Source organism: Halichoerus grypus, chromosome 8 (assembly GCF_964656455.1).
Source record: "Halichoerus grypus chromosome 8, mHalGry1.hap1.1, whole genome shotgun sequence".
Taxonomy (NCBI): Eukaryota; Metazoa; Chordata; class Mammalia; order Carnivora; family Phocidae; genus Halichoerus; species Halichoerus grypus.
Window position 1 is genome coordinate 50,644,763 of NC_135719.1, and position 235,953 is coordinate 50,880,715.

General features: G+C 44.1%; 3 protein-coding genes across 12 annotated transcripts; 1 reads left to right on the forward strand and 2 right to left on the reverse strand.

Moving 5' to 3' along the window:
* Positions 1 to 2,726: 2,726 nt before the first annotated feature.
* On the reverse strand, positions 2,727 to 165,690 carry APH1B (aph-1B gamma-secretase subunit). 7 transcript variants are annotated; one of them, XR_013450449.1, is made up of 11 exons: positions 165,449 to 165,690; positions 163,863 to 164,033; positions 157,610 to 157,680; positions 156,462 to 156,584; positions 142,978 to 143,105; positions 135,892 to 136,086; positions 58,143 to 58,744; positions 56,186 to 56,255; positions 13,862 to 14,047; positions 8,073 to 10,639; positions 2,727 to 6,628 (listed from the first exon to the last, which is right to left on the reverse strand). XR_013450449.1 is itself a non-coding variant. In XM_036081151.2 (7 exons), exons 1-6 carry the CDS (start codon positions 165,559 to 165,561, stop codon positions 135,919 to 135,921), a joined length of 774 nt encoding a protein of 257 aa, XP_035937044.1. In that variant the 5' UTR covers positions 165,562 to 165,690; the 3' UTR covers positions 56,279 to 58,744; positions 135,892 to 135,918. The 7 variants fall into 7 exon arrangements, 5 of the variants coding, with proteins under 5 accessions (XP_035937044.1, XP_035937043.1, XP_035937045.1 ...); XR_013450450.1 differs by lacking the exons at positions 2,727 to 6,628; positions 8,073 to 10,639; positions 13,862 to 14,047 and adding an exon at positions 50,104 to 50,342; XM_036081151.2 differs by lacking the exons at positions 2,727 to 6,628; positions 8,073 to 10,639; positions 13,862 to 14,047; positions 56,186 to 56,255 and having other exon boundaries at positions 56,279 to 58,744.
* Positions 61,016 to 115,569, forward strand: CA12 (carbonic anhydrase 12). Of its 3 annotated transcripts, XM_036081145.2 has the most exons (11): positions 61,017 to 61,231; positions 66,684 to 66,704; positions 94,225 to 94,404; positions 95,255 to 95,397; positions 98,613 to 98,708; positions 99,579 to 99,642; positions 99,823 to 99,980; positions 101,281 to 101,407; positions 111,237 to 111,269; positions 112,130 to 112,217; positions 112,986 to 115,569. In XM_036081145.2, exons 1-11 carry the CDS (start codon positions 61,150 to 61,152, stop codon positions 113,056 to 113,058), a joined length of 1,065 nt encoding a protein of 354 aa, XP_035937038.1. In that variant the 5' UTR covers positions 61,017 to 61,149; the 3' UTR covers positions 113,059 to 115,569. The 3 variants fall into 3 exon arrangements, with proteins under 3 accessions (XP_035937040.1, XP_035937038.1, XP_035937039.1); XM_036081146.2 differs by lacking the exon at positions 111,237 to 111,269; XM_036081147.2 differs by lacking the exons at positions 101,281 to 101,407; positions 111,237 to 111,269 and having other exon boundaries at positions 61,016 to 61,231.
* A 6,851-nt stretch (positions 165,691 to 172,541) lies between the features above and the next one.
* Positions 172,542 to 231,394, reverse strand: RAB8B (RAB8B, member RAS oncogene family). Of its 2 annotated transcripts, none has more exons than XM_036081155.2 (8): positions 231,196 to 231,394; positions 188,277 to 188,337; positions 185,456 to 185,516; positions 183,568 to 183,645; positions 182,372 to 182,461; positions 181,100 to 181,165; positions 177,731 to 177,781; positions 172,542 to 176,908 (listed from the first exon to the last, which is right to left on the reverse strand). In XM_036081155.2, exons 1-8 carry the CDS (start codon positions 231,317 to 231,319, stop codon positions 176,816 to 176,818), a joined length of 624 nt encoding a protein of 207 aa, XP_035937048.1. In that variant the 5' UTR covers positions 231,320 to 231,394; the 3' UTR covers positions 172,542 to 176,815. The 2 variants fall into 2 exon arrangements, with proteins under 2 accessions (XP_035937048.1, XP_077935370.1); XM_078079244.1 differs by lacking the exon at positions 231,196 to 231,394 and adding an exon at positions 230,717 to 230,900.
* Positions 231,395 to 235,953: the final 4,559 nt, after the last annotated feature.

Genomic DNA, 235,953 nt, shown 5'->3' on the forward strand with positions numbered 1-235,953 from the left:
CCACTCACATAGCTGACTTTTCTTATAGCCCAAAGAGGGATTTTTCTCCTTTTAAAAAATACGTTTTCTCTAGAAGGATGAAACTTTTTAAAAGCACGTATTTTCATAGTAAGTAGGAATTATAAATAATCAATTTTTTTTTTTTTTTAAGTTGCAAGACATAGGGCTGGTCGGCAGGAGATCTGAGGGCTTTAATTTGGCTTTCAGGTCTCCCTTCCAATTTTTAAAAAAAGATTTTATTTATTTGTTTGAGAGAGAGAAAGAGAGAGCCCAAGCAGGGGGAGGGGCAGAGGGAGAAGGAGAAGCAGACTCCCTGCTGAGCAGGGAGCCCGATGCGGGGCTCGATCCCAGGACCCTGGAATCATGACCTGAACCGAAGGCAGACGCTTAACTGACTGAGCCACCCAGGTGCCCCTCCCTTCTAATTTCTTCTTCATCTTTCACAACCTGTATATGTATCGAAACACAAAGGTTTCATCCTCTCTGCAGAGAATTAGAAGCACTTTACTTGAAAAATAAACTTTTTTCTAGTAAGAAAAATGGTGTGATGTTAGGAACTGTGAATATAGTTAACACCACTGAATTATACATTTAAAAAATGGTTACAATGGCACATGTTATGTCATACATATTTTACCACAATTAAAAATTTAATAATATATCAAAAGCCTTAAATTACATACTTTACATGGGTGAATTATATGGTATGTGCATTGTATCTCAATAAAGCTATTAAAAAAGTGGAATGGGCTATTATTTCCGTTAAGAAAACATTGCTTTCCATTGGCATTTGTTTCTGAAAAGGTGCCCCGATGGCTAAATAATTTCAAATGCATTAATAAAAGGGACCCATGTGTGATCACCCATTTACAAACATCAATGATAGTTATCACAGCCTTTCTAATGATTTTTTTGGGGTAATGTTTGATTTTTATATAATTTCAAACTTGCAGAAAAATTGTTAGCATTTTACATGTTTTCAAAATAATATATCACATATATAGGCACACAAAGAGGGGAAATTCAGATAATCTAAAGTAAGTATTATGACATCAGGAGAAAATCATACAAAATAAACACAACTTTGAAATAACTAAAGAGATGCCACCACAATCGAAGTTCAGCATTCAGCTGTTTCACTACCCGATCATAAAATGCCTGGACACCTTACCGGTGAAGAGTTGGCGTATTATTAAGGTCATGTGCTCTGCATTTTTACACAATAAAGCCATTCAAGTGCGTAGTTTAAAATTGAAATATACTTCATACACAGGTTTTAAATTATTTTAAAAGTATTCAATGCAAACATCTACAAATGTGCCCTTTTTTTTTAAGGATTTATTCATAACTCTATGATTTATTATGAATGCCCCTATGCCTGCCTGAATTATTGTATTTTCTTTTTTTTAAGATTTTATTTATTTGAGAGAGAAAGAATGGGACAGAGAGAGCATGAGGGGGGGGAGGGTCAGAGGGAGAAGCAGACTCCCCACCGAATCCGATGCGGGACTCGATCCCAGGACTCCAGGATCATAACCTGAGCTGAAGGCAGACACTTAACCAACTGAGCCACCCAGGCGCCCCTTGATTCAGTAGCTTTTCTGCTGTTAGCAACAGGAGCCGAGTTTCAGAATAGAGGTATTTTCCCTGGTTCTTCGAAGCTCACCGTGAATATTGTTTGGCTATTTCTAAAACTACTTGTACTCCCTTTTTTCCCTTTTCATTAAAAAAATTCAAATCTATAGAAGAGTGGCAACGAATACAATACTTGTTTACTCTTCGGTGAGATTCACTAGCTTTAACATTTCAGTGCATGATATATATATTGACATTTGGAAGTTTATGGGCACTGGTTTTGTGGCATGTCCTTTAATTTGGATTTGGCTGGCTGTTCTGTCATGAGGAGGTGCAGCTTATGAGTTTTTGGTGGAAATAGTGTGGCCTCAGTGCATCACACCAGAAGGCACATGATGTTAGTTGTCTCATTGTTGGTAATATTAACTTTGATCAGTTGGTGAAGGTTGTGTTTCTAGATCTCTCCGCTGTAAAGGGACTCCTTTCACTCTGTAATTAAAAATACACGAATCATTGGGGTGCTGGCCTGGCTCAGTCGATAAGAGTGTGTGACTTTTTTTTTCTCTTGAGCATGGGACTCTTGATCTCGGGGTTGTGAGTTGGAGCCCCGGGTATAGAGATTACTTAAAAATAAAATCTTAAAGAAAATTTTTTTTAAATACACAAATCTTTTATTAGTATAATAGTTACAAAATGGTGATTTTCTTACCTATCATTTCTTCTACTTTTATTATTTGACACAAAGAACTTTCCTTCTCCTTACTGTTTCCTATCCCTTACTTAATTATTTATCTATTTGTATATATGTTTGTATTTATAAGTATCAATATGGGCTGATAGATTCTTTGGATGGGTAATATGTTATAATCTTTTACAGTTATTTATTTCAAGGCCCAAATTGTCTCTGGTTTGTCCAGTAGTAACCTTTTTTTTTTTTTTAAAGATTTTATTTATTTGACAGAGAGAGATAGCGAGAGCAAGAACCCAAGCAGGGGGAGTGGGAGAGGGAGAAGCAGGCTTCCTGCCGAGCAGGGAGCCCGATGTGGGACTCGATCCCGGGACCCTGGGATCATGACCTGAGCCGAAGGCAGACGCTTAACGGCTGAGCCACCCAGGCACCCGGTAGTAACCTTTTTCACGCTGGTTGTTGCGTGTGTGTTTTTTTTTTTAAGTCCCTATCAGCTTTTTAAAATTAATCGAGTTATTTTCCATGAACTAAAAAATTAAAAAACTCCCTCATTTTCTGACCCTACAAGATGTTCCCTGCCCTAGCCCTGGAATCAACCATTTCTCCAAGGAGCCCTTGTTCCTTTTAGTGGAGAATGGTTTATAGAAACCAAGATTTGGGTGCTGGGTGTGGTGGAGAATGTATTTTAGAAAAATAAAATAAGACTCAGCAGGTCATGTGGGGGCAGTTGCACAGGGAGCCAGACGTAAGGCCTTCTCTGTTCCTTCTTGTCTTTCCTGGGGGGACAGCCAGACGTGAGTGGCCTTAACACTTACCGGCACTTGTTCCCAGAGCTGGGCTGGCTGAGAGAAACCCCTCTACAGAAATGAGGGAGCCTTCTTTGTGGCCTCCTGCCCTCTTTTGCTGCCTCCTTGGGCATTGAAGTCCCTTGGGTTCCTGCCTTTGGTGAACCCGAGAGCTTGTCTTGCTTGGAAACTTTCCAACCTTCCCTAGATCCAAAAAAGTCACCTCCCCATGCCCTTTTTCTAAGCGCTCCAGGCTTTGGAAATAGGAATAAGAAGATTTAGATACAAACTGTGGCTCCTCTCCCTGTGTAACTATGAGCAAGTTAATGTTTCTGGGCCTCAGTTTTCACGTCTTTAAAATGGAGGAATAATGTTTACAATCATATGCTAAATTAACATGGAAGTGCTTTGTGAACCATAACACGTCCATAAAAATGTAAGGGGCTATTATTACTATAAATTAAATCTGATGTATTAATAGCTTAATGAGTTAACGCTCCCAGGTTATCAAGGCAGCCTGATGAACTGGGAATCCCTTTGAAGCCAGAGAAATCAAGTCTGCCATTAATTACTTGTGTGCCTTTGGGAAAGATCACTTAACCTCTCTGGGTCTCCATTTCTTCATCTATAAAATGAGAACACAATACCTACCTGTAGTTTGTTACTGGGTGTCTGCTGAGCCATAGGCCTGCTCAGCTGACCAGGCCTGGAGTGGGAAGGTGAGGGGAGGAGATGGTTGAGCGTTGGGGTGACATCACTACTTTAAATTCTCCAGGTGATTCCAGTGTTAAGTGAGTTAATAAATGTAACTCCTGCTGTCCCTTCTCCTCTCTCCCTTTGGGACCGTGACCCAAACAGTAGCTAATGGTGACAACCCTAGGCCTGGGGGCAAGGAGGTAAGGGGCACACCTCTGTATGGGCAAGCCTTTCAGATTCCCTCAAACATAAGCAGCTGAGCATCGGGGCTGCCTGTTTCCTGAGAGTATTTAGGTCGAAGTTGTTAAGTGACATAATGCCAATGTCTCCATCCTTCACCACCCCCACCAAGTACAAAGGATCTTATTTTTTAAAACTCTGCTTAATGATAGGTATATACTGAAATGTTGAAGCTGCCCATTCAAAACATCAACAACATACTTAAATGTATAATAAGCACATTATGCATTTAACCTGGGGTTAGACAGAGATTTGTCATCTTGACCATATGTGGAGCTGTCAGGGAGAGGTTTCCAGGAGACCATGTGCGTCCCTCCAGCCAGACCACGTGGGTGCCCTTCTATGTGGAGCTGGTCCTGGGCCCATGTTTGGATCATTTTGGCTTGGGAATTACAATGAAGCTTTGTGTTTATATTATGTTTTTGCTAGCGCGTTTTTGGAGCTGCTGTAATTTAGGGCCTCTACTCCCAGAGATAGGGGGCGGTGTCCCCTTGCTTTGTCAAAGGGGTGGCAGAAAGAGCAAGAACAAGACCCGGGAGTCTTGGCTGCTAAGGTCCATCCTTCCTCCCTTGAGCAGATGTCTTTGCTTCCTTTAGATCTTTCCCTTCCCGGAGTAAATGCCTGCTTCCACCTGCAACGAGGCCTACTGGGTGGATCTTGCGATAAGTAGTGCAGTTGGTTCTCAAGCTGGCTAGATGGCAGAATGCCTGGAGGTCGTGGTGCTGTTTCGGCTACTGTGTATTGACCATCTATGTGCCAGGAACTTTATGTGCATTATTGTGTCTCATCGGTCTTACACCCTGCAAGGTGGATATATCCCTACTTATTTTCCCATGATAACACCAAGGCTCAGAGAGGTGAAATAAGTTGTCCAAAGTCACACACCTAGTAGGTGGCAAGACCAAGATTGGAAACCAGGGCTCACCGGCAGACTCCACTCTCAACGCTAAGCTGCACTCGTCCATGAGGCCCAAGTTATCCAGCTCCACCAGCTCCTCTGGGGTAGAGAAATACGAGGATTCATAAGCAAGCCTTGCCTCTCCACAATACAAACAATCCAACAGGCAGAACTGGAAGAAGTCCTGCCGTCCTTCCAGAATGGTCTCCTCTTACCTCTCTGACCGCCACACACAGAAGGAAGGACATTTCTCTCACTCTGTCAACAGGGGACTCTTCCCAGCCTTGTCTGGAACGTTCATTGTGTGGACACATCTAGAACACACCACGGGCCCTCAAGACTTGTCTCTGGCTTTCACACTCAAGGTGTCCACTCTGCTTCTGCGCCCATCCATTTCTAGTCCCCCTGGGCAGCAGAGGCCAGAGTCGTAATGAATTTATCTTAAAATCTGGTCTTGATTTTAAAAATTCAGGTCCGTAGAATCTTCCACTCACAGAACTTTAAAGCTGGAAAGGATCTTATAGATTCCTGACTTCAGTCTCCTTTGTTTACAGTCGGGGAAACTGACATCTCAGGCAGTGTAGACACCGTCGAGGTTATGCCACGAAATTCGTGGTCAGAACACAGCGTTACTAAGAAAGGCTAAGTCATGGGCTCCCTTTGCCCTTGTCAGTGTGTCCCAGAGTTCTGTTCCTCTCTGACACTTTGATTCCTTTTCTAGAACCTACTTCTGGGAACACTCCATCAAGAGATGAGGCAAGGCGGGCAGGGCCTGTGGGCACAGAGGAGGGGACAGAAAGTCACTCACCCTCAACCTGAGGCCACAGCTTGGGATCAAATGCAGCCTGGGGACATCCTGGTCACAGAGCATCTTTGCTTCAGAAGCCGGGAACGTTTTGAGGCCACGACCGCCATGTGGCAGGAGACAGACAGGGCATGAGGCAAAGCCTCTCACATGGAGGCCAGTATGAGCATGCCCCACTGACAAGGGAATTGAAGGCCTGGGTGCTGGCTCCCGCTCTCCCGGAGGACCAGCTCCGATCCTGACAGCTGCGGCCCCCGCACAGCTGCCGGCGGGCGGCAGGTGCTCAGCGTGTGACTGCCTTTGAAACCACCTGTGGAACCGCACGGGGCGTCCAGGTGCATTTTTGACGTTTCTCATCTTGTTTGGGACAAAGAACAGTATCTCACTCTTACTTCCCAGGTTCAGTTCTGAATGACGTTAGCTGTTTTTCAAAAATCCAATCTATCTTTAAAGGAAGACGATTGGTTACTATTACTATCGACAAGATTCCAAGGAATGTGCCACAGACTTTGAAGGCATCTCTACAGGAAGAGTTCCCAAAAGGCTCAGCTCGGAGCAGTGATTCTCAACACTCTGCACGTTAGAACCGCCTGGGGAGATGTGCTAAATCCCCATACCCTGGCCCTGCCTGCCTAATTCAATTAAATCTCGGGAGGTCAGACCTGGCATCAGTATATTAAAGCTCCCCAGTGGTCCCGAGATGCTAGGTTGAGACGCAGTAAGTGGAGTCTCCCAGGCTGCTGACTTTGAAAAAGTTTGGAAAGCGCAGTGCCCATGTGATTGCTCCAAACCATCCTTAACCACCTTGTCATTCCAGTTTACCCCTAACCATGGGTCACGCCTCAGTTCACTTCATTGATCTCATTTGATTCAGGTGCAGCTGGACGTCCCAGATGGCAGCTTATAGATGGATGGCTCCAGCCTGTTACACACCTTGAGGTCTGTAAAACAGAAAGATCTTGCTGTCATTCCACTATTTGGTCCCAAGCTTTACTCTCTTTGCCTCGTCATCTTTGCTGCTGGAGAAATCCAGGTGTCTGCTGGTGATCTTGGGAAGTTACTTAATGTCTCTGGGCTTTGCTTTCTTTCTTTCCTTCTTTCTTTCTCCCCTTCCTTCCTTCCTTCCTTCCTTCCTTTTAGAGAGAACGAGAGAGAGAGAGAATGCAAGCATGTGAGCACGAGTGGGGGGGGAGGGGCAGAGGGAGAGGGAGAGAGAATCTCAGGCAGACTCTGTGTTGAACACAGAGCCTGACGTGGGCCTCGATCTCACGATCCTGAGATCATGACCTGAGCCGAAATCAAGAGTCAGAGGCTTAACCGACTGAGTCATGAGGCGCCCCTGGGCTTTGATTTCTTTTTCTATAAAATGGGAAAAATACTGACCTCATAGCATTGAAGAAAGAAGTAAAGAAAACTGTGTTGTTTAAATGCCTGGCCCAATGCCTGTCCATGGGAATAACACTCACTGAACAGTAGCTAATGTTTGTATTCACTGATTAACTGGGCCCTTCATTCTAATACAAAAGACCCAAAGAGTTTATTTTTAGAGAGGATATTATAGGGGCGCCTGGCTGCCTCAGTCAGTAGAGTGTGCAACTCTTGATCCTGGGGTTGTGAGTTTGAGCCCCACGCTGGGTGTAGAGATTACTTAAAAATAACAAATCTTTTTTTTTTTTTTAAGATTTTATTTATTTATTTGAGAGAGAGAGAGAGAGCACATGAGAGGGGGAGGGTCAGAGGGAGAAGCAGACTCCCCGCTGAGCAGGGAGCCCGATGTGGGACTCGATCCGGGACTCTAGGATCATGACCTGAGCTGAAGGCAGTCGCCCAACCAACTGAGCCACCCAGGCGCCCAAAATAACAAATCTTTTAAAAAATAAAGAGGATACTATATTGGTCAGTTCTATTTTAACGTGCATAAGAAAGGAGAAGAATTTCCACTTCTTCACTCTTCACTGCTCAGATGTGAATACTGAGTTCACAGTTAGCTACTTACAATGATAGTTAGTGTCTCTCTGGTGGATGTTGATCCAATGCTATCATCACAGGGGTGGCCGCATTTCAGGGCTATAATGGAAAGCCGAAGGTGGGAGAGTCCTTTAAGATGCCATCCTTCAGGGTCGCCTGGGTGGCTCAGTCAGTTAAGCGTCTGCCTTCGGCTCAGGTTATGATCCTGGGGTCCTGGGATCGAGCCCTGTGTTGGATTCCACGCTCAGTGGGGAGCCTGCTTCTCCCTCTGCCTCTGCCCCTCCCATACCCCCCCCAACTTGTGTTCACTCTCTCTCTCTCTCTCTCTCAAATAAATAAATAAATAAGTAAATAATCTTTAATTAAAAAGATACCATCCTTCACAACTGAAAAGAACAACTCAAAACTTTGACATACCTTCAGGTTCTGACTGCTTTCAAAGTCGAGCACAACAGATCTGGGGCGATGAGATCCCCAACCGGCAATGGTTAGAATCCCTTATGTTTATAAGATGCTTTCAGATTTCAAGTGTTTCCCACATTCATTGCAGCAACCTTGGGAGAAAGACAGGGGAGCCTTGTACCCATTTTACAGATAAAGAAACAAAAGGGCTGACGTTTCTCAACAGAACTGGGGCTGAAATGTCCGATATTTCCAAGAAAGCACGCTGGCTCCAGTTAGCTGCAAGAGGAGAGATGGAGTCCAGTCAGGAGCTGTTTAGAATTTACTGCCCTGCGCCGGGCAATGTTGGAGGGTCGGAAGGACCGTGAATGGTACGGACATGGTGCTGTCCCCATGGAGCTTGATCAGGAGAGTCACTCTCTGTTTCCAGTTCGTTCCTCTGCTCAGGATGGTTTCTCTATCCAACCTGACCTTAGCAATGAGTCTCTAATGTACATCTCTACTGGGTGTGCGCTCCAGAAAGGGCAGCTACTTTTGCTCATCAGCCAGACATAGGCCTCTTCCAAGCCCATGGCTCATGACACACCATTCGGTTTGGTCAGTTGGTGCCCTCCTAGGCTGGTGATCAGAGCCCCACACGTGTCATCGTTCATGCCACAGACGTTTGAGGTCTGTGGGCCAAGCGCGAGCCCTGCAGCCAGGGGCCCATCCTCACTTGTCAATCCAAAACCAACAGAGGTTACTGCCTTCACCACAGCTTGGATTACAGATCTCTGGCCACAGGCCTGGTGACATCTGTGTCACGTGCTGGAGGTAGAAGAGCGGGCTCCAGGGAGGCTGGGGAGCTATTTTCATTTTGTCCTGCCAGCTTAAAACACAAGCTTCTCTTGTGCCTTATTTAGACGAGTCGTCTTGACCTAAAAGAAGTCAAAGCTGTGACTCAGTTGAGCCCCCAAGTAGCTCAAAGTGCTCTGGGTTCCTGTCTGAGGCTATTCTGGAACAACATCTTTAGACGGTGTGAGGTGGCCACCATGTCTAGGCAACTGAAGGAACTTTTGGAAATCATTCCCCTTGGATTTGGGGGCCAGAAGGAAAAACACTGGTGTTTGGGATCCCAGCTTGCTGTTTTGGCCCACTCTGGTTTTAAATAACATAGGTGGGAGGTGCACCCGTGCATTCAAAGGGAAGTGTGTTTCCATTCTTCTTAAGCGCAGTGTGTGGAACTTGCAGACATACCAAGGTGAGCCCAGAGAGCAGATCCCACAGAGGAACCACCTTGCTATATGCACCAGGGACACACTCCCTTGCGGGAAGGGCCACCTGGTGGGATAAACACACTCATTTCAGACCTCTTCTCAACACCAGGCTGGCCTGAGGGAAGAGTGTGGAATAGGGCAAGTTCACCTCTGGTGTCCTGTGCTGCTCTCTGATCACTGCACGCCCCCCCTACTGCAGCCCCACTGTTGAGTCCTGTCTGGGGCTTCCTTCCCAGGACGGTAACCTGTGCTCCAGAATAGTCTGTTTGCCTTGCCACACCCACATCATTAAACTATTGCTTTTTCTTCGTGTAGAACCTCCAGTGGCGGCAGAAAAATATGTTCTTCACTTGGTCTCAGTGTCCAGCCTGCCTTGTGTCAGGATCTAAGCAGGATGCACAGACAAGAAGGGGCGGCCAGGTGTGAGGGCACCTATGTGAGTTCTGGGGACTTGGTTCGAATGTCACCCATGCTACTTCCTGGCTTCGTGACCGTGGTCTAAGGCTCTTCGCCTCCCAGCCTCCGTTTCCTTTTCTGTGACAGTGTCATGGCCACCCATCTGAAGAAACGGCTTGTATCTGAGGGCTTCCACTTCCTGTCTGAGTGGCCTTGGGCTGGCGTCTTGGTTCCCTCATCTAGAAACGAGGGTAATAACAGTACCCACCTCCCAGTGTTGTTATGAAGCTTAAATGAGTTGATTCATTTAACGTTCTTAGAACAGAAGCCTTCTCGCATCCAGAAGGCACTCAATAAATAGTGTAACTAGCAGTTTACATTTGTAGAGAATGCGCAGATGCATCATCTAATTTGTGTTTGATTCCCACAACACCCTATGAGAGGCAGAGAATCATATCCATTTTACAAATAAGGAAACTCGGATTCCAACGGATGAAATGTCTCACCTGAGAAGAGAGCCCAGGTTTTCTGACTCTTTCTATAGTTCTCTACCACACGGACAAAAGCACTCTTAAAACTAAACAAAAAAAGCCCATTACGGTCAAGTCATAGGTCAGTGTTTTTGGAAATTCTTCCAAAAAGAAGGGCTAGACAAAATCAAGCAAAGGTTTAGATGTGGCCTTTGAGTGGTGGGCTCCCAATGTTTGCAGCTTTGCAGAATTGCCCAGTCAGGGTGACAAAGGTTCTCTAAAGATGACCCCAGAGGGATGGTGAAGTTTCCCCAGAGATGAGTCTTGGGGACAGTCTGGGCTCTTTCGGGGCTGCTGGTGGGGAAGAGGGTGAGGAGGTGAGAGGTCGGATGACTTCTTCCAGCTAACAGTACTGAGAGAGTTTCTTCACTGAAGTTCCGCTGCCCTTATCAAGTTCCCACTTCAATTTAAAAATGAAAATGAAAAAATTTGGTTAAAGGCAGCACCCGATATTCCAACCTGAAACCCAGCTCCAGAAACACTAAGGAGCAAATGTAACCAGAACCCTATGCCTGTGGAAACATTGATAGCAAAGCACCAATTCCTTCATTCTGTTCCTCCATCCATCCATCAGTCTATCCGTACAGCCATTCTTTCATGCCACATGTATTCATTAAGCTCTGACTCTGAAGGCCACCTCATGAGTTACTCATGGCTCACCCAGTGGTCACACTTAGCTGTAGCTAAGAACAGTAGCCCTGGCGCCTTGCCTCAGGAGGCAAACCTGCTCAAAGCAGCAGCTTGGCCTCTTTGGTTTGCCCCTTCCTTCCCTCCTTCCCTTTCCATCTGGGCCAGTGTCCTCAGACGTGGGGAGGATGGTGATTTCCCAAAGCACGGCTATTATTTTGTTTCCATATTTGGCCCACCTGGATGTCATGCATTTAACTTGAAGGCACCATTAGACCCTGTTTTTTCCTTGGCTTCTTGGAAACAGGTCCCCCTAGAGCTGCCTCTTGGGTCCTCCCCTACCACATAGAGCTGGTTATACCTACAAGCTCTCATCAGAAGAGCCCAGAATGATGCCTCCCTATTGCCACGGTCAGGCCTCTGTGCCTGAGTCACCCGGCTGTTGGCAACATGGATGCCCCAAAGCTCTTCTCCCCTAAGTGGGGGGGGGGGTGGAGGAGGGGAGGGCGAGTGTGAGCAAAATGGTGAGCACACAGCGCCTGGACGCAGGAGACCTGCGTGCTTCCTCGTTCTTGTCCTGAATCTCCAGTAACTCACTTGCTCTCCGACCCCAGGCAAGCAGTTTCCCCTTTCTCCAGTTTCTTTACCTGTCTCTCAAGGATGGGTACCTGCCTTTGGCTCTAGGGAGGACCACTAGAGGATGTCACATGCTAAAAGGCGCCAGTCTTATCTAAAAATTAGTTATTATGGGTGACTGGTTGCTATAGGGACAAAAGAGAGTCCTGCTGATTCAGCTGCCTGACCACTGCCGCTCGCTTAATGCTTTTAAGATGAACCACCTCTGTGACTGGGCTGGAGGTTCATGTCCAGCTGTTCTAGAAAGGGTTGAGAAACCAGAAGTCTGTCACACAAGTTCATACAACTCACACGGCAAGTACTTAGAGATGATATCACTGTTGGTGCCGGTGGTTGTAAAAATGCCACGTGGTTTCAAAATATTGGGTGTCGTAAAAGGCACAGGTGTAAGGATATTCATCTGTGTAGGTAGGTCTTTTATGCTTCTTTTTCTCATCATCTGCGTACACATCTCTGTTCCTTCATAGAGTTAGCTCACTTCATTTTTTTTTTTTTTTTTTTAAAGATTTTATTTATTTATTCATGAGAGACAGAGAGAGAGAGAGAGGCAGGCTCCCAAGGAGCAGGGAGCCCGATGCGGGACTCGATCCCGGGTCTCTGGGATCATGACCTGAGCCGAAGGCAGACGCTTAACCATCTGAGCCACCCAGGCGCCCTCATTTTTTTTTTTTTAAAGATTTTATTTATTTATTTGAGAGAGAGAGAATGAGAGAGAGCGAGTACATGAGAAGGGAGAGGGTCAGAGGGAGAAGCAGACTCCCTGCCGAGCAGGGAGGCCGATGCGGGACTCGATCCAGGGACTCCAGGATCATGACCTGAGCCGAAGGCAGTCGCCCAACCAACTGAGCCACCCAGGCGCCCTAGCTCACTTCATTTTTAAAAATTTACTTTGCCTTTTTATTCCCATTTCCCCTGGTATTACTCCCTTAAACTGGTCATAATTAAAAAACAAGGTTAGGGTGCCTGGGTGGCTCAGTTGGTTAAGCGACTGCCTTCGGCTCAGGTCATGATCCTGGAGTCCCAGGATCGAGTCCCATGTCGGGCTCCCCGCTCGGTGGGGAGTCTGCTTCTCCCTCTGACCCTTTCCCCTCTCATGCTCTCTCTCTCTCTCTCTCCAATAAATAAATAAAATCTTAAAAAAAAAAAAAAACAAGGTTAAAAACAACAATTTGGGCTTCATTGTTCTTACCTGTACTTATTGAAAGTTTTAATATCCTGTTCCAATTTTTGAATTGGATGGATAGAATATTTTATGAATGGTGAAGCCAGCAAGCAACGAAGCTTATTTTTTGCCAACATACTAGAGGTTTTACAACAGAATGTTTCGGAACTTTTTGCAGAGGATTCTTTTTTAAGATCCTCAGTGGGAACAAAATCTTCCTTTAAGGGAGGATTTTTAGAAACAGCCGAAGAGGAGTTTGGATTTGCGTCTGATGCTTTAACAGCTCTGTCCTTAGCACCCTCTAAACAGATTTTTCACTCCCCTTTCCCACCTCAGGCAAGTGCTCTAGGCTCCACTCCCCAGGACTCTCCTATGTCTGCCAGCTCTGTTACGGGGTCTGGGGAGCTACCACCCTAAGACCTGGGGAAGGGGGGCACTTGCTCTGGGCCTCACACCTTATAGAGCCTGCTCCGGTCCTTCTCTGGCATTGCCCTTCATGGGGTGAGGAGTTCATGGTGCCAAGGGGCTGTGCCCCCACTACTAGACCCTCCTCAGGGTACCGGGAACTCACACGTTCCCGGCCCCCGCGCCTCCAAGTCCAGTTTCAGGGCCTGCATGACTCTCCCTCAGACTATAAATACAGCTGCTGTGCTCATCCTCAGCTGGGGGGACGTCAGGGTAGCTGTCTGTGAGTATGAAGTTTCTGTGGGGGGCTGGGGTGTCGAGGTGCGTCCCACCGAAGTCCCCTCATGGTGTGAAAGCTGGCAACAGAGAGAAAACTGGGCCGGGGGCACCTACAAGTTGGGGGCCTTCCTCTGCTGTCCTATTTAGACTCGGAACTTTGGGGACTGTGAACCTTCTAAATCCGAACCTGGCATTCCGTCTTGTTACGAAGATATATGCGCCAAGGTAGGAGGAGAACATAGTTAGTCCGTATTTCGTTAGTGTGATTTGTAATTTTGAAATACTGAGGCATACGGTCTGTGAGCTCTGTTTGTGCTCTTGGCCTGGATGGGTTAAGGAGATCCAAGCTGGCGGGCCTGCCTCTCCACCTGGCCCCAGTGCAAGACCCCCAACTGCACCCCAGATCCTGACTTTCAGCTCCCCCGCGGTGTTGCGCCGCGGGGCCCAGGGCCAGTCCCACCCAACCCCTCCACCCAGCCCTGGTTCCTCAGAGGCCTGGGAAGGGAACCAAACCTGGTAAATCAGGTGGGGACTTAAGCTTGCTTTTGTTTGTTTCAAGAGGTGGCGGGCCATCCAAGGGGAGGGCGGCCCCTGTTTTCTGTGGCTGGTGGGCCGGCTTTTCAGGTAGCTCTGCAGATCTGGGGCCCAGGCAGCATGATGGCTGGAGGGAGTTGAAGGACACTGGGGCTCTGCAAAGACCTGAAATTGAGAGATGGGGCAGGCCAGGCCAGGAGAGAGAGAAGCCGGGATCCAGGACAAGACCAGAGGTGAGCCTGCAAAGCCCACGGGCATTGGCTGAGCACTGGTCGTTAAGGGACAGTAGTACCTGCTAGAATCTGAATGTGTGTGTCCCCCTGAAATTTATATGTTGAAACCCTAACCCCCAAGGTGATGGTGTTAAGAGGTAGGCCTTTGGGATTGTGATGAAGTCATGGTGAGTGGAGCCCTGTTTGTTTCTCAACATTCCTCATGGAGAGCACGAGGCGGTGTGGGAAGGGGACCTCAGTGGTGGGGGGCAGCCGAGAGCCCCGGGATTGCGCTAACAGCAGAGATCACGCGGCACCCTTGGAGGTGGTGGGCTCAGCTACTGCAGGACTCCTTCTGCCTGGTGCCCTGCTCTCCTCTGGGGGCTCTGAGATGGGGTGTCCGACGGCAACATGAGTGACTCGGGGGCTGGAGCATATGAAGCGGGGCTCTGAAGCAGAGGACAACTTCAACTGGCAGGGGTCCTGCTCACATTCCAGCTTCTCCAGAAACTATCCTGACTGACTCTCCCTGGCCAGAACGCCCATGGCAGATGAGTCTGGACCTTACATTTCTTTCTTCATTCGGTCTAGAGTCCTCTCTATAGGGCCAGCTTTGTTTTCCCCCAAGAGTGTGAATAAGGCCTTACACTCTAGTGCGGAAGACAGACAAGAAAGAAAGAGATACACATATAACGCATTTCAGGGAGGAATTCAAACTACCAAGGACATAAAGCAGGGCGTGAGGATACAGGGTGACTGAGAGGAGGGGCTGTTTTGTTTGAGACAGAGCAGCCAGGTGGGGGGTGGGCCTGGGAGGCCTCTTCGAGGAGGGGCCATGTGAGCGGAGGCGCCAAGGAAGTGAGGGAGCCATGTGGTTACGGGAGAGAGGAGCATCCCTGGGTGAAGGGCCTGTGGGCCCACTGGGTTGGAACGAGTGAGGGGGGAGTGACAGGAATGAGGGCGGGAGGTAGCCGAGCCTGGATCATGCGGGACCCTGTTGGCCATGGTGAGGATTTTGGATTTTATTTTCGGTGATGGGACACTCTTGGAGGGTTTGAAGCAGGGCAGTGGTAGAATATCCCATACACAGGAAAGCAGCACTGGGACTGCCGTCGGGGGGGTGGCAGTATATATATGGTTTTATCTTTATGAACCTCAAACTCAGTGTTAGCATTCCCTGATAAATGTAGGCAACAGATCACAGTAAGAACAGTGCCTGTGACGTGGTCACCAGCAGAAATCACAGATGGTTTTACAACACATTACATACAGTTCCTGCAAGTATCTAGAAATATTGCTTATACTCATCACTACTTTGTAATTATAATAGTTATTAGAATTGCCACTTAATGTGGTACCAGTGAAGCACATATGTTAATATACTGTAAGTCTGTTCTTTATTTTTTAAAAAGGTTTATTTACTTGAGAGAGAGAGCGAGTCAGGGGAGGGGCAGAGGGAAAGAGAATCTCGAGCAGACGCCCCTCTGAGCGTGGAGCCCGACATGGGGCTCAATCTCATGACCCCAGAGACCATGACCTGAGCTGAAACCAAGAGTCAGACGCCCAACTGACTGAGCCACCCAGGCGCCCCCAGAAGTCTGTTCTTTAAAGTATTTTGATAACTATATTTCAGTATGATTGGGTTTCTTTATAACCCCCAGCATTTTATGTATTTGAAAACACTATTCTGATACAGGGATCCATTGGTTCCTGGCCAGAAAATGCTAGGACCAGGTGGAAATAGTGTATGTGGTGAGAAATAGTCAGGTTCTGGATGTATTTTGTGGGGGGAAGCTGGTAGATCTAATTGATGGATGAAGTGTGGAGAGAGAAGAAGAGGAGTTAGGGCCCCTGGGTCTTTGGTCTGAGCAGGAGACTGAAAACTGATGGTGTTACAGGGAAGAGGCAGACGAGGGGAGGAGTGGGCTTGAAGGGGCAGGAAACCGAAAGCTCCGTTGGGGCGTGTTGCTTGTTGGATGTCAAGACAGAAGTCCAGGGGACAGTCGTGTGCATGAATCTAGAGCTCTGGAGGGAGGCTGAGGATGGAGATTCCAATGTGGGAGGCATCATTCTACAGACGGTATTACCAGCCATAGGACTGGATGTGGGAAAGATTACCGTACCCATCTTCTAGATGAGGAAACCGAGGCTAAGAACAGCAAAGTGCAGTACCCCCTGTAGGTGGAGTCAGTTCTTCTAGCTGTTTCTTCTATGAAGCAGCCCCTGCTGGCTCCTTCAGGCTGAAAATAACCTAGTGTGGTGGATCCATCCCCACACATGAGAACTGCAAAGAAGGATTGTTTGACGGAAGTAGGCCCGGTATCGAGTCTGGAACCAGCAAGATACAATACGTGAGGTTTCCTTCCCTCCTGACAGGGGGAGCCTCTTTCTCCTGACGCAGACCTCTGCATGCCCGTGGAGCCGTGGCCATTTCATGCGCAATGGGCCGTCCCAGCCGCAGCGTATTTCGGGCAGAGATTACTCTAGAAAGGTGGTAATTTAACTGCACAGCCAGAGACGCTCTCATATATGATCGCTCATATTGATGTGAAACCTCAAACACTGTTTACCAGAAACACAGGGTGGTTAGTAATTTTGTTTCAGACACGAAAGCGTGGAGCAATCGTGACCAACGTGACTGAATGGGCCTCGGTTTCCTTATCTGTTAACTAAACAGGTTCAGCGAGGTGTGGAGAATATCCCCAAGGCTTTAGAGTGTCTCTTTGCTTTTCTCTGAGCTTGCTTCTCCTTGTGTGAATGTCCAGTTATTCCAGGGAAAGCTCTCATCCAAGAAGAGGTGGGGACAGCTCTACATGAGGGTATCAGGGTTTCTGTTCCTGGTGGCTACTCTTTTTCTTTTTTAAAAAAGATATATTTATTTATTTTAGAGAGAGAGAGAGGGAGCACAGGGAGGGGCCGAGGGAGAGGGAGAGAGAATCTCAAGCAGACGCTGTGCTGAGCACAGAGCCTGATGTGGGCTTGATCCCAGAACCCTGAGATCATGACCCGAGGTGAAACCAAGAGTTGGTCTCTTAACTGACTGAGCCACCCAGGCAGCCCCCTGTTGGCTGTTCTGATCTGGGGTAAATCTTTCTTTCTTTCTTTTTTTTTTTTAAGATTTATTTATTTGAGAGAGAGACAGACAGTGAGAGAGAGAGAGAGAGAGAGTACGAGCAGGGTGAGGGGCAGAGGGAGAAGCAGACTCCGCTGAGCAGGGAGCCCGGATGTGGGACTCTATCATGGGGCCCTGGGATCATGACCTGAGCCGAAGGCAGATGCCCAACTGACTGAGGCCTCCAGGCGCCCGGGGGGTAAATCTTTCTACATTTTGTGGTCTCCATCCTTTTTGAGCTCTTGAATAAGAAGGAAAACTTTCAGAAGAGAGTGGAGCAATGAATTTCACTATTATAGAATGCTCTAAGCAAAATGCCCAGAAGAATCCTTTGCTTGAATCAACAGAAAAGCTTTTCTCCCAGGGTTCTGTATCGCACAGATTGTGGTATTTGCGTAGAGAGAAAGAATGGTCCAGAGAGAATGCGGGCTTTGGAGGCAAGAGACCAACCCCAATCTCAGTGCTGGGGCAAGTTTCAATTACAGCTGCCACCGGGTGCCCACCCTGTGCCAGGCGTTCTACATAAACGGTTTCTTCCCAGCATGATAGTCACCCCCATTTTATACATGAGGAAACATTACAGACAGTTCTGTGCAGTTCCCCAGCTCGTGGGGGTCAGGGCGAGGGTGCAAACACGGGTTGCCTAGAGGACTCCAAGTTTTCCTCACACAGCAGGGAGGCCTGGGGGAGCAAGTGCCCATGAAACGTGAGACATAGTAGTTGTTCCGTGAGCACCAGTTTCCTCTCATCTCTGGGCTACGATGGATAATACAGGCTCCCAAGTTCCCAGAAGTTTCTTTCCCTCCCCTTCCTTCAATCATTTAATTTTCACCAGCATCAGAGCCACTGAGAAATATCAGCCTCTTCATCTAGGAAGCTACTTCGTCATGGGGCAGATTTGTGGGTCCAGCTTCTGCGCCCTTTCCCTCAGCAGGGCTGGGCTCTGGGGCTGTGGGGAAGCTTTCCTGCCCAGATCCGTGGAGCACTTACCATGGGCCAGTGCATCCAGTGTTTCGGTGCGGTTTCTCACTTCATCCTCAGAACAGACCCATGAGGTAGACATAGCTGAGATCTCTATTTCAGAGGTGAAGAACCTGAGTCTCAGAGTAAAGGGCTGCACAACTCAGCAGTAGCATTCAGGACTAGAAATCAGGTCTGCCTTACTCCTAAATTGTTCATGGCCCTTAGAAAATAGACATTTCTTTGGGCAAACTGGGGGTTGCCCATCTCCTCCCAGCTGTCTTCTTTAGCCTGCCCACCACCAAGTAAAACAAAAACAAGCCCAAAATAGATGATTTCTAAAATGAAGATTCCTAGGCATTTGGGAGGGCCCAGGGCTTTAAGTAAATAGCCATTGTCAAAGGGGAAGCTTTATGTGTTTCGTGGCAAAATTCCACACAGACAGTCACACCCCCTTACTTAGTAATTGTATCCCTGGGATCCTGCTAAGGTTATATTTAACATAAACAAAAACCTCCCTGAGTATATTTATCATAAAGTTATTTCAATATCTAAAATTTAGAAGCAACATAGATGTCCAAAATAGAGAACTGGTTGAATGCACCAACACGACTAAATATCATGCAGCCATTAAAATGATGATTCTTTAGACTATATAGAAATGGAGAAACATTTATGGACATATCATATATGATTGAGAAAAGTAGAGTATAAAGTACATATGCAATATGATTGCAGCTCAGCACTACCTACATGTGTGGGCAAGTCTGGAAAGGGATTAATGGAAATGAAGCTAGTGGTGGTAGTGGTTCTGCACAGAAGGAAACCATTAACAAAACAAGAAGGGCAATCTATGGAATGGGAGAAGATATGTGCGGGTAATATATCCAATAAAGGTTTACTACCTAAAATGTATAAAGAATTTATACAATTCAACACCAAAAAAACCCCAACTAATCTGATTAAAAAATGGACAGGGGAGCTGAATAGACATTTCTCCAAAGAAGACATCCAGATGGCCAATAGACACACGAAAAGATGTTCCACATCACTCATCATCAGGGAAATGCAAATCAAAACCACAGTGAGATAACACTTCACACCTGTCAGAAGGGCTAGAATAAAAAAGGACAAGAAGTAATGAGTGTTGGTGAGGATGTGGAGAAAAAGGAACACTCATGCACTGTTGGCGGGAATGCAGACTAGTGCAGCCACTGTGGAAAACAGTATGGAGGTTCCTCAAAAAATTAAAAATAGAAATACCATATGATCCAATAATTCCACTACTGGGTATTTACCCAAAGAAAATGAAAACACTAATGTGAAAAGATATATGCACCTATGTTTATTGCAGCATTATTTACAATAGCCAAGATGTGGAAACAGCCCAAGCGTCCATTAATTGATGAATGGATAAAGAAGATGTGGTACACACACACAATGAAATATTACTCAGCCATAAAAAAAGAATGAGTTCTTGCCATTTGGGACAACATGGATGGACTTAGATGGTATTATACTAAGTGAAATAAGTCAGAGAAAGACAAATACCATATGACACGTGGAATCTAAAAAACAATGAACAAACGAAAAAAGCAGAAACAGATCTATAAATACAGAGAACAAACTGTGGTTGCCAGAGAGAAGGGGGTGGGATGAAGGGCAAAATGGGTGAAGGGGAGTGGGAGATACAGGCTTCCAGTTATGAAATGAACAAGTCATGGGAATGAAAGGTGCGACATAGGGAATCTAGTCAATTGTATCGTAATAGTGTTATATGGTGACATGAGGTAACTACACTTGTGATGAGCACAGCATAACGTATAGAGCTGTTGAATTACTACGCTGTATACCTGAAACTAATGTAATATTGTGTGTCAACTATACTTCAATTAGAAAAAAAAGAAAAATGGGGATGCCTGGGTGGCACAGTCAGTTGAGTGGCCAAGTCTTGGTTTTGGCTCAGGTCCTGATCTCAGGGTCATGAGATTGAGCCCTGCAATGGAGTCCACACTGGGCATGGAGCCTGCTTAAGGTTCTCTCTCCCCGCCCTCTGCCCCTCCCCCTGCACTCATGCTCTCTCTCTCTAAAAAAATAAAAAGAAAAGAAAGAAAAAAGGAGATAAAAAAGAAAATAGTGATTTTAGGTTGGTGGAATCATAGGTGATTCTACTTTTTTTTTAAAGCAGTTTCTGCTCATGTTTAAAAAAGTTCAGAGAAGGTACGAAGTTGGAAATATTTCTACTCTCCAATGACAGTTACTATTACATTTTCTTGTGCCCTTCTCAGAGATGCATTTTTAAAGTTAAAAAAGATCCTTAATCCTTAAGATCATTTGGATTCTTCCCATAAGATTTTACTTTGGTTATTACTTTTTAATTTAAAAAATTCCAGACATACAAAATTTAGAATATAATATAATGGTCATATGTATACCTACTACCTGGCATAAAAAACAAAACACTTAAAAATACAGTCTTATTTTAAGGCCTTCTGTGTACACCCTCTAACCCCACCTCTCCCTCCCTGTCAGTGGTCATGACTCACCTAAATTTGCTGTTAATTTTTTTTTTACTATTTTTTACATTTTTTTACTTTTTACTTTTTTTAACTTTTTTTACTTTTTTACTTTTACTATTTTTTACTTTTACTATGAATACATAACTCTCAAAAATATTTGTTCTTGTTTGGCATGTTTTAAACTTTTCCATAAATTACACTAGATTGTATCTCCTTCTGCAACCTGCTTGCTTCACTCAGTATTTTTTTTTTGTTAGATTTATTCACATTGATATATGTATTTCATTCATTTTTGCTGCTGTTTACTATTCCTTTGTGTGAATTTTAGCAGTCCCTGTACCAACCGGGAATCTTGCCTGCCCAGATCCAGCACACGGGCCTGGCTCCACGGGCCCACGCCCCACATTATTGCTGGAGGGCTTTCTCTGGCTGCTGGAGCCTGCTCTCCTGCCAGGGGGAGCAGGCAGGGGGCTGGGATTTAACAGCTCCCAGGGGAGCAGTTCTCTAGCTCCCCTTCTCCTCAGGCAGAGTAACTCTGAGGCACACGCCCTTTACTATCTCCCAGAGGTCCCTAGAGGTTAAGCTCTATTTACTTGCCCACAGTAATTACCAGCTTGATAATCATCTCAGTTTGCCTTCTCCAGAAGCAGATACTGAATCAGAGCTCGGGCACAAGGCATTTGTTAAGAATTAACACCTGCGGGCGCCTGGGTGGCTCAGATGGTTAAGCGTCTGCCTTCAGCTCAGGTCATGATCCCAGGGTCCTGGGATCGAGTCCCACATCGGGCTCCTGGCTCAGCGGGGAGTCTGCTTCTCCCTCTCCCTCTGCCTCTCCCACTGCTCATGCTCTCTCCTCTCTCTGTATCTCTGTGTCTCAAATGAATAAATAATAAAAAAAAAATCTTTAAAAAAAAAAAAAAGAATTAACACCTGCAAAAGGAAGGCAGGGAAACCAGGATTGGGCAGAGGGATAAGCAGAGCTGCTATGCCAGGCCTGACAAAGCCCCAGCTAACCCACAGGGAGCTCAGGAACGAGTAGGGGCCTTCAGAGTGTCCCACGGTGATCCAAAATGTCTGCCTCTCTCAGTCCCCGGCTGTGAGCTGCGCTGGGAGGGCATGACCTTGGGTGAGGCTGTTCTTGGAAGCTGACGCAGACCCTCTGCTAACCCCAAACCCTGCAGCTGGGCAGTGAGGCCTTCCCTAAAGGGGGCTTCGGGTACCATGTCCTTATCTGCCATAAGAACACACGATTTTGGCTTCTTCATCGGTCACACATCTGATCACCTCCCATATAAACTACTTGTACTTGTATCCTTGTCTCAGGGTCTGTTTTGGGGGGAACTCAAACTAAGACAATGAATATATGGTGATATATTTATCCATTCTCCTGTTATGGGACACCCAAGTTGTTTCCAATTCTTTGCTACTGCAAACTATATTGCAATGGACCTTCTTGTATAAGTCTCTTGGTGTACCTGTTGTGGGAGTTGTTTGTTTTGGGGGGGAGAGGAGCAGAGGGAGAAGGAGAGAATCTTTTTTTTTTTTAAAGATTTTATTTATTTATGTGAGAGAGAGAAAGCACGAGAAGGGGGGAGGGTCAGAGAGAGAAGCAGACTCCCCGCTGAGCAGGGAGCCGGATGTGGGACTCGATCCCAGGACTCCAGGATCATGACCTGAGCCGAAGGCAGACGCTTAACCAACTGAGCCAAAGGAGGCTCCACACTGGGGTGGAGCCCAGTGTAGGGCTCCATCTCAGGACCCTGAGATCATGACCTGAGCCAAAATCAAGAGTTGGATGCTTAACATACTGAGCCATCCAGGTGCCCCATTATGGTAAATACCTAGAGGCAGAGTTCTTGGTTTACACGGAATGCATGTCTTTGACTCTCTTAGGGGTTGGACTAAGGCCCTGTAGTGAGGTCAAGATTGAAGGTATGGATACACTGGAGACACAGCCTCACACGGAAAAGGTTTTGTGCCAGATGGACTTTATCACAGAAAGACCCTCAGAATCCTTCCTCTAGCAGAGTTTCTCCAACTTTAATGTGCATATAAATCACCTGGGGATCTTGTTAACTCGCAGATTCTGATTTAGTAGGTCTGGGTTGGGACCTGAAAATATGCATTTCTAAGCTTTCAGATTCACTTCTGCTGCTCCATGGATCTCCTATGAGTAGCAGACTCTCGAGAATCAGTCTGATTAGGAGGCTATCAGAAAATCAAAGTAGCTGTGATTCTTTGTGACGATTGTTAACAAAATAGGGTGAAAAGAGGTGGCCTAACTGAGGGGAATGGCCTGTGGGCTAAACTATTAGGTTACTAGATGGGATGATTCCCCCCTGGTGGAGTTTTGGGGTAGTGTCAACGTCAGGTTACTCCTCACTTTTGTCATGGGGAAAGATACAGACTGAGTGGTCTGATAGGACTACAGGTCTGTCTTGTTAAATGATTTTTCACCTCTTTCTTTGTGGTTCCAGACACAATGTTTGGCTGAGAATTTAAGGATGGTGTAACATTTGCCTCTGAAGAGTGCCCAGGTTAGGTGGATCTGTACTTGAGTCCTCAAGAGGGTAGGCCTGCTGGGCTCCTTTAAGGATTCACAGTCATGGACCAGCCACATGGGAAGGTACCCTCTTTGTCCCCATAAGCACAGAGGGACATTTAATGTTAGTTAAAAGACTTCCATTTCTATTCAAGATGGAGTAATAAGGATTGAATTTATCATTCCATGCAAAACTACTAAGAAACTGGACAAAATATTTGAAACAATGGCAGCAAATGAGATGAAGAACTAATGAGGTGAACACTCCAATCACCAAGCTCAATGCCTGGGGAAAGTTTTTAAGCTGTGGCATATGGAGGGGAACCCAGGCAGAGACCAGGGGAATTTCTGAGTTGAGTAAACAGAGATGGGGTCCAGGGAAGCCAAAGCAGCTAGAGCTCACAGGGCAGAGTAGCAGAGAGGAGAGAGCTGCACAGAGAGAGGATACTGAAGATCTGCAAAGGGTGGCTCTTGAGTACACATTTGAGTACTGGTCAACCCATGCATGTGAAGAATCTTGCTGAGACAAGAGAAAGAGCCACCCTAAGGATTTGAGGGAAGAGTACTCAGAGCTCACATAGGATCAAAAGTAACTCCTGTTCCCAATAACCAGAGTGGAAAAACATTACAAATCAAGAGGTATTGACTGGAGTACTAAGGAGGGTCTTGCCTTGGGGGAAAAAATTAACTCTAAATTAAATGCAGCTCTGATCTGGTCTAACAAAATTTAAAAATAAGATCTGAAATGATCAAACTATTGCCAAGTAACTTAACCGCATTCCAGAACAAAACTCAGAATATTCATATAAATATAAAAATATTCATATCCAACAAAGTGAAATTCACAGTGTTTGGCATCCAAACAAAAAGTACTAGGCATTCATAAAAGCAGGAAAATCAATCCAGAATGAGAAGAAAAATCAGTGAGTTAAAACTGACCCAGAAAGAATACAGATGATAGAATTCACGTGTAATATTTTTTTAAAGTTATTAGGACTATATTCTCTATTTTGAGAAGCTAGAAGAAAGAATGACCATGATAAGTAGAGATATGGAAGATATAAAATGGCCCAAACTGAACTTTTAGAGATGAAAACTATGATGTCCAAGATGAAAAATGCAGTGGCTAGGATTAATAGATTATACATTGCAGAAAAAAAGAAGAGTGAACTTGGAGACCTAGCAATAAACTATCCAAAATGAAACTTAGAAAAAAAAGTAGAGAAAAGTTAGAGTATCAAATAAAATGTGGAATAATTTTAAGTGGCTTAACATATGTGTAATTTAGAATCTGGAGTCCCTGGAATGGGGGCCTAGGGGATCAAAAATAATATTTGAGGAAATAATGGCCAAAAATATTCTAAATTTGGTAATAACTATAAACCCACAGATCCAAGAAGCATGACAAATCCTAAGCACAAAAACATGAAGAAAACAATACCAAGGCACATTATAATCAAATTGCTTAAAGCCAGTGATAAAGAGAGAATAAAAAACAGATGAGGAAAAAGACATATTACAGAGAAACAAAAATAAAGATGACAGAAGATTTTTTTGGTCAGAAACAAAGCAAGCTAGAAGACAGAAGAATGACATCTTTAAAGTATTAAAAAGAAAAAAACAACTGTCAAAGTACAATTCCATACTCAATGAAAATATCTTTAAAAATGAAGATGATCAAGAGAATGAGAAGACACCACAAAGTGGGAGGAAATATTTGCAAAAGACACAACTGATAAAGGACTGTTAAAACTCAACAATATGGAAAAAAAAGAGATGTAATAAAAAAACAACCCAAATACAATTTTAATAGACACCTCACCAAAGAAGATATACAGATGGTAAATTAGAATATTATATGTCATCAGGGAAATGCAAATTAAAACAATGAGATATCACTATATACCTATTAGAATGGCCAAAATCTGGTACATTGTCAACACTGACAACTGCTGGTGAGGATGTGGAACAGCAGGAACTCTCATTCACCGCTAGTGTGAATGCAAAATGGTACAACCACTTTGGAAGACAGTTTGGAGGTTTCTTATAAAACTAAATATATTCTTTTTTTTTTTTTTTTTTAAGATTTTATTTATTTATTTGAGAGAGAGAGAATGAGAGAGAGCACATGAGAGGGGGGAGGGTCAGAGGAAGAAGCAGACTCCCCGCCGAGCAGGGAGCCTGATGCGGGACTCGATCCCGGGACTCCAGGATCATGACCTGAGCCGAAGGCAGTCGCTTAACCAACTGAGCCACCCAGGCGCCCAAAACTAAATATATTCTTAATATATGATCCAGAATCACACTCCTTGGTTTACAGCAGCTTCATTCATAATTGCCAGAGCTTGGAAGCAACCAAGATGTCCTTTAATAGATGGATGAATAAATAAACTGTGGTACATCCAGACAATGGAATATTATTCTGTGCTAAAAAGAAACTATCAGGCCATGAAAAGGCATGCATATTACTAATCGAAAGAAGTCAACCTGAAAAGGCTATATACTGTATGATTTCAACCATATGGCATTCTGGAAAAGGGAAAACTATGGAGACAGTAAAAAGATCGCCTGGAGTTGGGAGTGGGAGGAATGAATAGGCAGAGCATAGAGGATTTTTAGGGCAGTAAAAACACTCCATATGATACGACAACAGTGAATACATGTCATTACGTATTTTTCTAAACCCATAGAAAGTACAACACAAAGAGTGAACTTTAAGGTAAACTGTGAGGTTTGGATGATTATGATGTATCAAGTAGGTACAGTTGCAACAAATGTACCATTCAGGTTATGATGTGTGGGGACAGGAGGTATATGGGAAATCTCTATCCTTCCTTCTCAATTTTTCTGTGAACCTAAAACTTCTCTAAAAAAATAAAATCTTAAAAAAAAAAAAAGAATTGTAAGAGCAAAAAAGAAAGATAGGTAAGATACTTTTTCAGATACACAAAAGCTGAAAAAATTCATCACCAACAGATGTATTCTACAAGAAATGTTATTGGAAGTCTTCTAAGCAGAAGGGAAATACCAGAGGGAAACCTAGATCCTCATAAAAGAAGAAAGAGCATCAGAAATGACAACTATGTCGGCAATTTAAAGACTTTTTTCTCCTTAGCTAAATCTCCTTAGCAGATAATTGACTGTTTAAAGCAAAAATAATAATGTCATTATTTAGAAGTAAACATATGACAACAATACTCAAAGGCCAGAAGGGTATACTGTTATAAGGTTTTTATATTATACATAGGTATATTGTTATAAGGTTCTTATATTATACATGAAGTGGTATAATATCAATTGAAGTTGAGCTGTGGTAAGTTAAAGATGTATCCGATAAACCTTAAAGCAGTCACTAAAGTAGCACAACATAGAGTTATAGCTAAAAAATCAAGAAAAGAAAGAAAAATGGAATCACGAAAAATATCTAATTAGCCCCCCAAAAGAGGGCAGAACAAGAGGGCAAAATGAACAAAAAACGGACAGAAAAAAACAGAAAACAAAATGCAAGATGATAGAATTAAAGCCAACCATATCAATAATCACAATAAATGTAAATGGGCTAAATACCCAAATTAAAACAAACACTGTCATATTGGATAAGAAAGTAGACTCAACTATATGCTATCAATAAGAAACCCACTTTAAATATAAAAACACAAATAGGTTAAAAGTCAAAGGATAGAAAAAACATACCATGCTAACACTAGTCAAAAGAAAACTGGAATGGTGGGAGCCTTGGTGGCTCAGTCATTAAGCATCTGCCTTCAGCTCAGGTCATGATCCCAGGGTCCTGGGATCGAGCCCCGCATCAGGCTCCCTGCTCAGCGGGAAGCCTGCTTCTCCCTCTCCTACTCCCCCTGCTTGTGTTCCTTCTCTCTTGTTCTCTCTGTCAAATAAATAAAATAAAATCTTAAAAAAAAAAAGAAAAAGAAAACTGGAGTGATTATATGAATATCAAAAAAGTAGATTTCAGAGAAAGAATATGGCTAGGGATAAAGAGAGTAATGAAATAATGAAGGGATCAACTCAATTCAATAATCTTAACCATTTGTACAGCTTATAACAGAGCTTCAAAATATATGAAGCAAACCTGATAGAACTGCAAGGAGTTATAGACAAAGCCACAGTTATTGTTTGAGATTTTTAAAACCCCTCTCCCAATAACTGTTAGAATGAGTAGGTCAATAGAAGATGGATTCAGTAACTCTGGGGCCCAAGGGAAAGGAAGTGTTTGGTAAACATGAAGCTCTCCTATTACTAACCATAGTTAGGTCAGAAGATTTCCAGTTTCCATAGTTTCAGGCATCCTTTTTATTTTTATATAAATAATCTATAAGCTTTTGCCAAAGGAATACTGTTGCTCTTGAATCACAGAGAACCAGTTGGGAGCAGAATCCTTTGAATTTTATAAAGTCAGACTGAGAGAACAATCTATGACTGTTTATCATCAAGATGCACCCAGATCATCATTGTCCCTTCGGGGACACTCTGGCATTAACAGACATCCATGGCCTAGTTTGTCAACTCAAGCCTTCTCAAATCAGGCCCCCAAAACCCTGGGTCACCAGGAATTCAGGCCCAGTGGGAGACACACCTAGATCAAATTGTGTCGAAGGGAGAAGGAACCAGCCAGACAAGAGAAACAGAGATGGGTGGGAGTGGGGCTTCACATCTTTCCCTCCATTTTTTCCATTCCTCTCCTGTTTTGGTCTCTCCTACTCCCAACCCAAAAGCATCATTTGGTTAAAAGCCAACTAGCCTTTTAATTGGCAGATGTGCGAACCTCTCTTGGAAAAATGCCAAAATAAACCCCACTTAACAGGGAATGTGGAGTCCTGAAGAGAACATCAGCTTTGGAGTCTAGAAGCACCTAAGTCTGCCACTAACACTCAGCTCTAACACTCAGATGTTGTATAACCTCAATCAAGTCATTTAACTTCTCTAAGTCTTGGTTTTCCCATCTGTAAAATGGGGCTGATACCAACCTTGCAGGGGTAGTTGAAAGGACTAAACCAGCTGAAACGTGTGTGGGTGTTACATTTCCCAGGCTACAACTTTGGATATCCAAAAAGAAAACCTAATTTTGTTTTTCTGTAATGTAACTTTCAACACTACCAGGAGCTCCTATCTTGCCTTCTAGTGAAATACAACAGTAACGACAACAGTCAATTCCAGGCAAATTCAGACACTTGAGGGTTTTCTGGGTCATTTTAGTTTTAAGCTCAGTGAAGTCAGTATTTTCTCCTCTCTCTTCTTTTCCTTACGGTGTCCGTCCTCCTTCATCCTGGGGGCTTATGTGTCATCACCAGAGTGGAGGGAGACACTGCCCTTGTTTACTCCCTGAAATGTGATCCATTTTGAGTAGACTTTGGTGCAACACGTGCTGGCTTCTGGGACATCACGTCTCTCATCTGTTATCTGGTCATCAAGGCCATTCTACCTGAGTTACTCTGCACTCTCTTGTGTCCTCCTGAGGGCCTCTGGCCTTCCTAGGCTCACTGCCTTTGAAACATTTTAAATGTACCTTAAAAACCCCAATACATCCACACTGTTCGACATGCAAAGCGTACAAAAAGAAAAACAGAAAATTCTCTCTCTCATCCTTGTCCTCAGCCACCTCTCCTCTGGAGAGGCAACGATTTTTACCAGTTTATGTGTTCTTTTTTTTTTTTTTTTTTAAGATTTTTAAAATTTATTCATTTGAGAGAGAAAGAGAGAGAGCCAGCGAGAGCACGAGCAGTGGGGAGGGGCAGAGGGAGAGGGAAAAGCAGACTCTCTGCTGAGCAGGGAGCCCAACGTGGGGCTCGATCCCAGGACCCTGAGATCATGACCTGAGCTGAAGGCAGACACTTAACCGACTGAGCCACCCAGGCTCCCCGTATGCATTCTTTCAAAAATAATTTACACATTTATAAACATATCCCTCCTATAATCATATAATGCATATATATATATATATATATATATATATATAATCATCTCCTATCTTTCATGGATCAAAGTTTGGCTCATGTATACATACATACACACAAATATATTCACACACAAATATACATTCATATACACAAATGTATATATATTATACATATTACCATCATTTATATATACACATAATAAATACACATAAAATATATATATATAATATTTTTAACTGCCTTAAACAACAGAGCCTGAGGCAAAACTTCTGTCCTAACACTTTATGGAGGGACATAATCCCAGGACACAGCAAGAGGAAAGGAAAAATGGTAGCAAGGCGAGGCAGTATGTTAATTTCTTGAGGTTGCTGTAATGAAGTACCGCAGACTGCGAAGGGGCGGTGAAAAGCAGGAACCTGCCTGTGATGGCCTCTGGGCCCCAAATCATCTTTCTTCTAAAAGCCTGAACTCTTTATTTTCCCTTAATTTCTGTCAGAAACTGCAGGGAACCACCAGGCATCCATCTGGCACTTAGAGACAGTCTCTGAAAAATTTAATTACTTTCAAGTGTATGGGAATATTAACCCCAAGTATTGAGTTGTTCCATCAGATTTGTTATCTTCTTTATTTTATTTTTTAAAAGATTTATTTATTTGAGAGAGCGAGATTGCGTGTGCCCAAGTGAGTGGGGGGAGGGGCAGAGGGAGAGAGAATCTCAAGTAGACTCCGGCTGAGCCACCCAGGCGCCCCCAGATTTGTTATCCTTCACAATCCTCAGCAGATTCTTACTGAGCACCTACTATTTGGCAGTAGGAATAAAGCCGGCAAAGGCAGCCCGCCCTCCAGAAGCTGGTGCCCCAGCAAGAGGGAGAGAGACAATAATCAAACTATTCAGCACAGTTATAATAGGGCTCCGAACAGGGAAGGACGGGGAGTTATAGAATCCAGTTTTGCCTATGTTGTTATTTATGTTTTCACTCTTTCTAATTTTAAACTATTAGACAAGAAAATCTGGAAAGTACAGAAATGCACAGGGGCCGTGCTGGATGCTCTTTTATTATCTAGCAGACAAGAGCTACACGAGGGAAGGGGATTTTGTTCATTGGGGGGGGAGGTAGGTAATCGATACTTGGTGGCTAGCCCAGGCCTGGATGGCTTAAGGCATCCTAAATTCAGGGACAGCCAGTCCTTCACAGAAGATGCAGACTTTCTTATGCATTCTCATCTCTTGGAGGGCTTGTAAAATATGATAGATTCCTGGGGTCTATCCCCAGAGATTCTGTTTCTGAATATGGGACAGGGGCCGAGAATAGATGCTTGGCTCATAGCAGCTCTCAAAATGCTTCTGTTGAGTGAATGAATTCTAATGCAGGTAATCCAAGGATCCCACTCTGATCTAGAGAGAGGTGCAGGAGGGAGTTTTGCCCATCCCAAAGATGTTACTAGGAGCACCATGTACAGGAGAAAGCAGGAGGAAACCTTTCCCTATGTCCCTTCGGCATCCCATGGCCCCCTCCTCCTAGGACCCAAAGCTCAGGCTGGAAGAAGTATTTATACTGTAGTTCGGCTCTGTTTGGGGTTAAATAGGCATTGGGAATTGGCCTGGGAACTTAACCATGATTTACAACATTGTTTTGGGAAGCGTAAGTGAGGTTCAAAGGCCAATTCAAGACATCAACTTTTAGGATAAAATCGTCTGGTGAGTTGGGAATTGCAGAGTGGAAAAGGAAAAGACAACATGTAAAATGTTGTAAAAAGTAACTCAAATGTAAAAGACTATATTATATGACTCCGTTTATAGGAAATGTCCAGAAAAGGACAAATCTAAAGCAACAGAAACCAGATCCATGGTTGCCTCAGGCTGGGGGAGGGGGATGCTCTGCAACAAATGGGCATCAGGGGTCCCTTTGGGGTGATGGAAATGTTCTACAACTGGACTGCGGCGAGGGTTGCACAACTCTGTTACTTTACTGAAAAAATGACTGAGTTGTACACTTCAAATGGGTGAAGTTTATGGTATACGAAGTACACCTTGTTAAAACTATTCTTTAAAAGTGACTTGATAAGATCTCCAAATTACCCAGCAACACTCCCTTACATCTGTGAAGCACTTTATAGCATAAGACGTTTTCGTTTACATTATCTCCACGTATACATCACAATATCCCTGCAAGGAGATCTCTTTTTGTTTTATAGTCAAGAACCTGAGGCTCAGAGTTGTTATGTGACTTAAGTGGCAGGTTTCAAGACCTGCTTCTGCACAATTCCCTCACCCACGAAATTCCAGGTCTGTAAACACCTTCGTCAAGGTATTATCCACAGGAACGGAAGCAGGGGCTGAGCACCCATTTTTCTCTCTGTTCTTCTATCTGGTCTTTAGCCGATCTTCCCTCTGGTTGCTTCACCTTGTCGGTTCTGCGTGCTTGGTGGGGCCTCATGGGTTAAGCCTCTGCAGTAGCTGCTTCAGGCCTCCATCCTTTTACTGTGGGAGGAGGTTACTCCTTAATTAGAAATATGCTGGGAATAAGTTGGGCGCAGTGGGTTGAGGCCAATTTAAGGAGACTTTTTAGGTGGAGAGGGCATCCAGTCCTTCTGAGTTCCACTCTGGGGATTTTCACTGGGTCCAGGGATATGCTTATTGGTCCTCTGGGGCCAGGACAGCCAATGCTTCTCCCCTTGGTTTCCCAGCTGGGCTGGCATTGGCACACAGAACTAAATAGCGCCCTCAAATCAGGCAGTCAGGGTTCCTGTCCTATAGACTCTGCTTTACAGGACCATCTGCTCAGGCCTTCCTATGCCTGGCTCTTTCCCGCAGAGTGAGAAGGAGCCAAGGGGGCCAGGGACAAGAAGCACCTTCCAGATCAGGCTCTGGGTGCCCGGGGCCCTGGGACTCTCTGCTGAAATGACCCCAAGCCCTCTTCTAGGGCCTTTGATGAACTCTTCCCCAGACCTGTCCTCCCAAAGGCAGGCAGTGCGTCTGATTGCACATCAAGGGGCTCAAGAGGTTAGCCAAGGGGCGCTCTGGTGGGAGCATGAGAATGAGGTTTGGACAGGATTATCTGCATACATGATACAAGGCCCTCTGTGGTGAGGAACAGAACAGAGGGTGCACAGAGCAGCACCATGAGCTGTGGGCCAGGGAGACCCCATTTACATCCTTGCTTTAGCCCCTGCAAATATAAGCAGCAAGCCTGCCCAAGGAAGAACAGATGGGAAATATTCAGAGAACGTACAAGAATCATGTAGCCAACACATTTACCAGAGCTCGGGTTTTGGTAGAGGGAGAAAGGTATCCCCATTGCGTCACTAAATGGGGACATAAAGCTTCATTTATTTTTCATTGTAAAAAAAACCAGATAAGATATTGATTATTCCAATAGCGGAGATTCATTTGTTTAAAATGAATAATAGGCAATAATAGGTCCCGCCATTATCGTCAGGATAAAGGCAGAATGAAGGCGGTATCTAGTGGAGGGAAGCACTGAACACATGCTAATATGATTGTTCTTTTTAAATTTTCCTCCGGCTGGTCCCGAAGATAATGTTCAAGGCTTTACCTTTTCCTCCATTTGTCTTACACTGTCTGGTGGGATATAGTTAATGAAAAACAGATGCCGAGATGTTTTTGAAGGTCAAGTTAAGACAAGTTAATAATTGCTCTCTCACAACAGGAGAGCAAACTGGAGGCCAGGATCAAAAGCAACTGTTTTTCTACTTTTTGGGGCTGCCAGAATTCCCCCTTAGGGGGTGTGCGCCAGGTAAGTGTGGGGACAAGGGCGGAATCTGAATGATCTCATCAATACGGCTTACGCCAGACCCCAGCTGGGGGTACCTATCCAGTCTGATGAGGATGTGATTGAATCTGCCCTGTCTGAAAAGAAAGGAAATGCTGAAAAACCGTGCTGGTGAACCATGCAATCTGCTGAAATACCACAGCACACCGCCTGCGAGAGTCCTTGGAGGTGAAGCCGTAGGGGCATGGCTCACGCCAGAAGTCACAGTTGGGAGCCCTACACTTGTGTGGCTCTTTGTTCTTTCCACAGCGCTGCCCCAGACATGATTTCACACCCTCCTCCAAGACAGAGTAGTGCTTGTCCACACAGAGCACCCGGGGGCAGAACCCTCAGCATTCCCCCTCCCGTTTGGAGAGCCCCGGGAGAGAATGACACGGGCTTTGTGGGTTGAGCAGAGCACCCTGTGCTAAGTGGCCCATCAGTGGCCCCTGAGATTTGGCTGTCCCACACGCCGCAAAGCTGTGCCACACCTCACCGGTGTGGAAGCGAGATGCCTTCAGGCCCCTGGGGGCAGCCCCTCCCACCAAGGCCCAGCTAATGGGGTTGTTGCTCTTGTGCCCATGGATCTGGTTTTGTCTCTTCTCTGCCTGCCCTGAAGGAACAGTTGCTACTAACAGGGGTGGGCGTCCGCTGCCCCACATTTTGACCCACCACAGGTGTCTGAAAGGAAGCTCTGGTCTACAGATCTGGTTGGAGCGAATGGCCCTGGGCAGGTGGGCTACCTGAGGGCTTGGGGCCAGATGCTCAACAACCTCATCATGGGTGTTCAGGCCGGTGCACTCAGAAGAGGCACAGAGGCAGGCAGCTGACCAAATCAACCCGAATTATCGTGACTACCATTTATGGAGTGTCTCCAGGCCTGAAGGCCTCTATGTACATTATTCCATTTAATCCTGCCAACATCTTGCATCAGCTTTATTAGTCCCATTTCACAGATGTGGAGACTGAGGCTTAGTGGGGTGAAGAAGTTTCCTAAAGGCATGCAGCTGGAAGCGGTGGAACCAAGGGCTTTCCATCAAAAAGTCTGCTTATAGAAAGTCAGAAGTGCAAGCCTTGGGTCAGAGGGTGCTCCCAGGCCACTGTCTAGGGAGCCTTATGTCACATCTGGGATTTTCATCCTTGCAAACACTATCACATAAGATTCCACAAAACTCAGGAACCAAGGCCTGGGTCCTTTTTCAAAGGATGAAAGCACTCCTCTCGTCCATAGTTCTGTTTCAGGCTGCCCAGTTTTCCTGGTAGACAAGGAAAGACACTGAGGATGCCTCTTTCCCAGTCTGGTCGTTTTAAATCCTCTTGCAGGACAGAGAGAACACGTCCCTGAGGGGACTGGGGTGGGCGCAGCAGGAGTGCAGAACTGGGGATCCAGTGCTGGCTGCCAGGCTGCGTCAGGTGGGTAGAGCCCACGTTAGAAGTAGCGTGAGCCGCGCCGTGTGCTGAGAAGGAGTGTGGGGCGGCCCCTGAGGAGGCCAGGGTTCCCGGAGTATGAAGCTGGAGGAGGTGAGGCAGGTGGGCCCGAGCGAGGGAACCAGCAGGCCCCAGGTGCAAAAGAAGGGAGGGGGCAGGAGTTTGGCTAGAGGTGACAGGGGCACGTGGAGCTGGCTGTTCTGGATGCTGGTCCCATGGATCCATCAGAGTTAAAAGAGACCATCCCAATTGTTCGCTCCTATGAGGCATTTTGTACAAATGAGACTCAAAACCCCATAGGATTCAAAGCAAACTTTTGCACACGCTGGCCTCCACTTTCCTTTCTAGCCTCACCTACACCAGTTCTTTTTTTGGTCTACCTTACACACCCCCAAAAAAGGTCTGTGTCATCCTTCTACCCCTGCGCCTGCCTGGACCATGTGCTCTCCCCAACGGGCCCTTTCACGGGCTCTCCGCCTACAGAATCCTGCTCACCAGACCTGAGCAGGAAGTCACTAAGAGGTACCACCAGGAAGGATATGGAAACAGAGTTATCACAGAAATGTGAATTAAAATAACAACGAGGCATCACGGCATAGCTATGAAATCAGCAGATTAAACAAACAAACAAACGAAATCACCCAATGCTGACACATTGGTGAACCAGGTTGCTGGTGACATTGTAAATGGGTCCTACTTTTTTTGGGGGGGGGTGGGGACAACAGAACAATATATTTCGAGAGAAATGTTCATGCTCCTTGACCTCCATCAATCCTACTTTGCAGACCTAAGCTTAAGAAATTGATACTGAAGAAGAAAACAGACACATGCATAAAGAAACCCTTTACATCATAAATTGTAACTGAAAAAACTGGAAATAGCCCAACTATCCTACAGTAGGGGACAGTAAAGGAAATTACATTCATCAACAGATGGGAATTATGATGGAAACTATTTAGCAAAAAGAAATGCATATAGCTTGATGCTTAGGAGAGCACAAAACTGTATTGGGAATATACTATAAAAAAATCACAAAGATGTATGAATTTAGGATGTGTAAGGGAACACAGAGAAAGGAAAATCACTACTTATTAGGGCATTATTTTTATTAGAGTGTTGTTGATCTGATAAAAATCTAGAGAAAATGCTACCCTTCTTTCAAAACCCCTGGCTTACTTTGTTCCTACCTAGTTGGTGGTCCTTGAGTGTGACCGTATCCTAAATTTAGCTCTCTCTGGACCGAAAACTCTCCAAGGGCAAGAACTGTGTTCTACTTTTCTTTGTCTCATCTGAGCACTTGTATTTGCCTGGCACATAGTAAATGTTCAATAAATGATTTTAAAAGTTAATTCAAGGATGATATTATGCTTAAAAGTAAAACTCAACAGATCATTTTCTCTACTCTCGTCTCCTGGCAAAAGGCACTCAGAGAAATAGATACTCTATATTATTTTTAAAGGCTTCATATGAAGGAAAATCCACATTAAAAAAGTTAGCATTTTACATCTGGACTGACGCAGATGCAGAAATGCAGGCAACAGGTGGAAATCTACTGAGGCTCTCAGGAAGTATTTACCTTTGCCTCTTTTTTTTTTTAAAGAGAGAGAGAGGGTGGGGGAGGGGCAGAGAGAGAGAGAGAGAGCAAGAATTTCAAGCAGGCTCCACCCCCAGCCTGGACCCTGAGATCAGGACCTGAGATGGTGAACTGAGCGGAAATCTAGAGTTGGACCCTTAACTGAGGGGTCCAACTCTTTGCCTCTTAACGAAATAAGATGTTTAAAAATTGAAGCCATGCTGAGGTTTGCGCCTCTGGGCCCACTGGATCCCCACCAGAAGGAAAACTAGTCACCACTCCTACGGGGCCCCCCAAAGCTGCTGTGCCTGAGTCAGGGCCCATGTAGTATGAGCTTAAATGTCAGGGCTGGTGTGGAGACAGGACGTGTGACAAAATGGCAGAAGCTGAGCCCTCCCGAAGAGAATAATGGGAATTCACCATGGAACAGTTTTTAAGCACCCAGCCTTTAATGCGTGCCTGGCACGCTATACACATCACCTTAGGCTCCCATTTTTACAGACTAAAACCTTGAAGTTCAGAGATATTACATTACTCACCCAAGGTCAAATGGCTAGGGAGCGGCGGCTCAGGACCCCACAGCCACCAATAGGCCTTAACTAACCTCTCTATCGAGCAGGCCTCCCAACCCGCTCTGAACAGCCCCATGTTGGCTGCTGGTCCTGGCTGCTGACGTGTCGGGGTCTTCCTTTTGCTTCTCTTTCTCCTTTTTCTCATTTTTAGAAGGCCAGTTCACATGTTGCAGGATCACGGCGGGGAGGAAGCGAACAGCGATCTCCCTTTCTGGGAGCCTGCGACTCAGATCGTTCTCACCTGGTAAGCCAGGTGTTCTCCTGCTTTCAGCCCGGCTCCCCTGGCCTTGGTTTTACTCCATACTCTGTGAATCGCTGTGGTCATCGGTCATTTCTCCCCAAGAAAATCGCCCACTCCCTTCTACCAGTGACCTTCCCTGAGTGTGTACATCATCTCTGGGACATGTTTTAACTGAATTTAACTGAATACAGTCTCCCATATTGAGGAGATGGTTTGGAGAGGAAAACAAGTGTTTTTCCAGGATAGTTTCTTCCAAAATTAAATTAATTTTCTTTTCCCTTGGAAGGAAAGTTTTTCACAAACTGCACCTTTGAACGTTTAAGATTCTCCTACTCTCGCTGTGTCCCCTTTCCTCTTTTCCTTCCATACATTTTGCCTGTGGGGCAAACCTGATACTTTCAGGCTCTCAATGTAACAACCCCATCTCATGAATACCCAGCTACACTCAGGCACGGGTAGAGCCCCTCCTACCTGCTGCCTCCGCTTTGCTCACTTATATTCCTCTTAGCTTTATTTTGTGCCCTTCAAATTGTCTTCCTAGGGCGCCTGGGTGGCTCAGTCATTAAGCGTCTGCCTTCGGCTCAGGTCATGGGGTCCTGGGATCAAGCCCCACATCAGGCTCCCTGTTCAGTGGGGAAGCTGCTTTTCCCTCTCCCTTTTTTGCTTTCTCTCTCTCTTCTGTCTAATAAATAAATAAATAAAACCTTTCAAGTTGTCTTCCTAAAATACAGAATTCCACATTAACTAAAAACGAGTGTAGCAAATCGATGGTGCTTGGTGAGTTTCAAACTATGAAATCCCACCCATTCTCATTGTCTGGGCTTACACAGTTAAATATTAAGTGGTAGCAGATGCTCCTGCTGAGACTTAACTTGCAAGTCTGAGTTTCATCATTCTCTCTAAAAGACCCTTGCTAGTCCCCCCTTTTATTTTTCCATTAAAAAGAAGAATATTATCAAGGCTTAAATAGAATTAAAACTTTTGTGCCTGGATAGTTTAGTGATAGATGCTTTTTCTTTTAACCAATTAAGGGAAATGGTGGAAGTTCAGCCGATGCTTTCTAGGTGTGTTGTGTATTATGTATATTTCAAAATAGTAAATGAATATTTTAATACATGTGTGTGGTGAGTGAAATCCAGCCATAGACTGTTTGCAGCTCCTCCCACCAAGAGGCAGAATCTCTTTTCCTATCTTTCAGTCGGGGACTTGCTTTGACCAATATTAGGTGGCTAAGCTGGCATCCCGTGAGATCAGGGCCTAGATCTCAAAAGGACTTGTAGCTTCCTCCCTCGTCACTCAGAATGCCCTGAGGATGCCGTAAAAGGAAGCCAGTCTGCTCTCCTGGAGGGTGAGAGGCCGCCTGGAGGACAGCCCAGCACCACTGCTTGACATGAGTGAGGCCATTTGGGACCTTCCAGTTCAGCTGGGCTCCAGCTGAAATCAGCTGCTTGCATAAGCCCAGGTGAGACCAGTAGAACCCACCAGCCCACAATATTAGGAGAAACAAATCATTTTGTTTAAAGCCTTTAAGTTCTGGGAGTGGTTTGTTCTGTAGCAATTGATAAGGGGAACACTGTGGCACCCCCAAGTCACTGTGAGTGTGTATGTAGTCCACATGTGTGCCTTGTACAGGAAAAGTAGTTTAAAGGCAATTGCTTTCTTTGGAAGTTCCCCATATTAGAAATGGGCTCCTGAGGGAATAAATAGTGGATAGCCTAGGAATTTGCACTAACAATATTAAGCAAATAAAACACATACTCACCAGAAATATATGTTGCCTCCACCAGTGGCTCACTAGTCTGTGAAAAGTATGCACTTTGAGCACTTTTGTTGTGAAATATTCCTGGTCTACACAAAGGATAGAAAATAAATATCAAACAATGCACAACACCACCTAGCTAAAGAAAGACTATTATAAGTACAATGAAAGCCCCTCCCCAATCACATTCTCCTTCCTCCCTCCCTAGAGGGAATCACACCGTCCCTAATTGGTATTTATCATTCCCATGCATGTCTATATGTAATATATTGCTTTGCCGTTTTATAATTTTATGCAAAGGGAATTATCTGTAGGCATCCACAACGATGTCAGATTTTTGAGCTCTATCCCTGTTGCTGCAGCGCTCACCCAATGGGAGTCAAGCATGGGAACTGGGACCCCAGTGTGACACAAAGTCACCGGCTTTTTTCCCTCTGTCTCCCTTCCCCACTAGTGTAAGTACATTAAATGTGTGTACACCAAGTGATTCCACCTGAATATCAAATGAATGCAAAGCAGAAGGCAGGGTCTATATTGTTGTCCACCAGAAATGTAATGTGAACCACATATGTCATTTTAAATCTTCTAGTAGCCACATTTTCAAAAGTAAAAAGAGGGCGCCTGGGTGGCTCTGTTGGTAGAGCGACTGCCTTTGGCTCAGGTCATGATCCTGGAATCCTGGGATCGAGTCCCGGGATCGAGTCCCGCATCGGGCTCCCTGCTCGGCGGGGAGTCTGCTTCTCCCTCTGACCCTCTTCCCTCTCGTGCTCTCTGTCTCTCATTCTCTCTTTCTCAAATAAATAAATAAAATCTAAAAAAAAAAGGTAGAAAGAAACGCGTCCATAAATTTTAATAGTACGTTAAATAAAACCTAATATATCTAAAATATTATTTCAATATGTAATCAGTATGAACATTATTAAACAGTTTTCTTCATACCAACTATTGAAACTCTGATGTGTTATTTTAGAGTTATAGCGCATGTTAATTTACAAGAGCTGCATTTCAAAGGCTCAGGAGCCACATGGGGCTAGCTGCTACTTTATTAGCATGGATGTACATTTAAAATCTGACCTGGGGGCACCTGGGTGGCTCAGTTGGTTGAATATCCGACTCTTGATTTCAGCTCAGGTCATGATCTCAGGGTGGTGGGATCGAGCTCCCGTGTTGGGCTCTGTGCTCAGCGGGGAGTCCGCTTGAGATTCTCTCTCTCTCCCTCTGCCCCTCCCCGCGCCCCGTGCCCCGCCCCCGCTCACGCATGTGCGCACTCTCTCTCTTGCTCAAATCTTTTAAAAAATAATAATAAATAAAATCTGACCTGAAAACACACACCAAGTAATCCTCAGTGTGTCAATCTTCATATTAAGGAGTGGACACTGTGAAGGCGTTCACATCCTTCCATGAGGCTAGAGGAAGTCTTTGCACGGAAGGCTTTAGGGATGCTGGGATGGTGCGGGCAAAGCAGACTAAGTGGTTGGGGAGGCCTGGCGGGAGGCTGCTGCACTGTACTCCCCTTATGTAATCTTAGGAAGGTCACTTGACCTCCCAATCTTTTGGGGCCTCAGTTTCCCGCTTCATAAAATGAAGGATGGACTGGGAGTGTTTTAAGGGCTTTTGTAGCGCTGATGATCCGGAGTTTTCCATTTCCTACGGCCAGTCTGCCTTGGGATAAGGACCATGCTGCTGGTCCTGTGCCTAAGGGATGGGAGGCTGTTTGTCTTTCCAACACAGAGCACCATTAGAGAGGGACTCCTGCATGTCCCACGGAGCCAACACATACACCTCTGTTCTTTCAGGAGGACCACAATTCCACCCCAGGCCAGGCTGGCACCACAGAAGTCCCCAGTCAGAAGGAACCACAAACCAACTCCCCTGGGTGGCATGGTCTAGGCAGCACTTTATTTAGAGGAATCCACACAGAGATGCTACAGTTTGGTCTGGGCATATGATTATACGGTTTTGATGTGAATTGGCTTACGGGAAGTCAAAAGTCCTGGCTGCAAATCCCAGCTCACATCACATTTACTGTGCCCTGCTTCAGTTTCCCTCTTTCTCAAATTGGCAGTAGAACTGTTACTTATTTTACAGGTATGCCAGTTCTGTCCTGGTCCCCAAATCCCTTTTTAAAGAAATACAAGTCTTGAGGTGCCTGGGGGGCTCAGCCGGTTAAGCGCCTGACTCTTGGTTTCAGCTTAGGTGGTGATCTCGGGGTCATGGACTTGGGCCCCGCGTGGGGCTCTGTGCTCGACATGGAGTCTGCCCTATCCTTTGCTCCTCTCCCCACTCGCGAGCTCACTCTGTCTCTAAATAAATAAATAAAATCTTTAAAAAAAAAAAGAAATACAAGTCTTTACATAAGTCCTACATAAATCCAAGTTTTGAAGTAGTTTCTGGCTGAAGCCAGATTTGAAGTCAGGCAAGATCTCAAGATTCATCCTCTTTTCTTCCTTGAAATCCAGTGGTTCTAAGGAGGACATGTGGCCATACCTAGCCAGGGGAGCAGAAGAAAAGGAAGAAAGATGGAAGCTTTTACTTTGTTCATCAAGCCCTTACTGAGAGGTGGGGATCTGAGCTGTTAGCATTTTCCAAGGTCCCTTTTCAGGTGGGTGCCAAAGGGACAGGCTCTCAGTCATTCCTCTCTAATTAGGGGTGGGAAGGAAAAGGAAGGCTTTCTTCCTAATATAAATTTCTATTAACAGTCAAGAGGGCCACTGGTCAGTGCATTCTGATTCTAGGCAAATTGCCATTAGACATAAATCTAAAGTTAATGCAGTGTTACCTCCCTCCCACCCTCCTTGTTTCTTTAAAGAGATGCATCACCACCCAAACATTGCAGGCTCATTCGGAAATTACCTTCTCTCCAAGAGCTCATTTTTCCTGGAAAGTCTTTGGTTTGATCCTCTCAGGGTTGTGCCATTTATTTTCAGATATGATTTTAAATTTCAAAAGTAATTTAGAATTCAATTTAATTTAAAAAATTATACATGGAGATAAATACACACACAGATACATATATACACACATATACACATGCATAAAAATCTGGTAAAAATTAAAATATTATAAAAGAGTATTCAACAAAAAGTTTCCTGTGTATTATTTCAAAGCTGTTCTATGCATAAAAAAGTATTTTTTTAGGGTGCCCGGTTGGCTCCATTGGTAGAGCATGCGACTCTTGATCTCAGGGCTGTAAGTTCGAGCCCCACACTGGGTGTAGAGATTACCTAAAAATAAAATCTTAAAGAATATTTTTTTTCAGGCATTAAAAAAAAAAGATGTCCTGTTTAACTTTAAAGCTACTTTAACTCAAGACAAAGGAGAAAGGCAGAAACCTGTGGATTTAAAAAACAGAAGGAAAAAAAAAGCCTGGGCTATAATTGTTTCAAATGATGTGTTGATGTGTTGAGTTTAAAAATATTTTGATGTGTTCCAATGCACGGAAAACAAGATGCTGTGAATCATTGACTGTCCTGAATAAACTATCCAATATGATTATATATTTTTGTGTTCACTTGGCAAGGTCACCTTGATGAGTTTACATAATAATATACAGAAAACGGAAAGCTACCAAATAAACTGGAGGGGGGCGGGGAAGGAGCAGAATCACCACTTAGAGAAGAGGCTTCGAGAATGGAAAGAAATGGAGGATCAGAGAGGTAGGTAAGCAAGCTCCAGGCCCTGGCTTTCCTGTAGGGTTTTCTGCAATGACGGAGATGCTCACGGTCTGCATGAACAGTGGCTGCTAGTGCTGTTGAGGACCTGAAGTGCAAGGGACCGAATTTTTCATTTCATTTAGTTTTAATTCGTTTGAATTTAAATAGGCACATGGATTGGCTATTTTGGCAACGGACAAATAGAAGAAGCAAGGAAAGGAGATAGGAAAAGAGTAAGACACACGTGGAAAAGCTGAGGACAACTGGCTTAAGAGACAGCAAGGGACCCTGGACCCCTGGGAGGGAGCTTCCTACAGCTCTGGCCTTTATTCTGAGGTCCCTGTGACAGCAGCGCTGGAACGGCCTCTCCAGGGCTAGATTTTGGAACAACGAACATCCCACCTGTGCTGACCATGGAGGTCTGTGGGCCTCGACTGCCTAATCTGTTAATGGACAGGAGCCCACCATCTCAAGGACTCCTCTACCCTAACATATAAAACAAAAGAGTTTACTCCAAGGAAAACCCACAGTGCTGATGCACCACTAGGTGTCACCATTAACCAGAATGAATTTTTATTTTTATTATTATTATTTATTTTTTAACCAGCAACATTTGGTGAAAGTTTTTCCTCTGAATCTATAGCTGATCTACACAATTTATTTGGCTATTTTCTCACTTTTTCACACCAAAAGCAAAGTGGTTTGTGCTCTGGGACCTCACTAAATAGGGATACTCATGATAATTTGATTTTTCTTTCCAGTTAAAACTCTGCTAGGAGCCATAAACATGATGTGTATGCCTGCACACATGCTCACTCACTTGCTTGCTCATTCATTCACTAAACATTTACTATGTCAGGCAGGGACCTCATGTACAGCCGTGTATGTTGTGTACTGCACAACCTGGGGGTACTATTCGCATAGACCTCAATGTGAATGGTGCTCCCCGAAGCTGTTCAGCTCCGTGGCTCTGCTAGAGTCTGTTTTGTACCATGGGGACAAAAACATGGCCCTTGCTTTTCCTTCCTTTCTGTTATCTCAGGATAGATTGTTAGTCTAAAACCTTCTTTGTAACTAGAAATATCTGTGCCCTATATAAATTTTGAGAGTTATACATACCACATGTAGCTTTCACCTTCTATCCTCATAAGAATTAAACTTCCATTCCCTTTCAGAAAAGTAATACTCTGTACCGAGCATATTTTATGAATAAAGCAATGTCCTAAGCCACCTGGAAAAATAAAGTCATGGCCTTTGCCCTTGAGGGATTCAGAAGAGGCTTGATCATACCTAAGATACAGAGGTTTTGCATATCTCAACTTGAACTTTGACTAGAAAAGCAGTAACAGCAATTAAACATGAGCCTGGGGACCAGGACCTCGAGATTCTAGCCTGAATAGGCTTTCTTGGGGGAATGTTATTGGTTAGGTTGAAACTTAGTGGCTTAAAACAACAACATTTATTATTTCTCACGATTCTGTGAGTCATTTGGACAGTGCTGATCCAGCTGATGTGATGGATCTCTGCGGCAGGTAGGTGACTCCTCCGGCTGGGCCACCTACCTGGAGATTAAGAGGCTCTTTTGTTGAGGAGGACTCTGCGGGGATGGCTTGTCTCTGCTCCACACGCTCTCTCATCCTCGAGCCCAGGCGATCTCATCATGGCGTGCCAAAGAGCAGCAAGACAGGGGAAGCTTCAATAAGCAAGCACTTTAAAATTTCTGCTTGGGTCATATTTGCTCTTGTCTCTGGCCAAAGCAAGTTACATGGCCACACCCGGAGTCAGTGTGAAAGGTACCACCCAAGGATGTGGCTACAGGGACATGTGAACAAATTGAGGGCCACTGGGGCAACAATCCACGGAAGAAAAGCCTTCAATTCCTTCTTACTTCAGCTTTTGTATAATGACGATATATTTTATATAATAATGATATGTATATATCTCAGCTTTTATATGTAGATAGATAATACTACCTTCTTTACCTATTGCCCAGACATGCGAAAAGAACAAAGACACAGACAAAAGTGCTATGTATCACTCCAAGAAAAGCAACAATATAAACGTTATCGGGGCGCCTGGGTGGCTCAGTTGTTAAGCGTCTGCGTTTGGCTCAGGTCATGATCTCAAGGTCCTGGGATCGAGCCCCACATCGGGCTCCCTGCTCGGCGGGAAGCCTGCTTCTCCCTCTCCCACTCCCCCTGCTTGTGTTCCCTCTCTCGCTGTGTCTCTCTGTCAAATAAATAAATAAAATCTTCTAAAAAATAGATAAACGTTATTAATTTTACTTCAGTTTCTTCATTTACCTTTCCCACATCTCCTCTACAACGTGACAAATCTCTCCCACTTACTGGAAATTTCTATCGAAAGCAAAGGTCCTATTTCAAAAGAAGTTCCATTTATCTTACAATCGTGACCTATAAATAGGTACACTTCAAGGGCCTTGTGTAGCGCACGGTGTGAGTAGGAGTATCATTCAGGAGTGGAGACCCAGGAACGTCTGGCCACATGCCACATTCCACAGTTGCCCCAAATGTTAGGCTTTACAGGTACAATTTGTTCTTTTTTTTTTTTTTTGAGAGAGCATGCAGAGTGGGCGGAAGGACAGAGGAAGAGAGAATCTTCAGCAGATTCCACATTCAGCACGGAACCCAACGCGGGGCTCCAGCCCACAACCCTGAGATCATGACTTGAGCCGAAATCAAGATTCGGATGCTTAACCAACCGAGCCACCCAGGTGCCCCAGGTACAATTTGTTCTAAATAGTTGCTCCGCACCGCATAGTTTGAGCCCCTGTTACTACAGCGCCCGAAGGGTTTATCGCATAATAATGAGAATGATGAGGCGTTTTCTGTGTCTGTTCTTGTTCCTATTTGCATATTGCTGAGTATTACTGCAGGTAACAACACCTCTGCAAATCCACATTCGATCCTGCTGGAACGAAGATTAGGCAAGAGCGTTACTTCATCTCTACTAATGACTTCTTTTTCCTATAATTCGTGATCTCCGTCCTTTAATTTGATGAATAAGCATTTATTGAGAATTTACTAGGTGTGAAGAATTGCTGCAGAGATAGAGATGAGTAAAACACAGTCCTTGCCTTCCTCAAGGTCTCTACCTAATGGGACAGTGGAGATAACTAACAACAAATTGTAAGGCAAATCTGACAGTTAAGTGCTCTGGGAAGCATGGGGGAGGGCATGATTTACACCAATGAGATAAACTTGGGAAGACATCATAAGACTGATGACTTTTGTTCTGAGCCTTGATAAATGATTAGGCTTTTTCCTTGTGGAAAAAGGGTGGGAGAATTCCCTGCGGAGGGACTTGTATGGTAAACAGATAAGATTTAATGCACACACATTCAGAAAAAGATCACCCAGGATGGTCTGAGTGTGGGGTATGCTGTTGTAAGAGGAAAAGGAGGTGAGGCCAACTTGTCCAGTCCTTGAATGCTCTTATTAAAGAGTTTACAAGAGGGCCTTCAATGGCCTATGATTAAAGCATTCCCATGATGGTAATTATTTTATTTTTATTTTTTTTTTAAAGATTTTATTTATTTATTTGACAGAGACATAGCGAGAGCAGGAACACAAGCAGGGGGAGTGGGAGAGGGAGAAGCAGGCCTCCCGCAGAGCAGGGAGTCCGATGTGGGACTCGATCCCAGGACCCTGGGATCATGACCTGAGCCGAAGGCAGACGCTTAACGACTGAGCCACCCAGGTGCCCGATGGTAATTATTTTAGAACTGTCCCTCTGGCTTCTGGATCCCGATAAAATGGCAACCCATTTTAGGCAACTGGCTATTTTGCTCAACCCAGTGCTGGGAGTGCCTCAGAAATGGGGCAGCCGGTATATCTGAGTCTCTAATGTAATAACTGTGAGAAGCTTCTAGCGACAGCAAATAATTGGGTCCCAGGGTATGTGTGTGCGTGACTCTCGTCTACAGGAGAAGGGGAAAGGTGCGACAAGTGGGGAAGCTTTTATCTTGGGCCCTTTCCCTCCTCCATACTTCCATGGACAGATTATAGTTTATCCCAACTCCACTACAAGACAAAACAGAATCACTAGTCCTGCACCAGTAGGAAATAGAGCTTGTAGCTACACGGGGGCAGGCTTAACCCCTGGGGATAGGAAGAAGGTGACAGGTGCAGGTAGATCCACATTCCCTTTAAGAACAGGAACTGCTACTACTCCAAAGAGTACTGGAGGTCTTGGCCAACGTGTTAAGGAGTAATAGGTATAAGGATTCGAAAGGAAGTGACAGGTGCCTGGCGGGCTCAGTTGATAGAGCATGCGACCCTTGATCTTAGGGTCATGAGTTCAAGCCCCACGTTGGGTGTAGAGCCTACTTAAAAAAGAAAAGAAAAGGGGCACCTGGGTGGCTCAGTCAGTTAAGCGTCTGCCTTCGGCTCAAGTCATGATCCTGGGGTCCTGGGATCGAGCTCCATGTCCGGCTCTCTGCTCAGTGGAGAGCCTGCTTCTCCCTCTCCCTCTGCCTGCCACTCTGCCTACTTGTGCTCTCTCTCTATCTGTCAAATGAATAAATACAATCTTTAAAAAAGAAAAGATATGAACATGAAAGGCAACTGTACAAAAAAATACATAGAAATATACATAGGAAAATATATTTATGATTTTATTTTATTTTTTAGATTTTATTTATTTATTTGACAGAGAGAGACAGCGAGGGAGGGAACATAAGCAAGGGGAGAGGGAGAGGGAGAAGCAGGCTTCCCGCTGAGCAGGGAGCCCGATCAATCCCAGGACCCTGGGATCACGACCTGAGCCGAAGGCAGACGCTTAACAACTGAGCCACCCAGGCGCCCCTATTTATGATTTTAAAGTGGGGAAGAGTTCTTTTAAAAACAAGACCTGGGTGGCTCAATCGGTTAAGCATCTGCCTTTGGCTCAGCTCAGGATCCTAGGGTCCTGGGATGGAGCCCCGTGTCAGGCTCCCTGCTCACTGAGGAGCCTGCTTCTCCCTCTCCCTTTGCCCTTCTCCCTGCTCGTGCTCACTCTCTCTCTCAAATAAATAAATAAATAAAATCTTAAAAAAAACCCCAAACAACCCAAGACCTAAAAAGTACAATCAGAGGCCAAAAAAATTGAGGGATTTGACTGTTTCAGAATTAATGATAATGACGGATATTGTTAACAGAATTAGCTGACAGGTGATAGACTGAGAAAAAAATATTTGGGACTTCTAAAACCAACAGGGATTATTACCTAGACTATATAAGAAAGTGCTATCAATCAGTCAGAAAAAGACAGAGAACCCAATAGAAAAATGGACAAAGAATATAAATATGTGACTCACACAAGAGAGTCCACTAGTTTCGCTCAACCCCACCAGTTACAGATGCATGAAAATGAAAACAAGAGCAAGAGATCTCTTTTTACCCGCGAGGTTGGCAAAAATCAGGAAACCGGATAACACCAAATTCTGGCGAGGTCTGAAACTCTTCCGCTGACCCGCTGGGAAAGTACACTGCGGGCACTGTCCAGGGCAGGGCAAAGATAAGCAAAGCGGGACACTAGCTCAAGCAGTGGGGACAGGTCTTACTCAGTAACTATGTTGCAAGAGGGAAAAAGAATCCAGGGAGAACGGGACTCCACTTCCTCCAAAACAAAAGGCTGGCAACATTTCTAAGGCAGGGAGATACTTAAAGGATGTGCAGAAGAGAAAGGTATTGAGGGGGGTGTTAAGAGGGCTCAGTCTGTGACGAGGCCGCCTGGACTGGCTCATCGGGGCTTATCTAGAGGAGAAGCAAATTCTCCTGTGTCTGTGCCAGGAGCCACCGCTCCAGGCTGCGGCAAGGTGATGGCTCAAGGTAGTGCCTGCCAGGAGAGGAGAGGAAACCGTTGGGGGTGTAGATTTGATTTCAAAGGGCAGAAAAAGAATTTATCATTGCATGAGTTCTAAAGTCACTGCTCTAAGGGGAAGTTCGGGAGCCTACCTGCTAGAACAAACAACAAATTCTCCTGGCCACATTGAGCTTCCATTCCGGGTGAACACTCCAAGGGGGCTGGGGTCACCCTAGGGATGAGCTTAAGCTACTGAAGCCCTGCTAGTGTGCTGTCAGGTCCCTCCGTGGAGGGGTTTGGATGGAGCATTAGAGACCAAGAGCTCTGTAGTTCTCAGGGATAACCTGGCAGTACTTCGTCGGCGTCCACTGGCACGGACAAAGGCGCCTGGGTGGCTCAGTCGGTTAAGCTTCTGCCTTCGGCTCAGGTCATGATCCCAGGGTCCTGGGATCGAGCCCCACGTCGGGCTCCCTGCTCAGCAGAGAGCCTGCTTCTCCCTCTCCCTCTGCCTGCCACTCTGCCTACTTGTGCTCTCTCTCTGTCTGTCTGTCAAATAAATAAATAAAAATCTTTTTAAAAAAAATTGTCATGGACAGTATAACTCAGCGATGCCCCTCCTGGCCTCTGCTTCAGAGAAACCCTTGCTCAGGTCCTAAAGGATCAGGTCCTAAAATTCATCTCACCGGAGTGCAGGCTGTAGGCAGTGGGGGGAGATCTGCCAGGGGAACGGTGGGTTTAAAAATAGAAACCACACACAATAAAACAGTGTATTTTATAAGTTCATATACATACCCAAGAACATGTTATCAAAAACAGGAGAGGGGGGCGCCTGGGTGGCTCAGTCGTTAAGCGTCTGCCTTCTGCTCAGGTCATGATCCCAGGGTCCTGGGATCGAGCCCCACATCGGGCTCCCTGCTTAGCAGGAGGCCTGCTTCTCCCTCTCCCATTCCCCCTGCTTGTGTTCCTGCTCTTGCCATCTCTCTCTCTGTCAAACAAATAAATAAAATCTTAAAAAACAAAAAAAACAAAACAAAAAACACCAGGAGAGTGAAGGCCTGTGGGAAGGAGGGAAATGGAAGCGTCAGGGATGGAGGGAGAAAAAAAGAAAATGAGAAAAAGAAAAGAGCAGCTCCTTCCACTGCTGGACGATGAGCGGGGCATAAACCGCACCAGCTACACTGCTGTCAGAGATCGGGGCGGGGGGGGGGGGGGCGGAACAGGAGAAAGGCTGTCATCCACAGGGTGGACAGGAGCCAGAGGCTGGAGGGCAGAGGCTGGTGGAGTCGCTGGGCGGTGCAGGTGGGGAGGGCCGTGGTCAGAAGGAGAGCCGAGGAGATGGCAATAAAACCAAACCCTCAGTGTCGATTAAGGATCTGCTGTGTACCAGGCCCTGTCGGGCTCTTTCATCCTGTTTGGGATCCCAGAAACTCCGAGAAGGAAGAAGCCTTTAGAACGGGTGCTCCTCAGAATGTGGGCTGGCGTCCAAGGTGACCCCCGAAGTTTCTAACTTGGGCGCCTGGGAGGAGGATGGTGCCATTAACCAAACTAAGAAATAAGTGAGGTGGGAAACACAAAAACATGACCTGGGATCTCCCAATGCCTGACTTTGACAATCCAGATTCTAAGAAGGCATTCCTACTCAGGCAGAAGAGAAGTGATATTCACCCTGCTCCTAGTAATAATGGGTATTTTGAAAAAACAACAAAAAATTAAAGTGCTTATTGCACATTAGATACCGTGCTCGAGCTGTTTGCACCCATTAGCTCATTCACAACCCTCTAAATACTATTTTTTTAAAAAGACCCTATTTATTTATTTTAGAGAGGGAGTGACCGTGAGTGGGGGGAGGGGCAGAGAGAGAGCATCTTCAAGCAGACTCCCTGCTGAGTGCGGAGCCTGCTGCCGGGCTTGATCTAATGACCCTGAGATCATAACCTGAGCCAAAACCAAGAGTCGGACGCTCAACCAACTGGGCCACCAAGGCGCCCCTAAAATACTATTATCATCTCCACTTTACTGATTAGGAAATGAGCTCAGAGAAGTACCTGTCTCCAGTCCCAAGGTCACAGAGCTTCTGCAGACCCACATCTTCTGATTCCTTAGCCCAACCACGTATCAGATACCATGCCACAGGCTTACTTTTCATGTAATTCTCACCAGTTTCCCATGAGATAGGCTTATTCTCTTCATTTCACAAATGAGGCATGTGAGCCGCAGAGCCCTTCAATGACTGGTCCAGACTCTAATTCAGACCCAAGGGCCGTGGTCTTTTCCCATCCACAGCTGCACATCTGTCCGTACAACTCCTCAAAGTACTCCTCGTGCTACTGATTCAAACCCTGCCCGGAGGTCAGAGGAGCCGACAGAGACGTATGAACCAATTGCAGTGCATGGACCTTTTGGGAGCACAAATCGAACAAGTGGTTAGTAGAACCACCAAGACGACAGATGGGAAAACATGATGTTAAGGAATTAGTCTAGATTCTTGTGACGGGTAGTGACGTTGTGATTATGTTTTCAATAAGGGGGTCCTTTCTGAGACAGAAGTATGTCCAGATGAAATCATACAGTGATTGTCAAAGTGTGGCCCCTGGATCTGCAGCACCGGTATCATCTGGGAACTTGTCAGAAACACAGATTCTCAGTCCCACCCCAGACCCGCTGAATCAGAAACCCAGGCTGGGGTCCAGCAATCTGTGTTTGAACAAGCCCTCTAGGGGGTTTCGATGTTCAGTCAAGGTTGAGAACCACTGAAAGAATGTTGAGTCTTGAATTTGTTTCAAACCAGCCCAGGGAAGGGGTGATGAGTTGGTGAGGGTGTAGAAGAAGAAGCAAGGTTGGGCATGAGTTGCTGATTGTCAAAGCTGGGAGATGGGTACACAGGGGTTCATTCTAACTATACTCTTTTTTTTTTTTTTAAGATTATTTATTTATTTATTTGAGAGAGAGACAGAGAGTGTGAGATAGAGAGAGAGTACAAGCAGGGGGAGCAGCAGAGAAGGGGAGAAGCAGACTCCCCACTGAGCAGGGAGCCTGATGAGGGGCTCCATCCCAGGACCCTGAGATCATGACCCAAGCCGAAGGCAGACGCTTAACCCACTGAGCCACCCAGGTGCCCGTATTCTCTGCTTTATACCTGTTTGGAAGCTTTCCCTAGCACAAAATTTTCAAAATCTGACTGTGTTTTGCAGTGACCCCCCCACCCCCGGCTGCTCTCTCCTTGCTCCTCTTGGTCCTTTTTCTCCAGCTCTCCTCCACCTGGAACGTTCCCTCCTGGCTTCAGCAATGGCAGCTCCTCTTATTCTCCTTATTTGCCTCGAGTTTTCCAAATTTTTGAGGCTCTCTCTGCTCTTGCCTTGTCTCCTTGTCCTCCCTGCTGATGTTTTTAAATGACCGATCTCTCATCTGTTGTCGTTTCTCTCCTACTTGGCTCACTCTTTGTGTTTGCAGAACCGGGTTTCTCAGAGGCACGGACCAGGACCGCCGGTCATCCAAGACCTTTTCTCTGCACTTGCCACTTGGGATCTTTCTGCTGCTTTTGTTGGCACTATTGACTCTTCCTTGGGTAGTGTGACAAAGAACCACAGGCTCAACATGGCATCACTGAGGCCAAGTCTCGAAACAGGGACTTAACACCTAACCTAACTGTAGTTTCAACCTCTCCTAGAAAGGTAGTCTTCAGCGGTCAGTCAGGGAGATTCTGGTCAGCACCCAAGAGGCAATCTGTCCCGTGGGTCCTCTCCATCCACCGCCCCCCCACCTCCATCCATCCAAGGGAAGATGAAATACTCTGCAGAATGAGACCCCGCCCTATCCCCTAAGGGAAAGTGCCCTTGCCTGGACTGATCCTTTCTTTTGCTAATAACCTCTTTGTCCCACCCTTTTTCCTATAAAAACCTTCCATTTGGTACAACTCCTCGGGGAGCTCCCTTCCATTTGCAAGATGGGATGCTGCCTGATTCTTGAATCGCTTAATGAAGCCACTTAGATCTTCAAATTTGCTCAGGTGAATTTTTGTTCTTCAACACTAGTCTATTGCTTCTTTCATTTTAAAAAAGAAGGGCACCGGGGTGGCTCAGTCGGTTAAGCATCTGCCTTCAGCTCAGGTCATGATCCCAGGGTCTTGGGAACGAGCCCCGAATCGGGCTCACTGGGGAGCCTGCTTCTCCCTCTCCCTCTACCCCTCCCCCGTGCTTGTACTCTCCCTCTCTCTTTCAAATAAATAAATAAAATATTTTTAAAAAGAAAAAAGAAAACATTTGCCTCTTTCAATGTTTTTAAAATTTAACTTGTGTGACTTTCAATTTGTAACAGATTTGTTTAAAAAAAAAAAAACCACTTCAACAATGCAGAAGTGTAACAAGTAAAACTATCACCTTGTTTCTTGGGACACTGTTGTCACAGTTTTTACTTCCTACTGCCCTAGCTAATCCCTCCTCCGGGTCTGAGTTCCTCCCTCCTCTCTTCCTGCCTTAGGTTCCCCAGGACAGCCCTTCATCTATGGAACTGGAAGACCACAGCCCATTGCTTCTACAGACTGAAAGATGGAGAAAGTTCAAGGGGGAGGAAGAAGTGAAATAGAGAGGAGGAGAGCAAAAGCAGAACCAGTGAGTGGGAGGAGGGTGGTTGGCAGCCTAGAAGTGGGACAAGGAATAAAATATCTGTCCTGGATGTCTGGCTCTGATGATACCCCAAACTTTTCCCTTCATTGAGTGTCCTTAGCTCTTGGTCTTGGCTCTTGGGCTCTTTTAGGAGCTCTGAGGCCCAGAAGCTTCTTTAGAGGGCCTATCGATGAAACACTGAGCACCATGTGAACTTAGAATGAAGACTCATTGTCATGCACTATGGCTGTTCCTGCCCTGGGCTGTGAACTTGGACCCCTCCTTGTGGGCTCACTTCTCAGAGGCAAGTGCTATGTATATAATCACTTCCCCTTGTCCCCAAAGCCATCAGCCACTGACTTACAGACAATCTACCCACTGTCATATTTATCTGATTCCCTTGATTTATATCTTTGTTGCTCTTCTAGGAATTTCTTGATCTTCTTGAGGAAGTCCCTCAAGAAACTTGACTCCCTGTTTTAAATCGCTGGTATTCCCAGGTTTCATGACTTCTTGAAACTTGTCTTAGGATGTTGTCAATGCAGGGGCGCCTGGGTGGCTCGGTCAGTTGAGCGTCTGACTCTTGGTTTCAGCTCAGGTCCTGATCTCAGGGTCATGAGCCTGAGCCCCGCATTGGGCTCCACGCTTAGCACAGAGTCTGCTTAAGACTCTCCCTCTCTCTCTTCCCCTCCCTCTTGCTTGCTCTGTCTCTAAAATAAATAAATCTGAAAAAAAAAAATGTTGATGTAAAAATTATTAAGATCATGTAGAAATGTAGGAAAGTGCTATGATCCAATGCTAGGTTTTTATTAAAAAGTTGTGTCCACAATATGGTATATTTATTTGATAGTAACTGGATAAATATTTTTTTGTTGTCATGGACAAGAACTTGAAAATGGAACGTGCAAGAAGTTATTGTCAGCTAGGATAGATTAGTGGGCAATTTTCTTTCCTTTTATGAATTCCCTCTAAATAATTTTGTTTATAAAAATCATTTGGCCAAGATGTTTCCCTGTTCCAGTTCAATGTTGAGAGTTCTGTTTCCAGTCTTGGCGGGCCTGCTTTGTCCAGCATCAGACTCTGCTGAATCTTCACAGAATCATCATGTTGCTCATGCCCCAGGTGGAAGACCACAGAGTTATCTTTGACTTCCCTGAGCTTCGCCTTTAGTCTGGACAATGGCTACAAGTTAGCACTGTTCCTTCCATAACTTTTCTCTGCCTTCTTCCCCATTTCCTTCTGCGGGCAGCTAGTTATAGACCTATTGTGATGGCATTTCTTTTATTCACGATCTCTCAATTGATTTCTTTCCTTTGAATTGTGTTCACATGGTTTTTCTCTCAGAGGTGTAATGACCTCCAAGATCCTTCTTATCACAGATCAGATGCCTTCACTATAAACAAACAACTCTACAGTTGCAAGCATCGATATACTTTGTAATTACGGCGTATGGAGTCCTCCCTAAATATCTCAAAAGAATCTTACAAATTCTCACTGGAACGAAATGGCACAGTCTCTGTAATAAAAATGGAATGACTGAGGTATCTGAGATATTTCCCTTTCCTGTGCCCCACCCCCAAGCGAAACAGAATTTGAAGGAAGAGACCACGTTTCTGGGTTCTAATTTTCTAATTCTCTGAACATCCTTTAAGGACTCTCTCTGTCTCTTGCCATCATTTCTACCATCCATGAAATCCTGTTGAGTAGAGAAAACACAGATATGCCTATCAAAATCAACTTTTGCAAGGGCCCCTGGGTGGCTCGGCCAGTTAAGGGTCTGACAGTTGGTTTTGGCTCAGGTCATGATCTCGGGGGTCAGGGGATCGAGCCCTGAGTCGGGTTCCATGCTCAGTGGGGAGTCTGCTTGTCCCTTTCTCTCCCCCTCTGCCCCTCCCTCTGCTCTCTTTCTCAAATAAATAAATAAAATCTTTGGAAAAAAACTAACTTTTGCATATCAGTGTTAAAAAACTGAAATGCAGATGTAAGTAATCTAGTTATAATTTATTCCACTGCGAAGTGAACCTCAAACTCTTTTTTTTTGCCTAGCTCACCCTTTTATTATAACAGAGGGTAACTTCAGGAACAGATGGAAGAACGGCACAGGGCGAGGTCTGTGGTAGGGGCGCCATGCCTCTCCAGGGCCCACTGTCCCCACATCTCCATGCGCTCACCAACCCGTAAGTTCTCCAAACCCTGTCCCTTTGGGTTTTTTATGGAGGCTTCATTACATGGGCATGATTGATGAAATCATTGGTGATTGGTGATTGATTCAACCTCCAGCCCCTCTCCTCTCCCCTGAGCCCCAAACTCTTCATTTCAAGGATGGGGGATGGGGTGGGCATAAAGAAGTTAGCTCCTTAGGTAAGACTTCTTTACTCTGTGCGCTCAGCATGCCGCCTCTCCTCGGGGAAGTTCACTGGCTGCGCTGTCCTGGATGAGAGAACTAGGAAGCCTTGGCTGCCTATCCACTCTCCTGGCCACTGGGGACACTTGAGCCCTTTTTCGGGGCTTGAGAGGGAGCTGGATCCTTGTCAGGGCTGGCCTCTGGCCAGAGAAGCAATTCAATTAGAAGGGTCTGTAAGGAAGCTCCCCGGCCCCCACCTGTCCATGCCATGAAACCAGCCATGTTAACTGCACCAGGGTCCCAGCCTACTGAGCTCTCTGTCAGGCATTGGGGCCGAAAGAAGATGGGCTGCTTGCCAGTTTTCTTTGAAAGGAACGGAAATGAAGGATCAGGTTATCAATTCCTGCAATTGTACAGAACAAGAGTATCTAAGCAAAGGGAAATTACCAGCTTATTCTAATAGCATGCGGTATCTCTGAGCTCAGGAATACCTCCCAGCTCCAAGATTCTAGTGATCAGGCATTTTCTGTCATAAAGTACTTCTGAGTCTACTTGATTAAAAGGCATTATTGCCTCAGTAGGAAGACTGGTTTGTTAGGACAAAAGTGACATTCTTTGAGAGGCCGATGTGTAGAATTAGGGGAAAAGAGATGTCTGGAAATCATCATTCATTCTTCTCTTAGGGTTCATGAAAGCTGGTGTGGTTGCCCAAACGAGGGAAGTCGGTGGGGTTGCCTAAACTAGAAACTACGGGTGAAACCGTCCCCCTTCAGCCATTTGAGGCCTTCCTACAGCAGAGAACTACCATTAATATTGTGCTCATTATGTGCCCCTGGGCTAAGTTCTTTACAGGCCACGCTTATTATATTTATTCCTCCCTATTGCTCTTTGGGGGGTATACTTACTCTATGGCCCTCATCTCTTTAAAAAGGAAAATAGGAAATTGAAACTCAGAGAGGTTAAGTGACTTGCCCAATTTACCATGAGTAGTGAGTGGTGGAGCTGACTTTCAAAACCCAGGTTCATGTGATGCCAAACTCTTTCCCCTGTGTCACTGGGCCTTCCTAACCGCAGGCGGAAATTGTCAGAATTGGTATCAGGAGTATCACTTTAGGTTGGCACCATGCGCTTGCTGGGATGTGCTCTATGACTGTCCTCTGGTTTGAAGGACAGGGGTGAGAGAGGACAGTGCTTCACACTGAGAACAAGAAGAATACGATCTGGACCAAACCCCTGAGGTTAGAGAAGAGTGGATCCAACCAGCAGGGGTGAAAGGAGATGTGAGAAAACTTACGCTCTTGTAGTCTAATTATATCTCTTAAACAGTCTCTTGTCAGCTGACCATGGTTTTCAGAATAGTTTACCTGGAAAGAGGAAACATATTGCACCAACATTTATTTTCACTTAAAATGCTAACTTAACTTAGTCCCTGTGCATAGAATTTTAAATTATTGTCATTTCTTTATTAATCATGAAGAGGGCTTTATAGAAACCCTGATGATGAGCCACGATTCCGCACTCGACAGAAGCAATCGCTACAGGAGTCGGTGGACAAGTAGTTGGACCAGAGTCACAAGCTGCCACAGTAACTGGTGGCACGGGCTGAATGGGATCTTACAGTCAGTCCCTTGGTGGAATCCAGTTTTCATTTTCTTCGATTAGTAAACCAAGGCTGAGATCAAAACAACCTTTGTTTCGAGCCTTCTCTCAGGAATATCTTGTGTATGTCAAGTACTTTTATTTGGTTTTCCAAAGCACTTCCACATCTATGGTCTCATCCCACACTCACAGCCCAGTGGGGGGTTAGACATTCTTATTTCGACTTAGCGATCCAGAAGCCGAGGCCGATGCAGGCCAGGAGATTTGCTATAGGCCTAGAGCTCGTTCCTGGCAGAGCTGAGTTCAGCATTCTTTCCTGCAGGTCACTCTGCCCTCCAGCTGATCCTGCCTGAAAGCGAGCAGGGTAGCCAGGGCTCACACACAGGCTGTGACTCCAGGCCGTGGCTCCACGAGCAAAGTAGCGGATGTGGATAAAGCTACAAAAGTGACTATATTTTCAAAGACCTAGACATTTGCACTAGGATCAAAGGGTCCATGCGAGACCGCAGTCACTACCCAGTCAAAGGAAATCCCTTGGCTTTTTCCTTCCTTCTTCCTCTCCTTCCCTTTCCTTCCTCCTTCCCTCCCTCTCTCTCTCTCTCTCCCTCTGCTTTCCTCCATACCCCCTTTCCTTGGTCAAAGCAGAGCTCACTGATATAACAAGGAACTATGTAGTCGGGCTCATATTCTCATTGGCTGGAGAACTGTGTCGAATCAGAGCTCTGTGGTCTCAGGTTCCTTGTCCCACATTTTGGCAGATGTGCTCGGCATTGATCAGAGGGCAGGGGCTCTCAGTCACCCCATGGGGACTGGGGAGGAGGACACAGCAGCGTCCCATGCTGAGCATTATTTCGTTGTCGGAATTGCCACACTGTGCCCCTCATCAACAAATAAATGATCATAACATCTAGAAAACTGGAGAATCCCCATCTCAGCAGGATCCAGAAGTAGAACATCCCCATCTAAAGAATTTGCTAGGATAGCTGTGAAAAGGGCCCCTCCTGGGCTGTGGCGACAGAGAATCATCTGGTTGAGGATTCAGTCTCTGCCACTCAAAAAGCCTCACTCAAGGAAAGGGTTTAGCTTTTTCAAGCCTCAGATTCGTGATCTGTAAAATGGCAAACCTAACACCCACCCCACAGGTTGTTGTAAGAATAAAGTGCCATGCACATTGTCAGGCAAACAGTAGGTACTCAGTAAATGTTAGTTCTCCTCCGACCAGTCCTTTCTTTAGCCGTAAAAAGGTGCGTTCCCAACTGAGTGACACTGTTTGAAGGGTTAACTCTTACCCTGAGAAATCAAAGTCTCTACACTAACACCATTATGCCTGAGAGGCCAATGATTAGGTTGTGTGTGGGCAAGTGGGGCCAGCTTTGAGAAAGAAGAGCCCGGTATTAGCTGTGCATTTCAGAGGTCTTATGAAGTCACAGAATCTAATTCTTACATGGGTGATGTCTCCCTTCATCGCCCCAGGACAGAGTGGATCCCTTCTGGTTATACATCAACCTTGCATCACACTTAATCCAATCTTAATTATATGGTTGTTCATGAGACCGTTTTATATCTACACACTCTCCAAGAGCAAGGACGAAGCCTAGCACAGTGCCTGGCACACAGAGCGTGAAGGAATGAACAGCAAAGTTTCCACTTGCCTTATCTCATTTCATCCAGATCTCAATTCTGTTAGTGACCCAGGGGCCGGGATGACAACCTGCACTTTACAAATGAGGAAACTGAAGTTTCAAGAGGTCGTACCACTGTCAAGGCCATTCGGTAAGTAGTGGTGGGGCAGGCACTTCGGCCCAGAACTCCGGACACCAAATCTCTGGCTCCTTTCCTCCACGCTCCTCTGCCCTTTGACTCATCGGCCTTGCCCCCTTGTCGATTCTGATGGTGAGACACCGTACAAGAGCTCCTCTCCCTGGAGCCTTCTGTCTGGGCATGTCATTTGGTGGCCAGTTGCCACATTGTGAGTGCTGAAGGTCCCTTTTCCACCTTAACCCATTGAGTAATGGCTTAGTTATTGGCTGGCGAGCACCCCATCTGATGATGGCCAAGCGAGCCCAGACGTGTCCAGTTACGCAGGCCTCAGGAAGCCTCTGGCAGGGAAGATTCCCAGAGTTGGGAACTTAACCTGGTTAGGTTTGTGCTGTTTTTTTTTGAGGGGCGAAGGGGTGCTTGACATTTGGCTTCAGTACTTTAGAAGGTTGGTCATTCCATCCATTCCTGTTTGCTTTTCCACCCTTCTGATCCCCTAAAATTAAAAAAAAAAAAAATCACTCAAAGCACTTAGGGCAATTGAATCTCAGTTTATACCCTCAATTCTCTTTTAATTGCTATCCGTTCTTTACTAATTAACCACATCTCTGATCCAGACAAGCAGTAAACATCCCAACCCTCTCCTATATCTCCATCATACCCAGTTCACAATCTTGCCTTACTGATCTATTAAATCCATCCCTTTTTTTACCCCCCCCCCCATCTCTGGGGATCCTTGGAGAACACTTAGACATGCATGTTCCAGGACAAATTGAACTTAATGTTTAGCCAGACATAATGGGAAAACACCTGAACTGAGAGTAACCAAATGTGTGTACGTGGCCCAGTTTCCCTGTATCTAGTTGTGAGCTGTGGGATGAGTGATTTCATCTGCATGGGTTCAGTCTGTGCATCTCCGAGGCCGCAGGGGCTCTTCCCTACCTCTTGTGTCCTTCAAGTACATTTCATCTTCTAAAGCCCTTGATGACAAATCAGAGACAGGAATGCCTTAAGAGCCCCAAGTAAACTGCTCACTCACTGCTCTGGAGCTTATTCAAGGTTTTTTATCAAGAGTTGCAGGCAGAAAAGGTCATCCTTAAGCCTGCTGTGGCCTGGAAGTGCTGGTGACAAGATTGTCTTTGTAACTACTTCCTTAAAAAGACTTCAGAGCTCTTTATTAATGCAAACAATCGCTGAGCTGAGAGGGACAGAACAGTAGCACCCCTTTTAATGTGGGTGGCATGTGCTTCCTGGTGACTCTCAGCACAGAAGCTGCTCAATCCCTCCAAAACCTGCTTGGACAAGTGGCTTCCCTGGTCGCTGAGGCCGGCCTGAGAGTCCACACAGGCTGAGTCAGCACAGACCTGAGAGATGTGGGCTGGTCGGGCTGTCAGGCTGTGGTGGCCAACAGAATAGGGCAGGATGGGTCAAGTCGCAAAATCAGGGGTCATGTACCAGGGCTGGGTGAGTGCCCTTCATCAGACCATGTGGTCCGAGCAATGTCTATAGGCAGCAAGAAGCTAAGAGACTAGGCAAGGTCACAGAGCAGGAAGGAAACCGAGCCCAGCGTGGGGAGCAGAACAGACACTGGGAGGCCCAGGGAAGCCAGAAGCACAAATGACAAGCACAATGGGAACAGCAAGTGGCAGTAACAGCAGGAGAAAGAGTTATCGAGTATTGGAGGCAGCAGGTTAATAAAATCTTTAACAAGTGAACATGGACTAACTACAAAGGGGGATCAGAGCCACATGTATATGACTAGATGTACGCATATACGTACTTAAAAGAATACACATATGTGTGGGGCGCCTGGGTGGCTCAGCGTCTGCCTTCGGCTCAGGTCATGGTCCCAGGGTCCTGGGATCAAGTCCCACATCGGGCTTCCTAGTCGGTGGGAAGCCTGCTTCTCCCTCTCCCACTCCCCCTGCTTGTGTTCCCTCTCTCGCTGTGTCTCTCTCTGTCAAATAAATAAATAAGATCTTAAAAAAAAAAAAAAAAGAATACACATATGTGTGAAAAGTGGGCAGAAATGAGCAACAGGTGATGATAACATGCACTGGAAGCCGAACCCAGGACACAATGCAAAACGCCTAGTACAGCGCCTGACACATAGTAGGTAATCAATAATACGCCTTTTTCTTCCACGGCCAAGCCACGGAAGGGCTACCGCTCCCCCCAGCTTCCGAGAGAACGGACTGACACTGTGAAGCAGCTTACGTGTTACTAGGGCAAGTCTAATTGCTTCGGAAAGCTGTTCACCGTGTACCCTGCTGCGCTATTTAGCTATTCTAAATGAATTTCTTTGTGTCCAAATGAAAAAGCAAGACCTTCTCAGGCTGCACTGTCCAATCGGCCGCGATTCGGAGTTGAACGCAACCTCTGGGCTCTCCTTTCCAGTCCCTAACGTGTGCCCGGCACACGACGAGGGGGGCCCCTGAAGGAGGCACTGGCCCACACGGCGTTATACTTAGGGGGCTTCTCAGTAAGGGCTGCGACAGCCCGGGGCAGTGGCCCTGGAGCCGGTCCCTAGGTCACCCTCCCCGGTGGGGCCGGCGATAGGCGGCTCGCCCCGACCCCTGCCCGCCGCTCCCACGGAGAGACCGGGCTTCCCAGGCGAGCGCTGCGGCCGCCGAGCGCGGCTAAAGTCAGGCTACCACTCACCTCGCAACCGAGGCGCCAGACCTGCTGTGGGCAGGGCGTTCTCCCCCGCGCACGATGACATCATGTGCTTGGGGCTGAGTCGCTCTATAAGAGCGGCCCGCCACGGGCCGGGCGCCCGAAGAGCAGACGCGCTCGCACTGCCGGGCTGCGCGCACGCGGTCCCCAGCGCGGGAGCAGAGGCAGCGGGAGCCCCCGCCCCCCACCCCCGGCGGCGCCGCCGCCCCGCCCCCGCCGCGCGCGATGCCCCGCAGCCTGCACGCCGCCGCCGTCCTCCTGCTCCTCTGCTTAAAGGAACAGCCGGCCGGCCCAGCCCCGCTCAACGGTAAAGTGTCCGCCCGCTCTTTCCTCAGTCCCCAGCGCGCAGCCACACCGGGCCGGAGGATTGCCTGCGGGGCTCGCTAATGCTAAAGCAAAGTCCTTTTGGCGGGGAGCATACTCTCCAATGGCGTATTTTTAGACACTTTGGAAAAGGCGTTTTGGAAAATTCTTTTGCCTTTGGAATGCACGACCTGTTGCGATGGGGGGGAAGCACGTGTCTTCGGATTAAAACATGCTCGTGTGTTCTTGGAGCTCTCCCCAGCTCTGGAGGGGTGGGTGGCTTGGGAACTTGCCAAGGGGTGGGGGAGGGAGAAGGGGAACCAGGATTTAAAATGCTGTGCCCCGATCCGCGATCCACGTGCAGATGGTCGAGGAGTCAATGTGGCGTCGGAGCCGCCTGGTTAGCAGGAAGGGTTTGCAATGCCCCAGCTGCAGCACCTTCCCGCAGTGGTGGATGCTTTTCTTTGGAGGAGAGGCTCTTTACCATTAAGTTTTACCTCCAAGTCAAAGGGATGATGCATCCTATTCTTAATCACTGTTTTTCTCCAGAAGGGCTCTACTATCTTGAACGTGTGTGTGCACTCGAAAGAGCATACACACCTCACTTCTGAGTGTAATTAGGGCTTTTAACCCCGAAAGGCTGGAGGCTGAGGGTGCCCAAGGGGATGGCAGGAGGAGGTGTGGGGACCTTGGGTCAAGGCAGTGAGTTTGGGTGCGCAGCCAAGGTCAAGGTTAGTTAATCCTTAGGAGCAAGGAGAGGATGACAAGCTTTTGCCTGCCTCTCCAGCTGCTGGCTGAGCACTTTTCTGGGGGTAGATAGTGAGTTTTGTGGAAACTTCCCCAGTAACTGATGGTAGCTCCTGCCCTTGACAGAGTGTGTTCTAAGTTGTAGGGACATTTGTAGGTGCTATCGGTCCTGGACCGAGGTTAGGCTGAAATATTTGTAGGACGGCTGAAAGTGACTATGATGGCTGGAAATGGATCCTCCCTTGCTAGACAGTGGTGTGGGAAATTGATCCTGCTCTGTAGCCTGAAGACTCAGAGCCTCCTTCTCTGCTGGAGGTCACACTGTGTCGGTGGGGCTGGGTAGGAGGGAGGTGGGGGAGCTGGCCTGTCACAGCGTTGGCGTTGCTCTTAACTCAAATCCACTGGCTGGTAAGATATGCTTGGTATTATTTCCCTCGTCTGGTCCAGAAGAAATAGAAGGTTGGGGGACGCCCGGGTGGCTCAGTTCGTTAAACACCGGACTCTTGATCTCAGCTCAGGTCTTGATCTCCTGGGTGTGAGTTCAAGCCCCACGTTGGGCTCCATGCTGGGCATGGACCCTATTAAAAAAAAAAAATGGTGGAAGAAAGGGGTTACATGAAAGTGGAAATTAATTTTTAAAACTGCAGACTTTGACACGTATTCCCCTTTTGAGAAAGCTGCACCGGGACCTGAAGTTTTGCGAGAAATCTCCCTTGTAGTTCCAAGCTGCTCTGAGACAGGAGAGAAACAGCCATTCATTGGCTCCTTCCAGAAAGCCTGTTACTCCCCTCACTCTGGGGCAGCCCCTCCTCCCTTCCCTCTCTTCCCCTGCCATCCCTGCCCTCCCCTCCCTCTCCTCCCTCTCTCCCTAGCCCCTGCCCTTGCCCCTGCCCTTTTGCCTCCCTTTCCCTCCTCCTTTGCCTTCCTTCTCTCCCCATTTTCCAGGTCGGGGTGGGGGAGCTTGCAGTCAAAAAGCCACTTTCACCCCCACACTGAGTAGCCAGCCTGCCTACCCCTAGAGTCCAAGAACACAGTTTTTATTCTGTTATTCCTCATGTAGGTTTCTTGACTGTTTAACTGCCTCAGGGGACAAGGTCAAAGCCAAAGTCACCGAGATGTAGAGTGTCAGTATTAACACAGGGTGGGGAGTGGAGGGGGGTTAAACTAGGTAATGAGGTCAAAGTGTGGTCTACCCTCCTCCCGGAACATTTAAACTCCCAGCATTTGGCACTGGTGAATGTCTGGGGGAAAAAAATGACTGGAGTGGGGAAGGAGGGAGCATAAAAAGATGAGGTCACGTGTCTTCTGGAGAAAACCTTTGAATGCTGAGTTGCTGTGGGGAACATTTCAATGATTTCTCGCAGAGTCTGCTCTGCCTGAACCTGGTATGGAGAGCTGAGCAGTCTCTGGCAATGACGGTTACTCAGAGAAGGTTCTAGCACCCAGACCAGGAAGCAGGCAGGGCCCTGAACCCCTGGCCTGGATCCTCATCTGTCCCACTTCCTCAGTGAGCACGCCGGGCATTCTCCCCGCCTGGTACAGAGTAGGCCTGCAGGTTCTAACAGGCATCGAGCTGGGCCTCCCAGGTCTCCCACACAGAAGAGGAAAAAGGGCCCTCCTGGAAAAGCCTGCTCCCTGAGGAAACCTCCAAGGTGTAGGTAGCCGCAGGGGTCTTGGCCCGGCCTGCCTCCTGCGTGTGGTCAGGACTCCTGCCCTAACCAGGAGGCGGGGAACCATGAGGCGCCACATCCAAATAACACACACACACACACACACACACACACACACACACACACGTCCCTTCAGAAAGTCTTCCTCGGGTCAGTTCTGAGCTGAAGAGGGACCAGGCTGGGCCCCGACCTTCATCAGATGACCCCCCCAACATTCAGACCACCCTCCCCTTCCTTCTACGGTGCTGCTTCTCCCCAGCTTCCAGCTCCCGAGTCCTTCCGGACACTGTCATTTATACCCAAAGCACCAGGGCCTGAGGACCAGGCGGGCTTGCCTGGAGAGAGGAAGGCAGGGAAGTTCACTGTGGATGCTGCTGCTTTTTAAGAACGCGTCCCCGGTTCTGTGTCACCACCAGAGGTCTCAGTCCCCCATGTCCACTCTGTGACACTGGCCCCTGAGCTGCCCGCAGTATTTCCTGGATGCCTCATCTAAGGATGAGCTTCGACCATAGGGAGGACCTCAGCTTAGCAAGCTTTGGTGGGGAGAGCTCAGAAGAGGTGGAATATGAAAGGCTATGATTTGATTTGGGGGCAGGTGCAATTAAAGTCCTGGCCAAGGCAGGACTGCTGAGAGGCTGCAGCTGTTTTTCTGGTGGTCTCCAGGATCACGGGAGTGTCCATCTCTCCGGGTTAGCTGTGAGGATGAACTCCCCCATCTCTCCAGGTTAGCTGTGAGGATGAACTCCCCCATTACTCACGAACGTCTGTGTGCTGAGCTTCCAAGTGCTCTGCCCAGCTACCTGGCAATGATCTGGTTTCTTCTAGCTCTGAAATCCAGAACTGGATTTCAATAGCGAAGCCCTCAGACAAAACCCCTGAAGAGGTTTGAGGTCCCTGTAGCTTGGTTCCAAGGCAATGCCTTCTTTGTTCCTTTCCATTGTCGTTTCGGGAAATGCGCTGGCAGTCCACTCGGGGCTTACGCACAGGTTTGGGTCTGCATGTCTTCAGCTAATTGCTAATTCCCGGGAGGTTAATCTTGGGACTCTTAACTCCTGTGGGGTCCATAGCAGGTTTTAGGGGTTCTGCGGGCCTCCTGAAATTAATTGTACATGAAATTTTGTGTGTCCAAGCCTATGGACATTTTTATGGGGAAGAGGTCTGTAAGTACTCATTAGATATTCTAAGGTGTCTGAACACCAGCCCCCCTCGCTCCTTGAGATTGAGAAGGAGACTCGAAGATTTCCCAAGTTTGCTGGAGGTACTGGTCAATGTGGAGAGACACGGGGCGCCTGGGTGGCTCAGTCGTTAAGCGTCTGCCTTCGGCTCAGGTCATGATCCCGGGGTCCTAGGATCGAGCCCCGCATCGGGCTCCCTGCTCAGCGGGGAGCCTGCTTCTCCCTCTCCCACTCCCCCTGCTTATGTTCTCTCTCGTGCTGTGTCTCTCTCTGTCAAATAAATAAATAAAATCTTTAAAAAAAAAAAAATGTGGAGAGACACTTCCTAGCAGGCGCTGATCTTCCACTTCATGCAGGGGACTGTCACTGCCTTACATATAAAACAAGGTGATAGGCTGCCGGTGGTGCGCAGAGACCTCACCGCTTCTCTTCCAGGGAGGGAGGACAGTAATAACACCTCAACCTAAACAAATCATGGAGGAACCCTGCAGGCCTATTTTACTGAGATGTGGAGATACTACCCGGATTGAAAAAGGCTTCAAAGTGCTCTAGGGACCAGGAAAATAGCGAGGGGTGTCAGGGGACTGATATTTTATTAAAAAGCCTTGTAGAACCATCTGACACTTTAAACCATGTACAAGTGTAACTAGATACAATTACCATTTTGAAAATTAAAAACCAAATTCATTAAAAGCACTGAGGCAAAGAAAGGAACCAGAACAACAACAGAAAACCATGGGATTAAACTAGCTTTTCAAAAGCAGCAAAATTCTCTTTTTGCTTTTAAAAATCACCGTTGCCTTGAGTAGGAAATGCTCGGTTGCCGTGAAGGGTGCAGGTTGCTGGTCAGTTGGGTTTTGCTGCAAATCAGCTCCCTAGAGAGAACGGGGCCGTGAGAGCCTTCCTCTTCCGACTGTACCCTGTGGGCCCCGCATCGTGATGGCACCAAGAGAAGCCAGGAGAGGCACTTGGGATGTGAAGAGTCCCTCTCCCTGGATGTGTCCCCTGGGGCACCCCGAGTCTCAGGGTCTCTGTGTCCTTCTGGAGGTGAAGAGGGAGGGTGTCAGGCAGGGTACCAAGCGTGCAACTCTGTAACATTTCTTTTTCCAAAATATGTTTGGATGTAGGAACGGGGGACTTCTGTGCGTGAAGGGTGTGCAGTGGGAGGTGGTAGGTGACTTTCATGATATTCCTGGCAGAACCTCTCCTACCCCTTCTCTCCCCCCACCCCCGGAATTCTAACTCGGGGGAGGGCGGCAGCTTCCTCAAAGAAAAGCTTTCCTTTTGAGCGGAGTTTTCTCCTCTTTACGCACTGATGTGAATGGCTCTCCAGGGTGTGTTGTTCGGTGGGAAAAAGCAAGAGGCCTACCAGTGTTTCCAGTATGCTGACATCTGTGTTGCAGAAATGGGGAGAAAGAATGTGATTACATATGCGCGTGTAGTCCCTGTGAAAATGTTCCCAGCAGCTCATAAAACTGGCTTTCTCTCTCCTGGAAGCCGGGAGATCGGGTGGGAGGAAGAGCTTTCATTGTGTACCCTTTGGGAGCTTTTGGGTTTTGAGCCTTGTGAATTTCTTTTACGTCTTCAGAAAATAAAATTTGGCTTCTCTAGGATCTGGGAGGCTTCTAATGAAGAAGCCGCCTCCGTGGTCCGTGAGCCCCTGCACCCACTCGCGGCCCCGCGCCTCCCCCGGCGGCTCTGGGAAGCGGCCGACCTGACCCAGACTCTGACAACGTCCCGCCGTCTGGGCATCCGCCTCCCGCCTCCTTTCCGACCTCACCCATGTCAAAATCCAATCTGTAGCGTTTTCTCTCACTTGCTTAAGCTCCGTTGTACTTACTTTGCTTTGTTTTGTTCTTTGCAGGATCCAAGTGGAGCTATTTTGGTAAGTAGAGATCTTAAATCCTTTTTTAAAAAAAAAAGATTTATTTACTTTAGAGAGAGTGAGCGCGGGGGGCGGTGGAGGGGAGAGAGAGAGAGAATCTTAAGCAGACTCTGCGCCGAGCACACGCCTGACATGGGGCTCGATCTCATGACCCTGAGATCATGACTTGAGCCGAAATCAGGAGTCGGATGTCTAACCAACTGCGCCACCCAGGCGCCCCTTAATACTTTTTGGAGGAGATGGCTGTATTTAATGAAAAAGCCAGAAACACCATGATCTGTGGAGGTTATCGTGGGGGTTGAGAAGAAGGACTCTGGTATCATTAAGGGAGCACAAAGGCTTCTCTAAAGAACCGTTCCGCATGGGCTGCAGGCCGTACTTTCTCCAAGCACAGGAGCCTGCTCTGTGCACTCAAACTATGAATCCTAGCATTCCGGTTTCCAGATTCCTGCAAGGATTTCTGCCAGACCTCCCAGGTGAATGTGCCTCGGTTACCTCCAGACTGCAAGGGCCTTGGGTGGGAGAGAGACCTTCTCCTCCATAGGACATTTATTCTACAATAAACAAAGCATAAAGGGCTCCTTTCTGGAAGTTTGGCTCAGACCCCAGAATTTAAGCTGTCCGCGTGTCTAGAATTAACGTCTTGTTGCCATGTTCGTAAGCATGCGGAGTTCAGAGGTGGTGATGGCCCATCCTTACTGAGAGGGATGCCTGCCCCGTGCGTGAGAAGGGAGAGGGATGTCAAGTATGCAGTGGGGTTTCCGGGGGATTGACAAGAATGACATTAGCCATCTCTGGCAGGCCTGCGAGATAAGCAGCTTGAAATCAGCTCAGCCAGTGTGTGAAATGGACTGGAAATTTGGTCATCAGCTGGGGTGGGAACGGGAGGCCGAGTGCCAGGTCCACGGACAAGTGCGAGAATGTTAATAATGTCTTGTGAGGGACAGTCAGGAGCACTGGACAAGATAGATTGTTCTGGAAAGAGGAGGCTGGAACTGGCCTCCCTGGCACGGGAGGAGGGGTGACAGGCAGAGGATTTGATCACCACAGCGGAAGCAGAATCCACAGCAAGGTCTGAGTTAGATTTGCAAAAGCTAGCCTTTGGCTGTTTGTTAGCCCGGGAGGCATAGAAAAGTCACTGAGTTAACTCGCCAGCCACCTACAGGCCAAGGTCTCCTGGCTCCGGCGTTGCATGGCTCCATCATTATGTACTTTCTTGTGCAAGACACGCTGCTAAATGGGTGAGTAATTAGAAGTGGAGGCTGTGCTCTGTAGCTGGGAGTACTTACAGCTCCCAATTCAAAGCTGAATAGAGAATGGCAGATAATGAATAAATGGTTCAGTGCTCTGAGGGTTCCGCGGAAAGAGAGTGCTAGGGCTGGATGGTCAAGGAAGGTGCCCTGGAGGGGGAGGGCTTTCACCTGGACCTTGGAGGGTGGAGAGGATTCAGTGGGGGTAGGAAGGAAGTGCTGTTGGCTAAGATGATGATGGCGTCACATGAGCGGAGACAAGAAACAACAAGATGGTATTTGGGGCGGCAACATCTACAGAAAGAGTTCCAGGGGAGTGATTAACTCTTAAGGTCAGGGGGCGCCTGGGTGGCTCAGTCGTTAAGCGTCTGCCATCAGCTCAGGTCATGATCCCAGAGTCCTGGGATCGAGCCCCGCATCGGGCTCCCTGCTCGGCGGGGAGCCTGCTTCTCCCTCTCCCACTCCCCCTGCTTGTGTTCCTGCTCTGTGTCTCTCTCTATCAAATAAATAAAATCTTTAAAAAAAAAAAAACTCTTAAGGTCAGAAACAGAGGTTGTATCGAGCAGGGGAGACATGGAGGGGCAGGCTGGACCCTTCTCATTTTGTCCCAGAGATGGAGGGGCAGGGCAGGGAGTAATCTGTGTTTTAGGGAGAGTCACGTGGTGGTGGGGGCTGGAGAGGGAAGGATGGGGGGCAGGAAGGTGTCTGGCCTTTGCAGAATTCCTATTTGAGGTCTTCACATCCAGCTTGGGGATGGCAGTCAGAGGGAAGGAGAGGCCAGGCAAATGACTCGACCCAGGAAGACTGAGCAGAGTCTGGGCCTCAGGGCTCCTCGGGAGGGAGGCTCGCCGTGTGCGGGGTGACGGGAGCAGCGCGGAAGCATTTCTTCCTGACCTCTAGCTCTGGCCAGCTCTCCCTCCCCCTTGCCCTGCACCCCCCGAGCAGTGCTCTGCTGAGGAAGCAGAGGGCAGAGTCTAATGGTGCGTGACATGCATGGGCTGAACGCAGAGACAAATCTGGCTTTTGATGAGTACACGGAGTGCACATGATGTGGGGTCAGCCCTCAGTGCGGGCCGATGAAGGAGGACGGATGCAGGCTGGCCAGGGAGGCGGACAGGTCCAGGCCGGCAGCTGGCACCCGTGGTCAGAGTCACCCGGGGAAACAGAGGGCCTGGCATGGGTGCTACGGGGGAAATGGTTTCCAAGCCATGAGGGCTGCACTGAATGAGGCAAGTCCAACCAAATGCCACGTGTTGGTTTTCCCAGGGTGCAGACCTCAGCTACTTTGCACGTAGATGCTGCTGAGTCATCCTGATCCAGGGGCCTCCTGCGGCCTGGAACACAGGGTAGGACTTCTAGAAGCACATGGAAAGAGAACCCTACCCCCACTCCCCCTCCACAAAGTCACCAGGCTGACCTCCCTGCTGGCCCGCCTGGAGACAGGAGGACCATCTGATGGCCAAGCTGGGGCCCGCCCTGCCCCTGTGCACCCCTCCGGGGTGGCTGAAGCAGCAGCTGGAGGCGTGCTGGGGTTAGAATTGCTGAGCAGGCCCTTCCCACCGGAAATCAGTCCCAAATCAATCCTGCTGAGCCCCAGCAGCTCTGCCAACTCTGAGCCGGGGGGCAGTTGCAAGTCAGGTTGCCCTGTGAGCGAATGATCAACTCCAGCTTGCTGAAGTGAATCTCTGCCGTTAGAAGTCAAGGTAGCAGGTGCCCTCGTGCAATGGGGGTGGCGGGAAGGAGGTGCGAGGTGGGGGCTGGTCATGTTTAGTTCCTTGGTGTGGGGGCTGTGTTCAGATGGTGAGGAGTCATCAAGCTGTTCACTGACGATGCACTGTTCTGTATGTGTATTATACGCAATAAAAGAGTTAACAAATTCCAGCTGGCTGGGAGAGTCATCCTTACCCTGGAAGTTTTTTGGCCCTTTCCCACAAAAACCAAAAAAAAAGAAAAAACACAAAAAACCCTTAATATGTTCAAAACAACAGAGCAACCAAAAAGAATGACTGTGTTGGAACCAAGGACCTAAGAGCACGTCATGTGAGCAGAGAGTGGGCCCCGCGCTCCAGCCCCGAGCACACTTGACATTGCTTCGGTGCTCCCCAGATGTGAGCTCGCTCAGACACAGAAACCACTGTCTGCTAGAGATCTGGGAGGAATCAGATAAGCCTTCAAAAGAGATGGGATGTAAGCTCCTGGAGGGGGTGGGCGTCCCACCTCTCCTAGAGTCCAGGGCCCTCCGGGCCAGCCCCTCCATCCCGGCGCAGGGAACTCTGGTGTGATGGTGGCTTGGCCTGGGGATGCGGGAGAGCGGGCTGCAGCCCCTCACCGGCCCTCCTGCCCAGCTTCTCTGCCGTGGTTGGAAGGCCCTGGGCTCTGGCAGGACTCCCTGGGACCCAGGCACTGCCCCTGCATTCCTCGGGCTGCTCTCTCTCCTTCGTCCCAGACCAGAGATTCCCTGGCTTAAAGGATTTCCTTTAAGAATCAGGAAAGGATCCTCCACGGGGGCAAACCTGTCTGGTTCTCTAGGCTCCCGCCTCTACCCACCTTCGGTCCCGAATCTGCTGGAATATTAGGTTGCCGCAAACTTTCCCTGGCATGTGACGTCCTTCCCAGACCCTTCCCAAACTCTAAGAATGAGATGCGAAACGTGGAGGGAGGCTGGCGGAAAATCTCCCTGCTTTCTATTCTGTAGTTGGGATAAAGGCGCCGTGTGGCCTCACACTCAAATGCAGCATGGAGAGCAGACTCAGAGCTCAAGGGCCAACTTAAGACTGCAGTGAGGGAACACGTGCAATTAAAAGGCTGATTTAATTACGAACGGGTCTTGTCTTTACCCAAGGTAGAGAGGCTCAGCCAACTCCAAACACCCCCATGACCTCTCCCCCGGTCCAGCTGCCGTCCTGAGGATGAATGGGAAGAGGCACAAAGCACTCTGAGGAGAGAGGCGAGAAAAGGCTAGAACATGTTTTTCATACCGGGGAGCTGAATCCCTCTCCCTGTGCGTTGGGGATTTCCCTTGAGGCCAGCAATCCAGCCCACTATCATTTCTGCAATCTGTGCTGTAGTTCCAGTTACTTCTAATTGCAGTTGTGACATCCAGGGTCTGTTAGGACGTGGTATGGTCCACCCACTCAGAATTATTTCTCAGCTCTTCTGAGTTGCAGAATTGAGCTTTGTGTGTTCTGGGGGCACCTCGGCCTGCATTTCAGTGTTTGCAGCTGGGCGCACCAGCTGGGTGAAACAACAGGGAAGCTAGGATTAGTTCCTAGAGGCAGGTGTAGGGGCAGGGGAGTGGGGGGAGGCAGAAGTGGACAGTGTGCAGAGCCCAGAACCAGGCGGACCTCCATGAATATCTGCGAGGCCACTTTCTGGCTGAATGGCCTTAGGAGAGTAACTTAACCTCTCCCCTCTGAACATCAGGGTTTCCAGCTACCAAATGGGAGTAAGAGCATCTGCCTCTGTGGTTCTCAGAATGCGGGCCTCGGATCAGCAGCATCAGGGTCCCCTGGGACTCAGGATGCCCTAGAAGTGAAACAGGTGGAAGGAGGCTGGGAAGAAAAGCCCAATCCCTTCACTCCTGTTCTTTAGCAGTCACAAAGGCACCCTGTTTCGTCTTGTTAGAAATGCAAAGTCTTGGGCCCATCCCAGATCTAACTACAAATCAAAAGCTCTGGGGCTGCCCTCCCCGCCCCCCCAAGCCTACCAGGGGGTTCTGATGCTCCTGGCTGAGAAGCACCGGCCTGCTTTAGGGAGGGTTAAGTAAAACAATGTAGGCACGGAGTAAGCACCTAATACAGCTCATCACCGTTTTCTTTCCCTCCACCTCCCAGGCTGGGATTATATTAGCTAATATGTGGGGAAATGCCTCGTAAACTCTGTAGCACCAAACAAACGTGAGCTGTGTTAGAAAGGGCTGGCTTCTTCATGCTTTGCTGAATTACCTGAGTTTTTAATAGCAAGGAGGTTACTGAACAAATAGGACATTTCCTTTGTGAGAAAGAAAGGGATTAAACAAAAAAACACAGACTCCTCATAGGCCAGAATGTTCTTTCTAGCCGTGTCCTTCAGGGCAGGGTGGGGTCAGACCTTATCTCCCTCGTGCTTGCCAGGCCTCTAGGGACCAGTTTCCGAGGCATCCTCAGCCTCCTGGCTCAGGCCCTGGGGAACCTCAAGGCTGATCCTTGATTTAGGGTGCCAGGGTGGAGGCCTGAACCTGGGAAGAAATCTGAGGCTGGGCTGTTAGGATTCAGAGCTAAGTAAGCCGAGCCCCAGGCAGGAACCCTCACCCGCCTGAGGCAGAGTCAGGCCTTGGGACTGCAGGGTGAGAGCGGGCTGACCAGAGCTAGGAGGGGGTCCTGTCAGGCCTCCGGCTGTGCTCAGACTTGCCCCTTCTGCTACGTGCCCCAGGCATCCAGGTGAGGGCAGAGCACAGCCCCTCCAGGAGCTGGTGAAAGCCCTTGGCAGCCCATCCCCAGCACGCAGAGAGATGAGCCCTGGGGTAAACTAGCTCCAAAGGAAGATTTAAGCCTGACTTCAAAGCAGGTGTGTGAAGGAGGCTCCAGGCAGGAACTGGAAAGTCTGGTTTTCCATGACAAAGAGAACGGATCAGAGACTGTTCCAGCAATCTGCTGGGAGGGAGCGAGGGCCCTCTTTCCTGCTCTGTTGCCATCCTCCTGTGCAGGGGCCACCACAGGGGTGAAGGGGAGGCTTGGGGGGGCGGGGAGGGCAGCCCCAGAGCTTTTGATTTGTAGTTAGATCTGGCACAGCCAGAAGCACAGCCAGACTTCTGGGGGCCACACCATGCGGCCAAGTGCCTGCCTTGGACAAAGACCATAATTCATTGATTCTCAGATACACATTTTTTCCTACATTTTAGCATCTCTGAAATAGGGCTATATCATTAATGGTGTCTGGAAGCAATGAAATAGGGTAGTTGATCCACGAAGGCTGGCTGAGAAGCACCCTGTCCCATGCCAAGAACGCAAGGAAAGGAGCTGAAATGATTAATTTCCACAATGAAATAGTGAAAACAGTGGGAGCAAAGAAGTCTAAGACTAATGGCCAGTACGTACAGTGTCCAACACAGTACATAGCAACGATGGGGAACCATATTTGATTTTCAACTATAACTTTTTCCAATTTTCAGTTCATGTATACTTTTTGGTAGTGTTCAATAGTATTACAAGTATTTATAAACAAAGTAAATTGGGCACTCTATATGTGTGTGTGTGTTTTAACAAAAGTATTTCTTTAAGGACCAAGCAAGCTCCCCAATTCCCTGACAAGCATTGGATTTTATGCCAACCATGAAGGAAGAAATACAAGGAGAGCACCTCCTTCTGTCTGTAAAGGTTGACTCAGAGCTGGTCTAGCTCTGCACGGTTTATTTAGCTCATCTTAACTTTTTAAACAATGTTGCAATCATTAACTTGTGACCAGATCAGCTCTGTGACTTCTGGGTGAACTGGATGAGACCCGTCCGGATCTCAGAAGGACACCTGCACAGTTAGGGCAAAGGGTTCATGCAGCCCCCACCTCCTGGGACAGGTGGCTCGGGAAAGGCTCCTTGGCCTTGATGAAAGGGAGATTTACCTAAAGCAGGCAGCGCTGACATTGGCCAATGGTGCCCGGTGCCGTGGTACAGCGACCCCTCCCTGGTGCTCCGTCTTCTGGGAAGTATGTGTGTGGAGTGGAGAAGGGAGGAAAGGTGACTGAAGGTTGTAGAACAAAGATGTTTTGTAGCAAGTCTGAGGCAGTCATGCAAATGACCATGTTTGCCTTTTAGTTTTGGCCACCAGGAAGCCCAGGGGTAAATTGATTAACTGTCTATTGTCCTATGACCTGCAAATCTAAACAGTCTTCCTCATATTGCCCTTCCAGTTTCTAGATTATTTTTCCTGCTCCTAAGCCAGAATGTTATAACAGATAGATTTCTGGAATTTTTAGCTAGAAGGGACCTTAGAAGAGTGATACTCTATTTTTTCCACCACTCTTTTATTCCACCCCCCTCCATGGATACCATTGGTTCAAAGATTTGTTTTAACAAATTAATATGTTAGTGAAATAGTTAATTGTCCCCATTTGTTATTATTCAAAGACAGACATAGAAGCCAATCAAAGTTTTCAGTTAGCCTAAGATAATTGGTTCGCACTCATTCCACCATATTGAGTGAATACTGAGGGCCGAGGATTGGACTAGATGCTAAAGAAATGGTGACTGAGGCATGGCATCCACCATTCTGGGACTGTGAATCTGGGAGGACACCGTGAATTAGATAGGGCCTTCCAGTACAGAGAGAATCAGCATGGAAGAGACCTCACCTAGTGTTTGGGGGGAAGGACTAGAGAGAGCTTCCTGGAGAAGGGAATATCTAAGTTGAGACCTGGAGGACAGATAAAAGCTAGCCAGGCAAAGGGCAAGAGGTAGAAGGGCACCGGGGGCCAAGGGATAAATTGTAGCGTGACCACCTAGGCTGGTACGTTCTGGGGACTACCAAGGAACTCGATGTGAGGGGCTGGGGCTGGGGAGACAGGCCGGGGCCAGAGCGCAAGGAGCTTGTGAGCCAGCTGAGCGGGTGGGGCCTCATTCTGGAGGCAGCTGGGGACTGCTGGAACATTCCAAGTCGAAACCTGAGGTGATCAGGTAAGCATTTTAGAAGGATCACCGCGGCTGCAAGGTGGAGAGTGAAAAGAGTGTGAAACGCTAGAGAAAGGGAATTCAAAGGGATGTGGGAGAGGGGCTTGGGGGGGGTGGGGCTGAACCAACAGAGGGGTAATAGGGGTCTTGACCTGTTGGTAATTCAGCTGGAAATGTTGACACCTAATAGAAATGTAGACACAGTGCAGCCTGATTGTGGATGAGTGTCTGTCTCTGTTCAAATCGGCATCCAGACTGCCATCTTGCCTAGGAGGGACCCCGGGATGTGGGAGGGATGGGGTGCGGACACTGATATAGCCAAATCCCACCCCCATTTACGAGTGAGGCAAGGGAAACTCAGTTCCGCAGTGACCCAAACACGGCATGAGGTGCCGAGCCAGGACCAGCAACTTGGGTCTCCTGATTCCCATCCCACGTGCTTTCCTGGTTGTTCGGCGGATGCTCGTTATAAAAATTACAAAATAAGCAGGTGTTGCATGCCCCTCCACTGCACATCATGACATTGTGTAAATGCCATTGAGGAAAGGCAGTGATTTTTTTTAAAAAGTAAATAATCGAATTTGCCAGGAACAAATTATGCCAAATTAACTTGTTTTTCTTCCCCTCATCAGGACAAAAGGCTTAGTGGTTAGAGAAAACACAATAGACTTAATACCTTTTGACATAGGTAAACATTTGATTCGGTTCCTTGTGCTACACTCATGGGAAGTGGAGATCAAAGACCGGTGTGGTTGCTGGGGGAGAAAAAAAATCAATAGAATCCAGCCATTGTTACTGTTGGCAACACGTGGCTGTTACTCGAGTCGGGGTTCCTCTAGGGGCCATCCTGAATCAATTTCCTTTTCAGGTTCTTAGGAAGAGCGTGGGCAGCTAAAGAAATGTGGTGATAGGAGCGAGAACGGACCGCAGTGGAAGGGAGAACGGGAAGCAGAGGACGAACCTAGGTGAAGAAGCAGGTCAGACAAGTGGCTCAGACCGAGTGGGCCGGGTGGCCCCCGGGCAGCAGGGGCAGGAGGAGCTTCCAGTGCACACGTGTCGTGTGAGTGTGGCCGCTGCAGGACTAGGGCCAGCCTGCGAAGACCGAAAGGACAAGGAAAGCCGGGTTGCTGTGCTCTATCCCTCTGGTTCCTGGGGAAGGAGGGCACGTGTGTGCATGCGTGCACACACACACACAAGCACACACGCATGCCCGCATCCACATTCACGTGCGTAGCTACATTCTTCGGTGCGTCTACACTCACACACACTCGCACTCCAATGCCCTAACCCGTGAACTGGAGCGGGCCTCTCACTTACGGCCTGTGCCTCACGGCTTGGAGAGGCGCTCGGGTGAGATCTTAAAGTGACCCCTCGGTGCTTCCTTCTGGCAGCTCCCCAAGGGTCTCCCCGGCTCCTGACAAACCTTTGGGTGTGATGCTTCCACTTGTGCACCAGCAAGGATGACGCTGGGAATGTGCCATCAGTGAGTGAGACTGAGTGTGCAAGTCACACTGAGTGTGCAAAGCTGCTTGGTCAGAAAACTCGTTCCACCTCGGAGAAGAATGAAGTGCAGGAGCCTGGCATTCTCCGCACGTAACTGCCCCACGAGGCACAGATAGTTCTTCCACTAACAGCCGAGCGCTTACTTCGCGGAGAAGATTAACTTGTCCAGTTATCACTGGAGAAGTTCTTCCCTCAATGGTGTTTTTTTGTTTTGTTTTTTTTAGCATAAGAGTGCTGCAGGCAGTGCTCCAGGGCCCCCGCAGGGCCCGGGGGTAAGCGAGGGGCCATTTCCAGCCCCAAGGAGAGTCATCCAGAAAGAGGATGTAGCCCCCCGGGAGCTGCTCAGGCAGATGCACAGACCCCAGCCCGGGGAAGATGCTCGGGAAACATTTGTTGAGTGAACGAGGAATGAATGGTTTATTTCTCTGTTTATTTTTGGCTCTGGGAGTCAGGGAAGGCACCAGGGAGAGGGTAACACTTGATCTGGGATGATAGGGTTTCAGAGGTGAAAGCAGGCTGAAATACAACGCCACATGACCAGGCATAGCTCATTCGAAGTAAAAGGAGACCCTGGATTTGTTTTCCGGTGAGGTGAAGGGGAGAACTTGCTCTAAAAGTTTGGCAAACAGCCCGCAAGAGAAAAAGGAAGCACTGAGACAATTTAGCTCAGGGGGGCCTGGGGCCCAGCATGTCCTGGGAGGCTATCACTTCTAGATGGCAGTCTTATGCCACCACGTTCATTCCTCACAATGGGAATGGGAGGTGGGAGCTGCCACTTTCATTGTGTGAGTGAAGCTCGGGGACTCTGGGAGATATGCCCGAGGTCACACAGCTTGGTGCGTGGCCGGATGGCTCCAGAGCCCTTTTGCACTTCACGCCTCTCGGGAGAGGAGATAGGAGGAAGTAGCCTGGATGAAGTTCTTCAGGTGTGAGAGACCCATGAAAAAACCACTAAAAAAGGAAAACTGAGGGAGTAGCTTTGCATAACAGCAAGACGGCGATAGGTCAGCTATCAGAAAGCACTTCCTCCTTGTGAAAGCTGGTAAGTGAAGAATTGAGTCAACATCGGGTCCATGGTTCGAGGACAGTCATCCTTTGCTTTAGTTCAGCTTCCCCCCAGGGTGACTGCAGAAAGTTTGAGTCTTTTATCAGATCCCTTTTCTTCCTTATTTCCAGACGCCCCAGGGAATACTGACCAGGTCACAGATGCCTCCATCACTGCTCTTCCCCTCCAGCTCTGGACAGTCAGCCAGGGCTTCCCTGCGGGTCGCCGCTCACCAGCCTGTAACTGAGGCTGCTGCCCAGGCTCCGTGCCCGCTAAAGTGCACCGGGAGCCGCCTCGGTGGCCGGGGTCAGAGGCCCACCTTGCTGCCTCCGGGCGCCGTGACTTTGGGCTTATCATCCAACCCCTGTGGCCCTCCTCTATTTTTTTTTTTTTTTAAGATTTTATTTATTTATTTGACAGAGACACAGCGAGAGAGGGAACACAAGCAGAGGGGGTGGGAGAGGGAGACGCAGGCCTCCCGAGGAGCAGGGAGCCCGATGCGGGGCTCGATCCCAGGACCCTGGGATCATGACCTGAGCCGAAGGCAGACGCTCAACAACTGAGCCACCCAGGTGCCCCTGTCACCTCCTCTATTGAATGAGAGGATGCTACCCATATCATAGGGCCCTTATGCAGATTAATTAATACACATTAAGCATATAGAATGAGGGTTGGCAAACTCTGCCCCATGGGCCAAATGCAGCCCACCACCTGTTTTTTTTTTTTTAAGATTTTATTTATTTGACAGAGAGAGAGCGAGCACAAGCAGGGGGAGCGGCAGGCAGAGGGAGAGGCAGGCTCTCTACAGAGCAGGGAGCCCGATGCGGGACTTGATCCCAGGACCCTGGGACGCTTAACCGACTGAGCCAAATAGGTGCCCCCTACCACCTGTTTTTGTAGATAAAAGTTTCTGGGCACGCAGCTGTACTCACCCATTTACACAGTCCCTAGGAGGCTGTGGTGAACTGAGGCAGGACTGGGTAGTAGTGACGGAAACTGTACGGCCCGCAAGTCCTAAAATACTGGCGACCTGGCCGCCTGCCAGAAAATGGTAGCCAAGCTCTGATATACAATGATGCCTGGCACATAGTGAGCGCTCATTACGTGGTAGCTTAAAAAACCAAAAAAACTCATTAGGCCTTGGAATTTAACAACAATAACAACAACAAAATGGTTCAGGCCCTGGGATGACACAAGGCAACTACAGTCTAAAAGGAAAGTCCTAAACCAGATCTCGCTGCCCACAGTACTCCCTGAGAGCAACGATCATCCCTTTCCCATGGGTCCCCCACCAGCACGTAGGCACCAGTCTTGCTCTTCTGGCCTGGGGTCCTCCTGACTATGTTCCCTCTTCCCTGTCTCCAGGCCTCTATTCCTCTTTCTGGCCCCAGGATGATTCACAGCGAGAGCACCCAATCCTTTTAAGAAACACCTCCTCCACACTGTATGATCTGGTCCTTCTTACACGTGGCCCAGACAAGGCAGTCACGAGAGTCTAGTCCCGGCCTCCTCAGCCTCTGCACTACGAACATTCTGGGCAGGATAATTCTTTGTTGTGGGGGGCTGTCCTGTGCACTGTAGGATATTTAGCCGCATCTCTAGCCTCTGCCCACTAGACGCCAGGAGGACCTGCCAACAAGGACTCCAAAATGTCCCTAGACATTGCCAAATGGCCCCTGAGGGGTAAAATCACTCCCGCTGAGAATACGGACTTAAAGTTTGAAATAATCACAAGTGGGACAACATTCCTGTCCAGGACACCTAAATTCATATTTAGAAAAAGAGTATTCTTTGCACGGAGACAGACCTGTTAAAGATGCACCTAGTTTGTATCATTGGATCACTAAACAGAACACCTAGCATCCCAGCCCAAAGCACCAGCATTTGGATGGCCTCAGCTGGGGCTCCGGTTTCACAGAAACACTGGGTGGTGCCCTGCCTCATGCCCGGGTAGCTGAGAAGGCTGGTCCAAGTGCTCCATCCTACAACATGGGGAGGGCCTCCCCGTGAACACATTTCCAGTTCCTCCCCCAGAATCTGGAAGGTGCTTACGAACCCCGTACCTGCCCCACCCCTTGTCCCAGGCCAGTTTTCCAGCTTCATCGGTTTGTACATCTGACTCGACCTCAAGTGATAGGAAGAAATGGCTGGCCACTTTAAAAGAAGAGTTTATTCACCGATTCACTTATGCTTTTGACCCATCCTTAAGGATTCCTTTGTGGGCTGGTCCTGGGATTAGAGAGACAAGCATGACGCAGCCCTTGCCTTCAACGAGTTGACAGCCGAGGGGCCAGCAGACATGCAAGCTGGCACTTACCGTGGAGCAAATTAAGAGCTGGGACACTGGGCACTGGTGCTGTGGACACCGAGGGAGCACAAAAGGCCTCAGTCTGGGGGCGAGAGTGGCTGTCAGGCCTGCCCGAGGAGCTGATTCTTGAAAGACAAAGGAGCAAAGCAGGGAGAGCGCGTGAATGTTTCTGTGCATGGGTGGGGTGCCGTTTGGGGCTGCGGATGGCTTTCCGTGGCGGACCACAGAGGTCCAGAAAGCAGGTGACAGCGTGTGGCGCAGTGAGAGAGCATCAGGTTGCAGCCCCCTCGGGCTGGAGGAGTGGTGATGGGAGACTGCTCTCGCTGGGTCTCTGGTGTTTCAGCAAGTCTCTGGGCAGAGGGGCTCATGGCTTTGGTTCCAGACTATCATTTCAAGGATGTTTATGTAGCAAATCGTTTTATAAACTAGAGATAGTGTCTCCCTCTAGGGGCAGGGAGCAGATTTGTTTGCTATCCTGTAAGATAAAGACAGTGTCTCCCGGGGGGCAGGTTTGCCCGCTGCCCCTCTAGAAGATTGGGGTTTCCTAAAAGTGGAGTTGCTTGGCCGTGATGCTGAGTGGTTGGCATGTGCAGGTCTCACCGGGCCCTCATTGTGGCGCCCTGTGGAACCGGGCTTGGCAAACAGGCACAAAGGTCGCGATGCTCCTGCTGTGAGTATTAAACTGTCCTTGGTCTCGGACTCAGGAGTCTCGTGTCTTTGCAGTGAAGCTGTGGCAGCCTAACTGGTGAGTTTGGGAGAAATTTTAGCTGCCCCCCCGAAAACTGACCTCAGATTTTTGACAGGTGGCAGTGGGGAAAGCAAAAGCTGGAGAAGGGGGTGGGATCACGAGGGTCTTGAGGGCTGCACTAGAGACCTTGGGATTAATCCTACAGCCTTGAGGAGCCACCGAAGACTGGTAGCAAAGTCATGTGCGGCTGCGGTGTGCATCAGTGTGGAGAGGGGAGGGCTGTGGGGTAAGCCTGGAGAAACAGGGCCCGTGGGGGGCACAGATATGCAGCTGCACGGCTGAACAAAGGCCGTGCCAGGGGGGACAAAGCAGGGCCAAGTTTGAAAGAAACTTCATGGATCCCTGATAGCATGTTTTCTGAGGCAGGAGTCAATCCAGATAACTCGTTGCATGTTTTTTGTGGTGTCTCTTTAGACCTTTCATGCCGTGACATTCTGAAGCATATAGACTGGATATCTTCTAGAGGGTCCCTCAGTTTGGGTTTGTCCAAGGGTTTCTCATGAGGTTCAGGTTGTGGGTTTTGGCTTGAATCCTGCAGAAGTAATGTGTCCCTGACTGTGCATTTCATCAAGAGGCACTCGATGTCATCGTTGGTGAGAATTTTGATCACTTGGTTAAGATAATGCCTGATAGCTTTCTCCATTTTAATGTTGCCATTTTCCCCTTTTATAAATCATACATAATCTGTGGGAAGATCCTTTGAGCCTGGGTGTACAAAATGTGAGTATCGATTTTATACTAGATAACAGTATTGTATTAATTGTTAAACTTCCTGACTTGGATAGTTGTATTGTGATTATGGAAGGAAATGTCCTTGTTCTCAGGAGACAGACATCTAAGTATTTAAGTACAAGAGGGCTCGATGTCTGAAACTTTCTCTCAAAAGATAGCCCTGACTTACGAGTGTTCAAACTACCATTTTTCAATTTTAGAATGGTGTGAAAGTGATACACATTCAGTAGAAACTCTACTTGGAATTGTGAGTTTGGGTCTTTTCCTTGGCTAGCGATACCCAGTGTGATCCTCTCTGGTGACACTGGGTGGGGGCAGCGGCCCCAGCTCCCAGGCAGCCACCCCATCACGAGGATAAACAGCTGATACACTTACAACCATTCTGTACCCAGACAACCACTCTGTTTTTCACTTACAGTGCAGTACTCAACAGTTTACATGAGATATTCAACAGGCTTTGTGTTAGATGATTTCGCCCAATTGTAGGCTAGTATCAGCGTGCTTAAGGTAGGCTAGGCTAAGCCGTGATGTTCGGTAGGTTAGGTGCATTTTCAAATTACAGGATATTTTCAATTTACAATGGGTTTATTGGGACATAATCCCATCACAGGCTGAGGAAGAACTGTAATAACAATAATGTGTATATATATAGAGAGAGTAATAAAGCAGGTGTGGCAAATGTTAACAGCTAGTGATTTTAGGTGAAGAGTATATGGGAATGGATTGTGCTATTCTTCTAAATTTTCTGTACATTTAAAATTTTTCAGAATAAAAAGCTTTTTAAAAAGACACGTAAAAGTAAAATCATTATTTCCCTGTGCCTAGCCATGGGACCAAAGGAGAGGATGGGAAGAAGTAAATTGTGATTCTAGGTTTTGGTGCAGTGAGTGATACCATCAGTTGAGACAGAGAACCTTGAAGGAAGTGAGAGAAGTTTTGGAAGGAGGACGGTCAGAGAGGAAAAAATGGCAAGTTTGGTTATCCTTTTTTAATTGTTTGTCTGTCTGCCGCTCTCTCCAGCCATGTCTGGTTTCAGGAAGCCATGGGCATCCAGTAGGGGCGTCCAGTAGGCAGCTGGCCTGGAGCTCAGGAGGAAAGTGGGCAGGGCAGAGGTGGTGTTGAAACCATAGGAGGGGAGAGGCTCAGCCCAGGGACCTGTGCGAGAAAAAAGAAAGAGCCAAGGACAAAACCATGGGACAGCTGACATTAAGGGGCAGGGAGCGACAGATAGTGCAAGAGGAAAGGTTTCAGAAACGGGGTGGTGGGGGACACTGGGGCCAAGGGCCGCAAGAAAAACCAGGACTGAAGAGTCTTTTTGAATTCAGTGGGATGTGGGCCTCAAGTCAGAGTCACAGAGCAGTGAGTCTGAATGGGAAGTGAAGATGCACAAGCCAGCAGCTTAGACAATTCTTGGAAGATGCTTGGCTGCAAAACGGAGGTGAGAGATCACAGTGAAAGTGCAAAGGGTAGGTACTGGTTCCACTAACAGACATCAAAAGTCCACAACTCAATACCTTGCGGGGGTCACTTTCAGCTTGGATTTCCAGCACTGTCCCTGACCTACTGTCTAACCCCAAATGCAGTCACAGTTGGTCACCCCCAGCCTCACACTTTTAACAAAGATGAGTGGTGGGGGTGTGTGTGGGGGGAGATGAGCAGCCTCTGTCAGCTAGAGGGGACAGCTGTACCAAAGATTCAAAGCGCCTGAGACGTTTTCAGACCTCCCGTTGCCAGGAAAAGAGCCTGGCTCAGAGGCAGCCTCTGCCCCCGTCATTTGCTCTCCCACCAACTTGCTTCCGGTGCCAGGAAACATTGCTACACCATCTTGTATGGAATACGCCTCTGTTAGCATTACGGTGTGAAGCCTCCCCTTTTCATTCGGGAGCTTGTTACAAATAATTGCCTCGTTGACCCCTCGACCCATGTTTCCAGGAAACCAGGCTGAGTCTTCTCCATCTTGCCTTCACACTGGCTTTAGTCACAGAGTTTTGTTTTTTTTTAAAGGTTTTATTTATTTGAGAGAGAGAGAGCGCACATGATGGATGGGCAGGGGCAGAGGGAGAAGCAGGCTTCCCGCCGAGCAGGGAGCCCAATGCGGGGCTCGATCCCAGGACCCTGAGATCACGACCCGAGCTGAAGGCAGACGCTTAACTGACTGAGCCACCCAGGCGCCCCACAGTCACAGCCTCTTCTAAAACCTACACAGGTGAAACACTGCTGCTTGATTCCAGTCAACAGCTATTTTACAGACCAGAGGTGCCATTGAACCAGAGTCAAATATTTAAACTGCAGTAAAAAGCAATGATATGAACGGATAAATGAATGGTGCTATGTCCGTACAAGGGGATATGATTCAGCCATAAAAAGGAAGTATGGATGAACCATGAAAACATTGCACTATGTGAAAGATGCCGGACACAAAAGCCACATATCGATTCGCTGACATGAAGTGTACAGAGCATGCACATCCGTAGAGACAGAGAGTAGATGAGTGGTTACCAGGGGTTGAGGGAAGGAGGGGAATGGGGACTGAGGATGGGGTCTCCCTGTGGGGTGGTGAAAATGTTCTGGAGCTGAAGAGTGATGATGGTTGCCCACCACTGTGAACATACCAAATGTCACTAATGATACATTTATATTATATATATTTTACCACAAGAAAACATTAATTAAAAATTAAAAAAGCAACCTTACCCTGGTGAGGGAGGGTAAAAGCCCCGGCTCCGACGTCAAGGCCTTTGATCTGAGGAGGGCTTTTCATCAGCTCTTCTTGACTTTGGCTGCACATTAGAATCACCTGGGCAGCTTTTTGAAGCTTCCTGTGTGTGGACCCCACCCAAGACCAATTAAGCAGATCTCAGGGGCTGGGGCCAGGGGCAAACTTTTAAGAGCCCTCAGAGATGCCAGAGTAGGTCCAGGGTTAAGGAATACGGCTCTAGGGTTCTCAAAGTGTGGTCCCCAGACAGGCAGCATCAGCACACCTGGGAACTTGGTAGAAATGCAGATTCTGAGGCTCCACTCAAAACCTGCTGAATCAGAAGCTGTGGGGGCGGGGCTCGGCAATCTGTGTTTAACAAGCCCTCCAGGGGATTCTGATGCTCACTCATGTTTGACAACTGCTCTGAGGTTAGACTCGAGAAGAAATTACAGATAGCTTTCCTCAACCAGTGAGGGTTTACTGAGCACCTGCCATAATTTTCGTTCTGTGACAGGTGACAGGTGTGCAAATATAGAGACCTACCTCAGCTCCCCTTAAACATCTACGAGGTGGGATTCTAGGAAAAGAAATTGTGCATCAAAATGAGATGAGTCTTTTTATGGACAAATTGTATTCCATTGCATGTCTATATAACATTTTGTTTATCTGTTCATGTGTTGATGAATAGACTTGGGGTATTTCCACCCTTTGGCAACTGGGAATAATGCTGCCGTGAACACTGGTGTCCAAGTATCCGTTTGAGTTCCTGGTTTCACTTCTTTTGAGTATATTCCTAGGAATAGAATTGCTGATCATATGGTAATTCTAACTTTTTAAGGAGCCACCACACTGTTTTCCGTATCGGCTGCACCATTTCACATTCCCACTAGCGACGTACGCTTGGGGTGACGGAAACAGATCTGGAAATGGATAGTGGTGATGGCTGCTCAGCGGTGTGAATGTACTTGATGGCACAAATTCACTAAAAAATTGTTAAAATGGTAAACTTTATGTTATGTATATTTTGCCACAATAAAAAAAAATTTAAAAATGAGCCATAAAACCAGATTGAGAAAAGAAAATTATGTTCCTAATAGTCAACATTGAATAATTACCACAAACACCATTATTATGTTTCCAGAATTACCCATCTGCTAGTACATTCAAAAGATGATGTCTGCAGCCTTTTCTATTCAGAGATGCTTGAGCATGGAGAAAGAGTATTTTTAATATTCTTTTTAAGGAGGGTGGAGCAGGACATCTGGTTTGACTGTGGACTTCACATTTTTACACCACGATTCGTTTGTGAATGAGTCAAGGAAGACCGAAGGGAAGAGCGTGGGCTGAGCTCTGACCAGGGACCGGGGCCTGCCCAGGTTTTGCTACTGGACTGAGGCTATTCCCGCTGTAGCAGCTTGTTTCACTTACTGGTTTGTCGCTGTTGTTGCTCAAGAACCATTTGTTGGCCACTTGAGTTTGCCAAGCTCTGGGGTAGGAGGCAGGGACCTAAGAGCGAGAGAGGCAAGCTGAAAGCCAAGTGCAGTGTCCTCAGCCTCCAGGAACAGCGGCATCACCTGTGGGCTTGGTGACAGCCACTGGGCATCCCCCGGAGTGCCTGATTCAGGAGGCGTGGGGTGGGGCCAAGGATCTGCGTTTCTAACCAGTTCTTAGGTGACCATGATTGGTGGTGGTGATGATGATGATAATGCTTGCCTAGGGACTACACTTTGGGAACCGCTGGTCTACTGGGGTAGAAAGATACAGAATATTATTTTGATAACTGTAGGTGTTGCTAGGAAAAGAGAAATGCCAGGGGCTCTACAGGAGCCCAGAGAAGGGGGAACAGTCCCCTCTCACTCACAACCCCAGCATTACTGTTTTTATCTGCTGGGGCAGGTTTTGATCTGACTTTGTGTGCCTATAGATAGGGCAAGTGAGGGAGAAGGGCTGCTGAGAGCTAGCAGAGAGCTGAGCTGCTGGCCAGTCTTCAAGCTCACCTCTCCTCCGCCCCCCAACCCCATGGCTAAACCGGAAAGGATGCCCAAGCCCCAGTGTCAGCCCCTCCTCTCAAGCTGGCCCAAACACGAATTGAAATAACAAAGAGGAGAGTTTGACAGAAAGTATAGATGAAGTCACCTTCAGAGGACTTTCCCCTTTGTATTAACCTGTAACATAAAATCCAAGGCAATCCTGCTTTAAGCTTTGTAAATAACAAGTAACCCGGACTCTCTAGCCCTCGCTCACTGCCCTGTCTCTGACTCATTTGTAATGTTAACAAAGGAAAATGCCAGTTTGATTCCCTGGCCTCCACTTGTTTATAATGAAGTCATAAGACCTCATCTATCAATCATTAACCCACAACCGGCTAGCCTCCTTTCCTTCTGGGCAGGATCCTGGTCTTTATGGCCATGCCTCTCCACTTGACCAGCAGGAAAACAGGCAGAATTGGCAGAATGTGGCCTCCTGCAGGGGGGCCAGAACCCAGCCAGCTGGACTCTGTGGGAACTCCATACTACCGATAGGCTGAACGCCCCCCCCCCTGCCCCCCACCCCCGGACTTCTATGAGAAGCTGTATGTCTTTTAATCAACTTCGGAAGGAAACTGCAGGAGCTATGAAGTATATATTAAACTTTAAATGTGGCTTCCACATCCCAACAACATCCTGAGGATGTGTGGATTCAAGATGGATTTAGAGGGGGCCTGAAGGCTGCCTTCCCCCACTGAATGGGGTCCTGTGGCTTAGCCATGTTTTGGGTGGCTCTAGGCACAGGCCCATGGCTGATGGCCCTCAGGGAAAGGTAGGTACCAGCCCCCTGAAAGGGGGACCTTTCTAACAGACAGAGGAGTGTACATGAGCAGATGATGCCACATGATTCTCAGCCTAGTAGTAGGATGATGCCCGGCTTGGGAAAGGGGAAGCCAGATGAATCCTAGGTTCTTTCTGAGTTGATACATCACATGCATATAAAATATATAAGCTCTCTGCTGCAGCAAGCCCTCTGAACTTGCTGTGCCCTGTCTCTGGAATTCCATTCCTCTGGTTTTGCTCATGGTTGGCTCAGTCCCATTCCTTAAATCTCAATTTTACTGGCGCCTCCTCTGAGAAGCCTTCTGGTAGCACCTGGTCCACAGTGATCCCTCCGTGTTCTCTATCCTCTTCCTCGCTTCTTTCCTTTATAGCACTGATTGCAGACTGGAATTTTTTTAATTTATGTATTGGTTTGCTTCTTTGCAATTTATTGTCTGTCTCTTCCACTGGAATGTAAGCTCCATGAGGACAGAGACCAGATCTGTTTTGTTCCCTAGCACATCTTCGGCGCCTAATACAGTGTCTGGCACATGGTAGGCCCATTTGTTGAAGAAACGAGTGAATTAACTTCCAAATTAAGCAGCATTCCAAGGAAGAGTATTTAGTCAACATTTGAATATGCATTTCATTAAATGTGTATTCAAATTTGGTACACAATCTGTGATCACTTCCATTTAAATATACACGCCAGGACGTGGTCCATTTTTATTATATACTCAGATCCCCTTAGAAAACAAACTTTGGAGGACTGAGCAAAAGCTTTTATTGGACTGAAACTTTGACTATTGATCGAAGAAAAAGGTGTGTCAACATCCAGAATATGTCAACCTTGCCATGAGAGTTTTATCTGCTGGGGCAGGTTTTGATCTGACCTTGTGTTTTGGTAGCCACTCCAAAGAGACATGCCCTGGAGCCCAGAGAGCTGTCTGCACAGACACTCACATAGACACGGGCAGGAGGCTACCTGGGAGAATACGACCACCAAGAGATGTCAGGGGCAGCAGTGGATCTGAGGGACTGACTTAGAAAGGACCAAAAAGACAAACCTCAAAACAGGATAACCACGAGTGCGCTTTTCTGTGTGTGTCCAGACTCATCAGATATAGTCCAAGTTACAAACAATATTTTTATTAAAATGTGTATTATTCTTGAGCACATAAGATGTACAGTCAGTGAGAAAGAGTAACCAGTGAGAAACTAGCAGTTATTCTGTAGTTCTTGTCTTCTAAGGAGCTCTCGGTGCTTTTATTATTACAATGTATGTACCAGGTGTATAAGAAATTACTCAACCCATAAAGTTGTTTACCTACCCCATACCATGTCTGCAAACAGGTTACAAAATAATAAAATGATCCTGCATTTACTTGCATAAATGGTTATTTGCCTGAGGCAGTAATAAGTCTGTAACTATATATGTACAGAGTAAACACACTCCGTACACTCTGAAATCGGGCACTTAGAAAGCTAGGAGCCATATTAACCAGTCACAATACATGTACCCTATCTGGACCCTGATTCCAATAAACCGTTCAATGAGTTTATGAGACTACCGGGGAAACCAGAACACTCACTGGATATTTGATGACATTAAGAAATTACTGCCAACAGTTTTTAGATGTGAAAATAGTATTGTGGTTATTTTTAAAGACCCCTTATCTTTAGATAAGCATCCACAGATTTTCTTCAAAGTAATCCAGTGGAGGAGGGTAGACAAAACTGAACTAATTGTGGATAGATAGATGGGTACGTGGGATCACTATACGATACTCTTTACTTTTTTACTTTTTAATTTATTTTTATTATTTTTTTAGAGAGAGGGGAGGTGGGGCAGAGGGAGAGGGAGAAAGAGAATCTTAAGTAGGCTCCACGCTGGGAGTGGGCTCAATGGGGCTCGATCTTACCACCCTGAGATCATGACCTGAGCCGAAATCAAGAGTCAGACGCTTAACCAACTGAGCCACCCAGATGCCCTGATACTCTTTACTTCTGTACCTACTTTGAAATTTTCTGTAATTAAATTTTAAAACAAGACACAAAATGTATTGGGGTGCCTGGGTGGTTTAGTTTGTTAAGCATCTGCCTTCAGCTCAGGTCATGGTCTCAGGGTCCTGGGATCAAGCCCCACGTTGGGCTCCTTGCTCAGCAGGGAGTCTGCTTCTCCCTCTCCCTCTGCCCCTCCCCACTGTTAGTGCTCTATCTCTCTCAAATAAATAAATAAAATCTTTTTTTAAAAAAACCCACAAGATGTAGTAAGAAAGTAGTGAAATATAAGTTCATTAAAAAAATCATACTGACTTTTTTAGGCTCATTGGTGCACTTTGGTTGCATACATTGTGGAATGCGGAAAACCAGATGGCTTGTCTTCCCATAGCCAGTCCTCTCTGATCAGCTTTGCAGGCCTGCTGAGTTCTCGGATTTCTGACTGGGTTTTTACTTCATGGGCTTCATTTCCAGGCAGGCTTCAGTGTTCTTGATCCATATGATGAACATTTATCGAGTGCCTCCTTCAGCCCGGAGTTAATTTCTACCTCAGCTGGCTGGACCCTCCCCAACCCACTGTCTTCTCAGGGCCACACTCCATCCATAGACTCCTCTTTCTCCTGGATCCAACCGTCCTTCTCTCTTCCCCTTTCCCTTCTGTATGGAAGTATGCTTAAGTCTCCCCATTAAGAACAAAACCCTTCTTGTTACCCTCACCTTCCTATAACCATGTGCATACGTGTACACACACTCTTCTCTCACCCCTTTATGGCTAGATTTCTGAAACGAGCTTAAGAAACACTCCAAATCAATTTCTTAAGTGTTTCGTAAGGGCCGCTGTGTCAGACATGCGGGAGGGATGTGACAAAAAGCTGTAGTCTTCAAAAGGACTTTGAAATCCGCAGACAGAGTTCTAGTCTGGAGCAGGTTGAGGTGCTGGTCCGGAGACAGCAGTCATGCACGAGACTTAAACAAGCATTCCCATCACTGTACCACAGTGCGAACCCCCAGCATGTCGGGGGTCGGGGGCAGGGAGAAAGTACTGGAGTAGCTTTGGCAGGACTTGAGCTGGACTTTGAAGCGAGGACAAGATTTGGAAAGGTGAAGGGGAAAGAGGACGGCATTTTAAGCACATTTTTAGCATAAGAACGTTTGTGAAGGTCGAGTTCATAACTTGTTCTGAGGATCGGGATGCCAGCCTGACCGTGGGGGCCACTGAAGGCCTTGATAGGCTGAGGTGTTTCAGGCCATGAAAGATGGCTATGGCTCTGCTCTGCTTTGTTGGGTGGGGCGGGCACGCTTCGGAGACAGGGAGGTGCTACGTCTGGTTAAACTTGGTCACCACAAGAAAGGAGGCTGGCGGCAAACAGGAAAGGCTGAGGCAGGGACCCTGCAGGAAGCCTGTGCAGTGTGACATGATGAGGGCCAGTCCTGGGGTGGTAGAGGTGGTGGTGGTAACAGAAACGTGGGACTCCACGACCGACTGAGGGCAAAGGATGGACAGAGCCAACCTGGCTCTGAGATTTTGAGCCTTGGAAGAAGTGGGGCCAGTGGTTGTCTGATGAGGCATCCCACCATCAAATTGAGATCTAGGCCGTAATACATCAACTAACTGCAATATATGGACCTTACTTGAATCCTGAAGCTTACAAATAAACCATTACAAAGTGATGAGATAATTAGATAACTGAATTCTGATGAGATTTGATAACCTTAAGGAATTAATTATTAACTTTTTAAGTGTGGTAATGGCATTGTGGCCCTTATGTTTTAGTGGCACATACTGAAGTATGTACAGATGAAAACGATTTGGGTTTCTTTAAGAATTATCCAGGGATAGGGGAGAGTGGGTGCGATATAGATGAGGCTGATCTGTTTTTGCCAATGGTTAGTTGTCGAAGCTGGGGGACATGGAGGTTCATTTTGCCCTTCTCTCTGCTGTTGTATGTATTTGAAATCTTCCATGACAAAAATTCTGGTCCTTGGGTAATGCAGATCTTGTACCCTGGGCCTCATAACTCCCAGTCGGAAATCACAAGAGGCATTTTGAGCTGGGCCATGTTAATCTCCTGTCACATTTCAAAACAGAAAAACATGAGCTGGAAAGAAATAATGCTTTGACTTTGTTTGGAAAAACAAACTGGGAGATACACATGATCTCCTTTATCAGGATCATGTGAGGAATCCAATTAACTGGAAAGGCAAAGTCAAAACTGAGAAAAGTGGAGTTTTTATGGTAGCTGGAAATAAATGCCTCTTTTGGAAGAGTTAGTCCCAAGTGAGGTTTCCTGGCACCGGGGCACTTGGCATGAGTGTGGAAGCTGAGACCAAGTTGAAAAGCCACAGTCTGGGCTGCGGCTGCCTGCAAAAGGCCAGTGTTACTTCGGCGACAAGTCACACATCCCCCAGGCGGAGGCCAGGGGTGGGGGGCCGAAAGGGGTCTACTGACAGCACCTCAATACTGGTTCCCTGGTGCCCACCCACACGGCACCGCACGCCCCTCGCACTCACAAGCCACGAAGGCGGGAGGCTGCTCTGCCAAGGTCCCCAGCCGTGCAGGAAGGGGACACTGGCCATCCCGTGCTGGTGGGGGGGTCCTATGAACTGCTGTGAAGCCCCGTACTTGGCAGGCCATCTCGCAGGCCATCTCCCAGGCCACAGGGCAGCAAACCAGGTTTCTTTCTCACTGAGTGCTCCCAAACAGAACACATCCTCATGCAGGTAAACTAGGAAGCTAGGAAGGTAAATTTTGAACCTGAGCAAGTGACCTAATTTTTCTTTTCTTTTTTGATGGGAAAAAAATGATACAGGGTGGTAGGGAAGCAAGGGGGATTAATAGAGGGGCACGCTTCCCCGGAGAGGAACAAGCACAAAATTAGCTTCAGAATGCAGCTCCGCAAACATGTAAGGGCCTGCTCTGTGCCAGGCATTATGGGAGAGGCAGGGATGAACGTGACATGGCCCTTGCCTTCCTGAAGAGCATGGGAGAGGGAGGAAACAGGCATGCCCCAAATCTCCTGGATAAATACTAAAACAGGAGGGCATGGAGGTTCTGTGACCCAGGCAAGGTAACTCTGTAACTAAGCCAAGGTCTAATTAGGGCAAATCATTTAATCTCAATTCTTCATCTATAAAATGGTACAATTTTTGCCTTGCTGATCCTATAGAGTTGTAAGGATCAAAACTACTACAAATAATAATAATAAAGCAGGAGTAGAAAAGGCTTTTTAGACCCTGTTGCCCCTAAGGGGCTGTGGCTGGTGCTCAAAGACGAGCGGGGACAGCAGCTAACACCGCGGCAGGTTCCTGAAGCCAGGGGCTCGCCCGCCCCGGGAGCAGCAGTGCCCTGCGCTCAGTCCCACAGCCGCTTCCCACCAGGCACATTGTCACATGCCCAGGAGCTAGCTGCTTGGCATGAGCGGCTCTCTCCAACCCATTCAAACTTGCCCGATACAGAGGGTGGAGGCGCTTAGTCCTAGTAATCTCCATGCATCTCGGAGCTGAGAGCCAGAACGGAACTTCCAGAACACAGTGTTCAATCCTCTCATTTGTATGAAGGGTAAAGGAGACTCAGGCAGGGAATGTGACTTGCTCAAGGTCACTCACTGAGGTGGCGGGATGGCTGGCGCTGATCTTGTTTTCTGGACTCTTCTCATCCGACATAGCTGCTTCTCTTTCTGAAGAAGGTTTTGCCAACACTTCCTTGCCCCCAAATACCTAATCCAGTGTCAGTTCCAATAAAGAGTATTTAGTTCCAATAAAGAGTATTTAGGGCACAATGAAAAAGAAAAATTCCTGCTGATGACCTTTCCCAAGCTCTCTGTTCTTTGGGGTCTTTTATTCTTGGGGAAACTGTTTACCAAATGCCTGTTATGTGTGTGACCCTAATCACAACATGAGTTCACAGCGATCACAATGAGATGGTCCTGTCCCTAAAGAGTTCTTAGTTTAGTTAGCACTAGAATGCCCTCTTCATGAAACCTTTTGGAACCTCTGTTTTGGGAAGAGAAAGTCCTAACCCAGTTAGAGGTATCTCTCTATGTGTCCAAGGAGAAATCATCATCTCATTGCTGTACCTCTTCACTTACGGGGTTTTTCCTTTTGTGCCTGGCCGGCAGCTTCTGCCACCCTGGCCGTGGCTCCAAACGTCATTGGGAGCAACAAAGAGGCTGGCAGCCTGCACTCTAGAAGGCTTGCCACCCCAGAGCTGTGCTGCTTCCTGACCTGAGGGTTTGCATGATACCTCATGACTGCTCCATCTCTGCTTCCTGCTGTCCCTAAGGAATTCGGTTTTGTCCTCAGCTGAGTAATGGTCTTACCTCGGTGTCCTCTTGCTACCCTCTCCCTCTGCCATCTTGGTGTGGTTGAGTTGCTTTGAGTCCAGGGCTCTGAGGTCTTGAAAATTAAAATATAGCTCAGTGAAGACTCTGACATGCGCAAGTGAGAAAACTGGTGTCCAGTGAAAGGTTGGACAGGACATTTTGAAATCCCTTCAAGCTCTAACATTTCCAAGAAGGCATATCCAAAGGTTGACAGCCTGAAAAATTGGTAGGGTTCTACCGTGTATGTCCAGACCTTGGATCAACTCCTCATAGCAAGTTTTTCTTCCGACTCTCCTTACTCTCAGATGAAGTCTCCTAGTTAGAGAACAAGGGGTAGGGAGCCGGGATTCTGTGAGGCCAGTGTACACACGTCCACTCTTCTGAAATAGTGCTGCTGTCTATGGACGGGTTCCCGGAAGAAGTGGTGTTCCTTTGCCCTCTGCTCCAGTTTCATTCCTGGTGCTGAAATACTGACGAATGGACCCCAGATGGCAAAGCTTGGGTCCCAACTCACAGAGAGCCCACAGAGCACCATGGTTCCACCCTAACGAGCCACGACATGCCAATTACTTGCTTTTCTGGGGAAACCTCCACCTGAAAATCCATTTAATTACCACGGGAGATAATCTTTTAAACACAGCTTTACATTCTTTAAAGATTTTTTTTCCCTGTGGGAGTAAGAAAGTTTATCTGAACGTGGGATTGGAGGGTTTATTGCCATTTCCAGAGGAAGGACAATTACCCGGTAGTTAGCAAGAAGCCTGAGCCCTGGAGGATTTATTTTTTAAGTCTCTTCCTGCTCACTGGTAGTTTGGCATTAGTTTATAGTATTGTCACACTCTCCCAGTATAAACTTTGCACTGAGCTCTGTGATTCCAGGCATATAATTACTTGATATTTTTCAAGCATCCCTATCAGATTGGGTTTTATATTTGCTCTAGATGTGGGTATCAAGAGTCAATGTCCCCAAGGGTTTCCTATTAGGAAGGTCATACCTCCACCAGCCCCAAAGACCTATCTGGAGCTGTGGTCAGTCCTACACCAACTTTTCCAGCCTGAAGTATCCCAAAGGATGCAAGTTTGGGCAAGCAGGGGCCCTGTTGTTATGTTCAACCCGGCGGACCCGAGACCCTGAGTAATTCCTGCTAATAATAGGTGCTCCATAAACAGATGCAAAATTGCTGAAAATCAATAGGTCTTCGCGTAGAGAGGATGTGTACTGTGTCAAAATATGAACAATGTAAAATTCAAACGGAGCTTGGTGGGCCTTAGTCCTTGGCATGGGGCTGCTCTAAGAGTCCTTCTTTCCCCACATCACTTTAAGAGCAAGTGAGCAGTAGGCTGAGATCTCTGGGTCTTGAAGAATATCCCTGTGGGGACGAAGAGGAGAAAAGGAGTGATTGTATTGAACACAGGATTAGAAAGTGAGGAAAGAACATTTGTGGAAAACTGACTAAACTTTGGGCTTGAATCTCCGCTTCCAGGTCCCGATGGGGAGAAGAGCTGGTCCAAGAAGTACCCGTCATGTGGGGGTGTGCTGCAGTCCCCAATAGACCTGCACAGTGACATCCTCCAGTACGACGCCAGCCTTGTGCCCCTGGGGTTCCAAGGCTACAATGTTTCTGCCAACGAGCAGTTTATCCTGATCAACGATGGCCATTCAGGTGAGAGAGATACCTCTAAGATCTGCAAGGGGATGTCTGAGCATCCCTCAGCTCCTTGGCCTGCTCTCTTCCATCTGGCAGGGAGGGGGCTCCAGTGAAATACCCAGAAGGGGTGGGGGCAGGGCGTGGGGGAGAGCCCAGGGATGCCTGGACCACTCATTCAGGGGATGCTGGAGGCAGCTCTGCCGGGGCAGCACCTCTCAGAAGAAGCACATCTCTTGGGAAGGGGGAGGGTACGGGCCTGAGCCCATTGGCCCCTTGGCTCAAATATTCCAGGAGCCACGTGATTCACTGTGGGGTCCCCCAGGCTTTGGAGTCAGACAAACCTGGACCTGAATCCTGGCTTCACTCCTTAGGAGTCATGACACTCTGAGTAAGAATATTAACCTCTTTGAGCTTTTGTCTGGAAAACGGGCATATTGATGGGTACCGTGAAGACTAGAGATTACGTATGTTGGGATCTGTAATACAGGAGATGCTTCATAAATAGTAATTTTTATTGCTATTGTTATATTATTCTACAGCTTGGCAGATACTTCATTAACAGTTTGATCTTCCTAGCTGGGTGTGTAATACATGGGGATGTAAACCGAACAACCACCCGGTGGTCTAGTATTCGTGCTCCTGCCGTCCTTTTCCCAGGGGAGCCAAGAAGGTGCTGGTGCTGCTAGAATTGCTTTAGGGAAATGGGGCCGTTCTCAGAAGAGCCCAGGTTTCTGACCCTCAGCCTGTGTCTCTCCGCTCGCTGTATCCACCTGCCTCCTGTCTGGGCCCGGGCAGGTGTTGCCTCCCTAACTGCTCTCAGGCAGTGCTCAGCGGGCCAGGGCTCTGAAGGCTCCACTCCCCACAGTGAGGCTGAACCTGACCCCGGACATGCACCTCCAGGGCCTCCGGTCCCGCTACACTGCCACACAGCTCCACCTGCACTGGGGGAACCAGAATGACCCGCACGGCTCCGAGCACACTGTCGGAGGGAAGCACTTCGCTGCCGAGGTGAGTGGGGCCGCAGGGCTGGCAGAGGCTGCCCGGCGGTGGGTGGTCTGGCACCCTTCCACCTGGCCGGTGGACAAATAAGATCGGAGCACGAGCAAGGGCTGCCTTCAGGCTCCCCACCCCCATCCCTGGCGCTGTCGGCAGCACAGCAAGGTAGAGCCACTCCAGCCACCTGCAGCTCATCTGCGGTGTCCTGGTCCCCTTCCTCCCCTGAACATGCAGAGTTTGTCTCTCTGTCGTTTACTGAACGACGCTGCTCAGAAGGCAATGCTCCCGGGGGGGGGGGGGCGCCCAGAGGGATGCACATGCTGCTTTTCTAGACATCGCCTCTCCGCTTGCACAGAGCAAGATCCCACCAGCTTGTCCGGCCGACACAGGTCATCCCCGGCACATAATAACACCTTGACTACGGCATCTATGTACCCCAATACAACGGAGCCGCCTATGGCCAAGGGCCAAAACCTATTAGAAGTGTGAGCTACAGCAGTCAACGGAAAAACAGTGGATGACCCTGGTTATAAGGGTTTGATCAGTGTTACACAGCTTAGAGATCTCAAGATATCGTCAATTGGGGCAGCTTCTTACCCTAGACTTGAGTTGGATCTGAGGATCTGAGAATGTGCTTCAGGAAGCCCACTCTATATAATATTTTGTGCGTATCCCACTGCTGACTCATACTGGGCTAATTGCTCCCCCAAACTTCTCAGTCTTTCTTCACATGCTTGGAACCTTGGGCCCTGGGGTTACTCTTCTACTTGGCCACAAGCCGAGGGATGACTGGCATTACAATACACAGGACATCAGGGCAGTGAGAGATGCGATGAGGACAGTTTGGGATGTCAGCACAGCACTGTGTTATGTCGCTCTGAGGCACTAACCGAAAAGGCCACAAGAAACCAGGAGGAGTGAAGCATTGTGCCTGCCCCACAGGTGTGCGGGGGGGACATGGGGGTGCTCGAGTTGCTCCATTTCAGAGCTCCCATGGGATAGAACTTGGGGGTGTGGTTCTGAACATTTACAGGGCAATAAATACAAGGAGATAAATGCTACTGATCAGCCAGGTAAATAATGACATGACCATTCTCCTCTCTTCTTAACTGCTAAACTGCTTAATGTCTCAGGCTAATTACAGGTCCAGTTACAAGCGTGGAGGGGCTATAATTCTGGCCCAATAGGATGGCACTCTTGGAGGTGCACGTACTTCAAACCAGGCCCATCTCTGAACCTCCAGGACTGCAATTTCTCTCAGGCTAATTGCAATGTGGAGGCTTCTACTTACCCAGGGGAAATAAAGAAGGAGCTAGAGTGTAGGCTGAGAGAGTTTGAGCATTTAAAAATATTTCTAGTTATTCTGTTTTCTGCTCTTAAGCCACATCGTCACCAAGGGCCTGGTGAAGATGGAGTGTACATGTCTATAATAGTGAAAATATATCAAGGTGACCCAAAAGTGGCAGATTCTCTATGGAGGGTCCTTGAAAGTGTAGCAGTTCTTCTGGATTGAGTCCTATAAAGAAGCCTCTCTTAAACTCAGCAGGGAATTCTCCTCTGTCTGTATTAGTCTTCACCTCCTCTTGATTTAATCTGAACACAGTAAGAAAAGTGGTGAAACAGACCACGAGCTCAAAGGGCAGGTATAATAAGAACTAAGGATCTAGGACCTTCAGGGGTTTCACCATAAAGAAGTCTCCATTTCTCAAAGCTGGGCCAAGCTAACACGGTATGAGGCAACGCAACAGGCTATATCCTTCACACGGAAAGATGGTGAAATAGGAACTCCTAAGAAATCTTTAATAGATGACTACTTAAAAGAAGAAATAATTTTGTATAGTTTTTAAAAATTAGAAAGGGTCACTTGAAATGTGAGGAACATTGAGCTGTATTCAATAAAATATGCTTGAATTCTATTTACAACCACGTAAGACAGAAAAAGAGATGAAGAAAAGGAAGAGAGAAAATCTCAATGTGTTATAGCCCCAAGAGGAAAAGAATCAACAAAAATGTGTATCATGTATATAGACCTATCTACTAATATTTTTTGGAGGACAGGTGACACCATCTTTTGGATTAAAAATTAGGTTAAACATTGTCAGAATTTGATTTGTCATAACAATGTCTTAATACTTAGACTTTTTAAATCCAAGATTTCTCAGCAAGTTCTCTTTTCTTCACTTTAATAATGACAAGTAATTCCTGCTTTGAAAAAAAATGAGCTTAGAATTTTATTTTGTAAAGGTAAGAATCTACATTCAGGGAGTAACATTCTTGTTTTCTGTTATCTTAAAATATGGCTGATTAAATCTGTACAAGAGCCACGCTGTAATTTTTTCCCACCTGAGGGATAAATACTGTCCTACTGTGGATACAGTTGCAATTAAGTTACCACTGGAGGTTTCCTGCCTCAGCCCCTACTACTTCATTTCAAACGCAGAGTGGCCCGGCTGAGGCTGGACAAGCTACAATGAGGCCATTTTCCCCTAGGCTCCAGAATAAGTAGAAATCAGAGCGGGGCGCCTGGGTGGCTCAGTCAGTTGAAGTCTGACTCTTGATTTCAGCTCAGGTCATGACCTCAGGGTCGTGAGATTGAGCCTTGCATCTGGCTCTGCGCTGGGCGTGGAGCCTGCTTAAGATTCTCTCTTTCCATCTCCCTTTGCCGCCCCCTCCCGTCTTTCTCCAGCTCTAAAAAAAAAAGAGAGAAAAGAAACAAAGGAAGGAAGGAAGGAAGGGGGAGGGGGAGAGAGAGAGAGAGAAAGGAAAGAAGAAAGAAAGAAAGAAAGAAAGAAAGAAAGAAAAGAGAAAGAAAGAAAAGAAAGAAAGAAAGAAAGAAAGAAAGAAAGAAAGAAAGAAAGAAAGAAAGAAATCAGAAGAGAAAAGTGCTCCAAAGTACCCAAGCTTTTTTTGTGGCTAGTATAAAAACCCATTCATTCACTCCTTCATTCAATATCTATTGTATACCGGGTTCTTTCCAAGCACCATATCAGACACGAATACAATGAGTGAATAAGATGGACAGTCTGCCCTGGTCGAGTTTTCGGTCTGGAGGAATGAGGGAAAAGGGAAAACTGGGGAGGCCATGAAGGAAAGGGTCTGAGAGGCCTAAGCTACCTGGGGTAGGGATAGAGGGGTTGTGTCCTCCCCACTGGTTTTGAGTCTCCCGCGAAAGCCAAGGCTTCCCAGGAGTCGTCCACCTCCTGTGAGCAGCTTCTCTCCCACCGCAGCTGCATCTCGTCCACTATAACTCGGACCTGTACCCCAACACGAGCACTGCCAGTAACAAGTCAGAGGGCCTCGCCGTCCTAGCTGTCCTCATAGAGGTAAGAGATGGTTAGAGGGATTTTAAAAAATTGGAAGCCAGGATGGTATCAGACTCGGCATTTGGTCTATGAGGACCTGTCTGTTGGATGTTGTAGGGCTCACTCTCATTTTGGCTGTATCTTGCCTCTAGAGATTGAGGTATTCCCCCATAGGGTACCTTCTCTTTTGGCCTGGAGGCAGCACTTAGCTGGGTAGCAGAAATGGGCATGTCCTTTGGAACATTGGAAAAAATGAGCCCTAGTTGCATAAAGCTCAGAATAGCTTTATGAGCCCTGTGCATAAAGCTCAGAATAGCCCAGCTGGATAGGACTTATCTATAGGGGGTTGGGGGATGGGGATCGTTCAGTGCTGCCTCATCAGGTGCCTGAATCCCTTACACCACTCCTGATATCCAAGTTCCATTCTTTCCTTAATCCCAGAAAATGGGAATGTTTCCTCATTTGCTTGCATGTTTTTCCCTAATAAGACAACATGTACCTCGTTTCTCAACATGCTTACTTGCCTGACTTGGCTTGCGTGAACTCAAGCTCCCTTAAGTTCTGGTTAAAGAATACGCTAGTTGTGGCCTTCAGGCTCACAGCCTGATAATCAGGAGCACAAGCTATATTCCTTGCCCTGGGACACGCAGGCCCCAGTGCCTTGATTGCTCAGCACCTTGCATCCTGAGACGCAAGAGGACAGGACCATCACCCCAAATCCCTAACAGCCCAGGGGTCTTTCACAATTGTCCTGGTAAAGTGCATCCTCCAGGGAGGATCTTGGCAATGGCAACTATATACCCCTAGATGAGCCCTTTCATGAGCAAAGGTCGAACAAGGCTCAGCCGGCAGAATTCTGTCCCAGTTCAACCTGCCCCGTCTCTGTTGCAGATGGGCTCCTTCAATCCATCTTATGACAAGATCTTCAGGCACCTTCAAGATGTAAGATACAAAGGTAAGGGGTCCTTGGATGCATATTCGCCCTCTGTTGGAGAAGAAGGTAGTCACTCCCATGTGACCTGAAGAAAAATGAATGCAGGGGGGCAGTTTCATATTCTAGGCTCGGTCATAGGCCCAGCAGCACCTCTGCCGTGGGGAGAAAGCCTGACACCATTTCCCCACCATGTCTCTCCAGGCCAAGAAGTGCTCATTCCAGGTTTCAGCATTGAAGAGCTGCTTCCCGAGAGGCCCGATGAGTACTATCGCTACAAAGGGTCCCTGACCACACCTCCTTGCCACCCCACCGTGCTCTGGACGGTTTTCCGGAACCCTGTGCAAATTTCCCAGGAGCAGGTAACTGTTGTGCCCTCCTGAGTCAGAGACCACGTGGCACCTCGGTCCCTGCCGTCACCCAGCTCATAATCCCCAACTTGGTTTCCTCACTTAGAGTTTCATTGACAGCTAAGCCAAACCTCTTCAAATATCGCAGGTGCCTAGAAGCACGGCAGAAATTACAGGCTGAGCTTCGAAAGTGGAGTTACCGAGTCAAGCTAAGAAAATGAACCTGTCTCCACAGTTCCTTACAAACAAGTTGTTAAGCTGCATTTCCTAATATTTCCCTCAGTGGCTGGATGGTGTTTCCTCTGTGGTGGGAGAGAGCACGGTTCCTTTACAGGGGGGAATAAAGACGGAGCATTTAGATAGTGTAACAAACCAGAGGGCTGGGATTGCAGCAGTGAGTAAGCGGCGGTCTCTGCCCTCAAGAAGCTCATGGTCTAGTGCAAAACTGGGGGCACAGAATCCTCAGCAATCATCTCCGACCCTCGCATCTTACAGGTGATGAAAGTGAGGGGTAGACGGATGAGGGAGCTTGTGGGATTGCCCACTGGTTGGCCACAAAGCTAAGCCCCAAAGTCACACTGGAGTTCCTGGTCACTGCCCATCCCTCTGCTCCCCAGAAATTCAGCAAGAAGAAAACTGTCCAGGAGACATGGCCGGGGCAGTGCCACACACGGGCTCTGGGCCCACCCTGCCCCTGGCCCCTTTTCCCGCATCCAGGAAGGCCCTCACTGTTGGTCCTTCTTTTTACTATGAGCTACTGATCTGAGTAATGTAGATAAATGGCAGCAGGTAGGCAGACAGGAATAAAGAAGTGATGAATCAAGAGATGAAATGTGCAGGGAAGCAGTAATACCCTAACCTAGAAACCACCTTGGAAACCGATTATATAATCTATGTGGGTGTATGAAAATTCTGTGGAACCAGTTGTCAGAGGACCTGTGAAACTCTTGCCTCCTCCTTTTTGTTCCTTTTGATGAGACCATCAGAATAAGCCTAAGGCCCCTCTAACTTAGAGCTGGGTTCCAAATCGAGCCCATGAGAGGAATGCCGTGTCCGTGAGAGGCTGAGGAGTCCCTCCGCCACCCAGCAGCTAAGAGCACTAACTTCCCTCCAAGCCTTGGGAGGAGGGGACAGACCAGCTCACCCGGTACCCAGTTGACCAGACACCAGCAGGGGAGGGGAGCAGTTCTCTGGCTTTCCCACGGCTTTCTGATGTGCCTCCTGCCACGCCCCAGAGGTCTCTTCCCCAGTGAGGTCAGGCAAGAGAGCATCACTCTGCCCATGGGGTATGTTTCTGCTGCTCCCCTTGCAGCTGCTGGCTTTGGAGACTGCTCTGTACTACACATACGTGGATGACCCATCCCCCAGAGAAATGGTCAACAACTTCCGGCAGGTCCAGGAGTTTGAGGAGAGGCAGGTGTACATCTCTTTCCGGCAAGGTGAGAAGATTCGGTGTGTGGGGGGAGTGTGGTGCCAAGACACCCACTGAATGTGAAGTTGGGTGCCCTGCCCTTGGGCTTTGTCACCGATGCCCTTAGGAGGTGGGTTAGGAGCACTCTGGCTGCCAAGGGAACCAGGGTATGTAAGAAGATACTGTGTGCGGGTTTACTGAGGTCACCCTTCACTGCTCTTGACTTCCCTGAGCCTTTGCAGGGAAACACTAACCAGGGCCCCTAGGCGCCTGGACCAGAGCCTTCATTAAATCTGGGAGTCTCCCACAGATGGGGAAGAGAGGATGCTCTGGGGGACCTCTCTGCTCTGGAGAACTACCCTTCTCCTAAGACACATGATAGGACTGTTCTTATGAGATCAAACTCTAACTTCTTACCCTAGGCTTTCTTGGCATCAAGGCCCATCTTCAGCCTTGCCAGGTGATTCATAGCACCGCCAGCTTCAGCAATGTGCAGGGAAGGTGCTTCGTAAGGCTTCAGAGAGTGGGCATAATCCACATTTGTAGCCACAGCAGCTCATGGTCTAATATGGCAGGACCCATCAGGCAAGAAAGCAGCTGCATTCGCTGCTCTTTTGTCTCATCTCCTTAAGCATGGGCACACAGGAACTATACTGAATGAAGCGTGAAGTCTGGTTTAGTCTTAATGCTATGAAAGCTCAGTTCTTCCTTTTAAATCTGTAACCATAACTCCCCAGAAGGACATTGAACATCTTTATTTGTTCAATACCTATGTCGATACTGTTGGAAGCCAGGGGTTCAGGGAAACAGGTAAGGGAGCCCTCTTGCGGCCCACACCCTTCTTCGAACCTCCAAGTTCACTTTCTCACTGTAGATTCTTGACCCGCTCTCGATAAGGGAATGGCAAGTGGCCAGAAGCAGGGGTAGGTCTGTGAAAGTTCTACTTTATCCCCTTATATCACTTGTGACTGAACTAGGCCAGGTGATCGTATCCAAAGATGACCCCATTGACCCACCTATCTGAGAATCAGCTCTCCTGGTCTCACCTGGTGTACCTTTGTTGTTGTTGTTGTTGTTGTTCCTTTCTTATTGTGTGAGATTATAACTACCACTGACTAAGCTTAGTTAAACATAGGAAGACTGTATTTCAAGGCCTTTGCCAGCAAGCTTTAGAAACATGCCCTTCTGAACAGACCTATACATATGGTCAGAATTAGGTTCTTCTGTCAGTTACGGAATCAAGAACTGCCCAAGAATTTACCTTTTGTGCTCGCCTCTCCAGATAGCACTGGTTAAGGTAATTTCTCTCTTTTCCTCAGTTTCCTGGTCTGAAAACCCAATCTGTGAACAATGACCCTTCCTAAAAATTGAGAATGTATATGATGATGACTGTCAACTTCTTTTCTAGGAAATGCCTCAAATGTACAGAATTATCCCTTTGTGATCTCTTTTGGATATAAATTTATCTTTTCCTGTTCTTCAAAATGGAGTATGTAGTAGTCAAGGGTTAAATGGAAAATACTTCAACTCTTCAATAAAATAAAAAAACATAAAAACTACCTGGAGATAAAGGACTGGGCCCACATAGATAAGGTAGAATTTTGTTTGTGATTCAGATAGTAATCAGATCTCTTCTCTGGGCTGGTCTATACAAGTCACAGGGGATACTGTGATAAATACTCCCCGTATACTCAGAAGACCTAGGCTCTAGGCCTCAGTTTGTTTCCTCCCGGCTGTCTGATGTAAGCAAATCATGTCCCTTCTTTGGCCTTGGTTTCTTCAGCCATAAAATAATAGGTTGGGCTAGGTGAGCTAACATCCTTTCAGTGCTAACACTTTATATGATTCTAAGTGGACACTAACGACTGCCCATCCTCACTTTACATTGCAGGGACAGTGTTTGAGGACAGTTACAGAGGATCAGAAGAAACCATGCAGGAACTTGAGTCTGACATCCAAAAGTAACCTCCACTTGTAACAGTGGACTGTGGCATTGGGAATAATTAGCCATCTTCTTAGACTGGCTCAGCTCTAAGTTGGCACTCATGGAATGGGCAGTGTAGTTGGGCCTGCAGCAGAGCGCTTCAATAGACTCTCCTAGTCTAGCTGGGGAGCTTGAGGGGCCCCTCAGCAGAAGCCTGGAGACTAACTCCAAGCTTAGGACATCAGGATCAAAGCCCAAATGCAGGTTTGCCACTGCCTTTCCTGCATGGTTCACCCCGAACTGCTGTTCCGAGGAGGCCAGGCTGGGCCCAGCTCTCCCCTTGGAGTGAGACACCGTGGCAGTCCAAGGCAAACCTGTTCATTTGGAGGCTGATTATAGAAACTTGGCCAGAATTGTCCCCTCCTGCTCACTTCTCAAAGACACAGGCAGCTAACTAGGGCTGTTTCCCAAGGAGCAATGGGGAGGGCAGCCCCAAAGGAGTGAAGCTCCAAATCTCCCCCCTCAGGGGCACCTGCATTCATGAGGGCCCTCTCACACCCACTTGGACAGGCCTCAGACTGTAACATGCCATTTCAGGTTTACGGGGTGAGCCCGTTTGTCAGTGTGAACCTTGAGCAATTCGGACTCACGTATTTATACACTCTTCCACTGAGGCATGCTTGTAATTAGGGTATGATTGATTCAGGGTCTTCTCTGGAAGTTAACAGGAACTATGGAGTTGGAATATTTGTCCAGGAGAAAAGTAATGTAAAGGAAATCGTCCAGGAGAGAAAGTGCAAGGACTTTGAGATTAGGCTCTGAGGTTTAGCCAGATTGGAACAATTGGGACTGAATCATTTAGCTTGACCATGCTTTTTCCTCAACTGTGCTTAGAAAAGGAATGAAGAACTTGGTTTCTGTCCTTAAGAGGTAGTAGTCTGTCCTGTAGCCATCAAAAAGAATGAAATCTTGACATTTGCAACGATGTGGATGAAGCTAGAGAGTATTTTGCTATGAGAAATAAGTCCGTCAGAGAAAGACAAATTACCATATGATTTCACTCATATGTGGAATTTAAGAAACAAAACAGATGAACATAGGGGAAGGGAAGGAAAAATAAAATAAGATAAAAACAGAGAAGGAGGCAAACCATAAGAGACTCTTCACTCTAGGAAATAAACTGAGGGTTGCTGGAGAGGAGGTGGGTGGGTGATGGGGTAATTAGATGTTGCATTAAGGAGGGCATCTGATGTAATGAGCACTGGGTGTTATATGCAACTGATGAATCACTAGATTCTACCCCTGAAGCTAATAATATACTATATGTTAACTAAATTGAATTTAAATAAAAAAATTTAAAAAATAATAAATAAAATGCTGGGGAAAAAAAAAAAAAAAAGAAGTACAGACTTAAGTAGTCAACTACGATTTAGCCCTAGCTCAGGGTTTCTCAACCTTGGTGCTACTGACATTTTGGGCTGGATTATTCTCACTGGGGAGCTGTCCTGTACATTGTAAAATTAGCAGCATCCCTAGCCTCTCCCCACTAGATGCCCATAATATCCCCCCAATTCTGACTGCCAAAAATGTCTCCAGACATTGTCAAATGTCTCCAGGGCAGGAGAGGCAAAATTGAGAACCACTGCCCAGGGATTACACAAAGACTTTCCTAGGCTCAGACTGATTTTTTTTTTTTTCCACTCAGAGGATTCTGGAGTTTTCTGTCAAATGCCCTGGTCTTTATTCTATTACAGCACGACATTTTCTTTTTTTTTATTGCCTTTTAAAAAATTTTTTACTTACTTATTAGAGAGAGAGGGAGGAGAGAGCACAAGTGGGGGAGCAGCAGAGGGAGAGAGGCAAGCAGACTCCGCGCTGAGCGCGGAGCCCAACACGGGGCTCGATCCTACGACCGAGAGATCAGGATCTGAGCCAAAATCAAGAGTAGGACGCTCAACCGACTGAGCAACGCCGATACCTCTACAGCATGACATTTTCAATCTGGTGATGGTTACCCCGAAACCAAAAAGTTGTTGGATTATTAAGGTAGAGTAACCAAACTCAAGAGAAACCCTGTTCCCCACCTTCCTTTAGAATTTGAATATACCTTCTTTTTATATAATTGGGTACATCCAAGGCTAAGAGAAGTGGATGAGAGAGAACTATCTACCCTAAGGAGAACTATATAAACCACTTTATCAGGGGTCCAGATGCTTCTGAGGCAGCAACTTGCTTCAGAATCTCCTTATCATTTTTCTCCCTTGCTTTTGTACCATTTTTTTTTTTTTTTCTCATGTGTGTTGTGTTTCTTGTTGCCTTTGGGTAAAATGCCCACTCTTTGTAGAGAGGTGAAACTCACATGAGGCACTTTTTTTTTAGCTCTTAGAAAGTGCCTCTTCCAAGGGGCACAAATGGAAGACTTGAGCTAACAAGAGGACACAAGACTCATTGTCCTCAAGGAGGGATCCCAGAGAGGGGAACACACCCTGTGAGCAGACCAGACCTCACAACAGTCAGATCCCTCTGGGAGAAAGGAGAAATATGGCAGAGGCAGATTTACAGACCAGGGGCCTGATTCTTGGTTCCTTCAAGTTGACCTCTTCCTAGCTAAACATACTAGCCCTGGGTCCTGAGAGTAATGGGTCATAAAGGAAGAGCCTATCAAACTGAAATGCTAATGTTACCTAGCCCTATTTTTAATATGCCAGGGCAAGGGAAACCTGAGGGACAAGGGGGAGCCAGAGAGTTTCTATAATCATGTCTGTAGTGGGCTTGCTCTGAGCAACTGCATGTCACCGCCGCAAAGCCTGGAGCCAGCCGAGGCACACTTAGACAGGAGTGCGGGACAGCAGACGGGTGTGTGTGTGGGGGGGCGGCTTTCACCCACGGTACATCTGTGGAGTAGCACAATTAGAATCTGCTTGACCCTGTGGGACCTGGGTAGTTTTATAAAACCTTTAAAAAGGAGAAAAGAAATCTTACAAAGCTAAGATGGCTAATTATCTACTTTCTGAGACTAGAATGTATGCTTTGTGGTTACTGACCTTGTGTTTCTAAAAGTTCTTATTTTTGAATAAAATCTATTAGATGGAAAGTATCATCAAGTCTACCAAGGTATCCAAATGAAAGACCAGAGGAGTTCCCACCTTCAAATTCCCCTGGATACAGGGGTGGGGGTGGGGGCTGAATAATCGGGAGCAATCATCAAATGTGCTAAGAAGTCCCTAGTCCCTTCATCTAGTGCAATGTAATGGGCCACGTGTTTCCAGAGCACACCCCAAGTCAGGCACTATGGGGAACAGAAAACCCCAGTGTGGATGTTCTCTGGCTCCTAAGAGCAAGCCTCTGGCACAGAGCAGACCAGGGGGGAAGTCAGCAAGCTGGACCTCCCCCTTGGCGAGGTGGCCCCAGCTGTCTTCCCAGCACTCTGCACCCCCCCGCCCCGGACCCCGGCACTCATCCACACCATGTAGGGCCTCCCTTAGCATGGTACTGCTTTCACCCATGCACACACGATTCCCCGCGCCTGGGATGCCCCTCACCTCTCCCACCTGGAAAATTCTTTCAAGACCCAGCTGTAATCATATCATTCCAGAAATCTTCCCTGTTCCCCTGAAGGTGACTTAGAATTTCCTTCAACGCAGCTGGAACAACTCGTTCGTCTCTGTGACGGTTCTTAGCATACCACAGGGTAATGACTTACTGCCATACAGAAGAAGAGAATGAGCGTGTCTAGACTATGCACACGCGCTACCAGCCCCCTAAGGACAGGGACGATTGGGATCTTTCTCTTGTGGCAAGCACTGTGCCTGGTGCTCACTGCGAGTTGGAAAGAACGTAACCCACCCCGTCTCCCTGCCCCTCCCCTCCCCAGGGTCTTCTCTGCAGAATGAGTTGAACATAAGCCTGGCCAGTTGTCACATTCTAGTTTCAAGTTTTATTTTGCTTTGTTTTCCACTTGCCAGCAGCATTCAAATCAATCCATTTGTCTAAGAAACATTAAAGATCTGTCAAGGCTGTCAATTTTTGAAGTCCCAGGAGGGAGTTGCCCTGGGAAGTTGTCAGGCTTTTTCTGTTGCTCTGGCCTGAAAGGAATTAAAGGCCCCAGTCCCACCACCTACCGTTCCTTCAGCACAGACAGCCTGAGCCTGGCCACGGAAGGGAGCTGAGAGTACTAAGCCTTAGTACTAAGCTCAGTAACCCACACCTACTGCTCCAGAATTTAGGCCCCTCAGAGCAACGCGGCTTTCTGTCCTGGGCCTGCAATCCTGCAATCTGGAAGGCAAAGCCCTCAGTCCCTATCATGGTTGTCGCAAACCAGTTCCCTCGTGTAATCTGGTGGTATCTCTTCGGCAGATTTATTTGTAGAAATTATTTCTTTTTGGGATTCCCTAGTGCCAATAAGAAAAGCTCCCCAGTTAAGTATGTTCTCCAAAGATAGTTCTGTTCTGTGGTCACTGAGGGCAGCTTCCTTGCTTTTCTTACCAAAGCCTCGTCAAAGACGGGGCTAGCATCTTAGTTACTTCAGCCTATGATTTGTATTAAGCAGAATAATAAGAGCTTTTATCATCCAAAAGGGGATTTTATGTATTTAAACTATCAAATCGCTGCTAAACCAAAACTCCTCTTGTCTCTTTTATAAGACTGGAGACTGCTAAAGGCATAAGCATATACATAAGATGTATACATATGTACGTCCATATATGTAACTATGTAAGATGTCGCTTACCCAAACAGTCCATACTTGAAAATAATATTTTGAAAAGAAAAGGATTATTTTCTGTTTGAATAAGTAGAATTGCAAATAGACCTAAAAAAATGCTAGAATTGTTCCAGAAGCTGCGAGCTGTGTAAATGCGGTGCTTGTTCCTTCCGCTGGGCTGTTGTGTGTGTGCACGTGAGGCTTCAGGAGACCTGAGAAGCAGTTAACGGGCATCCCTGGGTCCAGCAGGACAGCAGTGAAGATGCAGCTCCTGAGCTAGCGAGAACAGGTAGCAAGGCCCCTGTGGCAAGCGGCTTGCCTGTCTTCTCCGGGGATCTGTTAGGTTCTTCCGTATCTGTGGGATTTCCCTCTCTGTGTCAGACTGCCCTGTCTTTGCTCGCCCTGGCCCGTACTGGAACACTTTATGGAGAGCACGTAGCTCTCCCACGTCGGTGGGGCATGCACCCTCTTACCAACCAGCTCACAAGCCCCTTCACTGTGTTTTCATACTTGGCTCTTGTGGGCCATCGCTGTCAGTCAGCCTCTCTCTGTCGCTCCTGTCTCAGGGTTCTTCAGTGGGAACTGCCTGTCTTATTTGCCGATTAGTAACAAACCATTTCTTTGTTTAATCTGCAAATGAACGTGCCTGGCTGTGTCCCGCCCTCCATCATCCGTGTTGCCTCTTCTCTACAACACCCCAGAGGCTCTGCTCTGATGAAGGCTTCGGCTCCTCTCTCTGGGTGCTACTGCTTCAGCTGCCCCAGCGCCTATTCCTGTGCCCCCCGAAGTCTCCCTGCCTTTCCCTCTCCTGTCAGTTAGCAGAATGGGACCCAAGCCCTGGGGACTGCATCGCTGTCTGCAGAGAAGTCCTGCTTCCTTGATGGCTGGTGCCGTCTCAGCTCGCAAGGGGCGGCATCCCGATATTGTCCTGCCCTGGGCTTCTTTAGGGGCAGAATTCTGATGAGGGGACACCCTCATTGCCACTCGTCTTCCATAGCGGCTCATGCTCTTCACTGGCTCAATCAAGCTGCTTTGTCTTTGCTGTATCAAAGTCTTGGCTGAAAAGCAACTGTCCCAAGCTCTGGGGCTTTCCTTGTCTTTGTGGCTGCTTGTGCATTTCATTATTTCCACAGAGAGGCAACTTAGGCCCTCACAAGTAGTCATCTAGGAGCCGGGAACCCTGCTTAGAGCCCTGGATTAAATTAGGCTGTTGTTTATAGGGCCTAATTCAGCCAAGGGCAGCCAGATTTCCCTCCAGATGAGCCACCAACCTGGGCCATGGGCTCTTGGGAAAAGTCCCATCCCTGGGGGCCTTGCTTCTGGAGACTTGGCTCTGCTCCCTGAGCTCCCTGGGGGCGCTTCCTCCAGCCTGAAGTGGGGCTGCTCAGCTGTCTGGGGGCCTGGGTGGCTCTCCAGGTGTTTGAGGTGACTGTGAAAGCGACGACTTAGAAACTGTCCAGTTTGGATGGCTAAGCCAAGGGTTAGGCTTACCAGTGGTCTTATGTGGCAAAAACTAGCTGGTACCACCAGCATCTGGAGCTTTAGGAACAAAGAACAAAAGTGTATTCCATCAAAAGGCTTGGAAAAGAAACCACAACTAGTTGCGGGGTTTTGGTTGTTGTTTTTATGATCTTAGAAGCCTTGGTTGCGTCTGGGTACCTTAAAAAAAAACAAACCCAAATACCACAATACAGTGTGCGAGGCCATGGGCTATGCAGAGAACACAGCATATGCTATACAAACACCGGATGCTCTCCCCCGGGGAGACTCCTATCCCGAGTGTCTCCCTAAGCCGCATGCTTGTCCTTGTGTTCAGGTTACAAGAAGAGACCTGGGGCAGGGAATCAGGCCATGGGAGCCACTCTGCCACTTGGGAGGCCAGGGGCTGCTGATGGTGGCCAGCAAGAGCCAAGAGAACAGGCCACCCTGTACTTTGTGGATAGCTCCTCTCCACAGCTGCTCTGCTTATCCTTACAACAGCCTGGGGCCACCTGCGGAAACCAGACCAGAGACTCCTAGGGGCCAGCCTCGGATGAGGGAGGCTGCACGTGCCATATGAGATTGTGGAAGAGGATAGTAGGGAAAGGACACAGGGCTGAGGGCTCCAGGGGGATCAACTGGCCACACAGCAGAAAAAGGGGGTGAGCAAAACCTCATCCTGCAGTCTCTGGTCTGGTTCTCCAGGGTGTTACGTGCCCCCAGGTGTGAGTCCCTGGCTGTCTGCTGGCGTCTCACAACCGGTCAGGGCTCTCCCAGGGTCTGAGTCATCACAGCGGGCTCTGTGGGCACAGGCTCTCCGGAGGATCCGGCTGGGTGGCCACTATCTGCACAGCTCTGGCTTCCAGGATGACCTGGAATCAGCACCCATACTACATATGCACATACGTTAGAAGTTTCTACTGAGGTCAGAAAACCACCAGACAAGAGGGGATCTGTAACAGAGCCTTTCTTTAGATGGAGGACCTGACTGGGAGAGTGGGGAGTAGTTTTAAGAACCTGGAAGAAGCATGCTGGGGTAAGCCAGGGGGGCTTCATGACTGGGTTCCTCTGTGTTACTCAAGAAGATGGGCTCACCCATGACCCACCAGGGAGGTGCCTAGAAGGCTGACTATGGGATTTTACCTCAGATAGCTGGGCACTATTTCAGCCCCACTGAGGACTCCTAACTCATCCCAATAATAATGCTCTGAGAGAAGCCACAATCTCAGGGTTCTACACAGCAGAGAAGGGAGGGGGCTATGGAGGAGGGGTTTCTCCAGTTTGCCCAGTGGGGCCAAAGCAAAAACAGAACCAAATCACGACAACAAGACCGGATGGGGATAGGGCAGAAGTCTAGCGACAGGCTCCAACTAAGTCCTGCCAGCCCCAGCCAGCCAGAACCTGGCTGATTCCTTACCGATGAAGAGGGGTAGGGATCCGAAAAGCATATAACAGCCTGCCCAAGTAGACTCTGATCCTTAACCTTCCTCATCTTCCACTTTAGCCATGTTGTACTAAAAACTGAAGTCTGGCCCTAGCAAAGAGACTGCTGTGATAAAGGAGAACTGGAGAGGGAGATCACAGTGTGAATTCCCAAGGTGCACAATTCCCTCTATACCATGGGGCACCCAGAAAATCTGCATAAGCCCTGTATTTCCAACCAGACAAAAGGTGGGGCTCGCTCAACACACTGGGAAAATCCACCATGGTTTGACTTGATTAATTTTCAATCTTTTCCTCTCCCCTTTGAAGTGCAAGACCTTACGTACGCAGGACTGAGTCTGGGTATGTGGCCTGCCGGCCTTGCATGCTGCAGCTGGGTGATTGCTATGATTCTTGGTATGCTCTGGGCCTGTGATACTTCCAAGCCCATCCTCCCTGCTTCTCTGTGCTGTCACTCTGGCTGCTGGCCCTCTCCTTGCTGTGGGTCCTACCTTCAAATCACTATGATTCAGAGATGAACTGCCAATCAAATGCTTCCATAACGAAAGACCTAATCACTCCGCAGCATGTGTACATTCAGCGAGCCTAACCAAGACCTCTGTTGGCCATGCTGGGAGGCTGTTGCCTAAGAACAGGCCCAAGCCCAGTGTGGAGGTTGGGTGACTGGCTAGGTGATCTCGGCAGTGGGCCCCTCGTTGTTTTGGACTACTTAGGACTGTGCAATGGAGCTTGGGAGCAAAGCCGATAGAGGCTTCCCAGTGGGCCTTAACTCCAGCAAGCCAAGACAGAGTAAGTTCTTATTCTGTAGCCCAGGGTTTCTCCAAGTATGGTTCATGAACCATGTACATCAGCATCAGCTAGAGCTGTTTGGTTAAAATGCAGATTCCTGGGCCCCGCTCTAGACTGAATGAATCTGTGATGCTCGGGCTCAAAAAAGTCTACATTTTAAACCAGCTCTTCAGATGATCCTGGTGCAAGTTTGCGAACCCTTGCTGGAGAATGACTACAGTTTGAAAATGGCTCTAAGTACTCCAGCCAGTTCTGCTAAGCCGAAGACCAGAACCCGAGAACAGAAATGGGGAAATTACATCCTTCTGTGGCAGATTACACAGCTGTCACTTGACTTCACATCCAAGTGCCGTGGGATGAGACGGACGCAAGGGAAGGGGGAGTGTAATGCATGTTCACTGCCTCTTCCCCAGGCATTATCCTTTCAGTGGTCCTGGCTGGCGTTCTTGGCATCTGTGTTGTCCTGGCAGTGTCCATTTGGCTCTTCAGAAGAAAGAAGAGGTGAGCTGGTTTTGGTTCAAAATGGCATTCGGGTAGCTTATTTGTCCATGAGGATTGATCTGTTTGGGAAGGCAGTCTGCAGAATGAAGAGCCCCCTGCACCTATACCAACACTTATCCTAGGAGTGCTGTTTCCCAAACACCATGGCCCCCAGCCTCCTTTGCATGAGACACTGCATCATTATGCTCAGAGGTGGAGGTGTGTCCACCAGCCTGCTGCCATGGCTAACACCTTAAGACAAGTTTCTTGATTTGGGGATGGGGAGGTCCCATTTGCCTAAACATAAGCAGCAAGGCTGTCTTCTTTCTAACATCTTTACATCTGTTTTTTTGTCTCTGAATCCAAAAAGAAAAATAAAGGGAAATTTGATGTATCACTTCCATTAGCTATTAATGCCCTTTGCTCATGTTTTTATTGTCATGTTTGGTTTTTCTAAAACCAATTTATTTTTCTAGAATGTATAAAAAAAAATTTCCAGGAATCCTGTTATGGAATCAAAGGTTTAAAGTTGGGGTGGTAATGAGACCTTCTTCAAAATGCTGGTCTAGTATTGTCAGCTGTTATAAGAGAACAACTGGAAAATGACCAGGTTCCTTTTTGGCTAATGCTTTATTTTGGGGGCATTCCTCCCAAGACCATCAGAACAGGGGAAAGGTCCCCACAAGAGGAATCTGACCCCTAAAATTCGTCTCATTCCGTAGCTGAGTCAGGCTGTTCTCTGCTTGTCTCTTCTCTTTAACTGAGACTTGTGTGTTCTTCTTGTTCCAGTAGCAAAAAAGGTGACAACAAAGGAGTCATTTACAAACCGGCCATCAAGAAGGAGACTGAGGCCCATGCCTGAGGCCCCAGAACTCCCAGGCACATCCAAGGAAGGACTTTGCTTTGGGCACTACACACTGTGGCTCCCTAGACATTTGAAATACCTGAGGGTTCTCTGAAGCTCAACCCACAAATGCCCCAGACCCACGGGGGGCCTTTAGGTGGGTGCCCTGCCATCCTGATGCCACGGCCACTGCCCGTACGATCTGTGGATGGCAAGAGCTCGCCAAAGAGGCAGGAACTCTGAGCTGTCTGCTTCAGCTGTGTGAGACCATGAGGTTGTCTGGATTCTGGGGCCACAAACCAAGTCACCCACTGGGGACTGTGATTGGTCAGAAAACACTTTCATCCAGGGATTCACTTGAGTGTGGTTTCAAGGATCCTGGCAATTCTGCTTCTTGTCCAAGCTTTCAGACCAGAATGTGCACTCTCCGCTTAGATTTTGCTTTTGAAACTCGGTTTCTTTCCTCAGGGAAGGGATTGTTGTCTTCCTCTGATTTCCTTCTGCTATGACAAAACTTTTGGTCTGACCTTACACCTGGGAGGAAGAATGATATAGGAAGGGTCCAGGTGTCAGAGACAAAAAGAAAACAAAAGATATTCTTTGAAACACAGCAGCGGCATTTCCAAAGTCCTGTCCTTTGGATCAAATGCACTGAATGGGCCCGAGAGAGACAGAATGAGAAGACACATAAGGTCTGGAGGAACTCACTTTGGAGTCAGAACTGGAGTCAGAAGTCGTCAAGTCTAAGTGTGAGAAGGACAGAATATTAAGCCCAAGCCCAACCTCCTGTCAGCAGCACAGTTATGCTTTGTACTTCACAGACTTTATAAATAATTAGGCTATTCCTTGAAAAGTGTTGTTACTTTCTCTCTCCTAGAGTAGACACGAGTTCTGAAATGACCCAAACTGCTTTTGAATCTAGAGGAAATAGGCAGAAGCAAAATGACTGAAGAGCTTTGTCTCTTGCCCAGATTTCATTTTGGCCACTTCTGTGGTGTCCCTACTGCCAATCTAGAATTGGGATGTACCTACTTCCCTGACTTTGAGGATGTTGAGTCATGGCTTGGTTAAAATCTATTTTCAAGCTATGAAAGCAGGAAGTTATCTGTGCAGGGTGGGGGCATCATGGTATTTAGGGACCAATAATAACAGAATGTTACAAAGATGCTTCATGATCTTCTACCCAAGCCATAGTTTCTGAGAAGACTTAACTCTTTCATAGATGTAAGAGTCCCTTGGAGACCAGTTAGTTCCATGACTGGGAAGGAGCCTCCACCACCAACCTCTCATGGCCGGCACCTTGCAGTTCACAGAGAACTTTCGATTCCTGGTCTCATTTCGACAACATGGAATGTCCTATCAAAGCACAGGTTTCTTTATAACATCTTTTTCCTTCTACTCCTCCCTCTCACTCTGAGAACAGTCTTCTCCCTTCTCTACCATCATGACTTTTTGTAGTGGTGGCAAGCCCCATGTCTTTGTAGCTAGTTTGCTAAACAGAGGTGCAGAAGACCTAATGAACACTCGGACGTGTGTGTGCACAGGATCTCTGACAGACTCGGAGCCTGAGGCGGCATCCTCACCTTGCCATTAGCATGCCTGATGCTGATCGAATGACGGCAGGGACAACCCTCATGACATAGCATTGTGAATTAGGTGATGCTTCCTTGGCCTTGGCCCAAAGTTGCCAATCAGAAAGCAACATAAATCACTCCAGAGTCCTGGGACTCTCTCTCTACCTTTTATGGACAAATTTTGCAAGAGAACAAAGAGACCATTGTATCTGGCACAACGGCTGTTCATAAAAAGGGAGATCGACTAGGCCATGAAAACAGTGGCATTTTCTCCTGCCCTGTGGCTGAGATAAAGCAAAGCTAGGGAGGCAGGCAGAAGACTCCAAGAATCAACACTGTCAACTTCCTTGCTAATCATTATGGGGCTCCTGGGGACCAAGCTTGGAAACTGGGAAGGCTTTCCTCAGGTTCTCACTCATTCCACCAACACCAGTCGCCACTGAAGGAAACCAGCACTGTGGCGTGTGAAGTTCCTCTGCCTCACTCGCACCCCCTTGAAGGCCCAGGTGCTGGGCTGGGTGCACTATAGGTAGAGATCACAAAGACAAGGCCCATGTGGGAAAAGGACAGGGAAGGCCCTGGCTTCTTTGTTTCTGACTAATGGGAGAGTTTGAGTCTCTTTGTTCTGTTTCTTTAGGATCATCTGGTAAAAACAGTAAAAACTTATACCTGTTTCCTTAATAGACATTCTAGGATTTTGCTGCACTGACTATTAATCCCATTTCAAGTTCAGACCTTAAATTCTTCTCCCCTTCACTAAACTCTCTGAAGGCCTCCTGAGCACCACTGGGAAGCACCAGGGCCTGCAGCACCCTCTGTCCCTGTGCCTCGGATGGACCATAGGCCACTATGATGATGGTCTGTTTAGCACTTCTGTATTTATTGTAAGAAATGATTGTAATGAAGACATAAACTATAAATATGAGAAATCATAAATAAAATGTTTTTCACATCAGACTGATTTTTTTGGAGGTGAGGTTAAAGCATTACTGTTGGCAAAGCACTCTGTAGTCCCCGGTCTATGGTGACAGGTAACTGATCAGAACAAGTAATGTCACTTGTCTATAATGTCTTAGGACCTGGCTCCAAAGGAAAATACACTGATGTACTTAATCATTTTACTGAGGATGGAGGCCCATAGTGTGTGCAGCCCTGGAATCACATAGCTGCTTAGCGAACAGAGCTGGGAAGTCTGGAATAATCAGGGAAAGGCTCAGAGAGAAGCGGGTATCTGAGCTGGGCCTCAAAGAAGAAGTCAAATTTGAATAGAAGGATGGAGAGAGGGAGGCATTCCTAACTAAGAGGACATGAATATAAAGACTGGGCCTTACGTCTCTCTACTTCACTGGGTATTGCACTTAGTAGGTTGGAAGCCTCTCTTGGTTGCCTGTTACCTATTTTGGATTTTTTTTTTTTTTTTCCAAAACATGCTATCATCTTCCATACAATTTTTTATCTAAATCCAGATTTCACATTCTGGTTCGGTGGAAGAGGCAATCCTGTAGAGGTTACAAACAGGCACCATCACGGTTTGTTTATTTAGAAAAGCTTCCAATTTTCACTGCAGTTGCCCAAGGATGGAAACAGATGAACTGTCCAAGGGTAATTTTGCTCTAGTAGGTGATAAAGCAGTGGGCCCAGCTTTAGAATAGCAACATTATAAACCGTCCAGGTTCTGATGGTGTCTTCAGTCAGAACACAGGTATTTTTCCGTTCGCCCCCTTTAGCATCCTTCAGAGGTAAGGACAGGTGGAGCAAGGCAGCCCCACAGTGCCTGTGCAACTCTCATTCCTTTGCACCTGCTCCCACCCCCCTGGGGCTGGGGCGGCAGGGGGCGAGGTTGGAGTGAGCAACAGAAATCATCTCCCCCCCGCCCCGCCTTCCATACCCTTGCTCCCCATTCCCTGAACTCAAGATTCTTTGGGGTTGATGATCAGGGGCATGTGGTGGCAAGAGCCATGGATTGGCAGGGGAAACTCGTCTTCCCTCAGGCTGGCCATTACCTCCTCATGTAAATCCAGCGATATGGACAATCTAGAGCACATAGGCGGATAGAATATAAGACGATACAACGCGAGACAGGTGAAAATTTAAAGTTATGGTAGCCACACACCCCAAAAAGGAAAAAAAAATAGCGACATCAATTTTAGTAATATATTATAAAGCCCAGTAGATCCAAAATACTATAACTTCAACATGTAATCAATATTTTGATAGGAGATAGTTTCATTCTTTTCTCTGCAGTAAGTCTCTGAAAACTAGTGTGTATTTTAAATTAACAGCACAGCTCAATTCAGATGCTAAATTTTCATTGAAAATATTTGATCTGTGTTTAGGTTTCACAAAATTACAGTGGAAAAAGCAGATTCACATGCCCGAGTTGCTCCAAACACGCTTAAAAGTTTTCCAAAACCTGAACCAATTATCAGCTTTTAAATTGAAATTGATTGAAGTAAAATAAATCAAGCTTTTTCTCACTTTCATCAGACACATCCTAAGTGCTCATGGCCACACGTGGCCAGCGGCCAGCACAGCCACTGTGCAGATATGGACCGCTAACCTTCTCCTTTGACATACCCTTTGGGAGGGTTAAACCTACAGAGCTTCCATGCAAAATGCACCTGAGAAGAAAGCTTTGGGGGCTGAGGGATGGGAGATGAGAGATAGAGGATGGGGGAATTCAGGCAGCTGAATATGGAGGATGGAAGAAAAGAGGGCAGACAGAAAATCAGGCCAAGGTGAACAGACCAGCAGACCTTAGGCACAGCTCCCCTTCTCCTTATACCTCTTCTTGTAGCTCCATGGGGGTTCTCCAGCCCTCCCTGCCCTGGCTATGTCCCTTGGCCAGGCCCTGGGCTCCAGGTGCTCAGCAGTGACTTGACCTAGAGCATTCTGGTGCCTTTGCAGGAGCCTGAGCAACAGGCATGATGGTGCCTGGTTAACTTGTTGGGGGACCTCGCTGCAGGACCCTGGCCAAGTGCCAGGTGCTAACTGTCCCCCTAACAGCCCCCTCCTGATCTCCTCAGGGTCTGTACATTCCCGCTTTGTCTCCACCCTTCTGGAGCTGGCCAGCCTGAAGGGAGCAAATGCCTGAAACCTGAGTCTCTTGAAATGTCAGCTGAGCTCAGTCCCTCAATTTGGAAGGAGTTGCAAGTTGCCTTCCGTCAAGGGTGGGGAAAGTTATGAGGCAAGAGGAAAGGAGACTTCTGCAGCTGCCTGCTGGGAAACTGGGAGTTGCCATCTGCGTCCACACTGTGCACAGCCCGGCAGGGGTGCATGACCCTCTATGGTCCTCTGGCTCAGACTCAACTATGACAGGGTGGGGAGAAGGTGTGAGGCCCAGACAGTGCTGGAGAGGAGGGGCCCCATGCTCTACCTGTGCCCTGTCATTTTAGAATGACTGGGCAGGGATAAGGGCCAAAGTGCTTTGTGATATAGAATTATTCACCATAAAAAAAACTATTAGACCAGCCCAGCATATCGTTATGACTGCAGGTCAATCAGGGATTCAGTAAGCCTCCCACTTGTATATTCTAGACTGCACCTTCACTCAATTATCCCACAACCCAGGGCAAGAGGAAACAGAGCCTTTATAAGTGGGAAACCAAACAAGGGCTCTGGCTCTGGGCTAAGTGAAGGTCCCACAGCTCCTGCAGCTCTCTGATCCTCAGTGACAGGATGGGGTCTGCCCTTCGCAGCTCCAGTGACATGGAAACATCTGGGAACAGAATTTTCCATGCTTATCTCAATCATGCCGCAACCTCACGAAGCCCCAAAGGCTAAAGACTAAAGGCATCTGTGACAATGATTTCTGGAAAGTCAACAACAACCTCCTGCCTCCAACCTGCTTAGTAATATTAAATCCTGGCCTCTGTTCAGGAAAAGTCTGACCAAAGATTACCAACTCCAAGTAGACAAAGGAGTAAGCTCCGCTCCTGGGATGTTACCCTCACCTCACCCTCAACAAACCAAATATGTCCCAAGGATACATTCATTGAACTTTCTCTATTCCTAAGGCTGAACTGGAGAGAAGGAATAAATACACACATGCACACACTCTATAATTCCATTTGTATAAAATTCTAAAAAGTGCAAAATACACTACAGTGATAGAAAGCAGATTGGTGGTCGCCTAGGGATGAAGTGGTGGGGGAAGGTGGGGGATGAAGGGATTACCAAGGGGGCACGAGCAATTGGTGAGGTGATGGATATGTTCATTATCCTGATTGTGGTGATGGTTCCCCCCACAGGTCAAGACAGTTCAAATTTTACACTTTAAATACGTGTCATTTATCTTACACCAATTATCCCTCCATAAAACTGTAAAAAAAGGAAGAAAAAGAAAACCCCCAACACCCAGCCAAATGACGCCCTGCCCCGTCCTGGCATTTCCATTGAGAGCTTATCTCCTGATCCATCTGGAAGAAGCCTGGCTAGAACTGGCACCTTCCCTGGGACCCACCCTGTGGGTGGGAGCCCAGGAAGGAGTGTGAGGTCTATTCACATGGTCAGCTATGACCTCTTGATACTGTAAGTGAAAGTCATTATTTCTGCTTGAGTTCACTAGTTTCAAATATTAACTTTTAATTGCGTGCAATGAAGACAACAAACACAGGGCTATGGGTTCAAGGACAGATTTAGACCTCTATAGGAACTCTGTGTCAGTGATGACAGAGTCTACTGGCTTCTCTGCAAGAATCAAAGACTCTTGTGGTGAGGCAGGTAACAAACATAACCAGTGAGTTCATCTGCTGAAACTAGTTCCCCAAGCTACCTAGACATCCAACAACAGACCTCATGCATCTTGGCTTCTTTCCTTCCCAACCACCCAACAAATAACCATTTGAAAAGTTTTCCTAAATGAGGTACAATCTTCCCATGGAGAACAAGCATGGTTAGGAGCTTCTCACTTTCCCTGGGTGAAATCAGAATTAATCTCCTGTGATACTGTGATGTAGTAAGAAATATGTATGTGGTATTTGTCCCCCGTTCCTGGCACAGAGCTCCCAAATATTATTCATAATAAGCCCCTTTAAGGTGTACCTAAGTTTATGCTAAAGAGGTGATGCTTGGAGGATAGGGGGATGGTTGCCAGAGGAACCAGCCATGTGATTAGAGGGCTGGAACTTTCAGCCCTACCCCCTGACCTCCAGGAGAAGACTGGGAATTGAATTCAATCGCCAATAGCCAATGATTTAATCAATCATGCCTACATAACAGGACCTCCAGAGAAACCCTAAACAATGGGGTTCGGAGAGCTTCCAATACATGGAGGTACTGGGAGGGTGGTGCACCCAAAAGAGGGGATGAGAGCTCTGTACCCCTTTCCCATACCTTGACATATATATCTCTTTATCTGGCTGTTCATCTGTATTCTTTATAATATCCTTTATAATAAACCAGTAAATATAAGTAAATGTTTCCCTGAGTTTTGTAAGCTGTTCTAGCAAATTATCAGACATGAGGAGGGAGTCATCAGAACCCACAATTTATAGCCGGTTGGTCAGAAATACAGGTGACAGCCTGGGACCTGCAACTGGCATCTGAAGTGGGGGCAGTCTTGTGGGATTTAGCCCTTAACCTGCAGGGTCTGTTCTAACTCAGGGCAGTCAGTGCCAGAAATGAGTTAAATCATAATCTCATTTGGGGAAGCAAGCAGAAACCACTAACCATAGTATATAGAAGAGCAGCGTGTAAAGAATACTGTGTGCCCATCAACAGAAGAACGGCTAAGCAAACTGTATATCCAAAAGATGGAATACTATTCAGCAAAAAGTTGTAAATTATTGATAAACAAAAAACATGGGTGAATCTCAGAAAATTATGTTGGATGAAAGAAGTAAGCCACAAAAGAGTACATGTAGTGTTATTCCATTTATATAAAGTTCAAAACAAGTGAAATTAATCTATGGTGATAGAAGTTGGAACCAATGGTTGCCTCTGTGGAAGGCGGGGTGGATTGACTAGAAAGGAGTGCAAGGGACCCCGCTGGAGATCTTGATAGGGGTGGTGGTTACACATGTGTATCCATTTGTCAAAACTCATCCAATTGTATACTTTAAATCTGTCCATTTTATTGTATGTAAATTATTCCTTGATTTAAAAACATATATGCTAAGGGGTAACAGTGGACAAAGCCACTTGCTTTGAGTCTAATCAGGAACAATTTCACAAAGGGTAACGTTTGAACAGGACCTTGAAGGAGGAATAGGATGCTTTCCTTCAGGTTGGAACTGAAAACAAGAGCAAGTATGTGGAGGTATAATAGAGATCTCAGGGATGTGCTTGAGACTGTCTGGGAAAGGAAGGTAAGGGATGGTGGGAGGCAGGAAAAAGTGGTTGGGATCAGACTGTGAAAGGCCTTGAATGATGTGCATTTTCTAATAAGGACAACAGAAATCATGGAAGCGCTTATAGTTTTATCTGATTACTTAAACAATGTATGCTCATTAAAAAAATACAAATAATATATGCATAAAGCCAAAAGTCCCCCCTAATCCCAAAATAAGCATTGCTAACAATTTAGTTTTATCTTTCCAGCCTTTATGTCCCGGTGTGCATATTTTAATATTCATTTTTAATAAAATGGACTAATAGGATACATATTGTATGCTCTATAAGGGCTAGGATCGTGCCTGTCTACTTTCACTTTCACATTCTCAGTATCCAGCACAATGTCTGGCCTAATGACAATGGCCTGGTGAATGAAAGAATGATCTATACCTTGCTTTTGTTTTCTAACATGTTCCAAACATCCTCATTCTTTTTAATGGCTATAAACTATTCTGTTCTTTGAGGCAAAGCTCTACTGACAGACATTGTTGCAAATTCCTTACCATTACTTGAATATATTTCAATAGGATAAATTCCTAGAAAAGGAATTGCTGGTTCAAAATATGCACATCTCAAAATTCTTTTTTTCAGTTGGTTCCTTTTTCTTTTTCTTTTTTAAAATTTTATTATGTTATGTTAGTCACCATAAAATACATCATTAGTTTCTGATGTGGTGATCCACGATCCATTGTTTTCGTATAACACCCAGTGCTCCGTACAGTACGTGCCCTCCTTAATACCCATCACCGGGCTACATCTCAAAATTTTATAGATATAATGAATTATGCTAAATCACCACCCAAAGGGTTGTACTAATTTGCTTTCTCACAACGTGCTGCTTCCACCATACGTTCAACAATCCTTGATATTATCAATCTTTTTCATCTTTGACAATCTGATAATCTAAAAATTATTTGCTTGTTTTGTATTTCTTTTATTAATAGTTTAGCATTTTACATTATGTTTATTGGCTATTACATTTTATCTGTGAATTATCTGCTTATGTCCATGGATCACTTCACTAAATCAATCATCTTTTTTTATTTATAGAAGCTTCTTATATATTACAGGTGGCAACTCTTTGTAGTATAAGCCAAAGGTATTTCTCCCAGTCTTCTTTGTTTAGGGTATCTTTAGCTGTTTTAAATTTTATGCAGTCAAATCTGTCCATTTTTTCTCTTTGTGATTTGTAATAAAGTGCTGAGAAATACTCTATCCACCTTAAGATTATGAAACTACAGTTGACCCCTGAGCAACACAAGTTGGAACTGGGCTGGTCCAGGCAGACTTTTTTCAATAAGCATATTAAAAAATTTTTGGAGACTTGCAACAATTTGAAAAAGCTTGTAGACAAATTGCATAGCTGAGAAATATCAAAAAAATTAAGAAAATGTTAGGTATGTCATCCATAAAACAGATGTAGATACTAGTCTACATTATCATTTACTTCCATAAAATATGCACACATCTTTATAAAAAGTTAAAATTTATCAAAATTTATGCACATATGAGAAAGGTAAACAAACATAAAGATGCAGTATTAAATCTTCACCGCATAAAATTTACTGCAGTACATACTGTACTACCATAATAATTTCACAGCCACTTCCTGTTGCTATTGAGGTGAACTCAAGTGTTGCAAGTATCCGCTTAAAATGCTGTGTGATGGTAATCATCTCTGCATGACCAATTCACCTCTCCAGTAAAATTGCACCTCACAGTAAAAAGTGAGCTCTCCCATTCTCACATATTTTCCATTATGTTCACTGCAAAAGTGTAAACCTTGAGTAACACTATGGGACCCCTATGGAGTGCCCCTAGTGATGCTGGAAGTGCTCCTAAGAAACAGAAAAAACAGACATTACAAGAAAAAGTTGAACTGCTTGATAAGTACCATAGTTTGAGGTCTGCAGCTGTGGTTGCCTGCCATTTCAAGGTAAATTCATCCAGCGTAAGGACCACTGTGGGGGGGAAAGGAAATTCACGAAGCCGTCACTTCGGCTATGCCAGCAGGTGCAAAAACCTTGCACTTTTTTGCAAAATACCTTTATCTTGTATTGAAAATGCAGCTTTTATGTGACTGCAGCATTGCTATAAGAAAGGCATTCCTGTAGACTCTAATATGATTTGAGAAAAAGCAGTCATTATATGACAACTTAAAGCAAAAGGAAGGTGAAGGAGCTAAAGCTGGAGAATTTAATGCCAGCAAAGAGTGGCTTGATAATTTTAGAAAGAAGTTTGGCTTAAAAAGTGTCAAGGTGGGGCGCCTGGGTGGCTCAGTCAGTTGAGTGGCTGCCTTCGGCTCAGGTCATGATCCTGGGGTCCTGGGATCGAGCCCCACGTTGGGCTCCCTGCTCAGCGGGGAGCCTGCTTCTCTCTCTCTCCCTCTGCCTGCCTCTTTGCCTATTTGTGTTCTCTATCAAAAAAATAAATAAAATCTTTAAAAAAAAAAAAAAGTGTCAAGATAACAAGAGAAGCAGCTTCTGCCAACCAAGAGACAACAGATGAGCTCCTCACCATTAAGAAAATCACTGTTGAGAAAGAATATTTGCCTGAACAGGTTTTTAATGCAGACAAAAGTACCCTAGTCTAGAAAAAAAAAATGCCCCAAAGGACATTTCTTTCTTTCTTTTTTTTTTAAGATTTTATTTATTTGACAGAGAGAGACACAGCAAGAGAGGGAACACAAGCAGGGGGAGTGGGAGAGGGAGAAGCAGGCTTCCCGCTGAGCAAGAAGCCCGATGTGGGGCTCGATCCCAGGACTGTGGGATCATGACCTGAGCTGAAGGCAGACGCTTAACAACTGAGCCACCCAGGTGCCCCCCAAAAGACATTCCTTAATAAAGAATTGAGCACTAGGATTTAAGGCAAGAAGAATAGGCTAACTACTGTTTTGTGCAAATGCAGTCAGCTTTATGGATGAGGACTGTCCTTATCTATAATGCTACTATAATGCTACTAAGCCCCAAGCCTTGAAAGGAAAAGATAAATACCAGCTGCCAGTCTTTTGGTTGTATAAGAAGGCCTGGACGATGAGAACTCTTTTTCTGGATTGGTTCCATCAATGAGCCTGAAGTCAGGAAGTACCTTGCCAGTAAGTGATTGCCTTTTTTTTTTTTTAAAGTTTATTTATTCTTTTGTAATCTCTACACCCAATATGGGGCTTGAACTTATAACCCCAAGATAAAGATTTGCATGCTCTTCCGACTGAGCCAGCGGTGCCCCAGTAAGTGACTGCCTTTTAAAGTTCTTCTTTTTGGGGGTGGGGCAGAGGGGCAGAGAGAGAGATTTTTTTTTTTTTTAAAGATTTTATTTATTTATTTGAGAGAGAGAGAATGAGAGAGAGCACATGAGAGGGGGGAGGGTCAGAGGGAGAAGCAGACTCCCTGCCGAGCAGGGAGCCCGATGCGGGACTCGATCCAGGGACTCCAGGATCATGACCTGAGCCGAAGGCAGTCGCTTAACCAACTGAGCCACCCAGGCGCCCGAGAGAGAGAATTTTAAGCAGGCTCCATGCCCAGCACAGGGCCTGATGAGGGGCTCAATCTCAAGACCCTGAGATCATGACCTGAGCCAAAATTAAGAGTTGGACACTTAACTGACTGAACCATCCAGACGCCCCTAGAGTTCTTTTGATAGTGGACAATTTTTCTGGCCACTCAGAACCCCATGAGTTCAACAAAGAAGGCATCAAAGTGGTTTACTGACCCCCAAACACAAACAATGTCTCTAATTCAGTCTCAGATCAGGGGGTCATAAGACCTTTAAGACTCATACTGTCAACACTATGGAAAAGAATCCTGATAGGGAAAACATCATGAAAGTCTGGAAGGATCACACCATCAAAGATGCCATAATTGTTCTAGGAAAAGCCATGAAAGCACCAAGCCAGAAAGAATAAATTCCTCCTGGAGAAAACTGCCCAGATGCCGTGCCTGACTTCACAGGATTTATGACAGAGCCAATCAAGGAAATCATGAAGGAGACTGTGGATATGGCAATAAAGGTGAGTTTCAAGATATGGATCTTGGAGAAACTCAAGAGCTAATACACATCGCATCAGAGGAATGAACAGAAGATGACTGCATGGAGATGAGTGCTCCGGAACCAGTGCCAGATGATGAGGAAGGAGACACAGAAGAAGTAGTGCCAGAAAACAAGCTGACGTTAGACAACTGGCAGAAGCCTTCTGATGATTCAAAACTGCTTTGACTTCTATAACATGGACCCTTCCACTATTCAGGCACTGAAACTAAAGCAGATGGTGGAAGAAGAATTGGTACCATAGAGAAACATTTTTAGAGAAATGAAAAAGTCAGAAATTATGATGTATTTGCATAAAGTCACACTAAGTGTGCCTGCCTTCCCTCCTGCCTCCTCTACCTCTTCCCTCTGCCACCCCTGAGACAGCAAGACCAACCCTTCCTCTTCCTCCTCCTCCCCAGCCCACTCAGTGTGAAGATGATGAGGGTGAAGACCTTCATGATGATTCACTTCCACTTAATGAATAGTACTAATCATCATGCCATACAGTCAATAAACTTATCTGTTGTGTTTGTGTCTTCATATGAAAACCTAATAACTGCAGGACAAGAACTGTGTGAGACATTTCTGTGTCACCATTACCAGCATCACCCAAGGGTTCATCACATAGAACATCGCGTATGAGACTGGTATGGAAGTGGACAGCCCATCCTCACATAGGCATAAGGTGAACGATAGTTAATATAAAATTAACAACGTGTTAGTTTTCTGTTTTAGAACTTTGCTTTCGATAATTACAGTATGCCTCTCATAATTGGAGAAACTGCATGTCAACCTATCATCACAAGCAGTTTTTTAAAAAATATAACAATGTTTCCAATACTGTATTATGAATAGGACTATAATACTGTATGTCATAAAAATTTTGTAACAATTCATTCAGTAGTGTGTAGGCTAGGCTACCATAAAGCAATCTTATTGATTACATAAAAATATGATTACCATAAAGCAATCATATTGTTGCTTCTTCATTATCAATGCATTGTTATTCACTACCCATGAGTTGTTATACCTGAAACAAATATAACCTTTTAACATTATCTTTTCAATTTTGATGTCTAGTGTTAAAAATACATATAACATCTACAGTGTTTTGTATCATATAAGAAAATATTGGGGCGCCTGGGTGGCTCAGTTGTTAAGCGTCGATCTTCGGCTCAGGGAGCCCCGCATCGGGCTCCCTGCTCGGCGGGAGGTCTGCTTCTCCCTGTTCCACCCCCTCTGCTTGTGTTCCCGCTCTCGCTGTGTCTCTGTCAAATAAATAAATAAATAAATCTTAAAAAAAAAAAAAGAAAATATTGATGTATATACTGACAAGACTATTCATCTTGTAAACACACAACATAAACTTAGTGTTAATAAATATAGTACAGTACTATAAATGTATTTTCTCTTGTGATTTTTTTAAAGATTTTTTTTTTTTTTAATTTGAGAGACAGCTAGAGATGGGAGGAGGGGCAGAGGTAGAAGGAGAAGCAGACTCCCCACTGAGCAGGGAGCCTGAGGAGAGGCTCAATTCCAGAACCCCGAGATCATGACCTGAGCCAAAGATAGATGCTTAACCAACTGAGCCACCCAGGTGTCCCTCTTATGATTTTTTATTTTTTTAATTTATTTTTATTTTATTTTATTTTTAAATGTTTTATTTATTTATTCATGAAAGTCAGAGAGAGAGAGAGAGGCAGAGGCAGAGGGAGAAGCAGGCTCCCCGCCTAGCAGGGAGCCCGATGCGGGACTTGATCCCAGGACCCTGGGATCATGACCTGAGCCGAAGGCAGACACTTAACCATCTGAGCCACCCAGGCGCCCCCCTCTTATGATTTTTTAAAATAACATTTTCTCTAGCTTACTTTAAGAAAACAGTATGTAATACATGTAACATATAAAATATGTGATAATCATCTATTTATATCAGTAAGGCTTCCAGTCAACAGTAGGCTAGTGGTAGTTGAGTTTTTAGAGAGTCAAAAGTTATGCGTATATTTTCAACTACATGCAGAGTGGGTAGGAGGATCAACACCACTAACTCCCGCATTGTTCAAGGATCAACTGTATTCTAATTTTTTTCTAGTTCTTTTATAGTTTCACTTCTTGCATTTGAATTTTTAATCTTTACATTTTGTTTTATAGTAAAAGCAAAATAAGGACCTGGCTTTACTTTCTCCCCCTCAAATATAATCAAATAAAACATCAAATAGCCCATTTATTGAATAGCTGATTCTTCCTCTGTTAATTTGAAATGTCAATTATGTTATATACTAGATTTTCATATATACATGGGCCTGCTCTGGAATCTTCTATCCATATCCATTATTGTAGATTTATGGTATATTTTGGTATCTAGTAGGATCAGCAGAGATTTTATCTTATTTTTTTAATTAACATATAATGTATTATTTGTTTCAGGGGCACAGGTCTGTGATTCCTCAGTCTTACACAATTCACAGCACTCACCATAGCACATATCCTCCCCAATGTCCATCACCCAGCCACCTCATCCCACCCAGCCCCCTCCACTCCAGCAACCCTCAGTTTGTTTCCTGAGATTAAGAGTCTCTTATGGTTTGTCTCCCTCTCTGGTTTCGTCTTCATTTTTTTGTCTCTTCCCCTATGATCCTCTGCCTTGTTCAGAGAAAGATTTTAAATATGCTTTATTCTCTGAAAGCAGCATTGTATCAACCCAATCTAGACTAGATAAATTAACAAACAAGACATAAGTTTATCACGTTAAAAAGTTTAAAATATTGATATACTGGGTATTATTCTTTCAGAGTGTGTTAAATAGATATTTAATATGGAGAATTGCCTTTTCTTTCGTTACATTTTGTTCAGTTAAAACAGAACAAAAAGTTTTGTGTATAATACTGATTCTGTATTATTGCCTGTAAGCACATTGTCAATAAACATACATTTTGCAATTCTTTTTTTTTCCATGTTTGCCTTGGTTTTACTTACTGAATGTAATTTTATATCCGTTGACTCTAGTAAGAACAATTTTGGGTTTGTAATTTGAATGTCTGTTTTATCACATTTTCATAATAATTCATTTTTGTTGTATTTTACAAAAGTATCGATCTGTGATGGATTAGAAAGTTTTTTTTTAATGGCCTTTCACTATAGAGTTTGAGAAGCAAACTAGTTCTAGAGAGCCAACCAATTTCAATTTCCAATTGTTTGCTGCTACAAGAAACATGATTGATTTTTGTGTCAAAAATTGAGTCTTGTATCCTATAACCCTGCTAAATTCACTGAGTAGTTCCAGTCACCTTTTTGTAGTTTCCTTAGGACTTTCTACACCAATAATTTATATTATCTGAAAATAGAGAATTTTATTTCTTCCTTTCCAATCTGATGACTTATTTCCTTTTCTTGTCTTTTTGTACAAGCTAGGACCTCCAGTACAATGTTGAATCAAAGTGGCGAGTATGGACATCCTTGCCTTGTTTCCAATCTTAGTGGAGAAAGCATTCAGTCTTTTATCCCCATTAGGTATGGCCTTAGATGCAGGTTTTACATAGATGTCTTCTTTCCATGTTAGAGAAATTCCTTTCTAGTTAGCTTGCCAAGAGTTGTTGTTTAATAAAAAAAATGAGAGGTTAGATTTTGTCAGAAGCTTTTTTTGTATCTATTGATATAATCATATGTTTGTTTTAGTCTGTTAACATGGTGAACTCAATGATATTTATATGTTAAACGAATCTTGTATTATTGGGATAAACTCCATTTGGTCACATGTATTACTGAATTCAATTTTCCAAAACATTGTTGAGGATTTTTACATGTATCTACATGAGAGAGACTGGTCTGTAGTTTATTTTTATTTTTGTTTTCATTTATAATGAAACATTTTTGGCTTTGTTACCAAGTAATGTTTGTTAATGCTCATAGAATGAATTGGAAAGTGTGCCATCTCTTCTATTTTCTAGAACAGTTTGTGTAGAATTGGTATTGCTTCCTTCTCTTTGGTAGAATTCTCCAATGAAGGCTTCTAGGAATTTCCCTCATGAAACTACAAATTCAATTTCTTTGATATAGGGGATTTCTAGTTAGCTCCAACATGTAGTAAAGAGCTTGGAAGTTGTCACTCCCATCCTTACAACAAGAAAACACTAAACAAAATAAAAATCAATAACGTCTTGCACCTGTTAGAGAACTGAGGTCTCAGGTCAAACCATCACCCTGAAATCTGGAGACAGAGGTGAATCCAGAGAATCACAACTGAGGTGTGCTTGCCTAGAGCAGAAGCCACTAGAGCCATAAATCCATAGGGATACTTAAATGCTAATTTTGACAAATTGCTGGAGTCTGATTGTGGAATAGCATAACAGTTAGAAATTCCTAAGACTAGCACACAATCTTAGGAGGCTCACATTTTTGTAGGTTTTACTGCCAGGAATACTACCAGAAGCTCAGAGTCAATCCTCCATGGCTCTGGCAGGGTAAGGGTAAGAGCAATCATGGTAAAATATGTCCAGTGCTCTCCATAACAAAGACCTACTCTCCAGAGAAAAAGATCTTATAAGAGCCTTATCCCATCTAGGGGAAAGGGCATTACTTCCACTCTAGCCCCCTTTGTCTTTCCCGTCTTTCCTATGGGGGTAAAAAGCTAAGAGACACTTAGTCTATGCAGGCCCACTAAAAAAATTGAAAAATTTTTTTTGAGAGAGAGAGAAAGCATCCGAGTGCAGGGACCTGGGTGGGGGGGGGCACCAAGGGAGAGGGAGAGAGAGAATCTCAAGCAGGCTCCACGCTCAGCGAGGAGCCCAATGTGGGGCTCGATCTCGAGACCCTGAGATCATGACCTGAGCTGAAATCAAGAGTCAGATATCCAAAGGACTGAGCCACTCAGGTGCCCCTAAGAAACTGAAATTTAATCTTAAGATTATAGGACACATTCTTTCTCTTACATCTTACTGTCACACCAATATATTTCCAATATAATAACAGTGGATTATAGCTGAAAGAGCTGTTAAGACACAGACTTTTTTTGATGAAGAGCATATAGGGAAGCCCAAAGTCAAGGGAGCAGACAAAAACAAGGCCATTAGAGGAATCTGAAGCCTCTGGTACTGAGAGCTGCAACAAACATTAAATACACTCCAACTCTTGCCCAGATTAAATAAAACTTACACCAAAAGCCTATTTCAGTTCCTGTTATTCAATATATGATGTCCAGCTTCTAATAAATAATTACAAGGCATGTTCACAAGAAAAAACATAGTCTGAAGGGATATTCAGATTTTCAATTTCTTCTTGAGTGAACTTTTTTTTTAAAGGGATTTGTCCATTTCATCTAAGTTTAAAATTTATTGGCATTAACTTGTTTACAATATTCCATTTTTATTTAATAAATGTAGGATCTGTAGTGCTAGTCATAATTTATACCTTCTTTTTTTCCTCATCAATCTGGCCAGAGCTTTATCAATTTTATGGATTTTCTCAAAGAACCAGATTTTTGTTTTATTGAAATTCTCCATTGTTTTTCTGCTTTCTGATTTTTGCTCTTCTCTTCACTACTTCCTTTCTTCTGCTTATTTTAGCTTTAGTTTGTTCCTCTTTTTCTAGTTTAAGTAGAAGCTTAAGTCATTGATCTTAAACATTTTGACATATCTAATATAAGCATTTAGTGCTAAAAATTTCACTCTACTCCCTCAGGTAGTTTGCTTTGGCAACTATCCCCCCATCTCCTGCATCATCAATTTTTCCCTTTCCACTGAGTGATTCCCATCTTTACACAAACATGCTGTTATAATGATTTATTATTGGGGGGGTAGAAGAACACTCTCTGTTGCCCCCTCATCCTCCTCAGGCTATCATCCCTTTCCCCTACTATATTTATAATGGTTATCTGTACTTGATACGCTATGTCTATGTCCTTATAATACACTCCATTTAGGTATTCACCTCTACACTAAAATTCTACCTCTCCATATGTAATCATCAATTCTTACTCCTCATCTTGCTCATTATTCAACAGCATTTGACATACTTTCCCCTCTCAGGCCATCACACTCTCCTGATTTTCCTTCTTTCCTCAGTGGACAACTCCACTTCCCCTTTCCAACCTCTCAATTGGAGAGCCCCAGGGTTCAGTCCTCAGTCCCACCTTTTCCTCTGGATCTACATCCATTACCCAGGTGCCTTTTGTCTACTGCTAAAATTTCAAGTATCATGCACTCAAGCTATTCTATATTATTTCATAATTGGTAATACATTAGGTAATACTTATGTGTTTTAATCCAGGCAGTTAGATTGTATGTTCCCAGAAGATAAAGATCTCTCCCATTTTGTTCTTTTCCATCCTTTTAAAGTATCTAATACAGTGTTCTGTGCATGGTAGGCCCTGATTAAACACTACAAACCCCATCTCTGATTTTGCTCAAGCACTGAAAAATGAATGGTTTTACTACTAGGTAGAAGAAGAATTTACAGTGATCGACACTTACACAACAAGTACCTCCTATTACTGAGTCTTAAAACCGGGACCTGCTCAGGGCTCAGCATCTATTATGGTCACCTGAGAATGTGTCAAATCTTTAAAAATTATTTTACTGAGACTGAATCCATAAGCCAGTTGAGTGGTTGAGTGGTTCATCTATTCAGCATTTTCAATGAGGTGAAGATAAACTATATACTTCTTTCCACTGGAGGTTTCTCATGTGTTGAGGCTGGACACGGGGGAAGTCCTTGTTCCAACTAAATACCAAACAAACAACAATTAAACTAGAGCCACAGTTTCAGTAGGGAAGGGCCAAACAAATTGTACACAAATGTGGGCTGTTACCTAAGAAATGCACACCTCTTCCACTGGCTTACAAGTGAGGACTAAAAAGCTCTTGGTCCCTGAGGATATTTCATCTAATAACACAGTCAAGATAAATCTAGAGCAGCCTCATTTCAAACCAGAGTGAACAGGCATCACATGGTTTGAGTTTCAGGCCATAACAATTCTCTATATAGCCTGTCGGTGAAAGCCAAGCTCAATCCCTTCGCTGCACTGTCTCCACACCAAGGGGAGAAAAAACAAAAGGATTCTATGGGTTGCTTAGAGTCACTGGGTAAAAACTAAACTCTACTCTCCTTGTCAACCAACTGCCATCTTTAGCCACTATGATATTTTATAAATTCCCTGTTTTACAATTACTTAGAGTAGATTTTTCAGGGTGAGTTTCCAGGAGCTTTGAGAATAATCTTCCACTTGGTTTGAGACATCTCAAAGAACTTCTCTGCACCAAACTGTTTCTGAACACACAGAAATGAAATAGGCCTTATAAATTTTAAGGTAACAAAGATTTCTCTTTAAAAAGTCTCAGAGCTGACCAGTCATAAACAACAGAATATACAGCCAAGTTTTATAAGAGACAAAAAGTGTAACAACAGATACTGAAGAATACACTGCTCCAAAGAAGAGGACACGTGGGAAACGAGTAGTGCCAAACAATACTTTTATTGTTCACTGAAAAATACAGGTCTGGAAAGAGTCTATTGCATTGTGTACTGAATGCAAGGCCTGATATTACAAGTATACACGACATAACAGCATAACTTATATAAAACGATACATATTGTATACTTATATAAAATGATACATATAATAGCCAACTCTCTAAACACTAGAATTTAATAGAAGTAACGCCTTTTATTAAATGAGAACTGTAAACACTGCAATCATAAACAAAATGCTCTAAGCAAAGCACTTTAAAATTGTTTTGTTGTGATATCTACTTTGTCCACCCGGAGTTAGGAACAGTAGGACCCAACAAAAAGTTAACCAATGAGAGCTAGCAATTTCAAGGAGCTCTTCCCAGGGAGCAGGCTGCTGCTGCCCAAGACAGACTGCCACCCTGTCCTCCCTGGAGCCCTCAGGCCCACAGTGACTGCTAATTCCTGCCTCGGGGCTAGTCTGAGGTGACTGCAAAGTGGAGGAGTACACGTAGGAGGAAGCTCCTGTCACAACTGCTTATCCTGCACCCAACTCTATGGACAAGAACACCTAGTATTTTTTATGTGAATTTGCCACTCTCAGCAAACATCGAAATGTGCTTAAAAAAAAAAAATTTAACAATGAGAACAAAAGCCATTCTCTATGCAATCTGCAGTTATCATCATTTCTTCCTTTCAGCCACGTTTTCATTAGATGCTCTAAAAGAGGCTGCTACTACTATATCAGCCAGGCAGGCCAGGATTGAGGTAACAAAACTTCTCCAGTTACAACTAACTTAAATGAATAAAAAATAAAAACAAATTTATTAGAGAGCAACAAAATCAATCTCTATTAATCACATGGCAAAATATTCAAGCACTGCAACAATATTCACATTCCAAGGTCAACTTTAACTATACCATTTCCTTCCAAACTGAGAAAGCTTTGTGTGGAGGAGAACATAAAATATCAACACCACCTCTTCCTCTCCAAATACTATCAGGGCTCAGAAGGCTCCTCATAGACAACAAATGCGGAGAAAAAAAAAAAAGGCATCTCAGTCTATACACAGCAACAGAGGAAAACCATACTCTCCCTCTGGGCACCCTTGGCATCAGGCAAAGCAGGGCTATTTGTAAAAATAGTACCTAAACTGACTATGGCAATGCTCACATTTTAAGAGAAATCAGGAGTACAAAGTTCCTTTATTCACAGGGCATCAAAGATTATTAAATAATTTCCTCAGACAAGAGTCTCACCATCAAAGAAAAATTTCCTCTTGCCTGACAAGTTTTTATGAGATTTTACAGTATCCCAGCTTCTTTACTTAATATTAAACTATTAATGCTCATATTTTTCAATACTTTACAGATCAAATATTTTATCAGACTATTCATTTCAGAGATTTGTAAGTCAACAGTGATAACCAACTATATATTTTTCTTATTCTGTTCATCAAAGAACACCATGTTCTCACAGGATTAAAGCCCAGTTCCATGGGTATCTCATTCCCCTCAACTCTACACAGTAAATTTCACTGTTCAGTCTCTCAGTCCTTGACTCTTCCTATGACTCTTCTAGTCTAAGGAAAATCCTGTATAATGGTGGAAAACCACAAACTCTAGTGGAAGCATTGGTATCAGTGTTGCAAAGTAAATTTTAGGGGAATAACTATAATTGCTAGGGACTGTTTACAGCCTTGCTGGAAATCCTATTTCTCTTGAATCCCTAGATTGAGAAATTCTAGTTATTTAACCACGGGAAGGGATTTCACTGATAAAGGTCTAGTTCATGTGAGAGGTTCTGGCCCTGAAATGATGTGTGGCTAGCCCAAAATATTGGCCACCTTTCCATTTTAAACATGTTCATTATTCTTCCCCACCAGAGTACTGTCAAATTCTTCCATCTGTCATGGCACTGGTGAGCCCTCTCATTGCTGCTCCTATTTCTTTTGGATGTTCTACTGTACATGTGGGATCCATTGAGCTTATCACCTTAATGTGTAGGGAATTCTCATTTCACACCATCCGCTCCCTAAAAGCCATCAACTGGGAACAATTTCTAGTTAGTGAAGGCGCAATTCACTGTCATTTCCTCTTTATGAAAGAAATCAAAAGGGTTGCCTAGAAGCTGAACAAACACCTTGGATATTCCTAGAAAGGGAAGGTTATATCTGCTACTAAAACCCAGAGACATTTGCTAGATCTAAAGATTATATGGATTTTGTAAAAGCATGAATTTAGCAGTTTAAGACATTTTCAATTTTACACTACCTCATTTGGGGGGGGGGTGCTGGTTAGTATCACAGGAGCACATTAAAAGTGTCAACATCACTCTTTTGGCTTGTTTTCCTCATGCTTTTGATAAGCTTTCACCGGCGCTAGTGAAGCCCGTCCCAGGGCACATCACTCAGCAACCGGCAGCAGAACCGCTCAGAGCTAGCAGAACAGGCTTCACGTCAGCCGGCCCCGCTCCCCGCGCGCAGCTGGTAAACACTGCCTTGGGACACAGCTCATGAAAAGCCTTAAACCCAGAAAAGACTTACAGAAGTTGCACAAAAATTCTTGGTTTATAAGACCTTCCCAGAATTCAGAAAAAAATTGGTTTTTAGTTAAAGAAACGGAATCGATGCTCACAAAAATGTAATGCCTCAAAAAGCAAAATCTAGAGGAAAAACTAGAGAAAAAAATGCAGCTTGTTAATCAATAGCTTACTTTGGCTAAATTATCATAGTAAGTCAGTGCGATTTACTATTGCATGTAGAAGCACAACCTGCCATGTTCTCATAAAATAGGGTACTAGTAAAGAACATGAAAACAGTTCATAGGGATGAGAGCCCTTTAGCCTTTTGTGACTTCATAACTTAAAAAGACAAAGGCCAAGCAGGATTTGACATTGACAGATTTACCTGCTCAGCACAAGCTGAGTTGAGAGACAGCTAAACATCCGACTTTTATTCACTTATGGTGTTCTCAGAAAGTTCCTATTTGGACACCGATTTCTTAAATTGGCTGCATATCAGAGTCATCTGGGAAGCTTTTAAAAATTACCAAATGCCCAGAGGTGACTGGGTGGCTCAGTCGGTTGGGCGTCGGACTCTTAGTTTCAGCTCAGGTCATGATCTCAGGGTCCTGAGACTGAGCTCCACATTAGGCTCCATGCTCAGGGCAGAGTCTGCTTGTCCCTCTCCCTCTGCTCATCCCCCCCTCCTCCAATAAATAAAATCCTAAAAATTACCAAATGCCCAGATCAAGTAAATGTGGAAGGTGGAGCCCAGATAACAATATTCCATATACTTCCCCAGGTGATATTCTAATGTGTAGCCAGGACATGCACATCCACTAATGTATCCCTTTCAAAGAGCTGTTGCATGAAAGTCATATTTTATCTAGATGGTTTTGTTTTTTCTAAATTCCACCAGGAAAAGGAATTTTTAGAAAAAGGCACAGTTGTGCTTCCTCTAAAGATGCAGCTTACTGTTTGACAGGTGCTGGTTCTCAGAGGTTATCTGGAGCGCTGGTTGAAAAGGAGGAAGTCCTTATCTTGGCAGAGTAGGCAGAGTTTCAGGCTTCGGCAGCTGCCTCCAGCAACAAAGAATGCCCAGACGCCCATGAGTACCATAATTATATATGTTGACACCAGATTTATTCCATAATGAGGACTTATGAAGGTCTGCAAAAGAAAAATAAATCAGCTTGTATAATAACAGTAAGCTTATTAAACATGTAGAGTAACCAAAGATAAAGGAAAATATAGGATACTTTCAATAGCTGGGCTGTGTTTCACCAAACATATGATGTATGTCACATATTGAGTACCACAAAGACACACAGAACTAACCTTGTCAACAGACATTAGCCCATAGAAGTGTGCTTTCCTATATTCAAATGGAAAACCGAGAGAGTAATTAGAAGTCAGAATCTAATGGAATACCCAATGGAAGATACATGTTATACAAGCTGAGCCCAGTTTATAATAATTTCTGTATTAACCGGCTCTTACAATTTGCAAGAAAGTAAGGCAAGTCCAAGTTACTTTAGGATGAATCCTTAGTATTCAAGGGAACATGAGGGAATAGCATCTTTTTTCAGCTGCACAATTGCTGAGGGTTCTAAAAGTTCATTTAAAAAACACTGATGGAATGCCAAGAGGTATCGTGTTACACAACATTGAAGACCAGAATATCTAAGAGTATCTATCCTAGAGGACCAGAGTATCTAAGAGTATCTATCCTAATGGAGCTTATATGCTAGTAAGAGAGACAAGTAATGAATGAAGAAACAAATAAATGAATCAAATAATTACACATTATGATGAATGCTAGATAGAATAATCATAATCGTTATGGTGCTAGATAAGAACAAGGTGGTCTACTTAGGTTGCTCAGGGGAAGTCCTGAGGAAATGGCATTTAAACTGACATATAGTTGGAAGACAGAGCCAGCCTTGTGTAGACTGAGGGAGGGAACCACAGGAGGGCAAAGAGCTTGGTGCAGCTGAGAACCTGAGAAGAGTGTTAATGATGTGTAGAGATGGAGGGGCAGCACATGAGATGAGGTCAGAGAGGAAGGCAGGAACCAGTTATGCAGCACATTGGTAAGAAGTGTAGACTTTATCCCCAGTGAAATGGAGGGTCACAGAAGGGGTCAAGGTAGGGGAGCTGAGTGACTTGATTTAGATGTTTAAAACTGCACAGAAAAAGGGGCGCCTGGGTGGCTCAGTTGGTTAAGCGACTGCCTTCGGCTCAGGTCATGATCCTGGAGTCCCTGGATCGAGTCCCACATCGGGCTCCCTGCTCGGCAGGGAGCCTGCTTCTCCCTCTGACCCTCCCCCCTCTCATGTGCTCTCTCTCTCTCTCATTCTCTCTGTCTCAAATAAACAAATAAAATCTTTAAAAAAATAAATAAATAAATAAATAAAACTGCACAGAATGGGCTAAAGGAGGCAATGGTGAAACAAGGGAGACTCGTTAAGAAGATTTTACACTGGTTGAGGAGAGTATAGGATGGTGACTTAGACCAGGGTGGCGGTAGTAGAGATGGACAGAGTGGGCGATCTGAACTGACAGGACTTGCTGATGGATGGAATGTGAGGGGAAGGGGGGGCAAAATGATTTCCATGTTTATGGCTTTTGGTAAATGGTGGTGCTATTTAACAAGATGACAAAGACTTGGGGAAAGACTATGCTCAGAGTGATGGGTGAGAATCAAGCCCAATGAGGACAAGCTAAGAGTGACATGCCTGCGAGATTTCAAAGGACAGATGCCAGGAAAGCATTAGGCATATGAATATGGGGCTGAGAGGAGAGACTTGGGGTAGAAAAAGGAATATAGAAACACAGTCCATAGACAGCCATAGCTCTGAATGCAGTTACCTAGGGAGCTATTACAGAGAGAAAGGAAAGGAGAAGTCAGGACCAAGCTCTGAGAATATTTATAAATTTTTTGTGCTGTTTAGTATCCCAGGAGCAAATTAAAAGTGTCAACACCATTTTATCAGCCTGACTCTTACTGAAAAAGAGTCAGCAAAGGGCGGGGGGTGAGAGGAAAACAGTGGGGTAAGAGGAAAATCAGGACAGTGTGATGTAGAAGTCAAAAGAGGAAAATGTTTCACAGAGAGAGTGGTCAACTCTTTTAAAGGCTGCTGAGATGAAAACAAGAACACCAATGTCCATTAGATTTAGAAATAGAGGTCTTCTTTGATCTTGACAAGTGTAATTTTAGAAGGGTAGTTGAGCAGAAGCCTGATTGGACTAGAAGTATGAGAGGTGAAGAAGTGGAGACAAAATGAGTGGAGGTAACTCTGAGAAATTTTGCTGTGATGGGGAACAGAAAAAAAAAAGGAGTGATGGCTAGATGGGGGAAAGGCAATAGTGGAGAGTTTTAAGATATGTCTATATGCTGATGAGAGGGAAAAGCTGGTGATGTGGGATTGAGGGCACAATCAGAGTGAAGTCCTTGTAGCAGAGAACTGGATCTAGAGCCCAGGTGGAGGGACTGGCCTTTGACAGAAGGAGGGATATTTCCTTTACTGGGTGACAGTAATGTGGAGAGATGGGTTCCCAACTAGCCCAGTGCTTACACTTAACAAAGGAGAGGATCTGATTGGGTCAACCTGTCACCATAGACCCCTGGTGATAAGGGGCTTCAAGGGGAGTGCCTCCATGGCTCGTCAGTGTTCTTACTCTCACCCTACCTGCACATGCCCCTGGTTAAGATGCCAACCCTGCCTATCAGCTCTGGCCAGCAAAATGGGCTGATTTTGCAGGTGGCACCTTATGCAGAAAAAGTGCTTTTCTCAAGAGGCATCTGTGGGCATGGCAGGCATTGAGCATTTTCTGGACTCTTCAGAAATCCACTGGATTTTAATTTACTTCACAGGGTGCTAAGTTCTTCTGTATTTCTCTTTAGTTTCTTTAAAACTTTTTCTCCTTTAAACAATTACAGAAGCAATATGTGATTGTTCTAGAAAATTAAAATACACAAATGAGTAAAATAACAAATTTTAAAACCTGAAATTCAGATAGGTTAATATTTAGTGAACAGAAAACAAAAACTGCAAATGATAAAGCAAAATTGATCAAACTACATTAAAATAAGAACTTTTGCTCATAAAAAAAAAAACATAAAGAGGATGTAAAGATAAACCACACTGTAGAAGTTATTTACAGTAGGTACATCTGACAAAGACCTTTTCTAGAGAATACAGAAAAAACTCCTAAAAATAAAAAAGACAACCCAATAGGATTATAGGCAAAAGATTTGAACAGGCACTTCACACAAGAATTATCCAAATGGCCAATAAATATACGAAGACATGCTTAATCTCATTAATCACTAGAGAAATGCAAACTAAACCCACAATGTGATACCACCATATACCCAGAGAGATGAATAACAATAAAAAGCGTGACATACTAACTGCTGGTGATGAGGCGGAGGAACTGTTACTCACAAATTAATGGTGGGGATGTAAGTTGATACAATTACTCTGAAAAACTGAGTGGTACGAACAGTTGACATATGTCCACCCCATGACCAGCAATTCCACTCCTAGGCACATATCACATATATCCAAAAGAAATGTGTACATATATTAAAAAGAGACATATACTAGAATGCTCAAAGCATTACTATTCACAACAGTTAGAAGTTGGAGACACCATTTCTGCTGTAGAATGGACAAAGCAAGGTACAGTCACAAAGTAGAATACTATACTGCAAAAAATGAGCAATTAATAGCTATATACACAGATGAGGGGCGCCTGGGTGGCTCAGTCGGTTAAGCGTCTGCCTTCAGCTCAGGTCATGATCCCAGGGTCCTGGGATCGAGCCCCGCATCAGGCTCCCTGCTCAGTGGGAAGCCTGCTTCTCCCTCTCCCACTCCCCCTGCTTGTGTCCCCTCTCTGTCTCTTTCGCTGTCAAATAAATAAAATCTTTAAAAAAAAAATAGCTATATACACAGATGAATCTCACAAACATGATGCTGAGTGAAAGGAGTCAGACACAAGAGCAAAGACTAAATGGTACTGTTTACATAAAATACCAAAAGGCAAGACGAGCTGCAGTGTTAGAAGTCAGGACCGTGGTAGGAGGCTTGTGGGCGCTGATAACGTTTTAGTTTTCATTTGGGTTTGAGGTACATAGGTTACATTCATCAAGATGTATGCTTCTGATCTGTATACTTTTCTGTATGTGTATTTTAATAAAACAATTAAACATTCTCTGAAATATGCTATTCAGAGATAACCACTGTTAACATTTTGGTATATAATCTTTCAAATTTCCCAGGTCCTTTTTATTTTAGTTTATTTTCCTGGGTTCTTTTTAATCATTAAAGAGAAGATCAACTATTCAATATTTGACATTTATTGGATTGAAGATAAAGACTGATAAGGTCCCATCCTTAATGATCAAACTCTAGTTGGAGAGATATAAGAACTATATTAATATAAAACAATGCTCTCTGAGGATGAGTGTTATAACACAGATATGAATTAAGGGCTAATGATTGTGCTGAGTCTGGAATATGCACCTTTTCCAGGGAGGCTTCACACTGAATGAGTACTTTTCCAAACTGACCTAGCTTAAGGGGAGATGAGTCACTGCAGATAAAACATGGACAAGGCATGCCTGTTGGGTAGCCATAATGGATCAATTTAGATGGAGTGCGTGATGTGAACTGTGGGGAGCAGCAAGAGGTAAGTTTTGCACTAGTATGGTTGATAAGAGACTTAGGTCAAACAAAGAAGTCTGGGTTTTATTCCATAGGCATCTGCTACAGTTGATCATTTTCTCCTCAATACGTTTGGCTTCCAGGACACCTGGCTCCTGATTTTCCTCCAACCTCACTAGTGGCTCCTTCTCAGTCTCCTTTGCTGGCTCCTCTTTCCCCAGTCTCAATGTGGGAGTGTCCCAGGGCTCAGTGCTTGGGCCTCTTTTCTTGTCTGCTTAAATTTACTCCTTGTAATCACCTTTTTTGGCCTGGATTTCTCTCCCAAATTCCAGACTTTTTCATCTAACTGCCCAACAACCATCTGGATGTCCAATAGGCACTTCTATTACATTTATAATGTGCCCAGATAAACTCCTGATCTCCCCTCACAAGCTTCCCCATCCCAGATGATGGCAACTCCATCCTTCTAATTGCCCAGGCCAAAACCCTGGAAACACCCTTGGCGCCTCTTCTTTCTCTCCTATGCCTTATCCAGTCTGTCAGGAAATACTGTTGGCTCTACTTTCAAAAATATGTCCTTAACCTGATCATTTCTCATTATATCCATTGCTATTTCACCCAAATTATCACCATCCTCCTCTTGATGACTATAATCTTTTCCCCTGCTACAGTTTACTCTTAACACCAGCAAAGTGATCCTTTTGAAACGTGAGTCAGATCATGTCCCTCTCCTTAACACCCTACAATGACGCCCATTTCACTGAGAGTAAATGTCAAAGTCCTGCACTATCTAGATGTGGTTCTCACTTCCAACCTCTACTTCCCTCCCACCTTCAACTCTGTGATAGTATTTCCTACTTTCCCCTGGCTCACTCTGTTCTGGCCACCCTTACTTCCAAAAACATGCCAAGCAAGTTCTTTGATCTTAGGACTTTGCCACTGGCCGTGCAGTCCAGGATGCTCTTTCTCCAGACAGCCACATGACCGATCTACTTCACTTCTTTGCTCAAATGTTACCTTCACAATGAAGCCTACTCTGACCACCTAATTAAAAAATTTGACATCTCCTGCCTCCTTACACTCTGGATTCCTTTTAACCTGCTCTAGTGTCCACAACACCTATCACTATAAAATTTATTATTTATTATGCCTACTGCTAGAGATAAATGCTGTTAATATTTTAATGCGGTCTCTTTCCAGTCTTTTTTCCAATGAAGACTTGGCTTCACATGATTGCCATCATATTAAAGGTAACTTTAGTATCCTGCACCACTGAAAGGTTTTAGGTAGGGGAAGCAGTAAGACTACATTTTTACCTACCTACCTACCTACCTACCTATCTATCTATCTATCTATCTATCTATCATCTTTTAAGTAATCTCCATGCCCAGCTTGAGGCTCAAACTCATGATCCTGAGATCAAGAGTCACATGCTCTACTGACTGAGCCAGCCAGGCATCCCTGTAAGACGGCACTTTAGATGTATCAGAGGTCAAGGATCCCAGTATGAGAAAACCTGATACAAATTCTAAATGGATGGAGAAGAGAGAGACATGAGGCAGGACACCACCAGAAAGAACCTTTTCAATACTTGGAGGTGAAAAATCATAAGGGTCTGGACAAGGCAGTGGTGAGGATAATTCTGATGGAAATATCTGACAAATTACAATGAAAGTCAGACCCAAAGCATTAAATAGTTCTTAAAAAATATATGTAGTCAAGCTTTCCTTTTAAATTTTATTTTGAAAACTGGCATACTTAGAATTTCAGTGTGGAGGGAGTAAATTGGGCACTCTTGTTATTGATCAGAATGAGCAAAAATGGTACAACCTTTGTGGAGAGTCTTTTAGCAATTGACATCAAGGTTTTTAAAAATATGCATGCCATTTAATTTCATATTTTTATTCCCTGGAATCTAAATATCATATTGAAAAACTTTCATGTACAAAGATGTTCAAGATAGCATTATAAGAAGCAAAAGTAGAAAAAGATGTTCTCAATCAGTTAAGTAAACTGTAATATAATTTTGATGTAATAATATAAGGCTATTAAAGTTTACATATTAAAAGGATTTATAATATCATGGAAATTGTTTAAGATGTGTTACATAACATAATAATACAAGATGACTTCAGGTTTGACTATACCCATAAAAGCAAGATACATAGAAAAAATTTTTTAATGAAATCAACCAACAAATAGTTGCTTTTTTCTGTAGGAAGACTTAGATGATTTATTTATCTACCATTCACTCATTCACGCAGTCAACAACTTTTTGGAATTTCTTCATTTGACCATGAACATGTATTTCATTTAGAGTGGAACCTACCATTTTAGATATGGGAACTTGAGTTCCAAAAAACAATGCGAGCATGGTGGCAATACTCACCAGGGCTGACACCAGCAGATGGGTGAGAAGAACTACAAGAAGGGCAGACCACTTTTTCTTCTCGCAGCCATCAAAAAATATGATGCCCCAGAACACGTGCAGCAATATGATAACCAGCGTCATGAAAGCTGAAAGACAGTCATCCATTAGTGTCCAGTCATATAGACAACAGATGCCAAAGCCCACTGACCACCTGCTCATGATACACAAGCTCTTGGGGTACGCCACACCACTGTGAGAGTTTAAACACCACCTGTCAGAACCAGGACCCTGACACACGTTTGCTCAAAGAGTAACTTGGAAAGCAACACTTCTCAACACAGGGTCAGCTCTGCAGCAGCTTCTGATCGAGAATATGAACCTGTTAAAGCTAAAGTCAGCTTGGACCTGGCTTTCAAGGAGTTTCTCCTAGGAAGGGATAAAACTAATGTGTCCAATCAAATCTCTCCAAATTAGCCTTCTGCATTTTCCTCAATTAAATGGAGTATCTTCAATTTAAACAAGTCTTGGGGCGCCTGGGTGGCTCAGCCGTTGGGCGTCTACCTTCGGCTCAGGTCATGATCCCAGGGTCCTGGGATCGAGCCCCGCATCGGGCTCCCTGCTCAGCAGGGAGCCTGCTTCTCCCTCTCCGTCTGCTGCTCCCCCTGCTTGTACTCTCTCTGTGAAATAAATAAAATCTTTTTTTTTTTTTTTTTAAAGATTTTATTTCTTTATTTGACAGAGACACAGCGAGAGAGGGAACACAAGCAGGGGGAATGGGAGAGGGAGAAGCAGGCCTCCCGCGGAGCAGGGAGCCCAATGCGGGGCTCGATCCCAGCACCCTGGGATCATAACCTGAGCCGAAGGCAGACGCTTAACAACTGAGCCACCCAGGTGCCCCATGAAATAAATAAAATCTTAAAAAAAAAAAATTTAAACAAGTCTTCTCACTAAAGTGGAATTTCTCCTGTGCTCTTTCCTTTTCTTAAAAAAAAAAAAGGCCAATGGAAGAATAAAAATATTAAAAATTGCAGTAATTATCTTAGATTCTTCTTAGGCAACCAAAACTGAATTTGATCAGCACACCCAGGTTTTTCTGTGCAATAGAGTGTGTGTGTGTGTGTGTGTGTGTGTGTCTCCTGTGCCCTGAAAACGTTATTTAAAATGGGCAAGTTCCACATATTCTGAAAGTTGTAATATGAAAAAAGGGCACATCAATTTTCCTTTTCAGCCACATAATAAGATAAAATTAACACCCACCAATCTGGCAAAAATTCAAGTCTGACAATTCTCTTTCACACTGCAGATAGGAAAACAATCTAGCATTACCTAGTAAAGTTGAAAATATGTATTCTCTATTTCATTCCAGCAATTCCACAGCTAGATCTATACTCTGAAGCAGTTGGTTCTTGGATCAATAGATCACTAGTACCTGAGAACTTGTTAGGAATGCAAACTCTTGGGACCCACCCCAGACCTCTTCAATCAGACAATGAGCCTAGCAACCTGTGTTTAAATAGACCTGCAGGTGATTCCAATGTACAGTCAAATTTGAGAACCACTGCTCTGGAAAAACTAACATATTTTGCACAGAGATATACAAGAATATTTATATCAGCATTGTTTGTAATAACAAAAAATTTTCATCATTACCAGAATGGAAGACTTGTGGTGTATTCACACAATGGTATACTATATGATCTATAATATAAATGATCTCAAGAATATAATGCTAAGTGGGGAAAAAAACATATCGTGGGAAAATGCCTATTACTTATACAAAGTCAAAAACATCCAAAAACAATATTAAAAGTACATAACTACTGTGGTTGGAGGAAAGCAAGTTGTTCTGTCTAGGGACAGTGTGCCATCATTTCAGTAAATGATGGTAAATAAAGTAGAGGAGGGATTTCAAAATATATAACTTTGGGATGAGGGTAGACTAAAACTGAAATGACATAAGGCACTTTCCTGCTAAAAAAAACGTCTCTGATGGATTGATACTGTGTCCAAAGTAAAGTCCAAATATCTCAGATTACCATCCAAGGCCCTCTACAACCCAAGACCCAAATTATTATCCTTTACTAATCTTCAAATATAGCCTAAATGGTAGAAAACCAGAACTCTTATACTCTATGTCTCTGTGTTTTTACTTATTTTAACTGATCGTCCCTTTTGCCTGAATACTCATCACCCCCCTGCCATTTCACCATATCCAAATCTTACTTTAAGATCTAGCTTAATGCCATCTCCTTGTGTGAATTCTTTGACACCTACTCTTCATTTTTTTAAGAACACTCAGCACACATTTACTGAGCACCTGGATAGTTTGGCCTGAAGATGTTGTACAAGAGCTCAGGAGTCACACAGTCCTGAGATGGAATGCCAGTTCCACGGTGTGGCTTTGGGCAAACTATTTAACCTAACCTCCTTCACCTTCTGCTCCCTTTATTTCTAAAATGGGGACAATAATACCTCATAGGGCTGTTGCAGGGAAGAACAGTGCTTTGTAAACCACAGCTTTTCAATAAATGATACTACTATGTGCTACAGTCTCCAGAGTCAAAAATGAATGTGGCAGGACCTTTAGTGAGTTGTACCATCAGGCAGGAAAGTGAGGCAAAGCAGCAAGCAATAGAAATGTGGGTAGTGTGCTGTGTTTTAAAATGCACTCTTCTTCACTCTTACAGATTATTTCTTTCTCTGACCTTGTATTTACTTTTATATTTATTTTCTTCCTCCCCTCTTTCCTTAATCCATACAACAAGTACTTATTTGATGTCCATTATGGGCAGGCACTCTTCCGGGCACTGAGGCTATCATGGTGCACAAAACACAATCTTCTGGAACTTCGCCTCATCCTTTCAGTGTACTGTTTTATTAACACAGTATCCAAAGGGGAGCTCTCAGACATTTGTTGAAACACTGTAAATTCTTACTTGACTGCTTATTTATTCACCTGGCATTAATTTCTGGCTGGCTTCCATGTCATCATAAGTCTTTACTATTAGAATGTGCCATTTAGAATATTGGGATTCATTGTTTATTCCCTCTGCAACTGGTCAGAGGTCCAACAGAAACTGAGACCTGAATATCTATTCTGCCACATACATGTAGTTAGAGGTACATACAATTTTGATACTTTTTCCTAGTAAATGGAATTAATTCCAACTAGAAATGAAGATTTGCTAACAGTATCTCTAGGATACTATCTTTTAATTACTAAAACTTTCTCATTTCATGTTCCTAACTATAAAATTCTAAGTCCTTCAGTAAATCTCTCTAAAATTTGCTTTGTTCTAATATTCATAAAAGTAGAAAAAAACCTCTCCAAATTAATCATAAAAATATCAAAATTCATTTATAATCCAGATTAATAAAAGGAGCTTCCCTAATTTCTAGTGTTTTGGAACATTAATCAGAAATCTGAACAATTCTGGGGCACCTGGGTGACTCAGTCAGTTAAACATCTGACTTGACTTCAGTTCAGGTCATGATCTCAGGGCTGTGGGATTGAGTCCCGTGACAGGCTCTGCGCACGTAGAGCCTGCCTAAGATTGTCTCGCTGCCCCTCTCACCCTGCGCACTCTATCTCTAAAAGAGAGAGAGAGAGAGAGAAAGAGAGAGAGAAAGAAAGAAAGAAAGAGGGAAGGAAGGAAAGAAATCTAACAATTCTAACAAGTATTATACATGTTTGTGAAATTGTAGCTACTAGTTTGATAATGGACTTCCAAAAACCTTTTAAGCCAAATTCTCTTGGTAAAGAATGTTTTATTTTAACCTATTTTTAAGCAAAATGTTTCAGGATTATCTTTAAGGGGCTACATTTAGGGGGGCCTGGGTGGCTCAGTCGGTTGAGTATCTGACTCTTGATTTCGATCTCAGAGTCCTGGGATCGAGCCCCGTATTGGGCTCTGTACTCAGCATTGGGATTCTCTCTCTCTCTCTCCCCCTCTCCTCCTGCCCCTCTCATTCCTGCTCTCTCTCTCTCAAACCAATAAATAAGTCTTTAGGAAAAAAAAAGAGGCTACATTTACTACTTGGTTCTTTTCTCCTTGAATATATTCCAAATGTTCTAACACACAGATTCATAAACATCCTCATTTTCAGGCTTGTCCCTCTCTCCCTTATTCCTAATATTTACTTTTCTGTCCTTGCAAAGACAACGGCCTAATATAGCAACTGATTCTAACACTGGATCCTACCAGTACAGAAACTGCTATCATCTGGCTTCCTCTGACAACTTCAGAGAATCTCTAACTATGCCAGAGAGAGCCAAGGGCTGCTGCTGGGTGGTAGCAGCAACAGGCAGAGGAAGACTTTGCAAAGCCAAGAGTTAGCCTCAACTGCCTAGAGACAGGATGTGATTACTAATGAGCTTCTGGCTTCTTTTTCCAAGAAAAGAGTCTGGGGTGTCAAGGTTCTGTGCAGTGAGGGACTCTCCTCCAACCCTCTTGGTTGCAGAAACTCTCTGGATTCTTAAGAGCTCTCCAATGACCTAGCCCAAGTAGAAGTCAAGCCACAGAACTAAATATTTTTGAAAATGCCTTTCCCATAATAGGGATTTAACTTAAAAATTTTGCTTTAAAAAACATGACAATTTTGTAACCTTGTTATTATAATATAGAAGTATATATATTACTAACCAAATAACATTCTCCAAGACTTAAAAAAGACATCTTGAAAACCATCTCATACTACATAGCAATAAGAAAGGTGTAGTACTGTCCTCTAATACCAGCCAGATTATAAGGAGGTGTTCTGAAAACAATCTGAATGACTACTGGTGTTTAAATAGCATTTATCGGGGCACCTGGGTGGCTCAGTCATTGAGCGTCTGCCTTCAGCTCAGGTCATGATCCCAGGGTCCTGGGATCGAGCCCCACATCAGGCTCCCTGCTCAGCGGGAAGCCCGCTTCTCCCTCTCCCACTCCCCCTGCTTGTGTTCCCTCTCTCACTGTCTCTCTCTGTCAAATAAATAAATAAAATCTTAAAAAAAAATAAAATAGCATTTATCATTTCATATTTATGAAAATGCTTCTAAAGTATGTTCATAAGCTGAACAGACTGCCAAAAATATGATTTTGTTTAAAGTCTCCCTAGCATATGTTAAAGAATGATGAAATTCTCTCTTCAGATTAGTTCATCAGTGTGAGGGTCAGCACTGGGAGGCCTATTACATGTTTTCTGATCCAATCCTTATGCAATGAAAAAGTAAATCCCACAGGATCCACTTCAAATCCAGTTTAGAAGCTTACTTCATTAAAGCAGTCACTGTGGGAAAGTTCCTTCTCAAACTGAACCCAAATCCGCCTTCTAACTCAGTGATTCACAAGTGAGGCAATTTTGCCCCCAGAGAGCATTTGTCAGTATCTGTAGACATTTTTGATTACCACAGCTGGGGGTGGGGTACTTCTGGCATCTTGCCATGGAACACCCTACAATACACAAGACACCCCTCCATCTCCTGCCAACAAAGAATTATCTGACCCCAAATGTCAATAGTGCCATTGACAAACCCTGCTCCAACTGCTGCTTGTTGATCCTAGGAAGGCTTTCTTCCTGTATAAATGTTTGGCAACATTCAACTTCCTAGGAAGGAAGAAACACAAGTCAACTCTTTTTTCCCTGACATGTGGCACATTAAAAAAAAAAAAAAATTGAAACTCTCTGTATTATTCAGCTATTGTGACAAAAATGGTGTTAACAAACCATGCCAAAAGTGATATTCGCTATAGTTTGGGGCACCTGGCTGGCTCAGTCAGTGAAGCATGCGACTCTTGATCTTGGAGTTGTGAGTCTGAGCCCCACATTGGGTGTAGAAATCACTTAAAAATAAAATCTTTGGGGCACCTGGTGGCTCAGTCAGTTGGGCATCTGCCTTGGGCTCAGGTCATGATCCCGGGGTCCTGGTACTGAGCCCTGCGTCAGGCTCCTTGCTCGGGAGTTTGCTTCTCCCTCTCCCTCTGCTGCTCCCCCTGCTTGTGCTCTTTCTCTCTCTCTCTGTGTCAAATAGATAAATAAAATCTTTTTAAAAAACCAAATCTTAAAAAAAAAAAGTTATTGGCTATAGCTGCCATTGGGAGCATTGCTGGTCTAAGGCAGGGCCCACTGGAACATGGGGTATAAATCTCTAATGGGGAACCCATCTTCTAGCAGTGTGCAGGGAGTGTGGGCTCTCAGGATTCTACTGCTTTGTATCAATGCTGTGTTGACTTTATGAAATTAACTAGGACCCTCCCATGTTTGGAAGGCAGCTATGCTCACCACTATACCACCAACGCAACCTCCCATGTTTGTTTCTGGTCTGGAATAATTTCAGCACCATCAGATTTACCTTTCCTTTAAGTGCTTGCTCCAAACCAGCTCTCAAACCGTCTATTCCTGATGCCAATATAAAGCAAAACCAAGCACAAAAGAACCTGGATGGAGACTTAAATGGAAGTTGGAGGTAAGATCTGCAGTTGGACTGGATGTGAGTTGTAAGAAAAAGGGAAGAATCAGTAACTGCTCCAAGGTTTTTGGCCTGCACAACACGAAGGATGGAAGGGCATCAACTGAAATGAGGAAGACTTCAGAGATATATCACTTAAAGATGTTGCTCCACTGTCTTCTGTCCTCTAGAATTTCTGATGAGAAGTCAGCAGTATTTCAAATCATTGTTCCACTGAATTTAAGAAGAAAAAATCCCCCTAGAGATGGAAAAGCAGCCTACTATCTGAAACCAGGACTTCAATCTCAAGATTGAAATATTCAATATTCAAAGTTAATATCTGAGTAAATCTTTATAAATCAAAATATTCAACTGAATTTTTGGTGAAGAACTTTAGCATAATGAAAAAGCTGATAAAATCAAATAGATCTATCCTTTAAAATAAACCTCAAGGTTAATTCCTTTAAAAAGAACCATAAAGATTGCCAAACATTTATACATATAATACAAAAAGTCTGGTTTCAGGAAATTTGGCTAAAACATGCTCCAGGAATAGCAATGGAAAACCTCAGAGTACACCAATGAAACATATTACAATGTGAATGATTCCCCCAGAAATTATGCAATGCAGCAGCCCTGACGTGAACACTCTAGTTCTCTTTGGGAGAACTGGAGAGTTAGAGGAGTGAACTGGTACAAGTGATCCCAGCAGTGAAGAGCATCCTTGCTGATGAAAAGTAGGCACAAAACAGATGTAAATGCTCCCAACAGGACATGTTCCCAACAGAGCCATGGAGCTTCACAGGATCAAACTTAGGTAGTTGAAGAAGGCCAAACTGATCAATAAAATTGAAAACAAGGTGGTTTTTGTCCCCCCTTTCAAACTGTAAATATTAGATGTAATGGATAAAATATATATTCCTATGGGACTGAATGAAAGAAGATATTATGCTAGATGATATTCCAAAAATGTTACTTTTTTCCAGTGCAAATCATCCATATAGAGTAGTATCCTGCTCATCATTGCTATAAAAAAATATCTCTGGAAGTTTCTCTAGGAAGAAAAAGAAACTAAACGCAAAAAGCACAAAAAGTTAAAGGCAGCAGTGGATGAAGAAAATAAGGACTGACTCACACGTGAAGAAGAAACAAGGCCTGAAGAGAAATGAGAAGCAGAAGTCATCAGACTGCCTGAGCTGCACAGGGGTCAGCAGGGGCTGGCCACTCGGCCGTGTGACGAAAGAGACAGCAGTGTTTCAGAGAGTGGCCTGGAACGTGTCTGAAGGAGCCACAGCCTGCGTCATTCCTTCAGCCAAACTCTGTGAAGCAATCCCGAGCTACCTGTTTGCACCCTGCATGAAGGCAGCTACCTGTGCTCTGCACACATGGTAACGAATCCCAGGCTGCTAGTCTCTCACAGGCCAAGATTTAGTGAAAGGACAATCCAAAAGTATAATTTTCCATTCTCAGCTACTTGAGCAGCTTGAAGGAAAGACTATTACACTACTGATATAATGAAAACACGTAATGGAAAAATATATTTGACGACAACACTGATGACATACTACAGCATGTGGAATATCCCTGTGTCATAAGCAGTGGCAGTTACTTACGATAATTTATTACAAAAAATTAAGATTCTAATACGTTCAGAAAAGAGTAAGAATTGCAGATTAAGCTCTACTGTTAAAAATTTTCAAACAGTAAGAGACTCTTAATCTCAGGAAACAAACTGAGGGCTGCTGGAATGGAGGGGGCTGGGTGGGATGAGGTGGCTGGGTGATGGACACTGGGGAGGGCATGTACTATGCTGAGCGCTGTGAATTCATAAGACTGATGAATCACAGACCTGTACCCCTGAAACAAGTAATACATTATATGTTAATTAAAAAAAATTTCTTTGTATCACTAATAGATGTTACATATTTTCTACCACTTTGGAATTGTTAAGGTAGCTATTTAAGATAATCTTGCTTACAATGAGCTTTCATTTAAAAGTCTAAACATGTGGGGTGCCTGGGTGGCTCAGTCGTTAAGCGTCTGCCTTTGGCTCAGGTCATGATCCCAGGGTCCTGGGATCGAGTCCCACATTGGGCTCCCTGCTCCGTGGGAAGCCTGCTTGTGTTCCCTCTCTCTCTGTCAAATAAATAAAATCTTTAAAAATAAAATAAATAAAAGTCTAAACATGTAACAAACGTGACATATTACAAAGATGATACTTAAAATATTGTTGCAAAAAAATGAATGTATGAAAAAAGAAACTCACTGGGTTACAACACCAAGGATTTATTCTCCTGCTCATTGGTCCGAAGGTTGACTGTGCTTTGGCTGATTAAGGCTGGGCTCAGCCGGGCAGCACTGCTGTAGGCTGCTGGTACAGCTGGGTTTGACTCCTTACTGCTGCTGCACACAGGTCTGCCCTATACATGTTCATTCTGGGGTCGAGGTCAAGTGGGCATTAATTATGTGGGACATATTCTCATGGAGTATGACCAGAGTCCAAAAGCGCAGGCCCAACCATGCAAGTGGTATTTTATTTTATTTATTTTTTTAAAGATTTTATTTATTTATTTGACAAAGAGAGACACAGCGAGAGAGGGAACACAAGCAGGGGGAGTGGGAGAGGGAGAGGGAGAAGCAGGCTCCCCGCAGAGCAGGGAGCCCAATGTGGGGCTCGATCCCAGGACCCTGGGATCATGACCTGAGCCGAAGGCAGTTGCTCAACCGACTGAGCCACCCAGGCGCCCATGCAAGTGGTATTTTAGCTTCTGACTTACCTTATATTCACTAATTAACCAACGGAAGCCACATAACTGAGTTCAACCTCAGGGGCAGGGAAGTATATCCTGGCCACCACCATGAGGCCATGCAAGGGTGTGGAATTCTATAAAAGGGAATGACAAATTGGGACAAAAATGGAATCTCTTATATTCCTCTTATTTTTATTTTTCTTCAAGTTTAACATTCCTCTTCCTTCGATCAGCCCCCATAAGATACCGTTTCTAGGTCTTTCACCATACTCACACTGTTCTTCTGTACCAATTTTAGTTCTTCAGTATTCCTGTTAAATCACAATGTTCAGAACTGAACATGATACTCCACATGGGGTCTGACCTGTATTGATTTCTCCTAGTAAGTGGCTAAAAAGTTTAAAACCTTACCTAGACAGGAGCACTGCCAAGAAAATATAAATGAAATTATTTGGGGAAGTTTTGGGTTTTCTTAAAGATTTGAGAGAGAGAGAGAACATGTGCACGCGAGCACATCACAGGCATGAGCAGGGAAGGGGCAGAAAGAGGGAGAGAATCTCAAGCAGACTCCCTGCTGAGCACGGAGCCTGACGATGTGGGGCTTGATCTCATGACCCTGAGATCATGACCTGAGCTGAAATCAAGAGTCAGAAAGTCAACTGATTGAGCCACCCTGGTGCCCCTGATTTGGAGAAGTTTTAAAAATAAAGTATTACCTTCCCTTCTGACTGAGTACTAAAGACATTTTTCTTCTAAAGCATAAGGGAGGCAATTCAGAGTGATAAACCCAAATTCCACATAAAAAAATTATCCTCTAAATTCTGTTTTTTAATTTCAAGAACCAAATTCTCTACCCTGATAAGAACCAAATTTTCTATCTTTAGGCCATTTTAAAGTTTATTAGATCACTTAAATATATACTCTCTAAATTAACTTCATTTAATTCATTACAACTCTGAGCTAGGTATTATTTTTGTTCTTCCTGAAAGATGAGGAAATTGAGAGTTAGACAGAAGCCCAGTACTTCCTTTGCCCAATGAAAAATGTCTTTCTTACCTCTAGGCCAGCAGGGAAGATACCTCTTCCCTCCACTGGGTACATTCCTCCCCAACAACCTCCTTCTTTTGCCTGCTAGCTATTACTCGTCCTTTCAGTTTCTAGTCAAATAGCACTTCCTCCATAAGCTGTGCCTAGCTTTCATTTTTTCAATCAATATTTGAATCCATCTAGCAATAAAGGACTCCACAAAGTGCTGGGGTGAACAAAACAGACTCAGTCCTTGCACTTAAAAGGCTTAGCATCTGGCTGGAGAGACATAAGTAAGTACACAGTTGACCCGTTAATTACAAGTGCAGGAGTGTGAGTTAGAGCTTGACTTTTGTGTGCTCGTGGTTCTTCCTCATCATACCATTTGTCACACTTTATTATAATCAGCTGTTTGTCTTTATTTCCCACTATGAGTGAAAGGTATAGGCATTAACTAAACTGTATTGTCATAGCTTGGTATAACTTCTATTTAATAAAAATACTTAATACTCATGTGTGGAATGAGTGATTAAACAATCAAATGGACTTGCCCAAAATACTAAATTAATGAGCCAGAATAAGACTTGAACTTAGGACTCCAATTTCCATACTTTTGCCTTTATATTGCATTACTAAGAAATGGTAATAATTCTAAGAAAAGTTAATACTACACAACTACAAGTAAAAAATAATTAACTTATACATACATATTATTTATAAACTATGCCTACCTGTAACATGAAAACCTATGTACACACAGGTATCATACAGTGTATCTCTAATACTAACATAAATACACTAATTAGTGACCCCATAGGCCTTATTTATTCTGATTACTAGTTAGGCATTTGTAATGAAATACGCTAAACATATAAACTTACAGATTTAACTGACAAATTAAAAATGAGCTCATGCCTTGGGAGGGAGTGGGAGGATGGGTTAGCCTGGTGATGGGTATTAAAGAGGGCACGTTCTGCATGGAGCACTGGGTGTTATGCACAAACAATGAATCATGAAACACTACATCTAAAACTAATGATGTAATGTATGGGGATTAACATAACAATAAAAAATTTTTAAAAAATGAGCTCATGCCTAAATAAGTGGTAACAATAGCAGTTATAAATAATACATACAACAAACACAAATATATATAAATTTGGGGTTACTATTTTAAAATGCAATGAAAAGTAATTTCTTAAATGTATAATTCAAAGTTTATGCTCCAAACAATGATGCTATAATGAATAAACTCTTGCATACGATAAAATACTGTTCTTTTACTCTATAGGTATATATTCATAGCATGGTCAGCCATCCTAACTGCTAAAGACATTAAACTATTTTATTTTCTTAGAATATTGAATTTTCCCATGAATTTATAGAAATTGCAAATACAACCCCCAAACTGCCAGCACATCTTTCACTTTCTTCCAAAAGAATCATTTTAAGTTAGTCTTAATGAAAGGGAATTAGCACCATCTAGTGAAAGAAGCTAGCAGAAAAATAAATTCCACTAGGAGAATGCTACTCGAACCAAACGAAAATTGCTTATGTAGCAGTATAATAGACCACTTTCAGAAAATATAGAAAACTGTAGCAGTAATACCCCCTCCTGATTATGTTTTGTTAATTTATATTGGGCTCTAACAGATGTCAGCTATTAACATTACATTTGTTCTAAAAACCTAACACTCATTATTATAATTCATCAAAAAACTGTCAGAAATATTCTAATTGTGGAATGCTTACAATGAAGAAAATTTGCTTTGTTGGAGGCACCACTAAATAAGTCCAACCCATGAACTTGTAGCCTGATGTAATAGGCCTTGACTTATTCCTTAGAAAGGATAGACCTTGGAAAGTCATTATACTTTTTGTACAGGGAAGATCGTTTGGTGGCTGCATACATACAGGCCAGATTCACATGAAAGTGGGTTGAGGAAAGACTAACCAGTTGGGGGTTGATGGAAGTAATCTAGACAAGAGATACCAAGGCCTGGACTAAAATGAGGAACAAGAATCCACAGGGTTTAGGGATCACTATAACAGGCAGGATGACTGTGAACTACTGCAGCAGTTTTTAAAATCTGGGCATACATTCCTATATCTGGTTCTATTATTATCTTAAACTGTATTAAAATAGTTATTCACTTTTGTTTAGTCTTATTTTCTCTGTTAGAGGGTAAGCTCCTTGAGGACAGAAATTCCTTTAGTATAGATGTTAAATAAGTAATATTTAATTAATAGGATATATGCATGGGGGGGTCACTTAATTTAATAATATAACTTGTAGAGATAAAAAATACAGTGGAATTTTCTTAAAACCATTTTTAAAAGATTCCTCTTGAAAATTTAAGAGAAATTTTATGTTAATTATGTACATTACAACTCTCAAATGCATGATCACCGCATCATGATGACAATTTTTCACCTGGTGGATGAAAAAGTAGTTTGAAATGAGCTGGTCCTTTTCTACTGCATCTTGGGATAAAAAGGCCAACTCATCTATTATCATTTTTTCCTCTCAACTTCTTTTTTCAAAGAATATAGCATGATTTATTTTTAAATGTTTCAAAAGCAGGAAAACTATTAATTTTTTTCAGATACATACATGAAGGTAAAAGTTTCATGTTTTACCTTCAAAACAAAACATGTATATATGTTAAAAACCTAGCTTTCAAACCTGGTTAACCTAGGGAATTAATAACACAAAATCAGGGCAATAGTTACCTGTGGGGAAAAAACAATGAGAAACAAGGGACTCTAAGTACTCTGTTAATGTTCTAGTTCTTAAGAAAAAGGGAAGAAGGGGTTGTTATTCTTTAAATGATACAGATATGTTTAAATGTACATTTTAGATGCATAATATTAGTTTACATTAAATAAGAAGCATTTTCCCTCCTCTCAATTTCAAATTTCAATTATACTGCTTATCCCAAAAAGGGACCAAGATGACTAATTAAAGACTAAGGCTTATACTGAAGATAATTGCAAACCAATAAAAATAAAAAAGCATATAGCCTATAAAAATTCACTTATACATCAACTACACATCAACATTAGTATAGTAAAATAAAAATAAATTTTATATATGCTAAATTCCACCCCAAAATTCTAAAATACTCTAACCAAAATTTTTATTTTCCTACATCCTTTACTTCTGATATCTAACAGTATTTTGCCTTTAGAAGGTATCATATAAATTTAAATTTTGAATTCCTAAGCCAGAGAACTCCAATAAGGATGATTATTTAGACCAGAAGACTGAACATTCACAACTAGTAGGCACATACCTGAATTTAGGAAGAACTGGGGAGAATCTCCATGAATGCCCACTGTGCCTGGTCCCAAGGAGTCGGAAAGGGTATTTACAAAGGCAAATACTCCACTCATGATTCCAAAGCCTAAGCCAGAAACTAAAGAGGGAGAAACACGTTAGACTCTTTTCAGGCTATGATTTCTCTTCAAATCAAGTTTCCAAGGACTAGAGAATACTATTTTAAAGGGGAAACTGTATGCATGCTGTTGGAGAAGCAGTGGAAGGCTGGCTCAGGAAAGGTGAGTGCTTGGCTAAATGATAAACAGAGAAGGGTGTAAAAGGAAGGGAAATGAACAGTGGAATGTAGCAGAGAAATGAAAAAAGAAAAAGATCTAGAAAGGCACAGAAACAACAGGCAAGACAGAGGACACAATGCTGAAGTTCTGGCTTTGATTTATGATAAAAGTCTGTAGAATTAAGTATTAGGGCTTAAAACTGGAACCGAGCTTGAGGGATGACTGCCTATAGTAGAAAGTAATCCCTGGGTCAAACTAGGGTGACTCAACTTAGGGATCTAGATCCAATCTTTAAAACATGATTCTGAAAGAAAACCCTGCAGAGGTATTAACTGTATTAATATGAAAAGTCCTCCTACCACAGCCAAAGTCATGGTAACCACCCAGAGAAGATAACAGTAACATCACTTAAAAACTGTTAACTAGAGTATATGCATATTAAAAGCCCAACTTTCAAACCTGGCAATTATTTAATGGACATACAGGTCACCTATAATTACTTCCCTTTATATAATGGTCCTGGAAAGCTAGAAAAATAAACAATGTACACCAAAAGGCCAAGGCAATAATAAAATACTATTTAAAATCTACAAAGATGGGGTGCCTAGGTGGCTCAGTCTGTTAAGTCTCTGTCTCTTGATTTCAGCTCTGGTCATCTCATGGTCATGGGATCAAGCTCAGTGGGGAGTCTGCTGGAGATTCTCTCTCTCCCCCTCTTCCTCTCCCTCTGCTCCCCCCGCCCCCCACCGCATGCGTGCAAGCACCCTCTCTCTCAAATGGGTAAATCTTTTTTCTAAAAAAAAAACCTACAAAGATACAAAAAATAAAAATGGCCTTTATGTCAAGTCTGGCTTTTTCTTAATGACACTATGCAGTTCCAACTTACCATAGGCCAGCAATCGCATAGAAGGTGCTGTCTCATCTGGATTTATACTCTTCAAACCCTCACTGGCTTTTCTAAAATAAAACCACACAATTTTTTAAAAGAAAAAGCAGTATATCAGGAAAAAACACAAGGTATTTCAAAATCGATACTTATTGAGGCTTCTGATCAGGTTATACCTTGAATCTAAAATCCATTTAAACACTCTTAACTATAGAGAACAAACAAATGGTAACCCCAGGGGAGGTAGGTGGGGGGATGGGCTAAATAGGTGAAGGGGATTAAGGAGTACACTTGTGATGAGCACCGGTGATGTATGGAAGTGTTGAATCACTGTATTGTAGAAATGAAACTAATATTATCTTGTATGATAACTGGAATAAAAGTAAAACCTAATAGTAAACAAAATAAAATAAAATCCACTTATACAAAACCCAGAAAATTTTCAATTAAAATCAACCAAAATTTCCAACCAACTTTGCCTTTTATCTGACTTTTCACATAGAAGAGAAAAAATAAGAAAAATATAAGTAAACAAGCCATCAGGGATTAAATTAGTAAGAAAAAAAGCAATGGTTCTGACTACTTTCTGAGCTCAGTAAATATTTAATTCAAGGGGCGCCTGGGTGGCTCAGTCGTTAAGCATCTGCCTTCGGCTCAGGTAATGATCCTGGGGTCCTGGGATTGAGCCCCGCATCTGGCTCCCTGCTCGGCGGGAAGCCTGCTTCTCCCTCTCCCACTACCCCTGCTTGTGTTCTCTCTCTTGCTGTGTCTGTCAAATAAATAAATAAAATCTTTAAAAAAAATTTTAATTCAATATCCTATGGCCTCCATCACTCTGAATTTTTCCCTCTCCCCAAAGTACCAGATCTTCAATCCTAGTTTGTTGGCACTTTGTAGTATCTCCCGCCTGGGTTATAGCTAGTTTGCTACCCTCCCTTTTACCTTCCACTTCGCAGAACCTAAATTATACTCATCCTCCAAAGTCTCATTTAGTCAGCAGTTTCTCAAACAATTCACCTCTACCAATGACTGGTAATCGCTAATCTCTCCTTACTCTTAAATCCTAGAATGCCCATGGTCTGAGCTCTCATATGGGTACTTAATCATATGATCTTCAGATGATAAAATATTCTACATATTTGTTTCATATCCCAATCAGGCTTCAGGGGAGAATTAATCAGAGAAGAATAAAATGCTACCCTCAGAAAAGGAGATAAATGAATACCTAAATGAAACATTAGAATACTGCTCAATAAGAAATGATCTTCAGAGTGATCATATCTGTGCTTCTGTTGGGAACAATTCACATACTTATCATGAGTCCCTGCTCCCATGCAGATGTGTTAGGTAAGAATGTAAGGTGTGGCTGTCAGTTTTATTACCGTCACTATTACTAACATTTGTTGGCTAGAAACTCTGCAACAATGACCCTGACTCAAAGGGTATTTACATTATATTTAGGAGAAGGTATATTTGTTAAAGCAATAAAGAAACCAAACATTTTAGATTGATTTTTCACTAAGTGCTGAAACAAAATGAGTTAGGTTAACTCTAAGAGTAGAAAATTAAATTAACCAGAACATACTTACATTCTGGGCATTGTGTTAATTTAAATTTCAAGGTATGCATATTCAATATAGCTGGCCTATTCATTACATAAATATAAATATCATTGATTACTTTAAATTAAGGCAATGCAGAATTCAACCAAAATAGTAATAAGCATAATGAAAAGGGCCTTTTGCTTTTCTAGACTCGAAAGAACAATTTGCCATTTCCAGGCTCTCCATTTAGAAGCATTATTTAGTAGCAAGGACATTAATCAAAACTTAAGTGGCTATATCATCTTTCTCTGGAGCAGTAACCAACTAAGATGTTCAATTTTCCTAAATAAAATAACCTGTCACAGGAACGTTGTTAAAGGCTAATCAAAGCTTAGAGACATATATGATAGTAATAATCTCTACCAACAAGTGGACATAATGGTACAACAGAATCAAATTTTGGAGGATTTGTTTTATATAAACTGCTCAATAATGAATAAAAGATTTTTTGCTATCTGGTACAGCAAGGTATTGCTATCACAAATGTATTAAATATATAAATTCAAAAGTTTAATAAACTTCCTCATTCTATGTTGCAAGTTTGTGAGAGGAAAGGTCTGGCATTAACTGTTCTCAACGCTAACATTAGGAAATGAAAAAGTAGAAAACACCATTAGTTTCCATGTTCCGGATGGATATAGAACATATGATCAATGATGGAAGGTACAGTGTTTTTAACTTGACCATCTTACTGAAGTGGAAAATTCTGTTTACATTTATTACTATTTCCAAGAACAAAAAAGAAAAAGTCCAATTTCTCTTTTAGATTTTATTTTATTTACTTATTTGAGAGAGAGAGCACAAGAGGGGGTACAGTCAGAGGGAGAAGCAGATTCCCTGCCGAGCTGGGAGCCCAACATGGGACTCGATCCCGGGACTCCAGGATCATGACCTGAGCTGAAGGCAGTCGCCCAACAAACTGAGCCACCCAGGTGCCCAAAAAAGTCCAATTTTAAAAATATAAACTTTGTGGGGCACCTGGGTGGCTCAGTTGGTTAAGCGTCTGCCTTTGGCTCAGGTTGTGCCCTCAGGGTCCTGGGGTGGAGACTGGCCTTGGGCTCCTTGCTCAGTGGGGAGTCTGCTTCTTCTTCTCCCTCCTCCTTGGCCCTTCCCCCCCCCCCCCGCCCCGCGCATACTCTCTCTCTCTAATAAATAAATAAAATCTTAAAAAACAACTGTAGAGCACACCTTGGGAAACAGTGATAGTGAGAGCTAAGCCTTAGGCTGTCTTCCCATAGCCACAAGGGTGACTTCCCTGGTCATCGAGGCAGTGCATGCATGTTGGGGTTACCTTTACCTTTTCTATAAGTTGTACCAAAACATCTACTTAACTTCTTTCATTTGTACCATTCTTCAAACAAAGTAATTTGGTACCCCCCCCAAAAAAATTGTAGTAATGATTATGTTTTTTTCTATAAATGGAAGATGTTTTAAAATTAGGAAATATTTATGCTATCAGCATTATAAGACAAAACTGGATTAAATTACAAAAGCTTCAAGTTAAAAAATGTTTAATGTATGTTTTAGGCAATGTATACAACCATAATTTGAATTTTTAACGAAATTACTATAGGAAGGACTATCACTTGTGGCCACATGCCAGTTTCTCACAGTACAGCTCTTTGCTAGGCTGAAAGTTACAATTCATTTATTCATTCTTCAAGATGAAGCACTTCCCGAGGCCTGACCCATGAAATAAATCTATATTAGACTGCAGTGATAAATATTTTGATTCAGTTTCATATATGTAAAAAACTGGTACAAACCTTCCACGTTTTAAGCTTGGCACCAAATTCAGATAGCAAAAAGGTGACTGAGGCAGTACTTTAAATTTGAAAACCTACTTTGGAAGTGGAGATAGTTAAAATAGTAATTAAACAAAGTTCCTATATTTGAATGTAGTACAGCATATGAGAGCAAGTTAAACATATTTATATGTTAGTCATGAATAAAGTACCATAATAGTTCTCAAACTTGTTTTAACATATAACTACATGACAGCCAACATGTCTAAAATTTGCTAGAAAAATACTGTACAATAATCCAAAGGCTTGGTGGAGATGCATTTTGCAATGGCAGCATAAAGGCACCTGTTAATACAGGTTTGTCCTATTATCTCTTTGCTAATTTCCAAAGGCCCTTTCAGAGGAAATATCATGGTTTCCCTAGAAGGCCAAAGAGGCTTCTCTGAACTTGGTGGCATGAAAGCCTTGACTGACCTGTAATTCCTTTCCCATACAAATGGTAACCTATGTTCAGCTTGTAGTCCTTTAGAACTGTAGGACAGTGCCAATAAAAGGTTGCATTCCAGGTAGAATCCATGACGAAACAAGGTGGTAAAGAACAGCAGATTTAGTCACTCAAGGTAAGTTGGATTTTAGAACCTAATATCCTAAGGGGTCATTAAACCCATGTCCCTAAACTGTGAAAATCTATTCAAAATTAGGTCTACTTCAAAAGTAGGACCAACATACGTGAAAATGCAAAACCAACATGAGCCAATGATGTTACTGACAGGAAAAAACCAGTGCAACCTGAGACTGAGTTAAGAGTACAGTGCCCAAGCAAGGGTGCAAGAGGCCACTGATCTCTGTACTACTTCGACCACAGCAGGGTACTGTGCTGGGTCCTAAGCACAGATAAACTCCAGGCACTAACAAAAAGGGGTGTCTACCGACATAAAAGAGATGGAAAGGTTTAGAAGCCACATCTATGTCTTCTGACGGCCAGGTGAAGAAATGAGGTATGTGTAGCCTTGAAAGAGACAAGATGACAACCATGTAACAGGGATTTCATTTGGCTATGTGGGGCAGGGGTTAGAAAGAGGGAGATTTTGATTACCGGAATATATTCTACAGTTAAAATTAAATTTTGGAATGAAAGTAACTGCTACATACCAGAAACATTCAACCACAGCTGAATAGATGGTCCATCTGTTAAGGATTGTATTCTTGTGGAAACTTAAATGTAATTGTCGGTATTTGGTTGTTGCTCTTTAATATTTCCAAAAACTAATGGAAATTTCATTTTTAAACCTTTTCTAAGACTTTTGCTTCTAAGCAATGGCTTCCTGGTTTGCTATTTGTAATTAAAATTTCTTCATTATTAAATTTCAATATCTGTTATTAAAAGCAACAAGTAAAGGGGCGCCTGGGTGGCTCAGTTGGTTGAGCGTCCAACTCTTGGTTTTGGCTCAGGTCATGATCTCAGGGTCATGAGATAGAGCCCCATGAGATCTCCACTCAGTGTGGAGTCTGCTTGAGATTCTCCCTCTCCCTCCTCTAACCCCCCTCTCTAAAATAAATAAATGAATCTTTAAAAAAAGAAAAAAGCAACAAGTAGGGGCACCTGGTAGCTCAGTTGGTTAAGCCTCTGATTTTTCATTTCAGCTCAGGTCATGATCTCAAGGTTGTGAGATGGAGTTCCGCATCAAGCTCCACATTGAGCATGGAGCCTGCTTAAGATTCTCTCTCCCTCTGCCCTTCCCCACCCCCGACACTTTAAATAAATAAATAAATATGTAAAATCTTTAAAAGCGACAAGTAAAAAATATAGAAGGCCTGGCATATTGGCAAGAACAAATGATCAGAAGCCTATTACAAAAGATGTTGTTGAGGTTCTGTCTTGATTACATACATGAAATTTGTGGAATGCCTTAATTATCTCATTTTCAGAAATAAAAAGAGCACACTTATCACTTTATAAGCCTTACTACATAATCAAAGCCAACCTCATGACTGCCTGAAAGAAAATATGGTTCCAAGTTCAAGCTGTGTTTCAAATCAGTGGTTTCATGTGAGGTCCTCATGGATCCTACAGATGACCTACTTCCTGGCCTAAAAAGGGAACTCATAACTATGGCTTTTTAAATATATTTTTCTATTCTAGATATGAAATCACATGAAATATCACAAAATAAACCCCTGTTATCCCCTAATACAGTCAAAATAATGATAGGTATAATCTCCATAAGAATGATTTATTTTCAGTGGTGGCAAAGAGAAGCACACATTAATTCTAAGCTGGAACAGTTTTTCTTGTTGTTTCAATGACTATTTCTCCAGCTTATTTTCCTGCAGGGCACTTATTATCTTCTAGCATACAATGTATTTTCTTGTTCATTCAGTGTTGTCTCTTTCCACTATAACCTCCATGAAGACAGAGACTGTCTTTTAATCATCATATATCCCCAAGTGCCTAGGACAGTGCCTGGCACTGAATAAATTCTCAAGAAATATTTTTTGAATGAGTGAAGGAAGAAATGTCCACAAGTTAATACTCAATATTTGCAGGGCACCTGGGTGGTTCAGTCGGTTGAGTGTCCGACTCTTGATTTCAGCTCCAGTCATGTTTCAGGGTTGTGGGATCAAGCCCCAAGTTGAGTGGGCTCCACTCTCGGCAGGGAGTCTGCTTGAGATTCCCCCTCTTGCTCTCTCCCTCTGCCCCACCCCCCATGCGCACGCACTCTCTAAAATAAATAAATCTTAAAAAAAAATACTCAATATTTTCAGGCTGGGAATGTACAATCACTTGACTTTCAACTCTGTAGGAAGGCACAGGCCCTCAATACCACACTATATTAGTGTTTCAAACTACTAAATCATAATTCAAATATAAACGAAAAAAAGGTAAAGCAAATTTTAACTTACTTTAAAAGTTTATAATACATAAACCGAAACATTTCTTGGATAAGGACTGAGACTAACGCTCCCAAGATCAGCAGATATTTCTGTATTGGTCCATCTTTGTTGTCAGTAATGGTTCTTGCCATGAACCAAAAAAGGGAGGAAAACAGCAGAGACACCAACCAGAAAAAAGCCCTGAAAATTAGAGGGGGAAAAAGGTATAAGTGAACAGGATTAATAATGATTTAAAAGTGAAAAAACTCTACTTGAGAAGGAACAGGATTTCCTGACTCTTTAATAAGAGGGGGGGAAAAGTCCTCATAAAGTGATGCCCTGGATCACTTGTTCTTAATCAATGGTTCATTTTCCCTGGTGAGATGAACACGCAGTCCAAGAGGAACGTGAGATTTTTTTCCTAACAATCATTTTTTTTCAGTGGCCCTGCTGCTTCTAAAGTACACCTGGAGACTATCTGCTAAGGACTATCTAGCTAGAAACCTGGTTATTTGCTACTCTTCCTAATTAATGTTTTGCCCATGCCCACTGATACGTAAATACGTCTTTCCCAAAAAAAAAAAAAAAAAAAAAGGTCTACATCTCTATTAACAGAGTAACTGGTATAAAATTCAGAGGTTGAAAACCTGTTGAAATCTAAGTCAGCTTTCCAGGCCTGGCTTGTACAACATACCTGTGGATTTTAATGATTATAACAAGCTTTACAAACCTTTTGCCCAAATCTCTATTGTTTTTAAAATGACACACATCTGACGCGGCACTTTCAATACAGTTGTGAGAGGTGAAGCAGCTCAGAAAAGGTGGTTAACACTGGCCTACCGTGGCTGTTTCTCCCGGTACTAAGTGAGACTCAAAGGTGCAGGGGGACGTAGGGAGCCCCGGAAGAGCTGCCAGACAATTGAAAATCGGGCTTATGACCACATTCGCCGCAAGAGTTCAGTATTTACCAAGCTCCTGCAAAGAGATGCACTGACAGGTGTTTCGGTGTTTTCACGGGTTTCCACCCTTTAGCTGTACACCTGAATCACCTGGGGAGCTTAAAAAAAATCCGTAGCCCGAATCCCACCCCCTCGATATTACAATTTGGCTGATCTGGGGTAGGGGTCGGGCATGGGTATGTTTTAAAGCACCTAAACTCCGGGGCTAATGTGCTCTTAACCCCTTTGGGATTGATTACAGATGCCTGTGAGAATCTGAGGGAAATGAGGGACCCCCTCCACTAAAATAAGAGATGAATATTTGAACTTACCCACAATCTTTTCATACAATTTTAATGGCTTCACAACTCACTAGAGCCCACCCACGGACCCTCGGCAAAAACTCAGGAGCCATGCATCAGGGTTTCTGAGACCCACAGTGTGAGCTCCTTCCCCAAAGCCCGCCCTGTGGGGTCCCGGGGCTCTTTTTCTTTTCCCGCCGCCCCTCGGAGGACGAGGAATACCAGGAAAGCGGGAGCTCAGCTCTCCCCCTCCCAACCCTTCTCCCCTCCAAAGCCCAACAAGGTCGAGCCGTTTGGCGGGGACGCCGGGGGTCGCCGGGACGTCCGGCGGGGGAGGAGAGCCCCGGGTCCGGGTTTCCCGGAGCAACCGCCTCACCCGATGATGAGGAAGATGACGCGCAACGGCTCGGTGGCGATGGTGAAGATGTAGAGGGCCAGCGCAGGCCCGAAGGCAATGAAGGCGCAGCCGAAGAACACGGCCGCCGTCATGGCGACCGCGGAAGCCGGCCCGGAGGCCTGACGGGGACGCGAGGTGCACCGGCCGCTGACAGAGCTGAGCTCGGCGCGGGCGAGAGGGCTGGGAGCGACAGAGGGGGCTGGAGGAGAGGCGGAGGGGGCGGGGCGCGGCGGAGGAGGCTGGAGGCGGGGCGGAGGGGGCTGGAGCGGGCGGGGCGGAGAGCCACGGAGGGGGTTGGGGCGGGGCGGAGGGGGATGGGGGCGGGGCGGAGGGGGCTGGAGCGGGCGGGGCGGAGAGCCACGGAGGGGGTTGGGGCGGGGCGGAGGAGGCTGGAGGCGGGGCGGAGGGGGCTGGAGCGGGCGGGGCGGAGAGCCACGGAGGGGGTTGGGGCGGGGCGGAGGGGGATGGGGGCGGGGCGGAGCGCGGCGGAGGGGGCTGGAGGAGGGGCGAAAGGGGCGCGGCAGAGGAGGCTGGAGGCGGAGCGGTGGGGGGCTGGAGCGGGCGGGGTGGAGCGCTGCGGAGGGAGTGGGAGGAGGGGCGGAGGAAGCTGGAGGAGGGGCGGAGGGGCGGCCTGGGGCGGCCTGGGGCGGGGCGGAGGGGTTTGAAGGAGTTGGGGGGGGTTGGGGCGCAGCGGCAGAGGTTGGAAGCTGGGCGGAGCGGGGCGGAGGGGCCTGGAGGCTGGGCTGCGTGCCTCGGCGGGGTTGGGGCCGGGGCCGGGCGGAGGCGGGTGTGGCGATTGAGGCTGGAAGGCGGGGCGGGAGCGGGCCTCACCGCCAGGCTTTCCGCCCCTTTTGGCGTCTGGGGCCACCGCGATGCCTAGGCCGCGTTCACTGGCGACTTTAGCTGAGGGCCCCGACCCCCGCCACTACCAACACCACTCACTGGTACACACTGATCAGGCAGGCCATCGGTGCGGGCGGGAGGTCACTAGGAAGACAGGAGCTTCCTCAGCCCGCTTTGGAGTCAGAACAGGGGAAGACTCCAGATCAACTAAAGAAAAGCCCCTCTGGACAGCAGCAGGATTCCGTTTCTAAATAAAGTTGTCCTTTCTATTTTTTAAGTTTTATTCTAAATAAACTTGTCTTTTTTAAGGCATATTTTGCCATTTGCACAGTTGTGGGAACTGTCGTGCTCTGTCATATATAATACCCATATAGCGGTAACCCAGGCAATAACTCATAATAGTAAAAGTATGAAATAGTAATAAAGGAAGCTATCCCTCTCAGGGTTGTTTTTTGTGTGTGTCTAGTCCCCACACCCCCCAGTCTTCAGAAAAGTCGTGGTTTTTTTAGAGAGGGGGGACGGGGGAGAGGGAGAGAGAATCTTAAGCAGTCTCCATCCAGGCCCAGGGAGGAGCCCCATCTTGCAACCCTGAGATGAAATCAAGAGTCAGACGCTTAACCCTTAACCGCTGAGCCATGCAGGCGCCCCCAGAAATGTTGTTTTTAAAGGCATTCTCCTATCGCCCACCCTATTAACAGTAAAATCTCCCTGCTCTCTTTTCATTTCCTTATTTGTGTCACCAATTGAAATGTAAACTTTTGGAGGGTAGGGGCTTTGCTTTGTTTTGCTGTTTCCACAGCACCTAAAAGGTGCTCACTAAATATTCAGTGAATGAAATAATTTTAAAAATGGAGCTTATAAACATTAGCTATTTTATATTAATTTAACAATTTCTGAGAGGTTTAAAAATTAAAATCAGAAGATTACCCTGATCGTTCACATCTAAGATTTTTCTCCATGTTTAATGGGAATAATGATGATAATAATACCTCAAGGGTTATTTGGAGGATTGTACCTGCACAGTAAGCACTATATAAGTGTTAGCCCTTCCTACTCATTCTTTAATGTCTATCAGGAATAAAGCTCTTGGAAACCAACACTTTTTGAAAAGACAAATGACAGTAGGCAAAAGTTGGGACCTGAATGAAGATGTTTTGCCTCTTACCTCTGAAACTGGGCCTTCAAATAATACAAGAGTTTAACTCTTATGGTAAAATTTCACCTTTGCCCATTGAAAACAGACATATGTATTTTCCATTTACTCCACAAAATACTTCATTTTGAAATGTCTTATATAGCAGCTATTGGAAACTCAGGTTGAGACAACAGTGCAAAATGGTAGAGTGACTCACCATTACATAGATTCTTTTGGTTCTATCCTGAATCAAAGCTATCAAATGCAGTTCCATTACTTCAGCTCCATGCAGAAATGCCTTCACAAAAGCATAATGTACTCAGGTCCGTAGCATAAATTAAGATTTTTATACAACAAATGGCCATCTACATTTTTCCTGCACATTTTATAAAACTTTAATTATTGGGCGCCTGGGTGGCTCAGTAGGTTAAGCGTCTGCCTTCGGCTCAGGTCATGATCCCAGGGTCCTGGGATTGAGTCCCGCATCGAGCCACCTGCTCAGCGGGGAGTCTGTTTCTCCCTCTCCCTTTGCCCCTCCCGCTCTCATGCGCATGCGCGCGTGTGCTCTCTCGCCCTCACTCTCTCGCTCTCGCTCAAATAAATAAATAAATAAAATCTTTAAAAAAAACTTTAATTATCATTGTTGAATATCTTTAATAGATCCATGCTTTACTATTTGAGTTCAGGGCTAGAAAAAGGTTTTGTTTCTCCTGACAAATGCATATGCTTAGCTCTGAGTGCTAACTCATCATATTCAGGCTTTATCTTGACTCCCAAGAAGCTTGGAGATAAATTTATCTTCCGGGTTTTTGTTATTATAATTACTGCCATGACTTCAGAAAATGACTTATTTTTGTATCCCTATTTTAATGACTTGATTACCCCAAACTGTAACTAGATCTCTGTGTCTTGGTTAAAGCTGCCTCAAATATTTTGGAAGTAGGCAACTCAACACGCCTTGAGGGAGCTGAGGGAATTTGTATTCATAGTATCTTGACCATATTTCAGTTCAATCTCAGTCTTCAAATCTAGTTTAAAAAAATAGGAAGGTAATACAAAATGTAATGAGTTTGTCCCCCCGTCAGTAAAGACATCTTTAACTGATGTGTTTTGGAACAGAAAAGAAGAAAGCAACTAGACCAAATTGACAAAGTCACCAATAAAGTAGTCATCTTCAGCATTCATGGTTATTTACTTTCTAGAAAAACTAATTTCAAGTTTTCTCCGAATAATAGTACCTTACATTTATATAATGCATTGCTGTTTAAAAAGCACTTTTACACGGACTTCAACAATGCTGTTTATAAGAGAGGCATTTGAGGCTAAGTAGCAGTGCCATTGACTCCTCAGGTTTTTATGCACTTAATAGAAGCTTCCCCCAAAGACTTGAAAACATAAGGTACTAAGTGATGACAGCTAAATCCCTAAGAAGTGACTGGCAGAAGGACGCTGGCACATGCCATAGATCTGGATGGATATAGACTGCTGAGAATTCCTCAGAATGGGTGCATGTGGGGAGCTGGGGGTGGGGGGAAACACAAAAATGATACCACATTTTAGCAATTGATCAAATAAGGCTTTGACAGACCTGCAAGCAATTCACAAGATACTAATGAATTCACCTGAGCTTTGTTTTCTGGTCCTGCTGATAGATTTATATTTACTCAACCATTTATTCATTCATTCAAAATGCCTGCGGAATGCTTACAAAGTATCAGGCACAATGCTAGGCATTGGGAATACACCATGAAACGGATGTGCTCCTGTCTCCATGAAGCTTACGGTCTCGTGGGAAGCCAGACAGGTGGATATAGGGAGCTGTGAGAATATACAGGAAGGGGGAAGAGCACCCAGTCCAGATGTGTGAAGTTTTCTTAAAGATATTCACTCATTCAGGTCTCTGCCTGATGCAAAGATAAGAATAGGGAAGAAATGGAGGAACAAGTGGGAAGGCCTCAAAGTGCGAGAAAGCAGAGCATTTCCGAAGGACAGAAATTAATTTTATTTGCTATGGGGGCATCCTCATATATTCCTGGAACTAATATTGGAAAACCTAAATTTTGAGGGTAGGATACATGAAGAAAAGGGAGAAAAGGTTTACTCAACTTATCAACACATAAGTAGCATTCTGGGTGATTTATCTTATTAAAAGGAAATTCTATATTTAAAAAAGATTAAAATAATGTAAGGTAAGGGCTAGAATAAAAACAGATAAAGAAGCTTCGCTTTTTATTGCTGTACTTACAGAGGTATTAATGAATTTACCTTAAATTTTCCTCTTTTTTGTATTTTCCTTTGAAGATTTTATTTATTTGTCAGAGAGAGAGAGAGCACAAGCAGGGGGAGCAGCAGACACAGACGGAGAAGCAGGCTTCCCGCTGAGCAAGGAGCCTGATTCAGCACTCGATCCCAGGACCCTGGGATCATGACCTGAGTCAAAGGCAGAAACTTAACTGACTGAGCCACCCAGGCGGCCCTACCTTAAATTTTTCTTTCAATTAAGAAGTAAATGGAAAACGAAACAGCTCCGAAATGACTTAGCTTTCTTCAACAACATGTTAATTTTGATGATTGCTGAAGTTCACTGATTCTCTTCCAACGCTTATTAAACTCTTACTATGTGCCAGGCTCCTTACTGGATCCTATGGATACAAAAGCTAAAGACATGGTCCCTGCACTTACAGGAGCTTCTATAGAGTCTAGAGGGAAGAGAATAAACAGACAGTTCGAATCCAGTGCACTGATACTCTGGGCATACACAGGAGGGGGCTCCTAACCTGGATGGGTTGTGCCCAAAGTCTTCCCAGAGAAACCCTTACTGAGTCTTGAAAGATAAGGAAGAGTTAGCCAGAAAAAGGGTTGGAAGTCAGTAAAAGGAGCAGCATAAGCAAAGGAATGAGAAAGCATGGTGTGTTCGGGAAACTGCAATTACTGGTGTTCAAAATGGGTATGAGTTAGGCTACGACAAGATCCAAGGCTGGAGAGAAAGATGCAGTGGTAAAGCTCTTTATTTGCCAGGCTAAAAAGTTTAGCTTCTACCCCAAGGTTATGAGGTACCACTGAAGAATTAAATTTGACAGTGACAGAAGATTCTTGTCAGCACTGTGAAAATGGCTTGGAGGAAACTAAGAGTAGGGACTGGGCAACGGGTTAGGAGAGGTTGCAGAGATCTAGGCAAAAGATGAGGAGGCCTGAACACAGGGGCAGAAACAATGGACAAGTGGATGGATGAGGAAGAGCTTAAGGTGTTTGATCTAGAAGACTTGGAGGCTGGTGAACTGTGTGTGGATCTAGGTAGATGATCGTGCTATCTATCATGAGGGAGAAAAGAGGAGAGAGAACAGCTTTCTCCTCCTGGGTTTAAGGGCTGTTGGTGGGAACTGCTGGGGAGCAGGAAAGCTGGTAAGCTGAGTTTGAGTTTCAGACATGTTTTTTGACGTACCTGTAGCAGATCTGAGGGGAGATGTCCAATAAGCAGATCAACTTGGAAGTCTTCCTGTCTGCAAAGAGGGTGGGGCTCGAGATACAAACTTGAAAGCTGTATTAGTTTCCTATTGTTGCTGTAACAAATAATCACAAATTTAGTGGCTTAAAGCAACACAAATTTATTCTGAGTTCTGGAGGGCAGAATTATGAAATGAGTTTTACCAGGCTAAAGCCAAAGTGTCAGGGCCAGGCTGGTTCCTTCTGGAGGCTTTAGGAGAGAGTCTCTTCTCTTTCCTTTTCCAGATCCCAGAGGCTACTTACACTCCTTGGCTCACAGGCCTGCATGATCACACCTTTTCTCCCTTTCTGTCATCCCTTGGTTTCCTTCTGATTCCAACTCCTCCTGTGTCCCTCCCATAAAGACCCTTGGGATTACATATCCTCTGCTCTGATAATCCAGGACAATCCTCCCTTTCAAGAGCCTTAACTTGACCACATCCGTGAAGTTCCTTTTGCTATGTAGAACAATGTTCACAGGTTCCAGGGATTAGGACATGAACATGCTTGGGGGCCATTATTCAGCTGATCACAGAAGTTATGAGCATTTAAGAGTCTTGAAAAAGGATGAAATTATTTTTAGAAAAGTGGAGAATCAGGAGAATACTGTCACAGAAGCTAGGAGAACATTTCTGGGAGGAAGAGATATACTGGTCAAATGCCGCCAAGAGGTTAACCAAGATAAGGACTGAAAATTGTCTGCTACTTGAGCAACTAGGCCATGGTAAGCCCAATGTCAGTGAAGGGCCTAGAGGGGAAGCCAAACTGGAGTAGGCTGAGGAATAAACGAAAAACGAAAAAGTGAAGATGGTAACTGTAGGCAACTCTTTGAAGAAGCTTAGCTACAACAGGAAGAAGAGGAAAAAGGGCAATAGGTGAGAGAGACACAAGGCCAATGGCTGGAGTGTTATGGGTGCTTAGATGCTGAGGGGATGGGTGTAACATGGGATAAGAGTGTGAAGGTGGAAGAGAAAGAGCTGCGAGTTCTCTGGAGGGCAGAGGTGGGAGGTTGAGTGCAGAGAAGAGGCCGTGGTGAGAAAGGTATAGAAGAGAAGGGATGCTTCTGCCCCAAAAGGAAGGAGTGAGGATGAGGGTGGCGTTGGGTGCCGGCCCATGGTAGGCTATGGATTAGGGACAAAGAGATGGCTAAGAACCTTGTTTTTTGACTGATGCTTTTCTCTGAGAGGCAGGAGGTGAAAGACCTGGAGGGAGAGAAGTGGGAAGCTTGAGAACAGTGAAGATTCAAAATGGTGGTGGGATGAACAGGAAAGGCTACGACCGGGAACATGCACAAGCATTGTGGGAGAACAGCGACAGGGCTGGGGCCTCAATCTGTGGTGTTTGGAAGTAAAAAACCAAACAACAGAAACTAAACTTGGGAGGACTAAGAAGGGAAGGACGATCAATTTAAGGCTGCAGTTCTATAACAGAATCAGCTCAGTGTATTCTGAACTAGGTATGAGCAGGAGATCCAGCCATTTTTGAGTCTTTAAACAATTCCAAGTCAGATTAAGTTTCTAAAGTATCTCAAGCCTACCGCGGTTTGACTCATACACTTAGCAAATCTGAAGAAACATTTTTTAAATGTGCGATTCATTTCAGAGTCATGAGCATTTTCATTATGTAGTTTTTATTTTAGACGAACATTATTGTAAAAAAAAAGTTCACCTGGAATAAAATCCATTTAAAAAACAAAACAAAACAAACCACAGCATCAGTAGCAGTATACAGTTAATGAATTGGCTTAAACAAGATTAACCACATGACAGGTTCACTTTATCTGCAGGAACTTTTCACATTAAGCTGTTGAAGCAAAAATAAAATATGCTGAAACCTACACAGAAGGATAATTCTATGGAAAAACTAGATATTTCCCATTAGGGGCATGATTTTAGTCAAATAGTTTATGGCATTTTGCCCTGAAGGAACTCAGTGTCAGCTGCAAACAAACAGAATAAAACCCATCTGTAAGGCTGTAGGAATGAATTATAATAATTAAGTTCACATTTTTAAAAAGGTAAGAAAATGAAACAAGAAGTTCTATTAGTTCTTGGCAATAAGAAATGCAATCACATATGGCACAAGCATTTCAAAAAATGAAGTAAAATTTGAAAATATCCCTAAAATAATTGTTTGCTGATTTTCACTTCTATAAATTTCAGTCATTTAGAATTTTTTCATACTGAACAGGACTCCCATTAATTTTATTAATCTTAAAAAAAAAAAAGACTGATTCTCTGTAAAATTGTGCTGGGATTAAAAATTTTATTAGCATATTCCCTCTAGGACAAGGAATTTCTTTCTTTTTTTTTTTTTTTTTGGACATTCCATTTCCCTCCCTTCTTTGGATATAACAAGAAGGGAAAAAGGAATGTCCTTTCTCTTAAAAGAAAAATTCTAAAAAACCTGACGGCAGAAATGAGTGCTTAAAATCTGAGATAAGGAAACCAACATAATGAAATGCTGTTTTAAAATTTGAAGCTTAGAAGCTCATCTTTAAAGATTAAGTACTAAATTTATAAAGAAAGCTAAGTCATGAACTAGAAAACAAAATCTGCTTAAATGCATCACTTACTGTTCACAGGAAAAACTTTATAAGTCTTAATACAGATTCTTAGCATTCAGAATCTGTAAAATGGAGTTATAATCTCTTAGAAATTTCTGCAAACGTTCATCTATATTGCACAGCTAAATTGCTTAATGGAGACAGGGAGATCATACCTTGTTTGCACTAGTGGATATGACATGTATGTTCTATTCTAGAGTAAACTATCTCCTACCTTTTCCAATGATGTCTTTAGTCCAAAACAAAACATATAATCTAAATGGTGTTGGATGCTTAAAGGCTGGCTCACCGGTTTTCTACCAGGTATTAGAATACTAGTTAGCTAAATGAGGTATAATTAAAAAATAGTCCTTCAAAGTAAAGAGTATAGTCTTCTGAACATTTATAACAAAGACTGCACAAAATGTTCATGTAAATAGTAAGAAACCCTGCGGCACCTCCTAACCAATGCACAGGTGGATTATTTTCTCATCATCTGTATGAAGTAAAACATAGCTAAAATAAATTCCCAGTGAAACGTTTTACAATCAACTGGTTTACATGCTACTGAGTTACAGCACATTTTCAGTGTCTGATATCCTCAGACTCTAGGTGAAGAGGTCTAGTCCAATCATTGTCAAAAGATTAGCACACTGATAATAAAGTGCGGCCAACTGAACCACGAATACTGCTGCGAAAGTCTTCATGTACCTTATCCATAAGACCACAAACATGTTCACACAAAACTAGATTTCTTCAGTTTCAGCAGGGAACAGACAATTATCTGTCACTAAATTCATCTACAAATAGAAAAAATAATGCACTATATGTACATTATTAAGCAAAGTGGAATATTTATTGGGTCATTTTACCATGCAGAAAGTGAATTTCCTATGGTCTTAGCTCAAATTATATACAATTTAGCAAAGCTAAATGTAAGAAAATAGCAAGGACGATTTTTTTCTATATAACAGAGCATATACCCCCAAATTGCTGCTACTTCAAAGAGCACTTTTAGACTCATCTAACTTTTACAGGCTCTTTCAAAGGGAAGTTCACGGAGACTAATTATTAACCCACATAAGACAAAAGAAGAGAGAAGGAATGAAACAAAAGCAAAGCAATGTGTTTAAAAAAAAAAAAAAAAAGCTAACCACAGAATATGTCAGTTTTGGTTTGCAGACAACCCCTGAGAAAGAAACCAAAGTGTTAAGACACCAAATAGTCAGAGGTAAATTACTAGGAGAATTACATTCATACATGGTGTCATAGCACTTGCCTTTTAGAAAGTACTTCGTTACCATTCAGAAAGCGTAACTGCTTGGATCTTTTTCAGAAAATTAGTAAATACAAGATGTTTCTAAGAAATTATTTTTTTCTTTCCAAAAATGTATCTAATTTTAAAATGGTAGATGTACAACCAACTTTCAATCAAGCAACTACTGATTATACGGGGACGCCAACAGGTGCCTGTGGGCCTAGAGGTAAGTACAAAAAAAAAAAAAATCAAGAAGGCTGAAATTTGTCAACATTAAGTTTAGTGTATCCATCAAAAATCGTTCTGGTATATTTGCTGCTGCTAAATTGTACGTAAGTTTTCAAACAAGTAGTAAACGTTTGACTGGTCCAAGCATTCTAATGCTACGTCTTAATCTGACGCAGGATGCTCTGTGGTAACAAGCAATCCATTTCCATTTTCATCTTCACTCTCCATGATGGTAACCTTCATGAAACAAAAAAGGCCTAACAGGAAGAATAATTATTGACAGAATTCATTTCCCTAATCACCTATTCATTACTCCCTTCCGTATTACGACACTGAAGGCTAGAATAACAACAACAACATGATGATCTGAATTTGGCACATAAGTTAACGCTAAACAGCTTTTTTTTTCCTTATGTGAAGGTTTCATCTACAAAAGGAATACCAGTACCAGTGTCTGGTGAGAAAGGCAGCTAAGCTTTTGGTTGGCTTTGGCCCAAATGCCTGGACCGAGTTCTAGAACAACAAACCTGAACAGATGGAACTGGGTCCTACGCATTCAACAACAGCTGTTTTAAAATGGAAACCTTGCTCCTATTTTCTCTAACGAAAAGGCAAGACTTTACCTAGAGGCTGCACTAGGTCTGATTACCTTTGTTCAAAAAAAAAAAAAAAAGAAAAAAGTCCAAATAAAAACAGAACAAAAAATCATTCTGTTCACCATTACCAAGAGCTCTCTCTATTACATTTATATCAACAAGTTAATCTCTCTCCCTATAGGTAAGCTTTCTACAGACAAAAATCTAAATCTAATACTTGTTGACTCTTGCAGACAGGGATCACAGTAGGGACGGGGTATTACAAATAAAGCCAGCAAGCTGAAGAGTGAACTTAAGAAAAAATACACTGCATCTATTACATTGCTGATGTGACAGAACCACAATAAGATGCTAAAATAAGACTTAAATGGTACATCTTTCTGCCTATGTAAAATTTCAGCTCAAGAAGTTCACAATTAGAAACAGACAACAATGATCAAATATGTTATGTTTTTGATAATGGCATGGTTACAATAGGTCACACATAGGCAAGAATAGTAAATACAAACCCCAGGAAACGCAAGATTAAGGTGATTTCCAAATGTAGCTTCCATTGATCAGAGAGAGGTAATCAATTGAAAAAGTGACTTATTTAGCTACCCAAACTCTCCAGCAAAAAGGTCAGGAATGAAACAAAACTCTAAACAATCCAAAGAAATAAAGGAATTGTGGCCTCTGACGAATAGATGGACATTTTTTAATGAATTTTTAAGATCACTTTTATCAGAATTTAGTGATTCTTATTTAAGGAAATCACAAATTAGAGCTCTTAAAAAATTCTATCAATGCAATAACATCTGGCCACATGACCCAGACCAAACATCTTTTAATTTTAGTATGTTAACCTCTGCTTTAAATGTTTTACTTTTTTCAAACATCCCAAGCGCACAAATTTGTCTCGAATTCATGAGGCATAAGTGTGCAAATGTGAGTCTGAGACTGTGGTGTAGCAGGGACAGGCTAACACTGATGTGCAAAGTGAAAAAGAAAAGGTAGCAGCTTCTGGGACAAACCAAGGAAAAACAAGTTAAGTCCTCCGTATGTCTCCACTTCATTGCTTCCATGTTTGAAAAAAGAGCCTGTTATCTTGATAGGCCATGAGGCTGGAATGCACGTGGCCTTCTGTGTGGAGAAGTCGAGGTTCAGTGGTGCTCTCAGCGGCAGCCGGGCGGTGTGACTCTGAGGCTGGCTGACCTGTGCTTTCAGAGAAGCAGGAAAGGGTCCTTTAGGTGTGCTGCAGTCTCTCAGAAAGAGTTCATCAAAGTAGCGAACAACGGAAGAAACTGGTCTTCTTTGATCGGTTCTCTGTTATTTTCACTGGTCCCCCCGACCCTGATGAATTGCTGTCATTCTAAAAAAGAGCAGATGAAGTTACCAAGGAAGTAAAAGCTTCATGGTTTGATCCCAATTATCTAAAACATACAAATATCAAACCACACCACAAAGAAGTATTCAGTAGAGTATTTTATTAGAAAGGGGACTCGTCAGGCTCTGATGTCGTCTGTATCTTTGGAAATGGTGGATGAAAATGAGAAACATATTTTTTAGGATAGCACCTTTTATATTAATAATGTATTAGATGGGAAGCTCCTATTTTCAGTTCAGAGAAATTACAGCCAATGGAGTGGAAAGTTTCAAGGGTAATGATGGCAACAATGTTAAGATACTGATATAGGCAATCCTCTTACCAGAGGTAAGAACAGTTGCTAATGTAAGGTCTACAATTATATTCAGGATTCTGGTGAAAACAAACTTTCCAGGTGGGCCTAATGATTCATCACTGACATCATTTCTAATTTAAGCGAATTTAGCAACTTTATGATCACAATTATACAGAGAGATAAATATCTGTCACATTAAAACTAAACTAGATAATTTTATGGCAAAAATTAAATTTGTGCCATTATTATTTTAATTATTCTGGTCAGAATTCCATTAAAGACCACCTACAGAGTCAGATGAAACGGAAGCAGCCGCAGTACAGAAGTAAGAAACTTGAAGAAACAGAAGTAAGAATCAAAATTCAACCAGGTGAATACGTGAGTCAGGAAAAAAAATGAGTCAATGTGAATATGTTATAATCAGGCCTATCCTTTTTATTCAAATAAATAAACAGCAAAAATAGAACAAATTTAACAAATAGCATAATGAAAATAAAAACTGTGATACAAACCATTTTTCTGTTGAGTTTTGTCATTATATCTCGTGCAAGTGTAAAAAATGCCTAAAGGTAAACCAAAAAAATTATTAATATATGTCTATATTTTAAAATAGAAATGTAGAATTTTTCATTATTTCATTATAAAACATTATTTGACACTTTTTAATTGAGAAAGGAACATAACTGTAATCGTAGTATACACTTGAGTATTTTATCTTATTTTTCAATGATATCATAAACACTTTCCAGCATTATAAAACTGTCATTCACGGGGCGCCTGGATGGCTCAGTTGGTTGAGCATCCAACTCTTGGTTTCGGATTGGGTCGTGATCTTGGGGTTGAGGGACTGAGCTGCGGGTCAGGCTCTGCGCTCAGTGTGGAGTCTGCTGGAGATTATCTCCCTCTCCTCCTCCCCCTGCTCATGCATGCACACTCTTTCCCTCTCTAAAATAAAGAAGCAAAAATTTTAAAAAACTTATCATTCATTCATTCATCAAATATTTTCTGCACATAATCTCTGGCACAAATTCCTAATGTGACACTCTTGAGTTATAGGTAGCTTCCTCAGTACACCAAAAGCACCTGGGGGGGGGGGCAGAGGTTCTAGGTCACCCCAGGTCCTCAGAGCAGAGCACAGTGTCTTATCTTGGATATGCTGAATACCTGTTTAATAACTGGATGAATAATTATGTATTACTCTAGAGCTCTAGAATCTGTTTTCACAAAAATCTCTACCTTTTATCCCCAATCTCTTCTCTTTCAAAATACTTTCACTCTTGTACCTGAGAGTTTTTTCATCTTCTATGTCTTAGCTCAGCTAAATTCCCCACTGTGGAAATCAGCTCAAATAGAAGGACAAATCTGATCAATCTCAGTGACATTTTGTGCTTAGGTGTCTTGACCCAACAAAACATTTTTTAAACCTATCATCTCTACTTTGTTTCTACAGAACCAAGACTTTTTTTTTTTTAAAGATTTTATTTTTAAGTAATCTCTACACCCAACGTGGGGCTTGAACTCACAACCCCAAGATCAAGAGTTGTGTGCTCCACTGACTGACCCAGCCAGGTCCCCCTCTACAGAGCCAAGACTCTTTTTTTTAAAGAGTCTTTGGGGGGTGCCTGGGTGGCTCAGTCGTTAAGCATCTGCCTTCAGCTCAGGTCAGGATCTCAGGATCCTGGGATCGAGCCCCAACTTGGGCTCCCTGCTCTGCGGGAAGCCTGCTTCTCCCTCTCCCACTCCCCCTGCTTGTGTTCCCTCTCTTGCTGTGTCTCACTGTGTGCTCTGTCAAATAAATAAATAAAATCTTAAAAAAAAAAAAAAGTCTTTAGTCGTCTCCATGCTAAACATACAATTGTCAGTCTCTTTGTTCCCAACGACTTCTGATGCCCCCCAAAGATGTTAGGCAGAAGGATTATGTCCAATCAAGTTGAATAGAAACAACATGATAACCACCATCATCACTTATTATCAATGTTGCACTGTCAACACTGGTCATCTGTGAATCTGTTTCTAAAGAAGCCCATCCCAGCTTTTATGAAAAGCTAACTACGCTAAATTAAAGTTCTGGGAAAACTGCTAATTTCTGCCGAATACCTGGTCAGAATAAGCAGCTCAGGCAACTCCCAGCTCTGTACTTCCATAACTCAAAGCTCTCTGTGAGCCACAGATTCAATCGGGGTGTAGCCATGAACAGAGGCTTAAACCTGCTCCATTAAGCCAGGGTATGGAGCTCACTTTGTGGGAGCGACCCTACCTGGGTCATTTCAGTGCACAAATTTTCTCCTGTTTCTACTTAAGAGGCTCCCCTCTTTCTGATGGAAGGAAATCCTCTTGTGAGCAAAGCAAAAGGAAGCATTTTTCTGCTCTTCTATGACTGTGTAAATAAATCAACAGAAGCTTCCTGTTTCCTAACACCCATTAGCCAACCTGAAAAAATTAGTTATTGAAAACAAAGAAAAACTTCTGATTGGTGTCCCCTAACCAATAAAGTCATTTAAATCTTGATTTTTTAGCCATAATGTTATGGTGAATGGTGGTAGCCTAAGAAATTAAATGTCTACAAAACCATCAATATTACTGTTTATTGAATGATATGTATTAACACACATGTATCATTTTTTTTTTTTTTTAAAGATTTTATTTATTTATTTGACAGAGAGACACAGCGAGAGAGGGAACACAAGCAGGGGGAGTGGGAGAGGGAGAAGCAGGCTTCCCGCCGAGCAGGGAGCCCGATGCGGGGCTTGATCCCAGGACCTGGAATCATGACCTGAGCCGAAGGCAGACGCTTAACGACTGAGCCACCCAGGCGCCCCACACACATGTATCATTTTTTAAAAAAGATTTTATTTATTCATTTGAGACACAGAGATACAGAGAGAGAGAGAGAGAGAGAGAGCATGAGCAGGGGGAGAGGCAGAGGGAGCGGGAGAAGGAGGCTTCCCACTGAGCCAGGAGTCCGATGCAGGGCTCGATCCCAGGACCCTGGGATCATGACCTGAGCCAAAGGGAGACGCTTAACCATCTAAGCCACCCAAGCACCCCCACACATGCATCATTTTTACAACCAGTTTAAAAAATATTTTATTTATTTATTTATTTATTTATTTATCAAAGAGAGAGCGGGGGAGGGAGGGAGAGTACACGCACAAGCAGAAGGAGCCCAATGCAGGACTCGATCCCAGGACCCTGGGATCATGACCTGAGCCAAAGGCAGACCCTTAACCAACTAAGCCACCCAGGAGTCCCTAAAAAATGTTTTTAAAAAAGAAAATATTATCAACAACTCTGCCCTTGGTAAAGAAAATCTATTCTTAGAAGACTTCAGATGATTTGGTTGTCTTTAACAATTCACTTACTGAAAATTTATTAAAACTACTCTCTGATAAACACATTTATTTCTACTAAATGCTGTTGTGTTACAATGTGTCATGTTTAATCTAAGGGAATCTGTTCAATGATCAGTTTAATTCTCTCTTGAGAGAGTACAGACATGAAAGGAATTAAGATTCTCCGGCTACGGGCTACCATAGGATGACATGAACCATGATAAATGAGCAGAAAACACTGTGCTTTGGTCGGCGAGTGCAGGATTTCTGGCTTCCCGAACAAAGGGCAAAGCTGAACTTGAATGGAACCTCTACCTTCTGCTCAGTGAATCTTAATTGAGCAATCTCATATAGCCCACGTGGGGGCTGGGTGCTAGAAATTCAAGAACCTGGACCCGCATAAAAGCCAGAAGCACGAAAGTTCACAAAATGGAGGCGGAGCTCACAGAAGGCATTCACTAAGAAAATGACAAGTCTTGGAGAGCTGCTTGAACACAGGCAGCTAAGCTCTAATGCTCCCCAGAATAGGTCACCGAACATCTTTCTTACCTCTTCTACGTTTGTACTGGATTTTGCACTTGTCTCCAAGAATTTAATCCCATAGTCAATTGCTAACTGAAAGGCAAACAGAAACATTTAAATTCCGTTCAAGTTGCTTCAACATATAAAGCATTTCCATTTTCTAGGTTTTTCATAGTCCCAAAGGTAGAGGATCTAGTTGAGAACTCACTCTGTGGTTCTCAAATTTCTTTGCTTTCTTCTGTGTTTGAAATGTAGACATCTAACTTAATCATCATAAGTAGAACGGCACCACTTCCACTCAAAACATGACTTAAGTTATTCTTTTTTTTCTATTATACTTTAGTTCTCTAATATACTTACAAGAAAAATCGTGAGACAGATACTCGCTCCTACCATTAATTTGGAATTCACTGACCCCTTTCACCTGCTCCCAAAGTACAACTCTCCAACAGTTACTATACTGACTTTTCATTATTTTTTAATAAATTGGTACATAAAAGAATGAAAGCTTAAAATGCCAAGTACTCACTGCTTTCATTTTTATTTGGTTTCTATTTCCATCTACTCCCAAAAAGCTCCCAGTTTATTTAAAATAACAAGATTAAATGAATGTTCTTAGGGGAAAAAAGTTTGCAGTCAGATTTAAAAACAAAACACATTTTGTATGCATCACTAAAAAAAGGCTAAAGCAAAATTCCAAGACTTAAAAACTGAAGCCTCTAAGTTAATTTAGAAAATGTCACAGAAGTAAATATGTACATGTAATAAACTCTTGCTTTTTTTGCAGGATACAAAATAGAGAAAAGCCTATAAATGACATCCACAGCTTGATGAGTTACAAGTAGTTTATCCATAATGACCTAAATCTAATATGGTGTAAAATATTCTTAAGAAAAAAATAATGAATTGGAATATGATTACTGTTTAAACTTCACCTATCCGATTACTTTTATTTGAAGAGAATGATTTACTTGACCTTTAAAACTAGGCATTTTCACACAGATGTGGAAGAAATAGCATGAACTCTAAGCTGCAGGAATCTGAAAAAGGACTAATTTGTATCTCCCAGAAAACAGCAAATTCTTCAGGAATGAGTCATGACTACACAATATATGGAGCTGGATCTCGAATACTAATTCACACCATTCAAGCAAGTATGGATTACATCTCTTTGTTGTTTTTTTTAAAGGATTAAAATACAGATATTTTTTAAACTGAAATCAATAATTAAGTAATACTAAGAAAATAAATGCTTAGTGTGAATAGATTCCCATCTTCATGCATTCAGTTCAAATTTACCTTCTCTCCTCTTTCTTTTGACACTTGTCTTTTGTCATTCATATCACATTTGTTACCCAGGATCATTCTTTCAACATCTGAGGAGGCATGCTGCAGGGAGAAAATAATATGTTATAAAAACAGCCTGAGCAAAACACAGTTATTCAATAGACAAATCCTAACCTGTCAGAAACATATCCATAAATTTAATAATAAGACAAATAATCTTTTGCTCAACACAAGGCTTGATGCAGGGAAAAATTTAAAAGATGGGAGGAGGGAAAAGTTTGCATAAGAGCCTATGCAAACTTCTTCCCAAAGGCTTGCAGTCATTCTCATGGCTTTTTTTGTACATGAACAAACAGAAGTAAAACTTCCAAAGATTAGTTTGGGTCAAAGAAGGAAAAAACAGTACTGAGTGAGCCAATGAGGAAGGTATTCTGGATTCTGAGCTACTTAAAACATGAAATCATGTAGGTTAATATAAATGTGTACAAAATGATTTTAAAGTCAGATTTCTTAGGCCACCTGGGTGGCTCAGTCGTTAAGCGTCTGCCTTTGGCTCAGGTCATGGTCCCAGGGTCCTGGGATCGAGCCCAGCATCGGGCTCCCTGCTCCACGGGAAGCCCACTTCTCCCTCTCCCATTCCCCCTGTTTGTGTTCCCTCTCTCACCGTGTCTCTCTCTGTCAAATAAATAAATAAAATCTTAAAAAAAAAAAAGATTTCTTTCTGAAATATCAAAGACATTAAAAAAAAATCTTAATACTAGTCAATCTGGAATTAAACCAAATTTCAACTATCTACGATGGAGAAAATGTTAGAAGGGAAAAATGAGAAGTTGCTGGAATAGAGAGAGACCTTTGCCAGTCAGAAAGCAAGAAGCTGTAAGTCAGATGTTAAAACTAGAGGAGCACAAGCAAGTCTCTTCTTTCCGGCCTCAGTTTTCTCATGCGTAAAATGGGGACTTAATCGATTAAATTATTTTCAAGATCTGGCCCAAGTTTTAAATTCGGTGAGACTGCTCCTCTGTGTGTAGCTCCCCGTCTGACAGAGGCACCAGAGATCACTCCGTCCGTGCTCCTCAGAGCGAGGGGGCCTGACCTGCCCCTGGCCTACTTCTCAGCGGCTCAGCTGCCTCTTCCAGAGACAGAAGGAGCCCTCTGCAAGCACCCAGCAGGACTCCTCTCTAGTATCACCATTCTCTTTCCATACATACCTCTTCAATGTTTCTTATCCAATTTTTAATATTGTCGAAGGACTTTTCATTTGTGATGTCATAGACCAGCATAATTCCCTGTAAGAAAAATCTTTATTTAGTAAGTCATATATTTAAAGTTATAGAATATAATGTCAGCATATTCCTACCCTCCAAAACCCAACCTTTTGTTTGTCCTTTATTTTGTCTTTTTAATTAAAAGGGATTTATAATAAAAATTTTAAAGTACAAAGAAGGAAAAATAGATAAATAAATTCTTCCACTGTCTCACCATGTAAATAGTTTTTTTTACTGTTAACCTTTAATGAATTAGTGATTACGGTAAAGGTGATACACCCTTTCTACCTGACTGCACATGATAAGAATCAGCACCAAATGAAGCTAAAGGAGTGTTTAAGTTAAAACAGAGATAGCGATGAGAGAAAGAGATAATCACTTCCGTTGTGTACTTTATTATTGCAAGTAGAAATGTCTTGCTTCCTACTCCTATACTAAGATCGTAACCACACTGCTTTAAAATTATTTTTTTATCCTTAAAAAAATAAAATCATTTTTTCTTATATGGGCTGATCAAAATGCCACTATCTGTCTACATAAATCGCAGAAACTTAATATTATACAGGTTTAATGAAAGGCACTGATTGTCATCGTGTTTTTAAAGACCCTCATGTCTGGTATTTCTAAAAGGTCTATCTCCTAAATGTATCAACTGACACTTGTATGCTAACTATTACAGAATCTGTATCACCAGACCGTACTCCTGTATTAAGTGCTAGACCTAGCCATCTGTTTGTCCATTCAACAAATATTTAGTGAGCACCCACTATGTGCCTGATACTATACTTTGTGCTACCAGCCGTGGACAAGTTAGACAAGGCCCCTTCCTCTCATGGACAGCTAGCAAAGAAAACAATAAACCAATAATTATACACTTAGTTATAACTTTGACAACTGCTATGAAGAAGTATGGGGAGTTTTGAGTACAAATGTGGATCTAATCTGGCTGAGGGGATGGGGCAGTCAGGGAAGGCTTCCCTGAGAAAATGACATGAAAGCCAAGACCTGAGGTCTGAGTAGACTTGAACTGGGCCATGGGGTTGAGGCTGGGGTGAAGAGGGAAAGCCCACAGTGCCTGGCACAGAGCAGAAATGTTTTCAGTATCCTGCTGACCAGAACGGCCCAGAACCCACTGGACTGAAAGAGTCAGCGTGGTAAGAGTGCACAGATCCAACGGGAGAAGGGCACAAGGTGAAGCCAAAAAGAGAGATAGGGTCAGATGTGCTTTGGAGACCAATGACCCGGTATCAGCTCCCAAATGTCCCGTGTGGTCACCAAAAACTCAACTAAGTAAAACACAAGGTTGCCTTTGTCCCCTCCAAATCTTGTCTTCCTCCTTGTACTCTTGTTTTGATAAAGGGCAATACAACCCTGCCAGCCAGCCCAAGCAGACCCCTGGGAGCTACCTCCTCACAGCCAGGGAGTCACTAAGTCCTGTAGGCCCAACAACCACAGTATCTCCCGGTTCTGACCCCACAACTCCCATGCACGGCCTTGTTCATATTCTCGTCTATTAGCCTTTACCTGAATTACTGTCATTGTCTTTAATTGGTCTCCCAGCTTTCACTAAGATATACAATTGCTCAGAAAGTGTGGAGGAGTTCCAAAACGTCTATAAGCTAATTACCTCACGGATATTATGAAAGACCAATGTCAAAGCATGCAGTTACTAAACACAACATAGAAAAACCCTTTAAATGTCCTGTTTTCACATTCCAAAACCTATCTCCCCCATTGTACTAGACTCTAGCTTGGATCCTAGAAACCTGACAAATGAATATTCATGTTTTACTTTCGCCTGAAGAGTCACGAAACCCTAAAACACACTCACCATGGCCCCTCTGTAGTATGCCGTTGTGATGGTTCGAAATCTTTCCTGACCTGCTGTGTCCCTAAAATTTGAAACAAAGGAGAGAGTGGTTTTAAAAGTTCTCACCAGCATCACTGAGGAGAGACCTTAAACTGTGGAGAGAATCCTGGGCGGCTCACAAACGCAGTGGTTTCAAGGGAAAGGGGAATGAGACGCAAAGGGAGCCTGCCGTGCGTCTGTGAGCTGGAGGCGGAGGCGGCCACAGGGGCCTGTCAGGAGCTCACGATGACTTTGGTGGGAAACTTGGACCTTGATGATAAAAGCAGCAACGAGAAAATACATGGCCCTGCTAGGAACTGGCATATTCTATTAGTCAAACACACGTGGGAGAGAATAGAGAATAGTTCTAAATTCTTGGACCCCTGCAAGTAGTTATAATCCTTTTTATAAATGCCTCATGATTAAGGCATTTTGCTCTCTTGACTGAAAGTCTGATTTCTGTACAAAGCAAGCTGTTGGGCTGGACTTACTACTGTGTGAATTCTGCTCAGCAGAGCACACCATTTAAAATGGATCTCCTCAAGAACTTCGTCAGCTACAGAGCCTGGGATTGAATGGGAGCCTGGAGTTTCAAACATAATGGTTGACAATGTTCCCAAAGACTTTAAAATATGAACAACACCTCAAAATTACATGCACTTTCATGTATTCTTGCTTTTTGGCAGATGGCATTCTCTTAAAATCCATTCTGAAAAATTCAAGAATTTCTCATTACATTGATTGAAGCAATCCCTATAAAGGGAGTCAAATTTCCTTGATATCTGGGTAAGTCAGTATTTCTAAATTTGCCACACACCACCAGAACTAATGCACTCCCTGTGCTGCTAAGGCAAACTAAATTGTACAATTTAATTGCAGGGGAGAAAGAGGCATTTGTGGAAATACACTAGAAGTCTAATGCACACCAACCTAAACAAGAGATGGAGGCCCAAGGGAAATAGAGAAAATTAAAAACATTAATAATATACCTTAATATTTATATATACCCTACAAAATACGTTAGTCTGTGCTCAAGTGATGCCCACCACAGCCCGGTGTAGTGGTAGGACGCTCATCCTCACTCTGCAGAAGAGACAATAGGCTCAGCTGGGCTATGGTCTGCCACTGGACCATTAAATAGCTAAGCCCCTGGAATAACCCTCAAGCATCCTAGGTCTCAGCTGTTGAGGGCAGGGCCAGGCTTCCCACCACAGTCATCTTATCCTGCCATTCTCTCACTGATCAGGATTAGATGCCCAGGGCACTTGTTTGGTATATGGCAAACACATCATGGGGAAAACAGAAGCCAAGCATCTTTGAACCAACTAACCATATTTTGGTCTAACACACTACTTGATTTAGAACCAGCTCTGCAGGGAGGATAGAGGAGAACCCCTGCCATACTAAATACAGGTTGTGAAGCCTAAATGGAGTCTTATTTTGCTGCTGAGAGTATTGATAAATAGTGCTATGATGTTATATTAAGTTCTAAATTAGCTGACTGCTAGCTGACTGCCCACAGGCTCCTAGAAACGCTTCTTACTGCTATGGTCAGGACTGTTCAGCACAGAGTCAGAAATTCTCTTTGCTTCCCCCTTAAATTTTTTTTCATATCTTTAAAATATTTGGCCTCTTGGGGCACCTGGGTGGCTCAGTCGTTAAGCGTCTGCCTTCGGCTCAGGTCATGATCCCAGGGTCCTGGGATCGAGCCCCACATCAGGCTCCCTCCTCGGCGGGAAGCCTGCTCCTCTCTCTCCCACTCCCCCTGCTTGTGTTCCTGCTCCCGCTGTCTCTCTCTCCCTGTCAAATAAATAAATAAAATCTTAAAAAAAAAAAAAATTGGCTTCTTACAAAATATGAATAGATTTTTGAAAAGGGCAACCTGTGGTAGCATTCACCATGTTTTCCAATGAATACACCGGGACCCACTACACTAGGCTAATATATAAAGCTGACACATTGCTCCAGATTTGGGGAGTTGTCTCAGCTTTATCACTGACCCAGAGAGATGCCCTCAGATGGACTTAACCACTCTAAGTTCTAAGTTCTTTCTCTGTAAAAGAAGGACCAGTGGATCTCAATATGATGCTCTAGTTCTGTCCTGGTTCTGAGATTTAAAGAAGAAAAACAGCCTAAGAAAAAAGCTGATATACATTACTTTACTATTTTGCCCTGCCTGCTTTGTAATCTCTAAATTTCTAAGCTTTGTCTACTGCTGTCATCATCACACAATTAGATCGGTTTGGTGGTCCTCATTTTTTTTTTTAATTTGAAGAGAAGAAACATGAAAACAAATGATAAAGTGTTAGATCTGGAGGAGAACTCAGATGTCTTTAGGCTCACCAACCAATTTACCATTGAGGAAAAACAGGCCCTAAGAAGGGAAGCAACTGGCCCAGGCCCTCAGTTGAGAGGCAGAACCTAGAACCTAGATCTAGTACTTCCATAGAAGAACCCGCTCAGGGTTCCTACCATGGGACTACTCTTGCCTTACCTGATTTCAAGGCTGCAACAACTACAATGAAAAAGCATATACACTCTTTAGTTTTTCTTTCCTTCCCTACAAAATTAGTGTCTGGGAAGAATGAGTTCTCAGATCTCTTCCAGCTGTAAGATCATTCCTTACCTTCCCGTTCTTGGTGGAGATACCTTTGAATACTTAATCACTTCCCTTGGTTCTGGTAAAGAAAAGATGTTTTAGCTATCACAAGCTACCTCTAACTTACCACAGTTCACATTTTAATTCCCACTTTCAATTCCCGATTAAGGAAGAAACTGTGTATAATTTTTTTTTTTTACTTACCATATCTGAAGCTTAATTTTCTTTCCATCTAGTTCTATCGTTCTGATTTTAAAATCAATTCCTGCCAGAAAAAAGAAAAAGAAATGCTAAATTTCTCCAAATATAATTCAAGTCTTATTAGGAAAAGGACAAAGATTTCTATTGAAAAAAAAAAAAAAGCTCTCCAACGCACTGGAAAATGTGAACACAGAGAGGGTGTGAATGGTATGTTTCCTCTGAATACAGGCTGAAGAAAGGAATGCTAATTACTCTGCAAAGAATTCCCACACATGTTAAATGCAATGTATTATATGCCTCATTATTTTGATCCAAATGGATCACATCCCTCAAAGTTACATAATTTAGATAGACTTGGAACATGCCATATTTTCTGCTTCCTGAAACACATATAAACAATGATTTCTACCCTTCCTGCCCCATCCTTCCCTAAAAAAACACCATGGGACCTCTTTAGAATGTCTTCCTCCATCTCCTGCCATGTGTTCTTTAGGATCTGCAATTGGCTAAGGAGAAAAACAAAACCCCAAGCCCCCAAACCTGCCTATTTGAGCTCAGGGATGGGAAAACCTACATATTTATTTTATACAGCTAGCAAGTATCGTATGTTCATTTTTTTAAAAAGATTTTATTTATTCATTCGAGACACAGAGATACAGAGAGAGAGAGAGAGCATGAGCAGGGGGAAGAGGAAAGAGGGAGAGGGAGAAGCAGGCTCCCCGCCGAGCCAGGAGCCGGATGTGGGGCTGGATCCCAGGACCCTGGGATCATGACCTGAGCTGAAGGCAGACGCCCAACCATCTGAGCCACCCAGGCGCCCTTCGTATGTACATTTTAATAAACGTTTCTTGCAGCTTACTGGCTGGAGCCAAAATAGCTAGAATAAGGTTTTTAGCCCTAGCTGAACTTTAGGATTGCCTGGAGAACTTTAAAAAACTACTTATGACTAGGTCTGCTCCCTTCCTCAAACTCTGAGATTCTGACTTAGTTGGTCAAGGCTAGGATCTGTGCACTGGTAATTTTAAAAGCTCTCCAGGTGATTCTAACCTGTAAGTAGCACTCAAGTGGGCCAGACAGGTACCACGTGAAAGTTGTTTGAGGGCCCTGGCAGTTAAAAGTCCAACCCTCCCTCACCAATTCCAACCCCCCCCCCCCCCCCCCCCCCGGCACTTTGGTAGTTCAAAACTTATTTAGCAATTTCAATTACAAAGAACCACAAAGTCCTTGACAAATATCAGAATGCTCTACACTTATCAGGAATAAGCTGCTACTCTCTGAAGGGACAAGTTAATGAATACAACCTGGATGCAATTTGCTAAATCTTTATCATCTGGCCACTCAGCTTTTATTTTTCTATTCTTTTGCATTCTGTTCAGAACCCCTTAAAAGCGGTTTCCATGACATTTCATGAAAACGTGTCAATTACGTATCCGCTAAATTGACTTAAACATTAAATGCAGTTATTCTAGGGGAAGAAAAGCCTTCAATAGCTATGTTACTACAATGTTTCTACATATAAATATTGAGAGCACCCAAAAAGGCTGCCACTTGGAGGCTCCCTAAAGTCTCAGGCACTCTCCATTCATTTAAAACATTTAGGAAACTTTCTCCACACCCCGCCTTTTGTTTTTTGTATTTGTCAGAAGAATCACCTTTCTGTAATTTGAGGAGGTCCTACCTTTATCTGTGATACTTCACCATCTTTTCACTATTCAGAGGTGTTCAGTTTTTAGAGGAGTTAGGAGCAGTGGTGTTTAGCTTTTGTTTACACTGCTGTCAGGAGCCAGCTGATAGACAAATGCACAGAGCCGAGTCAAATTAGCACAACTAGAATTTCACTAATAATGGAAAATGTCGCTTATATTATTACTGAAAAGCACTAGACCTGAAAGTCCAAAGACCTATAGACTGTAGGTTGGGTTCTGTAATTGACAACTTTTGGGAGGTTCTTAACTGCTCTGAACCTCTGTATCTTCATCCATAAAAAAGGGTGAGGGGACGTAATTAGATAAATTAGATAACGTGTTTGAATGTGCTTTGGGAACTCTGAAATTCCATATTGACGTAAGGTATTACATACTCAGACGCTATTATCCTACAGCTCTTGTCACCTGACGCATGAAGTATGGTAACAGCTTCCCAGGACTCAGTGCCAACCTCTCTCCCTGGTCTAGCTCCCCGCGTGCCACTGCGAGAGTAACTGTTAACCATCTCTGTGGTAATAACACTTCACTATTTAAGAAGCTGTGGGTCCAACTTCCTCTGCCTGGCAATACAGCCTCTCGGAGGCACTGCTCTCCTGACCCTGCCACCCTCAGAGCCTCTCTCCAGCTGCCCCACACCTCCTCCCCTTGCATGTGCATGGCCACCTCACGTGGCAGCCTTCCCCGAGGATGCCGCTCCACCCATGGGCCCTCCCCCACCCCCGTCCTCCCTCAGCTCTCTCCTTGGCCATGTCCATCCCTGACATGGCAAGTCCTGGCTTAATCCTGTGTTATTTGGTTTTGTTAACACATTGCTCTGAATTGCTCTCAAATCAAGCAAAGGGTCCATCCTCTCTTTTCTAGTTAGATTGCATACAGAAACATGTATAGAGTAGATAATAAAAGGTTAAATACTCTTATGCAAGTAAGTAAAGGTTACATTCTACTAAGTGTGGGGAGAACTAAGAACACCTTGGAAGTTCAAAGTTTTCTTAGTGTACTATAGTAACAATAGTAAGGATGCTAAGAAATCTATTACAATATGAAAATCAAGATTGTTACATTACAACTAGTTTGGCAACAACAGCAGTAGACTATATGGTGGATTAACATTCACTTTAAAATTTAAAGAAAAGATAACTTCCTGAGACTACTCCAGAATTAGAATAACCAGTCATAATATAGTAATGTAATTATATCAATTAGGATGCTCTCTGCTGCAAATAATAGAAACCTCAAATCAAACTAGCTTAAGGTAATTTGTTGACTCATATAATAAGCCCAGTGATGAGCTGAGGTTCAGGGATGGCTCAAACCAGTAGTTCCGGCTCATTTCTCTGTACCTCCTTTGGCTCTGTCCCCTTGGGAGTATCAATTTCATCCCCTGACTGATAACGGTTCCTGACCACAACAGCAATACTGAGAAGAAAAGAGATCATCTTCCTGTGCCTCTCACTTCAAAGGGAGGAAATGTTTCCCCAAAGCCTCCAGCGACCTTTCCTTCATGTTTCATTTCTAGAATTATAACCACGAAATGTCATGTTCTAGGGGCTAATGCTGAGTTCCGGAACCAATCACGGCCATGGGCAGTCACCAAGATTGGATTAATCTAAACTCATCCCTAAATTTAGATTGATCAAGACCCATCCCTGGAGCTGGGTCACTTTCCTGACCCACAGGACTGCTAAAAATTGGAGAGAGTGGAAAAGCTGTTGAATTGATCATAGTATCTGTTAGAATAACACTCCAATCTATCAATTAGTAAAATGTTATATTCATAGCTATATGAAATGGACAAATCATAACAGCTATCACTACTACCATGACGTGTAAGTTACCAAGTTTGATAATAACTCTAGTATTTCATCTAGTGTTCAGCCACAAACAGAAAATATGAAGGAAAAAGACAATGAGCAGCCCATGTAGTTGCCACGACATCTCTGCGCTAAACTGTGATCTTCACTGCCCAAGAGTCCCTGAGACTACAGTTCCAAAGCACTGGCCTGTGCCCTAGGCTCAGATGATTAGAGGCTGCAAAGAAGGAGGAGGCTGTCATATCAACAGCAGCAAGAACTACAGCTCATTCTGGCAGGAAGGGAGCAACTTTTTTTTTTTTTTCATTTAAAAACACTATACAATCTCAAAAACATAGCTTCTGAAGGGCATTACGCTTAGGGTAAAAAAAAAAAGCCCTTCATATTTCAACAGTCTTTTAGAAAGCATCATTTCTTGGCAACACATAATACGATAACTCATGTTCAAAATGACGACTCTGAGTCATCCCAACTCATGAGCAATCCATCAGCCACCAGGCTTCATGCAGCCTGCCCAGCTGGTAACACAGCCCAACATCCACGCTCAGGAGACAAGACTCCAACACTGCTTCCATGTTTACTAGAATAAGCCCCAACATTAACTTTCTGATGGCTTTAAAGCAGTGCCAGTTTTGTTATTAATATTTATCTAATCAATAGAACAGGAAATCTACATTGTAAGAAAACATTCCCAAGGGACTCAAAGTCATTTTCATTTTGAATTTAACTACATACACACACAGATTTTTTTTTCTGAATTGATTCTCATGCTAAGCAGTTGCTCATAACTGATACACACTATACACTATAAGGAGGGAGAGAAGCAAGCTGGAAAGGAATCACAGAATTCTAGGCTTGGAAAGAACCTTAGAGATTATTCAGTTCAGTTCTCCCTCTGTGCCTAAGCAAACTGAGGCCCAGGGAGATGCAGCAACTTATTCAGATTCACAAAGACTAATTCAAAAAGGGGTCAAAAATCAAACTTGGCATTTAAAGATCAGGCCTTCCAAAGAGATGTGTATAAGAATGTCCATGTCTCCCTGGGGGAGGCCTGCTCTTTAAAGGTCCACAGCAAAACACTAGCAACAATGGGAATGTCCCCCAGTGGGAGAATACCTTGGTACACAGGGGATATCCAGGAGCAGTGAACAAGAGTCACAGGTATCAACATGCCTGAATCTAAAAACATAATATGAAGTGAAAAAAGCCAACAGCAGAAATTTCCCAGAGTCAAATCATTTCTATAAAATTTCAAAAATCCCCAAAATATAGAATGTATCATTTATATATACATCCATGTGTAATTGAAGTATAAAAACATACATGAGAATGACTATCAACAAAATCAGTATAGCTGTTACCTCTGAAGAGAAATGGAAGAAGAGGTGATTAGGCAGAGGTCCAGAGGGACTTCAACTCTAACATTTGTTATTTCTAAAACTGCATGGTGGTACCTGGATGTGGGAGTGTTTTATATTAGGTATACTCTTGTATGCCTGAAGTTGTTCCTCATTTTTAAGAAGCAACAAGTAGTTATTGGAAAAAATGATATCTGAAGACATTCATTAATGATAGCAGAAAAATCAAACCAAATTTAGAGATGAAAGGCAACTTAAAAAATTTAGTGGAAACTGGGGGCGGGGGGGGGATGGACGGCAGGCACCACCCCATCCCACTGTTCAATATACAGAGGGCCTGTGAGCTCTTGGTGACCAGGTGTGGGTGATAGCAAGATTGGATCAGGTTCAGAAAGTGAGGGGGCAAATCAGGGGCATGGGGTAGCAAGGAGTGTTGGCCACTCAGATTTCAAGCAGGGAGTTCATGGGGCATTTCCTTCCCTGCCTGGAGGAAAAAGAAGGTTCTATTTGGGCTAAGAATAATGAAAGAATACACATTTGGTCACTGTTGAGAGTGGCACGCCAGGAGAGGAACAAAGAAGTTCTGATTTCCCATTCCATCCTCCCTCCACCCTTAGGACGGGGGTGGAGCACTGTGCCCTGTACCTCTGAGGAATAGGTAAACTTGTACTTGAGGCCTCTGCACTGTCCAGGGTGACCCACATTAACAAGAGCCGGCAGAGACCGGGCAGTGAGGCCCCAGGGAGGGATACGGTGTGAGCACCTGCCTAAAGCATTGCTTCTCAGATATTTCTCAGAAACCAGCAGTGTGGTTGGAAGCTGGCCGGCAGAACAGAGGGAAGGAACCTTTGAACTTGACCCACGTCCACAGTTAACAGACCTCACAGGACAAAGGAGCTTGGAATAAGCAGTACTGGGCCCCCTTTCATTCTACAAATCAGATATAATTTAACACGGAGAGGGAACAGATTGACACAATTATTTTACACTGATGTCGAATTAGTCAGCCAACAGATGTTTATTTACTAACAACCTTTTGTTTCAAGAGCATAGGGAGGTTGCCCTAGGTTTATGCTGGAGTGTGGAAAGAGCCAGCCAGTCGTCCTGACCTTCAGCCTCGCTGTGATCTGGATGCATTTTTGCCCTGTGGGTCCTGTAGCTTTAGAACACACAAGAGCTCTCTCTTCTACCTTAGAACGGTCTTGGGTTACTTGGGGAAGTAAGCTGACCCAGGAAAATCGGGGGGTAGAGAAATAGCGGGGACCTTCACTTGACATGTTCCATACCAGGTTCCCACTCAAGTGCTTTTATAAAAAGCCCACTTTGGCTGCAGCCAAGAGATCCGTGAAAAAAAAAAAAAGTCAAATTTCTGGGACATTTAGCCTTTCAATGAATGATAGCAATACAAGATTCTAATGCTGGGTTTACTCATGGTGCCATACATCAATAGCAAAAAAACAGAGTATCTATCCCCTCTGACCCACTTTAAAAAGCAGAAGTCCAACACTGCACTTTCACAATTAAAAGGGGAAAAATGTACTTTGTTTCAAAGTTTGGAAACATCTGTGATCCCAAGCTATCAGAATATGGGTTAGTGGTTGGTCTATTTACATTTCAGAGATATTCCAGAAATAGAAAAAAGTGTCCCAAATATTGAATCCACTTTAAAGAAATGCTACCTTCATTTCCTTACTTTAGATTTTTATTAATGATGAAGATGCAGTGTAGATGGATACTGCTGTTTTACAACTTTGACAACCTCATTTTGCTTAGGCTTTTTTTGTGGACTTTTAAACATGGAGATTAATGAGATTTTAGAGTAGCTGACTTTAGGACAATTAGCTAAGATCTCTAATTAGAAAAACAGATTCCTGAAATGGGAAAAAATAAGAGTCACAGATTGAAGCTTTAAAATATTTTTTTTCCAAAATAAAGGACTTGGAGAAAATGTATAAAAGTAGATAGAAATAAAGTTAAGAATGTTACTTAGATTGGGGCCCCAGGGTAGCTCAGTCGGTTAAACGTGTGACTCTTGATTTCAGCTCACATCATGATCTCAGGGTCCTGAGATTGAGCCCAGCTTCCATCTCCGTGCTGGGGGTGGAGCCTGCTTAAGATTCTCTCTCCCTCACCTGCTACCCCTCCACCTCCTCCTCCAAAAAAAAAAAAAAAAACCACCAAAGAATGTTACTTAGATTGAAAGAGAGGAGTTCAAGGCATTGTTCTTTTGTAAATACATATTCTGTAAATTCATAAAAGCATGTTCACCAGGTACCAATTTTGCTGCATATAATCAGAACCATTTAACTTTTTGTTTTGTTTATATTCAAATTTACAATCTGGTTTCCTTTTTGAAAATCAGAAAGTCTAAAGTTTAGCAGAAAAAACACTAAAAGTAAGTTTAGAAGTCACTGAACAACAGTTTGAAATGATCACACTGGTCTGCGAATATAATCTGCCCTTTAAAAAGACACCTCCTATACCAAAAAGAAGACAGAAGTTTTCAGATTTCTTTGGTTCCTCTATTCTGTGAATAGAAAGCAGTAAATTAAACCTCATTTATGGTGTAAATCAATAGTGACACATACCACTCCTTCCTGCTGAAAAAGCTGCACATCTTTACACTGTTTTAAAAGTTTCTACTTGTCGGGACACCTGGGTGGCTCCGTCGGTTAGGTGTCTGCCTTCGGCTCGGGTCATGATCCCAGGGTCCTGGGACAGAGCCCCACATTGGGCTCTCTGCTCAGCGGGAAGCCTGCTTCTCCCTCTGCCTGCAGCTCCCCCTGCTTGTGCTCTCTCTCTCTGACAAATAAATAAATAAAATCTAAAAAATAAATAAATAAAAGTTTCTACTTGTTACCTAATTAAACTCAATTCTTGGCATTCTTGGCATAAGACAGCTGTACCCATACAAGCGAATCATACCAACAAAAGATAAACTCATAAACTTATTCTAGAAATAAGGAAGAATTTACTTCTTTGAGCCATAAATGTATGTGTGACAGATACAAAAACAGTGCAGATTAGAACAGTTTTAAGTAAGGTCTATATTTGAGTGTCTCAAAGGGCTTTACAGATTAAATTATAAAGATCTATTTAACTCTTAAAATGTCTTTGGGAAATAAAAGGGCAAAATAACAAATCATTATGTACCAAATGATAACTGCTAAAATAAGCTATGTGTTGAATGACAAACAAAAGGTTCTCAATGCTAGAACTACAAAAATGTCAAGAGGAAAAAAACACACCAAAAATAGCAAATAAGGTGCAATAACACAGCTACAACTCAGATAAAAGTATTCGGAAACACCTAGGAAGGATTGAGAATTTTAAATCTGATTAAGGGGCCAGCAGAGATTATCCAGCATTCAGTTCACCAGTTGAGAATGGCCAAATGAATGCATGACCAGTCTCTTTTGCGAATCTTGCATTTTCAAAAGGAAATGTGTTTAAAGTGTTACTCAGTCTGGAAGTAGCAATGTGCTTGAAGTTGTTAAAATGTGGATTTTAGAGGTTTTCAATGAACAGATGTTTTACATTCAAAAAATCTCTTTTCATAAAAAGCCTAATGTATGAATTAAACTTCCCTGGAGAATAAAAGTTCGGAATGTCTCTGAGATTTCCATTCCTTTCTCCATTATTAATTCATGACCATCTCAAGAAGCAAACTGCTCCCAAATGCAACCAGCTGCATTGCCTCTGCTCCAGCCACTGATTCTGAGAAAGTGTACCTTTGTAGCAGGCAACCCCCTCCAGTGTGAGTCACTATCACTTTCCTGAACCTGGAATTTCCTTGTTGGTGTCTGGCAACTCAGGCTTAGGTCTGTTTCATTTAAGGGTGAGGGAATACTGTGGCTATTCAGAAAATGAAAATAGAAAAGCAAATCCCTGATTCAACACACTGTTGCTGTGGGAAAACCATACCGCCAAATCACTGGAATTATCACTGGAAAAAATTACAACTACATTCCAATGATGTTGCACCAAAAAGGCAGTAAAACTGATCCTTTAGATCTTTCCAAGTATTGACCATGTATCATCTTTTCCATTCATTTGGAGGCAAATGAAAGCTAAAAAGAAAAAAATACATATAAAATAACTAAGTAACATTACGTGGTGCAACTAACTAAAAACAAATGATGTATTTTTTTCCCTTTGCGAATTAAGTTCTTAAAAGAGGAAAAACAAAAAAGATTTTATCAGTGTTTAATATATCAGTTAGCAACTAGGGCTGAAACAAACTTTAGCTATAGTTTTATTATTTTTCAGGAAAATTTCCAAATCACTTATCTAAGAAAGATTTCAGCTTATATTGGTACAAAACACAAAATTTAGTAATTTTCCTCACCAAGTTAATACAAACCAACTTTTCTTTTAATTGGGGAAGCAAGGGATAGCGTCTATACCAAATTCCGGCAGGCTGAAAAGAAATTCATCAAAAGTCGTAATCTCTTTCCTGCAACACCTACCTCACCCCTTCCCACCTTCTTCTCCCACTGATTTTTCTCTAGATAAAAGGAAAGTGATCAGAGATTATAAAATAAACAAACGTAACTGCAAACTCGCAGTGCTCTGAATCTAGTTAGCAAAAAAGCCTTTTCTTGATCAAAACCAACATCAATGCCACAAAAGTATAGTAAAATTAAGCAGCATTTACAGCTCACTGTAGCCAGGGTGACAGATGGGTAATTATAATAAGCTATTGCTAATGAGTAAGGTTAAAACAAACAGATGGAGTACATGCAAGTAAAAGGATGACACAAAGATCAATAAAAATGGCATGAACAGAATATAGTTTTTCCCAATCAAAAATGAAAAACTTTTCTACAAATGATTATATCATCCTGATTTGTAAACACACTCCCTCACAATACAAAAGTTTAAAGTTACAGCACTATAACCTTACATGCATAAGAAGTAAACACTTCCATGGGCCCATTATGCTATCCCATATATATATATACACACACATATATATATGGTCATCCACCTCTATGTACTTAAGGCATTTTACTTACTTTAGATAGTGATAAAGGATTCTGTCACCTATTACTTATTTGGCTTGGCTTTTAAAAGAATACAATGATACCAACACCCAATACCAACTGGGTTGGTAAATCTAAGATCTCTTACTTACGTTTCAGAGCTACAGGATGCAGTCTGGACTAACGAAGGACTGGAATACATCACATTTTCTTTTGTTTCCCTTTTCCCCCAGCTAATTGCCACTTTAACCTTCAAATACAAAGAATGAGGGGCACCTGGGTGGCTCAGTTGGTTAAGCATCTGACTCTTGGTTTCAGCTCAGGTCATGATCTCACAGTTGTGGAATCGAACGCCACATCGGGGTCTGGGCTCGGCAGAGTCTGCTTCAGATTCTCTCTCCCTCTTCCTCTCCCTCCTGCTCACACTCACTCTCTATCTCTCTCAAATAAATAAATAAATAATCTTTTAAAAAATCAAAGAATGAATGATAACTCTGTCAAAGCATAAAATGAGTGGTTTATCAAAATATACTACCCTCAGACTTCCCATTTGATCATTATGCTCCCTATTTCCCTATTTCCAAATGCCAGTGTTTGGGGTTAGGAGGAAAGAAAATCTAAACAATATTGACATGAGACTATTTCTACAAAGCTGTCCTGATATCTGAATGGCTCAGAGAATCATCCAGTACCACATAAAATAATTTTTCTAAAATTGACAAAAAACATTTCAAATTATATTTTATCAGCTTGTTTTTATTAAACTGACTTCAAAGAGGAACACCCCATTCAAGGCTCTCCACCCTCATCCCCAATAACTAAAGAAGAGGACCCAGGCATCAGAGCAAGAAAACTAACTGCACAGTTTCCACTCACTAGCCCTCAATCTTGAATAAAAGAATTATTCACTTTATGTTTCCCTTTACCCCCTTCTTTCAGAATAAGACTGCTCTTTTCCAATCCCGAGGAACGCATTAAGGATCACTGAATGTTAGCACCTATCTTTCTCAGGCAAGTTTTTCAAAGTTACAAATACAAAATATGTTTTTTAACAGGTCATAAGCAGGAGGTTGACCCAAATGACAGGCCTGTAAGTAAGATACAGAAGACTCTTTGGAAGTCTCCAGTCTAATCTTGAGTCCTGGAGGGCAATGACTCTTATTTCCCACCACAGAATACCTAGAGTGTGATATCTTTTTTTTTTTTTTTTTTTTTAAGTAGGCTCCCCACCCAGTACGGAGCCCAATGTGGGGCTCAAACTCACGACTGTGAGATCAAAACCTGAGCCGAGATCAAGAGTCGGACGGAGTGCTCAATCCACTGAGCCACCCAGGCGCCCCTGAGTGATGTCTTCTGTTAGACTGGTACAGATGCACTTCCTTGAAAATAAAACACAGCTCCCAGATTCCCACCCTTTACTTCCCAGTGCTAGAGTAGCCACTGAAGACTCTGAGTCTTTTTCACCATGAAGGAATATTTTTAAAGTATATATAGATAGGGGCGCCTGGGTGGCTCAGACGTTAAGCGTCTGCCTTCGGCTCAGGTCATGATCCCAGGGTCCTGAGATCGAGCCCCACATCGGGCTCCCTGCTCGGCGGGAAGCCTGCTTCTCCCTCTCCCACTCCCCCTGCTTGTGTTCCCTCTCTTGCTGTGTCTCTCTCTGTCAAATAAATAAATAAAATCTTTAAAAAAAAAAAATAAAGTATATATAGATATATATTAAAATTACTAAATTGTTACTAAAATTATTACTAAAATTGCTATATTTTAATATATTAAAAGTAATCCTTGGTCATCATCAAGATTATAAAGAAACTTGGAAAGCACTTACGTTATAATATTATAAAAGGAACAAGATATAAATGAACTAGGTCCATAAGATTCAGTAATTTTGAAAAAAAAAAAATTCCACATGCTATAGTTGGAAGTAGTACTCACTACAACTATGCTTCAAATTCTAGATTAAAGAAGTAAAATGAGTATGATGCCATTTCTCTGGGGGAAAAAAAAGTATAAGAAAAGCACACCAAATAACTAATTCACATACTCCATCTGAAAGAGTCTTAACTGAAGACTGCAACCATTATCGACCAAGTAGACTGGACAAATCTGTCCCTCTTTCCCTAATTACCTCAGTTCCAGTTTATTTGCTGTCACCTGCAAAAGAATGTATGGGAAGACAAAGAAAGGAATAAGGAAATGTGAGCTTGCTTTCACGTGATGTGTCTTTGTGGCATCTGCAGAAACAAAGCCAAGAGGAAAGACAACATCTGAAGATTTTTCCATGCTACCCCTGTCCCTAATTAACACAGATAATTCTGAGTTTGCCATATTATAATTTATTAATCATATTCAATTAATCTAATCAGCTGTAAAACAGGAGAGGGCAACAGGGCAAGCTTTAATAAAATGAGTTCATTGGACTTTAAAAAGCTGCTCAGCTGAGGCTCATGGCGAATTCCCCCCCACACACAAGGGCAAAAGTGGCCTTGGTGAGTAAGCTGCTTTGTATATTTTTAACTCATCTTTCTACTCATAAGGCCCCCATATTACAATGTGGTTTAGAAAAAAGAAACAGCAGGTGTATACAGATTTTAAAGTAAATTCAGGGATACAGAGGGTAGAGAATTCCGGCCTTTGGGCATGTGGTGGGTAGAATGAACCAGAGTGTTGCCATATATAAAGAGTTGAAAAAAGCTAAACAAAACACACTTGACCACTGAGGTGAAAATTTTATGTCTGCAATTGAAAATATGGTATCTGACGACATTAAATTCATCTCCCCAATGTTTGGCTGTACCAGCGGCACCCTAACTGTAACCCTCAGTTATTACTAGGAAAAGCAAAAACAGAACTCTCCACTCACATGATCACTTTACAGACACACTGTCATTTCAAGGATGGTCTCAGGCAAGCCTGGGGCAGGATTTCCACATCTGGTGGTCACAATGTTAGAGTTCCCAGTCTGGGCAGTGTTGCCATTAGGTCAGGAAATGCGTACGACAAAGGACTTAAGAAACATGATACACAATGACTGTGTATTTCCAACCCCAAATGGTCTGTCAGCAGAATGCGGGGTGTGACGGAAAATGTCACTGGCCATTTTGGGAAAAGAAGAGATCACAACCACTGGACTGCGATTCTTTGCATGAATTTCTGAAAGTAACAGAAGAAAGCAAAAAAACCTGTACATTCAGAAAAACTGATATTTAATCAGTTTTTTTTAAATATTTACTTCAGATAAGCCTCTGTGGGCCTCAAGGCTGAAGTCCACGTTTGGAAATTATGATACTGAGGGCAGAGAAATGTCCGATTTGGCCCTTTTTCAACTGTGCAACCGATTCCTCAGTCTATCTATGAGTATAGTCTATTACTCAAATTACAAAACAGAAAACTGATTGGCTACACAAAGGATCCACTAAGGAGTGTTCAACTACATATGACACATACAGTGAGCTTTAGCTTAGTCAAATGTAAATCAAGCCAACTAATGAAAGGGCAAATTTCAATATGTGATTTGATAAGAAGTCTTGAGCCTGACATGAGCCTGGCTCCATACTAGGCACTGAGGAACACAGAGATGAAGTTACGGGCCTGGAAGAGTTCCTAGGCTATGACTGGTCACTGCACTCTCTTACCGGGAAAATCCTATGCCTCACTTCTGTCTTTTGTGAAAGAAAATATTCTAAGATCTGCTCCTCAGGAGCAGGAACTGACGACAGATGATGAACCAACAGCTAACATGATTTCCTAAGATAGGGAACCGCCTGCTTTAATTCTGTCATTCCCATAAGCAACCGTATAATTATCTCCCCAAAGGCTGAAAATAAACAAGTGGCATTTGCCTATCACAAATGGCAAACACGGTAATAGCAATTTTTCACTGTTGTTTAGAAACCAATGTGACTTAAGGTTTAAGACAGTTTAAAAAAAAAAGGGAGGGGGCACCTGGCTGGCTCAGTTAGAAGAGCATGCGACTCCTGATCTTGGGGTCGTGAATTTGAGCCCCGCGCTGGGTGTAGAGATCACTTAAATAAATAAACAAACAAACAAACAAACAAACGTTAAAAGAGGAAAAAAGGGTACTCACTATACCATCACGACACGGTCATATAGATACTATCGTCTTGGTCAAGTTTGAAATTTTCTCTGAACTCTAAGAACTTTAATGACTAGCTGAAAATCAAAATGAGCACACATAATATTCACAAGGAATGGTAATATTAAAAACTCTGTCAGTTTTAACTTATATTGGCAAAGGCTAGGGGGCTCAGTAAACCTCTGCAGCTCAGCTGTAATCTTGAGTTCCTGACTCAGGAACTGATAAGCACGCTGAAATTATATTAAAGAGCTCCCATTTACTAGGAACTTACTATGTGCCAAGTATAACTCTAGGAAATAACTCTCATTACCCTCCATTTCACCAAGAAAGAAGCTGAGGCTCAAAGAGGTGAAGTAACTTGTCTAAGATGACAAGCTAGTGAGTGTCAGGGCTAGGTCTGCCTAGCTCCCTTCATGGGGCCATCCACTATGCTAAGGATGAGAATTCTGTGACTCAAGTGCTGTGAACAGGGGGATCACCTGCCAGAGCCCCTCCCCACCACGAGCTACTAACTCAGATTACAAAGGCTTTGGGAGGAGCCAGTTTCCAACAGAGCACTGCAAGCTGAACCTAGTTCCAGGTCATCTCTGTATCAGGAAAGAAGAATAGGTAAACTCTTGAGGGGCCCTGAATATTAGGTATTCATTCTTTGAGTCCTTTGAATGTGCTTAGTATAGCGACTGCACTAAGAATTCTTATTCTGGATTAATCTGAAATAGATCTGATCATCCCAGCATCTTTCAAACTGGAAAAGACTCCATCACTGCAAGTCTATTTTGAATCACAGTGAATCTTTTCCCCAAGGCAAGGCCCCAAATAAGGGGAGTTCAGGAGAAAAGACAAGAGGCAATTGTCTGCTCTTATGACTGAAATCCATCTCATGTTAGTCCATAAGACAGAGACTGTGACACTTATGCTGCCCTAGGGAACATGTTCTTGGTTCTGTAGGAAAGCTAGGAAGAAGCAAAAAAGTTTGGGACGCGTGGGATATTATCAGTGGTCAAATGTACTTCCTGGCCACTTGAAGGATAACTTTTAAATGCACATTAATGTGTTCCAACGTGAGACGAACGCTTTACATAACTTGTCTCTATCTAATTGTGGTTGCATCTTCCAATTCTGAGCTTATAATGAGAAAGAAACTATGTTGGAAATAACTACAAAACTATGTTGGAAATTCATAAAAATTTTAAAGAGGACCAGCTGGTAGACGGTTCTGTGACATCACTGAAGCTCCAAGCCCAGTGCTCTCTTCACTACATCACACTGCTTCATCAGGAGACATTTAGTTAGATAATGAAATGGGTTATTTTATACCGATTTCTGAGGCTGCACCACAGGAAAAAAAACCACCGTAAAAGACAAAAGAAAAACTTCTTTTTTGGAGCAGTGTATCCATTAGAGTCCCATCAGGAAAAAGAAAGCACTTCAAGTAGTTACTACAGAAGGAATTGAATGCAGGGAATTGATTACACAAGCCATGAAGTTGCTGAGCACCAGAGGAAACGGTAAAGGGTTTAGCAACAGTAGGAAGCCACTACCACCGCGAAGCTAGAAACACAAAAGGAGGAGATGGTGTTGCCCAATAATGGGGTGGGCCTGTCCAGTGAAAACTGGAGCCCCAGAGAAACAGCCTATGCTGAAGAAGCTACCCGATGCACAAAGGTAAAAGGAGAAATACCCTGGTGTCTCCTTGTCTCCTCCCCTCCCATCTCCTGCCGGTGTCTCTGCCTGAACCCAGTCTGAAGCCAGCTAACCCAGGAGCCTGGGCAGGAAAAGAGGGAGGAATATAGCTGAGGGAAAACTAACCAAGGATACAGTTAACGCTTAGCTGCAAGAATGAAATGTGTGTTACTATTACAAGCCAGAGATTCGGGGGCTGAGTAACAGCAAAAGCTGAATGATAATCAAACATGATTCTCCGTTAACATGAAATAATCTCAGTAATTATTTTCAATAATTGCTTTGAAGAAAACATTTCCACCATTAATTTGTGGGCCTGGGGCAGAGGGCAAGCACCCATACAAATCTCCGACCATGCCCTGGTGCTCAAGGAGAAGCACTTGGGGAACCCATCTAGGAATGCAGCAGGACCCCCGGCCGGAGATGGAAGCAGCCCTGGCTATTACAATCTTATAGACAATCAACTGGGCAGTTTGGGACAGGATGACCTGGTGAACTCTGAGTGTCATATGCTGGCAAGTCAGGAACCAGGCCTGTTCCAGAAAGGAAGTCTGTTACTGAGTCAGCAAAGTTGCCAAGCCCCAAGCCCAAGCAGTCCCAATATAGCTCAAGGATGGCCACGGACATGGTGACTCCAAGCTTTTTGCTTATAATACTTCCATCCTAGTACTGGCTTCTAGCACAGTACTTATAGGACAGCCTCATAGCTATTTATAATCCCTCCCTTCTCCCAAAGTAGACTGTAAGCACCCGTAGGATGTGGGGTACCCTTTCAGCTTATGAAATGCTACAATTATCCCTCCACCTTAAAATACAGGTCCCCACCCAACATACCCAGCCTTACTTTTCACAATTCCTCAGAACACAACCTCAAGAAATACCTCCTTCACACTCCACTCTGATATTCGCTGCCTCTAAGCATTTGTCTGGATTCCCCCACAGTCTGGAATATTCTCCATCCTTCCATTGGAATGTTGACAACAGCTCAAGACTCAGTAACTCTACTTCCTCTGTCCTCCAGCTATCCTAGCCGGCCCTGCTCACTCTCCACCCCAAGTTCCTAGAGAATTTACAATAAGTATCATTAGAGATGGCATTTAACTATTATTTTTATTTCATATGACAAGTTTTGCCTTGCCAATTAGATTTAGGCAGACAACCTATTTAGGCAGAGCACAGTGATATAGTGAAGGAAGATGTTTACAGGGATGAATGAGAGGTAAGTCCTTTTGAGGCAGGAGCCTCATCTTTCACTTCCAGCAATTCTTTAGGAACCTCCTTCTTGTTTGCTAAGCACACCACAGGTACTCAAAAAACTCAAAAAATACTTTGACATTGATTAATGACTTCTGAATACAATCAGGTTCACATATCTCCAAACTAATCCTACTGGAATGCCATCTTAATGACTGACAAATTAAGTTAGGTATTTGGATAATTTTAGGTGATACAAAGACACACACACACACACACACACACAAACACTAAAATATTTAAATTATTGAGAAAAGAACAAATGACAAAATATACCAGTATTAAGCACATATAAAATAGATGTCTTTCCATTTTAGGATGGGAAAAAAGACAACAATGCAGTCTCTTCTAGAGATATGGGATTCAATGAAAAGTTCTGTTATCATTGTCTCAATTCTAATCCTTAAAGTAACATGTTAATTTAGATAGGCTTAGGAGTGGAGTTGATTTTTTAAAAAATCCACATGCAAGTAAATAAAAACCAATTCTGTAATTATATCAGGAGGAACAATGATGTAAGTGCTACCACCAGGGGGAAGAAAGAATTGGATATTTCATGTTGGTTAGAGAGTTTTACTTTCTCCCCCAAACCACAATTTTCTTAAAAACTCTGGCAACAATCACAAAACCATATGTTGCAGATGTCTCTGCTGTATTAAAACTTCTGCCATCGCTCCAACAGCCAGAATGGCTTCCAGGGTCCACTTAGAGAAAAGAAAGCAGGAAACCAAAAAAGGAGACAATAGGCTCATTACCCAAAAGACCCTAGTAAAAACAGAGCAAGTCAAACCAGCAGCCAAAGCCCTCCATCAATAAAAGGCTTGACAGTTAAAAGGCCCAGTTTTCTTTCATGGGAAAAAAGGGTTTTATCCGATTAAACAGGCCTCCAGATAATTGCTTTTTCAAAAAAAAATTTTTTTTGTTTTTTAACTCTTCAGTGACAAATGCAACCACAGCAGTGGCTTCCTCGCCTTTTTTTTTTTTTTTGAGAGAGAGAGTTGGGGGGAGTGGGGCTCAAGGGAGAGGAGAAGGAGAGAAACTCAAGCCCACTCCATGCTGAGCCTGGAGCTGATGTGGCGCTTGATCTCACAACCCTGAGCTCACCACCGGAGCTGAAATCCAGAGTTGGATGCCTTAACCGACTGCACCACCCAGCGCCCTGGATTTCTAGCTTTTCTGACCCACAGTTAAGAAATACTTTTTACATCACAGCACATTACTCATATATACATACGTGTGCATGTTTATGTTTATACATGTATATAACTGAAACAAAAGTTTCACAAAATAGCAGCTGACTTTTATCCTTTGTTACTTTTATACACCCGATGGACTCCTGTATTTTCTTTTCTATTCTCTTATGTTCTGGTCTATTCTCTTCCCTTCCATTTAAAAAAAAAAAAAAAAAGTTGGTCTGGACACACTAAACTGACTTCATGACCCAATAATAGGTTGCAACCCATACTGAAAAGCGTTGGCCTAAAGATCATTCTGGAAGTCAACCAAAGGTCACATGCTCTTTCTTTCTCTCTTTTTAAAAAATCCATTGCTGATAAGGAGAGGCCACTCTAGCTTCACTTTTTAATGACAGAGAGAGAAAAAAACAACTTCAGGGCCCACTAAGCACTAAAATAGTTGTTAAATTTAAGAAGCCATTAAAAAGAGAGTGTATGTGTGTTGTTGTTGTTGTTCTTTCTGTTTTGTGGTTAAAGAAACATAGAAAGGAGCAGGGAGCTAAGCTGTAAAGGAGAAAAAGGAGAATTCTAATAATGGAAATACTGCCTGGGCCCTAAGCCCAATTTTTTGAGCATAACATTGCCAGAGGTTTTGCTTCCTCCATCACCTGAGATGCTTTGACCCACTGGCCTAAGGCCAAGAAGCAAAAGAGAGAAAAGGCCCAACACAAAAAGGCAGAAGAGTTCAACCCCCGTTTGGTAACTGACCTCATTCTAAATGAATGGAATGGGACTGTACCTTTTAAACGAGAAAATGATTGCCTACAAAATCAAGGACTCCCATTTAAATCAGTCCGCAATGGCTACAGCACAAATTGTACCAAAGAACAAAATGCAGTCAAGCAAAATGAGCTTTAGATTAGCTAAGACTGTATAATGGAATCAAATAATACCCCTCAAGAATCCTCACCCCCTCAATAGATAATGATGACAGCTATAATGAGATAGGCCATCACTAATAAAAATAGCTATCACTTCTCAAGAGCCCACTTAGTGCCAGGCACTGTGCTAGGCATACTTACTATATTTTATCACTACTCTCATAACGTGCCTCCAAGGGGGCTAATATGCCCATTTTACACAAGAGGAAACTGAGGTCTGGGTGGAGGAAGGCGAATGTCCAAATCAAGGCGTGGAGGAGGGAATGTGTACGCAAGAGGAAGGGCCCTGGAACTGAATTATGCAGACATCAGTCTTTAACTTCCAGATTCCCCGGACCCAGCTGCTGGTTTGGGGCAAACATGGTATTTGGTCATAAAGAGCAACAATAGGTATCTGCCCTATTTGGAATGGGGAAGCTGTAGAGAATGTAGACACCTGACTTTGTGATAATGAGACACAAGTTATGAGGATAGAAGAGCTTTAGATACCCTGTTCAATTTGAAAGAACTTAATTATTAAGCAAGAAAAATACACAAAAATACTATCTATGTATTTCATAGAAAATATTTTTTCTTTAGAAAAGAAAAAACAAAAAACAAAACAACCCACCACTACATGCAGTTAAGTTAGGAGGGAAAAACCAGAAATGTGAACTCTCAAAAGCAGAAACTCGCATCACAAGGGTTACACAAGAAAAGAGAAATGAACTGCTGAACTGAAATTGGAGGGGACATCCCGCCCTGGCCATATCCATTGTCAGATGCACAAGCTTTGGAAAGAGAAACTGAGCACACCCATTTCTAAGGAATTCAACACCACTGCAGAATTCCTTTTTCAAACTGAAATTAAGCTCTTGGATAGTTACGTTAGACAGACCTTTTACCTCCCAGGCTGTAATACTGTGAAAAGAATGACCAGTTTGAATTTTTAAGCACTGGAATTTTCTACATTTGACACAGTTGGTGCAGAAAAGGAAGCCACTTCTTATTTTGTTCTTAAGAGCAGATGTGACATAGAGATAAGAATAAGTGGAAAATACAGAAAGTTACTTGGAAGACAAAATTTACTCATTTTAAGTTTTAACATTCACAAACAAAAGCAGTTGAGAAGCACTCATGTAAGAATTGCCCTTAGCCAGAGGAAGATTGTTTTACTTTTTCATGGTTTTTTTTTTTTTAGTGTCCATATTACAATTTAAATTTACAACTTAAGCTTTTATCATTATTCTTAAAATGAAAGCTGTATCATCTAAAGTCATAAACGCACAGCCTACTGAATTTAAAAGAGGCACACATTATAGTTTTAAGCATAAATTGAGTGACTAAATGAACCAGAAATTCTTTAGGCAGTACAGTGGATTTTCTGGGCATTTGGCACTATTTGGAGGACCATGATTTACTAAACACCAATCCACCGATCTAAGTCATATTATGATTGCTCCCCTAGCCTAACCTCTGCCTCCCTTCCCACATGCCACCTCCCTACATAGCCACTTGTTTTGGGTAGTGAAGTAGTACCTACATTTATGCTCATCAGATTTTATTTGAAGAAAGAAGTCAGAAAGCAATTATCTAGTATAACTTAGTTACAATTGCAGGTACCAGCTAGGAAGCAGAAAAATGAAAATTATTTTAATTTGTGCCTTAAAGGTTAAATGATCCCTAGTTTTGAACAGATTATTAGTTAGAACCTAGAGAGTTTCCTTGTGATTTCAAAGGGGAGAAAGGGAAGAGAAAGGAGGAAGGGAGGCAGGAAGGGTGGGGAGGGAGGGATGGAGGAGAGAAAGAAGGCTGAGATACTAAAACATGCTTTAGGTTTCTGCCAGAGTCTTACAAAAACCTAACACAAACCTCATAGTTAACTACTGACAGTGGCATGTGCTTTTAATTATATTCTGAAAATGTGCAAGCAAGCAAGGCAAAATTATATCATGGTTCTCATTTACATTTATCATTCCCTCTCTACGGGAATATATAATCACATACAGACATCTGTGGATGATTATATGTGAAGATAAGCCTTTCAAGATCAAGTTTAAGAGTTCTAGTGTCTTTCTTCCTATTCATATACCAATCGGGAGGCAATTCACTAGAGCTGTTTTAGTGAATAGGGAAACGTGAGGAAGTCCAGAGGCTATCTCCCCACCATGTAGGAAAATTCTGTAATAATTTCCCTGATCCCCAACCCCCTCCTTCCCACAGTAAAGCTCAGAGATGACTTTTCTTTGCCCTATTTATAAGAATCACTTTGTACTTTACAACACTTTTCTTTGTAAGGATTCCCTATTTTTTTTCTTGAGTCAAAAGTAATGCCAAATCATCACCACAATATCTTGACTCTTCTGAGGCTCAATCAGAATTTCCCCTCCCCTAGTTGAAAGTGACATTTTCTAATATAAAAAAAAATTTCCAAGCAAAATGGGGTTAGACTAGAATAAATATGAGTCACAAACATGAACTGAAACAGAAAAGGTGCTGGTGAAATCCCTCCCTTAACAACTTTATCTCACAACCCGGAGGTTTAAAAATGACAAACATGGTGACCTATCCAACAGCAACCTGGGTATCAAGTTTTTGTTGCTGTTTGGGTTTTTTTGTTTTTTTGTTTTTTTGCTGTGAACTACTTCTGCATGCTCCGCTTGTTACACACCAAGGATGCTTTTATACCAACTCAGTCAGGACCACAATGCACTCTGCTGGGAAGACAGGACTCCTAGTGATGCTGAACAATTAAGTAGGGGCATTTCACCTTCATATAGGATATAAATGAGGGATATGGTCAGTCAATATGAGGCAATACGAAGGAAAATGTGCTTGGCAAAAAATCCACCAAAACCATAGCTGGATTTATTTATTTATTTATTTATTAAAGATTTTATTTATTTATTTGAGAGAGAGAATGAGAGAGAGAGAGAGCACATGAGAGGGGGAGAGTCAGAGGGAGAAGCAGACTCCCTGCTGAGCAGGGAGTCTGATGCGGGACTTGATCCCAGGACTCTAGGATCATGACCTGAGCCGAAGGCAGTCGCTTAACCAACTGAGCCACCCAGGCGCCCCCCATAGCTGGATTTAATTAGAGGTTAATTTTGAACTCTACCACACTCACTTTTACTTTTAAACAAGATATTTAGGAGCGCCTAAGGGATGCAGTCGGTTGAGCATCCAACTCTTGGTTTCAGCCCAGGTCATGATCTCGGGGTCATGGGATTGAGCCACGCCTCAGCCTCCGCGCTCAGTGGAGAGTCTACTTGAGTTTCTCTCTCCCTCTACCCCTCCCTGTGTGCTCTCTCTCTCAAATAAATAAATAAATCTTAAAAAAAAAAAAAAAAGATATATTTAAAGGAAGTATTTGCCGGGGCGCCTGGGTGGCTCAGTCAGTTAAGCGACTGCCTTCAGCTCAGGTCATGATCCCAGGGTCTTGGGATCGAGCCCCGCATCGGGCTCCCTGCTCGGCGGGAAGCCTGCTTCTCCCTCTCCCAGTCCCCCTGCTTGTGTTCCCTTTCTCGCTGTCTCTCTCTCTCTCTGTCAATTAAATAAATTAATTAAATAAAATAAATAAATTAAATAAATAAATAAACAAAAATCTTAATAAATAAATAAATAAATAAAGGAAGTATTTGCCAAACACAGTACCAAGAAGTTTTATAAAGAAAATTTCAAATTAAGGCTCTCCCTAAGGTCTTACATGTTCTTTTCTGTTCAAATGGCCAACATGGTTCAGATACAACAGGGTGAAATAAGCCTGTCAATCAGAGATACAGTGAGTGTAGACAGGCTTGGAACAGAGCACAGTTGTAATATTCTAGTAAGCGAGACAATAATCTCCCAACCTCCCAACACGTAAAGGGGCAAGAGCTTCGCTGTAGTGTCAGCGACATCTGGTCCTGAATTTCCCCACAATCTCAGCAATCTCTATACTTCTGATGTACAAAGGACATTGTATTATTTGTCCCCCTGTCAAAAAAGAAAAGGTGGGCTGGAGAAGCCAAAAGAGATTTTAAAGCACAACACTTCAGCCAATGGAAGCAGAGTTGATCACTCACTTCGACTTGGGCTTTTGCAGATAAGACACAAATCTCCAACGAGCCACAGAATCCTCCCCCACCCCTAGTCCTGCTTTTATCCTTTGATACTGCAAGGGCTCCAGTGGGTCACCGCGCAGTAGTATCTTTTGGCAAAAGAACTTTCCTTAGGTTGAGTTAAGGCCTGGCCCTTCGGAGTTAATTAGAACCATACCACATAGTACTGTTAGTGTGCTGCTAGAAAATGCCTGTGGTATGATGTTAAGCTTTCATTCTCCCCAAGAGACAATTCAATTTCTCATCTTTTATTTACATACCAGTCGCTCATAATAGAAAACCAGCCTACAGTTTAAAAAAAGAAGGCCAAGAACTGGCCCACTGGTCAGTGCCCACAGCTGCGGCTGCCACCCTCCCCCAGCCTTTCTTCAGGAGAAAAGGCCAGACGGCAGAGGGAGGGGCACACTCTTCCTTCCCCGCCAAGGTCTTCTATGTCAAAAACCTGCCATTTTCTCCAAGTCCAAAATGATCTCAGTGCCTCAGTGGGAAATGGGGAGACAGGGCTCCACCACAGCAGGTCAAGAACCCAAAGGGAGAAGGTGTGTTGCCCTGAAGGTTGCCTCAAACACACACTGGGAGGCCTAGCCGCCGTACCACCAATTTCTCACCCAGGTGTGCTTTTGCATAATTCAAACTCAGTAACCACAGATTTGGGGTGAGCGGAGTAGAAGTAGACAAAGTGGGAAGAAAGAACCTAATTCACTTTCAAAAAATTGTCTTAAAAGAAAAATGAAAGTGACAGGCTTGTATATGGCTCAGAGACAGCTTACTCATAGACCTAGACAAAGCCTCGTTATCTAGATCAGGCCAATGTTCTTGGGGTGCTGACAACTCTAGAGAAGGTCAGAGGCAAAGAAGTTGTGGCCTATCGCCCGCGGGAAAGAAAATTTTCAGGACCCCCCCTGTCAAAATGAAATCAAAATCAACGTTCCAACAAAGATTTCACAGGTTTCACAGAAGATGTCAAATGTGTAATTTCTCAATTTAACCACCGCAACCACAGCAGACCTTAATCCAATGCTTGAGAGAGCTAGAGCTACAGTCTGAGATGATTTTGTCTTTAAAAGATAAATGGGCAGGGGCGCCTGGGTGTCTCAGTCAGTGGAGCATCCGACTCTTGATCTCAGCTCAGGTCTTGATCTCAGGGTCGTGGGTTTAAGCCCCGGGTCGGTAAAGATAAATAGGCAGTTATTCTCAACACGTTTTAGTAAGCAACTCTAATTTTAATTTCAGAATCATCCAAAAAAATTCTGAACTAAAACTTTTAAAAGACCCTTTCCCTCAAAGATGTGAGCTTTACCTAATCCCTTCCTCACTATCATCCTAAGACCTCAGTTCCGTGACAGTTTTTTTGAGCACCAATTATGTGCTAACTACAACGTCTAGCAATGCAAACAACACCGAGGAAAAACCAGCTTCTGTCCTAAAGAAAGTTATCACAGGAGTGGGGAGATGGGGATGCAGAGGAGGAAGCCAGTTCTACTTGAACACAGGAAGAACACGGGAGATGTCATGCAAAAGTCCAAAGTACTACAGGGTACAGAGTACCTCTGAGGAAAGAGAAATTATCTTCCAATGGGAGGAGGGCGGGGACAAGGCTCTGACATGGTGTCACATGAAAGGAACATCCTGAGGAGCATCAGGAAGGGAAGGTAGGATGTCAACAGGCAGATACGAAGTGTGTTCATGAAACAACCCATTCAGGGTAGAGCAGTGATTCCTAGACTTTTTAACTTTGTGAATTGGTAAAATTTCAAGTAAAGAAAAAATTGTGCTGGTGGTAGGTGGAATGGAAGAAGCTGAAAGAAGGAATATACTAAGCTAGGAACTGTTATCCCATAAAATCTGCTTGGGGAGAAAACTGAGGTAGAAATAGCCTTTTCTCCCTCAGAGAAACAAAATAGCAAGAATTTCATTGCAATTTATTTTTTATTTTGCAAATGACAGTGAGATAAATAATGACCATCTATTATCACCAGCATTTTACAAGTAAAAGAGCATTTGAATTCCAAAAATATAGGAAGCGCATCATCTCGGGAACTTAAAAATGGCGTTCCTTCTCACCAAAGGGCAGCTAGGAACCTTGCACTGGTCAGCTGAAGGCCTGGCCACAGCCTGCTGGGTACGCCAGTTTAGGAGGCCCTGGGTTTGAGTGTAGGACTCCTGTAAGAAACAGAAGGAAATACAAGCTGACGCCTCGCTGTAGGGAGTATGGAAGGATAGACTGAGAAAGATGTATTCAACTAGGCAAAGTGAAAAGACTTTTAAGAGAAGGGGCAAGGGATTAGTGTGATTACTATCTAGAGCTATGCTCTATGATGAATTTGATCCAAGTGTACAGGGTAGAATGGGGGGCAGGGATATAGCCCAAGCGAGGCCGGAAGTGTCCAGGCTGCCTGGGGGACACTGCAAAGTCCAGGTGAGAAGTGTGGAGCGCCCATATGGGGGGGGTAGAAGAAAGAATGGGAAGGAGTTGGCAACAACTTATATGCAGGATTTGAATAAAAGGAAAGAACCAAAGATGACTTCCGGGTTTTGAGCCTAGATAAATGAAAACAAAACAAAACAAAACAAAGCTGATGGTAGTGTTAATAGATATAGGAAAATTCATGAAAGTGTACGCGGTAAGAGGAGGAAAGGAATTCATTTTGGGGTAGGACATGCAGGGCAGGAGGCTGGGAAAGGCTGGGGGTATAACGAGATAGGAAGTTGGGGAGTCCTACGTGGAAGGCTTGGAAGGGGGCAAGCCTACCTCCTTCAACACTTGGAGATTTTTTTAACTCTTTCTACATGCCACGCACTGTGCTAGGTGCTAGGGATAGACAAAGAACAACAGAGCTGGTACCTGCACTCACAGAGAGTCAATCTGGCAGGGAGACAGACCTTCATGCAGTAATCACACAGACGAGCGTGATTACAAATTGTATTAAAGTGCCTAATTTCCAAAAGAGGAAAAAGGAAAAAATCGAGAACGGACACTTGGACAACGACTTCAACTAAAAGGCGAAATGAGGCTACCAATGGAAACAGAAGGCACAGTTAGAAGAGTAGGAAGCAAATTGGAGTAGACAATTCCTGGAAGCTGGTAGAAGAATGAGTTTCAAGGAGCAAGTAATAAACAGTGCCAAATGCTGCTGAGAGGCCAAAGGGGGCAAGCATGGAGAAAGGGCCACCGGCCTGTTCAGTGAGGAGGACAGGGTGACCTGGACGCAGTGTGAAGCCAGTGGAGCAGGATTTCAAGGGGTTAATGCCTGAGGACACAGAGAGAAGTGCAGGTGACACGACTTCTCTTTTAAGGAGTCAAACAACAAAGGAAAGGGCAGGGACAGATGGGTGACTTGAGGAAGTCATGCATTTATGGGGTCTCCTTATTAGAATGGGGACGATTTCAACAGAGGAAGAGAAAGAAAAAAACCAGAGGACGTAAGAGAGAAGGCAACAACGGCAGAGGCCGGTCACAAGAGAGAGGGAAGGTATTACAAGAAATCAACCAACAGGTCAGCACTGCCTCCTTGGAGAGAAGGGGAAAGGAAGCGAGGGAAGGCGACAGTACCTAGAAATTAGAGATGGCAAGAAAGAAGGTCGAGGAAGCTCCTGTTAGGGGGTGGTGGGGTCTTTCCTGCAAACTACGGGAAGAGATGTGAGTAAGCCAAGGACAGCTGGGACTTGAGGAGATGGCATCGGCCATCAGCTGGACATTCACTCAGCAAACATTCCCTGGGGGCCTTCCATGTGCCAGAGAGTGTGCATACATGCCTGAGCATAAATGAAGTGATTAGCAGGCATGTGTTCTTCGGGTAAAAGAGAAACAGGTTGATTCTCTCGCTCTTGCATCTAGAAAAAGACTATCAGCAGTAACATGTGATAATTACACATCCTTTGAAGCTGATGTATGTGCTAATGGATGAGATGTCAGTATTGCAGGAGCCCAAGATCCATTCCTCAGAAGGAAATGGATGGTGTTAGTTGACTTATTCCACAAACAAATACTGTGTGCCTGAGTATCAGATAAACAAGCTCTGAAGAGGCAAGTCATGGTTCCTGTCCTCCAGAAGGTCACAATCAGAAGTGATGATCTGAATGCTTCTGCTCTTTCCACCATTTTGGCACATTTTTCATTGCTTGGAGCATTAGCTGAACCCACCATCACACTCTTTATGCTTTATTAGAAGGTAAGACTCTGGCCATCTGAAGATAGTTAACAAGATACGCTTCTGGATGCAACGTAACTTTACGGAATGGACTGGACCAGAGAGCTCCATAGCATGGTTTTTCAGTGCCATTAAGCCTCAAAATGAACTTTCTTTTCTTTTCTTTTTTTTTTTTTTTAAGGATTTTCTTTTTAAGTAATCTCTATACCCAATGAGGGGCTCGAACTTACAACCCCGAGATCAAGAGTCACATGAACTCCAATGACTGAGCCAGCCAGGCGCCCCCGAAATGAACTTTCTTAAAACCACTGCAGCTTTTAAAATTACAAATCACGTGCACATAACCCTGCATATGTTCTTTCAACTAGAGTCACAAGAAAATCTATGCTCCTTACCTTGGCCCTCGAGGCCCTTCATGACGTGGCCCCCGCCACCTCTTGACCAAGCCTTATATGTATATTTTTAATGTTTAAAAACACTTTTAAGCTAGCGAAGAGCATCTCACCTCACCTTCCCGGTCCAAAGCAAGTAGTGTAAAAAACCAAACCCAATTTCAGCTTTATGCCTACCATGTCCATGCAATCATTTGTTAAGTACTAAATATCACAAGGGGGGCAAATCGTGCTTCACACTCATACTGACACATTTATTCCCCTAATTCTCTTGATGAGACAGTTCAATGATTAAAAAGAAATTAATAGCATGTATCGATATTATAAAAACGTGATTAATGACTTTTTTGAGATTAAAGCATCATCATCTTGATTATTTGGTAAAGAAAAGCCTATCAACTAACTTTCAAGTTGGGTAATTTACTCCATTAAAATCAGCTACGGTGTTTTAAGATTTAATGTATTGTTCAAATTCATGTATGCAAACAAACTCATTAAAATTCGGGAGACTTCCCTCAGAAACTCACTGCACTTAAAATTCAGGGCCCTAACAGAGGACAGTGAGCTGGGATATTTAAATTGAAACATTTGTCCCGCCTAGACAGGGTACTGTGCACTGTTTTTTGTTTTTGTTTTTGTTCTCACCCAAAGGAAGAATTCAAGATGCCCTGGGAGTCGGCAGTAGCCAGGAGGCTGCAGAGAATTTACTCCTTACGTTACACTGACATGCTGCCCCTGAGGTCAAGGGCTGCTCTTGGACACCTTCTTAAAGCCAGCCAAGGCCAGGGACAATCCCCTTCATGCCGAGAAGGAGGTTAAAGACAGATATTTCTTTCTTTTTTTTTTTTAAGATTATTTATTTATTTATTTATTTGAGAGAGAGAATGAGAGAGAGAGAGAGAGAGAGCACATGAGAGGGGGGAGGGTCAGAGGGAGAAGCAGACTCCCTGCCGAGCAGGGAGCCTGATGCGGGACTCGATCCAGGGACTCCAGGATCATGACCTGAGCCGAAGGCAGTCGCTTAACCAGCTGAGCCACCCAGGCGCCCAAAGACAAATATTTCTAATTCTGGCTTTGTAAAATGCATGTGGGCCACAACTTTCAGAATGAATTTTCTAGAAAACTGAAGGACACCCCAGTAAGTAAAGCAAAATGTTCCCATTCATAATTTTTATGGAACTCACTCTAACAAGCGCTTCTTAAATCACCTGGAAAAAACAAAACCCCTCACCAATTACTGAGCCTGGCTGCATGCTAGCCCCTGTGCTAAATGCTTTAGTACAGCTCCATCATTAAAGCACCTCACAGCAATCCTCTGCACAAGAGGAAAACTGATACCAAGGAGGTCAAAAGACTTGGTGATATCACCCAGCTGGTCAGGACACCTGGCACCACACTGCCTCCTTGAAGATAACTCACCTTTTTTTTTTTTTTTAATTAATATTTCTGAGTCACTGCTGGTGTAGAAAGGCACAGGGTTATAAAAGCAGACTCTGGAACGAGACTGCGTGGATTCAGATCTGGGTTGGTTTCAGTCAGTACTTACCAGCTGTGTACCCTTGAGAAGTTGTTCAACCATTGTGTGACCCCATTACCTCTTTTGGAAAATGGGAATAATAAAAGAATGCACCTAAGAGGTTGTTTTGAGAATGACATGGATCAATCTATGAAAAATGTTAAGCCGTGTAAAATGCCCAGAACTGTACCTAGTATACAGTACGTACTCAATAAATGTTACCTCTTATTAAAAGCAAGTGCTCTAACAAGGAAGCCCCGAGGGATTGCCAAGGTCCTCCCTCACAGCCGCCGTCTGGACCGACCCTCAGTGAACTGGGGCTGAGTTCACTCACACACATGCCTTTTTTGTGTGTGTCCCATGTGCCGAAGATAATATACACAAGATGATGCATTTCATTCTCAAAATAAAATGAAACCAAAATCCTGAAATGGAGTTACTATCCTTCCTTCATCAATAAAGAAAATGCTTAAATCATTTGCCCAAGGCTCTCAAACAGGACCTTAACCTTGAGTTTGTCTCAGCAGTCCAAGTTCTTTTATCTACACCATGTTATTTTGTGTTCCTAAGTCTACTTTTCCATTTTGTCAGTGAATCCTTTAGTTATCACTCAGGATCAGAGTTTTGGAAGGGTCTTTAGAGTGTACTGCACACAACACTCCCTTTTTGCTTCTGAAGAAATGGAAGCCCAAGGAAGTTACTACTAAGCTGCCAACAGTCCTATAACAAGTGTCCCTGCTGCAGTGGCATGCTGCCACTTTTTCCTCTTGGATGCTGGTGGCCTGCCTCTTGGAGGCCCTCAGCTCTGCTCCTAACCTTCTAGGGGCTCCGAGAAACAAATGACCACTGTAAAAAATCCAGAATGCAAAAGCTAAATGAGAGACCCAGGGGCTCCCCTAGCAGGCAACTTCATGAGTTTTAGCAGATGGGACTTTTTTTTTTTTTTAATATTTTATTTATTTGACAGAGAGAGACACAGCGAGAGAGGGAACACAAGCAGGGGGAGTGGGAGAGGGAGAAGCGGGCTTCCCACGGAGCAGGGAGCCCGATGTGGGGCTCGATCCCAGGACCCTGGGATCATGACCTGAGCCGAAGGCAGATGCTTAACGACTGAGCCACCCAGGCGCCCCAGGACTTTTTTTTTTTTTAATCAAGTTTAGCTCCCCGGGCCTTTCTGCTTTTTGGCTCACCGGGCATTCTGGAAACTCAGGGTTAGCAAACCAATCAGGTGTTAATCTAGTCTACAATGTCCCTGCGATTCTGAGGAAAACTGCCAACCAGGGCTTTACAAACAAAACCCAGAGTAGGGCCGATTTCACCCTGGAAAAACAAAGGACAGGACAGGCTAGCACAAAGTTTAAACTTAATTTGTCAAAGGAAAGAAGCTGACAATTAAAGCAGCTGCACCTAGCACGTTATAGTCTAAGGCCAACAACATACAAGCGGAACGACCAACGGCCCCATGCGGAGAGGCAGTGCTGCGGTGCTGTTGTAATTAGTTCCCTTTCCACAAGAGAGCTGGATCCGTAATTAAGCTCTGTCCCTCCCTGCCCCCATTGTGCTGCGCACATATCTGACTGCTTCCTAAGGGACCACGGTGGAGGCCAGGAGACAAGCCCAAACCACAAGCCCACTGACCTCCCGGGGCCAACAGGCAAGGCGATGCCTGCTGGCGTTAGCCGTGCAGGAGCGCGTCTGCGGAGAGGCTCATTCCACCCTTCCGTGCAACACACTTCTCAAACCACTTTACACAGTTGTGACAGACCACGGAAAGGGACTGCTACTACAGCCTCAGGGCCAACACAGTCCGTCCCACGGAGAACTCTGGGGCCCGACGTGGGAGGAGCAGGTTGGTGTACAGAGAGTGTGGTCGTGGCCCCTCTAAGGCTTACTTGATTGATCAAGTCAATTACTCTCTCAGAACCTTAGCTTCCAGAGTAGGGAGACAGTAAGCTCTATCCATAGATGCCATTACTGAGCAGTTTAAATAGAGATAGAAGTGAAGGCACGTTGTGAACCTAAGGGTCCCAGTGAGATAAGAGGCAACTGATACTGTCTGCTAATCTAACTGGTCTCCTGCATACGATCCTCAGTGACTCCCGCCCTTCTCAGGACAAAGTCCAGACCCTTGAGCAGGTTTAAAAGTCCATCACAACCTGCCCTCCAATTACCTTCAACTTCACCTCCCACCTCACTTGAGGCTTCAGCCGAACAGGATGTCTTTGAGCTCCTGCAGAGGGCTGTGCCGTCCGGTGCACCCGCGGCCGGAGCCGCCCCCCCCCCCCCCCCCGCACTCTCCCATTCTACCCAACTAAGTCCTCCTCCAGGTTCTGATTTTAGCTTAAAGGCCATTTCCTCCTCGAAACTTTCCTCTACCTCTCCTCCACGCCTTCACAGCCTCTTCTATTTACCGCTTTGCAGCCTTCTTCATCATTGTGTTACATTGCCCGGATACTTGTTACTCTTTCCCCTCTCAGAATTTTGTGGACGAAACCGTGTTGCTGAATGAGTGAATTTAGTGAAAATAAAAATGACTTAGTGTCTTCCATTAGCAAATGACTAACAAAACCTCTGCAGTTCCCACCCTAAACTTTATAAGCAACCTCACCCCACTGCCAGCCTCCCCTTGTAACCGATAAGAAAGCAAAGATCACGAGAAGAAGCTACAGGGTTTGACCAAAAGCAAATGGTTAATCAAGGGCAGAGATGTGCTTGGACCCTCTATCTCCTGGTTCAATCCCTGAATTTTCTCCTACAAAATGTGGGCTATGTCCAGATTTTATGCTATACCACTGGTGTCTTTTCATAGCAAGAGAACTGAAGGCAGATGAGGTGTAAGAGAAGAGAGACTTGAAATTGGTCCAAAACCTGATGCTCAAGGCCTGGCTCTGTGGGACCTGGCCACCTCCATGCCTCCAGGCCTCGGGCCCCTCATCTGTCAAATGGAAGTTTAGCACCAGCAAACCTAAGCAGCAAAAATCTTCTTGGCTTTTTAGATTATTTTTCACCTACCTCACCATGTTTTACGTAAAGAAAATGAGATAATTTGAAAATACTTTATACATCTCTTCTCAAAGACATATTTTTCCAGCTTTTCACGTGGTTAATTTTTTGGTGACGTTTAGCTTTATTATTCAAAGCAAAGCATTTTTTAGAGGGGAGGAGGGGCAGAGGGAGAGGGCAAGAGACACTCTTAAGCAGGCTCCATGCCCAGTGCGGAGCCGGAGATGGGGCTCCATCTCAGGACCCTTTGATCTCGACCTGAGCCGAAACCAAGAGTTGGACACTTAACCGACTGAGCCACCCAGGCGCCCCGAACCAAAGCATTTTTTAAGGACAGGATTCAAATTCATTAAGCAATCTCTTTAGGACTACAAAAAGTTTAACCAATTTACAAGATCAACACAGGTTTGGCTGGAATTAACTAGTGCTACTATTTCTTCCTTCTGTCTTCATGTCATCAAGACACCAGCGGTCGGGCGCCTGGGTGGCTCAGTTGGTTAAGCGACTGCCTTCGGCTCAGGTCATGATCCTGGAGTCCCTGGATCTAGTCCCGCATCGGGCTCCCTGCTCTGCAGGGAGTCTGCTTCTCCCTCTGACCCTCCGCCCTCTCATGAGCTCTCTCTCTCTCTCTCAAATAAATAAATAAAATCTTAAAAAAAAAAAAAAAAAGACACCAGCGGTCACCTGCAAAAAGAACCTTTGCCCATAGTCATTAACTGAAGAAAAAAAGGACAAACCCTTTTTTCTTTACAGACACTACTTGATTTCATAGACTCACAGAATGCTGCAGCCAGAAGAGACCATGAAAACCATCGAAGCCCGTATCTGCCTTTCACAATGAGAATCCAGGCCCAGGCTAACTCCTTGGGAGGGGCAGAAGCAGGGCTGACTGCAAACACACACCAATTGTTTTTCAGAGTATTACATATTTTGCAATAATAGATGATTTGAACAAAAAATGTGGTAAATCATATACTGAGATCACAACACAAATTTAAAATGTAATGGTATTTGTCAAAGTTGAAGGCTGACGGGCCAAGATAGAGACACACCTGATATTATGTATGCATGTTTTAAAATTTGATTATAGGGGTGCCTGGGTGGCTCAGTTGGTTAAGCGTCTGCCTTCAGCTCAGGTCATGATCCCAGGGTCCTGGGATCGAGCCCCACATTGGGCTACCTGCTCAGCGGGGAGCCTGCTTCTCCCTCTCCCTCTGCTCCTGCACTCTCTCTCTCTCTCTCAAATAAATAAATAAAATCTTAAAAAATAAATAAAATAAAATAAAATTTGATTATAATGGAATTTTCTGGAAGTGAAAGAGATTATTTTGCTTGTCCCACCAATTTTCCATGCTTCTGTAAGACCAGAAATTTTCAAAACAATAGTAAGTAGACAAAAGGGGAAATGCACTCACACAAATTATTTGTTTGTGGACAACAACCTAATCTGTCACTGTTCGTTACTGGCTGTGACTGAGACAAGCACCAATTTTTTACTAACTAGTTCTAAACAATACAAGACAGCAATGAAGTCAAAAGTCACTATTAATCCTCACACCCTTTTATAATTATTTCTTTTCTTAAAGATTTTTAAGTAATCTCTACACCCAATGTGGGGCTTGAACTTACAACCCCGAGATCAAGAGTCACACACTTCTCCGACTGAGCCAGCCAGGTGCCCCAGTCTTCACACTCTTACATGCAGAAGTTTCTAACTCCTTCCCAATAGTTTCTCCAACTACTAACAAAAGCAAAAAGAAGGAGTAGCCAAAGAAATGGACAGGGGCGGAGGGTAGAATGTTGTGTTCATTCTCTTCCTCTTCCCAATCCAACCCCTCTCCCCAAACCCTGGTAAGGTTGAGGTGTTAGTGGAGTCTGAACTGAGACAGTGGTCTGAATCATTCCAAAACTGAAAGAGTTAACTCTCAATAAGAAATTGTTTTCCATGCCATCTCAAGATTTTATTCAGAGACCTTTAGAAAGGAAAAAGTAAAAAGTTCTTTGTTGAAAACCATAAACAGTTACCCCATCCAAATTCGGAGGCAACAAACAAATTACAGTAGGGTTAGTCACGGACCGCTCACAATGCAAACCCTTCTATTCATTTTTTGTGATGGAGCTTGTGTACTTGTGTGTATGAGATTAGAGTATCTTGTAATACCTATTCCAGATAAATTTTGCATAGGGCCATAAGAAACAAACTCTTACAATTCAACTCTTAAATAGATCACCCTATACTTCATGTCAAAACGTGAGTGTGTATTTTAGAGTGTTCCTCCACTTCATATATCAGGAAAACATCTATAAGTAATTAAAATAATCACTGCCAGGTTCTTTGCCAAAATATGCAAAATCACAATGGGCTGTGGGGAAGTCATACCAGTCCCAGCTCCACCAGCAGAAAGTTATGCAACACGACACACTGCTTGACCGCTTCGCGGCTGGTTTTCACCAGGATGAGGTGGGATTCCATCCCTAACCTGGCTTTTGCAAACAAAGTGCTTGGAAGTCCTGCAATGCTATCACCAGGCTGCAACTAGCACTGTCCTAGCCTCTCTCTCAGGGAGAGCAAGCCTAAATTTGATCAACGTGAAGACATAGAGAGCTTTAGCATTTTTTCCCCGGGAACCAAGAATTAACATTCTGGGCTGAGGAAGATGAGAGCTACTTGGAAAATGTCGGAAGGTTCAGCAACAGGTAAATCCCAAAGCGCCCAGTCACACCAATGCAGAATGCTACAGGTAAGACAGCGAGAAAATAGGTATTTCATCATAGCCAAGTAACAGGTCTGCTGCAGAGAACAGTTTCCAACTGCCCCTACCACTTTATGTGGCTTCCCAAAGGAAGTCCTGGGTAATTTAAAAAAAAAAAAGGCAGACATTTCTTCCTCTAAAGACAATCAGGTACCTACTTCCTTGAAGGTCCTTTTTTTTTTTTTTAAAAGATTTTATTTATTTATTTGACGATAGAGAGCACAAGTAGGCAGAAAGGCAGGCAGAGGGAAAGAGAAGCGGGCTCCCCGCTGAGCAGGGAGCCTGACATGGGGCTCGATCCCACGACTCTGGGATCATGACCTGAGCCGAAGGCAGACGCTTAACCGACTGAGCCACCCAGGTGCCCCGAAGGTTCTTATTAATTCAACTCAAAATAAGAAAAATCCCCCGACACAAAACGAGCAGAGGAAAAGCACACATCTCCAGATACAACATATCCAATTATCATTCCCGGATACTATTTTTTTTTTTTTTAAGATTATTTACTTATTTATTTATTTATTAGAGAGTGAGCAGGAGAGAAACAGCATGAGAGGGGAGAGGGTCAGAGGGAGAAGCAGGCTCCCCGCTGAGCCGGGAGCCCGATGTGGGACTCGATCCCAGGACCCTGGGATCATGACCTGAGCTGAAGGCAGTCGCTTAACCAACTGAGCCACCCAGGCGCCCCCGGATACTATTTTTAATACTGAAGTTGAGTCCTAAGATGATGGACAGCAAACCTATTCACTTGCAAGAAGAGATGGCAAATGTGTAGGGCAAAGGCACGCACCCTCTCCCTCCACCAGTGCGGCGGAGGTCAGGGGTCCATCACAGCCCTTGGTCTCGCTGAGCTCAGTAGGCTACACCAGGCAGCGCTGCGGAAGGGGGGGGGGGAGGCGGGCGCCACTGGTCCCGCCCCTGCCCAGATTCGTGCTGAAGTCTGGTTCATCCCAGCTTTGCATATTCCTCAACATACACTGCCCAAATACTGAAATGGGTCTTCAAAGAACGCCACTTCATGACAGTAAAGCCATTCATTTAAGCCATAAAGTGGTCATTTTTTTTCTACCTTCTGTAATTTTAGAAAGGTCCTAGGAACAGAAAACCTAACTGTAAACATTCGTTTTACTCTAGACCCTATGCCATTCCAGTGACATACACAAGAAGTTCTATACAATAAGTGTTTATATTCATCTCTTTAAAAACAGAATTTGGCTTTATTCAACCCAAATGCGCAGCCCGGTTCCAATCCACTCACTACCCTGTCGCTCAAACAAGCGCTGGGCAGAATACAGACACAAACAGAGCTCCATCTGCTAATTAAAACTGGGCATGAAACTGTTAACAGGCATCTGTTGCATTGTTTGAAGCTAATGGGCAGAGACAAAGCTGCCATGGCTCTTCTACAGCAAACCCAGTGATTTCACTCATTTTCTATTTGGTATTTATGTCAGTGGGGGATTGGAAGCCGGGTGTTAAACAGCTTATTATGGAGACTGAAATTTAAGTGATATCTTACCTAGTCTAAAACATCCCTTTAAAACCGATAATAGAAAGATATATAACATTTTATGCTGAGGAAAATACCATTCTTGTGTTAAGAATTCCAATTAAGCACTTCTGATTGTTATCTCAGACATAATCTAATTATAATACCATGAAAGAGAATAATAACCAAAATTCAAGCAATGCTTTATAGCTCATATAGGGCTTTCACAATTCATCCACCAAGCCATTCATGCATCCAGCTGATGAGTCACTTAACATGGGCCTTGGAAATTTAAAAGGTGAATAAGGCTTGATTCCTGCCCTAGGGAATTCACAGCAACCCTGAAAAGTTGGTATAATATTATCAGACTCTATTACAGATGAAGGAACTAAGGCCCTAGAAGGACAAGTGACTCACCAAGGCCAGAAAACGAGGAATGCCAGATGCCAGGACATGAACTGACTGCAGACCCCACTGCTCCTCTTAATTCACCATGCTCTCTCCCTAACACCAGACATGGAACAGTCCACTTCATCGCTACTTCCATTTCAGAAGTTCCCTATGATGTTACGCTCCACGGTATTACTCACCACCTGAAATCCACTTCTCCATCCCCCCTCCAAGCTTCTCCTCATCCTGCATGAAATCTCTTTCCTGCAGAACCCTCTAATTTCTAATAATACACACAAGAGAGTTGGTCCCCAGAAAGGCTCCGTGTGCAGGCAGGCAGGCCTCGACGAGACCCAGCCTCGGGCCGTGCCAGCTCCCCCCGCCCCGGGTCGGTCTTCCGCTTCTGGTTCCATGGTTCTTTTCAGATCCAGTTATCGGACTTCATGCAAAAATCAACTGCTACATTTTTCCTGGTCTTCAAAAGCTAGACTTATTTCCCTCTAAGACAATATCCAAACCTATTTCCCTCTAGCTCTCTCAGTGGGTCCAAACAATCCTGGCACTGCTGCCCAGACAGCCTCCTCCCTGATTTGCTTCCAGGCAGAACAACTGGCAAAACGCTTTTTTGTAAAGTACGCTTAGTCTTAAAACATATCCATAGTGTATCCAAGACTCAGTTTCCCCACACCCACTCTCTATTTACTGAAGGGCTTTTCTCATTCACTAGAACACTAATTGAGAAGGTTAAGTTTAACCCTTTATTATCAAGCATTAAGCTCTACTTTTGCTGAAACCGTATTGTTAGGAAAGCTATCGCTTAGATGGAAAATCTCCTGACAGCTTTGAGAGAACACAATGACATTAAAATAAGGCTTTATGTACAAAGTGTTCAATTTGAAGTTGCATGTTCCTTGCATATTTCTGTTTGAGAGGCTGAAACCAAGGAAAACAACTATGAAAATTAAAATCCACTTGCTCTACGTATCTGGATGATGCTCAGCCAAATGTTGATGACAGCTTGGATAAAAATGTAAATATGACAAAGTTTGTTTTTCAGTCAATAAGTCTTGATAACAGCCTTGAATTGCTACCAACCAAAACCAGTTTTTAATTTCAGGCTGGGGTCGACAAACTTTTTCTACAAAGGAACAGTTAGTAAATATTTTTATAAGCTTTGTAGATCACATATGGTCTCTGTTGTATATTCTTCGTTTTATATTTTAATAACCCTTTAGAAATGTTAACTAGTGTTCCAAAGGCACAAAAACTGCAGGCCACATTTGGCCCTGGGCCATACTTTGGCAACCCCTGATTTTAGGAAAAGTGAATCCAAGCAAAAAATGCAACGTTACAGAATAAAATATCTAAAAGCGCTCTGACGAGACCAGGCTGCAACAATTAACCAGCATACTGCTATTAACATGATTTCATTAGCTATTTTGCACGTGGAAGGAATTTTAATGACAGGATGCACTTTGATCTCCCAACCTGTAACTAGGGACACAAAAGAAAGGGCAAAGGACGGCTATCATATGCAGAGTTATCCCAGGAGAAATTCCTCACAGCAAAGCATAAAGGCAAAATCTAATTCCTCCCCGGAAAAGGTGGCGACTTGGATTTATGGGGCCGATCAGACTGATGAGAATTAGCTGCAGCTCAACTGTGAGAAGTCACAGGGACTTGAACTGGGGCCTTCACGAGAAGTTCTGCTACAACCAGCCGTGTGATCTGCGTCAACTTAACCTTAGTTTTCCTACTTACAAAATTGGGGCGGAGGTAGAAAGTCGATAATCTCCAACTCTTTCTGCTATCAAACTATGACTATACTAAATAATGAAACCACTCAGGAAAATACCCTACCAGGAAGAGGAGGGAGGGCAGGGGAGAGACAGCGAAGGGAAGAGGCTCACGTTGTCCAGTTAGGGCTAGGTTGTCTCTTTCTGTTCTATCAGCACCTTGCTCAGTACAGGCCATTCCAAGGTGTCGGTATGGCCTCATATCAATAGTCCACTGCACGCACATCCCACAGGAAATATAATGCACAGCTGACTGTATTACTGTTTCCTAGTTGTCTTAACATCACATCTTACAGACATTTAAAACATTATGATTATGTAGGAGGTTTGGGGGAGCTCATCGAAAAACTTTTTTTCAGGGGCACCTGGGTGGCTCAGTCGGTTGAGCTCCTGCCTTCGGCTCAGGTCATGATCCCAGGGTCCTGGGATTGAGCCCCGCATCGGGCTCCCTGCTCAGCGGGGAGTCTGCTTCTCCCTCTCTCTCCCTCTGCCCCTCACACCACCCCCCACGCCCACCCCACTGGTGCTCTCTCTCTCTGCTGTCTCTCTCTCTCTCAAATAAAGAAATAAATCTTAAAAAAAAAAAAAAGAAAGAAAAATAGAAAATTTTTTTTCAGTTCTCAAACCTCTGAACTGAAACGCTGGTTGGTCCTAGGCACTAGGCCTATAATTTCAAATGGATACATCATCCCTACTCAATAGTTAACGAATATTACCTGACTGATACACTTTAAGATTCCCAATGGGTTCAGGTGAAAGATAACGCACCCTCCACCACCCCCAAGAGCAGAAAGGCAATGTGGGGAGATGGGATCTCAGAGAAGGTAGCAGAACCTTAGAGAAATGAGAAGAAAGTATTCATGAGACAGCCATATCTGTAATCAAAGTGACTGTCTCCTTCCTTTCATGATGGCCGAATCATTACCAAACAGGATCTAAAGATGGCAGATGCCTTTTTAAAAAAATGACTTAACTTTGACAAAGCAGTATTAAGACTAAACATGTATCTGCACGGGAAGAAACAAGCGCACATGCATATCTACCAAATCTCACACACACAAACCTCAGGTGTTAAGAAATGGCTTTTTCCTATGATGCTGACCTTATCAGGTTTAGTGAGCAAGGCTGTGGCAGACTCTGTCAAAACCCAGTCGGAAAAGCCCAGGAACTTATACTCCTAGGCACCTCAAAAAATAATGATGTCTGCGAGGAGATGGACCACCCACTCTTACCTCCACAACTTCAGATCACCAGCGGACGGGGGAGAGGGTTGTGGGGAGTGGGCATTGCTGCTAGACATGGGGACACTCCAAGCCTACGACTGCGGTTAGTGAACGTGTGGAACTTTTTTTCACTAGAATGGTGTTAATATTCACCTTCTTTTCCCAGCTTAATTTCAAATGCAAAGCATTAGGTTTCAGGTAAAAAAATTTTTCTGCTGTATGAAGGCAGTACCACTTCCTGTCGGGCTCTGTGGCTAAATAAGAGGCATGGATTTCCCCTCCTCCAGGTCAACTGAAGACGCAGCTCATAGCCTCTTTTAACCACATCCACCCCACAGAAAATACAAAGACCAAGATCACATTTGAGACTCATCCCAATTAACGTCTACCTTATGTTCCACACAGTTTCAGGACCCTGGTTTTCCTGCCTTCATAGCTGCAATCCTTCACGGAACCAATTTCAATTAAAAAAAAAAAAAAAGGCCCCACAAGAAAGATTCTAAGCCATCAGCATGAAAAGTAATTTTTAAAAGCTACTATCACAAAAGGAAGCAGATACCCTTACAGGAAATGTGGGACAAAAATTAAGGCCAAAAAAAAAAAAAAAAAAAAGGAAACTAATAAAGCTATTTCAAATGAGCGAAAGTCAGCCAAGGAGCTTAACAGAAACTACATCAGCGAGACTCACTCACTTTTGACACAAGAGAATGCTTCTGGGAGGGTCACATGAAGAATGGACAAAAGGCTACCCACTCAACTTGTTAGAAATTGTCCTTTACCATCTGGACTGCACTATGCATTCAACAATGTAAAAGATTTATTCGGGGTTTTGAAATTAGTACCAGCATCCAAAACTAACGTCCTTTAGTTGCTGTGACAGCTCCCACCAAATCTCTTAGGAATATACTTGAGACATGACATTTAAAATCTGCTTCCTCAGAAAAGAAAAAGTCCCACTCAAGAATGACTGCCAAGAACTTGCAACTCAAACTTCCCTAAACCCAGACATCATAACACCGGGGAGGTTTCAGAGCACTCAATCCATCTGAAAGAGGCCAGAACAAACAAACATAGACTTCCCTAGTTCTCAATTTTAAGAGCGCTCTATACCCAAATATTCTTTTTTTTTAATGGTAAATTATCCTTAAAACACACAATATTCAAATGCAATTGTTACCACAGCACCATAATAATCCCAGAAATTCACGGTGAAATATGCTATAAGAACCATGTGAAAGGTGCTTAAGTGAGCTACTATTAGAAACCACAAACATGGGCGCCTGGGTGGCTCAGTTGGTTGGGCGACTGCCTTCGGCTCGGGTCGTGATCCCGGGGTCCTGGGATCGAGTCCCGCGTCGGGCTCCCTGCTCGGCGGGGAGTCTGCTTCTCCCTCTGACCCTCCCCCCTCTCGTGCTCTCTCTATCTCATTCTCTCTCAAATAAATAAATAAAATCTTTAAAAAAAAAAAAAAAAAAAAAAAAAAAAAAAAAAAGAAACCACAAACATCACCCAGACAACCAAAAGCTAAGATTTTTTTTTTTTTTAAAGATTTTATTTATTTATTTGAGAGAGAGAGAATGAGAGAGAGCGAGTACATGAGAGGGGGGAGGGTCAGAGGGAGAAGCAGACTCCCCGCCGAGCAGGGAGCCCGATGCGGGACTCGATCCCGGGACTCCAGGATCATGACCTGAGCCGAAGGCAGTCGCTTAACCAACTGAGCCACCCAGGCGCCCCAAAAGCTAAGATTCTTAAGGTACTTAATTAACTGCAGCCATTTAACAAAGGAAATGATGTTAAGGTCACTTGTGCAGGCAGCTTAAAACCAGCTTTGATTTGCTCTTCAGTTTATGCTAAGTTACCGATCTCCTTACCTGAACACAAAGTCTGCCAGGACAAAAGTAGAAAGGACAGCTCCCCGCCAAGATCAGGAAAAACGATTAATCAATTCAAAGTAATTGGGGGGTACACTGTATGTTGTGATTCATTTAGCAAGTAATAATTAAAACCAAGGCAAAACGCATAGGGAGGCAGGCAAAATGTAAGATCAATTCCTCCACTGAGAAGTTATTAAACATTCAAGCCCAAGAATTTACAAAGTTGAGAAGTGATGCTTCTCAGGAGATGGTAGTAAAGGAGTGAACCCTATTTTCCTGACCACACCACTCCCAAGAGTCACCAATTCTCTTAACACCGGTTAAGGCTCACAGAACAATTTAATACTCTGTAGACATTATTCCACCATTAGTACGTTTTGCTCTTTCTCCTGCACTTGAGCCAAAGGAAAGGGAGAGAGAAAATGGTAACCAGGGTTCTCAGTTATTGGAGAAAGTCCTGTGCCCCACGCTTTCTTCCACTTCCTCTCCCTTTCCCATTTTCTCTGTCTTCTCTGCTCAACCTCTGGAGTGTATATTCTGCTTCTCTTTTTCCTTTCTATCTCACATCCAGCTTTCCTTTACTTTCTCCACCACCTGTCCTCGCTCTGACCTCTGATCCCCTGAACTCTTCTCCCCATCCTGCAATTTTTGTTTTGCCCCTCCCGTGACAAGAGATACAGACCTCTTGTGGCCAGTGCCCCCCATCCCTCACCTCCTGATCACTCATTCCTCTGAATTCCCTTCCGATTGTTGGGTTCTCACCTCTCTTGTCCCTTGTCCTCTGTTCTTTTACTTCACGTCCCTCCCATTCCCCCAAAGCTTCATTTCCCCCTTCGCATTTCCTTCCTCTTTCCTGTCTTTTAATCCATTTCACACCCACTATCCCCTTCTCTTTCTCCATGAGATTTCGTGTCTCCCGTCCCCCACTTTGTCCCGCTAAGACCCTTCCCTGTCACTCTCCCAACCCTCTCATTTTCCCCAATACCCCTAGTCCTTGTTGCTCTGGTTCTCCTTCCCCTTCCTTTGCCCCCAAGTTCCCTCTTCACCCCCTCGAGCCTCACGTCCCCGCCCGCCCCTCTCCCTCACTCCTTCACCGTCTCCTACTGCCCTCGCCGCCCTGCTGTCCCCAGGGTCCCCTCCTTGGGGCTCCCAAGCCCTCCTCCAGCCCGCTCCCCCGCCCGCCTGCACCCGCCCCCCATATCTCCCTCACTCCCCGTCCCCGGCCGCGGCCCCTCCCTCACCGATGGTGGAGATGAAGGTGGTGTTGAAGGCGTCCTCGGAGAAGCGGAACAGGAGGCAAGTCTTGCCCACCCCCGAGTCGCCGATCAGCAGAAGCTTGAAGAGATAATCGTACGTCTTCGCCATCTTCTCGCTCCGGCCCTCTGACCCGGGAGCGAGAGAAGCGGCGGAGAGAGGCGGGGAGGGGGCCGCGGGCGAGGGGGCGTGTCCGCCTAGCCACGGCCGCTCGCCCCGCCCTGCGACCCGCCCCTTCCCTTGGAGAAGGCCTGCGCGCCCCGCCCCGCGCGGCCAATCCGCGGGAGCTTCGTCATCATCGCCCGCGTCCCAGGGTTAGATGGGACTTGTAGTTCCTTGGAGGAGCCTCGGGCGTGCCCGGCGTCGGCTGTCCGAGCAGCCCCAGGGGATAAAAGAAGATCCGCGCCTTGCTGCGTGAGCGGGTGGATTAGACGTTTCCACCGCTGTTGGGAAGGAAGGCTTGGTTTCGAACTCTGCGCGTCGTGCCGCGGGAACTCAACTTCAAGGTTTCTTTGTGTGTGGGCGCCTTTCAAATCCAGACCTCGGCATCTGAGTCCCACGACTCCCGCATCTCTTCCGCCCGGACCCGGAGCAGAGATGCTTTCTTTGCTTCACGCTGCTGTGGCGCAGCCTGTGGATTATCTGCAGGGTGCATTATCTGGCTTCTCCTGCATTCCTGCCCAGCACCACCTCTGTGCCCCCTCCCGCAGCCCCTCAGTTACAGATCTCGAAAAGAATGATTGCCGTTCTAACTTAAACCCCGGTCATGCTCTCTTCACGCCACACAGACCAGAGCCAAATACGATTGGTATTTTAGAGGATCTGCTATGCAGACCACTCCCCTCCCCCTGCAAGACGATGGGTAAAAAATCTGGGAATTGAAAATATTAAGGCTTGTGCTACAGGTCTGTGTCCTATAAAGTGGCAAGCATTATGTGAGACAGGAACTATGACCGTGGGAATCTAGAGAGTAAGATTTGGATTTTGTGTTGGCTGAGCGGCTTAACGGCTCCATCTCGGCGCCCCAGTTTTCTCATCTGTGAAATGGGTATAAAACAAGCTGTTTCATAGGGTTGTAGAGAAAATTAAATGAGATACTTAATATGAAAGCACTTTGAAATCCATAGGCACTGTAGAAATGTTAGTGGTGATGGTTACCTTCTTAAGCCCTCTGGAGGCTCTCAATGGATGACAGATGAAGGGGGGGTGCATCATTCTGTTATACTCACTCTACTCCTTTATTTACTGGTTTAAACTATTCTTTGTTTTGTGGATATAGTGTTCAGGCCTCTTTCATTTGCTAGTGGCAGAAACCCAACCAGATCAAGTTCTCTGGAAGGGAGATTTCTGGCTCAAGTAAAGCCAAAGGACAGGGAATGGCTACGCAGGTCTAGGACCAGAAGCTCTATCCAGTCAGGGCTCTGTCTCTCATCTCTTCTCCCTTCTCAGTTTTAATTTCTAATATGCCAAATACCGATTGATAAGACCAACATGAACAAAAGCTCTTCAGAGTCCTCAATAATTTCTAAGAGGATTTTTAAAGGTGTCCTGAAGTAAAAATATTTGAGAACCACTGGCCTAGGCATTTACCTTAGATCTAAGGAAATACTTTCTGGAAGGTTAGAGGAGGTTATTAAGGGAGCCTGTGGACTCAACCATTAGTGGAATAAGGAAAAAACTTGGGACAGTTAGTTAAACAAGACAGGCTTTTCTAAACCACATCTTGAGTGCCTTGTGACTTCATGTATGGTGCCAATGATAATCCATTCTTGGTCTTGTTGTGGCAGAAGATTCAGTTGGTCTCAGTATTGGCCTTCACCTTCTATGTGGAAAGAAGATGAAATGTGTCATTGACTCCCACTTATTGATAATACAGTACCCAGAAAGTTGCTGCTAATCTAATGTCTAATTCCTGGAGCCCACTAGATGGGAACAAAGCTCCTAAGGATGTCACTGTCAGTTTCTGTCCCCTCAAGAGAAGGGCCCTGCCCTCTGCCTCTTTGCTCCAGCCAATTCTTGGACAAGCCTGTGAATTTGGCCTCAACCGGGGCTGAACAACCGTGAACAGCTCAGTTCTATACCTACACCTTCATTCTGGAAAAGAAGGGTGAAAAAATCTTCCAAGACCAGTGAAATCTCTCTTTTATAAAATGTGTACTGATTAAAAGAAATTTCAGCCCCACTATCTGCATGTAACTGTTGGCATTCATTTTCTGTATGAGTAAGAACACACTGATGTGGTATAGAACTTAAGTTCAGAAAGAAGTTAGAGTTAGGAATTTTAAAGTCCCTAAATTTCCTTAGGGGAATTTTGTTAATTGATGGGAATTAAAAAGAACAACAACAACTGTGTCTTATTTTCACTTCCTTGGTTTTTCTCTACCACCAAGTGTATATGATATTGGGACTTTCTAGGGGGTAAGTCTGTGTATCACTGTTGAACCATTTAAGAATTTTGATATATGGACACTATTTCAAGAAGAATCCAAATTTTTCCCTTTATGCATTATTAATTTTTATATTTGTACAACAGTGTTCTTAGAGATCAGATTTGGTGGTGGTAGCAATACCATTAGATCAAGGTACTTTGCTCAAAGGACTGGACAATAAGTATATTTGTAGAGCTGAGGGTACCACATGGAACAGGTTGCTGGTTGCCACCTTCCTTTCTCTCTCCAAGTGGCATTGGTGGACCCCCTTTCTAAAAATCCATGCTACTGTGCTCTGAGGAAAACACATCAGTATTTTTTGCCAGTTGCCCAAACCCATCTTTGAAATGCTACATCACTGCAGAGCACTAGGAAGACCAGAACATTCTGATTCTGTAAATGTTTATTGACGCCTTTGATAGGGTTAACGTGGACATAGCAGCTTGACTTACAGAAATCTAGATGTTCAAGGAGTTGACCCTCTGTGGTTTTTGTCAGGCCAGCACTCTTTCTTCCTGCTTTTGGGAAAGGCTGTGAATCATGGTACTTTACTCCTCCAGCCAAAGCGATGGACATAGGACCAGGCTGTGTCAATCTGAGTTCTTCCCTGTGAATCTTCTAATGAGGAGCAGTAATGATGCTGAAAGGAGGTCTGAATGGTGGGAGGTCTGTGTGAGCTTCAGGCTGGTTTTGATCAGAGCTTTAGTTCATTTTCCTGTATTCTCTTTCCCTGCCCTCCTCTGCATGTTTACTTTGTCCTCGAGCTGGCTTTCCTTTGCCATGTTGCACAGCTCCAAGGGCATTATTCACTTCTTAGAGTTTATTCATTTGGGGATCAAAGACATCCCCCCAAGAATCTACACATACTCTGTGTGTTCTCTAGGCAAAATTTCAAATTAATTCAAGCATTCTCCAACTGTATTAAATTGCTCTATAAAACTTGCATGTAAGAAAAGTTACCTTTCTTAACTGCTTACATGAAATTAAATTTGGCTGAGACCCCTACTTCTCAAGGGCTGGCAAAACTGGTATCTATCATTACTGGGGCTTTTCTTCCTCGTAACTGCATCCTATAAGAATCCGGGAGCTTACGTGGTCCTGAAAAATTAGGGGCAAAGCAGCTTCTGGTCATCAGCCTGCACCCGTCAGTGTTGACACTTCTGTCCAAACACTCTTGGGTTCTGGTCCTCTGCCATCTGTTGAGCACAGCTGTCCCGGTGGGCTACAAAGATGTCCTTCATGGTGATTATTTTCACTGACTGATGACTCAGCCATCAAATAAGTTCTCTGTTATCTAATAGTTTGTGTACTTCTTTGTCTTCTCCCTTAAAACTTGAGCTCTTTGAGGAAAACGACATTGCTAATTTCTCGCTGTGCCCCCAGCATGCCTAGCATGATGACTTAATTGAGCAGGTACTCAATTAAGTTGTCAAATAAATGAATGAACATCTGACTATCGTGCCAGTTTTCTAGTTTTTTAAATAGCTGGGACACCTTCAGTTTATTATTCGCTGTAGGACCTAGGTATTTTTGACCTCACAAATACCTTTCTGTTTTTTACCTATCTTGTATTTATATGTTATTCATTCTGTAAGTATACTATTCATTTTGTGTTTAAGAAATCAGTGTGATTATATCTTATTTCTCTAGCTTGTTAAGATCATATTGAATGATAATTCCTCAAAAAATACCAATTTCTCTTATCACCTGTGTGTTATTCAAAAACATGCTATTTGTTTAGTGATATTCCAGTGGGATAATTCTATAATTATCTTCATCAGAGAGGGACAAACTGTACTCTTTCCACCCACTGATGTTTCCTGAGTAATCATGGGATGAATAATGTCCACTCAAACAAATATCCATTAAGCTCACTATGAAACCAGCTCAGCAAGGCCACTTGGAGAATACAAAGAGATCTATCATGTGGTCCCCTGCCCTCAGTTTGCTTCCCAGTTAATTGAGAGGAGAATCCACAAGTGAAAAGGTCAATGATAAATGGGAGACAGGTATGTGGTTGTATACATTTCATTTGTCCTGATGGGTCAGGTCTTCATTCTGATTGGTTGGCTTTTAATTCAGATTGGTCAGGCATCCATTTTGATTGGTTGGGTGTCCATTTTGATTATTTGGGCATACATTCTGATTGGTCAGGCTTCCAAACTGATTGATCAAATGCTCATGCCAAACAGACTGTTAAATATTTTGCATATCACGACTAGACGCAAAAGTTAAATAACAAATGATATAATACCAAAAATTGCTGCCTTAAGTATAGTATCTGCTTGATTAACACATTTCTGTAAACCTAGCTTC

Excerpts from the sequence above, each read along its gene's own strand:
- CA12 (XM_036081145.2), top strand. The coding sequence starts at position 61,150 with ATGCCCCGCAGCCTGCACGCCGCCGCCGTCCTCCTGCTCCTCTGCTTA. Across the intron at positions 94,405-95,254 it reads GATCAACGATGGCCATTCAG|TGAGGCTGAACCTGACCCCG; the intron begins GTGAGAGAGATA and ends CACTCCCCACAG. Across the intron at positions 112,218-112,985 it reads CTCTTCAGAAGAAAGAAGAG|TAGCAAAAAAGGTGACAACA; the intron begins GTGAGCTGGTTT and ends TTCTTGTTCCAG.
- APH1B (XM_036081151.2), bottom strand. The coding sequence starts at position 165,561 with ATGACGGCGGCCGTGTTCTTCGGCTGCGCCTTCATTGCCTTCGGGCCT. Across the intron at positions 164,034-165,448 it reads GTCATCTTCCTCATCATCGG|GGCTTTTTTCTGGTTGGTGT; the intron begins GTGAGGCGGTTG and ends TCTAATTTTCAG. Across the intron at positions 136,087-142,977 it reads ATCTGCTGGTGTCAGCCCTG|ACCTTCATAAGTCCTCATTA; the intron begins GTGAGTATTGCC and ends TTTCTTTTGCAG.
- RAB8B (XM_078079244.1), bottom strand. The coding sequence starts at position 230,855 with ATGGAGAAAGAGAAGGGGATAGTGGGTGTGAAATGGATTAAAAGACAG. Across the intron at positions 188,338-230,716 it reads GAGGACAAGGGACAAGAGAG|GAATTGATTTTAAAATCAGA; the intron begins GTGAGAACCCAA and ends TTTTTCTGGCAG. Across the intron at positions 176,909-177,730 it reads CAAAACTCAACAGAAAAATG|AATGACAGCAATTCATCAGG; the intron begins GTTTGTATCACA and ends GCTCTTTTTTAG.